This window comes from Saccopteryx bilineata, chromosome 7 (assembly GCF_036850765.1).
Source record: "Saccopteryx bilineata isolate mSacBil1 chromosome 7, mSacBil1_pri_phased_curated, whole genome shotgun sequence".
Taxonomy (NCBI): domain Eukaryota; kingdom Metazoa; phylum Chordata; class Mammalia; order Chiroptera; family Emballonuridae; genus Saccopteryx; species Saccopteryx bilineata.
Window position 1 is genome coordinate 105,210,495 of NC_089496.1, and position 288,358 is coordinate 105,498,852.

Here is a 288,358-nt window from a genome sequence, read left to right on the forward strand (position 1 = left end):
TTGCTAGTTCCAGGGGAAATGTTCACTTTAGATTTGGGGAGTGACTCAACCCAGGGGTTAGGGTGGCTGTCCCTCAAAGTGTTTCTCCCTGTGCCTCCTAGATTACTCTCTCTTCCTGCTACTCCAGTCCTGTTATCTCTCCCCCGTCCCCCAGAGTCCCAGGTGAGTGGTTGTGAAAGAGGTTTTCTGTGCAGTCCCTTTAAGACAAATCCTGGGTCTGAGAAATCTTTCTCTTTCTTACAAACAGTATCCTAGCTTGTTTTGCAGCTAAATACTGTCCATACGCTTCTTCTAGGTTCTGGGGCTGCAGGTTGGGGCTTTGTTCCTCAGGCTCAGGACCCTTCCCTCTCCACTAAACTCACTTCTCGCCATGCGAGTCCCTCTGGGCTGCTGTTCGTGCCCGGGAGCTGGGCAGCCCTCTCTGTGTTTCCGCTTTTCCTACCAGTCTCTGTGGCTTCTTCAGCGTCCCTTGGTTAAAGAGTCCTCTTAGTTTATTCCAAGGTTGGTTTTTCTGGATGTGAGTTCTTAAAATTAAGTTGTAATCCACTTTGGTTCTGGGAGGTGGAAGTTGGTACATCCGCCTACTCCATCGCCATCATGCCACTCCAAATTTTCTAAATTAAATAAACAAACAAAAAATAGTTTACCCTTTGGAGGAGCATTTGCTTTTTTAACTTTAAAAGTTTGACTTCTCTAATAACACTTTAGTTTTTTAATTAAGTGTTATTGGGGGAAGGGGAAAGAAGATTTTCAACAACAGATTTCAAAGCTGTGTTGGGCAAGGGGGCGAAAATACATATTTCTTGCGTAAACAGAACATCTCATTGTACTCGATCAAGGGTGTGTCAAAGCATCATTGTGTCTCTCTGTTTTATGTCATGGAAATCTCCGTGACTTGCTTTGGCTTCCCTGACGATCTATTTCCCCAGGGAGTTAGTTCCAGCAAGATTCTCCTGTCGTCTCCAGAATTCTTAGTTCCACGAGGCGCTTCCGTTTGGACGGTTACTAACAGAGCTGGCCCCTGCTGAAAATCCAGCTTGCCGCTGATGCCTAGAGGTGGGGGCATTTCTCTTAGGAAAGAGATGCTCGTTTGTTTCATCTGAGGAGGCAGAAGCTCCAGGTCATTGTCGCTTCTTCAGTTCCACTGAGAAAGTGTCTAACCATCACTAACCCTTTGGTGTGTGCTCTGTGGCACTGGCCCCAGGACGAGCATGTGCGGAATTAATCGGAATGTCACATGGTATTCTTGTTACCTAGCACTGGTGAATCTCCTCTCTCAAAACTGGAAGGCCCTCTCTCAAAACTGGGCAAATGTGTAACACAGAGGGAGCAGACTTGGATTCTGTAGGTGGGTGGAGTCTGCAAGGGGACACAAACGAAATGTCTGTGGTGCTCTGTGACTCAGAGGAGGCCCCAGGTGCAGCCTCAGAACTACATCAGGCCACCTTCATGCATGAAGTCGGGATGCGATGGGGAGAAGGCACTTAGCAAGTATAAATTAGACCACTATGAGAATGACTGTCTGCCAGTCCTTTTAGGAATTGTACCCAGACAGCCATAGTGTGTCCTTTTCTTAGTGGGATAATCTGGAGGCCAAGTATCTAATCCATCCTTCCCATTTTATGATGGCCAGAGGGGAGGGTGACCTACTTAAGGTCACACGATGAGGGTAACGCAGAAAGGAGAGTGGCACCTGGAGCCCTTGACTCCCAGACCTTACTGTTTCCTCTGTCCTCCTAGTCACCAATGAAGTCTGAAGTCTCCGAGCAGGGTGGGTTGAGGGGTGAAGGCATGAGCTCTGCAGCAGGTGCCAGCTTCGCTGCCCACGCTCGGCTGCAACATTGAGCAATGCCTCAGTTTCCCTATGTCCAAAATGGGGACACAACTAAATGTACCTGTTGGTGCAGTGACTGTTAAATAAAATAATGTATGGAAAGAACCCAGCACTTAGAAAGAGCGTCATACATGGCAGCTGTTCTTGTCCTTTCTCCCAGCCCAATTCCGGAGCCAGCGCTGGCCCAGCACACGTTCCCAACAAACCCTTTCCTCTTCGCAGTCCTTCTTCTGTTAGCTGCTGGCCTGGGTTTTGTTGGTGCATCTCTCCCTGGGCTCATGTAGCTACTGCTGGTAAGATGATAAACCCCAAGCTATCGTTCCCTTATGAAGTTTTAGGAAACAGCACCACAATGCCTGTGATGCATTCCTGCCTGACTCTGTCTGGCAGCATTAGAAGGAGGCTTATTATGATTAGAGAAGTTAATTAGTCATGTGCCAGCAGTGCCAACAGCGTGGAGGGGAAGGGGCCTCTGTGGGGAGAAAAATGGCCCGAACTGTGGTCTTGAAGATGAGATGATCAGTGCGACAAGGGGTTTTACATGCATTAAGATCCATCCTTGTGAAGAGAAAGGAGATGCAACTGGAAAAGGTTTGAAAAGGCTTCAGTTGTCTAAATGAAATGGTGAGCCTCCTGTCTTATATTTATCAGGTGCTAGTAGGGGTTTAAAATGGATGGACAGATGCGTGGGTGGTAGATGGATGGATAGACAAGTGGACAGGCAGAAGGGTGCGCAGCTAATGCATAGGTAGGTAGGTGGACTTGTGGATGAGTAGATGGATGGATGGGTGGGCAGATCCTCAATGATGCAACAACTACAAATAAACGCACTATGTGTTTTTGGTGGGAATCATGTATACTGAAGTTTGTTAAACATTCTCTATTTGTAGCATACAATGAGGCAGCGTTACAGTTATCTGGGTGAAGTTGCATGTTTTATTTGCCCCAACTATCAATAAGAAATAACAAATATCAGTTCACATAATTAGAGGAAAGACTGAATTATCTTTCCGTTCTATGTATGGAAAATAACACAAAATTATTATCACACAAATAGAAAAAAAAAGCAGGAAAGAAAGTAATACAAAGTTGTACTAGACAGCTAATTCATTAAAAATGGGATTTTACTGGGTTTTGGGGATATCTGTTGAGTTTTACATTTTATTTTGATTTATTTTCTCATTCTAAAAATATACTCACTTTTGTGTGTAAGTCTCTATTTGTGACTTTGTAAGCTTTTTCTTAATGAAGGGACCCCAAGGTATTTACAGTTCAGGTTCCACAAAACTAGGGTTTCTTCTCAACTCTCTGGTCCTGCAGTCTCCCGTTCTTCACACAGACCCGACGCTATGCCCGCCCTGGTGAAACCAGAAGACCTGTTTGCTGACCGCCATGCACCCGACCGCGGTGGGGAGCCCCAGAGCTGGGGGGCTGTTTGTGATCTCGGGTGGGCACTCCTGCTGCTCCAGCCGGGCTGCTGTCTGGCCAGTTCACCTTCCCACGCTTCCCACTGGCTGTTTTACACCTCGTATTTCCTCGGATGTCTAACACCTTCCCTGTCTGCTTCCTTAGAGCCACTCCAGCGGGGCACCAGGCCCCTCCCTCCTGGAAGATGCAAAGGTCTGAGAGTAACAGGTGCAATGGCGGTCCGCCCCCTCCCCCTCCGCCCAGCCTGGAGGCCACCGAGGGCAGTTCTCTTCCAATCCAACAGCCTCTGTTTCTCTGCCCAGGCTGTGCTTGGGTTACGCTGTGGGGGTGATCTGATAGGGCTGAGCACCCTTCAGTCACCAGGGTGTGGGAATGGGTGGACAAAACCTCCCGTGTCCTCCCCCTGCATGGAGGAGCAGATCTGGTTCTTGGAGCTCCCAGGGGGCTGTGCAGTGTCCCCAGCAGTTACCACCATACCCTGTGTTGACTCTTCCTTCCCCTGTCCCCCTCCCTGCGCTTGCGGGGATCCACCTCCCAAATGAACAACTTTCACCCAAATCCTTGCTCACTGTCTTCTCAGTCTCAAAGCGTGCCCCACACCCACTGGACTCTACCGCCTTTGCCACCAGGCTCACCTGACACCTGGGGTCCTGTGACCGCCTGTCACTTTCTGTTCCGCTGTTTCCACGTTCGTCTGTGTAGCCTGTTCTACACAGAGCAGCCAGAGTGACCTTGATCTTTGAAATGACTAAATCCAGCCATGTGACTCCTCTGCCTAAAACCCTGGGATTGTTTCCTGTCCAAAGGTAGAGTGACATCTGAGCAGCTCAGCACAGCCCGTCGCCCGGCCGGACCTGGCTCTGCCCTCTCCCCTCACTGAGGACCGTTCACGGAAGGGCCGGTCCTGGGAGGATCTTCCACAAGAGGACTGTTTGCAAGAGGACCGTTCACGAAAGGACCAGTCACGAGTCTTTGCTCTGGAAAGGGCCAGACACACTCCTGCTCCCACCCACTGCTTGAAATGCTTCACCTCTGCCTTCCTGGGCAGACTCCTTTGCATCAGTGAAATCTCTGCTCAAGTGTCACCTCCTCCCTGGGCTTCCTAGGGGACCAGCGGCCATCTGGGCACCAGGTCATCTGGGTCCCCATTCATCGTCCTCTTTTCTGCAGTTCAGGCCTCATGAGAACAATGCTTTGTGCCTATTTTTTGCCATTCCCATGAATTTCTCTCTGTCTGGCCTCTTCCACTTTCTCATAGCCTCTGTGCACACGGTGTTTCCACCGACTGATGGTTTCGGTCACCTGTGATGACCGCGCCTGCCCTTCAGAGGGTACGCACACCAGCTTGTTCCTTGTTCTTGTCAATGGGGAAGGGGATGCAGGTTTTGTGGGTTTGCAGTGTAAACTACTTTCGATCAAATTAACGCATACATTAGCGAGGCTGTGACCTTAACATCGAACAGTTTACAATGGGAGTCAGACATTTATGGGCCGGTTGGTCCTTTCCTCATGAAAGGAGAAATCACCTTGAACAGCCACCACAGCCTTGGTGACATTAACATTTTAAAACAATTGAACACGCTCTTTCATCTTTTATGCTGTTATAGACTTTAATGGAGTAAACAGAGGAGGATGGAAAATGTTAGTAAAATATAAAAGGGAGAAATTAGGCAGACCGCTAATCTGTTAGCTGAATTAAACTCCGATGCCTCGAAGGTATTTCTGGGCTGCTTTACAGAAAACAGGTAAATAATTCATTCACTTTATGTATCCTCATGTGGCCACAAGTGCCAGATCTCTTTAAAATGTTGTTTCTGAGTTTCTCTGGAAAGTTACACGGGGAAGGGGTTTTTAGGGGGCAATGTTCAGATTCTCTAAAATGTCGTACACTGGCGTTTAGTGGACATGCAAGTTATCACAGAGGTCTGCAGCAATCCCTGGCCCCGGGACCATGCCAAATTGAGGATGAGGGAGCCGCTTCCTGTCACTCAGGTTTCTTGGGAGAACTATCTCCTGATGACACATTGGAGAAGAAGTATTGAGCCTGTGACACTGTGAGTTTGGTCCTGGAAATATGGGTCCCTAGGTGGGGGGCTGTAAGGGCCATTAAAGCAATCCTGGGGAGCACGTGGGGCTCCTCCCTTGCCCACATCCTTTACTTCGGGCAGTGAATTCCTTCATCCACAAATGTGTGTGTACACCTGCTACCCCAGTGCTGAGTGCTGGGTGCTGGGTGCTGGGTGCTGGGTGAGGAGAGGTGGCCAGCCTGTAGAGCCAGTCCTTGCCCTTTGGGGCCGGCATTCTTTGGGCCAATAACTGAACACAGAACACATCTTGAGAAGTGCTGAGGAAACAACTTGTGGCCTGCCGAGATCAGCAGAGGTCTACTTATTGCATTTAAGCTGAAACTGGCCTGGAATGGGGTGAAGGTCTATTTCCAGTGGAAGAAAGGACAGGTGCAGGAAGGGCCCAGTGCATTCTGGGGGCTCGGGAAGGCCCGGGCGGCTGGGTCAGAGCAGGCAAGTTGGAGTGTGTGTGTGTGTGTGTGTGCGTGCGCGCGCGTGCGCACAGGGAGTGGGGATTTTCTATTACCTCCGGGTTCAGTGCCTGGGGCCTATGAATTTAACTGACAAAAGACAGACCAAGAGCAAAAAAAAAGAATGCAAACTTTATTGATAATTTATATGCAAAGAAGTTTATAGAAAAGAACTGAAACTCAAGTATTTAGACAAGGGCGGGGCTTATATACCATTTTAACAACAGAGAGGGGGTTTGTGTTTCCAGGACTGGTGAAGCCTGAGACACAGTGACGAGGATGGGGCTGATGAAAGCAAGGGTTATTTTAATCAGTAAAAGTCTATTGAGTTAATAGGGTGCACTTATGGGCAGTAGAAAGGTGGGGTTATTTAAATTCCTTTTTGGAATCTATCACAAAGCACGCTAATCAGTGTTATTTAAAATGTCTTGCCTGCATTGCGGGGCGCTCTGAATCACCCAGCACTCAGACCTGGCTGTGTCGTGTCTGGTGTCTGGCATCGCCGTGGCGGGCTGGGACATCCCCGTGTCTGTGAGAACGCCGCAGGGCTCACATCTGGGCTGTTGGGCAATGTCCTCACAGCAGCTGCAGGCTCTCATGAAGAGAGAGGCGATCACTTCTGCATAAACACTTTGCAAACATGAGCTTCAGCAGAATGGAGAGCACCCTTCAGGACGTGCCCTGAGACTGGCTGCCCCATTGTGGAAGCTGTCCCCACAACAACTGTTATCTGCAACTTTCCAAAAGTGGACCGTTTCATTTTAGGAAAAGAAAGTCCACATGGGTTGAAGTGTGTTTTCACCAACATCTAACAGATAAGACTCATCTCCCTCCCCAGTACATTTGAACACCGTACGAACTCAGTGCAAAGATGCTCAAGTAGCAGTCAGCGCAGTGGAAGGTCGGTACCGGAACGCCAGTGGTGGGTGGGCGTTGTCACTGCCCAGGCCCTGCCTGCCTGTCCTGTCACCTCCCCTCCCCCTCATCGGTCCTCTCTAATGTTTGAGCAGAGCTGGGCTGCTCCTTTCAAATCTCTGCGCATTTTCCTTTGCTTCCTCCTCTTTCTCTGCCTAGAAACTCTCATTCATCTCCAGGAAGCCTTCCTGGAATCTCCTATCCGAGCTAAGGACCTCGTAGTTTTGTACCCAGAGGTCCCTGTGCATGTGACTGTTTTTATCACTCAGCAGAGGATACTGAGGTCACGTGCTCCTGTGTCAAGCTTCTAAATTGGACCAGAAGCCTCCAGATGTCAGGGCCTCTGTCTCCCGGCCTTCCTCCCCCAGGCGGCAGTATAGGGGGTGGCTCTGGTTAGAGGCTCCAAGACCTTGCTGACCTCACGTGGGAACTGCCTCCGACCTCCCTCTCACCTCTGGGCTCTCTTCCTCTGTCCTTGCTGAGCGTGTGCGCGGGGCACAGAGTCCCAGGTGCAGGTCACAGATGCTGCTGGGACAGGTAGGGAGGGCAGGGACTGGGACACGGTGGGAGGGGCAAATCCGAGAAGTAGTCATAGCTTTGCCCAAGCACCTAAGAGTGCTTAAGACATTTTGTTTCATTCATACAACTAAAAATTCAATCAACCAAAAATGATTTCACCTTCCCAGATGTTCTTCCCAGTTAATCTATTTCAGAACCCTGGAAGGAAAAACAAAACCACGCAGACAGTCCTACCCGCACTAGCAGAGAAAGGGGAGATTCCAACAGAGCCTAATCTGAGCCTTCTCACCGGGAGGGCGAGGTCAGGACTGCCCTCACCTCACCTCACCTCACCCGTGGAGGGGCCGCCTTTCTTTTCTCTTCAGCGGTGAGGCTAAGGGGTTGAGGAGGGTGTTAACCTTGATTCCTGGTGAGGGTGAGAGTCCTGTGGGTGAGGAAAATCAGAAACTGCATTGATGGGTCCGAAGCAGCCCGCAGTCAACGGTGGGTGCAGAGGCAGGCCTCCGGAATCTTGGATGAAGTTCCAATGCTGAGTCAGGAATAAGCCAGGAGTCAGAGTCCAAGCACCACCGACCCACGTGAATGGAGCAGTGAATCGGGCCAGCCAGAAACGCTAGGCCCAGGTCAAGCTCGGTGGCTCCCAGGGTCTTACCCTGGGGGGGGGGCCTCTTGCTGAGCCCCTGATATTCCCAGGGGGACTTCTATTTATAGTGACAGCGTAGTCCTCTTTATCCTTTCTATTTCAATATGAAATCTTTGATGTATTTTTTTAAATCACAACACTATTTGATTATATTTTCATTATAAAAATTCAAAGTTTCAAATTTTTAGCAGAAGTCAGAATCTTCTTTCTCCCAGGAGATCATGAAAAAGAATTTGCTGAATGTGCGTTCAAACCATCCCTGACATTTCAAAATGTGTGTGTGTGTGTGTGTGTGTGTGTGTCTGCATGTAAACACACATATACATAACTTCGGTATCTTTTTTTTTAAAGACATCAATAGGGTCATTCTATGCACAGTAAAGAATTATCTTGACATTTCTTTCACTTGGCACTATGCCTTGTAGATCTTCCCAGGTCACTGCAGCTTGATTAAAATCACTTAAAAAAAGTTGTTCCAGAATATTCCACAAAATATGGTACCCACATGCATTTAGTCCATTTTCCTACTTACATATGTTTGTTTTTTATTATTTAATTTTGAGCCATTTCAATTAGTACCTTTCCTCTTTCTCTCTCTAGAGGTATAAGTCTATTGATGGGAAAGATAGTTCAAAGTGAAATTGCAGGGTTGAAAAGAGGATATATTTCAAATTCTGTCAGTTGTTTAGAGAGAGACTGATTTGCAAATTGTCTTCCAAAAAGCTTAGCAATTTTTGCTTCTCCCTCGTTCTAAACTCTGCCTATTTTTCCATGTTCACACAAAGATGTATTATTCTGCCCCTGAGGTCTGACTTTCGTATTCAGCCTGCTTCCGTGTTTCCAGTGTCAACAACAGACTTTCTGAGGAGTGACCCTCTTCCCTCATGAGCTCCATGCTGTCACTCACGTGTCACTACCTTAGGCAGGTATCCCCTGATGCTTTAAACTGGATTTGATCTATCAGACATTCTCATTGTAGCCTACATTTCTTTGTGCTTTTGCAGGTGTTAAATAATTATCTGTTTAATCTTTGTCTTCCACCCTAAACTCATTCACTTATTCATTCATTCATTCATTCAAACACTGGCTGACAAATCTAATGTAGGCATCAGGGGCTCAGACACTGGAACGAAACTTGCTGGGTTCAAACACCAACCTTGTTTCTTACTAACTGTATGACCAACTTACATAGCTTCTCTATGCCTCTCCTGGAACCCACTTCTATATAGGCTTGTAGGGGTGACTGATTGAAACACTCCATAAGCTATAAAACATTCCAAAGGGCAACTGGCTGAGTTAGTTCTGTTACGTCTTATTATATGCCAGGCAGCATTCCAGGGGGTGGGGATCCAATAGAGAAGAAAACAAAGACCTGTCTAAAAATTCAGAATAATTTCACAGAAGCTATAAAGGAAATAAATGCAGGGTTGGGAGGGGAGATTTCTCTTTGATCATGTGGTCAGGGGATTCCTCTCTGTAAAAATGGCTTGTGAACTTAGGGAAGAAGGATGGGGAGGCATAAGCTCTGTGAGAGTTGGGCGAAGAGCATTTTAGGTAGAAGAAACAGCAAGTGAAAATGTCCTGGGGCAGGAACATGGTGTATAGGAACAGAGCCCATATGATGGGAGAATGGAGAGCAAAAGGGAGAGGTCAGGTCTGGGTCCTGTTCACCACGGTATTGCAAAACCTAGGATGGGACACAGCACCGTGTAGATATCCAATGGATTCAGAGTAAGTGAATGAGTGATGAATGGAAGAATGCACTCATGGAAGGGATGATATGAATGGGTTAGAGGCTTTCTTCTGCTCCCTGGTACCCGTTTTCACTCATTCTATTCATTTCATTCATTGTGGAGAAGAGGCAGGTGAGTATGGTCTTTGGCATTCTGACCAGTTCGAGAGCGGAAGAGGCGAGTAGACATTTTAGTGGAGAGGGATTTGAAGGCCTCGTTAATGCCACATGGCTCCTAGGTACGTAATTCCTTCCAAGAAACTGAAATCTACCTGGAAGAAGGAGTTTTTGTGGCTCAGGTGCACACAAAAGGTTACAATGGACATTTTAACAAGACCCATAAATCCCTGCTTCCCCATTACCAATAGTGAGGTCATTTGTCCTAAAGCAAACCCAGTGCTCACAGTTCAATCATCAGGAATTTGCTTATTGTGCCAGGACAGCCTAAGGTTTTCACTCAGTACCTGATGCCCTGATGCTGAGCATCCACAATGCACAGACTTCCACTCCGTGCAGTTGACGCTGGTCTGACCCTCAGCTTGATGTGATTGCCGACGGCAGCAGAGTAGTAATATTTAACACCCATGGATAAGAGAAAATAGACTACAAATGAACAGAAACATAAGAACCCGAATCTGGTGAGATGGGATTAAACAGAAACCATTAACAGTGTTTTTAAGCACATACTGTTGTATTTATTATGACCACTCTCCAAATGAGAAACATGGCTCACTAGGGGCATGTGGTCCTCGACCGAAACCCCCAGCCTGCCCCACTCGCCAGCATGGGGAGTTCTAATCAAAAATCACCACGCACCGGCAAGCCCAGCCTTCAGAGCTGCTTCGTTTTTCTAGGCAGCTTTACGGGACAAACATATCTATATCTGCGTTATGGCTAAATTGATTTATAAGAGAAGTCTGTTTTATTAAAACACATTCCTCCTTCCATTCATATGTTCAAAATCTTTTTTTTTTTTTTTTTTTTTTTTGAGCCAACTGCCTCCCAGGGCAAAGGTTTTCAATATCCATGGGTCCCGAGTTAGCGGGATGAAGATTAAAGGGGTTCTCCTTGTTTTCCTGTTCATATTTGCTAGTTTTCAGTCTTCTTATCCTGTTCCTGTCTTCACGGGAGACGCCCTCCACAAAAAGCACACCTCTGGGGGCGGAGTCGTTCCGTTTTATTCTGAATGACATCTTTAACACCAGGGTGGTCTTGTTTAGGAAACTTTCCAAATTGGCTGGGCAAGGTTGCCGTGGCAACAAGTGTAAACTGACAACTTCTGTACGGGATAAACAGCTGCCTGGAGCTTCCTTCTCTCGAGGGGCTGTCCCTGCATCCCTGCAGCCATGGGCTCGCTGGGCCTTGCTCATTCCAGCCCCGCTAGTCACATTGGAAAGCACCTGTCATGTTGCAACCTGGGGACAGAGTTTGGGGCTGGCTTCCATCTTCTGTCATCTGCAGCACGGCTTTTATTCGCCTCATTGTAGAACTTGCCAACAGGGCGAGAGGCCTGCCTGATGGTAGAATTAGTGTTTTACCTGAAGAGGTAAAAAAATATACTTATATTTTCTAGACTCATAGGAGCCAGAAGAACCAAGGAAGAACACGAGTAAAGCTTGTATCTTCTTATGCTTTGCCTTCTGTAAGAGAACATCCCTAGAAACACGACAGACTACCTGCAAGGTGGCATGGGATAGGGAATGGAACACGGGTGATGGTTTACTGGGCAAATGTTTATTGAGCACCTACTATGTGCTGGGCACTGTTCTAGATTCCAGCGATTGACGGTGCTGGGGTCAGTGGTCTCCAGGTAGCACCTTGCCAACTGTGTGTGAACCAGGGTGCTTTGTGCCTTGCTCGGTGGAGAGAGTGCCCTGGCGTCTGTTTTACATGGTGTCCCATACATAGTAGGTGCTTAACAAACACTGTCAGTGACAGCAATGAGGGCGGGGAGCAGCAGGCTGAGACAGACAGAGCAGTGCATTTCCAACTGGGAGGCCTGACAAGAGTCACTCTTGCCTTTCTGAACCTGCTTCATTTCTTAGAAAGTGGGAATAGCCATCTCTCCCTGTACAGGTGTTGTGGAAATCAATGAGCTAACATCCCTGAGAGGGTCCAGGGTAGCGGCTGGCACTAAGGGCCTCTCTGAAGGGTGTCTGCAAAGCGGCACGGGTGTGGGGAGCGGGCTGGGAGCCGCAGGCTCTAGGAGGGTCGGATTAGCCACTTTGGATTCTCTCCTAAAGCAACAGGGGACCCCTTGAGGGTTCTAAGTGACAGGGGCTGGCTGGGCTCTGAGTTTTGGTTTTTTTTTAATCTTATTTTTGTTAATTTTAATGCAGTGACATTGATAAATCAGGGTACATATGTTCCGAGAAAACATCTCCAGATTATTTTGACATTTGATTATGTTGCATACCCCTCACCCAAAGTCAAATTGTCTTCCTTCACCTTCTATCTGGTTTTCTTTGTGCCCCTCCCCTCCCCCACCCCCTCTCTCTCCTTCCTCGCCCCCCCCCCCATTACCATCACATTCTTGTCCATGTTTCTGAGTCTCATTTTTATGTCCCATCTATTTATGGGTTTATATAGTTCTTAGTTTTTTCTGATTTACTTATTTCACTCTGTATAATGTTACCAAGGTCCATCCATGTTATTGTAAATGATCCGATGTCATCATTTCTTATCGCTGAGTAGTGTTTCATAGTATATATGTACCAAAGCTTTTTAATCCACTCGTTCACTGACGGACACTTGGGCTATTTCCAGATCTTCGCTATTGTGAACAATGCTGCCACAAACATGGGGGTGCATTTCTCCATTTGGAACAGTGCTATGGGCTCTGAGATTTTGGAAGCACCCTCCGGCTGCAGCCTGGAGCTTGGAAGGACAGCTGGCCGGGGTCTGCCTTAATGCAAATGAACCCTGACGACAACCTGTGCAAGGAAGTGTGGTGGAAATAGGGAGCACAGGGGCATTCCCAGGGGCATCGGAGGTGACTCAGCACCGCTTGGCGTTTGCTGGTTGTGGGTGTGCGGCCATTCCCATGCAGAGGAGTTGAGATGGCACCCGATGTTTTGCTTGTACAACGGGGTGGAGAATGGGGCTTCCAAGCAGAGATGTTGAGTAAAGGAGGAGGCATGAGTTTCCAGAACCAAATGCAGAGTTGAACCTTTCACACAGGACTGCAGACGGACCCAAGGGGAGGCCCAGGAGTTAGCACCGAGCCAACAAGCACCGAGAGAGTCTGGAGTCAGCTGGTCTGTCCTTGTGTTTCAGCCACTTACCTTGGTAACCCCACCAAGGTCCAGTGCACAGGGGTGATCAAAGAAGGCTCTGGACCCATTAGAGCAGGGGTCCCCAAACTACAGCCCGCGGGCCACATGCGGCCCCTTGAGGCCATTTATCCGGCCCCCTGCCGCACTTCCGGAAGGGGCACCTCTTTCATTGGTGGTCAGTGAGAGGAGCACATTGACCATCTCATTAGCCAAAAGCAGGCCCATAGTTCCCATTGAAATACTGGTGAGTTTGTTGATTTAAATTTACTTGTTCTTTATTTTAATTATTGTATTTGTTCCCGTTTTGTTTTTTTACTATAAAATAAGATATGTGCAGTGTGCATAGGGATTTGTTCATAGTTTTTTTTATAGTCTGGCCCTGCAATGGTCTGAGGGACAGTGAACTGGCCCCCTGTGTAAAATGTTTGGGGACCCCTGCGTTAGAGTTTCATTCTAGTGTGGGAAACAATAGCAAACATGTGACCAGATGTGACAGGATAATTTGCCCCTCATTTTAGAGATGGAGGGGAAGAGGTTGGAGAGTTTGACATTAGCTGGCATGGGCAGGTGGTGGCGTGACTTTATATGGAGTGGTCAGAAAAGACATTCAAAAATCATTTGACATTTAACACCAGGAGGAGGTGACATTTAAAATGAGGTGGGAAGAGTGAAAGACCTTGGGCCAGTCACGTGATCTCTTGGACCCTCAGTTTCAGCATCTGCACCCAGAAATGATGGTGTCTTTTGTACAAATCAATGACACTGTCCATCAATGCAACTTAAGCTCGGTCAGTGTTACCTGCTGTTACTGGGTAACAACGGAGGCGTGGGAAACTCCGGGCTCTGTCCCAATGTCCTTGATGGTGCCAGAAAGAGAAAAGAGCATTTGCTTACTGCCCAGCAGTTTCCTTAGAATCAGAAGCTCCGGCCTGTGGAAGGAGTCAAGGCCTCGTAATTAAACTCTGGTCTCCCAATCCCTCCGTCCTGGCCGCGTGGTGGAGGTCTTGGCTGCACTGCGCTTTGTGGCCAGAAGAGGGCTCACAAACTTTTCCTCCCAATAAATCTTACCTGTTCTCTTTTGACTTGAGTTGCATCAAAATGGGGCCCCATCCCGTCATGTTTGAAATGGCTGTTTAATGATGCATGATTGTTGGACAATTATAAGCACTTCTATGATACCTAAACATTAATTTTATAAGCGTTTAAAGGTGTTTCTTATGCAGAGAGAGAGAGCCATTCAAATGCCTCCGGTTAAATGAAATGATTGCGTTTATGATTTTCTGGGCGTTCTTCCTCTGACGTTAAATGTCCCCCGTGGAAGCTCCCTTGCGTTGTGCTCTCGATCAGCTGTTGGGCTCACGTTCACAAGGGCAGTGGCCCTCTCCCCACCATGTGCACGTTTGTGTCTTAGCTTCAGTTGCTGGGTTTGTTAGGCACCTTGTGTGAGCATCAAGTCCTGCTTAATGACTCACTGTATGACCCTCCAGTGTCGAGCTGGAAGTAAGGACAAAGGGGGAGTCTGCTGTACGGGAGAGCTGGGAGCACCCTTGCAGCAGAGTTCACGCTGAGACTTCAGGGCGGCACAAGCCCGGGCAGGGAAATTGGGATGCAGGTCCAGCCTCTGCTCAGATGGAGAAAACATCCCACGGTCACACTGACTCTTGTTTGTACGAGGTCAACAGGCAGGCTTGAACTTGCCCAGTGAAACTCACTTTCCCACTACACTTCCTCTGAGCATTGGTCATGCTCAAGGTGGTCACCCGGCAGAGAAGTGTCCAGCCCACTTATGCCAGGGGCCTTCGGTCATGGCTCTGGCCACCGCACACCCATCACATCTAATAAGGACCTGTTATCCAGACGGGATTGGGACCTCAGGTCTGAAAGTCCTCCTGAGAAGAGGGGGCCTTTTCTGAAGACGGGTGCCCCACCTGACCCCGAGGAAAAAAGACTCGGAGAGTGAATATCTTTCATGCTAAACTATCTCTCGAAAGAGGCGTGTTGCTTTCCCTCTGCCTTGAACGCCTTGCCTTGCGGCTGTTCTAATTCCTCGGCCTCCCGGCTGGCTGGTCCTCTGGTGATCTGCCCTAGGAGCACATGTGTGGCCTCAGCAGCTGTCATGGGTGTTGTGAATTTGGGAGCATTGGGGAGAGCCTTCTGCTTTGTGTGAATCTTGGTGGCTGAGAGAATTCTGGAAGAAATTCTAGAAGCCCCATGAGAGCTTGTCCTCCGCCCAGCCAATCTGATGCCCTCACCTGAGGCTGTGAGGCAGCACTGATTGGACACTGGGAGGTAACTCACAGCTGAGGGTGTCTGAGTTGGGGACAGGGCACGACAGAGGGTCCAGGGACAACGTTCTAGCCAGATTTTTCTTTCTGTGTCACCACAGTGTATTTTCTGCTGCTTAGATTTTAAAAAATTTTTTATTTATTGGCCCTGGCTGGTTGGCTCAGCAGTAGATCGTCAGCCTGGTGTGTGGAAGTCCCGGGTTTGATTCCCAGCCAGGGCACACAGGAGAAGCACCCATCTGCTTCTCCACCCCTCCTCCTCTCCTTCCTCTCTGTCTCTCTCTTCCCCTCCTGCAGCCGAGGCTCCATTGGAGCAAAGTTGGCCTGGGCGCTGAGGATGGCTCCATGGCCTTTGCCTCAGGCACTAGAGTGGCTCTGGTTGCAATGGAGCAATGCCCCAGATGGGCAGAATATCACCCCCTAATGGGCATGCCTGGTTGGGCACATATGGGAGTCTGTCTGTCTGCCTCCCTGCTCTCACTTCAGAAAAATAAATAAATAAATAAATAAATAAATAAATAAATAAATAATTTATTGACTTTAGAGAGGAAGAGAGAGAGAAAGACACAAAAACATCAATCTGCTTCTGTGTATGCCATGACCAGGAATTGAACCTGCAACCTTTGCACATCTGATCAACATTCTAACCAACCAAGCTATCTGGCCAAGGCTGCTGCTTGGATCTTACATGTTCTTATTTGTTTTGTTTTTTGAGTTCGGCTCTTTGTCTTTTCTGTTGATGTTATAAGATCCACCTAAAGAATTGTTTGTCAAGTTAGTTAACTCTGGTTTCTGTCCTATACAACCAGGAAGACCCTCCATGTAGCTACTTCCCTTTCTTCTCAAGTCTTTGTTTCTCATCTGAGACTCAGTTTTCTTTTTCCTGCACCTGCTTCTTGCCCAGGGCTGGTTCTACCCCCTTTTTGTCTCATGCAAATCATTTCCTGAAGCTAAAACCACAATACTTTCCCAGCATTTAAGGAAACTTCCAGCCAACACCCGCTGCCTGGCTCTCCCTGGATCGCTGTTCGTCTTCAGGCCCACGCGCCCCCTATTCCTGGAAACACAGTGCTTGAGACAGTGGGTTTTCAAGTCACAGTCCCCAGGTTCGACTCCAGCCTCTGCTATTTGCTTCTGTGTGACTGGGTGCCCAGTTCATAATTTCTCTGTACCTCAAATTCCTCCTCTGAACAATGGACATAATATACAATGTATCCCGTTGTAATAAGAATTCAGTTCGTGAAGACATGTAGAATGCCTAGGACAGTGCTTGTGTATAGCGAGTGCTCTGTAGCAATAGCTGTTACTATTATTGCCTTATTGATGTGTTATGAGAATGAACCGTGGCGATAGATGTATTGTACTCAGCATCGTGTCTGGCACATAGTAGGTATGCGGTTGTGGTTCATTATTATTATCCTTCAGCTGATGGGTTCTCTGATCCTTCAGATGTCGTTCGAGTCACTTCTGTGCCAAGTGTCCTGACCTTACTTGCTGTTGGTTGACTCAGCCCCAAGAAGCAAGGGTGGGGAAGGAAAAGTAAAGAGAAGTAGGTTTGGGTTAGAAATTCAGATGACATAGAAAAAGAGCCTGCCCATCAATGTGGGCTCTCTTGGCTGTTGGAATTTCTCCTTGGATTGCCCTGTGGTTAGAGTTTAATGCAGTGGTGGTCAACCTGGTCCCTACCGCCCACTAGTGGGCAGTCCAGCTTTCACAGTGGGCGGTAATGGAGCAACCAAAGTATAAATAAAAAGATAGATTTAACTATAGTAAGTTGTTTTATAAAGATTGATTCTGCCAAACTTAGCAAAAATCCGACATAAAGTACTTGGTAAGTAATTATTATATGCTTTAACTTGCTGTAACTCTGCTTTATAAATTTTATAAAGTTACTTCCCTACTTTATAAATCACCATTACTGTGGAACCGGTGGGAGGTTAGAAAATTTTACTACTACCAGAGATACAAAAGTGGGCGGTAGGTATAAAAAGGTTGACTACTCCTGGTTTTAATGGAAAAGGTCGATTAGCAGTGCTTACTGGGCTGCTATGTAGAGTTGAACCCTGGTCCTCAGGGAGCCTCGGTGGTGTTCCAGGGCTTGTGTTTGCTTCTCTGATGCCTTCACCCTTCTCTTCCCTTCTCTCTCTTTTGATCTTAAGACAGTTTTGGCTGGAAAATTCCAGCCTGTGTGGGAGGATAGGAGGGAAAGGCTGTGTCCAGGGACAGAAGAGTAGTACATTTTAAAAGGCAGACTGTAGTGGTGCCAGAGGGCCAAGGTGAGGGCCAGGGGAAGGGCTAGGGGGCCAGAGAGCTGGGGTCTGCCTAGGAATGGTCTCTTCCTCCTTCCTCATCCCTGTCCCCATCTCCTCCACTCTCCCTGCTGCCCCGTGGCCCGCCCCCACTCCTTCGCTCCAAGTCTATCCTTGGCTGGAGGAGAATCTGGCAGGACGTGTGTACTGACAGGATCATCTCTGCGTCTGGGCAATCTTCAGAGCCGGGAGGGTTCGTGCTCTCGGCCAGTGGGAGGGAGATTTGGGGCAGGCAGGTATATATTGTGAACTAGGTGGGTTCTGCTACAGCCTTTGCCTGGGTATTCTCTGGGCTGCAGAGTTGGCATGCCTCTTCCTGTCTTACAATTCCCACCCGGGACTTACACACAACCCTTTCTCCTTTTAAAACTATTCCTTACCAAATGCTCTCGCACTCAAAGAGATGGTAACGGTAATAACCCTGACACAGACCTGCCTTGAGCATTTGTCGTATTCTGTGCACTGTTAGCATTCTGGGGGAATTTTTCTCATTTAATCCAGGTAATTTCCTGTATAGTAGGTTTATTATTCCCATTTTTGCAGCTAAAAAAGGTTAAGATTCAGAGAGGTTAAGTAATGTGCCTAAGGCCACACAGGTAGTAAATTGTAAAGCCAGGATTTGATCCTTGATTAGCTCTTAGAATTCCAACTCTGGCAAGGAATTGATGGTATGTACTACATTTGGTTATTTTGTTTTCTAGACCAGTTTTCTCAAATTTGGAGGGCTTGTTAAATCACAGAATACTAGGCCCTACGCCCTAGTTTTTGATTCAGTATAGATCTGGGGTGGACAGAGAACTTGTCCTAACAAGGTCTCAGGGGACATTGTTCTTGCTGGTCCAGAGACCAGATGTTGCAAACCACTGTCCAACACCAACATCAGTTGATGGTTGTGTATTGATTGGAAAGAGTCAACTCTAAAGACTTTGCCAGTTGAGACCCAACTTGTAGAAATTTTCTGATCATGTGACGAGGGCTGAGCTATCCCTAGGCACGAAAAAGATAAGGTATTTCCAGCGAATAACAGCATACCTCGTTGTCAGAGAAGTTTCCATCCTGGGAAAGCACGCTGCCCTCTGGCAGTCACAGGTTTGCTAAGTACAAAGCCGCCATTGATTGCCAGGTAGGTTCACCATAAATTATGCCATTTGTGGCATTAGAGAACATTGACCCACAAAATAGGAAAGTTACTTGTTTTGCTCAAAATCCAAAAGTTCTCTTTCAGTTCCAATGATGTTGATGATAAAGCTTCGGTTTTGTGCTATTTCCTTGAACATAATGCGCTCAGACACACCCCTCAATCTGCTCTTCCAAGGGCGAGAGAGAGTCGGCCTCAGGACCGGCAACTGTATCCAGAATTCAGCAGGGCTGGTTTTGATCAAAGTGCCTTATGTTGCCAGTAACTCTTACACACCTCATTGAACAGCTCAGCATGAATGATGAGGACAGACCGCCTTGGCTCGATTCAGCTCTGCCATGGACCCGCTGTGTGACTCTGGGCCACGTCTGAACCTCTCTGGGCTTCAGTTGTCTCAGTTTTAAAGAGGGTAAAACTAGTCTCTGCTTCGGTGTTGTTATAAGGATGACATGAATTCCTGTCTATAGAGCACTTAGAGGATTGTCTTGAACATAGAAAGTAGGATAGAAGGACTTGTAGATAAATATATCAGTAAATCATTCACAGACGTACAGGAAATACTGTCTTAAAGCACTTACAGGGCAGAGAGGGTGTACCGGGAACCCGAGGCTGCCTTGCCCGCCTCAGTCCACGGCGTTGCAAAGCCAGTGTCCTCTCAGCCACAGTTGATGCTGCGCTCTCTGGGCACGGCGACCCCTGGTGCTGTGACTAGTCAGGAAAGCTGAAAGGGAGCAGGCGCGGCTCCTGCACCAGGTTGGACCGTACCTTTCGTCCTCGTTAACTCAAGGTCTCGAGGGGGCAGGGTCCACAGTCCTCCCCAACGCCAGCCCATGGGAGTGTCTAAGGATGTTGGAAGTGGGGATGTTTGGCCACGAGGCACATGTGAGGGGGCCTTGACGAGGGGGGTAGGGCTGTGTAGTCAGACAGGCCCTGGACCCATGTGTCCTCCTCACTAGCCAGCCTTTGACATGTAACCCTACTGACCAAAGTCACACTTTGTCTTATCTACCCTCTTGCCTCAGTTGGGCCTTCCCTTGTTTATAAATAAGGGGCCTTATTCAATGAAACGCAGGCCCAGGGCCAGCATCCCTGGAGATTCCGATTCGGTAGGACATCTGCCTCTTTAATAAGCACATTCGTGGTTCGGATACAGAGTTCACGGAACACACTTCTGGAAATCCTTCTTATGTCTTGTTTTCAAGGAAGGGGTGGGTTTGTCCTTTTGGTTTTTATCAGTTTAGAATCTTCTGTGTAACTCTTTGGTGGCAAAAATTTTCCCTTTGAAAGAAAGAACATTAAAAACATGCTGCCGGATAGACGGGAGTGATGACATTAAAATGAAGAATGAATGTATAATGTGCAGAGGGCCTCAAAACATTAAGTCACCTTCTCCATTTGAGCTTTTTCATTCTTTGTCTGTTATGAAAAATGATATAAATTGCTCTTAGATTATTAGCCAAAAGTTGTGTCTGCCTAAAATTTTAGCTTAACAAAATCAGACCTTTTATTATTCTGCATTAAAGAGCGCCACCCAATGTGAGTTTCCATGCCATGTTTTTGGAACAGGAACCCCGTTTCTGTTTTAGTTTCTTTCCTCCACCTTCTGACAGCCAGGTGGGAAGTGTACTCCATGCTGCTTCTCACTTAGAAAAAGTCAGTTGTCAGCCAAGAATACCTACGTCCTCAGGCACAGAAAGGAGGAGGTGAAAACACAAATGAGGATTAAACTGGTAAACAGTATGAGCTTTGAGCGGTGGTGCTGTGAGTCATTGCTGTGTTTGGTTCTTTGATGACTTAAAGGCATTGAGATGGGAAATTTTGGCCCTGGCAGGTTGGTTCAGTGGTAGAGCGTCAACCCTGCATGTGGATGTCCTGGGTTTGATACCTGATCAGAGCACGCAGAGAAACAACCATCTGGTCTCCATCGGGAAAACTGATGTCCAGGATGTGGATTATCTGGTGTGTACATGAGAGGCACATACTGCTTGCTGATTGTCTGATGGGTTTCTAAGGTTGTGCGGATGAGTCGCTAGGCAGCGATGCCCTGCACCTCCGAGGCAGGGCTTGTTTCTTAGCCACTTGGAGGCATTTCCCCCTCCCAAATGCCAGATAAGCCACAGGAATAAGAAGTCACATGCTGTCCCTCCTGTTTCCAAGGCTGTGACTGAGGAGATGGTCATCAGCCCACTTCCTCTGAAGAGTGGTTCTTCACGTTGTTGACCTCTCCAGAGTGGTGGTGGGTGGTCAGACCAGAGCACTTTTTACCTTTTTCGTTTTTCCTCCGGGTCCAGTCCCTCCTTCTGGAGTGTGGCTCTGCTAATGCTCCGAAGGCCACAGAGCCTTCCTTCTGAAACGAGCCCCTCGGTCCTCCAGCCGTCGCTCTTCCTCGGTTCCACACTCATCTGGCCGGCTTAAGGCTTCTGGAACAAGGGGCCCAACGCCTCACTTACCTGCCTCTGCCAGGGCGCGGATAATCCACATCCTGGACATTGGCTTTCCCGAACCGCAGAGCTGGATGGACACGGGTCATGATTCTTGTTGGAAATCGATCAGAATCCACATTGCATCCTTACACTCCATTTCAAAGGGAATATGCTGAATGAACAGCATCGAACCTTTACGTGACCACCCGTGCTGGGTGTCTGTCGTTAGGCAGAGTGGTCCTCAGTGAGACTGCTCCTGTTGTCCCTGAATGCTGATGCGTCTCTCTGGCACTGTTTCTAATCTGCCATGGGGTAAAAACCAAAGTGACCAGTGAACATTATCATATAAAGAGGAATGAGCCTGAACTTTGGTGGCATGATAAAGGACAAAGGTCTTGAAGTCAGCTAGCTCCAGGTTTGAGTGCTGAATCTAAAGTTTGTTGGATGCCACCACAGGGGAGTTATTTACTCTCTCCGAGCCTCAGTTTCCTCATCTGTAAAATAGGGATAGGAATGGAGCCTTTCTCCTGGGGTTGGCGGGAGGGTTCCCCGAGTTACTGTAAGCAAGGTGTCTGGCACACTGGTCTGTGAGCTGGTATTGAAATCGGTGGCGAGCGGTGGAGTCACAGACACAGCTGGCCTGTACCCGCAGTGGACACCAGCTCTTGCACACGGTGCCCCTGCGTCCAGCTGCAGAAACATGCCAGGAAGGCAGATGTGCCCAGTATCCCTGGGCTCCCAGGAGAGTCTCTCAACTACTGACTGAAGGTTGTTGGTGGACAAGACCCTGGCTCCTGGATGGGGTGGAGGTGACTCTGAGACCACCCCGCCCTGGGCTGGAGGTCCCCACTGGGACTGCGCACAGTGGTCACCTGCTCCATAGTGACCTTGCATTGGCTTTCTCCTTCCCTGACTCCCTCCCTCCCTTTCCTTCAGGACTTCCTAAATAAGCTACAGGCACACAGACCCTGTCTTAGGGTGGCCTCTAGAGGAGCCCCCGCTGGGCATCGTTGTGATCAACAGACGCTGCCTTGCCTCCCTCTCCGCGTCCCACTTCCTTCTGGAGGTTGCTCGGATCGTGTGGAAAATCCAGGTGCGTAGTGACAAGTACTGACAATGGATTTTTAGGATTGCCCTTTGCAATCACCATGCGTATTCTTCAGTTAACTCCCGCGAGAAGCATGCGAGGTGGGTAGTACTTGTTTTCAGAACTGAATCATTAACAAGATCTAATAACTGCTTGTTGGGAGAGGTCACTGGGAGCACATGACAGCTGACTGGCCCACAGGCTGGACCCAGGCAATCGGAGCTCCTCACCCTTCCCTGGGCTTGGGGTGTACCCTCTGCCCACTGTTCCCGCAGCGGAAGCTGTCTCCCAGGACGCAGCCTTCAGGTAGGAAGGTGTTGAGACCTCCTGGGCATTATATGGGACTCCACCCCCTCAGGCCTCTGTATAAACTTGTAAGATTCTGATGAGGGGTCAGGAGCACAGATCCACCTGTCTTCCAGCCGCCCAGGGCCAGCCTCCTACGTAACTTCCTTTGCTAATCATACCTGTCGCCTACCAAATCTTTTATCTCCACCTGTGGGGGTTTAGTTTCGTATTCCATTCAGGAAGCTCTGAGGTTTCAAAGCAACGCCATGTTCATTCCAGAAATCTTAGTCAAACGGGAAACAGGGGGACCTTTTGAGTAAAGCTGAACCGGCCTCCAGCGTCACCTTGATGAGACCCCACACGGCCTGCATGGTGTGAATACCCGAACATCCGCCTGTCTGTGCAACGACGACTGTTTCGAAGTGACAACGGCACATATGGGTCTGATCGCGGCACCCTCCTTTGTGCGTTTGATGCCAAGAAATGTGCAGAGTCCAGAATTTCCAAAACAACTAGCGCAGAGGGCGGCCTTCCTACTCGCTGCCCCTTCGCGCGAAGGTCGGACCCACCCTCCCAAACGGGCTCCCGGGCTGCTGGGCCGCACCGGTGCACGCGCTGGCCGTCTTCCATGTGCTGAGTTAGAATGCTGCCTCGGCAGCTGCATTTTTTTTTTTACAGTTTTTGAAGTGTTTGACATATACGTTAAAACAACACCCGTTTGACACAGAGCCAGATTCGAAAGCACCACACCCTGGCACGCAGCCTGCGGAAGCGCCAGCCCCCTCAGGCGGCAGGACCCGCTGCTCTGTTTCCCAAGCACTGGCCGTGCGCCACGCGCGGGACTCAGCGCTGCAATGCGCCAGCTCACTGGGCGCCCGCGACCAGAAAGCACTGGCCGAGGTCAGGTCACGCAGTGAGGAAGGGCAGGGCTGGGGTTCAAACCCAGGTCTGACTCCAAAGGCGTCATCAGGGCCACACACTCCCATGGACCCAGACGCAAAGCACCTGCTCTTTCTCCACAAGCTTATCAACAGTTCCTGATGGCACAGACGACGAAAGGTTTGAACTTTCTTTTTTTAAAATAGGGTGTCTTTTGTCCGCAGAAGGCTGATAAAAATCAGTGAAGAATCACGTCTACTCACGTTCCCTATTTTTACAACAAGCCATTTGATGTGGGGAGTAGAAGGATCTGTCTCCGCCCGTGTCCCATTCCCCCAATTTGTCTTTACCAATAATAACTCTGGAACTTTAGGTGTTTGCAGTGAAACAGTCCACCTGGTGCTAGTGCAGGCCGATCCCTTCTGGGGGGTTTCTATTAGTGCCCAGTGGCTGGTCCACTCACCTGCTCACCCCTTCCTAGAAGTCCCTGCTTTGGAGACGGCTCTTAGTGATCACAGGGATGCCTGGCTGCCCTACCTGGTGGCTCGCTGGATCTTGGTCTATTATTAACCTTTTGCTCCAGCGAAAAACCAAAGAAAATCTTCTGGGCTGTTGTCATCTCCATTTTGCTTTTCCCCTATATCAATTAAGGATGTGGTTGGTGTGCAGATCTTACGATTATGAACTTGAAAGGGAGGGAGGGAGGGCTGCTACTTTACTACCTGGACAAAGATTGGGAGGAGGGGTTCTATGGCCCCCATTCTCACTGGCACCCTTCGCACGGACAAGGGAAAAACATCTCGTGGATATATACCACTTATCACTCCAGTGTCAGAACATCTTGCCTCCTAAAAAGTAATAAAAGGGGCCTGCGAATGCAGTAAGGAGATGAGCTTCAGGTAAAATGGGAAGGGGCTGGCTTCATCCTGGTGACATCACTTCCTCTTCTTGTCCTCCAATGTCAACTCCTGGTCACACACCTTTGATCACTGGAGGCCAAGGAAGGGGTGAGTCACTCCGGGATGAAACATCGGCCTCCGGCTGGTGGATGGGCAGAACAGCCGCTAGGACTGTTTGGCCAGAGTCTGCACCGCTTGATGTAGCCCTTAGGCATTGGCTTCCTGCGTTGGGGGTGTTGATCTTGCTTCTGCAACTAAACTCTTGCAGCCCCGATACCTCCTGTGTCTCCCATACGTCCCTCAACAGCGCTTGGCACACGGGGACAGTTGGCAAACACTCCGTGATTGATAGAAGAGATTTTAATGATTCCATCAGGTCTCAGAGACAGAAAAAAGAAATTCTAATCTGTCTTAACCCAAACTAGGACTGCGGTGGTTTACATAACTGGGAAGTTCAAGTGTCAGATGCTGGAGGCACAGCTGGCCTCAGGGACTTGTCCTGTGTCAGTGAGGCTTGATTTCTCCAAATTTTATCTCTGCTTTCATCCATATTAGCTTAGGATTCGCAGAACCTGTGTGACGCCAGCTTTCTGAGTCAGAGAAGCATCAATTCTTCACTGTGATACCTTAGTTGTTCATTGATTGCTTTCTCATATGTGCCTTGACCGTGGGCCTTCAGCAGACTGAGTAACCCCTTGCTGGAGCCAGCGACCCTGGATCCAAGCTGATGAGCTTTGCTCAAACCAGATGAGCCCGTGCTCAAGCTGGTCAGGAGGGAGGCAGTTTTATGATCTCCTCCTGGTTATCACCTTCAGAAACCCAGAGGCCTGTCTGTGGGTCAGCAGCAGTTGTGTTTGGGACCAATGAGCCCAGGTGGATGCATATGCATCTCTCCTTCCTCTGGACACGTTGTATCAGCCGTAAACCCCACTTCATCTCTTTGAGGGAGATAAAGAATGGATAGGTAATTTTAGAAGTTAGGCTCTAAGAGGCAATGCCACCTGTGCCCTGATAGAAGATAACACGTTTGTCTGTTTTAAGCTCAAGTGGCCAGTGGACTTTCAGACAGGTGGTCTGACATGAACAGGCACAGGTGCTGGATGTTGTCATCGGCCCCGTCTTCCCTGAAATCCTTGTTCGGACAAAGGAAGAGACAAGCAGAACAGAGCCCTGTGATACTGTATTTACCAGATTCTCCCACTACTTGAGGCTCACTCGTTTGTTAATACGGCAAATATTTATATTAACATTTACTGAGTACTGGCTCTGTGCCAGGTATTTTTCTGTGGGACACAGCAGTGAATGTAAAAGAAAAGGGGGGGGGGTCCTGTTCTAATGGCCCTTTTCCTTCCTCCCTCCCTCCCTCCCTTCTTGACACACGGGGTTGCAGGCAAAGACCCAGCCAGTGCGCTGCGGGGCAGGGGGAGGCAAAGAGACAGACGCCACATGCATGTGCCCTGACGGAATCCCCTGGCAAGCCCCCTACAGGGGATGCTCTGCCCATCTGGGGCTGCTGCTCTGTTGCTTGTCAGCTGAGCTATTTTAGTGCTTGAGGCGAGGCCATGGAGCCATCCTCAGTGCCTGGGGCCAACTTGCTCAAGTGAGCCATGGCTGCAGGAGCGGGGTAGATAGAGAGAGAAGGGGGAAGAGGGAAGGGTGCAGAAGCAGACAGGCGCTTCTCCTGTGTGCCCTGACCGGGAATTGAACCAGGTTTTTCACGTGCTGGCTGATGCTCTACCGCTGAGCCAACTAGCCAGGCTTGGCCATTACTTTCTAGGGAGAGCTCTGTCATGGGCAGCTTGTGTGGTGGGCACTTGAATTTGCCTTCCCAATCTCTGTTCACCCTCCTCCTGGTAACAGTAACTGACTTTAGCTTAAGGCTTTACTCCTTTTCCACTCTCAGTCCTCTTGGTTTGAAGGCTGCGTCTGTAATCAAGAGTTACCCAGTCAGCATGATTAGACCCCAAACCCCCAGCTACAATGGTCACATCTCCCATCTGCATCTCTCCCTCTCTCTCCCCCTCCATCTTCCTCTCCCTATCTCTCTTTCCAGTTGTAGAACAATTAAAGGGCTGTAATGTAGAAGAATAAGTATTCAATTTATGGTACACAGAGCACAATTTGGACCCACAGAGGTAAGCTACTGGCAAATCTGTTTCTACTCAGACAGCAAGAGTAGAGATTTCCAGAAAGGAATGAATAGTGAGTGAGTTCCATATCCCTGGAGGTGTTCAAGAAGACAGATATGTATTGAGACCATCATGGAAAACAGTCATGTGTTGGGTTGAACTTGATGACCTCTTCTGAAATTTCTCTTGAATTCTTGGTGTTTTAGGCACATCAACAAGTCCTTACCGGCCTGGATGTGTGGGTCTCTGTAGGTAAGGGACACCATGCTGGCTGCCTATTGTCAGGTCATACTCTTAAGCAGCTCGGTAGGTACCACTGAGATACAAAAGTGGAACCTTTGGAAACGAGGTAAGAAATTGTTGCAAAGTTGTGTACTCCAAAGGTGGCTTTGGCTTTTGAAAATTGCAAAAGTCGGCCCTGGCTGGTTGGCTCAGTGGTAGAGCGTTGGCCTGGTGTGCGGAAGTCCCAGGTTCGATTCCTGGCCAGGGCACACAGGAGAAGCACCCATCTGCTTCTCCGCCCCTCCCCCTCTCCTTCCTCTCTGTCTCTCTCTTCCCCTCCCGCAGCCAAGGCTCCATTGGAGCAAAAGATGGCCCGGGCGCTGGGGATGGCTCCTTGGCCTCTGCCCCAGGCGCTAGAGTGGCTCTGGTCGCGACAGAGCGATGCCCCGGATGGGCAGAGCATCACCCCCTGGTGGGCATGCCGGGTGGATCCCGGTCGGGCGCATGCGGGAGTCTGTCTGACTGCCTCCCCGTTTCCAGCTTCAGAGGAATGCAAAAAAAAAAAAAAAAAAAAAAAGAAAGAAAGAAAAATAAGAAAATTGCAAAAGTCTAGTCAACATGAGATCATACTGGATAATACCTTTTGGGGATTTAAAAAAAATTCAAAAGTAGAGATGTGACTATGAAGGGATGAAGGTGATTTTCTTGACATGTCCATAAACCCAATAAGAATATGAGATCGTTTCCCAAAGTGGCACTTTGAAGAGGTGTGCAAAGCGTTGGAGAAAGCTGCCCTTGTCTATGTTCTGAAGTGATTTTTTTAAAATTTATTTTTTGTTTGTTTTTCGTTTTTTTCCCACTGATTTGAGAGAGAGGGAGGGGAAGAGAGAAGAATCAGCTTGTTCCACTTTGCTGTGCACTCATGGTTGCTGCTTGTATGCGCCCTGACTGTGGAACCTGCGGCTTCTTCTCCAAGCCAGGAGGATGCTCTCCACCAGTCCGGGCCTGAAGTGGTTTTCAGAGCTCAGTCTCACACTTCACAGTTGAGGAGCCCATCATGTTCCGGCAAGGGGCAAACCAGTTTATTTTGTTTCTTATCATAGAGTGTTTGGGAGACGGCTGGAACCTCTGACCCATGCTCCTTCTCTAGAGAACAACACATCACGTTCCATGGGCGTCATGAAGACCCAGGCGGGGCTGCCAAGCCGGGCGCCTGGGTGCTGTGGCTGGATTGCTTGGCCGAGCCTGTCCCCGCAGCACTCCTTTGTCGACTCAGTCATCAGCTGGGGTAGCAACATGGCACTTCCGGGGGGACAGCTGCTGGAGCCAGCCACCTCCAAACCCACGGACGTGGTCGAATGCTTTGTGGAATCGTGCCATCTTCAGTCCCTTTCATGGGAAGCAAAGCTTATCTGTCCTTAAGAGGGACTGAAATTATAAATTCTTGAGAGAGAGAGAGAGAGAGAGAGAGAGAGAGCTCCCACAGACTACCCTGTCCCGCCCTAGGGGCAACCTGGCGCTGGTGGCAGAGCGAGGAGCCAGGCTCCGCTTTGCCTTCGGTCTGGGCCTGGGCTCTGGAGGCCGGTTGGCACTTCCTCTGGGCAAAACGAAGCTTGCGAGTGCTAGGGGAAACTTCCTAGAAGAAAAGGAATTTCAGGTTGGAAAGGTGTAGGGAGGACAGAAAACGGAAGGGAGGAGCGCTGCTCCGCACGAATGGAGGGTTCCGGGGCTGCCTGGCGCGCCAAAGAATCCCAGGGCGCCTTGTACTACATGCCCACGTGCGTCCGTGTGCGAGGGAGCGATAGCGGGGAGAGCGAGCAGACGCAGGGAGCCGCAGGCAAAGACCCAGCCAGCGCGCAGCCCGGGGGCGGCCCGCTGGCGGGGCGTGGGGGAGCGCGCAGGGGCGGCGGCGGGGCTTCCCCTCCCTGGCCGCGGGCGCACGGCGCGGTGCCTGGGCGCGGGGGCGGCGCTCCGGAGCGGGGAGTCCCCGAGGCGCCGCCCGCTCGGCGCGAGGACGCGGCACTGGGAGCGTTGAGCGAGCTGCCGTGGCGTCCCCGAACCCCCTGACCCCAGAAGGGAGGTTTGGGTTGAGCCCTCCCCGCCGCCGCCCGCCCCCGCTCGGCGCCCGCCTCCCGCCCCCGCCCGCGGCCTGGAGCGCGCCTCCCTCGCCGCCCCGGGTCTGGCGAGCCGGCGCCGGCCGAGCTGCGGGAGCCGCCGAGAGCACCAGCCGCTGCCTTCGCGGGAGCCGCTCTGGCTGCACCATGCGTGAGCTGGCCATCGAGATCGGGGTCCGAGCCCTGCTCTTCGGGGTCTTCGTGTAAGTATTGGCGCGCCGCGTGCAGGGGCACACGGACGCGGGGACCCACGGGCCAAGCGTCTCTGCGCCCCAACTTTGTTTGCGCCACCGCGTCCCTCTGGGGCCTGGATTTCAGATCCCTTTCCAGCTCGGGGCCGGGATGTGCCCTATGGGACCAAGAGAGTCCTGATCTCCTTCCAGCGACCCTCCGCGCGGAGGGAGCTGCGCGCCGGTCTGAGACCTGCTCCGACCACCACCTCCCGGCGGGGAAGCGGGTGCAGCCGCCGCTTGAGTCCCCCCGCCTGCGCGTCTCGCCGGCTCTGCACCTGCCCTGGGATTCAGGACTCGCCCGTGGAGGCGGACGCGCACCTCGCTGGCACCCTCGGGAAGTTTCTACCCTGTGAGCTCCCGAGCCCGACGTTTGCAGCTTAGCTCCTCGCTCATCTCTCCTTGCCGCCTGCCATCCCCAGGGCCAGGCTCGGTGTCCTTCAGTGTCTTGGCTTTAGCGCCCCTGGTCCTGGTGAGCCTTTTTCCAGGCGGCGTTTGCGGTACTTCGGCTAGAAAACTGTTGCAGGGAGGTTCGGGAAGGGGGGGGGGCAAGGCCCGCAGCCCGGGTGAGGGCTCCACGCGTCAGAGTCCATGTCCACTTACAGTGCGGGCGAATTCCCTTCGAGGGCGACAGTGAAATGCCCCCGGTGGCTTCGAGGGTCTGGTACTTGGAAAAAAGATCCTGGAAAGAGGAGGGTCAGCTTTGGCTCTGGTTCTTTCAGAGTCGTGGGTGCTCCTGGCCCGCCACCCACCGGCCTCCCCAGGCCCCAGCAGCAGAATGCTGTCGCGTCCCTGCCTGTCGGTCCCAAGCCCAAAACATCAGTTCAGACCCACTCCGCAGCCCACGGTGATCTAGCACCGAGGCGCTCACACTTGCGTTTATCCCTCCATTAGCGGGGCAGGTCCTCTCTCCCCTCTGCCTGTGGCTGTTTCCTGACACATTTTAAATGTCACAGTTGCGTTAACTTTCTGGACTTGCCAGGTTGTTTTTGCTTGTTTGTTTTGTTGAAAAGCTCACGGAGCCGTTTCACACTGGAGGCCCCTCTCTGGATTTCTGTCCAATGAATCGGGAGTCACGGGGTAGTAGCAGGTGGGAGGCATGAGATGACTTCTGTTCCGGGCAGCCCAGCGTGTACACATGGAAAGAAGTGCCCTTTCTTGCATGTTTTTCTTCACCAGGGAGGAAGTCCATCCAGAGTATCTATTCACACCAGCAGAAAGGGCCCAAGCTCCCCCAGAGGCCGCCAGCCCCAATCCCTGCTTCACTAAACACTGGTGTTATTCACTGGGAACAAGGGACCAGGAGAGAACTTCAGAGGGTCTGGGCATTTTGGGAAAACAGAAAAACGTTTCCCTCTCCCTTACTCTATTTTTCTACCTTTGGAATAAACATGAAAACTAGTGATTGCCTTGCAGTCGATGGGGAGAGTTTCCGATGGGCAGATAGACTAAGCCCCATTAAATTATCATGCGACGGTAATGAAGTGTTCAGTGCGTGAAGTATTTAACATCTGTTGGGCAGCTGTGGGTGATGCTGAAGGCAAAGTGAGGTGAGCTCTTAGGCTGCCTGGAAATTCTTGGATGAGGAGAGGGTCCAATGATATTTATATTGTTTTCAGATCCCCCTTCAAATTTCCTCAAACATTTATGAGATGTGTGTAGGTATATAACGGTCTGTGCAATGGATTTGAAAAATCTGACAAGGATTGTTTGTGTGTGCTTCTTGCGTCCTCCTCAGGAGTTATATAAAAACCAGGCTGCCAGAATATAGTCTTCTTTCCAAACTTCTTCTTTGTATTAATTACTTAATGGGGGATCTGCTGTCGCCCAAAGGGAAACACTTGGTGTTGATGGCATTTTTGGCCGATTCCCTGGTTTCATATCAAATTGGACATATTAGCACTGGGTCGGCTTGTGGCTCCTTCGCCTGCAAAGACCAGCTTTGGCTTTGGCAGGACACTCCCTGGGTGGGACCCTTGGGTGTTCAGAGCTGTTATCAGGCAGGCAGAGGGCCACTTCCAGAAGGACAGGCTTGGAGCTCGCAGACACAGGTGACCTTTATTTTCTCAGAGATCCTTCCTGCCAGATGACAGTAGCTGGCTTTTGGAGGAAGTTTTATTCTTCCTTTGCCAGGGCTGCTCTGATGGCAGGGTTCGGTGGCTTTGTACTCACCTCTGCTCATGGGTATGGTGGTCTCAGTCACAGGACCCCACCCAGCTAGGCTTGGAAAGTCCCCTCTGGGCAAGCCAAATCCAGTTTCTCTGCTGTGAGGTCCCACTTAGCTGATACAATTCACCTGGTTCTGCTTGGTATTTCTACCTTATTTATTTCCCAGGATAAGAGAATAATTTTATTGGAGGGGGTACCTTACTCTGTAGACTTGTGCTTCTGGGGAAACACCAGCTGTGGATGCACCTGCTCTATGACCACATTTGTTCTGCACGAGGGCAGGGAGCCCACCGCCCGATGCCCACATGCTCCTCGTGGATTCTATGTTAGCGCTAATGAAATGCATTTGGGACCCACAGGTGGTAGGGATGAAAGCTCTCCATGGCTCACTTAGAGAACCAGTTCTCAGTTTGTAGACTGGATTTTGGTGGTTCAGGATTCCAAGAAGATGCTCTCCAGGCAACCCCCATAGATGGCCCAAGAGGTACCCAGCGAGTTTTGGACACTCCTGTTAAGAACTTCAAATGACTGGGAAGAAAATTAGTAATGACTCATGCAAATCAGAGCTGGCACATAAAGTTTAAGTGAGCAGGAAATGCGTTGGTGGAGGAACCCGATGTTTAGGAAAAATCGAAGTACGACGTGTGGTGTCAAGGCTGCGTTTAGCGCAATGAATTCAGCTTGTGGGTCTAGAGGCCGCTTTGCTCTTCCATGTGGTCGGCAGGTGGAGCAGAGAGCGGGCTTCCAGCATTGCAGGAGAGACTCTGAGCATTTCTGCAGATGCTCAAGCCAGCACTGGACCTTGTTGAGCAAGCACAGTGTGGAAACGCGGTGGCCGGTCGACAGCCCTGAAGACCACTGGTGTACTGCTAGAACATTCCTTCCATTTTTACTCCAGTAGCAACCGCATGGGCGGGCCTACCATGTGCCAGGCTCTAAGGAAGACGATCACAGGTACCACTTAGCCCCTATATGCGCCTGGTGAAGGGGGTATGTTGGTATTTCTGTATGGATGAAGGAACTGAAGCACAAGCAGATTAAGTCACAGCTAGTAAGGGTGCTGAACCTTGACGCTCCACTGTGTAGTCCGGGCTCTCAGTCACCTCGCTGCACTGCTTGAGGAGAAGTAGCAAGTGGCATTGGGCAGTTGAGGGCTTACGATGAGCCAGAGACATTCCATGGCATCTCTTGTTTAAGCCTCCTCTCACTTGAAGTGGACACTTCAGATTCTCTCCACTTTACGAATAAAGAAACCGGGGTTTAGAAAGGTTAAGTAACTTGCTCAAACAGGCTAGCAGGAGGCATGGCCCGAATTCAGACAGGCAGTCGACTCCTGTCCCAAGGCCACCAGCCACTGAACTAGAATGCGCCCAGCACCAGGCTTTCAGACTGGAGCAAAATAGACTACCTCCTAGAAGCGATGCCCTGATAGGACCCATAATCTCCAGAAAAGCACACACACAGCCTGGAGTCACGTGTGGGAAGAGATGTCACTCTAGTTCTAAAGTCAGACTCTTAGTGTGACACCTCCCCTATTGAGAGGTGGCGGTTGTGGCTCACGTCCTCCAAGAGATGGGATTCGGACGCGTTACAGATGTCGAGGGATCCTCTTTGGGTCGTTAGGTCCCAGAGGGCCAAGACGTGGTGAGTACGTTGCTGGGGAGAACATACCTGGTGGTGTTGCAGAGTAACTGGCTTCCCCCTTTCTCTCACAACTATTGGCCGTCACCTCCAGGGGGCAGTTAATTCCGAAAGCCCTTTACCGACAGCACTGCGGGAAGGACCCTGGGAAGTCGATGATGACAGTCGGAAATGCCGACTGGGGGAAGGTGGTCTGTCTACCTCACTCGTGAGCCTGGGGTCCACAGTCCCTCCCTCTGTCCCTCAGTCCCCCCTTGTGGCTGCTGGTGGCTCCCTCTCGGGATGTCTTTCCAGGAGCTCTGGGTCTGCTCAGGATGCTGGTTGCTCACGTAGTCTCACCTTCCATCACCCCAGCACCCGTCTCAGAGCACTTCCTGTGCAGGAGGTCTGGGCAGGTGTGGGGAGGACGAGGGAGGAAGGCCTGGGCCTCCAGGATGCTCCCAGCCTGGCAGAGCAAGCTCATGGCGGACTCATGTTTGTTGTTTCCCCCGTGAGGTCACTAGGTTTGAAAGTTTTGCCTCCAAACATTTCTTGTTTATCATTTATTCAGTTGACAGATGCTTATGTGGCACTGTCTGGCTACTTGCATTTGTAACGGGTATTTTCTTTCCCCTTCATTAGTCACATTGGGATGGTATCATTCCAAATGGACACAAGGAAACTTGGCACTATAATTGGTCCAGGTGACTCGCTTGGGGGCATTTGGCTGTCAGGTAGATTTTTGGAATACGGATAGTAATTCACAGATCTTTTGTTATTACCCCTGAGAGTCCTGCCTAGGACCCCAGGCAGGGGACAGTTGCGGTAGTTGGAGCAGAGCGCCCAGTTTACTGAGAAGAGGGATTAATTAGGGATGAGAAGGAGGGGACAGGCACCAGGGAACGCTGCCCAGAGCCGACATTGCCCCTCAGTTTTGAGCGCTGGTTGACAGGTCTGGCCCAAAGACAGTTCTTCAGACGGAGTGTCCTGGAGCAAAGCCCCAGTGGCCTAGATGCGCATTTTGGGTGGGAATTTAGGTCACAAGGTATGGCCTCAGCACAGAGAGTGAGTTGGGAGGGGGGAATAAGAGGGGGAGGAAATGAGCTGAATGTAATGGTCTGTGTTCTGCTGAGAAGTGTGGATGGTCCCTGAGACACTGATGGGGAAGCCCAGGCAGTTTGACACTGAAAAACACCATGATCAGACAGACCCCGGGGTGGACAGTGACAGCTCCCTCGGGCACGTAGGCCCGGCTTACTTTTGTGAATGACAGTGTGCTGTCTTCTGCACCGCTGGGCCCCTGGGTGATCCGGGACCCGTGCTTTACTCCCTCTCGTGTTGCAGTTGGTTGTCTCCCTGTTCAGCTCGGGACTGTCCACTGCTGGGCAGTGGGAGCTGGGTCTGCACCCACGTCCTCTCAGCTTTCCTCATGCCCCCAGCTGGGTCTGGGCATGAGCATGGGCAGGGCCTCACGAGCGCTCAGCACTTGACACTGGACTCCCGGTGACCATTTTCATAGACCTCTGAGTGCTCCGCGTCTGTCCTGAGCAGGGCTTCCTGAAGGGTGGTCTGTTGACCACCTGTGTCAGAATCACCTGGGCCCAGCTCACGCTTACCTGAACCAGCTTGTGGATTGGAGCCCTGGGAATCTGCATTTTCAGCAGGTGACCCTCTGTCCATCGTGTTTGGGAGCCATTCACGTGTGGCCTGTGCATTCTTGGGGTCAGGGATCTCCCTTGGCCCCTCTCTCCTCTCTGGCTGCACGGGAGACCGCCCGTTCCAAACCCGTGCCTTTAGGTGGGGCCACGCGGAACAGCTTGAATAACGGATGTCACCTCTGGGTTGAGGCAACATAAATCCCCTCTGTGGCCTGTCATTTCATTGCCCTCTGTTGGTGGCAAGCATGAGGCTGTGTGTTTACATGACCAGCATCGGGACGGCTCCCTGGACCGCTGTGCCATCGGAAGCGGGCTGGATGGGGCGAGAGGAAGCTTGTGTTAACTGCGTCTGGGACTGGTGAGCTGCTGTAGCGGAAGGCTGGTCTGTCGAGCTGATCCGGCCGTGATGACGTTGCTCACTCTCTAGAAGGGAGGACTTGTTTGGGGCAAAGGGGTAGAATGAACGGCCACGGCTTTGGACCAAGGCTGGTCTGTGTCTGAGTTGTAACTCTGACAGTAGCAAGTTGCCTGAAATCTCTGAACCTCATTTTTTTCCAGGTGGGAAATGGGAATAATTCCTACTTCACTGGGTTTTATCAGAGAAGTTATTTGAAGTGTCGAAGTGTCTGTGGTACACACAACAAAAATAAGGTGTCTTCTCTGTACTTTTGAGAATCCCTGTTACCGACATGTGTTGTCTCAGAATGGCTGTGTGTGTAGTGGTCACAGCCATGGCCTTTGACTGTGAGTTCCTGGGGCTTGAAACCTGGTTTTGCCTTTCATTAGCTGTGTGAGCCATTCCAAAAAGTATTTTTCCAGCTTAAGTTTTGTTTCCCCAATTTTTCAAAGGGAATATGAACAGTACCCATGAATGTAAGGCTGGCGAGTATTCAATGAAAAGAGTCTTCAGCTGGTTGTGTGTGCTCAACAAACCATAATGTTATTATTATTATCCTTTTATGAAGATGAATTCATAATGTTTAGTAAAGAAAAATGCCATAGAAAGCTAATGGCATTCTTATTACAAAAGATTTACTACAGGATTCCTATAAAGTAAATAAACACCTTTAAGTCTATTTCAGTGGATTCCCCCCCTCCACCGCCCCTCCCGGAAATGAGAAACAGAAAGGCAGTCAGACTCCTGCATATGCCCGACCAGGATCCATCGGCATGTCCGCCAGGGGGTGATGTTCTGCCCATCTGGGTCGTTGCTCCATTGCAACCAGAGCCATTCTAGCGCCTGAGGTGGAGGCCATGGAGCCATCCTCAGCACTCGGGTCAACTTTGCTCCAGTGGAGCTTTGGCTGCGGGAGTGGAAGAGAGAGATAGAAAGGAGAAGGGGAAGGGTGGAGAAGCAGATGGGCACTTTTCTTATGGGCCCTGATTGGAAATCGAACCCAGGACTTCCACAGGCCCGGCCGATGCTCAACTGCTGAGTCAACCGGCCTGGGCCTCAACAGATTTCTTTTAATCCGCCCCACCCCAAGTAAACTTTGTCACTTGCTACGAGTCCATTCAGTGAACCGAGCCCCCAGAAAGCAGCATAGGTGGCTTACTGTCTGATTTAGGAGTGGTCTCAGCCCTGCACTGCCTCGATGGTGACTTACATTGCTGGCTGTTTGCAATGGTGATTCCAGGACATTGCATCAGAAGAATTATCAGCACAACTGCGTTAGATAATGTGTAAAACCAGTGCTGCGTTCCTATCCTTCCTTCCGAGTCTGCACTGGCTGTGCCGAGTTCTGTAAAGAGCCTGGGCTGTGAGCTCTTGTCCTTGGCTCCATCTCCACCCCCAGCCGGCTGGACTGAGCGTGTCCCGCGCTCCTCCCTCCTGGGAGGCCTCGGCCTTGTCCATGCAGAATTGGAGCATCCTTCTGTTTGAAATATTATTTGCTACTGTAAAGTGAGACACTGGACCCAGAATTCTGAGACTTGATGACATCCTCCCCACCTCAGGGAGATAAGTGCTTATAAAACCACAGAAGGAGACCATTCGTTTCATAACTTGTGCGTAACATCCTCTCACCTAGTTATAAAGGTTATGCTGTTTATGACTCACTCAAGGCTCGAAAGAGCCTTGTACCTCTATTGTCCTGTGATAGTGGGGCGGGTTGTTTTTAAATTTTTCTTTATCTGAAGATCATCTTAGTAATATTGCTTCTTTTAGAAATATAATCTTGGTGTCCTGTGAGTGAATTGGAAACGCTGGTTCACAGCGAGGAGGTGAATGTAGGCAGGACTGTGACTGGCATTGTGTCCTCATGATTCAATGACAGGCACAGAGGTTTTGGGGGGAAGGTGGGGTTGAGTGGGCGGCGGAGAGGAGCTGGGACTCTGGAAGCCAGGAAGGGCTTCATCAGAGTCTTTCAGGATGTGACGGTGAAGGATCACCCGCGGAGGGGAGGGCCTGGTTGTTCTTCCGTCTCCACCAAGGAGAAAGGGGACACAGGTTCGGAAGCCGCAGGAGCGTTTGGGTTGGTGCAGAAAAGGAGCAATCTGCCAGTCAGTGCCAGACATTTCTTTCTCTTTTACCAGACGGTTTTAAAAAAACAAGCAAACAAATGTGTTTTTATTGAAATATTAGGTTAAACCACATGAAATTGCTGGTATTTGACTGTTTTGACCTAAAAAGTGAGAATTTCATTTAGTTCAGCCTAAAAATAACAGGCACGGAGACAAGTGCACGATTCATGATTGTTGGAGCCCAGGGTACGCCCTCTCCCACCTCCCCATCCACCCCCTGAGGGTCGCACCACCCTGACTTCTAAACCGTTTTTAAACGCTGTGTAAATGGAGTCATACAGAATGGACATTGTGTGACATCGTTTGCCCAGCATGTTTTTGAGATTCATGCACGTGTGTGTACTTGTGGTTTGTTAATTCTCCTCGCTGTAAGCATTTTATTGCATGGCTGTACCTCTGTTTACTTACTTGCTCTTTATGGGTGTCGGGGTAATTTATTGTTTTTGGCTATTAAGCGTAAGGCTGCTACTGTTGTTTTTTGGTGAATGTATTTGGGATTTCTGTCGGGCATACATATACTCAGGTGTGGGAATGCTGAGTTTTTAAAGAAGGATTTGGTTTCCCTCTGCCCAGCTATAATTCTAAAAGAGAGATCTAGGCCGTGTGCTGCTTTGGTCTCGATCTGTTGAACAGTGTGACTTTGTGTAAAGCATGGGATGGCCCCAGAGTGACACAGGAAGCCAGAGCTGGGTCCCTACTTCACAGGAGGGCAGTCTACTCATGGGCTTTGGAGTGACATCTGAGTGCTGATTATAAAGATGTGCCTTATGATCTTATAGTTTCTCTAAGCTTCCTGATGGGTCATGTGTCACATCCAGGGGGGCTGTGACGATGAAGTGATGTGCTGTGTGAAGGGTGCCCGGTACACAGCTGGCACATGGTATGTGTTAAAGCCAATCTTGTTACTCTGTTTCCTTCCCTATCTCCCTTTCCTGCTTAAAAGGTTCCTAATATCACAGTGCAGTAATAGAGTGCAGCTCTCAGTACTGCGGGAGAGCTGAATCTTGAACTAGGATTTAGGAAGTTTGGGGGAGGCATTCTAAATAATGGTCCAAGACGCCGCTGGGAACAGAAATGGCCAGTGTATATATGTGTGTAGGTATCTTTTTAATTACCTATTTCTCCATCTCGGTTATAGGAAGGCAGGGAGGCGGAGGAAGGGAAGGGCACAATTTTGACTTACTATGTGCCGGCTTTGTATTAGGTACTTGGCATACCTTAGGTGACTTAATCTTTGCAACCCCAGGATGTGATCCTGTTGTCCTAATTTACCAAGTTAAGAGTTAATGCTTCTCCTATACAGAGAGCTCTTACCAATTAGTAAGAATAGAGAAGAGTTCTTCTCTATTAGTTCTTCTCTAATAGGTAAATGGCAGTGGATAAGAACAGGGAACTAACAAAAATACAAATAACTAAACCACCTTTGCATCTGTGGTTTCCATAGACATGCAGAGTGTGTATCTGAAAACAACACAATGGCACTGAATGTAGGTCAGCACGCTTTTGTGTGCTACCATGGAAAAAAAATGCAGCCATTAAAATGAATTATGTACAGGAGTTGTGAAGATATCCACAAACTTGTTAAATGCTAAAAAAGTTACAGAAGTGAGCCTGACCAGGTGGTGGCACAGTAGGTAGAGCATTGGCCTGGGACACTGAGGACCCAGGCTTGAAACTGAGGTCGCCAGCTTGAGCATGAGTTCATCCGTCTTGAGCAAGGGGTTGCTGGCTTGAGCATAGGATCATAGATGTGACCCCATGGTCTCTGGCTTGAAGCCCAAGGTTGCTGGTTTGAGTCCAAGGTCGCTGGTTTGAGCAAGGGGTCACTGGCTCAGTTGTAGCCCCCTGCCCCTGTCAAGGCACATATGAGAAAGCAATCAATGAACAACTAAGTTGCTTCTCATCTCCCTCCCTTCCTGTTTCTCTCTCTCCCTCTCTCACTCACTGAAAAAAAAAAAGTTACAGAAGTCCACGTAGTGATGTATTAATGTGGTAATCTAATAAAATGAATTTGGGTCTGTCTTTAAGAAAAATGTCTATGAAGATATACAAAATAATCTTAATGGTGGTTATTTCAAGCTGATGGAATTTTATAGTATTTGCTTTTTCGTTATACTACTTCTGGTCTAAACTATTTTATAGTAACATTTATTACTTTCATTCATAATCAGAAAAGTCACTATGGATGTCTCCTGTTTGGGGGAAGAAAGGAAGCCATGAAATATCCTTAGATTCTTTTGTGGTTGCTTTAGAAATATCTGAAGTGAGAATGTGTCAGAAATCAACCTTTCTCTATTTTATTATCAACTAAAATATTCAAAGAAAATCAAATAGAAGGATGAACACCAGGATGTGCAAGGTTGTGGTGAAACAGATGTGGTCAGATGCTGTAGCTGGAATTGTAAGCGGGTACCACCCCCTCGAAGAGCCATGCTGTGGTGCACAAGGTGATTCCTGCCCCTTGACTTACAGTTTTTAGAAAAAATGTGTTGAGGCCCGACTATGACAGATGGAAAAATATTATTGTATAGAGATGTTCATTGCTATGTTCTGTACAAAGCAAAGTAAGCATATTTGTCAAATAAATGAAAACTCTGATGGAATGCTTTGGTAAATTATGGACACAAGAAAATCTTGTATAGCTATTAAAATAATTATTTTGAAAATCATGAAGAAGAAACGGAGCATTTTATGATGTAGTAGTTAAAGAGCACTGTATAATAATATATCTCAGAATTACAACTATCTAAAATGTTTGATTTGGGCAAATATTAGAAAGGTTTACACAAAAGTGAATGTAATGGGAATGGATGTGTTATCCCTCACTTATTTTTTTTTAAGATTATAAAATAGTTGTAAAAATTAAAACAATACAAAAAGAATAAGGCTCCCTGAACTCCTATACCTCTCTTAGTTCTATTCTTTTCATTTTTTTAAAGTCAACTTTTAAACATACATTTCTATATAGTAATAAAAAAAAGACTGAGAACACATATTATAGGTTAACTTTTTTTTTCTTTCTTAATTTGTCTTGGAGATATTTTCTATTTATATAGATCTACTTGATTCTTTTTACTGGCTGTGTGGTGTTACATTGTGTCTATAACAAACAACATTGCAGTTGAGCATACATTGTAGTGCACCTGTTAAAATATTGTTGCAATTGTCCACCCAAAGGGCTTTATATACATTCCACCAGCAGTGTGCAAGTGTCTCTTTTTCAACATCCCTGCTGATGCTGGATGTTGTTAATGTTTATATTTATACCACAGGCAGGAATATAGCATTTGCATCTCTTCACTCCTGTATTGACAATTTGTACTTTAAAATGAATGTTATTTTCTTTTACTCATGCTTTCTTTCTTTTTTTTTTTAATTTTTTTCCTTTTTTTCTGAAGTTGGAAACGGGGAGGCAGTCAGACAGACTCCCGCATTCGCCCGGCCGGGATCCACCCAGCATTCCCACCAGGAGGCGATGCTCTGCCCATCTGGGGCGTCGCTCTGTCACAGCCAGAGCCATTCTAGCGCCTGAGGCAGAGGCCATGGAGCCATCCTCAGCGCCCGGGCCAACTTTGCTCCAGTGGAGCCTTGGCTGCGGGAGGGGAAGAGAGAGACAGAGAGGAAGGAGAGGGGGAGGGGTGGAGAAGCAGATGGGCACTTCTCCTGTGTGCCCTGGCCGGGAATCGAACCCGGGACTCCCGCACGCGAGGCCGACGCTCTACCACTGAGCCAACCGGCCAGGGCCTACTGATGCTTTCATTAGATCTTTAAGTTTATCTTACTATTAATGTAAGAGTGCTATAGGCTTTAAAGATATTAATCTTTTCTTTTATATGTTGCCAGTCTTTTCTCCATGTCCCTGGTTGACTTTTATATTTCTTTGCAACTTCTATTATTGTGCATGTTTTCATTTTTATGTACTTTATCAATCTTTTTCTTTATGGTTTCAGAGTTTCTGTCCAATTTATAACGTCCTTTCTCATCTAAAACAGAAATATTTTCTGTATTGTCCAGTATTTTGTACTGTTCTTGAATTTTAATTCTTTAATTATAAGAAAATGTATTTATGGCATGAGGTAGAGGATTTACTTTTTTTTTCTTGCATATGGTGTGTCAGTTATTGGAAGAGACATTGTTTTTCTCAGTGATATCTTTATCAGATGCAAACTTGCATATGTCCATGGGATTGCAAGTGAATTCTGCTTTGATTATCTGTTTGCCTTGTGGTAGCTGAGTATATAATAATTTAATTGTTATAGTTTTAGGGTATATTTAGATCTCTGAGGGGAATGGCTCCTTCTCCCTGGGAAGGAGTATAGCACAGTGGTTATGGCTGCAGGCTCCAAAATGAGGATGCCTGGGTTCAAGACACTAATCTGCTGTTTACCAGCTGTGTGAACTTGTGTAGCTTGCTTTATTTTCAAGCTTCAGTTCCCTCATCTTAATATGGGGATAATGATAGTGCAAAAACAATTTTATTGTACTGGGATCAGAGGCTGCGGCTTATGTGACTTCTGTGTTTTGTTATTTGTGATTTTCTGTATGGCCACGCACATAGTCAATTTTTTTGTAAATTTACATAGCTTGAACATAATGAATAGTTTGTTGGGTACAAAGCTCTAAACAGACTAAAGCAAATCAGCTGTGCTATTCAAATCCTCTATATTCTCACTCATTTTTTTTCTTTTTAATTAGTAACTTAAATGTAAGGATATGCTACTTCTATTAAACCAGGGTAATTATAGCATTCACTTTTTTTATTTTGGAAATAACTAATGTTCTGTCTTATTGCTACCAACTTATTCTGTTTTCTTTTATGTGGTGCTTCATTTCGATGTGTTTTCCTGCTGGTTTCACTGGATAGTTCAAAACAAATTTTATTTTGCTACCTTCTTTTATTTTCTCTCATGATGACTTGAAGTCAAAAATTCCTATGGCTATATTTCCAGTTAGTATTCTTAAATTTTATTTCCTTCTGATGAACCTTTTATCATTAATGTTAAGTTTCCATCTTTGTGTTAATATTCCTTATCTTGATGTCTACTTTAATATTAATATGTAACTACATTATCTTTCTTGAGATTAATGTCTGCACAGAATATATTTTTCATCTTTTTACTCTCAACTTACCTGTATTTTTGTGTTTAATGTATGTCTCTTATAAGCAGCGTTTAGTTTTACCTTCCAATCTTATCCAGTCTGGCCAGTCTCTGCCATTTGATTGGAGTGGTTAAGTCATTTACAGTTAATACAGTTATTGGTATGGTTGGGTTTAAGACTGAACATGGTAAAGGAAAACCTCATTCAAGTGCAGTTGGGATGCTCTGAAAGGAGTGTTTTCGTGCAGGTACCACCCATGGAAACTTTAAAAATTTGGGCAGGAAGAAGCTTACTTTACAACCCCAACAGGAGAAGGAAGATTTTCTTCTTGCCTAGCACAAGCCCAGTTGATGAGAAACCACCACACTCAGCCAATGAGAAGCCCTGAACTCTCACTGTTATCCAGTGGACTTTTGTTCATAACTGCCTATCCCAATTTCTTGCCTTTTCTCTAAAATATAACACTGTCCTCCTCTGCTCTCCACACTTGCCTGTGGTTTGCCATAGTTTGCATGTCCCAAATTGCAATTCTTCTGTTCCTGAGTAAACTCGTTGTTGGTAAAATAACTGGCTGTTTTATTTTTAAGGTTGACAAGTCCACCATTTTTTACTTGTTTTCTATTTGTCCCATCTGTTTTGTTCCTCTTTTTCTGTCTTCTTTTAGGTTAATCAAATGCTTGTTAGTATCCCAGTTTTGTCTTGTATTTTTAGCTACCCTTCTTAAAATTTTAAAAATAGTTTCTCTAGAGATTACAGTATGCATTTTTTACTTGTCACCATTAAGTCAGTATTACACTTTCAAATACAATGTAAAACTCTTATGACAGTGTAATTCCATTTATTCTTTGGTACATTGTCATAGATTTCGCTTGTATGTATAAGTTGCATTAATCACTTAAATGATTTCAATGTCTTATACAACCTATATACCTTCACAAAAATTATATTAAAAAGTTTACCCACATATTTACCATTTTTAATGCTGTTTATTGCTTTTCTCTGTTTTGGTTTTTCCTTGAGCATTATATCTCTTTAGCCTGAAGAACTTCCTTAAACATTCTATTGGTTTTTGTTTTATTGGGAAGGGGCTTTATTTTGCCTTTACTTTTGAAATATATTTCTGTTGGACAGAGAATTTGAGGTTGTCTGTTTTCTTTTAGCACTTCAGTGATGGCTTTGAATTGTCTTCTGGGTTCCATTATTTCTGATAAGAAGTCAGCTGCCACCGTTTTTGATGCTTTTCTGAATGTCATGTTTTTCCCCTTGGCTGCTTGTAAGACTTTCTCTTCATCTTTGGTTTTTAGCAGTTTGATGCGTCTAGGTTGGTCTCATTTGTATTTATTCTGCTTGAGTTCAGAAAAATTCTTGGAGCTATGATTTGATGCATATAGTGCATCAAATTAAATATTTTTAAGACATTTTTTTCAAATATTTTTGTCCTATTGTTTCTCTCCTCTCTTTCTGGTTCTTTGATTACACTTATATTAGACAGTTTGATACTGTTCCGCAGGTCTTGGAAGCTCATATTATACTTTTTAAAAATCCTTTTTTCTTGCTGTGGCTCAGTTTAAGATAATTTTTATTGATTTGTCTTCAAATTAACCAGTTCTTTTTTCTGCTGTGTCTGTTCTTATGGTAAGCCTATTGAATAAATGTTTCATTCTAGATAATCTTTTTTTTTTAATGTATTTTCTTTTTAGTTTAGAATTTCCATTTGGTTCTTTTTGTCTTAGCTTCTTTGTTGATGCTTTCTGCCTGTTCACCTATTTATTCTCTTTACTGTTTCCTATATCTTTTAACATATTTATAATAGAAAGTCTTTTTCTGCTAATTCCAACATTGGATGATCAGGTGTTCTGCTTTGTTTTTTCTTTTGATGATGGGTCACATTCCTTGCAGGTGTCCTGATATTTTATTGTATGTTGGGCATTGTGCATCATATAAATACATTGTAGAGGTTCCAGATTGTTACTGGCTTTTCATGAGTGTTGAGTTTCTTTCTTGCACACAGTTCTTACTGTTGGGTCACCTTTGTCCTTGGAACCTTTGTTCCAGGCTATATTTGAATATGTCTATTTTGGTTTTTCCTTTGATCCTAGGGTGTATCCTTTATACCTGGGATGTGTTTTTTATTCCTGTGGCTTGGCCCTTTGTACAGAGATTTCAATAGAAAGTCTAACTTGGGTAAATTTCTACTCTAAACTCTATCTCCTAGCATTCATTTTTTTTTATGACATCTATATGACTAGATCACCTCTGAATATAATACTGATATGTAACATAGTATAAAATACTGATGGACAGAGTTATATAGAAATTCTACATTTACCCTTTTTTAAGATGGAAATATGTAGTTCCTGGATATATTATGCTTTAATTCAGCCTTGTGGACAATGGAAAAATCTTCAGACATGTAATAACATATTAAATTGGACTTTTAAATTGTGAATATTTTATTTATATTTAAAAAGCCACATAAAACAGAGATGCTTTGCTTTAATATTTTTCTTTTTTGCTATAAAAAATTCTTTTACTGTTTGCTAAAAGTAGAAAACTGGGGTTGTTTGGCCCCATGGATGATGATGAAGAGGGAGGAGGAGGATGGTGATGATGATGTTGATGATAATGCTGATAATAATACTAATAAGTAGTATTTGTTGAGCACCACTCTCTGCCAAGCAGTGTCCTGAGGCATTCTACTCCTTAGATCTTCAAGTGACCCTGTGAGGCAGGGATTTTATAATTCTTCATGATTTTGGATGAGAAATCCAAGGCTTAGAGACGGTAAAGAACTCACCAGTGTTAATAAGTGAGATGAAAGTGCTTTCAGTGGGCATTTGAAATGGAGTGTTTTATGTTTTTATGTGTTGGTGCATTTTACATTGGATTTGTGAGGGGAGGGGCAGAGAAGAAGAGACAGGCTGTGAGGCTTTCTGATAATGAAATGACCCCGACACCTCAGTGAAATCTGGATGTGAAGGGGATGACCCACGCTGAGCAAATGGAGTGCTGACCATTCCCAGAGGCCCCATGGAATGAATTACAGTATGCCCAGTGTGTGAGCGGGGCGAGTCTCTTGGTATGGCCTCCTCCTTCTCCTCTTTCTTTTTTTTTGTAATTTTCTGAAGCTGGAAATGGGGAGAGACAGTCAGACAGACTCCCGCATGCGCCCGACCGGGATCCACCCGGCACGCCCACCAGGGGGCGACACTCTGCCCACCAGGGGGCGATGCTCTGCCCCTCCGGGGTGTCACTCTGTTGCGACCAGAGCCACTCTAGCGCCTGGGGCAGAGGCCAAGGAGCCATCCCCAGCGCCCGGGCCATCTTTGCTCCAATGGAGCCTTCGCTGGGGGAGTGGAAGAGAGAGACAGAGAGGAAGGAGAGGGGGAGGGATGGAGAAGCAGATGGGCGCTTCTCCTATGTGCCCTGGCCGGGAATTGAACCCAGGACTTCTGCACGCCAGGCTGACGCTCTACCACTGAGCCAACTGGCCAGAGCCTCCTTCTCCTCTTTCTTCTTTTCCTTCTCTCCCCTCCCCCCTTTCTTTTAAACAGCAGATCTTACTCGGATCCTCCTTGTTCAGTGGTAGAGCAGAGCCTGGAACCTCCGTCCCTCGATCTTGGCCTCACAGGCTGCTGTCACACGTGACTTTCCCCTGCTCCTCGCGAGGCGTGGGCTCTGCACATTGAGCCCGTCCCTTCCCTGCCCCGTTGGCGTCATCTGCATGGAGCTGTGGGTCTAGACAGCCTCTGTGAGGCAGCCAGCCAGGCAGGATGGTTGCTCTTTGTTAAACTCTTTCTCAAAACAAGTTCTTTGGCCAACATCTCCCCATTTCCCCTGCCACTTCCAAGTTTGAGTTGAGTAAGGCCTAGAGATCTAAGGGACAGCATGGTGACTATAATAAACAGTGCTGTGTTATATACTTGAAAGCCACCAAGAGGGTACATCTTGAATGTCCTTAGCGCACACACAAGAAATGGTGGTTCTCTGACATGCTGGTAGTGTTAGTCGATGCGAGGGCAGCAATCATTCTGCGTTATGTTAAGCGTCGCCAACCAGCAGGTTGTGTACCTCAAGCATGCACAGTGTCAATCATATCTCAATAAAGTGGGCAAAAGCGAGTCCTGCCTGACCTGTGGTGGCGCAGTGGGATAAAGCGTCGACCTGGAACACTGAGGTCGCGGGTTCGAAGCCTTGGGCTTGCCTGGTCAAGGCACATATGGGAGTTGATGCTTCCTGCTCCTCCCCCTTCTCTCTCTCTCTCTGTCTCTCTCACTCCTCTCTCTCTAAAAAATCAATAAATAAAATATTAAAAAAAAAAAAAAAAAAAAAAAAGCGAGTCCTGAGTGTTCCCTCCCACGTAGTTATCACGCGTCTGTGGGATGTGCAGGACAGACCTGCCTGCGTTCCCAGAGAACACGAGGAAACAAGTGAGCCGTCCCGCATGGTGCTGTCCTCCCCTCCGTGTGGCCTCTATGACCTGAGGTTTCCTGGGGACTTTGTTTAAGTATCAGGAAGAAGAATGAGACCTAAAGTTCAGGGAGGTGTTTTCTCCACAAAGATCAGCTTTCAAAACTGAGGGGAACCACATCACACCGAGAACACTTGCATTTTGGACAGACTGTCTGAGGATGGTGACATGTCACTTCCTGCAGGTCAGTTCCCTTGTCTGGGGAGCAGAAGTGGATGACATATCGGGGCAGAGTCCACTCCACTCCCCTCACTTAAGTTAGTGTCTGAATCCTGTCCGTTCCTTCACTCCTGCAGCCTCTGGCACGCATTGGTTGCATCCCCTTGTGCCAGGCCCTGTGCCAGGTCATGGGAACACGAGATGCCAACGCCACGTGCCCGCCTCTGTAGCCCAGGTCAGGTTGCTGGTGGACAGCTGGGTCCTTGAAGTTGGAGATGGGGAGTGGCCGTGTGGGAGGACTTGCCAGGAATTGCGGGGGTGCAGCAGAGTTGGGGTTTGTGTAGGAAGAATGGCATGGCCCAGAGCGGAAGACAAAAACGGTGGAGGACGTCAGGGAGCAGCTTCGCCTGGAGTCGGCTGTGCCCTCCTCTTTGGAGACAGGCTTGTGGCTCTCAGGCCCCTGGACCTGCTCTTTCCCAGGAATGAAAACAGCTTCTTTCTCTTTGAGCGCCTGCTCCTTACGCTTTGCGTGCAGTTAGCTCATTGAATCCTCACAGCAGCACCACGATGTTCTTGTCTCACTTCAGGGGTGGGGAAACAAGTGCAGGGACGGGACGGAGTGACCTGTCCCTGGTCAGCTGCCCGTAGGTGGCAGAGGTCGAATCAGATCCTGCTTTGCTCCCATTGCTCTGTTGTTGCAGTTGGCGGGGGGGATATCTTTGTCCCAAGACCCCCCCCACACACACACACACACACACTGGCCTCCTGCCCACCGTTGCCTTGCCTGGATCTTGTTCATAACAAGCTCATAGTCACATGCGGTGTGTCGAGTCTAGTGCTGAGAGTCCCAGAATCTAAACAGACTGCCTGGCTTCAGGTGCTCTTTCCGCCTCTGCCTGGGTTACTGTACTCTCTCCTCCCTCAGTTTATGACTCTGCGAAGTGGGGGTAAAAACTGTATCTCCTGGACCCTGGCAGGGTCAATGCGGGCCCGCAGAGAGCATGCCACAGAGGTCAGCCGTTACCATCGTATTTGCTGCGCACCTAAAAGGCCCCCGTCCTCCTCCTTGCCCTGTCGTCAGAGCGGAATGTCTCCCTATGTGCCCTTGTCCCAGTGGTCCTCCCGTCACCCTGACCTTGTCCGCGGGAGCCGCTCGTTTGTAAGGATGATGAGTTGTAGGTCACTGCCATTTCTTTCTCGCGTGAGTGGAACCTTTCTCTCTGATATCAGCAGGCATTGTTGGAGAACAGTGTCTGCCTTACAGTGGCCAACAGAGAAACCCTCAAGAGCCTCAAAGTGTGATTAATTATCTGTTTACTTTGTGCCTGATGCATGGGTCACTGCTTTCCTTCTCCTCTCCAGAACGGGACTGTCTGCTTTGAATGACTCCGGGAGGGACCATGTTCTTAAACGTCTCCCCGCTGCTGTGTCAGCACTTGGGATAACTGCTAGAGGCTTTTTTTTTTTTTTTTTTTTTCTTCTCAGAGACTCCAAAAGGGATGTCAAATAATTTTGGGACGAAGTTTAATTATTTCAAGTTTGGAAAAGAAGAACTTCGTGAAGGTGGTACTCCAGAAAGAAGTGTTTTTACTGTCAGTTTTTTGTTTGTTGGTTTGTTTGTTGCTGAGGTGTTTTGACAACCGCTCTGTGGTTTTCTGCTGGGTGTGCTGGGAAACAGGAGCCGGCTAGGGACGTCACAAAGCAGGGCTCTCTCTGGGCGGAGCCCGGTTCGATTTCACACTGAACGGAGCCAAGTCCTGAGTACAGATCGATGTCAGATAGAAGTAAGTCCAGGGATAGTCTGTCTGGGTGGCGTGGAGTTCGGAAAGCGATTGCCCCACCTGGCTCTGCGCTTCTAGAGAGCAGGGCCCTTGATGTTTGTGTTCACCACTATCCCTCCCACCCCAGTCTGTGCGTGGCGCAGAGCGGATGCCCAGGAACCCCTGAGTGAATGGGGGAGCTGCAGTGAGGTGACATCAGAGCACATGTTGGAGGGAGGAGCTCTTCCAGCGGCCTCTCTTGGGCCTGCATACAGAAGACAGGTCACAACTTGTCCTTCAGACAAAGCTGCGGAAAAGCATGGGTCAGGCAAGAAAGACAGCTTTTCACCCCCAGGGAGGAATGCGATGAAGAAGGGGCAGGGGCTGCATGGAGATGCCCTGTGGGTCTGCTACTGGTCAGCTGCCTGGTAAAGGAAGGGTGACTCCTGGCCTGCCCATGTTGGCTTCTGTCATTTAGAGGCTGTGCAGGGTGGGACTGAGCAGGGAGGTGGTGACGGGGCCAGTGGGGCACAGTGGCTATGTACGTTGGATTAAATATCCCGACACATACTGTGGTTTGCCAGACCCCCATCCCTCACAGAGCCCATGCCCACAGCTGACGGTCCACAACTTTCTTGTCTGGGGTCCTTAGTGGAGTCGAGTCCGTGTTCCCAGGCGCACACTCCCATGCTCAGTCACTCAACGTTTCTTCCCAGGGTGTGAGCTATTTTGTGTGGCTCGTTACCTCCCAGCTGAAGCTTACCTATTCCGCAGGGACAGCTTTTAAACAAGTTGCACTTGCTCGAGTTCTTTTAAGTCATGAACAAAATGTGGGCTCGCTGTAGGAAACTTATGCAATACAGAGAGAAACATTGAAAGCAAATGAAATTATTTATGATCCTATAAACCAGGGAAAACCACAGTTAACATTTTATTTTGTATTCTTTGAGGCTACCCCACCCTCCACCCCCACCCCCCCGGCTGTAATACATAATATCTTTTTCTGTACATAAGGTATGCTTTATCTGAAATAAAAATTTGTAGGCTGCCCTTTTCCCTTGGCATTGCACCCTCCACGCCTTTCTATGCCACAAAATATTCTTCCTTCCCCAGCTCGCTTTTTTGAAAGCTGTGAAGGGTGGCAGAATACGCTACCCCAAAATACGCCACTTGAACATAAAGATCATTTTGAGCAGAGGGAAACTAGGAAAAAGCAGTTGCATAAAAGGCTCCCTGTCTTCTATTTGCCTAAAAGCAGGTAGTACATTTTCTTTTTCTTTTTTTTTTAATTTATTGTGTTACGTAGATTCTAATGTCACCCGTGTTCCCCAGTACATCCCCCTGTCTCCCTCCCCGTAACGCCCTCCCCCTTCTCTCCAGGATTTGCTTTTCTGCTCTCATCCCTTTCTATCACCCTGTCATCCCCTTTCCCTCTGTCCGCTTTCCTTCTGGAACCTTTGATCCTGCCTCTGTCTCTATTCCGCTTCTCAGTTCATATTGTTCGTCGGATTCCTCATATGAGTGAGGTCATATGATATTTTTCTTTCTCTGCCTGGCTTATTTCATTTAACATAATAGTTTCAGTTCCATCCATGTTGTCACAAAAAGTAATATTTCCTTCTTTTTTTATGGCCCCATAGTATTCCATAGTATATATGTACCACAGCTTTTTAATCCAGTCGTCCACTGATGGACACTTGGGCTGTTTCCAGGTCTTAGCTATTGTGAACAATGCTGCCACAAACATGGGGGTGCATTTCCCTTTTTGAAACAGTGCTATGGTGTTCTTGGGGTATATTCCTAAAGTGGGATGGCTGGGTCAAAAGGCAGTTCCATTTTTAATTTTTTGAGGAATCTCCATACTGTTTTCCACAGAGGCTGCACCAGTCTGCATTCCCACCAGCAGTGCAGGAAGGTTCCCTTTTCTCCACATCCTCGCCAGCATTTACCCTGTGGTGTTTTGTTGATGAGCAACATTCTTACTGGTGTGAGGTGATATCTCATTGTGGTTTTAATTTACATTTCTCTAAACATTTGTGATGTTGAGCATTTTTTCATCTGCCTATTGGCCATCTGTATGTCCTCTTTGGCGAAGTGTCTATTCATCTCTTTTGCCCTTTTTAAAAAAAAATTTATTATTAAATTTAATGCAGTGACATTGATAAATCAGGGTACATATGTTGAGAGAAAACATTTCCAGATTATTTTGATGTTTGATTGTGCTGTATACCTCTCCCCCAAAGTCAAATTGTCTTCTGTCACCTTCTATCTGGTTTTCTTTGTGCCCCTCCCCCCCACCCCCTCTCTCCTTCCTCGCCCCCTCCCCCCTCCCCCAACCCCCCACCCCATTGCCATTCTTGTTCATGACTCTGAGTCTCATTTTTATGTCCCATCTATGTATGGATTCATATAGTTCTTAGTTTTTTCTGATTTACTTATTTCACTCTGTATAATGTTATCAAGGTCCATCCATGTTATTGTAAATGATCTGATGTCGTCATTTCTTATGGCTGAGTAGTATTCCATAGTGTATATGTACCAAAGCTTTTTAATCCACTCGTCCTCTGACGGACACTTGGGCTGTTTCCAGATCTTCGCTATTGTGAACAATGCTGCCATAAACATGGGGGTGCAATTCTTCTTTTGGAACCGCTCTGTGGTGTTCTTGGTGTATATTCCTAAAAGTGGGATAGCTGGGTCAAAAGGCAGTTCGATTTTCAGTTTTTTGAGGAATCTCCATACTGTTTTCCACAGTGGCTACACCAGTCTGCATTTCCACCAGCAGTGCAGGAGGGTTCCCTTTTCTCCACATCCTCGCCAGCACTTATTCTGTGTTGTTTTGTTGATGAGCGCCATTCTGGCTGGTGTGAGGTGATATCTCATTGTGGTTTTAATTTGCATTTCCCTAATGATTAGTGATGTTGAGCATTTTTTCATATGCCTATTGGCCATCTGTATGTCCTCTTTGGAGAAGTGTCTATTCATTTCTTTTTCCCATTTTTTGATTGGATTGTTTGTCTTCATGGTGTTGAGATTTACAAGTTCTTTATAAATTTTGGTTATTAACCCCTTATCAGATGTATTGTCAAATATGTTCTCCCATTGTGTAGTTTGTCTTTTTATTCTGTTCATATTGTCTTTAGCTGTGCAAAAACTTTTTAGTTTGATATAGTCCCATTTGTTTATCCTGTCTTTTATTTCACTTGTGGAGATAAATCAGCAAATATATTGCTCCAAGGGATGTCGGAGAGCTTACTGCCTATGTTTTCTTCTAAGATGCTTATGGTTTCATGGCCTACATTTAAGTCTTTTATCCATTTTGAGTTTATTTTTGTGAGTGGTGTAAGCTGGTGATCTAGTTTCATTTTTTTGCAGGTAGCTGTCCAATTTTCCCAACACCATTTGTTAAAGAGGCTGTCTTTACTCCATTGTATTTCCTTACCTCCTTTGTCAAATATCAGTTGTCCATAGAGCTGTGGGTTTATTACTGGGTTCTCTGTTCTGTTCCATTGATCTATATGCCTGTTCTTATGCCAGTACCAGGCTGTTTTGAGTACAATGGCCTTGTAGTATAACTTGATATCCGGAAGTGTGATACCTCCCACTTTATTCTTCTTTTTTAAGATTGCTGAGGCTGGCCCTGGCCAGTTGGCTCAGCGGTAGAGCGTCAGCCTGGCGTGTGGGGGACCCGGGTTCGATTCCCGGCCAGGGCACATAGGAGAAGCGCCCATTTGCTTCTCCACCGCCCCCCCCTCCGTCCTTCCTGTCTGTCTCTCTCTTCCCCTCCCGCAGCCAAGGCTCCATTGGAGCAAAGATGGCCCGGGCACTGGGGATGGCTCCTTGGCCTCTGCCCCAGGCACTAGAGTGGCTCTGGTCGCAGCAGAGTGATGCCCCGGAGGGGCAGAGCATCGCCCCCTGGTGGGCAGAGCGTCGCCCCTGGTGGGCGTGCCAGGTGGATCCCGGTCAGGCGCATGCGGGAGTCTGTCTGACTGTCTCTCCCCGTTTCCAGCTTCAGAAAAATACAAAAAACAAAAAACAAAACAAAACAAAAAAGATTGCTGAGGCTATTTGTGTTCTTTTTTGGTTCCATATAAATTTTTGGAATATGTGATCTATATCTTTGAAGTATGTCATTGGCATTTTAATTGGTATTGCATTGAATTTATAGATTGCTTTGGGTAATATAGACATTTTAATGATGTTTATTCTTCCTAACCATGAGCACGGTATATGCTTCCACTTGTTAGTATCTTCCTTGATTTCTTTTATCAATGCATTGTAATTTTCTGAATACAAATCTTTAGTCTGCTTGGTTAAGTTTACTCCTAGGTACTTTATTTTTTTGGTTGTAACAGTGAAGGGGATTGTTTCCTTAATTTCTCTTTCTGACTGCTCATTGTTGGTGTATAAAAATGCCTCTGATTTCTGAGTATTGATTTTATATCCTGCCACTGCTGAATTCATTTATCAGGTCCAGTAGTTTTTTGACTGAGACTTTAGGGTTTTCTAGGTACAGTATCATATCATCAGCAAATAATGATAGTTTTACTTCTTCTTTTCCAATTTGGATGCCTTTTATTTCTTCTTCTTGTCTGATTGCTGTGGCTAGGACTTCTAGAACTATATTGAAAAAGAATGGTGAAAGGGGGCACCCCTGCCTAGTTCCTGATCTTAAGGGTATTGCTTTTAATTTTTGCCCATTGAGTATGATGTTGGCTGTGGTTTGTCATAGATGGCTTTTATCATGTTGAGGTATATTCCCTGTATTCCCACTTTGCTGAGAGTTTTGATCATAAATGGATGCTGGATTTTATCGAATGCTTTTTCTGCATTTATTGAAATTATCATATGGTTTTTCTCCTTTCTTTTGTTTATGTGATGAATCACATTGATTGATTTGCAAATATTGTACCAGCCTTGCCTCCCCAAAATAAATCCCACTTGATAATGGTGTATGATTTTTTTCATGTATTGCTGGATCCGGTTTGCTAATATTTTGTTGAGAATTTTAGCATCTAAATTTATCAGAGATACTGGCCTATAGTTTTCTTTGTTTGTGTTGTCTTTGCCTGGTTTTGGAATCAGAATTATGCTCGCCTCATAAAAGGAGCTTGGAAGTCTTCTTTCCTCTTGAATTTTTTGAAATAGCTTGAGAAGGATAGGAGTTAGTTCTTCTTTGAATGGTAGAATTCACCTCTGAAGCCATCTGGCCCAGGGCTTTTCTTTGTTGGAAGTTTATTGATAACTGTTTTGATCTCATTTGTTGTAATCAGTCTATTTAGGTTTTCTGATTCTTCCAGATTGATTTTTGAAAGATTACATTTTTTAAGGAATCTGTTCATTTCACCTAGGTTGTCTAATTTTTTGGCATACAGTTTTTCATAGTATTTTCTTACAATCCTTTGTATGTCTGCTGTGTCTGTTGTTACTTCTCCATCCTCATTTCTAATTTTATTTATTTGAGTCCTTTCTCTTTTTTTCATGGTGAGTCTGGCTAAGGGTTCATCAATCTTGTTTACCTTTTCAAAGAATCAGATCTTGGTTTCATTGATCCTCTGTATTGTTTTTTTAGTCTCTATTTCATTTATTTCTGCTCTGATCTTTATTATTTCCTTCCTTCTATTTTCTCTAGGCTTTACTTGCTATTCTTTTTCTAGTTCTTTTAGTTGCAAGATTAAGTTGTGGTTTTTTTTTGAGCTTTTTCTAGTTTCTTAAGGTATGTCTGTAGTGCTATGAACTTCCCTCTCAGGAGTGCTTTTGCTGTGTCCCACAGATTTTGAGTTGTTGTTTGCCCATTTTCATTTGTTTCAAGGAAATTTTTTATTTCTTTCATGATGTCATTGTTGACCCAGTTGTTGTTTAATAACATGCTGTTTAGTTTCCAAGTGTTTGAGTGTTTTTCAGTTTTCCTATTGTAGTTGATTTCTAGTTTCATGCCATTGTGGTCAGAAAAGATGCTTAATATGGTTTCAATCTTCTTAAATTTGTTGAGACTCATTTTATGCTCTAATATGTGGTCTATCCTAGAGAATGTATTGATACCATGAGCACTTGAAAAGAATGTATATTCTGCTGCTCTGAGGTGGAAGGTTCTGAAGATATCTATTAAATCCAGTTGATTTAGTGTATCCCTTAATTCTGTTGGTTCTTTGTTTATTTTCTTTCATGAGGATCTATCTAGTGATGTTAGTGGGGTATTGAAATCCCCTACTATTATAGTATTGCTAGTGATCTCTCCCTTTATGTCCATCAAAATCTGCTTTATATATTTAGGTGCTCCTATATTAGTTGCATAGACATTTATAATGGTTATCTCTTCCTGTTGGATTGCTCCCTTTATCATTATGTAGTAGCCTTCTTTATCCCTTACTATAGTTTTTGATTTAAAGTCTATTTTGTCAGTTATAAGTATTGCTACCCCAGCTTTTTTTCATTTCCATTTGCATGAAATATTTTTTTCCATCCTTTACTTTCAGTCTATGTGTTTCTTTTGTTTTGAGGTGCGTCTCCTGTAGACAGCATATGTATGGGTTCTGTTTTTCTTTTTTTTTTTTTTTGTATTTTTCTGAAGCTGGAAACGGGGAGAGACAGTCAGACAGACTCCCGCATGCGCCCGACCGGGATCCACCCAGCACGCCCACCAGGGGGCGACGCTCTGCCCCTCCAGGGCATCGCTCTGTTGCGACCGAAGCCACTCCAGCTCCTGGGGCAGAGGCCAAGGAGCCATCCCCAGTGCCCGGGCCATCTTTGCTCCAATGGAGCCTCGGCTGCAGGAGGGGAAGAGAGAGACAGAGAGGAAGGAGAGGGGGAGGGGTGGAGAAGCAGATGGGCGCTTCTCCTGTGTGCCCTGGCCAGGAATCGAACCCGGGACTTCTGCACACCAGGCCGACGCTCTACCGCTGAGCCAACCGGCCAGGGCCTGGGTTCTGTTTTCTTATCCATGCAGCTACCCTATTTCTTTGGATTGGAGCATTTAATCCATTTATGTTTAAGGTTATTATTGATATGTAATTGTTTATTGCCATTTTATTTTTTAAAGTTATATTCCTTTTGGAAAGCTTTTTATTCTTCAATTTTAAATGATAGCCTTGCTGGATAAAGTAGTCTTGGTTGTAGGCTCTTGTTCTGCATTACATTGAATATTTCTTGCCATTCCCTTCTGGCCTCAAGTGTTTCTGTTGAGAAGTCAGATGTCATCCTTATGGGGGCACCTTTGTAGGTGATAGCCTTTTTTTTCTCTAACAGCTTTTAATATTTTCTCATTATCTCTTAGCTTTGGTATTTTAATTATGATGTGTCTTTGTATAGTTTTTTTTTTTTTTTTTTGGTTTCTCTTTAATAGAATTCTCTGTGCTTCTTGAACTTGTATGACTTTTCCGGCATCAATTTAGGGAAGTTTTCAGCTATGATGTCATTAAACAAGGTCTCTAACCCTTGTTCTTTGTCTTCGTCTTTAGGAACCCCTATGATGCTGATGTTATTTCTCTTTAGGTTGTCACAGAGCTCTCTTAGAGTTTCCTCAGATTTTTCGGTGTCTTTTCTTTTTGCTGCTTTGCTTTTGTGCTTTCACTTATCTTGTCTTCTAAGTTGCTGATTTGATCCTCTGCTTTATCCAGCCTGCTTTTAGTTCCTTCCAGTGTAGTCTTCCTTTCTGATATTGTGTTTGTCATTTCTGCCTGGTTCTTCTTTATGATTTCCGTGTCCTTTTTGATGCTTTCAATTTCTTTACTGAAGTGTTCATTAAGACCATCTGTTGTAGCTTTGAGCTCTTTAAGCATCCTAAAGATCATTATTTTATACTCTGCATCTGGTAATTTGATTACTTCTGATTCATCCAAGACTTTATCAGAGGATTTATCTTGTTGAAGCATATGATTTATGCTTCTCTGCCTACCCATTATTCTCTATGACTTGTAGGCTTCTTCCAGCTGTGATCTCCTTACCTAGTAGAGCCTCTTCCAAGTCTTGATTTGTTTTTTTCTCAGTTTTCTTAACTCAGTGGTAGTCTTGTTTACTGATCTCGGCAGGGGGCTTATTTGGAGCTGTATTCAGGAATGCAGTGCATGTAACCTGAGACTCTAAAGTCCAGGATCTGCCAGCTTCTGGGGGGGGTGCTTTCTCTGTTTCAGCAGGGGGAGGTGTATCTCAGATCTCCATTGAGACCTGAGTTACTGCTCCTCCTCCCCACTTCCTGTTTTCAGTTGTGTCTTGTTGCTCTGATTGGAGCTGGAGAACCACTTTAGGCTTGTGCTTTGTTGAAGGTTCAACCCCTCCTCCAGCTATGGCCACCTCCGCACTGAATGAGTCAGCTTCTTAGGTCATCCCATGCATTCCTCTGCCTGTCACTGTCTGTCTCTTTCTCCCCACTTTCCTTTTGGAAGACAAGCCAGCCCTCTCAGCACACCTCGTTCCCAGGTCCCCAGGTAAGTGGCTGTGAGCGATATTCTCTGCTCTTCTCCTTGTAATGAGCCAGAAGGGCTCTCAGTCTCACCCCACCTTCATTCCTGGAAGCAGGGGAGACCCACCGTGCCTCGGCACTCCCTACCAGGCTTGGTGTGGCTGCTTCTTTGCTCCTTAGTTTTTGAGACCTGTTCTTTTAATCCAAAATTTGTTTTTCACACTGATTGTTCCTAAACTAATTTGTAATCCAGTTTGGTGGTGTGAGCTGGGAGTCTGTGCATCTGCCTACTCCACTGCCATCTTGGTTCTCCACAGGTAGTACATTTTCAAGTGTCCTTTCTCCCCTGTCTACCAGGAAACACAGAGGTTGGTCACTGGAGACAAGTGACCAACCTCTATCAGCCTGATTATGGCTCCAGAGGAATCTACATAACAACCTTTACAAGTAGTCCTTATGCATCATTAGTTCCTTCCATATATTGACCTTCCCACAATTTGCTGCCCTTGGAAGTCCCCCAACTCCTTTCATTTGTCTTTTTATTTATCCACAAATTATTGATTTTTGTTGGGGATGGTATATAAGCTGGAGTTCTAATCCACCACTTTGAGTTACTCTTTTTCACTTGAGCCTCTTCTAGGTATACAGGGTGCATACATGTTCATAAATTCTGTTTTTCTCTTGTTCACCTGTCTTTTGTTGAAGTGATCTCAGCTGAGAACTCAGAAGGGTAGAGGGAAAATTGTTTATTTGTCCTCTCCTATAGCTGCAATGCAGTCTACTAATTGAAAGCAAAGAATTTAATCAGCCTACAACCAGCCCATGGCGATTTGACATTAGTAGGCTGTCTCTGGTTTTTGGTTGATGTAGACAACACTGAGCTGAACATCTTGGCTTGTGTGTTGCTACACACATCTCTGATTGTACTCTTAGGCTTAATACTTGGATGAAGAATTTCGAATTAAAACACTTTTCCCCCTGTACTTTCACCACATTGCCCCTAGAAACGTTGTACCAGTTTACATTTCTTCTCTCATGCTGTACATAATCTAGCTGGCTCTCTACAGCATTCAGGCTCCAACGTCCCTTGCTGGAGAAGCTGTCACAGAACATTCTGTTCAGTTTCTCAGGCCTCACCCTCTTGCATTGCCATATCTCCTTGCTTTACTTTTTTTTTGATAGCACTTATTTTCATCTGAAGTGATGCTGTCCATTTATTTGTTGGCAATACTGTTGATTGGCAACCCACTCAGGAGGTTGTCAGCACCGTCAGGGTCCCTGCTGCCCAGCAGGGCCTTCCCTGAGCTGCCATTTCCACCACACCTGCATCTCAGCATGCAGGGCCAGTTTGCTGAGTGAATAAATGTTACCCACACTGTCAGTGGCACTCATTTTATCATGCAAAATACAAAAAAGGTCTTGCTGGTGGCTAGTGGCCCTCAGGTGGTCCCGATTCCTTCTGTTATGTTGACCTGTAAGGCCTCTTTCCCAGGCATTAACAGAGTTTTTACTATTACAGTTTGTTTCTGAGATTTAAAGTTTTTCTGTCTTCTTTAAAGGCTACAGACCGTATGCTTCCTTAAAGCAAGTTATGTTTCCACTTCCGATTTGATTTGTAGCTGCTCACCTGCCAAGGTCTCGAAAGGAAGATGGTCAAAGCATTATTGTATATAAAGGAAGAGTTAATAGGTTTATCCTGAGGGTCTGAATAGCTCTCCTGTTTTAAATCTTGAATATTCTGCATGTCCAGGAGCTTTTTTTGATTGCTGGTGGTTCTGAAAGAGGGCTGGTGTTCATCGTTGAGTTCTGGATGGGTGAGGTGTTGCAGTGCTGGCGACTGAATCTCTGCCTCCCTGGAACACTCCGGGGGAATGTCTTCGGCCAATACGGTAGTTTGAGGTTGAACAAGGGGACCATCCAGAGAGCACTGGTGTTGGTTCTGCATCCGCAGTCCGGCTGGGGAGCGATGCTGTCTGGGGCTTTGCCTCCTGACTCTGAATCTGACCCCCTCTGTCCAAGGTTTTTATCAGCAACCTGGATAAAGACAAAGAAAGCAGGCTTATCAAATTTGTGAATGACACAGAACCAAGATGGAAGGCTAATATGTAGGATAATAAAATCAAGATTCATAAAAATCTTGGCAGGAATGATGGGTCTGGAACTAACAAGGTAACCCTAACAGGATTACATGTGAAGTCCAGCAGCAAGAGCAGCAGAGTAAGGGCAGCTGCGGCTGCTGGGAGGCTGCGCCTGCAGGCCGTTTGCGCATAGCCAGGCCTGTGGGGTTCCTCGATGGGAATTTTAAAAATTCACTATGCCTTATGTATTTTTAACTGCAGTAGGGCCTCCAGATCTAATGGGTGGTGAGCTGTCTCATAACACATTCTTCCTGGAGTCCTTCCTCCAGCTTTCCCTCTCTCTTCCACCCTCACCTCTCTCATTCTGGTTTTTAGGCCCTACTTGGGCTCTTCTTTTTTCCAGGAGCTTTCTCTGATTCTGCAAACTGGAGTCAGTTATGTTCTCCTAAGTGCTCAGACAGTACTCTTCTCCACCATTACAGTGCTCAGCACATGATGTGGCCCTTGTCTGTCTTCTGCTTTGGATTCGGGACTCCTGAAAGTCAGGAGCTGTATCTGCCTTGTTAGATACTTTGTCATGCTCTCCATTAACAGACGTGGGTGACAGTGCCAGGGGACCCCTTGGAGGGCCCTGAGGGTGACTTTGAGAAAGGTGGGCTGGAGGAGTTGGCTCATGTGCACGCGGGGAGCTTAATAACGCTGCCCTCTGGGAGTCTCCTGAGGGCAGAGGGCGCACATGCCTGCGGGGCACTCAGACATGCTGGGCACACTGCAAGTCCTCGGTCAGTGTCCACTGTGGTCACCAGCATGGGCCTGGCACTGCTCCAGGCCCTGGGACGGGGGGGAGAAAGACAGATGAGGGCTGGGTGCTCAGGCAGCTTCCAGCCTGGTGGGCAGATGTCACTACAGCAATAAGCAAATATCTGTGTGGTAATAAGGACCACACAGGCAATAAAAAGTGTGATGTATTATTGGCTGAGCAGATATAACTGTTGCTAACATTCTGGGGATTTTCTTCTTGTCTGTTTCCTTCTTAGGCATGTTTGAGTATAATGTAAATAATGCAGAAATGGGAGAGCACAGGATTTCCCTTGCATGTCACTGTGTACCGTTGCACCCAGCCCATCACCGTAAGTAGCCAGTGGGTGGCAGAATAATGTCCCCCAAGAGATGTCTACCTCCTAATCCCTGGAACCTGTGAATATGTAACTTTATGTGGCCAATGGGATTAAGCTTGCAGGTGTGGTTAAGGCAGCTGACCAGCTGGCCTGGAGATGGGGTGGCAATCCTGGGTCATCTGGAGGATCCGTCACCGTACCATGAGTCCGTAGAGTGGAAGAAGAGGCAGAAGGGAGGGTCAAAGAGATGCATAGTGCGGGACTCCACCTGCTGTGGCTGTGAAGATGGAGGGGCCACAAGCCAAGGAATGAGGGTGGCCTCTGGAAGCCAGAAAAGGCAAAGAAGCAGATTCTCCCCTGGGACTTTCAGAAAGGAACGCAGCCCTGCTCGCACTTTGAGCCTAGCCCAGTGAGATCCGCATCAGACATTTGACCTCCAGAACTTGCATTGCTGCAGCCGCTTCATTTGTGGTCGTTTGGTAAAGCAGCAGGAAACAAGTGCAGCCGGTTTGGAAGCCTGTGCCTTCTCCTAAACCCCTGGTTGGCAGACTGCGGCTCTTTGGCCCCCTGAGTATGGCTCTTCCACAAAATACCACATGTGGGCGCTACCTTGATAAGGAATGTACCTACCTATATAGTTTAAGTTTAAAAAATTTGGCTCTCAAAAGAAATTTCAATTGTTGTACTGTTGATATTTGGCTCTGTTGACTCATGAGTTTGCCGACCACTGCCCTAGACTGTGAGCTCCCCGAGGGCAGGGGCGCGCCCTGTGCGCTCTGAGCGCTGCACCTGCTGCGGAGTTGCTGCCTCCGAGCCAGGGCTGCAGGGGTGCCCTTTGTCTCTCATCTGTAAACCCAGAGACTGGTCTTGATGTCACCCTCTGGGAGTGGCCTCCAAGGCCTAGGGACATGCTGCCATCCCAGGACAGACAGCGCACAGCCCTCTGGCATAGCTCACCGCTAACGGGGTCACCTTCAGAAGGGGTGTCCCCAGTCCCCGTAAATAGAATAATTCATGGGCGGGACTCCAAACATGAACATTGTTTGGTGCCAGCTGCTGGGGGTTCCTTGTCGTCCTTTAAAAATGACTGTGGTTGATTTATTCAGCAGGAAAATAAATGAGGTAAAGACAAAAACCAAAAAGAAAACCCAAGTAAAGGCAAAAACAAGCGAAGGGGGAAGAAAAAGGAGCCATGTCCCATCGACCCCCCCCCCCCCAGTTCCCACCCACCCTGGGGACCCAGAGATTCTGATTTAATGGGTCTGTGCAGATGAGGACAGTGATGTTACATATTAAACGTCCTTCAAGTGCACGGAGTGCGCGGCCAGGGTGGAGACCCAGCACCACAGGGGGGTTCTTGCTCTGCTCTGTTCTCACTCAAAAGCTCTCTGAACTCTAAAATCACTCAATGGTATTGCTTAGAGGCCCCCCCCCAGGAATTTTACAAGTGGGGATATCGAAGTCTAGAGATGCAGGTGCCACCTTCAAGGTCACCAGGCACTTGGTGGCCCAGTGAAGGCCAGGGCCCTCATGTGCGGGCTGGTGCTGCCAGCAGCCTCAAATCAGGATGGCCCAGTTCCATCAGTGACTGACTTTCTTTCCGTTTCTTTAACGTTTCCATGCTTCTTTCCAAAGGCTCTTCAAAAAGATCAACTGATCCCTCCATGTGACCATGGCCCCTCTGCCTTCACCTCCCCTTGATGAGGCAGGGCCACTTAGTTGTGGGTGGGGTGCAGAGCACATTCCTAGGAGGCTTCTGGGAGCTGGAATATTCGCACAGCATTGCATCAGCCACAGCTGCTAGGAATGCACTCTGCACTCCACCCACATCTCCCCTTTCTTTTTTAAGGCCAATTGGACTTAATGAATGACAGCTTGCTGTTGTTGTAGCTTCTGAATGCTACGCATTATGCAACGGAACCCTAGTAGAACTAAAACAACTATAATACCTATTATACTATATGCTAATAGATTAGCTGGATTAAACAATGAGGCAAGCTTCTGTAATGTTTGACTAGTTAGGAAATAGAACGGGGGTCTTAAACAGGGGATTCCTCCTAGGGGTCGTGATGTCATTTCCCTCCCATTGTGCTACAGAGACTTTCTAGGTGCCGTTAAACACAGTTCCATTTTGATTGTAAAAAATGGATGTAGGTTCATGCACTCCCCCTTCCCACAAAGGTCTCAGCGTCCAAACACAGAATGGATGGCTTGCTGTGGGCTGCGTACTGCATATGGTTGCAAGGCACATTACACAAATTATAACAGCACAAATCATATAGTTTCAACAATTACAAAGGTATATTTCACTAGTCTCTGAGCACTTAGCCCAAAGCGCAAAATGTCCTCGGCCTTCTTTCTAGCCATGAGAAAAGCATCCTGGGGCAGGGGAAGGGCCTCTAGTGAAGCCGCCTCCCACCCCCGTCAGGGTGTTTCACACTGTCCAAAATCTGTAAGTCCATCCAACAAAGAAGCTGGTGCTCACTCGGGTCGTAGTCCAGGAAATCAGTCCATGCACATGAGGTGTCAGCCACCCCCCCCTCATTCCTGCTGTCCTGGCAGGTCTTACACTGTCCCAAGGAGGAGCATGTGGCAATAGCAGTCAGCATTTCCATCTCTGCTCTGGAGAGCATGATGGCATCCGCCTCGCCCCTATGTCCCAAAATGTCAGTGAACCCACCAGTGGCTTAGCAGGCACCCCCTGCCATTCCAGCGGCCGCTCAGCGATGCAAGTCTGGCTTCTGGGATGTCTGTTCATCCTCCCGCCACAGCTGCCGCCGTTTACCTTCTGGAGTCTACAAATCGCAACTCTGGCCCAATTCTCCTCATCCTCCAAAGATGAACTGAAAACACCAGCTTGTGCTGCTGGGCTTGAGCCCCGGGCTGCCGCTGCCTGCATCTGGGAGTCAGCGGTTACTATAGCACACACAAGCAAGAACAGAGCACCAGGGCCTGGGGGCCCATCAGGGGCCATTCTCTGGGCCCACCCTGCCAAAGCCTCCACATCACCCCAGGTGATGGGGCACGCACCCGGCCGCGAGGTCTTCTTCTGGAGCGCTGAGGACCTCCTCCCCTCAGGCATAGTGGTGTGGAGGAGGCCAGGGCTGTGGCTTTGGACGGGTGAACACTGAACCATTCAGTGGGTGCCCAAGAAACCCTGTCAAGCAGGTTGGGGGGTTCCTAGGGTCTAAATTGGCTGGAAAACACAAGCATAACCTCTCCCTTGCATTAGAAAAGGGTGTGATCCCCGCCACTGTGCCATGGCTGGGTCCTTCAAGCGTCATTTCAGAGAGAGGTGGGGGGAGAGAGAGCGAGAGATACAGAAAAATAGACAAGACAGACAGACAGAAAGAAAAAAGACACATGGGGGCATATAGGCTGGCCCATGGGTCTGCAGCAGGAACACATGTTGGAGTTAAAGCTGGGGTAGAAAATGGCATCTGAGAGGCTGGGTGGGGCACTGAGCCCCAGCAGGGAATGTGGAAGTAGTGACTTCCGCTTTTTCTGGTGGCAGAGCTGATGGCGCAGTTAGCAGTTCGGTTGGTTTCGTTTCTGCGTGCTCAGCCATGAACTCGGACACTAAACTACTTTTCTCCTCAGTGGAGGAGGGCAAATAGGGAGGTAGGGGCTCCTCTGAAAGAGGAGGAGGGTCCCTAGCAGGAGGACCAGTCAAGCAGGCTTGTATTGCCAATAAGGCAGGAGTGAGGCCGAGAGGGAAAGTTTGTCCCCCATGTACTTCGGCCGAACGGATGTGCCGGAAAGCTCGGGCCCAAGTATCCGGGTCCCAGAGAGGCACGTCCCTAATCCAGACGAGAGATTGAAACCAGAGAGGATCTCCCAGTAAGTACAGAGATCCTTTTCACAAACTTTAACTCACCTACTCTGCAATAGGGCGTGCAGGGCTCGAGCCTGCGGGGCTCGATAGTGGGGGAGAAGGTTTCCCATTGCAGAGGGTCACTCACCCGTCCCTTGGATGCCAGTTAGGTCCCTGCCCCACGTTGGGTGCCAGTTGTGGACAAGTCCTGCTGGGGGTGAGGATGATGGAGACGCAAAGACCTGACTCCGGGGACCAAGTTCAGTGACGCAGATCCACTTTATTCAGGAAGTAAGCTAGTTTATATACACAGGTTCAGCCTGTAGGGTGTTACAGCGTGTTCCTCAAAGCCAATGGCTGAAAAGATCAGGGAACTGCGTGGTTGGCACTAAGTCACTTCCTTATAGTGGGTGAGCTCCCTTCCTGGGTATGCCCAGGAGGGTTCTGGGAGCTGGAGTATTCTCACAGCATTGCATCAGCCACAGCTGCTAGGAATGCGCTCTGCGCTCCTACTTAGTGAGTGTAGGAACAGGCTCTGGAATTTGGCTGTACTAACACTGTGTGTTCCATGAGAGCCTCTGTTTTACCATCTGTAAAATGGGTGTATTACTACTTGTACTACTCCACAGGGACTGAGGTTGAAAGGGCCCAGAACAGTGTGTGTCAAAGGAATGCCAGATGTTATAAATAATATTATTGTCTTAGCCCTGGCCAGTTAGCTCAGTGGTAGAGCATTGGCCCAACATGTGGAAATCCTGGGTTCGATTCCCAGCCAGGGCACACAGGAGAAGCAGCCATCTGCTTCTCCACCCTCCCCCTTCTCCACCCTTCCCCTTCTCCACCCTTCCCCTTCTCCACCCTTCCCCTTCTCCACCCTTCCTCTTCTCCACCCTTCCTCTTCTCCACCCTTCCCCTTCTCCTTTCTATTTCTCTCTTCCCCTCCTGCAGCCAAGGCTCCACTGGAGCAAAGTTGGCCCGGGCGCTGAGGATGGCTCCATGGCCTCCGCCTCAGGCGCTAGAATGGCTGGGATTGTAATGGAGCAACTGCCCAGATGGGCAGAGTATTGCCCCCTGGTGGGCATGCCGGCTGGGTCCCAGTTGGGCACATGCTGGAGTCTGTCTGACTTCCTCCTCACTTCAGGGGGAAAAAAAAAATATATATATATATTATTATCTTACATCACTATTAATACAAGGAGGGGAATGGGAATTCAGGTGTCAGAGTCAGTAACAGGCATTTTTCACTCTTGCTTTTTGCCTTGCTTTGGAGCATGCTCAGTGTGGTCTGTGGTGTGTTCACTCCTTGACCAAACATAGAGAATCCTCCCCTGGAGGCTGGTCATTGCGAGTTTCCAAGTGCATGTGGGGGTGCAGGGAGCTTGCTAGCTTTGCAGCAGGGTCTCACTGGGCCTTTGCCCCTCATGCATCCTGCCCATCTTGAGGTCAGCCTGCCTGGGGCATCTCCTGTAGGTGCCCAGGCTCCCTGGACAGAGCCGAGCCCCTCGCTCACTGTAGCATTTGGAAGGGACCTACTGCCTTGTTCTGCGTGTCTCTATTACATTGAAATTTTCCATGCAAGTAATTGAAGACTGAGGTAACAAGGAGAATAATAGGGAGAGATAATTGTGGATAAATCAGCTTAATTACACTCTTTTCCAAACTTAATTATCCAGATTTGCAGTGCTGTGCGAAATCTCAAAAGCCAACTGAGGTTGGCTTCCAATAACAAGTACAGGTTCTGAGGAAGTCCCTCTCCCAAGTCCCAACAGGTCGGCCAATAGGTCAAGAAACGACAAGAAGACCTCTTCTGCTTCTGGTTTTTTACATTTCAGGTACAGTTGGGAGTTCTGTTGTTATACCTTTAAACAAAGCAGTTATGGGTACCTGTGGGAAGGTATGATTGTTCTCTTGATTGGGTGTGTCATGATCTAGATGCACCTGTGCTATGTTACATGGTCATTCTGATTGGGAATAGTGCCAGTTGCACTGGGTACTGATCATTAGAAGGCACATGGTACCATTTATAAAGGAACAAGTCAGAGGACGTTGGGAAATCATTTAAGGTCGAGAAGCAACAGCTGATGTGGTTAGCAGTGCACTGTTGGCCTTCTTTGACCAGCACCACTTGACCTTTAAACTCAGTTTCTTTCTCTTTTCTTCTTCCTTTTTCAAGCTTTATTGAGACAGAATTGACACAGAACACTGAATAAGTTGACGCCATGCAGCGTGTTGATGAACTTATATTGAGAAAAGATCACCACTGTAGCATCAGCTAACACTGGCATCTCATCACATGATTACTATTTCTGTTTTGTGGCGAGAACGTTTAAGACCTACTCCCTTAGAAAATTTCAAATATCTAACTCAGTATTGTAAACCATAATCACTATGCTGCAGTTTAGGTCCTAGAATTTATTCCTCTTTTTTTTTTTTTTTTTGTATTTTTCTGAAGTTATAAGCAGGGAGGCAGTCAAACAGACTCCTGCATGCACCTGACCAGGATCCACATGGCATGCCCACCAGGAGGCGGTGCTCTGCTCATCTGGGGCGTTGCTCCGTTATGGCTGGAGCCATTCTAGCATCTGAGGTGGAGGCCATGGAGCCATTCTCAGTGCCCGGGCCAAGTCTGCTCCAGTGAAGCCTTGGCTGCAGGAAGGGAAGAGAAAGACAGAGGGAAAGGAGAGGGGGAAGGCTGGAGAAGCAGACAGGCGCTTCTTCTGTATGCCCTGACCGGGAATTGAACCTGGGACTTCCACACCCTGGGCCGATGCTCTACTCCTGAGCATTCTGGCCAGGGCTAGAATTTATTCATCTTACAGCTGCAAGTATGCACCCTTTGGCCATTGTTTCCTCATTTCCCATCACATGTTAAGTGTGTAATTCTGCAACTGGAGTATAGAAGGGATTTCCTATCTGTTAGATTCTCCACTGCTTGCGAGGGTAGATTCATAGCATTTAGACAGAAAGAGAACTCTGAAGTCATGCAGTCCAGTTTCTTAATGAGAAACATGAGGAAAATAGAGAGACTGAATGACTTATTCAAGTTGATTTAGCAGCTAAGCCAACAGTAGGACATAGTGTTCTGGCTCAAAGTGTTGGGGGCCGTTGCCCACTTGGGATTGATTTGTTTCTGAAACCAAAAGGAAATCCATAGCTGTTGGCCCAGAAGCAATGGGGATGCGATCCAGGAGGGGGACTGAGGATGCAGGGAGGCAGATGCTGATTTGGAAAGGCCAGAAGTCAGGGGCCGGAGCGCCCATGAGAGCAGATGTGGTCCCACTGCAGAAGATGTGGTTCCCAAGATGGCCAATAGGGCTCACGTTGCTCACGAAGGTGAGGGGAGAGGAGTCTGAGAAAGAGAAAGTAAGCGGGGAGAGGGACCAGAGAAGAGGAGGGCAGTGACCGGGAGCCCGGAGTCAACACCAGCTCCTCTGAGTAGGGTCCCCATAGGGGGCAATGTCAGTGCTTGCTGAGGGAATGAATGAATGAGGAGGAAAAGCTAGCATTTACTGTGTGCCAGTCATCTCACGTCTAATAATCATTTTGCAGGTGAGGAAACTGAGGCACACAGAAGTCAAGTGATTTGGCCAAAGTCAAACCCAGGGACGCAAATTCCAGAATCTGTGCATTTCATTGAACTGCCTTGCCATACCGCAAACGAATGAACGGCGACGAGGTGGATTGCCTGCGATCACAAAGCAATCAGAGGTGGAATCAGGGCCGGTCAGCTCCTGTGACCCCTAGTGCAGTGTGCTGCTGACTAGCGCCAGCCTGCATCACCGTACGCCTGGGCAGACCCCATGGTGCCTGCCATCCCCTCCACTGAGTTGAGTTGTCTCCAGGCCGCCATGTCCGCATGCCCACCACAGTGGGCTCATACACACATTGCCAAAAAGTAGAGTCAATGGAAATAGCCCAGGATTGTGGTCAGAACACCTGAATTTGGGTTCTAGCTTTGCTGCCTGTTTGGTTGAATGACCCTGGGCTGGTCAGGAACTTCTCTGAGTCTGTTTCTCTCTTTGGAAGGCGGGGCTCACAGTGCACACCTTTTGTTGTGAGGCGTGATTGAGGCAGGGCGTGAGAAGTGCCTCCACTCTGGGTGTGATCAGCTCATCCTCTGTTCTCTCTCTCTTCCTTCTTCCCTCTGGATGTCTCTCCGGATGACATCCGGGCAGTCTGGGACGTATCAAACCCAGTTCTCAGGAGTGCGTCGGGGCTGGGGTTGTTTGGTCACTTGTGAGAGATGAGGCAGAAATCAGGGACGTGGTGGGGACGGTGGTGTTGGAGGGGAGCAGATAAACACACAACTGCTGTGGACTCGTTAGTCCTAATAAAACCACTTGGCAGATGAGTGCCCGGCAAAGCCAGGTGCCCGGAGAAGAGAGAGACACACCCATCCACAGGAGAAGTGGTCCTTATAAAATGTGTCCAAGGGGCCCTGGGGACTGTTAAATGCCCCCCCCCCCACTCCTAGGCCAACCAGCAACCAGCCTGAAGCAGCACAAGAGGGGAGCACCTGTCACTGCTGAAGGTCGAGCCAGGGGGAGCCACACACGCAGACAGGCGGGCTGCTGCATCTCCGCCCCCTGGACTGTCTCTTGCCCTGGAGGGCTGCGGGCCCAAGGCTGCCAGACCAGATTCTTCAATGGAAGCCAGAAATTCAGATTTTGCTGTATGAGCATCTGGTTTTTTTAAATATTGGCAGTGAATTACACATTTTTAAAGAACACCGTGCAGTCCAAACCAGCATTGCAGCAGGCTGCATTCAGTCCAGGGGCGGCCAGCTGCCTGCTCTGACTTAAGATTCCATGTGGCAGAGGATCGGGTCTTTATTGAAACAGCTGTGTGGATCTATTTGTTTTGATGAGGCAAATATTTACTGAGCACCTGCTACATGCTAGGCTCTGTTCTAAGCCCTGTGGATATAGCTGTGGTCAAAGGCAGGTAAGAATCCCTGGTGACCCCTTGGCCCTGATGTTCTGCTGGGGCCCTGAGAGTCTTCCCTGGGCTGTTGGATGTACACACGCGCACGCGCGTGCACACACACACACACACACACACCTGTTTTTTCTAAACTGTTTGAGGGAAAGTTGCTGGGATCATTTCATGATCCTTCTAATTGTTTCAACTGCTTTACCTAAAATAAGACATTCTTTGACACCAAAGGAAATTAGTCATATTTTCTTAATATCACCTGACATCTATGTAGTTCATTCGAGTCCCAAAATATTTCCCAAGTCATCCTCAAAGCTTCTTTTTTTAAAATTTTTTAAAATTTATTTATTAAATTTAATGCAGCGACATTGATAAATCAGGGTACATATGTTGAGAGAAAACATCTCCAGATTATTTTGACATTTGATTGTGCTGTATACCCCTCCCCCAAAGTCAAATTGTCTTCTGTCACCTTCTATCTGGTTTTCTTTGTGCCCCTCCCCTCCCCCACCCCCTCTCTCCTTCCTCGCCCCTTCCCCCCTCCCCCTACCCCCCCACCCCTATTGCCATCACATTCTTGTTCATGTCTCTGAGTCTCATTTTTATGTCCCATCTATGTATGTATTCATATAGTTCTTAGTTTTTTTGTGATTTACTTATTTCACTCCGTATAATGTTATCAAGGTCCATCCATGTTATTGTAAATGATCCTATGTCATCATTTCTTATGGCTGAGTAGTATTCCATAGTATATATGTACCAAAGCTTTTTTATCCACTCGTCCTCTGACGGACACTTGGGCTGTTTCCAGATCTTCACTATTGTGAACAATGCTGCCACAAACACGGGGGTGCATTTCTTCTTTTCAAAGTTTCTTTTTAATAGCTTAAATTTTTTTTTGGAACCAAACCCAGTCAAAGCATGCATGTTGCCCGTGCTGGTTTGGTTTTTCGCGGACTCTTGTAATCTGGAACGTTCCCTCGAGCTTTATTCCTGGACTGCTCATTTCCTTGAGGCTGTTTGACTTGTTCCTTCGCCCCTGTGTTTCCTGCGTGCTGGGTCCAGAGGCTTGGTCAGGTTCAGAGCGAACGATTGGGGGAGATGGCTTCATGCAGCGTGTGTCAGGGGTGCACAGGGTGTGTGGTCCCGGTATGGGTGACCACAGCGGGGCAGGCATGCAGGTTAGTTCTAGTTTCTAGCAGCCGGGAAAGACTTGGTGTGAGTCGGCGGCATCTTCACATCAGTGGCTTTGATTGACCCCATGCAGTCTGTTCCTGGTCCTCTCTCTCCCTTCCTGGAAGCTGGGTGGACTGACATCTCCAGGCTCGGTCCACACGTTCCCACCACTGTCCTTCCACTGACCTCATCCTTCCCCGTCATGTTTAGGGGGGCAGACTTGTGGAGTATGTGCTTTCATTACCTTCTATGCGCCCCCTTGGCGAGGGAGAGATTCCTGCCCTGAGGTTACAGGGGGTGGCCGTGCACGATGCCTAACACTGGGCAGAGGAGCAGCTCATTAGTCACATTTATCCACAGCCTGGGGAGGAGGGCACCATGCCACGCAGAGCCACACAGAGCAGGTGAACAGCCAGGGCTATGGGAAGCAGGGTTTGTAGCAGCAAGGGGGCGGGGCGCCCCTGGTTCCTGCAGGAGGAGGTGGGTGGGTGTCACGGGACTGCAACCGGATACTCGGGGACACACAGGAACTGCACCAACCTGGTCCCCGGATGAGGAGTGTTGTTGGGCTAAGGGACCTTCCCTGAGGGAGCAGAGGGGGAAGGGATGTGGTTCAGATGTTAAGGCAGGATGTAATATTGGGCCTTAATTTTAGGCTTTATGGGATCATAGAGCCATACACAGAACATTGCTCCAGGAGGCACCCCTCTGAGCACTTCACCTCCTCAACTCATTTGATATTCATACCAATCCCCTGAGCTAGGTGCCCTTAATCAGCATCACGTTATAGACGAGAAAACCGAGGCCCGGGAGTTGACCTGCCCTGCCCCAGGGAGGGGACATCCAGCCCAGGCTGCCCCTCTGGGCCTGGGCCCGGAGCTGGAAAGGGCAGGGGGTTTGGAGTGAGGAGAGGAGGATGTGGCTAATGGCTCTTTCTTTGCCTGGCCTGGGCGACCATACACCTGCTGACCCTCTGTCTTCTCATCTATTGTGAGGCTTAATGCAGAGAACAGGGACCAACCGGAGAGCTGGGGTGACCCGGGAGCTGCCCTTCGGCCGAGGCTGGTCTCTGGATGCAGTTCTGCCCAGTCCAGTCTATGTCCCCTGCTGCAGGGACCGGAGAGCTGGGGTGACCCGGGAGCTGCCCGACGTTCGGCCGAGGCTGGTCTCTGGATGCCGCTCTGCCCAGTCCAGGGGACGGCAGGATGCTCTATGTCCCCTGCTGCAGGGACCGGAGAGCTGGGGTGACCCGGGAGCTGCCCGACGTTCGGCCGAGGCTGGTCTCTGGATGCCGCTCTGCCCAGTCCAGGGGACGGCAGGATGCTCTATGTCCCCTGCTGCAGGGACCGGAGAGCTGGGGTGACCCGGGAGCTGCCCGACGTTCGGCCGAGGCTGGTCTCTGGATGCCGCTCTGCCCAGACCAGGGGACGGGCAGGATGCTCTATGTCCCCTGCTGCAGGGACCGGCTCTTGCAAATGACAGGGAGGAGCATGTCAGTTGGAGCCGCTTCCTGGGGCCATTTCTCTTTCCACCTCCTTCTCTATGCACCTCCCTTTAGCCTGTCCTCTGTCACAGCAAACATCGCATGGCTGTCTGCAAGAAGCTGCTCTCAGTCTTCGCACGGAGTTCGAAGTGGATCAACTCGCTGCATGTCCCAAGAGGAAGGCTGTATTTCTAATTGTGGAAAATGCCATTTCCATAAAATGAGTGCAGAGGCCATTCTGCTGGTGCGTGTGTATGCCTGTGTGCACGCGCATGTATTTGCATGTCCCTTGGCCTCCTTAGAATTCCCGTGTATGTACTGAGGAGGGCAGGGAGCAGTGGACCTTCTGTCGCACAGGACGTCAGCAGGACACCTTATGTCTTGTAGCCTCAGTGTCCTCATCTCTAAAGTGGGAATGATGGCCACTTCTGCCTCCTAGGGATCTTACGAAGATGTAAGGGAGAAATGTCGGGAAGCCCGGAAGAAGGGCGTGGCGCCAGTTGGCTCCAAATATGACTGCCTAGTTCTTACTATACTCGTTACCCCGGGTGTCCCTGGGCGGCCTGCCACCCTGACTCAGGGTGAGGCCTGTCAGAAGGCAGGTTGCTGGCTTAGTGGCTCCCAGAGATAATTTGTCAACATGTTCCTTCATCAGCCTCTCTCACCTCCTTCCCAGATCGAATGGAACACTTGATCCGCCCCCTCCCTGCCTGTTTCTGGGGACCACACGCCAGGCCCATTTGTAAGTGCTTCTCCTCTTGCAGGGGAGAGCCCACTAGAGAGGAAAAGTCAATAGTGCAATCAAGAAACATGCTTCACTACTTTGCTCTCTCCCGGAAACCTCCTTTATCACACGTCTCGTTTTTTTCCTTCTTTGGATTGCAAGATTCAGAGGTGACGGTCTGGGCCATTGTTTGCTCATAGAACGAGCAGATGCTGAGTGGTGGTTGTTAACATTCTTCCGTTCGATCCTTTCCTCCCAACGCGAAGCCTTGCTCACCACCCCTCTCCAGGTGGGGCCGTGGAGGGCGGGGAAGCCTTCGCAGACCCAGCCACTGTGTCAGCGTCATTCACACTCACATCTGCGAAGAACAGCTGCCACCTTGTCTTGTGCTATTTACACTTGAGAGAAAAGGAGGTGGAAGTGTGTGTCTAGTATGTGGCTGAAGTGTGAACCCATTTTGAAAAGGGCATGTTATCAAGGCACTCTGGGACTTTGGGATCTTGACTTTGAGTTGGAGCCATGAGGCAGTGGCTTCCCTGTTCCTTGTTTTGGGACTTACTGTTCCTGCTAGTGGGATGTAAAGATGGGCTGTTTTTTTGGGTTCCCGGTTTTGGGCTGGATCTGTCGCCACATTCAGCATGTGGACAGTGATAGATACAGACCCTGGAACATCCCTAATGGGTCAGAGTCCTTACAGGTGGCTCTGGCTTGGAGGCCATCTCATGGGTCCAACTAGTGAGGCACCGCAAACCCAATGTCTCCTCTAATTGGAATGAGTGGTGGTCTGTATGGACAGTATTCTGATACCTGTGACTAATGAGACCTGGACATCTCATTCTCTAATCACGTGGGGCTTAGGGTTCTGTGATTACAGTCTTGACAAGAGTCAGGGCTATGTGTATGTTATTCATCAGGGTTCATAGGACAGCGCCTGGCCTACTGGAGGCACTTAGTAAGTGTTGAGTGGATAAATAATAGGCAAAGACAATAGTCCAGTATCTGTCCCCTCCTGTGCTCCTTCCTATATAAGCCAGTATGTATCCTGGACATCTTCAAACCAGGCTGGCTGGTGAAAACGGGGGCTGCCCCATTTGTTTATGGGTATGTTTGTTTCCCTGGCCATTGAGGTCACGTCCACAAGCATCACTAAGACTGATATCTAGAAACTTGGCACTTATGCTTGCTTTTGTGTATTCAGTGGTTCCGGATAGCATGTTCAGGTCCTTTGACAGTTTTGAGTTGATTTTTGTGTATGGTGTAAGATAAGTTGACCTGGTAGAGCTGCATGCCTCCTGCTCGCAGAGCACCTCCCTTCCTGTTTGGTTTTGGTCATCGAACCCGATCAAGTCTTAGGGGTCTACACCAGTGGTCCCCAACCCCCGGGCCGCGGACCTGTACCGGTACCGGTACCGTGGGCCATTTGGTACCGGTCCGCAGAGAAAGAATAAATAACTTACATTATTTCCGTTTTATTTATATTTAAGTCTGAACAATGTTTTATTTTTTAAAAATGACCAGATTCCCTCTGTTACATCCGTCTAAGACTCACTCTTAATGCTTGTCTTGGTCATGTGATACATTTATCCATCCCACCCTAAAGGTTGGTCTGTGAATATATTTTCTGACATTAAACCGGTCCGTGGCCCAAAAAAGGTTGGGGACCACTGGTCTACACCACTCATCAGCATATCTTGATATAAAATGGATAACTGTGGCAACTCTCTGTGTCATGGAAGTCTCAAGAGCAGGGGTCCCCAAACTACGGCCCGCGGGCCACATGCGGCCCCCTGAGGCCATTTATCCGGCCCCCGCTGCACTTCTAGAAGGGACACCTCTTTCACTGGTCAGCGAGAGGAGCACATTGACCATCTCATTAGCTAAAAGCAGGCCCATAGTCCCCATTGCAATACTGGTCAGTTTGTTGATTTAAATTTATTTGTTCTTTATTTTAAATATTGTATTTGTTCCCGTTTTGTTTTTTTACTTTAAAATAAGATATGTGCAGTGTGCATAGGGATTTGTTCATAGTTTTTTTTTATAGTCCAGCCCTCCAACGGTTTGAGGGACAGTGAACTAGCCCCCTGTGTAAAAAGTTTGGGGACCCCTGCCCAAGAGCCCCGAGTTACAGAGATCGACATGCCAGTTCTCCTTTTTCTCCTGCGTCTTTGCCGAGATGGGGAAAGGCCACTCTGGGGAGGGGGACAGGTTTTACAATCATCCCCAGCGACCTAAAAGCTTGTGTCGACGAATCTGCCTGAACCCTCTTTGGACATCAAGATGTTTTTGCCTGCATTGCATTACTTGGGAATGAAAGTCAGCTCAAGGGTTTCTGCCCACCTCCCAGTGGTCAAAGAGTGGCTGCTTGTCCCCTGACCTTTTCTTGAGAACTCCAGGGCGTCAGTGACACCGGCTCAGAACACGCTGGTGCTTTCTGGAGTTGTTAAGGTGGGTGGGGCAGTTTCCTTCTACACCGAATAACCCGCAGTTGTTGTGCTTCTGAGTTTCCATGTTTGTTTTTCATCTTGTTTTCTGTCTCCTCCCCTAACACATATGGTGGGGGAGATGATTTTAGGGGCTTCAGCAAGGTGAGTTTCGATTACACATGGACATGACCCCCCCAATCTCATTCGCCCCCACCCACTTCTCCCTCCAGCCTCCTGGCCTCTGTTGGCGGGACTCCTCGCAGAGGTGACAGCATCAAGGGAGAATTTAAGAGCACGCTTTAGTGTTCATTGTGTTTATTTTGAAGTTTACCAGCTGTCTATGGAGGGGATGCTGATTTTATGATTAAGCAGTGACGTGAAGTTTTTCTCTAGGATAAAATACGTTCTGTTTTATTCTGCATTCTATTCTGTCCTCCTAGAATAGAATAAGGTGAGTCTGGCTCACAAGGTCTAACAGAGAACTCGTAGCCCAGGTGGAGGAAGGATAAGAAAAAACTGGCAACTTCATCAACGACCGAAATTGGGCAGCAGCTACTTTCCTGAGCACTCTGAGCCTCGGAGTGCTGTGCTCCGACGAATGCCCCGGGGATCTTGTTAAACAGGAAGACTCTGAATCAGAAGGTCTGGGCTGATCTGAGATTTCTGCATTTTTAACAAGCTCCCTCCTGGGTAATGCGGATGCCTTGGCCTCTTGTGACTCAAGGTTTGACCCACAGGTCAGCAGCAACAGCGGCATCACTGGCAAGCTCGCGGGAGATGCCTGCCCTTGGCTCCTCCCTGGACCGCTTTACCTGTGGGCACAAGAGCCACCGGTGGTTCCTGGGCGCAGTAACGCCTGGGAAGTGTCGATCTAACACCGCTGGGGAGTCCTCAGTGCTTAGTGAGCCCCAGTGAATAGGAGGCTCACCCAGATTCCCGATCTGGGAGCAGGGTGTCCACTTCTCAGTTTCCGAACCACATACAAAGAGCTCGTGGAGGGATGTGTGCGGGCCTGGCATGCCCTCTCTTGGGAACACCTTGTAATGTCTCCAGAGCTTTCTTTGCACCACATGCCCACCTCTGCCCCTTGTTTGCACTTCGATACCCACGTGCTCCGAGAGGCTCTCTTGCTGTCTGGATTCTCTGAGTCAGGTGCTGGTTGTGCAGGGTGGCTGGGGAAGGGACGTCACATTGATCTTCCTTGGTCCTGCTGCTCTCAGAGGATGTAGTTTGCTTGGCAGGTGTGTTCTGGCTCCAGCTAACCGAGGTGGGGCAAGGAGCCATGTGTAAGACTGGGTGCATGAGGCTTAAACCAGTGCCAGGAGGATGGTGGCACGTGGGGGACCAACACAGGGAGGACAGGTGGTACTCTATGGTGGGCCGGATCTAGGGTCTCTGCAGTGGGGGTCGGGGAACCCTTACAGGGCTGCCAGCCTGTGGGTGGCAGATTGTATATGGAAGGGGGCTGTGACCATCTCTCTTGTCTTAACCTGCTTTGCTTTGATGGCACGTGGCCACATCCCACTAAGGGGCGGAGTCACTTTCACTCTCTCGAATCTGAACTGATCTTAAGACTCATGTGTAACCAGGTGACACCACGAGGCTTCTGAGGCTTGGTCAGAAAGTCGTTCAGGCCCTGCCTGGCTGGTTGGCTCAGTGGTAGAGCATCAGCCTGGCATGTGGAAGTCCTGGGTTTGATTCCCAATCAGGGCACACAGGAGAAGCGCCCATCTGCTTCTCCACCCCTCACTCTCCCCCTCTTGTTTTTCTCTCTTCTCCTCTCTCACAGCCATGGTTTGATTAGAGCAAGTTGGCCCAGGTGCTGAGGATGGCTCCATGACCTCTGCCGTAAGCGCTAAAATGGCTCTGGTTGCAACATAGCAGGGGCCCCAGATGGGCAGAGCATCACCCCCCAGTGGGCTTGCCGTGTGGATCCTGGTTGGGTGCGTGCAAGAGTCTGTCTGTGCCTCCCCTCCTCTCACTAAAAAAAAAAAAAAAAAAAAAAAAAAGTTGTTCAGTGTGTCACTGGTTATCTAGGGACGCCCATTCTGCCCTGAGTTCGCCTGGTGGAGAATTGGCCTGGAGAGTTGAGAGGTGGCCTGCTGGCTTGAAAGCTGACAAAGGAAACCACATCCTTCTGTCCCTCCCCCCAGCTTCCTCTAGGGCAGGGGTCTCAAACTCACGGCCCACGGGCCGCATGCGGCCCGCCCACCAATTTTGTGCGGCCCGCAGACTAATCAAACTTCGTGGATTAGTCTGCGGGCCAGTCTGCGGGCCGCACAAAATTGGTGGGCGGGCCGCATGTGGCCCGCGGGCCCGAGTTTGAGACCCCTGCTCTAGGGGGACTGCTTTTCCTGTGCCTGGGTGTGGTGGGTTCTGAGGCTGTGAGAGGGGTCGGGACGGTGAAGGGATGACAAGGAGGATGCTTAACGCTGTCTATTTCTTTTTTTTTTTTTTCTAGAGACAGAGAGACAGGGACAGACAGACAGGAATGGAGAGATGAGAAGTGTCAATCATTAGTTTCTCATTGCGACACCTTAGTTGTTCATTGATTGCTTTCTCCTATGTGCCTTGACCACGGGCCTTTAGCAGACCGAGTAACCCCTTGTTCGAGTCAGATGAGCTTTGCTGGTGAGCTTTTGCTCAAACCAGATGAGCCCTGCGCTCAAGCTGGCAACCTTGGGGTCTCGAACCTGGGTCCTCCGCATCCCAGTCCGACGCTGTATCCACTGCACCACCGCCTGGTCAGGCCACTGTTTCTTGATAGCAGTCCCAGAATGCCCCTTTCCTTCTTTTCCTCCCTTCCTCTTTCCTGGTCTGTTGCCAGTCCTCTCCTTCTGACTTTTCTGGAGGCTTTTCTTTCTCACTCTGCCCCCTATTGATGGCCTAGAGGGTGGCAGGGCACCATTACTGTGACATGGAGGGAAGACTCTGCCTGTTCTGTCCCCAGTGGTGCCAGCTGCTCCCTCCCCTGTACCCCAGCTCAAGTCCATGGTGTTCCCAGAGATTTGCTGGTGGCCCTGCCGGGCTCCAGGCTGAGCCACCCTTCTGGCTGCAGCTTCCAGGGCACGTGGGAGCCCTGGGCTCTCAGGGTTTTTGTGTGTCACCCTCCCAGCTGTTCTCACATGCCCAGCACTGGTCCCTGCTGGCGGAGGGCAGCAGGAGATCCTACCGAGTCTCAGTAATTGTTTCGCTCTCTCCCTGGTCAGGCCTGGCTGAGAACCACCAGCAGGGGGCAGCCGGTGTCCCCTCCGCCTCCCCAAGGGCCGCTCCTCCCTGAGAATGAAGGGCGACCGCTGAGGGCTCAGCTCTTATGCCTCTTTCTTTTGCTTTGTTTCAGTTTCACAGAGTTTCTGGATCCATTCCAGAGGGTGATCCAGCCGGAAGAGATCTGGCTGTATAAGAACCCGCTGGTGCAGTCAGACAACATCCCCACCCGCCTCATGTTTGTAAGTACCACGAGTTCGTGGCCGATGTGACCGGTCTCCCATGTGTGAGCCACACGCGTGTCCCTTTCTGCCTTTCTGACCCCTCCTGAGGGCGGCGAGGAGCCTGGAAGGACGAAGGTGAGCAGCCCATCAGGTTCCCGTTCGAGGTCAGATCCTGACGGGCACCGCATGGTCCGGTGAGAAGGAGTAATGCCTGGCACTTTGGAAAGAGAAGGGGCCTGCTTACCTGAGTGAGGCCAAGTTATTTCCAGATGTTTACAGTGAAATAAGACTAGAAATGGTGGACATCTTTTCCGGTTCCATCTTCTTTGATGACAAGCCTCACTTTTGCCCAACTTGGGCACCTTAGGTAGTAGCTCCCTTTGCCCCTTTTCTGGTTTTAGCTGGTCGGTGGTTGACCTCTGACGAGACAACCAGTGTGACTCAGACACCAGATAGCGTCTGGCATCTCTTAGCTTCTAGATAAATGGGCAAGCACCCACATCGCGGGTGGGTATATTGGGGTTACTTTTACTTCTTCACCCTGTCCCATGGCAGTTACATCCTCTAAGACTTCATTTCCTCTGGGCTGGGCGCTCTGCTAATTGCATAAGAAAAATGATCCCATTAGTATCACCCAGCATCCCAGTGAAGAAGGGTCATTATGGTCCACATTTTGCACATGCAGAACTGCATTCCAGAGAGAGAAGGCACTTGGTCCAAAGCCACACGGCTAGTGAGCCTCAGAACCAGGAGTCACATCCCAGCAGCGGCTCCCAGCCCAGCTCTGAGCCACGAGGCTGCGCTGTGGGTTGGGAGCCGTGTTCAGGGTGCTGAGGGCTCCTGAGGAGTTGCCACCAGGCCTTTCTGTAACAGAGGAAACATTTAAGTTCCGCCTTGTTACGCAGCAATAATGGAACCTGGAGGGCAACCTGGGAGATGGAAGGTTATTCCTGTTGACCAACCCTTGCGTCTCATGTCTCTGGAACTGAAATGACTGTTTCAGTGCTTTTGTAGAGCACACTGAGAAAAATGGCTTTGCATTTTGAAAGGAATTTTTCTGATTTTAGGGAGGAGCTCTTGTTACTTAGTGACAACTGGAAGGATCTTTGTGTCTGCAGACTGCCCTAAAGGCCCAGAACACTACCTAAGCATGCAAAGATTATTATAATTGCTTTTCAATAGGTGCTTTTCCTGCTGCAAAATGAACTGGGTTTTTGTAAATCTCAGGGCAATTGAAAAATTAGGGTGTCTACGAGTAGAACACTTGAGTATGAAGACAAGACTTTTTCTATTTTATCTCTAACTCAGAGCTCCTACAAATCCTAGAAATAAAGGGACCAGTGTATGGCTAACCATTAGACACCATGGCATTAATGGGGGAGGGGAGAGAGCTGCTCTTCTATCAACCCCCCTCCATTCTTCAAAGACTTCGCATTTCATGTGCTATAAAACAAAATTTGGAGATGAATGTGCCTATGGGATAACATGAGGAATTCGTGGCTATGTCCTGGGTTTATGTGAACAGTGGATTGGTTTTTGTGTGTGGGGGAGGGTTCTTTTTTTTTTGTATTTTTCTGAAGTTGGAAACGGGGAGGCAGTCAGACTCCTGCATGCGCCCGACCAGGATCCACCCGGCATGCCCACCAGGGGGCAATGCTCTGCCCATCTGGGGCGTCGCTCTGTTGCAACCAGAGCCATTCTAGCGCCTGAAGCAGAGGCCACAGAGCCATCCTCAGCGCCCAGGCCAACTTTGCTCCAGTGGAGCCTTGGCTACGGGAGGGGAAGAGAGAGACAGAGAGGAAGGAGAGGGGGAGGGGTGGAGAAGCAGATGGGTGCTTCTCCTGTGTGCCCTGGCTGGGAATAGAACTAGGGACTCCTACACGCCAGGCCAACGCTCTACCACTGAGCCAACTGGCCAGGGCCAACAGTGGATTGTTTTGAAATCCAGATACAACTGCTACAGACATTCCAGGTGAAGATGCGAGTAGGATGGAACATATTTGCATGTTGGCTGGGGTGGGGAGGGGGCAGCAAAGGAGTTATTCAGAGCCATGGCTCTTGGAGAATAGAAGGGTATTCAGCCACAAATACTGACCCAAACCTACTAATCTCCTAATGAAAAGAGTTCAACTCTTCCTTCCTACAGTAGTAGTTGATGAATTTCATTCATTTGGTCACAGGAGTTAGTGGGATTCCATAATCACGTAGGGAAAGCCATAGATCCACCTGTAATACCTCAACCCAAAGAGGAAAAATACTTTGTTACCACATTAATTAGATTTTGTTTTCCTGGAATTTTATTAAGGGTTTAATATAAGACATCATTTGTCTACTTTGGATCCTTAAAAGCCATAGGTATTTATAGCAAAATGTAATAGAATATATGTTTTCACTGTTTCTTTCTTTTTTTCAATAGGTTGGTTTCCTTAGAGAGCTCAGATTTCATTACTTGACTCAATAGTGAATGATAAAACAAGCCTGTGGTCTCTTGCCCTTTGAGTTGGAAATGTTTTAATCTAAAGACAGACTTTCTAACCAAAGTGTTTGTTCTAGGCAGCTGGTGTTAACCCTGAGGTTTTGTTAGGGGAGATTAGTGTTTCTGGTGTATGTGCATGCGTGTGTGTTACAGGAGACACTTGGTCAAATGTCACAAAAAATATTACCAGATAATGGTTAGGGGATTGAGTTAAGTGCAGAATAAATGGTAATGCCATCATCAGGAAGCCCCTAGGTCACATTTTTTGTCTTTGGCACCATCAGCTAGGGTGGCTGTGTCTGCCAATAGGAAAGTTGATTGTTTTTGGACCCTTTTATTCCTTGAGCTTGTTTCCCTCGATGAATCTGGATTTCTGTTGACCAGAAAGACAGGCCGAGAATTGTTTTTATGTGCTCTGAGTCTGACTTAACACTTCTTGGATATTGCCAAGCCATTAGCTGCTCCCTTATTCAAAAGAGGTCATGGTTCCTTCCTGAGCACGTAGGGTTTATCAGAGCATCTTTGAAAAGCCAATCTTCGGTGAAGGAGGACTCAGTCAGAATTGAGTGTTGGTTTTTAGTGTCCTCTCTGTTGTCTGTAGTTGTTACGTCTTTGTAGATTAAGGGAACATTTCTGGAGCCTGCTCTGAGTAGGGAGGCCAGAGGAGCTATGGTGATGGGAAGTCAAGTTGGACTTGGGGTACACCCTCAGGACCCTACAGGCTCCCTTAAAGCAAAATAGCACCTGGAAAGGGCCAGGGAAGGGCTCAGGTGAACTTGTAGGGAGCTTCTTTGTCATTGTCATCATTGTCATCATCATCATCATCATCATTGTTGTTGTAACAATGTGCTCATCACTTTAAAGAGCATCTCAGATAATCCTTCCCAGAATCCCTGAGGTCGCGCTTTTGCTATCGGGTAATTTCAGTGGAGACAAAGGAACTGTGGTGAGGTTTAACAACTTGTCCAAGGTTATAAACCTGTCAGTGGCTGGACTAGGATCTGAGTGCTGGCTGCCAGAGTGCAGACCCACCCAGAGCTAGTTAGCTGTGATTTCTCCTTGGCGGCCCCAGTGACGTGGAAAGGTAGGGAGCAGTGGGTCACACACGGAAGAGCAGGTGTGTAATGGTGCAGACATGGGAGAGAAGTGTCCATGGGGTCCTTGTGAAGGTGATGGAAGGAAGCAGGGATAAAAGCAGACTGTGGGCAGCTTCAGGTTAGTTAATTACCACTTAATTCAGCTCACAGTTATGAAGTACATCTCTGAGCCAAGCACAGCTGGGTAGGGGCGTGTGTAGCTGAGTAAGATTGATTCTAGTCTAGTGGGGCACACAGACTCACGTCTGTGTGACATCAGGCACCTCAGCATCACAGGGGAGCCCTAGAAGGACAGGTAAGACTCAAGTCTTGAAGAATGATAGGTATCCCCAATTTCTTTCCTTGGCTTAAAAAATCTACCCAAGAACTAGCTTTTGTCCTTCCTTGTCTCTTTTGGTTTGGGTACATCCGGAAGATTTTTTTCCCCTAGAATATTACTGATACTGTGTTGATTTGATAACAGGGCTTCCTATTCTGAAATAGGATGCTTCTAAAGAAGACAGAAATAAATTCAATTTTGTGAGAGGAGGGAAGAAAAAGAGACAAAGCTGCCTCATGACAGTTTAATTTCTAGACTCTTCTGACAAGCCTTAGACAGCTCTTTTGTCTGTGAAGGGCTGTAACTGTTTGCCCACTGGGGGCCCTTTCCAGGTGCCTGCGAGTCCTGACTTGTCTTTCTAAGCATGACAGCACACCTTCTGTCAAACGCCAGAAATGAAGGCACATGGGCCCCTTATTTTGTCTGATGTGAGTGAACCCCAATGATAATCTCTTCTGTGCCTAACGTCCTAATATCAGGGTGGTCTGCTATGACCCCTTTGGTTGTTAAAAGTGTTTGGCATACTCAGGCCCTCCCCTCCTGCAGTCATGCTACTCCACGCTTCGATGATTCCCAGAAGCCTCTTGGGACTACTGTGCTTTCCATCAGCACACATGGTGAGGGGACCCACTTTCTGGGAGTGGTGATGGCACTTCCTGTGTTGGTTTTATTGGTGGCTGCACAAGGCAGGGTATTGGTCATGGCGGACACAGACAAGGTGCCCGGATTGGACTCTTCACGTCCCTGACCTCCTACGTGCACTCAAGGTGCGCCCTCTACTCAGACCTAACGGCACAGGTGGGCTGGAGCTTAACGTGCTTTCTTCCCACAGGCCTGGTCACAGGGTCCTGGGACTCCTTTACTGGTTTGGGACGTGTGTTAGCATTTTCCCTGGGAGGTAATGACATGGTCATGACCTGGTCGCCAACAACCAGCGATTCCTGGGCGCTAACTCTCTGCTGGACTCTGCAGCTGGGCAGTTGGCGTGGGCTCCAGCGTGGATTGCCTCAAATCGACTCCCAGTGTGGCCACTTACCAGTTCCGCAAATTGGGAAAATCACATACCCTCTCAGCACCTCGGTTTCCTTATTTGTAAAAAGTACACACATCCCCCGCCCTATGTTGAGAGCATCCAATCACAGGAAAGCCCTTGAAGAACAACAAGACTCAAATATATAACAGGAATGACAGGTATTCTGCAGTTTCTTTCTGTGGTTTTAGGAAAAAGCCTACCCAGGACTTACAATGCTTCTGTTCGTGTATGGCACATAAGAAGCATTCAGTAACTGGTGAATTTAAATGCTAGCAACAGAACTTTTCTGTAAATAGTATTATTAGACCCATTGTATAGATGGGGGAACTGAGACTCAGAGATGAAGAGGTTAAGTGACTTGCTCAAGGTCACAGAGCTGACGAGTGTCAGAGCTGGGGCTTGAACCCAGCTTGCCTCAGTCGAAGTCTGTTGCACATGTTTTCCTCTGTAGAGCTCTCCTCCCAGCCTTTGGAACAGCCTCATGCAAAACCAGCCACGTGCCAGATCCTGCTTAATGATTTACACATATTTTCTTGATGTGTGAGTGCTTTGTAGTTCAGTGAATTAGTAATTTACAAAATGGTTTTTTTAAATGTAAGATGTATATCAGCCTCGGTTTCCCGATCCTAGGATGGTGCTGCTGGGTCAGGGTGGTCACCGCAATTCAGGACCCCAGCCCGGGCAGCATGGCAGCCCTGATAGGGGGCATCCTGGTCCCTCTAGCTGCGTCCCCTTGTGCATTCACTTATCTCTCTGAGCTCTCTAGCCTTGTTATCTGTATGGGGAGGAAATGCTTCCATTTCATAATGTTTGCAGAGTAGTGAGAGGATGAGACAGGTGTGAGGAAAGCCCCTAACACATAGTACGTGCTTAACCCTTTGAGCAGTACGAATGTTCATGCACATCCTCGTGCCTCCTGACCATCCAGAGTACGGTCATACATGTGTAAGGCAACGTTAAAAAAAGGCAAATATATGTTCTTCTTGTTCCCATAAATTGGTTATCAAACAAACATGATTTTAAGTTAATAAAACTGTAACAGGAACTAATTTCATTTTTTGAAAAAACAAACAAACAAAAAAACTCATTCCCAGGGGTCAGCGAGCATGAAAAAAACTCACTCCTCAAAGGGTTAATCCATGCGTGCTGCCACTCAGCTTTCGTGACCCACCCTTGTGTCTATAAAGGAGCCCCCTTGCTCCTTCCTCCACTCCCAAGAAAAGGCACTGCCTGCGTTTTATTGATGCTTCTGCCTTTCTACAGTGAGAACTTCCGTAACACCGATTAAAGGCGCAGAGCTCGATTTCATCTGGCTGCAAATCCCGAGGTTGGCGCTTGCCCGTTGTGTGACTTCCGGCAGGTCACTTCAACTCTCTGGGGCTTCTAAAGGCTTTGGTCACAACTGCTGGAACGGCGTGCGGTGGGTTCAGTTCAGTCTGACTGGCAGAGTGCAGGTGGGGTGCTTATCCTCTCCTCGTGCCTCTTTTACTTGGTGCCAAGGTGCCTTTGTTCCAGGAAGAACTTGTTTCCTAATGTGTTGACTTCTGGGGTTCACCTCTTCATCCCAACTTTTAAGTTGTAAGAAGGGGGCAGATTATAAAATGTGAATACATCTCTATCTGTCCTGATTTGAGGACAGCACTGCCCAAGGAGGTGGTAGATGTTTCCTGGAAGAAGAAATGAGACCAGAGTCCAAATGCCATTAGGATGAGAGGAGGAAAGACCGCCATGTCGTCACACATTTCTGTCACACACGTTGGGTGCGGTGGCCCTGTGTCTAATGGCTGTATTCCCTCACCTGTGAAGTTCATGAGATCGGGAGCCTGGGTCCTCCTGGGTGCTTGGCATTGGCTCAGCAGCAGTTAAATTAAATTCGGTCTGATTGGGTGAGTAGGGGGTGAGGATCCAGTTAGGAGCGGGAGAGCTGAGACAGGCAGCGGCGCTGGGACCCTCTTGGGCACTAAGCCACAAGCCTGGAGCCACTGGGCAGCCCACGTGCCATTTCCAGCTCCTACTCTGAGGCCTTGAGTAGTGTTCTCCTGGGTGGTGCCCTCATCTGTTCGTCTGGAACACTCCCGCTCAGATCCGGGAGCCTCTTTAAGAAAGTGGGTTCCCACGGCGTATTTTTTCTGGGGTTTTATATCTGTCTCACCATAGTGTGTATCATCTGGAATTGTCCAGTAGGATTCCCTTTAGTTCCGTGCTGTTCTCGTCTTTAAGGTTTGACTGTTGGTGGCGTCATTGCCGGGCTGTTCACCTTCACTGAGTTGTGTCTCTGGTGGGGTGGGGTGGCTTGTCCTGATGCACCTGAAGTGAGAGGAAACCAGGGGCCTGGATTTCCTTGACCTTGACCGTAACTCTGGACTAAAGGACGCGTGGGCATCTGTCACCACTCTTTACACACAGAATGTGTGAGTCAAAACTCGGATGCAGAGTTTTGCAACCACCAGCATCAGTGTTATTTGTGGTGTAGGTTTTCAGACCTGTACCATGAGCATATCTGAGGGACGCAGTGTTGTCACAGGCCCTGCAGTTACTCAGGTGTGAGAGCCACCCAGGCACTTGTGGAAATGTTCCCAGATTCACAGGAACTCTTAAGGAGTGTGCGTTGCCTTTTGAGTTGTCCCTGGGTAAATTCTCTGAATGTCAGCTTCAGTTCTGAGACTTTTTTCTTGAAGCTGCCCTCAGACCTGTGCCACATTCCTTTGAACATTCTCCATGGGACAAGACTTGCTTATTTGATGTTTAAACAGCCAAGTCATTCAGGGCCACGGCTGATAAGGAGGCTCATCCAGCTCATTACTACCACTTGTGGTCAGAAAGAAACCAATGAGCAAGGGCAGGGGTTCTCACGTCTCATGAGCTTTCTCTGAGACACTCCCCAGAGTGGGGTCCCCAAGATGTTATGAGCTCTGGCAGTCTGGTTGTAGTTAATATGCAGAACAAGTTCATATGGGTGAATTCTGTTTTTACAAAAGTTTCTTCTAGCCACATGTTAGTCCTGGTAGGGAGCCTCTCTCCAAAAAGTGACATTGCATTAGGGCACAAGTTGGGATTTCCAAAAGTTCAATTAGTATTGATTAATAGTTAATCACAACTCCTCCCCTCCCACCATTGACTGTGAGGCCAACTGTGGACTTATGTGATGATACTCAGTCCCTTCTGATATTGTTCCCCTGAGGTGTTATAATCCTAAGGAAGTAACATAAGTACCTTTTTCTTGGTGGTTGGAATGTTGCACTCAACTTCCTAATTATAGAAGGCTGAATAAAGACCAGGTAGAGGAGGCAGAAAACCTGGTCTCCAAAGCACCACGGCTTTGCTCCTGACCAGCTGGGTCTCTCCATCCTGTCACTGAGTTCCAAGGCTAGCAAAAAGAGTCACAGAGCCACGGTGAGGATATGAGACTTCAGTGCCTGGTGTTACCTAGGCAGAGTGCCTGCCTCATAGCGGGTTCTGTAATGCATTGCTTGCATCTGAATTCCACCAGCGTGGTTCATTAAGCACTTGGGGCACTTCTGCATGCTTTGGGTCCAGGAAGGAAAGGGGATGGAGAAAAGGACGAAGAAAAACTGCATGCAAAACAGCCAAGCTCTGCTTTGCCAAGGAAACAAATATTCCACAAAAGAACACCAGGAATTGATTGACTCTAAGCAAGTCCCACATGTTTCCATGTTGCCAGAAAGTGGGGGATGGGTGACTGAGGGTTCTTCCATCCTCTGCAGGGAAGGACAGGAGGGGCTTACTGGCAGAAATGAGTCACCATAATTATAGACTATTCTTTTCTGTTTAAGAAGCCACCACTTTAAACATGGCTCCCAGCAATTACAAATCAATTATAACCTGCAATCAGACATCCAATTCTTCAAGTTTGTGGCTTCTCTAAGTATAGACATAAATCCTCGTCCTTTGTTTGAGGTCAGGAGTTCAGTACGCTCATTCAGCGAGTGAGTCTAAATGAAGCTAACTGGAACGAATTATCAATCAGCCCTCTGATAGCAAGCCGCTGTCCTCACAAGGGGTTATTTGTTATTTCTTTCAGGCAATTTCTTTCCTCACCCCCCTGGCTGTTATTTGTGTGGTGAAAATTATCCGGCGAACAGACAAGACTGAAATTAAGGAAGCCTTCTTAGGTAGAGTATCCACAGTTCCTGTTTTAGGGGATGGGGCTGAATTGAATTCAACCACTAGATTTTTTTTTCTTTAATTATCAGTTGCACGCAACTGATCTTTCTCTTGGTCAAAGTAAGCTTGGGAGAAAACAATACAAGATGAACTTGAAGCCCCCAGAAGCTTCAATGCAGAGATGAGAAGAAACAAGCGCTCCAATGGCAGCTCGTTGTCGCTGTCCGTGGTGCTGAATGTTAACTTGCATATCCGCGTCAGAGATCTGCGCTGCTCAGGCACAGAGGGCAGGGTAGCCCTTGGCGGCAAGGGAAAGTGAATCTGAAACTTTGTCACCACTGATTGTCCAATCGCATGTTTGTGGCTAACAGGGCCACATTACAGGCAGTTCAGAAATCGACCACCGCAGACCCCTTGACAAATCACCATTGGCTAGAGGCACCCATGGGCAAACGCAGCTGTACAATAAAATAGAAATTCAAAACAAGCTGCATAACTCATCTTCAGTTTAGGGACATTTTGACAGTTAAGCAATTGCTGTTGTGTGAAGCATGCTACAGTCTCCACCATTTCAACGCTAATAGTCATAGATTCTCCCCAAATTGAGCCATATCAGCGTGGGACACATGTTTGACACTTTGGGGATTAAATTCATATTCTGGTCTGTGTATTAATCAAATGCTGAGTAAAGGACAGTTTTAAGAGAAAGCGAGGACTTTTATTTGGCTTGTTTAGCAATGAAACTAAATTTCCCAGTGGCCAGGTGTTCAGCTTTCTGATTATTAGGAAAACAGAATTCATGTTCATTTTTGGACACCACACATAAAAGTGACCTAAACCCTTACACAGACTTTGTTGTCATTGTATTATGTCGATTTAACAGTTAGGTAATGAATCTGAAAATAGGCGAGTCCCCACTAAAGGATATGTCTATGAATTATTGGGCTTTGAGGAAATGGAAGTGTGGCAGAATGTAGTCCTTTTTCCTTGTAAGGGAGTGAGTGTGAGTGAGGGTGAAATCCAGGGTATACAGAAGATTAAGGGGCTTTCTGCTCTGAAGTGGGACAGGAAGCATTTCTTATGTAACCAGGGCTTTGGTTAGGCTGTCGAGTTGCAGAGAACAGAATCCCTCTCGCGTTAGCTCAGATAAATTAGAGGTTTAGTTACAGAGCTATACACACAATCTCACAGACATCCAAAATAGGGGGAAAGGGACAGAGGAGCCTCGTGGGCTGAGTCAGAGAGCCGGGCCCTCCGGGGTGGAGACATCCGCCCGGCTCAAGACTGCTCCTCTGCAGCGTGTCTTTCCTCTCTTCACACTCCTCGCCTCGTTCTCCTGTGTGGATGTCATTTCTGCTGCCCATACCTTTGGTTTGTATGGGGCTTTGGCAGAGGTGGGTGTCCCTGCCCCTGCCTGCATGACCGTTCAGCTCCAGGGCCCACCTATAAGTCACACTGCATCCCATGGTCCAGACTTTCCAGACAGTGGCCCTGGCACCATTCATTTCTGAAGCCTGGACACAGAAGTCCTGAGTCTCTGACCTGCCTGTCAGTGCCTTCCCTCGGGCCAGGTGAGGACCGCAGGTTGCTCCTCTGTGGTCCCAGGGCTCGGTGGTCACATGGTCCTAGTCCTCCAGGCTGGTGGTGGGAAGGTCGGTTTTTCCAACAAGGGCCTTGGTGCCCCTCCCACCCATGGCTCCAGCATCAGGGCTGTGTTCGGATAGATATCACTGTGGTCCCCAAAGTGTTCTGTTGGGAGCCCTCTCCATTGACCTGGGAATTCCTTCACTTCACTTTTCATTCTAGTCTCTCTGCTGGCATGATATCCTGAGACAGGTGACTGTGAGGAAGAATGTTCATGGTCATTTACTGCCGGCTCTTGACGTCTGGCTGCTGTCACAACAGTCAGAAGCTCTCCATCCTTCCTGTAGACTTTCTCATTCTGAGCTAAATCTTCCTTAGGTGGCATGTCGCAGTTGCACCCCGTTCCCCCTCTCCTGTACATTAACGGAGAAGGTGGAATTATTGGATGCTCTGTTTGCCTAAATAAATGAGAGCCTGCCCTGTAGAAGTGATGAAAGAGCCTCATGTTGTACTTTTTTTTTAAAGTGCTTCTTTTAGGAAGCCTTAGAAATAGGGCGGTGGAGGAATGATTTCTAAAAAGCAAAGACAGAACACGAAGTATGGCTTTTCCAGTGTTCTCTGCCATTGAGGACTTTCTCAGTGAGGGGGTTTAGTGCTCGGGTCCCTTCTTTACTCAGGCATCTTCCGCAGACCTGGGCACCATGCGCGCCCCTTATGTGCACGTCCATGGCCACAGTGGCTACCTCTGTGCACCTGCTGTTGGACAAGAGGAGTGGGCTTGGCCCACGCGGCATCCAGCTGGCAGGAAGCAGGCAGAGAACAGTCAGGTCCATATAACAGAGAAGCCCATTGTGGAAGGAAGGTGATAAATCCCCAACAACAGCAAAAGTAACCACAGAAACCCTCTAAGCTTCTGGGAAGCTTATTAAGCAACAATGTCCTCCGCATAGGCCATTTGCAGGCCAACTCCCACTGCACATGGCTTTGAATTTTGTTATCTGACACAGCCTGGTTTGTTTTTCTTTCTCTCAAGCCCACAGTGCTATAAACAGGCCCCATAAACCAGACCCACTGGGTCATTATTAATCAGCGGGCACTCCTGATCAGGGTCATTCACTTCCTGCCAGGCCAGCCTAGCCTTTTCTGCAGCCAGCTCCGCCCTGCCTTCTCTCTGGTGTCAGTGAGGGGCCTCACACTGATGCCCTGGGGTTGTGCTATTCAGATGAAAATAACAACTGGTTCAGTTTACTTCCAGAATGCTGAGAGGACTTCCACCCTCAGCCCTGTCACTCCAGATCCCCACTCCCTCTGTCTCCTTCTGGCTTTTGGATCTGAGAGCGGAGCTGCCAGCTGTTGGTGGTTACATCACGTGCACACATTCTCTAGCTCAGCTGCTTGAACATTTTCAGAGAGCTGCTCTGTGCTACGTAAGCGCAGCCGGGGCAGGGAATGGGATGTGTATGGTGTTCTGGATAGATGTAGCGGTCTTGAAGGTTAGTGGTCTTTAAGGTTAGCAGTCTCTAGAAGTTCCCCCAAGGGCATTGGAGGATCAGCTGGTGATACTTGTTCCCGGAGCCCTTTTCTGGGCTAAAGGCCATGTTAAACCAAGATAAGAAGAAGTCTGACCCCTGTGGAAAACACACCAATGAGCCTGCCGGACCAGCCCTAACAGGGAAGACCCTGGTCATTTCTGGGCGCTCTGACAGCCTGTTCATTGTCATGGCTCTGGAGGACACAGCAGTGAAGGTAGCCCGGAGAATGTTCGCTCTTCTCTCTAAAGGTGACCTTCTCCTTTCAGCAGGGCTCCGAGCTTGCGAGGGCGAAGGGAGGCCAGCATTTTAGGATGGAAGGGTCTGTGTGCCCTGAATGTAATCAGGACGTCTCTGAGTTATGCATTCTTGGTTTCAATTTGTAGACCCCAGTGGCGTGCTCGGTGTCTAAATGGTGATACCATGCCGCTGACTCAGGCTCTGCTGTCCGCCCCAGTGGCCTGTCCCTCCTCTGTCACACTAAGATATGGCAGTGTTCCCCACCTCACACTGGGGTGATAAATTTCCCTTTGACAAACATGTTCATCTGAACTGGTCCTTCCCATTCTCTCCGCTTCCCACGACTGTGAGAAGCAGGTAGGTTTTCCACTGTGTACATGTACCACAGCCTTTTTATCCGCTCACTTACCGATGGGTACCTGGCTGCTTCCAGATCTCAGCCTCTTTAAAACACTGCTGCAGTGAACACGGGGGTGCATATTTTCTTTCACATTAGTGTTTTGGGTTTCTTTGGATATTTTCCCAGAAGTGGAATTACTGGGCCATAAGGTAGTTCCATTTTTAATTTCTTTTTTTGTTTTGAGAAAACTCCATACTGTTTTTCTCAGTGACTGCATTCCCATGAGCGGGGCATGAGGGTTCCCTTTTCCCCACATCCTCTCCAACACTTACTGTTTGTTGATTGATTGATCATGGCCATTCCGACAGGCGTGAGGTGATATACTACTCGGCCGTAAAAAAGGAAGAAAGCTTAGCTTTTGCAGCAGCATGGATGGACCTAGAGGTTATTATGCTAAGTGAAGTAAGCCAGTCAGAGAAAGACACGCACCCTATTGCTTCACTTATATGTGGCATCTAATGAACAAAATAAGGAAACAAAATAGAAACAGACTCATGGATACAGAGAACAGACTGACAGCTGTCAGAGGGGCTGGGTGAAATAGGCGAAGGAATTAGGCAAAAACAAACAAACAAAAAGCCCCAAAACTCATAGATAGACAACGGTGTGGTGACTACCAGAGGGAAAGAGGGTGGAGGGAGGTGGAAGAGGGTAAAAGGGATAAATGGTGACGGAAGGAGGCTGGACTTTGGGCGGCGAACACACAGTATGTGCTTCAGATAATGTATTACAGAATTGTACACTGGAAAGTCATATAATTTACTAACCAATGCCACCCCCAATAAATTCAATAAAATATTTCTTAAGGCAGGTAGGTTTTCTCCATCTCTGTGGCCGACACCCTCGGTGACCGTGCTGACCATTCCACGGTACTTTCCGCTGGTAGAACAACACATTTGTCTCCTTTGATGACCGGGAATGGCTCTGGGCAGCTCCTTCTCAAAAAGGTCCCTGCACGGCTATTTTCCTACATACACCTCAGCTAGTAGTGACTCCGCAGTATTTGCCGAAGGGAAGTGGTAGCCCGAATGCTTTATCGTTCCACAAAGCGATGGAAGAGGCATCAAGGGCTGTGTTTTCTGGAGTGGGCGCGCTGACGTGCCTCAGCGCAGTTTTGCCAACCACAGGCGCGGGGTCCTTGCAGAGCCGCTCCGTGACTCACGTCACGTCACGTGCTCCCTTTGGATGATCCTTACGTCATCCATCAAAATTCTCCTGAGCTGCCTGGAGAAAGCCCCATGCTGTCGCTGTTAATTTTAAAATCAGGCATTCCGGAACTTCCTGCTGTTTTCAGTGGCAAAAAGCACCACCCGGGACCAACCTTCTCAAAACCCAGCAAGGTCTGGGGACTCCTCACTTTCTCAGAGGCAGTGACCCACTCGATAACAACTGGACCACTGTCGTGAGTCAACAAGAGATAATTGCCAAACGGGAATGTCCTAGTTTGCAGAAGGATCCCGTCAGCTGGTGTGATGAGAATTATATCTGAGAAGGTTGCCAGAAGGAAATAAAAAAAGAAAGTTAATGTTTCTTGCTACCAGTTGAAGAAATTCTACATGCTGCAGTATGAAATCTGTTCCCTATCAGGCCAGGGCAAGATAGATGGGCTCCTCTACACTACTGAAAATTTCAGTCAAGGAGGAGAGAGAAACTTCATGTCACAGGGACTTGGGATTTTGGGAGTCACTCTCCAAAGTCCTGTCCTAATTATATTTTACTCTAACCACCCAAACTCCCCTCTGTTTTAAAAAGTATTGGCTCCTGTCTCTGCGGTCGTAAATTAAATAGTCTTAGGATGGCGATGTTGATTTGGGAGCCGGCTGGTTATTTTTCTGTCTGTTGGTTTTTGCTTTGCAGCCGTGTCCCTGGCTCTCGCTCTGAACGGAGTCTGCACAAACACTATTAAGTTAATCGTGGGAAGGTAAGTTCCAAGAAGAAACAATTGGCGATTTAGACGCTCGGGGGCTCCTGGGTAGGAACCTCGGCCACAGGACACCGTGTGCGACAGAGTGAAGCTCTTCCGGCTTTTCCTTAGATTGGCGTCCTTTGGGGTTTTGTCCTCAGTGCAGAGCTTCCTCTCATGAATTCTAACTCGCTGTTTCAGAAAGCAGATCAGTACAAGAGAAGGGCCCACTGACGGCACTTGCTGGGGGGCCAGGGTCCCTCCACGGCGCTCCCGGGGCCTCCCCAGATGTCCACTCAGCTGTCAGTTTTGGAACACCCCCCGCCCCCCAAAAATAAATAAGATCACTTGTTTATTGCTGTCTTCAGGATAAGAAGTAGGGATTGGCATTTGAGTTTCAGCTTACTGTGCGTTTCTCTTGCCCTCCTGGGGAACGGTTTATCTTGCCTTCTCCCCCGACTGTTCTGGCAGTGAGTTAGTCTCTGTAGAGTGGAACAGTCAAAACACCTGAATTCGAGGCCTGACTTGGGCCGTGACCAGGTGCTGGCCTTGGACTGGTTATCTCCCCTCTCAGAACCTCAGCACATACTGATTATCCCCCTGGTGCAGGGTGCTGGCCGGGCACCGCGGGGGCAGAAGAAGGATGCCAGTCGGGCAGCCCGCCACCTGGTGCTGCCGTGTCCTCCCCCAGTCCATGCTCAGAGTTGCCAGGGGCCCCGTTAGAATGCTGAGTCTCAGGCCCTGTCAGCTCTGAGGTTTGGGCTTAGTAGGTGAATAACCACACTTGCATCTCTGACTGATTACTGAAATTGATTATTGATATGTTATAGCTATTGAGAGATCCTGGAGCTGGGGGGGGGTGGTGAGTCAGTGTGCGTGAACTGTGACCGGACAGAGCAGGAAAGGGGCCCCGAGTTCACAGCAGTAGCAAAGCCTTGCCCATGGTAAGTGTTCGGCAGATGATAGTTGAATAGCTGTGGAGTAATTGGCCATCAGCCACCGCACACCTGTGTGACAATGCTCACTTGAGTGAGGCGGGGAAGCAGGTGTGAGGGGTGAGGGTTGTAGGTGCAAGAATACAGTTGCAGGGGGTGGGGGCTCTGAGCTGGTCTTAGCCACTTACAGGTTGTGTGTGACCTGGGTCAGGGGTGTTATCTTTTCAAGCCTTTGTTTTTTGCACCTGTAAAATGAACAAGTCCCCGGCTCTGCCTCAGGGTTGTCATAGGAATCATGTGATGGCACATGTGCAGTGCTTAGCATTGTGTCTGGTTCCCGGTGAGTCCTCGGAGGTGAGTCGTGGGCGTGGCAGGAGGCTGGACCCCACTCTGCTGTGGAGGTCTCTCTCCACCACACTGGGTGACCGTGTGCTCGGCAGCAGGGAAGGGGCTTTCAGTCCTTTCCGGGAGGTGAACTGAGACCTGCCACCCGAGAGAGGACTTTTGGCCGTCCAAATTCGGAGTAAGGGGGTATGTGCAGCCCCGAGTCTTGGATCCTGGAAGCAGCAGTCTCTGTGTGGCGGGGCCCTGGGCGGGGACAGAGGCTGCCTTTGACTTGCCCAGCACAGAGCTTAGGGTCCTCCTGTAAGTCGTTAACCCTCAGGACCTCACCTTTGGGTCGGTATTGATCGCCCCCTTTTACAGACAGATGTGGAAACAGACTCGGGGAGGCAACATGACCTTCCTGGTTAGAGAACTAGTAAGAGGCAGAGCGGGAGCCTCAATTCAGGTCTCTGTGACCCGAAAGTCTAATCTTTCCCCAGGACTGTCGTATCTGGGACTCTCGGGTGTCGGTGGCAGAGGGAGCTGGGGACGACCAGGAATGGGGTGGTGGTCAGCTCAGGACTTGTTTGTGATGGCAGCATTTTATATTGAAAATGTCTGTGATGTGTTTTGTAGACCTCGGCCCGATTTCTTTCACCGCTGCTTTCCAGATGGAGTGATGAACTCGGAAATGCACTGCACAGGTGACCCCGACCTGGTGTCCGAGGGCCGCAAGAGCTTCCCCAGCATCCACTCATCCTGTAAGTTCCCTGGGCGGGGACACGCTGTATTCCCCTGTCATGTCTCCTGGTCACTTTCTTTGGGAGGTCAGGTGGCGGGGAGAGCATGGGTGCGTGACTGTGGGGCAACTCGTCCTTCTTCGCTGAGGGTGGCCAGCTTACAAACAGCATCTCCAGCTGGAAGTGATTAGCAAGTGAGCCAGGCTCTGGAGTGTGCAGGACATTGTTTGCATGGCTTTTGCAAGCTTGGCAGGGTGTAACACAGGACCTCTGACCCTGTGTCAGTATGATTCAGGAACTTGACCATGCCAGGGAATTAACCGTGCTCATTGGGACCTTCTGCTTTTCGGCTCAATGTTTACTCTAGTTTATTCCTTCAGTGATGTGTGTGTGTGTGTGTGTGTGTGTACTAATATATAGCATATATATACATATATGGATATACACAAGATATATGATCTGACTATAGATATCCGAGCTGGGCCCAGCCTTAACACCAAGGCGAAATCATATGAATAAGGTACAGTGTGGTGTAGCGGAGAGAACAGGTCTTTGAAGTATGACAGTCCCTGGCTCTGCCAGGTGTCAGCTCTGTGACTTAACCTCTCTGTGCCTCCGTTCCTGCCGGGTGAAATGGGGTTGCTAATGCCTCTGTGACTGGTGGGGGTGAAGGTTAGAATAAGTGATGAAGATCACAGATGTCTCTGGAGCGTCTGCTCTACCTAAATGTTTAGGTGCATTATTGTATTGTCCATTCAGTATATGTAAGGTGCTTTGCATTGTGCTTTAAACAAACAGTAGTTACTCATGTTATTGTTTATTACCAGACCTGAGGTTTCCAGTGTACCCTGGCTCATTCAGTCCACCAATGTGCCCGGCACTGCTAGGCACATTGGGGACACAGAGGTAAATAAGATATAGTGCATGGGCCCTGGCTGGGTAGCTTAGTTGGTTAGAGCGTTGTCTCATTATGCCAAGGTTGTGGGTTCAATCCCTGGTCAGGGGACATACAAGACTCAGCCAATGAGTGCATAAATAAGTGGAACAAGAAACTGATATTCCACCTCTCATCCCTAAAATCAGTCAATAAAAAAAATAAAAAACAGATATAGTGCATGTCCTGGGGAGTCCACAGGCTGTGGCAGACTGTGTGTTTATGTTGGTGATTCTGGGGTAATTGGAGAACCACAGCCACTGGTGACCAGAGGACAGGCTGCTGTCATGACCTGAAGCTCTAGATTCCCCAGAGACCAATTATTTGTTATCTTTGCAAGCCTGGTACCTTAATCTTTTTTTTTTTTTCTTAATTGCCTAAGACACACCCTGATAGTGGCTGAGTCAATTGGATACCCTCTCCTGCCAAGTGGTTGTTGGAAATATTGCTCAGAGCCCTTGGAGACTAGGGCCTGTCACCAATATTCAGGTGTCAGTTACCCTAAGTGAATGGCTGTCAACCTGCACTACAACCCTGTCAGGCCAGGTTGTCCCCATTTTATACACAGGCACAGTGAGGCTCAGACAGACTCAGTAACTCGTCCAAGGGCACTTAGCTGACCCTCACACCAGCCTCTAACATGATAGTGTCTTGGGGCTTTCAGTGATTAAATACAATGAAGTGTTTACAGTCCATGTTCATTTCAGTAAATAGCTCATTTTGTCCTGTAGTTTGTTGTGGACTATAGAGGGTTGAATGGTGACTCCCAAAAGATGCCAGCTGGAGGAATGCCTGCCCAGTTGAGACATAGTCTCGTTACCGTCAGGGCTGCCGATGCTGGCATTGTTTAGAGGTACCTGGAAATAGAGGTCACCTGGGCTCACTCCCGTTCATCCTCCTCCGCTGTCCTGCAGGCTAACTTGAGATCTTTGGTTTTAGGGCACGTTCTGTTCTCCCAAAGACTTGGTGTGGACTTGTAAGAGCCTTCAACAATTAAAAGTACCATGTGGCCCTGGCCGGTTGGCTCAGCGGTAGAGCATCGGCCTGGCGTGCAGAAGTCCCAGGTTCGATTCCCGGCTAGGGCACACAGGAGAGGCGCCCATTTGTTTCTCCACCCCTCCCCCTCTCCTTCCTCTCTGTCTCTCTCTTCCCCTCCCGCAGCCGAGGCTCCATTGGAGCAAAGATGGCCCGGGCGCTGGGAATGGCTCTGTGGCCTCTGCCTCAGGCGCTAGAATGGCTCTGGACTCAGCAGAGCGACGCCCCAGAGGGGCAGAGCATTGCCCCCTGGTGGGCATGCCGGGTGGATCCTGGTCGGGCGCATGCAGGAGTCTGTCTGACTGCCTCCCCGTTTCCAGCTTCGGAAAAATGAAAAAAAAAAAAGTACCATGTGAAACCCTATGGAAAAACCTTCACCCCGGCTTTTGAATGGTTGACTGAGGACTGCAGCACAATGTATCAATAGTATCTACTGTTGCATTTGAACTTGGGAAGGAAATACATAGCTCTCATGTGTCAAACTCAAACTGGAAGATGACTGGACTTCAGAGATTAGAGGGCAGCCCCCATGAAAATATTTATTTTAGATGCACACCCTCGTATCGAATGTTTTTTTCCCATGGGGCTGCCAGCCAGCTGCCTTGTCAATGCATGGCTAATGTCCTATCCAGGCGAGACAAGCTTTTTGACAGAGGCTGTTACTATCTTTTGCTTAAGATGCTACTCAAAATGTTACAAATTGTTACTACTTGGCAAACACAGTATCCTCCTCAGCCTCTAGGCTTTGATGGTGCTATTTTCATCTCCTCTCTTTCTTTTTTAAATGACAGGTCAGTGATTGCCTTGCAGGGAATGTTTTCTGGATTCTTGAGCTAACAGGAAGTCTGGTGGTTGGCATGACTCTTGGTTCCTAAAAGAGGCGGCGGACTGCAGCGGGCTATTTTGTTACCCACTCTCCTCCCCTTCAGTAAATCCCTTTTGTAAATTGTACTGGAGTGAGAGGACACAGGTCTTCTGGACCAAGGGGTCTCCTAAGGCGAATTCCCCATCCCGAGTAAACACAGGCTTGCTTTTGCTCTGTTTACAGATAATTGGAGACTGGAAGGTAGTTGATGTCCCCATCCTGGAGAGCAGTTGGTTTCCTTTGAACTGAAGAACAAGCATTGATTTGTTTTTGAAACGTGAGATCTTGTTCTTAATTTACCATAAGCAGCGAAACCGCACACCCCCAAAGTGGTCACATGGCAAACCACTCACAAAGAGCGTGTCCCTGTGGCGGCCATCTCATGGCTGCTCCGTAAAGCGGCCTTAACCTCCCTGGATTGGAAAGGCAGAGACCGCAGTTTCAAAGAGGGAGGGATTTCCTTCAGACATTTTCCGGGAAGTTTGGGATTGAAAGTGGAGAAAGATGATGTAGCTTTGAAGCAGGGATATTCTGAAAAGGAAACTATCTCTCATCGTATCATTTCATCTTTTGATTGCTTATTGATTTGCCTTCCAGAAAGAAGATAGATTTCAGAGATAAAAATAGAAAAAAAAAATGCCAGTCGAGCTATTAAGAAATTTCTTTCTTGTAAAAATGGTGGGGAAGATACTGCTGTCCATGGGTCAGCAAGCAACAGCAAGTGGGCCAAATCGGGTGGCTGCTTGTTTCTGTGGAGAAAGTTTAATTGGACCTGAAAGACATCCATTCGTTTACATGTTGTCTGTGGAGGTTTTTACTTTATGATGGCAGTTGAGCAGTTGCAGAAGAGAACTGGAAACAGACTGCCCATGCTTCAAACAAATGGTATTAAAAGTCATTATTTTGGGAGGTGGGGCGAGGAGAGGGATGAATAGATGGAACGCAGAGGTATTTTTAGGGCAGTGAAAATACTGCATGATTGTATAATGATGGACATATGTCATTGTACAGTTGTCGAAACCCATAGAATGTACAACAAACACCAAGAGTGAATCCTAAGATACACTACAGACTTTGGGTGACTGTGACTTGTCAGTTGTAGGTTCATCAATCATAACAACGTGGGGGGGGTGGTTGTTGACAAGGAAGGAGGCTGTGTATGTGGGGGTCAGGTGGGATCTGTGGGCAATCTCTGTGCCTTCTTAATTTTGCTGTGAACCTAAAACTGTTCTAATAAACTAAACAAAAAGCACTTCTAAAGCAAGACCAATGCATTTGAACTGTGCACAGAGCTGTTTTGTTTTTAGACAATGCTGTTACCACTTTATAAAAGGGGCATTCATAGGATATTCATTGTGCGTGGGGATGTATTTTTATTTTTTTTTTCAACTTTTATTGTTTATTGAATTATTAGACAAATTACTAAACTTTATAGTCAGGTGTTACACAGGACCTTCTTCCATAACACAGTTACTCATATATAATTTCTCTGCACTTGAAGTAGACATTTTTTGGGATGTATTTTTAAATGACAAGCTTGAGGACTTACTGTTTCTGTAGGTCCTGGGCCAGCACTTGAGGCGAGTTCAGGTTGGTGAGACATGGCCCGTGTCCTCTTTAGGGAAAGGACAAATACTAGGTGCTTTAACACGCTGCTTGGGGGGACAGGGGACAGCCTCCCAGAGGAGAAACCCTTTCTCTTCCCAGGAGAGTACAGATGAGCTGTACGTTTTCAGATACTTTTGTTTGAAGCATCTTCATTCTTCAGCTGGGTTTAGAATTCCAGGCTGAAAGTTGTTCCCGTGCAGGGCTCAGGTGGACAGTGCACTCGAGAGAAGGCTGCTGGTATTTCTTTCCTTGGTTTTGTTTTCCTCTGTCTCTCTCTGGAACGTCCTCATCCGAAGGTCCTTTGTCTACCTCTGGTCTTCTGAAGTTCCATGACGATGTGCCCTCTGCCGGGGCTCTTTTCCTGCATCGTCTTGGCCGCTCAGTGGGTCCTTGATACCTGGGATTAGTGTTCTGTCTCTTTTCTCTGGATCCCGTATTGGGCAGATGTCGAATTTCCCAGACTGATCTTAACTTTTTCTTTTCTTCCCTATTGTCTACTTCTTTGTGCTTTTTATTCATCTCTCTGGGGCATTTAAAATTTTTTATTTACCAACACTTTGATTGCATTTTATTAGGTTTTTTATATATTTAATTTCCAACAGTTTTTTTCCTGAGCTCGGATTCAAAAGAAAAAGCATCATCTCTTTCCTCTCTCTCTGTTTGCAGGTTTCATCAGCTCCCGGGCATGTCTTTTTGTTGTTGTTGTTTTTGTATCCAGATTTTGTTAACTATCCAGTGACATTGGGCTGTACATTCTTGTTTAAGGTGGAAGGAGCGGAGCTAGCTGGGTGGAGCTCGCTGACTGGCTTCCTTGAGGCTGCCTGAGGGTGCCTTGGGCTCTCACAGTGGCCCCGAGCATTGGCATCTGGCCTTTGCTTTGAGACAGTTAGGTTCCATAGGAGAAGCCTCCCCAGGCTCTTGTGGGGGTACATGAGTCTGGTGCTCTGGGAGCCATGCAGTAGGGTCCTGGGTGTGCACAGGTCACTTTGCAGACTGTCCCTTCATTCTCCCCCTTCCAGTTTGGTTGTTCAGCCCTGTTCTCTACCTGCCTGCTTCTTCCAAGCCCAGAGCCTCTGCTGGTTAAACTGCTGTCTTCTCCCAAGAGGCAGGGAGGGAGGTGGCAGTGTCCTGGTTGGCAGAGGACTTTAACTGCTCTTTCTAGGGACTTTCTACGCTCTTCATAGGGCCTGTTTCCCGTCTCCAGCGATACCTCGTGCCTCCAGTTGAAAGCTTTGTGGGGTCCCGCCCGGAGGATGAGAGCTTCTCCTACCCACCCTGCTCTGCAGGCACCAGTTTCTCCTTCCCTTGTTTCTGTGGGTCTGTTTATCGTCTGCAGGTATTGTGATAGGGAGTTGCAGCACTTCCACTTAAGATAGAATGTGTCTCCCAAAGTCCGAGTTCTGCAGAGAAACAGAGCCAGGAGGGTGTGTGGGGAGGGCGGGAGGGGAGAGTTGTCTTCAGGAATTGCCTCATGGGATTGTGGGGTCTTGAAAATCTGAAAGGTGCAGGTCAGGCCTGTAAGGCTGGACACTGAGGTTAAGGGTTGATGCTGCAGTCAAAACCCAGAGTCTTCAGGGCAGGCCGGCAGGCTGGGAACTCAAGCAGGCCTTCTATTTTGCAGTCTTGAGGTAGAATTTCTTACTTGGGAAACCCCAGTCTTTGCTCAAGGCCTTTAACTTGATTGGACGAGGCCCACACGCAGTATGGAGGGTGAGCTCATTTACTTAAAGTCAGCTGATTGTAAATGCTCATTGCATCAGAAACAAACCTTTGCAGCAACATCTAGATGGGTTTTGACCAAAGACGTGGGCACCATGGCCTAGCCAAGCTGACACAGAAGAGTAGCTGTCACACCGTTCCTGCCTTTCCTATCATTTTACACTCAGAAATACCTAGTACAGAGGCACCACATGTTAGAAGGTTCTCGTTCATCCTTGATACTGCTTTGATGACAGAGCCCTTAAGAGTCGAGTACTTACACTGAAAGGTCTCTGCAGGAGGGGTGTCTGGGAGTTTGCTTTTGCTGGATGTATCTAAAAGGGTTCTAGCTGTGGTTTAAGAAGTTATCACAGGGTATTATCTATGCCAGTGGGAGTCAACCTGGTCCCTACCGCTCACTAGTGGGCATTCCAGCTTTCATGGTGGACGGAAGTGGAGCAACCAAAGTATAAATAAAAAGATAGATTTAACTATAGTAAGTTGTTTTATAAAGATTGATTCTGCCAAACTTAGCGAAAATCTGACATAAAATACTTGGTAAGTAATTATTATTATATCCTTTAACTTGCTGTAACTCTGCTTTATAAATTTTATAGAGTAAAGATACTTCCCTACTTTATAAATCACCATTACTGTGGAACCGGTGGGCGGTTAGAAAATTTTACTACCAGAGATACAAAAGTGGGCGGTAGGTATAAAAAGGTTGACTACCCCTGATCTATGCTAACTGGCCAGGTTTAACTCCACCCAGTATGAATATTCAGTATTATCAAGCAGCTGGTTCTGAGAGCCCTTAGGCAGACTTTTGCATAAAGAAACAATAATCAGGAGGCAGAAATTGCAAGGTTCCTTTGTTTTGCAATGAAATGAAAGTGTTCTTTGGGGATGTGGCTGGGCTGGGAGACGGGAAGCTTGAAAAAGGCCACCTTCTTCTTCTTCTTTCACAAATGGTAGGTCTTTGGTTCAGCCAGGACAATTGGTGAGCTTTTGTCTGAGGTCAGCTCAACGTGTGTGGTTTCTCCTGTAACTTAAAAATGAAAGCGCCCGGATTCGCTGTCCTGTCAAGGGACGTTATCAGATTTGGCAAGATCCCCCTCAGAGCTTGTTTCTTAGATTTGCATAACCGATGTCTCAAGCTTTCGAGACAGCTGCCCCAGTTCTGGGAAGCAACTGTATTTACTTTGCCATATCTCCCTCATCCAAATGATGACAGCCCTCAACACTGGAAAGACTTGTTTTGGGGGTGCCAACCCCCTGGAAGGAGTGATGCTTTTCACCAGAATCAGACCTCTTTGTAGGATGGTGTTTTTTCCCCTTCTCTTTCATTATCAACCCCTCCTCCTTTTTTTAGACTCTTTTCCCTAATTGCTCATCTCTGCCATGAAATCTTAATTCCACAGAGAGACTGTATGTATATCTGTCTGTGTACAGTGGCCCAAACGATTGCAAAGTCTAAGATTTTCTCCTCTCCCTGAGAACCTGTTTTCATCCCTGTGGGGGTGCTATTGTCCTGGTTGAGAAAGCACATTCTAGGGTGGGGGTGGTTCTCAACTGGGCAATCTTGCCACCCAGGGGACACTTAGCATGTCTGGAGACATCTTCGGTTATCACAATTTGCGGTGGGGTGTGCTGCTGGTATCTAGTGCATAGAGGACAGGATGCTAAACATCCTATAGTATGTAGGACAGTCCCCACAGCCCAGAATTACCTGGTCCAAAATGTCAACAGTGTCCAGGCTGAGAAACCCTGTTCTAGGGCAATTAGGCAAATGTACGGAAGAAATCAGGAGTCAGTTCATCCAACTCTCCCAAGTTCCTGATCTAAATACATACCATATATTTAGACATGAATACTATTCAATTAATCAAAATACTCTCCTTCAAAGACTTGGCTCACTGTTTGATTTCTGTAGGACAAAATTCAGGGTAGGATTAAAGGTTAGAATTAAAGCCTAATACCTTTTTATTCCTGTCTTTCAAAACTTTTTATTATAACACATTTCAGAGGTATGTTAAAAGAAAGTGGAAATTAATGAATATGCATGACCCAGGCCCAACAGCGGCCATTCAAGCTTCCTGGTTTTCTCTGCCCATTTCCTGCCAACGTTCAGGAACAAGGTTGAATTTTTGTTTTTTTATTATTTTAGCATTTTAAGGTAAGATTCACATTGAAATGCACATTGAATCACTGCCGTTTGCTTCTGACACAAGAACACACACCCTGTAATCCACGTTCCTGACCCAACGTCAAATGTGTCTGTCACCCCTAGCATCCCTTAATGTCTATTTCCAGTCAGTTTCGTCCCTCATGACAGCCTGTGCAGGCTTCTGTTTTTGTTTCTCTGCTTTATATTAGCTTTGTCTGTTTTGCAATGTTCACCTACAGTGTGCTTTTTGGGTCTAACAGCTTCTATTCAGAATAATGTCTTGAAATTCTTCCTGTTGTTAGGAGTTCTTATCAGTGATTTGTTCTCCTTTATTGCTGAAATGTATTCCATGGGCATACATAGTCCACGAACAGTTTATTATTCTCCTTTGTATAAACATTTGGATTGTTTCCAGTTTTCTCAATTGTCAGTGAAGCGGCTGAGAACATTTGTGTGCGGTTCTTAGTGGGCTCTGTTGCCACGGAATCTCGGTTAAACAGCCACGAGTGGTGTTGCTCGGGTAAAACGTTGTATGCATCTAACATTAGAAGAAACTGCCGAACATGTTTACAAAGTGCTCGTGTCAGTTTCCATTCCCACTGGCAATGCAGGAGAATTCCAGATACTACATATCAGTGCCGACATCTGGGGTGAGCAGGCTTTCTTTGGTTGGTCGTTTTGGTGGGTGTGCAGCAGCTTCCTCAGGGTAGTTTTATCTTGTGTTTCCCCCCAGTGACTAATGGTGTTGTGTAGGCTTTCATTTGCATATTGGCTCTTCCATTAGCTTCCTTGGTGCAGCGCCTTTCAAGTTCTTTGCCCATTAATTTTTTTTTGTCTATTTATGATTAATTGGTGGAGCTTCCTCATATTTTGTTTGTAAGCCTTTTGTCAAATACATGTTTTGTGAATATTTTCTCCCATCACTGGCTTGCCTATTCTTCTTCTTCTTTTTTTTTTTTTTTAATGTTTCTTTTACTGGTTTTAAAGAGAAAGGAAGGGAGAGAGAGAAAGAGGGACAGGAACATCGATTCATTCTGTTATGTGCCCTGACCGGGGATCGTACCAACAACCTCTCCACTTCAGGATGATGCTCCAACTAACCGAGCTATTCAACCAGGGTGCCTATTCATTTCCTTTTTTTTTTTTAAACCTTTTTTTTTTTAATCTTTTCTTTTCTTTTTTTTTCTTTATTCATTTTTAGAGAGGAGAGAGAGAGGGAGAGAGGGAGAGAGAGAGAGACAGAGAGAGAGAAGGGGGGAGGAGCTGGAAGCATCAACTCCCATATGTGCCTTGACCAGGCAAGCCCAGGGTTTCGAACCGGCGACCTCAGCATTTCCAGGTCAACGCATTATCCACTGCGCCACCACAGGTCAGGCTATTTCCTTAACAGTGTCTTCCGATGAGTGGTAGTTTTAAATTTTGATGAAATTGGATTTATCACTGTTTTTCTGTTGACGTTGTAGCGCTCTGTGTCCTATTTAAGAAACCTCTCCCCCTCCCCTCGCTCCAGTTGCAAATATCTCTTTATAGGTTTTTGTTAAAACCTTTATGATTATTGTTGTATATTTAGGCTTTTCTCAAGTTGACTTTTGTTTGTTGTTTGAGGTAGAGTTTGAAGTTCATATTTTTCTGTATTGATAATCATTTTTTTTTCAGTACCACTTATTGAAGGGAGTTTCCTTTCACCATCAAATGACTTTGACATCTTTGTAAAAATGAGTAGGCGGCGTGAGTGTGGGTCTGTTTCTGCACGCTGTCTACTGTCCATTAATCTGCGTGCGCTCCGTGTGCCAGCCCGCGCGCCATATTGATGACTGGAGCTCTGGGGCAGGTTTGGAAGTCAGGCAGTTTGAGTTCATCTTCGTTCCATTTTTCTCAAGGCTGTCTTGGCAACCACAGGTCTCTGGAGCTGGGGTCCGGAACAGCAGCAGGTTCTCTCTGATCAGCACCCATGCTTTAGGACATGGGCATTGGCAGGGAGCTCAGTGATAGCCTCTTGTCCTCTTGGGGGATGAGAGATGCCAACAGTCTGCCCCTCCCAGGATGATGCCATTTTGCCTTAGATGAGGAGCTGGGGGGAGAGGGAGCGGGGGATCTTGTGCTTTGGGTTGTACCTGCCTGGAGTCAGGTTTCCATCACAGGCTGGGGTGGGGAGGGTCAGGGTTCAGATGCTGTAAATTCCCACTCTCCTTTCTCAGTTCTAGTATATTTTCTTGAATAAATGCTTTTTCATTTGCTATATATACTCTTAAGACCATTTCCAGAGACTTAAAAAGTACTTCTTTTTTCAATAATTTCCCCCAGTTTTACTTGGGAGTGGGTCCATGTTGCTGCCCATGTGGCCATTCTGAAAGCAGAATTCCCAAATGAAAGTTTTGGTAAATTGTATTTTTAAATTAATATGTACATTTCATCTAGGTTGTTGAATTTTTTAGTATAAAGTTTATAATATTTCCATATTGAAATTTTTTTTTCTTAAGTGAGAAGTGGGGAGGTAGAATGACAGACTCCTGCCTGTGCCCCAACAAGGAACCACCTGGCAAGCCCCCTACTGGGTTATGCTCTGCCCATCTGGGGCTGTTGCTACATTGCTCAGCAACTGAGCTATTTTAGCACCTGAGGCAAGGTGCTCCAAATATGACTATGGAGTCATCCTCAGCACCCGGGGCTAACTTGCTCCATCTGAGCCATGGCTGTGGGAGGGGAAGAGAGAGAGAAAGAGAGAGAGAGAGAGAGAGAAAGAAAGAAAGAGAGAGATGGGAGAGGGGGAGGGATGAAGAAGCAGATAATCACTTCCTGTGTGTGCCCTGATCGGAATAGAACCCAGGATGTTCATATGCCAGGCGAATGCTCTACCACTGAGCCAACTGGCCAGGGCCCCACATTAACTTTTTGATGTCTGTAACATCAGTAGTGATAGCACCTCTTCCTGTTTTAGTACTGTGTATTTTTAAAAATTAATTTTGATTGGGATTTATCAATTTTACTAATCGTTTCAACAAAACCAGCTTTTGTTTTTATTTTCTCTATATTTTTGTCTTTTCTGCTTTATTGACTTTGGCTTCTATCTTTGTTATTTCCTTGTTTTTAATTTGTGTTTAATTTGCTCATAGTTTTCTAGCTTGTATTGGAAATTTAAATCATCGTTTTTTTAAAGTCCTTTTTCCTTTCTAGTATAAGAATTTAAAGCTATAAATTTTCCTTAAGCCCCACTTTAACTGTACCTCACATTTGATATATTGTCTTTTTTATTGTTACTGTGTTCAGATATTTTTTTTAACTTTCCTGTGGTTCTTCTTTAATCTGTAAATTATTTAGAAGTATACTTTTTTACTTTCCAAATATTTAAGGCTTTTCTAGCTATCCTAATGGTATCAATTTTTAATTTAGCTTTATTGTGAACAGAAAACATACTAAACAAAATACCAGTCTTCTGAAATTTATAGAGACTTGTTTTATTGCCTAGTGTGTATTTATCTCAGTGATTTCTATGCAGATCTGAAAACATTTTCTGCATTTGTTGGATGTGGCCTTCTGTGTCAGTTAAGATGGTATAATTTGTATAATTCAGGCCCTGGCTGGTTGGCTCAGTGGTAGAGCCCAGCATGTGGATGTCCTGGGTTTGATTCCCTGTCAAGGCACAGAGAAGTACCTGTCTGCTTCTCCACCCCTCCCCCTCTCATCTATCTATCTATCAATCATCTATCTATCTACTATCTGTCTATCTTCTCCTCCTCTCCTGCAGCCAAGGCTTGATTAGAGTGAGTTGACCCCTGAGTGCTAAGGATGACTCCATGGCCTCCACTTCAGGTGCTGAAAAATGACTCCAGTGCAATAGAGCGAGGGCCCTAGATGGGCAGAGCATCGCCCCCTAGTGGGCTTGCTGAGTGGATCCCAGTCGGGGCGCATGCGGGAATTTGTCTCTGCCTCCCTCCTCTCACTAAAATATATATTAAAAAATAAAGATGGTGTAATTCAGAGATTTTTTTACTCTTGCTTTTTCTCTTTTTGTCTCATTGTTCTATCAGTCAATGAGAGTAGGATTTGATCATCTTCAAGTATGGTTATAGATTTGTCTGTTTCTCCTTTTAGTTTTCCCTCACATATTTTGGAGCTCTGTTGATAGGCACATGCACATTTATAATTGCTATGTAGTCTTGATATTTTGGCCATTTTGTCATTTTGAAATGCTTTCAGCTCTTCATTTTTTTCTCTTTCTATTTCATGTAATGACTTCTTGTGGATGTAAGGCCCTTGAGCCTAACAATTGTGAAACATTTTCATAGCAGAGATCTTGTTCTTGGCCCTTGGGGATGAAATGCACTTGGAGTATAAAGGAATTATTGTGGATAGACAGCTATTATGGGTGAGTTCCTTTTATCACTCTTTCAAACCATTGGCTTTAAACTCAACCTTCTAATTTGGGCCCAGAGATCATTCAAGCAAGGTTCCACATGTTTTCTAAAAATAAAAATGATATTACCACATGTCCTCTATAATAGACATCTTTTGGAATCTGGGTAGATTAATGGGTTAATAATATGGGTGGAAGGAAAGAGAAAAATCAGTCAGTCAATCATCAGCCAACAATGTTTTCACAAAACTATTCTCTGGGGAGCTTGTCCAGGTCCTGAGGTGGGTGCCCCCGCTCCACTGGGGCTTTGCGTAGAAACATTATCTTTTGTGTTCAGAACCACCAGACCCTTTCTTTGTATTTCTCCTGATTCATATCTAGGATGCATGTCCTTAGAACCAGTGTGTTTTTTCTTTTACCTTCCGGCTAGAACTCATAAACAAGCCTAAGTATTTCCCATCAGAGTTTCCGCAGCAAACATGTCCCAGGCTTGCTTCCTTACGCCTCCCAGTGGGTTGGGGGCTGCCTCTCCCGCCTCTGTTGGCATCTACTTGGAAAATGCAAAGTCATTTTAATGTTAGCTGGAGCCAGCTTAATTAGGAAGTGAAGTCTGCTGAAGGAAAATGAGACGGATCATTCCACAGCAAGTCTGTGCAGTCTGAGGTGATTCAAACCAACGCTTCTTTTCTCCCATCAGCCTCTGGAGTCTGCTAATTAGTGCTAAATAGCACCTTCCTCTTATGCCAGCAGTGGATTTGGCACTGGGGATGTAGAAGCAGAAAAAGCATTTCAAGCCTTTTGAGTGTTTGACATTCTAGAATGATGCCTCAGCTCACTCAACAGCTGAAACATCATGGTTTCCAGTGCACAGTCCCGTCTCTTCAGCACAGTGTTCAAGCCTTCATGCTTTGACCCCTGCTGCCTAGTCAGCCTCAGGCCCTGCACACCCCTCCCCCTTGCTTCCAATAACCGATCACCCTGCCTTTTGGATGGTCGTGAAAATGACTGTCATCTATTGAATACGGAAAATGGGTCAAGGTCTGTGTTAGTAGCTTTAAAGGATATACCCTACTTAATCAACATATAAAGTAACGATTATTCGTCCTATGGTCCCAATGAGGAAACTGAGGCCAGGGAGAAGAATAATTTGACCCAATGTCACACAGCCAGTATGTTGTCGCAGAACTGGCATTTGTACCCAGATCCTCTGACTTCAGAACCCAAACTCTTGATTTGGGAGTCCCACTCTTGACAGCTCCCTCAACTTGAGATAGTCTTACTCTTCCCTTCCATGGCCTTTGAACTTGCCCTTTTCCTGTGCTTCTCAAATCCTGTCAGAACGCCGTCCAGCCTGACCAGGCAATGGCGCAGTGGATAGAGCGTCAGACTGGGACACGGAGGACCCAGGTTCAACACACTGAGGTTGCCAGCTTGAGCGCAGGTTCATTTGGTTTGAGCAAGGCTCACCAGCTTGAGCCCAAGGTCTCTGGCTCGAGCAAGGGGTCACTCGGTCTGCTGTAGCCCCCCAGTCAAGGCACATATGAGAAAGCAATCAATGAACAACTAACGTGCTGCAACGAGGAATTGATGTTTCTCATCTCTCTCCCTTCCTGTCTGTCTCTGTCTGTCCCTCTCTCTGTCTCTCTCTCTCTCTGTCACACACACAAAAAAAAACAACAACTCCATCCATATTCCCTCCATAGTTACGGTGTCATGCACATCGGTCCATTTTCCAACAATCAGCACCTGCTTTTCTGTCAGGACTTCCGCTGGCTGCCAGACCCTTCCCTCTTTTGGAGTAGGAATGTATGCTTACCCCGCCCCCCAGAGCCGCCATCAGCCAATAGTCAGTGGGTTTGGTGCATAAAAGTACCCAGCTCCCTTGCCCCTTGGATGCGGCAGGTCTGAGGCGTGTATTTTACACTGTCTCCCAGAATTCCCTGGCGAGATTGAGCTCCTCCTGCCCACAGTGGTACCCTGCTTAATGCCACGTACTTCCCACCCCTGTTCCCACTGGTGTTTCCTGGGATCATTGTCCTCATAAACGACTTGCACTTGGATCTGTCTCAGGGTCTCACCCTGAGGGAACCCAAACTGACACATGACTGTGGCTAATCCTGCTTATTCTTTTAGTTTCAGCCTAAATCTGGCCTCATTAAAGAAGAGGTCTTGAATGCTCCGGATTCTCCTCATGTGATTTTGTCAGGACACTTAGTTGCCTCTGTAACCATCTTTACTTGTTTTTCTGCCATTAGCCGTCAGCTCCATGAGGACAAGAACCTTGATTACCCCAGGACCAATGTGTTCTGAGTGCCCAGTCCAGTGAATGACTCATCCTTGGTGCCCTTCCCCAAATATTGATTGTACTAATTGATTCATTACATAATCGAATAAAGGCTGACCTGAAGCTACATTTATGCTATAAATGTGTGATCAGGACCCCACATTCACCATTGATGCGGAGTTCTCAGAGCAGCTTCCGTGTTTAGAGTGAGACAGGGACCTGAGCTGTTAGGATAGTGTGGTTGGCTCTCCTGCTGATGGGCAGTGTCATCTAACAGCAAGCCCTTGACCACTCAGTGAAGGGATCTGTTTGGGATACAGTTTCAGAACTCACTTTGAGTTATAGAATTCTGTGGTCTCTTTCAGCCTCAGTTTCATCAACTGTCTAAGAGGTTTTAACAGTACCTACCAAAGCAGAGACGTTGTTTGATGGAAGTTGAGAATTGAAAGGGATACAAGATGCAGAGTCCCTTGCACTGTGGTGGGCACATAGTAGATGCTTTGTGCACACTGGGTCCCCTCTCCGCCTCCTCCAGCAGAGCTGGGGAGTCTGCTGATGACTCACATGACCAAGATCCTGTGGGTTCTGGGTTCTTTCTGCCTGGAAGCCTGGGCGGGACCTGAGGACTTCAGACTTGCTGGAGGAGACAAGCTGGCTTCTTTACTCTGGAGCTCTGACATTCCTTGAGTCTTTTTCTTTTTTAAGCATTTCTAGACGTTAAAAGTTCTTTGGGAGAACTTTTTATGCTTATTTCCGCCTGTAAACGGATTCAGTTTCAGGCACCAGGTTATTCTCTGTCATAAGATTATCTCCCTCCGTTTTCTGAGTCATAGGGAACGGTACAATTTTTTGTCAAAAAGGAAGGAAGGAAAGAAGGAAGGGAGGGAGGGAGGGAAGGAAGAAGGAAGGGAGGGAAGGAACCTTTGCTTTTGTTCTAGCTCATGCACAGTACTAACGAGATGCCAGGCAGAGCTTGACTCGAGACAGCTTTCCAGATCCCACGGTGATTAGTAACCTTATAAAAAATATGGCTATTTTTGTCCTTTACTAATATGCCTTTTTGGTCAAATGTTCAAATATTTTGGCTTGAGGATTATTCACCATACTTTACAAATATAACAAGATTGCATTTGTTATCTTTCAAAATTGTTCCCTCCGGAGAAGAAGAAAAGTGACTGACATTTGCCGTCTTTGGCTGGAGCCAGAGAGCCGGTCCTCCCGCGGCTTTGTCCTGGGAACCGCGTGGCCGCCGCCTCCTCTTACCAGCTTCGGCTGCTGAGACAAGAGAGATGCTGCCTCATTTCACAATTCGGCCTTTGTCCTGTTATCTTAGGTAAAACTCCCAGTACTCATAGGGGCTTTAAAAAATATTATTTACTCATTTCTTCAGCGAGTCAGTCATTGACTCAAAACAAGTTTTTCTGCCCACAGTGCAGGAGGAGACGGTGGCGAGTAAGACAGACGTGCTCTCTGTCCAGTGGGGCCCGTACAGTGTGTGCTCCGTGCCCATGAGGAAGCGACTCTTCCTCCGGCAGATGCAGCCCCGGGTACGGGGATGGTGAGCCGTGAGCAGGCCTGCCTCGTTAGCCAGGCGCCCCTGGGCAGTATGCGTTCTGAATGGCCATCTTCACAGCTCTGATGGACGGCAGTGGATATTAAACAAATAATTATACCAATAGCCATTTAATTACAGTAAAGTCTGACCTAGTCTAGTAGGAAAAATGCATACTGTATAAGAATTAAGTGGTGTCCCTTGTGTCATCAGAGGCACCGGGGACAATGCGAAAGGAGATGTGGTCCAAGACCAGGGTGAGAGCATTTCTGGAGGGAAGAACTTCCAGCACGTCTGCTCTCATTGCTGTGTGTGTGTATGTGTGTGTGTGTGTGTGTGTGTGTGTGTATGTGTGTGTGTGTGTGTGTGTGTGTGTGTGTGTGTGTGTGTGTGTGTGTAGGAGGGGACCAGGACCTAGAGATCATTTTATGACTTGCAGATTTGTGGTCTGACTACCATGAGCATTCATTTATTTCTCCTTTCTTCATTGTGTTCATAATGACACATAGTAGTGTAGCCAAAGAATGCTATATGCTGCTTACAAGAATTAGGGGACATTTCAAAATGAATAGGAAGCTGTAAAAATATCCCCTTTAAGACCTGGCCTGGGGTGAAATAGGATATATTTGCCTTTATAAAATCATTTGATTGCTCTACATAATTAAATTATGTATCCAAGAACATTTCTATACTGATATGATAGCAAGAGAAGAATTCTTCTCAGACTCGGGTAGACCTGAGTTTGGCGGGGGCTCAGTTACTTAGTGATCTTGGGCAAGTCGCTTCATGACTTTGTACCTCAGTTTACTCATCTGTAAACAGGAATCCTAACTAACTCCCACCTCCCAAGGTGTGGGAGGAAATTAGTGAGATAATTTCGTGTTATTCCATCCTTGAACTCGGACTCCTGGGAAGATCTGAAAGGTCTGGTCTCAGTTTCCTTTGGCAGATGGAGAACAAGAGTGAAAATGCCTGTGCAAGAGACAGGTACCTTGTTTGAATAGACAGGCGTCTGAATAGACAGGTCTCTATTTGAGTGTGTTTGTTTCTAACTCAGCCAGACAGCAGGTTACAAATGTATCTCTCAAGTTTATTTCCCAAAGGAAAGGTATGTGTTAGATTGTTACATTCTTAATCATTTCCTTCCTGGTGTATGTTTCACTGTGAGAGTTCTGTGCTATAGTCAATCGACATATTCCTTTTGCGTTGGCTCTCACAGTATTAATTTGATTCTAAGTACAGATCTAGACATTTTAGAAATTCAGTGTCTTCTAATTTTTCAAAACACAAGTAAAAAATTGACAAAAATAGTTTTCTAATTATGGCTTGCTGTGTGTTAAGAATCATGGAGTGCCATTGAGACCACACATAGAGACCAGTGTGTGAGTCACAGAGCCCTGTCTTGAGCTAGACCTCCGGACGTGGCCACATTAATGAGCTCAGCATGGTGCTCTAGCCTGCCAGCCTGAGGCTTAGGAGTGAGGAGGCCAACAACGTTGGTTAACAGTCACACCCGCACCTAGGAAGGTCATAGAGCCAGAGATAACCAGAGTGAGGTCAGCCACGGTGTCGGCCAGCCTGGGCCCAGACATAAGCAGCCAGAGTCCCAGCCTGACCTTAGGCGGTGGGGCCGAAAGTCATGACCTGCTGTTTCCTTCATGGCATTGTCCACTGGATGGTGGCGAAAGCCGAAGAACAGAGTTAACAGTCAGCTCTCTGAGCAAATGACAGAATTTATGGAGGCAATTGCTAGAGATGCAAAGGAGACCTCTGGGTGCAGCTAGGACGGTGGTCGTCAAAGCTGAGGGGCAGCTGGGTTGCGCTCTTCACGGGGCCCCCTTCAGTCTGTCTAGGAGAGATGGGATTCGGAGGGCACAGGCATGGCGGTGGGAGTCGGCAGCAGAGGAGGGGCCGCCTGCCCAGGAAAGGAAGGTGCTGTGGGAGCGTTTGGACCCAACACGTGGAACCGTGACAACCTCGGGAACAGTGACTCTGGGAAGTACGCTCAGTTCCTTTTCTGCATCCCACCCATGCTCTCATTTGTCAACTGCTGCTGAGAAATTAACTGCTAAAAGCTTTTCTTTAGTGTGTTAACAATGACCACAACACCCACCCGCAGAATGACTGTTAGTGAGGCTTCAGTCTTGTCCCAGGCATTTAAAACAGTTGTTGGTAAATGATGACCTCATTGTCCAAGGTCTGCAAATATTCCTCTGTGCTTTTGCAACACTCGCCCAGATGGAGATTTTCTTCTCCTGTGCACAGTCTGTATGCTTCTCCTATAGGAGAGGCTGCTATAAGGACTGTCTCTCCATATGAGTCTGGGTTCTCTTGAGAAACAGGTGTATATATACTGAGATTTATTGTAAGGAATTATAGTGAATAATTCATGTGATCATAGTGGCTGAGAAGTCCCATGATCTGCTGTCTGCAAGTTGGAGACCCAGGAGGGCTGGTGGTGGAAATTCCAGTTTAAGTTCAAAGGCCTGAGAGCCAGAGGTGCTGATGGTGTGCGTCCTGGTCCAGGGGCAGAAGACTGGCATTCCTGCTCAAGCTCGCCGGCAGAGGGAGGGCCATCTTCTCCTTTCTCCACTTTTGTGTTCTATTCAGGCCTTCAGTAGATGGGATGATGCCCACGCTATTGTGGAGGGCAGTCTGCTTTACTCAGTTTGCCAATTCAAATGCCAGCCCAGAAACAACGTCACAGACACACCCGGAAATGAATTTGAGCCAAATAGCTGGACAACCTGTACGCCAGTCAAGTGGAAACGTCAAATTAACTATCACCATCTCCCCAGTTTGAGGAGAGCACATTCCTCTCCTGCCCAGCATGTACCCTTCAAGACCCTACACACTCTGCACTCGTCTAGGGCTTGTTGTCTTTCCCTCCAGCTGTCCTCCGGGTCCTCCCATCCAGCCCACCCTGCCTGGCACAGAATAGTGTGAGAAAAGGAACACGTATCTTACCCACCCATCTCTCAAGGCTGGACTCATGCGTCCAGCTTCTCCCGAAAGCCAGTGGTTCTAAAGATGGACACTCACCTCTCCATCCTCCTCCCGGTTTCTCTTGCGGAGTGGTATGAGTGATGGTGGAGAAGACTCAAGGCAGCTGGTGCTCATTGTAAGTCCAAATGTCAGGGATAATAAAAAGACCAGCTCTAACCTGACTGGTGGTGCCCCAGTGGATAGAGCGACAACCTGGAACACCGAGGTCCTATTGTAACTTTTGAAGGAAAGTTAAAATTGTTATTTTTTTTTCAAAGAAAGATAGTTGATAATTAAGAAACCGGTAGGAGGATGATTTTCACCACTAAGTAAGAGAAAGAGCTGCATTCCTTTAGACTTGGATCGAGTGTTGCTTTCCACAGCTTCCATCCACAACAGCGTGTTATTCAGCCATGGCTCTTCTTGGCTATGTTGGAAAACCGAAGGACATCTTTTCTCATGTGCCTTTTCCCAGCTGTATTTTGCCCACTTTCATGAGGTACGATATCGATACCTTTCCTAAGCGGGCTGCTTGAGCCCTGGTAATATGAACCCGAATCATTTGTTCATGGAAACTGTATGGCTGAGTGAAAAGTTACTAGGTGGTCCTGGCTGGTTGGCTCATTGGTAGAGTGTTAGCCTAGCATGTGGATGTCCCAGGTTCGATTCCTAGTCAGGGTACACAAGAGAAGTGTCCATCTGCTTCTCCACTTCTCCCTTCTCCCTTATCCCCTCTTACCTCTCTCACTCTCTTTATCTTCCCTTCCTGCAGCCATGGCTCGATTGGAGTGAGCTGGCCCAGGACACTGAGGATGGCTCCATAGCCTCGGCTTCAGGTGCTGAGAAGAGCTCAGTTGCTGAGCAATGGAGCAGTGCCTCAGAAGGGCAGCGCATTGCCCCCTAGTGGGCTTGCTGGGTGAATCCCAGTTGGGGCACATGTGGGAGTCTGCCTCTCTGCCTCCCCTCCTCTCACTGAATTAGAAAAAAAATAAGTTTCTAGGTGTCAGAGCCAGAAGGACATGAGTATAAATACCAGAGACGCTTTGTAACTTTGGTAATTCTAATTTCTTTAAGCTTTGGTTTCCTCATCTTCAAAGTGAATATAATAATATTTCATAATATTTTGAGGGTTATATCATTGAACTTTCAAAGTATGCTAAATTCTTTTACTTGTTTTAGCCACATGCTCTTGAATTATTAAGGATAATGAGTACATATAGACCCGGGTGATTGGTGTTAGCTTTGAGGGATGGATTTAGTTATTGAGAATTTTTTTCTTCTTCTTTTTTTTTTTTTTTTTTGTATTTTTCTGAAGTTGGAAACTGGGAGGCAATCAGACAGACTCCTGCATGCACCCGACCAGGATCCACCCGGCACACCCACCAGGGGGCGATGCTCCACCCATCCGGGGCATTGCTCTGTCGCAACCAGAGCCATTCTAGCGCCTGAGGCAGAGGCCATGGAGCCATCCTCAGCGCCCGGGCCAACTTTGCTCCAATGGAGCCTTGGCTGCGGGAGGGGAAGAGAAAGACAGAGAGGAAGGAGAGGAGGAGGGGTGGAGAAGCAGATGGGCACTTCTCCTGTGTGCCCTGGCGGGGAATCGAACCTGGGACTCCTGCACACCAGGCCGCCGCTCTACCACTGAGCCAACCAGCCAGGGCCGAGAATTTTTTAAATACCAAAAATTTTAGATAAAGGACTTCTCATTCTAGCCATGAAGGAGAACCTGGTACTAGACTTGTCCTTATTGTTACTTTTCAAGATTAATAAAATTGATAAACTACTAGCGAGGCTGATTAAGGGAAAATAGAACACACAAATGACCAATATCAGGAAAGAAAGGAGAACTGCTTCTAAAGACCCTAAATGCATTGAAAGGACAATGAGGGAATATTTTGAATAATTTTATGCCAGTAAATTCAACAGTGCATGTAGAATAGTGAAATTCCTTGTAAACCACTGCTCACCAAAACTGATGAAAATGAAATAGTGATCTGATTTGTAATTAAAAATCTTTGGAGAAAGAAATGTCCAGGCTTGGATGCTTTCATTGACATCTTCAAATATTTAAGAAAAAAGTAATAGCAGTCTTACACAAAACTAACCCCCTACACACACACCAAAAAAAAAAAAAAAAAGAGGATGAGGGATCACTTTCCCAGTTGGATCTGTAAGACTGTACAAATAAGATCATAGAATAATCCCGGTAGCAACATTTGACAAAGACGTTGCAGAGAAGAAAAATGACAGGCCATTAACTTCCATAAATATAGACACAAAATTCTTTAATATCTAAATTAAAAGTTAAGTCCAAAAATACATAAAGAGGAATTAAAATTTATCCCAGACATGCCAAGTTAATTTAAAAATTGAAAATCTAATGACTGCAATTCACCAAATTAACAAAATACTGGAGAAAATAATATGGCAAGAGATATAGAAAGAATTACACCCATTCATGATGAAATTTCTCATTAAACTAGGAATAAAATGGAACTTTCTCATTTTGATAAAAGACATCTGTGAAAAACCGACTGTTACTTTCATACTTAAAGGTGAAAAGACTGAACACTTGGCCCCTTCTGATTGGGAACATCATAAAAGGATGTCTGTTCTGGCTGCATCTACTTAAAATTGTGATAGTAGTCAGTGCAGTTAGACAAGAAAAAGAAAATTGTTGTTCACTGATACAGTGATTGAGGTGAATGGGCTCTTATTTGGTCTTCATTTTTCCACTTCTGCTCATCTCCTGGCTATTCACACAGCAACCAATTGATTTTCTGCTATTCTTCTCTTTAAAAGTCTCAGGATAAAAATCGGCCACATAGCAGGAACTCTTAGACTAAAATTCAAATGACTTCCCATGTTCCACAATGTCCTGCAAAAAATCTAGCCCCTGACTAATCCTCTAGCCTCATCTCAAGCCACATTCTGCTCCAACCACACTGGCCTTCCGACAGTTCCTAATTACACCCAGCTCTCCTCCTCCAAGGCCTCCATCCACTGCTGTTTCTTACCTTGGACACTCTTTTGAATGCTCTTTGCCTGTCCAGCTCCTTCTCATCTTTCAGCTTTATATAAGTGACACCTGCCAGGTCCCATCAAGCATTCTATCTTCCAAAAACCTATTTGTTCCTTTCCTAACACTCTTCACTGTTTGTAATTATTTCAATCTCTATGTTCCGTAAGACCAAGAACCAAGCCTATCTCATTGTCCGAGCTGAGCACTATACCTGACCAGCCACATAGCAGGAACTGAATAAATATTTGTGAAAGTAATAACTTCACATCATGGAGTTCTCAACCTTATAGTCCCAGGTGGAGATGTTGATGGTCATTGTTTTTTGGGGGAAAAAAAGTATGTGTGTCTTATGAAGTTCACTCATTTTTTCTAAATCCTGGCAGGCCAGATTCTTATTCATTGACAAAGACTTGTATCACCGTGAGGAATAAAGTCATCTTGCTCTAAACTCAGGTGTTTGGCTGCCTCTAGTCCATGGCCTTTCACTGAATTGCAGTTTCTTTATCTAATGGATTAAATACTGACGCTGGAATCAGGGCAATCCATTATCCCCTCTCCTCTGAGGGGAAAGTTGGAATGTGATTTGATTGCAGGGTTTTCACATTTTCCATTTCCTTCTATCGTCGTTGGCCATCTAAGAGTGTTTTAGGAAGTCTCCAGAACTTTATCATTACTTTTGTGCTCGTTCCCAGGAAAGCAGTCTGGCCGCTGGGCCAGATGGACCGTTTTTATTGAATTGACAAGTGGCTGCTGCTGCTGCTCTTTGTTAAAAAAAAAAACAAAACCAAAAAACAAACAAAGAAAACTGAATTGACTAAATCCCTGACCTACTTTGGCTTTGCAGAACACAAACTCGCTTTCACCTCAAAGCCTTGTTTCTCCGGAATTATAGGTTTGCTCAGCGATTGGAAAGGCATATCAGCTCTGCTGATTTCCAAATCTCGCCAAGCCAGCGAGGTGACAAGGACTGGAGCTGTTGGAATTGAAGACAGTCATGCAGAGAGCTGGGACTCGGCCACAAAAATTCTCCTGCTGATTGATGTGGGACAAGGCAGATTTCCAGTGAACTTAAGATGGGCACGGACATCTGGGGTCTCAGCACCTGAGCTATTGTTATCTGGTTCTTTGTTATCTGGTATCTCTCTAACCAGTGAGATTGTACGGGGAAGCTAGAGATCGATCAATATAGATAGCCTGGTCAGGAATTGAGCACGTCTGAAATGAACCTGCTCTCCGTTATCTATCCCGGCTCCGGTGGGACTCTCCTGTCCTTGCTCAGCTCGCGCGGACTGCTGGGTGCTGTAATCTGACAGCACAGCACAAACACAGTGCAGGTTGATGACAAACTGCACCTCTCGGGAAAGATGCAGGATTTCACGAAGTCAGTGGAATCGGTGCGGCGGAACAGCTAGGCCACACAGACCAGTCGAGGGCAGGAGCCAACCACAGGACGAGGCCCCCTGAGTTGCTGCAGGACAGACCGAGTTGAATATTCAAGGCACTGTGGGATGTAATCTAGAGAAATCGAAGCATGCTACTGAGAGTTCTGTAAAACGGAAAGATCCTCTGGGTCACTTTGAGGGAAAGTGTGGTACTGTGCACCTTTCAAAATAATCTCAAAGACATTGATTCCTGGAAGTAAGTTTTGATCCCACGGGGATGGGCTCTTAGTGTCCTGGGAGTCATTTTTCTCTTTCTCATGTTGGAAGTCAGTGGGAGTGGAACAAATAAACTGTTTCTGGTAAGCATCTGTTTGATGGATGCAGGGTGTATTCAGATTTCATGGGCAGGAAGTCAGATAGGGTGGGCGTAAGTGTAAAATTTAAGCTTGCCATTCATAATAGAAGGGACACAGAAAATTCAGTCTCCCATTGAGTGTATTGAATCAAGCAAAGAGGCTTTGTACTGACTTTGTATAACTAACACTGACTGAGCATTTACTGTGTTCTGCGCATGCACCAAATATTCTACGTTCTTATTTAATCTCCCCCCTCCAAGCCCCCCCCCACTCTGAGTTGGTATTCCTATTAATCCCATTTTGCAGATGAGATCCACAGGGTTAAGTATCTTGCCTAAGGTTGCACAGCTTGTAAGCAGGTTTCAAACATAGGCACTTACATGCTACTTTGCATAAATATTTATCTTACATTTAGACCAAGATGTTGTTAGTGAAGAAATGTCTACTTGATGATTGGTGCACGAAGTAGCTGTTTTCTTCCTTGAAAACTTTGTAACAAGGGTGTATTATTTTATGTTCATGTTTTTGGGGCCTGTTTCATTGCTGATATATATATGTAATTCAGTGAGAAGAGGGGAGGCAGAAAGGCTCCTGCATGCGCCTGACCAGGATCCACCCAGCAAGCCCCTTAGGGAGCAATGCTCTACCCATTGGGTTGTTGCTCCCTTACTCATCAACTGAGCTCTTCCTGGTGCCTGAGGTGGAAGCCATGGAGCCATCATTAGCGCTCAGGAGCCAACTTGCTCCAGTTGAGCCATGGCTGCAGGAAGAGAGAGGTGAGAGGGGGAGGGGTAGAGAAGCAGATGGGCACTTCTTCTGTGTACCCTGACCAGGAATCAAACCTAGGACTTCCACAAGCCAGGCTGATGCTCTACCACTGAGCCAACTGGCCAGGGCCACTAATAATTTTCAAATAAAGTAAATCAAGTCCTGACTTGACATATTTCTGAGCCTGTGCAAATTATGCAGAATATCCTGACATGTGGCACAGAGTCACAGGCCCATGTTACAGTGAATAGGAGTAAAAGGAATGAGGTCTTTTTTCACCCTTAAGAAATAGCCATATTAGAAAAATAAGATAGCAATGAAGCTTGAAATCCATCCTGGTGGAAGATCGGTAGCAGGCAACCTGGCCAGTTTCATTTATTCTGTATTTATTCCCGTTACAAACCTTGAGAGCTCCCTCGTTTCTCTCTTGCTAAATCAGTGTTCTCAAGAATGCTCAGCAGCTTGGATTTTGTAATCTGAAGAATCAATCAAGTGCCTTGGGGGAATGCCAGGTCTTATTCTACTCAGAGCCTCCAAACGCCTCTTGTAATTAAGTGTTAGTTGGAGTTCATCGCACTTGAATAATGAGATGATGTTCAGGTAGGCCTCCTTTGTTGCTTCTCTTGAGGAGCATTGCTTCTGTTTTCTGGTGAAACAGATCACCGTTGTCATAACAAACGCAATTTAAAGGCTCCGTAATTATGATACTGAGCATATCCTAAAGCCAATCCAGCCCTGATGGTCATCAGTGAGTAGCTTGAGCTGGTGCACTTAGCCTTGGAATGCGCCGTGCCTGCCCTGTGGTCACAGAGCTTCTAGGGTTAAGCTTTGGCAAGCAAAGGAGGACAGAGTTGGGGAATTTGAACTTGTTTCTTTTTTTGAAGTGATGGCGTGCTGACCAAGAACGACTGAATAGTCCTGCTCTGGGGCAGAGAGTTCGGTGACTGGCTGTAATTCTGCATTTGCTCCTAGACTGTATAATTTTCCTCGTACCCTGCAATGGTTTTACAGGGATAACTAGTTAAGAGTGAAATATATGAGCAAAGTCATGTATAAAACCTACCAGTATGGTTTGTGTAATGTCACTGTTAAATAATAATGATATATATTAAATAATAATGGTAGGAAACACTCTCATGTACCCCATCACTCGGATTAAGAAATAGACTTTAACTATACCCTTAGAATTTCAGTGTAACCCTCCCTAGTGTCTTACTGCGCTGTCTCCCGTGGTAGCCATTATCTCAAAAAATTTAAAGTAATGTCTTTATATTTCTAGGCAGTCTTATAAACACACACACATTCCTAAATAATATATTGCTTAGTTTTGCCTGTTTTTGAACTTGACATAAATGGAGTCATGCAGGATAGATTTTTTTTATAATTTTCTACTTTTATTCCCCATTGTTTCTGAGATTCTTCGATTTATTGATGTATGTTGCTGGATGGTATTCTAAGGTATGACTTATACCTTATACCGCACATTTTTCAAATCATTCTAGTGTTCACAGATACCTGGGCCACGCCCAGTTTGGACCGATGCTGAACAGTGTTGCTCTGAACTCCTGGTGCACTCACTGCAGAATCAGTTCTCAGATGGGTTCCTGGCAGTAAGATGTCTGGACTGTTTTGCTTGTTTTTGTGTCTCAGAAATAATACCAAACAGTTTTGACCCTGTCGCCAGCAAGTCGTGAGGGTTCCCACTGCCCACAGCCTTGCTAGCTCTTGGCATTGCTAGGGTTTAGTTTTTGTCAGACTGGTGGTGGTGGGGGCGGGGGGGTGTTGGTGGCTTCCGGTGGTTGTGATATGTATCTTCCTGCTGACTAATGGGCTGGACTATCTTTTCATAAGTTTAATAGAATTTAGATTTCCTCTCTTTTATAACATGACTGTTCATATCTTTGCCTATTTTTCAGTTAGGTTGTCTGCTCTTATCGTATTGACTTACAGAGTTTAAAAAAAATTCTTGGTATTCTTTGTTGGTTACATGTGCAAGAAATAATTCCTCCATCTCTGTGCTTGTCTTTTTTTCCTTTTTGTCTTTATTTGTTTTTGCCTCCCATTGTTTGTATATTCATTCTTTCATTTATTTAATAATTGTTTTATTATGACTGAAGAAGTAGATATATTTTTTGCATAGTGTAGAATTTTAGGATATACAGAGAAGTAAACTTTTAAAAAAGATATTCCTATTGCCCAGAGGTCAGCAGCATTAACCCCTGGTGCTGGTGAGTGTGTGTGTGTGTGAGTGAGTGTGTGAACACAATGAAAGTTCAGTCAACGATTTCCACCTTCCCGTGGGCATATGCAAACCATCTTCAGGTTTTGCCAGTTTAGCACTGACCTCCCTTAAACAGAGGTCAAATCAGTTTCCAATCCAGAAGTGTGTTGTTGGATGAACCAGATTCTTAGTAATAAATGCAGTCAGTTTTATCAGTTCTTTTCTTTATGACTAGTACTTTTTATATATTTTTACAGACACGTCTCCCATCCTCCAGACTGAGTTATCTTCTAAGTCTCTTCAGTTTGCTTTCTGCTTTAGATCTGTGCTCCACTTGGAATTGGTACGCTGTGTGCATGGTGTACAGTCGCAGTCCGATTTTATCTTTCCCATATGGAGACCCGTCTTGCCCAGCGCTGCTCCTTGATCTACACTGATCTATAACCCAACTGCTGCCATCGCTCACACCTGTGCAAGGATGGGTCTTTTTTCGAGTTCTCTCTCTTCTGATCCATGAGTCTCTTTGCTTATCCCTGTACCGACACTGCAGTGTTCTAACTATCCCAGCTGGGTAATAAGTTTTGAGATTTAGTAGGGCAAATCCCCATGTTCATAAGGGTTGGTTGGTTTGTTTTTGAGTGTAAATCTCAGTGGCTTAAAACCAACCGATTGTTTCCTCTGATGCTACCTGTGGAATTGTCATCACTCAGGGGTGCAGACAGACGGGGGCTTTGCTGTCATCCCAGCACGTGCTTCCCCAGGGCAGAAGAGAGCCTGGAGAGCCACGCACCAGCTCCTACTGCTGCTTCCTTGCAGGAGGGATCCCTGTCCGATCTACTTGTATCTCCTTGGCAGTGCTGCTCACATGACCACACCTAATTTCAAGGGTGTAGGAATATAATCCTTGTACAGCTGGCAGTAGAGGCTTGTCTACCACCTCTCCAACCGTTCTTCTTCAGTGTTGTTTTGGCAAGTCTCAGACCTTTGCTCTTCCTGTAGATTTGAGAAGCAGCTGGTCAAGTTCAGTGAAAATCCTTCTTGAGCTTTTGATTGGCCTTTTGTTGAATCCATGGTTCCATTTGGGGAGCAATGATATCTTGCTATCCAAGTGCTTGGCATATTTGTCTGTTTAGGTCTTAAAGTCTTAGTCGGTTTATACTTCTCTCTTGAAAGGGCTTGCACATTATTTATTAGAGTCATTCATAGGTACTTTGTATTCTTACTGCTATTGTAAATTTTATATTTTAAGTTAAATTTCCTACCTGATTGTTTCCTAGTGTCCAGAAAGGCAGCTAACTTCAGTGTATTGATTTTTTTTAATGCAGAAATTTTACTAACTCTCCTATTAATTCTAATCCCTTACCTGTAGATTATTTGGGTTTTCTACAAACACAATTATATCACCCATACATAATGACAGTTTTATTTTTTCTTCCCAATTGTTGTCTTTTATTTAGTTCTTTTGTCTCGTCTCATCAGCTAGGCTTGACCATGCAACGTTCTTGAAGTGAGGGTAGCAAACATCCATGTGTTATTACTGATAAAAAAAAAAAAGGAATGCTTTAGGCATTGTACCATTAAGTATTACATACTTTTTTGGTAGATTTTTTTCTTTCAGTTTATTTTTTATTTCTAGTTTGCTAAGAATTTATTTTAAATTTTGTACTTCTAACAAGTTGGCACTTTTCCCATTAATGTGTTAACGTGATGATTTATAGTAATCCATTTTTAAAACATTAAACCAGTGTTTATTCCCAGAACTAACCCGTTAATTAGTTAACATATATTCCTCTTTTTACTCAGCGATATATTTGGTTGATAATATTCTGTTTTATAATTTTGTAACTATGTTTTGAGTAATATTGGTAATTTTCATTTCTTACACCACACTGGTTCAATTTTGGGATCACTTCTATCAAAACAGAAAGAAGTACAAAAAAGAAATATAAGACCTACAAAATATAGTAAAGTAGCTGTTAGGTTTTTATATGATTTATAGTTTAATTGCATTGCAGTCACATAATGTGACTTACACAAATGACCAGTCCTTGATCTTGAGATCTTGAGGCTAGCTTTGAAGTTTAGCATATGATCAGTTTTCCTAGTGTTCCACATGGCTTTAAAAGGATGTGAATTTTAAAATTCTTGTACATAAAGTTATATATATATATCTATATAGATATAGACATAGATATAGATATATAGATTATGCAGGTTAGACCAATCTGTTAATTGTGCTTTTCAAATCTTATATATCCTTTCTAATTGTTTGTTTATGCTTAATTTATCAACTATAAAAATGTGTATTAAAATTTTCTATTGTTATAGATGTCATAGTTCTGTAGTTTTAAAATTTTTATACATTTTTGATCCATATACACTGCTCACAAAAATTAGGGGATATTTTATCACTTCATATTCATTTTTAAATATCCCCTAATTTTTGTGAGCAGTCTATTTTGAAGTGGTGTGTAGATGTAGTTTAGAACTGTCATACTTCCTGTTATATCTTCTACTATCTTTATAATTAAGTCATGACCATCTCTCTTTCTCTTTCTTTCTTCTTTCTTTCTTTCTTTCTTTCTTTCTTTCTTTCTTTCTTTCTTTCTTTCTTTCTTTCAGTAAGAAGAGGGGAGGCAGAGACAGAGTCTTACATGCGCCCTGACTGGGATCCACCCGGCAAGCCCACTAGGGGGTGATGCTCTGCCCATCTGGGGCATTTCTCTGTTGCTCAGCAATTGAGCTCTTCTTAGCACCTAGGTGGAGGCCATGAAGCCATCCTCAGCACCTGGGTCCAGCTTGCTCTAACTGAGCCATGGCTGCAGGAAGGGAAAAGAGAGAGAGAGAGAAAAGTAAGAGGGGAGGGGAGGGGTGGAGAAGCAGATGGGCGCTTCTCTGTGCCCTGACCAGGAATCGAATCCAGGACATCCACACGCCAGGCTGATGCTGTACCACTGAGCCAACCAGCCAGGGCCAACCATCTCTGTTTTAATGCTGCTTTTTACAGTAAAGAACATCTGACTTAAATATTGAAACCAGCTTTCTATTGGTTAATATTTGTTTCCTGTGTCTTTTTCTGTTCTATGATTGTGCTCTATGTTGTGTGTGTGTGTGTGTGTGTGTGTGTGTGTGTGTGTTTGGACTTCCAGCTAGAGAGCTCATTTCAATTATATTTGTTGTCATTACTCACATAGTCTTTGTCTCCTTCCTTATGTACTGTTTTCTCCTTGCTTCTTGTACTATTTACTATTTTCATGTTCTGATTCCATTGTTTTCCTCTTTTGGTTTGCAAGTTCTGTCAGACCTCTAGTTTAAGGCACATAATTAACAAATATATGATATTTTTCTTGTTAAAATTTTAAATAAATTATAGTTTAAGTGCATGGTGGTCAGATAATGTGATCTGTTGAAGTAACCAATCCTTGATCTTGAGTTCTTTGAGGCTTAGCATATGGTCAGTTTTCATAAATGTTCCATGTGGCTTAAAAAGATTGTGAATTTTAAAGTTGTTGGATCTAAGATTAATGTCTTTTTGATTTGCTTTGCTTTGAGCAGTGTAAAGCCATTCAATACATTGGCTCTCGGAAAACTTATCCCAAGTTTACTTTTGTTTAGTATTTGAATTTTAGCCTGATTCTTCCTCTTCCTCCCCACCCCCAGCAAAACCATCAGCCTGTGTGCAGAAAGCTGTGCTATATGCCGGCACCTCGCTCTGTATTCCCTTTTCCACCCAGCTTCTCCACCTTCTGCCTAAACTATGTCCATTAAATCCCACTCTTTGATATGCTTCTGTGGAAGTGCTCTACGTTTCTGATTTTTCTGTTCTTTAGTTGACCTCAGTCTTGGCAGATAGCTTTATTAAATTTGGAATTCTAATTTGACAGTGGCTGTCTCTGAACTTGGGAGATATCATTCTGCTGTATTGCAGTGTCAGTTTTGGTGTTTTTGGAGTCAGTCATAAGTCTTACTGCCGTTCCTTTGTCGATATTCTGCTCTTCCGTTCTGGATGCTTTTAGTACCTTGTTTTTTCTTTTATGTTGTAAATTTTTACTGTCATGTGTCTAAGCGTGGATTTCCTTTTACATATCTTGTCTGAGATTCCTGGGGCTTTCTAAAGCTCTGGTTAGGGTCCTTCTGAGACATCCTCAGTCATTATCTATTTGAATGTTGCTGCTTTCCCATTTTTTTCCTGTTTGTTTCTCTTCTAATTTGGAACTTCAGTTAGACATTGTTAGGCTTTCTACCATATTATCCATGTCACTTCACCTATCCTTCAAAACTTCCAAATTGGTCTGACCTGTGGTGGCGCAGTGGATAAAGCGTCAACCTGGAGACGCTGAGGTTGCCGGTTCAAAACCCTGGGCTTGCCTGGTCAAGGCACATATGGGAGTTGATGCTTCTTGCTCCTCCCCCTTCTCTCTCTCTCTCTCTCTCTCTCTCTCTCTCTCTCTCTCCCCGCTCTATAATGAATAAATAAAATCTTTTAAAAAAAAGCTTCCTGGCCTGATCTGTGGTGGCACAGTGGATAAAGCGTCGACCTGGAAATGCTGAGGTCGCTGATTCGAAACCCTGGGCTTGCCTGGTCAAGGCACATATGGGAGTTGATGCTTCCAGCTCCTCCCCTACTTCTCTCTCTCTTTCTCTCCTCTCTCTCTCTCTCTCTCTCTCTGTGTGTCTCTCCCTCTCCTCTCTAAAATGAATAAATAAAAAAAAAAAAAAAAAACCTTCCAAATCTATCTGTCTGTCTATCTATCTATCTATCTATCTATCTATCTATCTATCTATCTATCTATCATGTTCTGATTCTAATTCTTTATTTTCTGTCTCACATACTATTTCATCTATCTATTGAGCTTTTAAGTTACTCTATTTTTTATTTATAAGAATTCCACTTTCGCCCTGGCCAGTTGGCTCAGTGGTAGAGCATCGGCCTGGCATGTGGAAGTCCTGGGTTCGATTCCCGGCCAGGGCACACAGGAGAAGCGCCCATCTGCTTCTCCATCCCTACCCCTCTCCTTCCTCTCTATCTCTCTTTTCCCCTCCTGCAGCCAAGGCTCCATTGGAGCAAAGATTGCCTGGGCGCTGGGGATGGCTCCATGGCCTCTGCCCTAGGCGCTAGAGTGGCTCTGGTTGCAACAGAGCGACGCCCCAAGATGGGCAGAGCATCGCCCCCTGGTGGGCTTGCCGAGTGGATCCCAGTCGGGCACATGCAGGAGTCTGTCTGACTGCCTCCCTGTTTCCAGCTTCAGAAAAATACACACAAAAAAAATTCCACTTTCGTCTTTTTAAAAATCTCCATTATTTTTTTATAATACTTATTCTGTTTTTCTTTTTATGCTTCCCTATAGTTTCCTTAAACCTATTGAAAATAATGATTTTACATTCTTTGCCTTATATTGTCTAAAGTGGTTGTGAGTCAGATTTTCCTATGTATTCCCTGAAAGCTTTGTGTTAGACTTTTCTTACTCTGGGCATATTACTTTTCTCAGAACTTTATTTCAGGGAATATTTTGATGTCTGGGTTGAAGTTGAATTTTCCAAGAGGATTCTGCCGGTTGTCTGGGAGCACTGCCTACTCCAGAGTCACCCCAAAACTAACTCTCCTTTTAAGGTCTTTGGGGACCACAGGAAAAGCATGAATTGGACAGCAAATTGAGAGCTGTCTTACAATGATGAAATCTCTCCACACAGCTCAAAGATGGACACAGGCGAGTTCCTCTGCTGTTACCCTCTAAAGATCAAGCTTCCTCTCCTGCCCACCCTTAAGCCTTTAGGATCTAAGGGTTCTTTCAGGAGGTCCTATCATATTCTCCACTTTAGATTCACCTAAGACTTAGTCTGTTCACCTGTGTGCCCCGTGGAGACATCAAAGTGAAAGCTCAGTATGCAGGTGTCGGTCCTGGCCAGGTGGCTCAGTTGGTTAGAACATCACCCCAGTATACCAAGGTTCAGTCCCCAGTCAGCGCACATACAAGAGTCAACCAGTGGATGCATAAAGAAGTGGAACAAAAAAATCGATGTTTCTTCCTCCCTCCCACCTTCCCTCTCTCCCTCCTTCCCTCCTTTCCTCTCTCTCTCTCTCTCTCTCTCTCTATCCCTCTCTACCTATTTCCATCCATCCCTCCTTCCTCCTCTCTCTCCCTCTCTCCATCTGCCCCCATCCCTCTACCCCTCCTTCCCTTTTCTCTCTCAAAAATCTATTTTGAAAAATTATTTAAACAATATACAGGTTTCCACAGACACAGTCAGGGCCCAGCCTTGCTTTCCCTTCATTTTGGGAGACTTTGCTTCCATTAATTCTTCTCTTTGAGTCAACTCGATGATGTGTTTACATGACTGTTGGCTTGTTTTTCTGTTTCACCCAACAATTAATTATTTCCGTCAGGATACATAGTCTGCCCCACTGCTGGATATAAAGTCCCATGTTTGGTAATTAGTAGGTATCTCTGGAAAAGGGAACTATAAACCTGGGCTTCAAGCGGATGGATCTGGGCTTGAAACCAGCTTCAACATTCAGTATTTCTGACAACTTGGCTTTACTAACACCTTTCATTTACATGTTGAATTTCTGTTTACAGGATACTTTTACAAATACCATGTTTTGTTAGAGTTGGATGAGGCAGTTGAGGGGGACACCACTCTGACCTGGAACCCCGATCTTCCAACACCTGGGACAGTTCTATTTTGTGCTGTCTTGGAGGGAATGAATTAAAAGAAGCCAGCAGGTGCATGGGACAAGTCCTACTTGGACACTGTCTTGAAGAAGATTCTGCGCCCAAGACTGGCTTTCTTGATAAAAAGGCCCTTGATCGATTAGCAGTTTCAGCCAAGGTCACAGAAGAGGAAAAGGCCACATTTGCTTTTCCAAATTTAAATGACCCTCCTAACTAAAAGAAAATGCACAATTCTTATATGTATAAAAAAAATCTTTTTTTACTTCTTTTTCAAGTGAGAGGAGGGGAGATAGACTCCTGCATGTGCCCTGACCAGAACCCACCCAGCAACCCCCCATCTGGGGTTAATGCTCTGCCCATCTGGGCCCATGCTTACAATTGAGCTATCTTTAGTGCCTGAGGCGGAGGCCCATGGAGCCATCCTCAGCACCTGGGGTTGATGCACTCAAACCAATCGAGCCAAGGCTGTAGGAGGGGAAAACAGACCGAAGGGGGAGGGGGAGAGGTGGAGAAGCAGGTGGGCGTTTCTCCTGTGTGCCCTGGCCAGGAATCAAACCCAGGACATCCACGTGCTGAGCCGATGCTCTACCACTGATCCGAATGGCCAGGGCCAATCTTCTTGCTTTTTTAAATTTGGAATGTGTACATATGGGAAGACTTGGAATATGTCAAATAAATGAGACTCTTGTCCTGGCCGTGGTCAGTTTCCTTAGGCGTGTGAGTGAGAGATAAGCATGGATGGTCTTTGGTGATGGTAGTTGGTTGCCAGAGAAACCAGGACCAGGGGAAGCTTGGTTAGGAAACCATCTCAGCCGCCCATCTCTTGGGGCATCAGTCCTAAGACGAGGGGTGCTACAGCTTTTTGCATTAACCAAAATAATGACTGGCCTTGTCTGGCTCAGGACCGTAATGTGAAGTTCATGTGCCTTCCCCTTTCCCCATGTACAGAACTGTGAAGATTTGACTGGGCTGTGTGGTCAGAGAGCCGTCCGTCATGACTGCATCTGCTGGTCAGCACTCGAGCCGAACAGCTCAGGGGTGGCGGATCTCATCGATTGCTTTACATGCTGTGTAGAAAAACCCAGTCTCTCCTCCAGTGTTTCTCCTTTACTCACACTGCACCATACTCCCACTTCTGATACCAGATGTATGGGGTTTTCCCACACCCACCAGTTCTCTGCCACACCAGCAATTTTAAATTGCCACACTACAATTTAACTCACTTCTGACATTTACTAGCTGGAGATAGTGTCAGATTTCACAGGCTAAGGTCTCAGTCCCACAAAGCTGGCCCCCACACTTCAGATGCCAATCCCAAGTCCAAGTTGTCACCAGTGTTTCTGACTGATCAACTATAAATCTGAGGTTCCCATGAGCCTCTCCTTGAATTTGATTCCTTTAGTAGAGCAGCGGACAGAACTCAGGGAAACCCGTTTACCACTTCATCAAAGGACACGATAAAAAGGACACAAACAGTCAGATAGAGAGATACGTAGGGCAAAGTCTGGGCGGGTCCTGAGTGCCAGAACTTCTGTCCCTGTGGAGTTCAGGTGTGTCACCCTTCCAGTACACAGGTGCATTTACCAACCTAGGAGCCTCTAAGCCCTGTGCACTTGGGTTTTTAGGGAGGCCTCATCACAGAAGCATAGCTAATTCTTCATTTCAGTTCTGGCCTCTCTCCTCTCCCTAAACAATGGAGGGTAGGGCTGAAAATTCCAACCTTCTAATCATGAGTTGGCCTTTCCATGGCCAGCGTCCATTCAGGACCCGTCCAGGGGCCCAGCCATCATCTCCTTGTTAGAGCAAACGCTGCTCCTAGTGCTTCTACCGCTTAGGAAATGGTGAGGGTGTCAGGGCCCCTGTACCAGGGACCAAGGGCAGAGATCCATGGGAAGTACTTCTCATGATCCCACACTTCCCTTCCCGTGTGGGTTGAAGTCCCCGATCCAGACTGCTAAGGGCAGGTCGGAAGCGTCATTTTTCCCTAACAAATCAAACTGCAGGTGGCAAGTGGCAGGCGCAGTGGAGGCCACTTCTAGTGGTCATCAAGGCGTTAAGGACTTCCGAGGTGCCCGCACCCCAAGGAGGGGCTAATCCAATGAACACACTGGGTGAAAAACGGCTGCTGTCTTTTTAGTTGTTTCTCAAATGTGAGCATCACCCTTTGAATCTTGCCATCCAAGTTACGTTCTGCTAAGGCCTTTGGAAGCAAAATGCAATTATTTTTTCATAAAAATGTTATCTTTGTCTAATCCTGCTCAGGCTTGTCTCAGCTCCCCTAACGGTAACACGGAACAAGGTAATTCCTCCCTTTTGAAGGCTTGTTCTTGTACAGTATTTCTGTATTGGATCGTTGCGGCACATAATCAGGACCGAGAAAAGCAGAGGTCATCCTGGGGATTCAAACCACTTCCCCATTGTGCTGGTAGTTCCTTACTCTCTCCAGGGCAAGGAGTAACATTTGTGACTCCTAATGAGTTTTCCTCCAGTGGTGTGGGGTGGGTGGGGGGCACCAGACTGTGGCTTCTGTCATTTAAAAATCCTTAATCCTCCTCTGGGGCGTCACCTGCTCCAGGGCTCAGCCCACAGGGGTTGACAAAAGGCGGCCAACTTCTTCCCCAGAGCCAGCCTCTCCCTGTTCCTCACAGCCTCCTCAGCACTTTCCCTGCGTTGTACCTGAGTGGGGTTTTGTTTATTTTATGTTTTTGGCCAAACGAAATCCTCTTGGAAGATGCAGACTGGGGTTTGCGCAAGGAGTTGATAGTCTGCCTTTTTTTTTTTTTTTACTGTGGGTATTTTCTGTCTCTGCCATTTGCTTTCAGTCTAATGATGAGCTCTTGAGTTCCTTTTCCTTCTCCCCTCCACTTACTCTCAAACAAGACCCTGTGATCATTGCCATGATGAGATGGAAACCTCACCTGGCCCCTGTAATGGAAGTGTCACCCTTAAGGTCATGCTGAAGGGCGTGACCTTTCATGGCCGTGTTATGTCTTTCTGTGGCAGGAGGACTCAATAGAGTCCAGTTATGTTTGTGTCCTTTCAGTCACCATGCATGGGTGACTTGCCTTGGTAGGTGGTGTGCTAGGTCCCAGGGGATCAGTGGTGATTCTGGTGGGCATGTGCCAACAGGGCATAAATGCAAATGGGCAGTGAGCAGTGCTGTCACTGCAGTTGAGCCAATTAAATCGGTGGGTTTTTTGCACTACTTAGAAAGAACTCACAGTTTCTTAAGGGCTGCATTGACCTTCAGTAAATAATTGGACCCATCCAAGCCTTTAGTTCTCATCCATGAAATGGGCCTAATACCTGCGTGCCCATGTAGTTTGGGGGATGAAGTGAGGCCAGGTTGTGAAGGCTGCTGCCCCTAGTCTTCCTGTGGTCCTCCTCCTGATGGGACCCCTGCTCAGGTGGGCGCAGTGCCCCCTTTCTTTTCTCATTCATTGAATGCTACTCCACCGGCCCATCCCTCAGTCCTTTGGAATCTTGTGTTGCTTCTTCTATAGTGTCACCTTACCTGAGAATGTCACGTTGTTCCCTGGAGTCTAGCCCAGGTACCTGGACGTGACTGTCTCTGGAGAGGAAAGGGACTCCTGTTCTGAAGTCTCTAGGATGATTCCAGGGTCATCCTTGTAGGAAGAGCCCAGGGAGAGGGGTGTGTGTGTGTGTGTGTGTGAGAGAGAGAGAGATAGAGAGAGAGAGAGAGAGAGAGAGAGAGAGAGAGAGAGAGATATGGGGCAAGAGAGACACACTAGGGTAGAATGTGTTCAGGAATATGGGGTAGACCCAGCTTACCTTCCTCCCATATGCTAATATGAGCCAGTGTAGTTTCATAAATATGAATGAATATAGCTTGTCATATTAAAAAAAAACCAGAACAAGCATCTTAGGCTAAACTATGAATTGAGAAACTATGAAATTAAAAGTATAAATGAGGAACAGGTTGTATTAAGGGTTTAGGGGCCACGGGGACATTAAAATTGTTCCAGCACAATGATGTTTGTAGCAGAGCTGGATGACGGGTCACTCGGCTCCGAAATGACCTCCCGGCTGGCTGGCCTCTCAGCGGAGAGCGTCAGGCATTCCGCAGAGTGGGATCAGGAAGAAGGCTCTCGTGCTCTGTCCAGTGAGTCTTCACTGTTTATCTTACCAGCTCGGATCATGGGGCATCTGCCGCGAGCCCGGGGGCTGCACAATGCTAAGAGCTTGAGCACCTGGCTCCAGAGCACTCTCTAAGCATGCATGCAGTTACCTAACTGAAGAGCTGCAGAGTGCAAGCATAGCCATTGTGAAGCCTTCTTGTTCAGGACGGAACTTTCCAGAGCTGAGGCTGTGCACGACATGGCTAACCGCAGCCAGCACTGTTTGAAGAGGGGTCACTGGGTCCCAAGTACCCATGCTAGCGGTTTCCAATTCCTTAGAGAACTAATCCTCAAGATAACCCTGAGAGTCGAGGGCTGCTAACCCTATTGTACAGATAAGAAAACTGAGGCCCCCGAGGGTGAGCTCACCCCAGTGTTAGTGACAGAGCTGAGTGAGTGTCACAACTGCTCCATTTGTCTCAAAACCCCACCCTCTTCCATAGGACAGACACTCCCCACTGCTGAATGGACTTTGTAGTCTTCCAATAATGATAGATAAACTTTAGACAAACTCACCCCAAACTCATCAAGCGCTTCCTTGCTCTGGTGTGGAGAGTAGGGGCAGATTGACATGGTGCATTTTCAGCTCAGGCTTAGAGGGTCCTTTAAACAGCAGACCCTTCATTAACACCAGATGGCAGGACTTGAGTGGGCTCTCACATTGGCAGCCCACAGACGCAGCCCTGTTGGCCAGCAGAGGGCTTTCGTCTGGTCCACACAGTGTTCGTTTTTGATCAGTTGTTAATATTTAAAAATGAAAATATTTCCCGTATGTTGTGTGATTTCCCTCTTCTGTCAGAAGATCAAAGGTCCTGGGAGCACAGAGCCCATGTCTCCACCTTGACAGACACCAGCCGGTGTGCAGGAGGGCTGCATCGGTAAGCAGGCCGGGATTCCCCAGGGTACCCCAGTCCCCACCACTCCCAGTTGTCTCCCAACAGCAAGACTGGCCATGAGTTGCCATTTATAATCACAAATGAACCATTGATATTTCAGAAGGGCAATATTTTTTGGGTCTGAGTGTCTAGCAATGGTAGAACAATAGAAAATAGACTGAGAGAGTTTCTGTCGCAAAAGGTTGACTCTAACACCCAACGACTTGACTCATGTTCACCCTCTGCCCAGTCCACAGGCAAGACGTGGTGGCCCCTTGTGGTCCAGCCTCTCATGTTACAAAGCAAACTGAGGTCCCGAGAGGGAAAGTGACTTTCCAGAAATCATGTGTTCAGTTACCGACACACTGAGATGGGAGCCCAGGTCCCCGGTTCCGAACAGCGTGCTCCTGCTTGCAAGGGGCCTGCAGGCACTGACCAGATGGGCCTGTTGCCATGGCCTCGGCTTGAATGGTCTTGTGGACATGCCCTGACATCCTTCTCAACACACCCTGCAACCTTAAGATGTATTCAACTGCCTGGTATGCCCTTCTCCCTCTTGGAGAAGAAAATATTAACTCTTGGAGCATCATAAAATTAAAAAAAAATGGTAAGAGGTCGCCTTCTCAGGGCATAATTTTATTTTCAATGCCAGGAACAATCCGCTTATCTGGAGAAATTTATTATAATTAGCAAAAGGGAAACATGCAACATGCAAAGCAGGGTCTGTCCCCTGATTATTAGCCTGTTTGTTTTTAGAGGTGTTTTTGTTTGTTTGTTTGTTTGTTTTTCCTGTGAGCCAATTTTCTTATGCGGTCCTTGAGGTCCAAAGGTTTTCCACTTTGTTTCAAGGTCGAATGGGGAGAAAATGCAAACCACATCGTGGCACCTGAGCTAGCTCGGGAAATAGACCTGTTGCACCAAGGCAGCGTGGTAAAGTGAGCGGAGGGAAGACTCAGTGATTCCCTCTCCGGATGACCAGGTGACAGAGGGCCCTGTCCACAGGGCATCCCCATCACTTCCCGGGCCAGCAGCTTCTGGTGCTTTGTTGCTCTACCCTCCTCGACAGCGGTCACGTGAGCACCGGAAGTGCCAGGAACAGGGTTGGGGACGCTATCCTCTTTCGTCTGCTTCCAGTTCAGAGGCTCTAAGAGCGTCTTCACTTTCCACGGCCAGATCAACATGTGAATATTTACAGCCAGCTGTTTCCAGCCGAGGAAACCTCTAGGCTGAAAGCAAGGGGCATATGCCATGGGCGCGTGGGTGAGTTTCTGTGGCCCGGAGAGCAAACAGACACGCCCTGAGCCCCTGGAACAGGGGTCCCCCTGGAACAGTTCACTGTCCCTCAGACCATTGGAGGGCCGGACTATAAAAAAAAACTATGAACAAATCCCTATGCACACTTCACATATCTTATTTTAAAGTAAAAAAACAAAATGGGAACAAATACAATATTTAAAATAAAGAACAAGTAAATTTAAATCAACAAACTGACCAGTATTTCAATGGGAACTATGCTCCTCTCACTGACCACCAATGAAAGAAGTGCCCCTTCCAGAAGTGTGGCGGGGGCCAGATAAATGGCCTCAGGGGGCCGCAGTTTGGGGACCCCTGCTCTGGGACAGGGAGGCGGTTGGCATCCTCTCACCCCTGCCTTGAGAATGTCCTAATTATATATTCATGCTGTTAATAACGTTAGCAAAATGGGAATGCATTTATCCTAGCTTATGATCCCCATCTTCCAAGACTGTTCAGTGCCCTGCCCTGTCTGCCTGCTGAGATCTGTTCTCCCAGCCGTGCAGGAAAGCTGGTCACGTGGCTGAGCGTCTCTTTTCTCTTTCCCCACGGGCACACCAGGTTTTACAGCCCCTCGGTGTCTCAAATGCCCTTTCTTTGAGATGAGAACACAGTGTTTGGCGGGAGTGGGAGAGCATTTCTTTAAAAACCCCACCTGGTTCTTTTCCTCCCAGTTGAGTCTGAATCTGAATGAGCCTTGGTGGGTCCCAGGGCACAGAGCTGGAAGGCTCACCAGAGAGCACATCCTGGTCCCAGACCCACAGACTCTGGGAGGAGGGAGCAGAAAAACTGGGGTCCTGTGAGTTCCGTGTGCTTTGGTCCAGCCTGTTTGTTTTTGAGTAGAATTTGGAAAAACAGGGATGCCAAGATCCTCTGTCTACCCAGCATGCCTACCAGGCCAGAGAGAAGTGCCTTGGAAGCCCTTTGCCAAAGGGCTTTACGCTGGTTCGGTAATTGTATAAATGTCAGGGAGGCCATGGTGAGCATAAGGTTCATCGTGAAATCGGAGCCCAGCATGTCGCCTGGAAAAGTAAGGGCACATCGTACTGCTTTAAAAGGGCTGCCCAACAGCCGAACAGAGGCGCTGGAGAAGACCAGCTGCCGCCAGAAGCCCACAGTCTGGGCTGAACTTGGCCTTTACAAATGCCTTTGGATTCCACCTCCTTTTCGCAGAAGCAGATGCTTCGACATTTTGGAGGGCCACAGCCTGGGCCCCGCTGTGCGGGAGGGAGTACGTTTCGCCCGCTCTGCACAGGAAGAGCCGCAGCCCTCAGCTGCCAGAGCTGGCCAGAGTCAAGTTCCTGGTGGGCAGGGAGGTGATCGAGGCTCTGGCCTCAGGCCGCCTGCTCCAGGTCTTGACCTTTGAGGTTTTCAGAAGCCCCTTCCTTGTCCGTCTCCTGAATGGATCCGCAAGCTCAGGTGGTTATTGGCTGCTGGGGCTCATTGTCTGAAAGTCCCCAAAGTGTCGTTCTTATGGGGACACACAGATTTCTGCTCCGCCTCCACCCTTCACACGTTGATTTTTTTTTCCCTGTCCTTTCCAAAGAGATACCAGTTTGGCAACAGCCAGGGCTTCCTCCCCTCTGAAATCGTGGGGAATATCATCCATAACCCTGCAAAATCCCAGGGTAGTTGTTTCCTGCACCCCACGTCCCGTGTAATTGTATCATTTGGTGGGTAGCCTCGCTAAGCTGCTCGGTTGAATGAAGTCCATTACTCCTCCCATAAGAGCTCCGGGTGAGGCCAGGGCCCACCAAGCCCAAGTGTTCAGCCTCCCCTCCCATTCTGACACTTCAAAGGAGAGTGTCAGTGAGTGGGAGGGACAGAGGAAAATGGGTGAGGGTAGGAAATTAAGAACCCATTGTGCTGGCTAGGATGGTGGCCAGACGGGCCCACTTTGGGAACATCACTTAATACCCTTCATCCTATCAAATGATCTAGAACAGGCCTGGGCCATGCAACTTCTCACACATTCTTACTTTACACAGAATATTCAATATATGTTGGCACTGCTTTGCTGTTTATTTTAGTGCTAATCATTATTTAAAAACATTTAAGTGCTTTATTTTTATTTTGGGGATAAACCTGGATTAACATTCTGTTTTTAAAAAGTAAATAAACCCTTCTCTGTTGCCTTGTTTAATTTGGTTGCTGCAAAAGTTCTCTGATATAAGGTGGTGTTTGTCCCCGGGGTCTCCCCTGTCAGAAGGCACGTTATTATCAGAGGTCATTTGGAAGAGTTGCAGGTTATTCATTTTTACATGCTCTGCTTGTGTGAATCTGGAACCTGCAATTTGGGGATCCTGCTCTTTTCTCCGCTTCATACTGTGTCCTAAGTGTTGTTCCTATTGCTGCATGATTCACAGTCATTTTCAGGGTGGCACCATAGTCTGTTGAGTTGCTTTTCCGTATCTGTAAATAACTGCGCAGACGAGCTTCTGGGTTGCCCCGCATGTTTGTGCTCTGTCCTTGAGACGGACTCTTGGGTCTTGTGAAGAGGATGCATGTGTTCCAAGCGCAGCCTGCTCCCCCATCAGTGTGAACACAGGTTGCATGTACATTTTGTGAAATGCAGATTCTAATGCAGTAGGTCTGGGGTGGGCCTGAGAGTCTGCATTTGTGACCAGCTCCATGATGCTGAGGCTGAGGCTGAGGCTGCTGCTCAGGCACAGAGGACTTATCAGACCTATTTACCATGTCACTGTGGGGCTGGTTACCTAGGAGCTCCATCCCTGAGCAGTATTAACCAAGAGGAAAGTTTTGATTAGGTTGGAATCCAGAGACAGAAGAAACTGTAGCACGTGCCTTCATCAGAGTATCTAAGCTCAATCCTGGGTGCTGTTAGAGCACGTGCGCGCACTCTCTCTCTCTCTCTCTCTCACACACACACTCACGCACACACACACACACACACACATACACCCAGGCACGCATGCATAGACACACATATTTAACGCACACACACGTGCATGCACAGGCATTCACATGCCAGGGCCCACTCAAGAACAAACAGAATGTCTAGCCATGAGACCTCACTAGAGGTATTATTTAAACCTTCTCAGGTTTTAAAGGTGACTCCATGTGTAGCCAGAGCTGAAGGCCATTGTTCTAAGCCCACTGAAAACTCACCAACTGTGTTTTAAACCTGAACGGATGAAACGCTTGGGGGTTATATATGCGACACCCAACTCCATACTTTTGACAATGGATTTAGCACGGCTGTACGTCATCTTTGCAATTGTAAAAATTAGTAACCATCATTTTTAAGAGTGGAAACAGAAAATTTGACATCACTGGCTCTTCCGTCCAACTCAGTCCTCTGTAGCATTTGCTGGTCCTATCTTAGCGAATGCCACCAAGCCCAGAATCCCTTCCTTTCTCTCACTCTTCCAATATAAGCCACCATCACAGTCTTGTTCTTTAGGCTCCTCTTTAAAATACAAAATTCAACACATTATGTTAAAATGATTTATTAGCATGGCCACATCCTTCAACTACCGTGAGCCTTTGAGACTAGACACAGCATCTGATGTAGCTTCTTATTCCCCACACCTAGAATAGAATAGAGCCTGTCTGACACACAGCAAACACACATTATATCATTGTTGAATGAATGAATAAACTAGAATAGATTTTGATCACATGCAACCCTGGAAGGTCATTCTCGTGGTTCGAAGTTTCATATTGGAGTGGTTCTAACAAGAGCACAGATTGCCTGGATGGTGCCTGGTGCCAGCGAGGATGGGGGTGCCTGGAGGTGCGCACGGTGGTAGACAGGACACCTAGGATGCTCCGTGTCCCCGCCGCTCACCACCTGCCAGAGTAACACCTGCTGTTTCTCTTTGGCAGTTGCCTTTTCGGGCCTCGGCTTCACGACGTTCTACTTGGCTGGCAAGCTGCACTGCTTCACTGAGAGCGGGCGGGGGAAGAGCTGGAGGCTCTGTGCCGCCATCTTGCCCCTGTACTGCGCCATGATGATCGCCCTGTCCCGCATGTGCGACTACAAGCATCACTGGCAAGGTGAGTGCCTGCCAGTCTCCTGCGGGGCTGGGTGTGGAAGCGCGCCTCTCGGGGGAGACGTAGGTGCCCACGGTCAGAAACCGGAGAGTAGGCTGACATGGCCGAGCACACGTCATTTTAAAGAAAGTGTTCCTGTTCAGGTGCGTTCTGGCCTTAAAACTGCCCTTGTTGGGGACAGATTGGGAGTTCTTCAGTGATGCTCATGGGATTGCTCGAGTCCTGCTAGGATGGCGGCCCTTGGGCTTGGACCCAACTGTGACCTCCCTGCTGGGCCACTTGCCTCCGTCCTCAAACTTGGAGTCAAGTGGTTTTTTGGCTCCTTTCACATCTCAGACGCATCCCATAGGATGTGTCCCTCACCGTGGATGTGCTTCTGAGGGAGACGGTCAGCCCAGGGAACAATGCCAGCAATGCTCCCAGCAGCACCAGCAAGGCTGGGGCAGGCTTACTTATGTGCAATCAGTCGAAAATCACAAAATAAGTGAGGGGTTTGTGTTGGAATAAACCTAAGCCATGCCATGTCCCTCTGCAGATCAGCGGTAGCCCCTGCCACAGCAAACAGGATGCAGGGACAGAGGTGGTGTCCACAGGACATGTGACCTCCAGGAGCATGGCGAGGTTTAGGGCTGTCTTCCCTGAAGGGCAATCCTCAGATCACCTTGGTCAGTTGACCCTCAGCCAGGAATTGAACTCTTGGGGGTGAGTCTGGAACGGTGACCAGGAGTCTACATCGTTAACCAGCAGGTCTGTTATTTTGATGGAGTTGGAGAAGCGCTGGTGAGGGGCTCCACTGTGTCGACTCAGAGCACACAAGCTGACTTAAGTGTGCCCCGATCCAGCTCCCTGGATGAACGGCCTTCCACAGTCAGTCCGTGGCCCGCACCTGCGCTTCCTCTGCCGCTGGCCCTCTTCCCTTCCTCCCTTCCTCCCTCCTTTTCTGCAGCCCAGTGCCTGTGGGACCGCCTTCTCCTCACCTCTTCCCCGCTGTGTGTGCTAGTGATACCGAGGCAGCAGCAGAGGCCAAGGGGAGGGGACTCCCAGCTGGGGTGCCTTCTCTCCATCCTCTCCAGGGACCTCCTACTCCTCCCGGCCCCTCCCCAGTGTCTCCTGCTCTCTCCTTGGCCTTAGCGCCGCCCCCACCCCCTGGAACTCATGCTCTGGGTGTCAGGAGCCTCCAGCAGTAGGCTTCCACCTTGCGGGGGGTGGGTGCAGGGGAAGAGAGGCTGTTGCATGGTCTGGCGAGGTGGATGCTTGTTGAGGGCAGCCAGTAGAGGGCCAGACGCTGGCCCCTGAGCCCTCTCTTATTCTCAGCCTTTGCCACTGACTCGGGTTAAGTTCTGGGTAATATGAAGCTGCATTCTGAGAAAGAAGCAGGGAGCGAGCCAACAGCACAAGGGCAGACCCATCACACCCTGGGAACTGGGAATATTTTCCGACAGGATCATGACTGTTTATATGATGAGGGCATTTCCCCGTGAAGAACACCGTGGGCTGGACGGGGTTTTATGGACTGCTGCTCATTTCTCCCTTGTGAACTGTCGTTCTTTCTTGTGAACAGAGCTGTCTCCTAGACTGAGTGAAATAACGGATCTGAATGTGCTTTGTAAATGAGAGCGTACGGCACAAGCGCTATTCTTTAGTGCCGTGCTGCTAAAGCGGACAGGATTGTGTTGTATGTCCCAAAGAACTGATTTGGAGGCAGCCATTTCCAGAAGACGGTCCATTTGTAAGCTGTGAGTCCTGGTTTCACTTTTATTCGGCCACTGTGGATTTGAGAAGTGATTAAGGGTTTCAGAATTGAATAGATTTCTGCTCTAGAAGAATAGATTTCTGCCCTGGAAGGCAGTGAGAGCCTTTGTGTAGAGGTTTTGTTCTGAAAGCCTAAGCCGTGACGTGGGCCTCCCTTGAGCAGTCCTGAGCCCACCTGGCTCTGTTACTCAGCACCTCGCTGCGGGTGGCCTAGGACTGAAGAACAAGGCTCGGTTCTTGGCTTTAGGCAGATGGTGGACTCATCACACAGCTGGTGCCCGCAGGCCTGCCGGCCGTGATGGTCCAGGCCTACCCCATCCACCTGGCAGAGGAGCGAACTGAGCACAGGAGAGGGCGGATATCAATGCCTGGTTGGGCCGATTGGGAGACAGAGCGAGAGAACTCACATCCAGTGATATTTAGGGCCATACTTGATGAACGGAGCCAGACTGTGTCATGGTTAATTTCTGCAGCCAAAACTGATGTGCTTGGGTGTGGCTCAAGGACCAGGTCAGCTGGGACATCCTCTGTTCAGCTTGTACCCCGGATTCAGCCCCAAGAGGAATGTGCCCTTTCAGGGATGCCCGCATGGGCTCTGAGTCAGGGCTAATTTTACCTGAACTCCCCTTTCTGAGGCCATCCGTCACTGCCTACACCAGTGGTCTCAATCTAGAGAGGCGGGGACTGTACCTCCCAGGGGACATTTAGCTATGTCTGGAGACGCGTTTTTGGTTTTCACAGCTGGGAGTGGAGGTCAGTCCATCTCTAGTGGGTAGAGGCCAGGGACGGTGCTAAAGGCCCCCTCCCCGTGTACGAGGTAGCCCCTCCCACAGCACAAACTCACCCAGACCCGAATGTCTGCCCCTGAGGTTGAAGCAGCCTGACCTACACAGTACCTGACTCTGTCTTCCTTTCACTTATTACACAGTAAGAAGCGGCCATGTTCAAGGCATGGGAAGTGGTATTCATTCAACACTCATTTATTAAGAGAGTAATCGAGGAGGCCTGAGGGTTTTCAGCTTAGAAAAGGGACGGACCGTGAGGCCTTTGGCCGCTGCATCGGTGGGTAGTGGAGGCAGGCTGCCTGATGGTGGTAAATACGTTAAGTTGTTGCTTTCCTTTGGTAGGCTGAGCTGCCCAGCGACTGTGCGTGGGGGCCGTCATCATGATGAGAAATTTAGTGAAGCCCCGTAGGGTGTCAACAGTACCTGAGGCCCTCTCACTGTACACTTCAGTTAACATGATGAGATTTTTATGACTCCATTTCAGTTTCGATGTAAGCAACCGTGTCTGATTGGAAGTGCCTCTTACGTAGTGATTGTGCGAAGTATGTCTGGTTTCTTGACTACATACTCGTATCTGATAAAGAGCTATAACCTCACATGCCTGGCTCTGTTCGCTCCCCTGGCCGCCTCCGAGTCCCCCTGATGGCCTTGCTTTCACTTCACTCCAGGAAATCCTCCCCTCTGCTTCCCAGCATTTCCTCTGTTTCTCTTATTGGCTCTGTGTTCAGAATATTTCCAGAATCCAGACTTCCTCTTCCCGCTCTCATCCAAGCCGCCATTGTTTGTTGCCTGGGTGTTGCTGATACATACCTCCTTTGCCCCTCACCTGGCGGCCAGAGTGAGCCTTGACATGAGCCCGTGGGTGACACTCCTCCGTTCAGCTCCCCGGTGATTCCCTGGTCCATGGGCTGCTGTAACCAAGTTCTGCAAACGGAGTGGCTGGGAACAGTAAAATTGTCTCATAGTCTCATGGTTCTGGAGACCAGGAGTCTGAAATCAAGGGGTTGTTAGAAGGGCCACACTCCCTCTGACACCTCCTTCCTTGCCCCTTCCAGCTTCTAATAGCCCCAGATTTGTCCCTTGGCTTCTGGCAGCATAATTCCAACCTCTGCCTCCATCTTCACAAGGTCTTTTCCTTGTGTTTTTTGCATTATCTTCCCTGTGTGTGTCTGTCTCTGGGTCCAGATTTCCTTTTCTTATAAGGACACCAGTCATAGTAGATTGGAGCCTGTCCTGATGATCTCATTTTAACGTGATTACCTCTGTCCAGACTCCATATCTAGGTTAAGGTCACATTCTGAGGTACTAGGGCCGTGATGGTGAACCTTTTTATAAAAACCGCCCACTTTTGCAGTGCTGGTCAACCTGGTCCCTCCCGCCCACTAATGGGTATTCCATGTTGGACTAGTGGAACAACCAAACGGCGCCGGGATTGGCCCACCATGAAAGCTGGAACACCCACTAGTGAGCGGGAGGGACCAGGTTGACCAGCACTGCAAAAGTGGGCGGTTTTTATAAAAAGGTTCGCCATCACAGCACTAGGGAATGAGCACTTTAACATATCTTTTTGGGGGACACACTTCAACTCACAACTGTGCTTAGTAAATATGTGTTGAATGAATGAGTGATTCATGTTCCTCTCTTGCTGCTACTAATTTTTCTTCATACTGGTTTTATGAAAACTAACCTTATTCTCTGCAAGTCTGTTCCCTTTAAAAATGAACTGGAAAATCTGACCAGCGGTGGCACAGTGGATAGAGTATTGACCAGGGATGTTGAGGACCCAGGTTTGAAACCCCAAGGTCACTGGCTTGAACTCTGGCTCGTTAGCTTGGGCGTAGGATCATTGTCGTGATCCCAAGGTTACTACTGGCTTGAGCCCAAAGGTCATTGACTTAAAGCCCAAGGTTGTTGCTGGCTTGAGCCCAAGGTCGCTGGCTTGAGCATGGGGTCACTGGCTTGGCTTGAGCCCCCTGGTCAAGGCACATACGAGAAGCAATCAGTGAACAACTGAAGGGACACACGGATGAGTTAATGTTTCTCATCTCTTTTCCTTCTCTCCCTTTCTGTCCCTCTCACTCTCTGTAATAAATAAATAAATAAGAAAGAAAGAAAGAAAGAAAGAAAGAAAGAAAGAAAGAAGAAAGAAAGAAAGAAAGAAAGAAAGAAAGAAAGAAAGAAAGAAAGAAAGAAAGAAAGAAAGAAAATCAATCATTCACTCATTCGCTCACTCGTTCATTCATTATGTCTCCGGTCCCCGCATGCTCTCTGCTGGAGGCATGGTATTGAGGAAGTCGGACATGGTGGCTGCTTCCCAGCTTCCCGTATACCAGGTAGATTGTGTATGCCTCGTGCTATGTAATTCTTTTAAAGAAACTCAGTCACAGAAACAGGAAGCTTCACCAGTAATAGTGTAAAAAGAATGTAAACAGTCACATGAGGTTGTTAAGTTTACTAAGAGCTGATTTTTACCCTAGCATCATGGGTCACGGAACCCAGGGCATCCAAGGGCCTGAGTCAAGCCAACGCAGTGATGTTGGCTGTTGCCCTGGTGACGGGGCAGGCTGTGTTCCTCCTGGACTTGACAGCACATCTTCAGAAGCATGTCTAGTTGCTTGTGCCAGAGCAGGTGAGCATGGCTGGCACCCCAGGATGCCAGACCCCAGGAGATCCTTCCCTCTCCTTTAACCTCAATAGGAGGGTGTGGGATTTGCCCATTTTAAAAGTGAGATTCAAATCCAGATTGCCTGATTCAAAATCGAGTCCTCTTTGCACTACCATTGGGTCCCATCTGGTATGGATTCCTCCCACCCCTTTTAATAGCTTTATTGAGGTATAGTGCATAACACAGAATTCATAAATCTTCCCTTTTAATGTGAACAGTTCAGTGATTTTTAGTATATTCAGAGATGTACAACCATCATCACTATCTGATTCCAGAACATTTTCATCAACCCCAAAAGAGGCTCATACTCCCTCTCCCCAGCCCCCTGGCAACCGCTAATCTACTGCCTTTCTCTCTGGGTCCACCCATTCTGAGCGTTGCACACACACAGACCCACACAAGATGTGGCCTCTTGTAGCTGGTGGTGTCGGTTCCTGGGCGCATCTTGTAAATGCTATTCAGTACATCTCAGTTCACCGGGCACTTACTGAATAATAACTGCTGGGCTCTGGAGAAACAAAGATGAATGAGGCGGTTGGTTGGTGGGGGTGTAGGGGGTCAGCATGGAGCAGTGGGCGTGGATTTAAAAAAGATGCACAGACAGTAGCTCAGAGAGCCAGTTCATGCTGAGCATTCACCAGAGCCCTGAAGGGATATGGGATCCCTTCTCCCCTGGCCCACACCGGAAGCCTGGTCAGTTTATGTCCACAGAATTACAGACATCGCCCCTTTTGGTAAGAAAGGGTTCAGCTTCTTAAATTTTCCCACCCTCGCCCTGGCCGGTTGGCTCAGCGGTAGAGCGTCGGCCTAGCGTGCGGAGGACCCGGGTTCGATTCTCGGCCAGGGCACACAGGAGAAGCGCCCATTTGCTTCTCCACCCCTCCGCCGCGCTTTCCTCTCTGTCTCTCTCTTCCCCTCCCGCAGCCAAGGCTCCATTGGAGCAAAGATGGCCCGGGCACTAGGGATGGCTCTGTGGCCTTTGCCCCAGGCGCTAGAGTGGCTCTGGTCGCAACATGGTGACGCCCAGGATGGGCAGATTATCGCCCCCTGGTGGGCAGAGCGTCGCCCCTGGTGGGCGTGCCGGGTGGATCCCGGTCGGGTGCATGCGGGAGTCTGTCTGACTGTCTCTCCCCATTTTCCAGCTTCAGAAAAAATGAAAAAAAAAAAAAAATTTTTCCCACCCTCTTCCTTCTTCTGCCTGGAAGACTGCAGGTGCCCGCTCTGCCTCACTTCCCCAGGTCATGCCTGCTCACCCTGCGGGGCTGGCCTGTGGGTCCTGTCCTCAGTGGAACTCCCCTGGTCCAGTCTAGCCAGGCCACTCCAGTGGCTGACCTCACAGACTGCACTTCTCTTTCACAGCACGAATCGCAGGCGCAGCTCACTGATAAGCCTGTCACTGTTTAGGGCTGTGAACTTGTCTGTTTTGTTCAGGCTCATCCCCCAGGACGGGGCAGCACACCTGACATATGATACATGCAGCGTACGTGTGTTGAATAAATGACATCAGTGCTCGGTAAGGAGTCTGCTGTCTTTTGTACTCCAGGGTCACTGAGATCGTGCATTCCCCTTTCGGCACCCTCCATATTTGGGGTGAAGCCAATCCCCGGTGGGGTTTTTCCCTTGATAAAATCCTGCCTGTCTTCTGCCTGCTTTTCTGTCAGCACACGCCCTGCAGGATGTGAGTGGGAGTTCATCCACAGCAGTAGCCCTCTTAAGGCACGAGATGACAGTCTCCTCCATTACGTAATTTGTTATTTGGATCTTGTTCACCACCTTTCTAGTAAACAAAGGCTCGAATGACTTTGCTGAGAAGGCAGCTTGGCTAGACCTTGCATTGCCCTGGTTACTTCTGCAGGCTTGGACTGTAGCTGAATCACCACTTTTCCCTCCTTCCATTAAAAGGGAAAACAGCGTCCACAGCAACCGCCCTCCCCTTGCTGGCTGCCTCATCAGACGTTCTGGGGAGCATACACTGATGTCTTGGTCAGCGGCGCACCTAATAAAATGCCATGTCACAGAAAATGGGAAGTCGAATGGCATCCTCTGTAATCTTTGCTGTGTGGCCTGTTCAGTAGTCATTGGCTCAAACACCGATGTTGTGGGTCATTTCAGATGCTAATAAAAATAACACCACATGGGGCTCTTCCCTGGGGTGGGAGGAAGAACAGAACAATAGTGCAGCTCTAAGACCTTAAACTAGACAAACCCCTGGCCCATTTCTGGCTTCTGGCCACAGGCTACTTGAAGAGCTTCTCAGTTTGAGGAACTTGATCAATAACGTTAGTTATGCCTTCTGACCTCACTCAGAAATTCACGGTACATGTTACTTTTCAATTTCTTGGATGACAGATGTTTTTTAAGTTCATTACAAGTTTGTTGGAAACGTTATGAAGTTTGGCCACGCTGAAGAGATGAAAGACTCTAGTCTGATGGGCTGGGACATGAGGGGCAGGATGTGGGAGGATTGGACACCCTCCCCCCACTTCCGATAGTTTGGGAGAGAAACAGAATAGGAATAACAGTGATGGAACACAGTATTTTTTAGACACTGTGTTTTCAGGTTCTGTTGTATGGCAGGCTCTGTGCCATAATTTTTAGAAGCACAATCTCATTCAGTTGTCATCTCAATTTATATTGAGAGGCAGGGAAACTGAGGCTTGGAGGTGCAGGGACTGGCTCTGGTGGGGGCTGCTGTGTGTTTGTTTGAGGATTTCTCAGCCTGGAGGATTCTCTGGTGGAGGGTGAGAGTAAGTCTTGGAGATCATACAGTGGCCCGAGGGGATGTAGAACAAGCTTCCCAGTGTGACACTTCTGCATGTGGATCGTTTTGAGCTGAAGGCTGTCAAGACCTTGTGGGTTCAGAAGAAACTTCTGCACTTCCCTTGACTACCTAGAAGAATCTGAATGAGGGCCTTGCCCATAATAAGAAGTTATGACCAGAAATAAGTTTTTGTGACTTATTTACGTGGCAGAGCAAACATCTACTTACTGAACGTCTGCTCTTCTCATCACCCTGCAGATCTCCCTCCTCCCCTCGAAGTCCCAGGTGCCGTCCCTCATCCTTAGCTCAGGATGTCACACAGCTCATTTTCCCTTTCAGTCTCCTAACCTCTCATGTCTGTGCGTTCTCTTAACTCCTGTATGTGGGTTTCCCATACTTATGTATGTAATTAAATTTCGTCGTTTTCTCTTAATAATCTATCCATGTTGATTTGATTATTAAACCAGTTGAAAGAACCCGGAAGGGTAGAGGAAAATCTTTTCTTCCCCCAGAGCCCCAGGTGCCTGTGCTGGGACCAGGCAGGGGTTTCCGGGTGTCACTGTTATCTCTCAAACGGCCTTCCCCTCCTGTCCTACTTGGTGGCGACTAACCAGGGCTGAGCAGGTACTGAGATGTTTTCCTTGCCCGTCTGCCAGATGGCAGCCCACCTGGTCTCGCTGTGTTTGAGCAGTTATGGGGAGGAAAGTAACCACAACTATTCAGTCTCTTCCTTTTGTGTAATGACTTTTGTTTCTGAGTGATGTTTTATCCCAACCAAGGATCTGACCTACTTTCTAAATATGCCTTGGCAGAGTTTCCAAATAATTTGAATGCATGGTCTCAGTAGTTTGACCCTGGGGACCAAATTCCTGGAACACTTACACGGGAAGTCCTCTTAGCCTGCGGGCAGTTGTTTGATGCTCTTACATTACAGATGAGGAGACTGACACCCAGAGAGGCAGAAGGTGCCCATGCAAGGACACAAAGATCAGGAACCAGTTACTCTGCACATACTCATTTATCCACTTCCCTCAGCCAACTTAGTTCTGCGTGAACAGAGTGGGGTTCCCAGTGTTTAGGTATCAACAGCGTATAAAGACAGATGCAGCCCCTGTCCTCATGGGGTTTAGAGTACATCGCTGAACATTAAACAATCGTGGTGTCATATTTTCCATTCTGGCTGCGTGTAGGGAGTGGAATGGGGCAATTAAAGTATCCTCCTGGGAGACTTGGTCTAGTCTGGAGCCCAGGTGAGACCTCGTGGCACAGCCATGTTGAGTTGACCCCGAAGGAGGAATCAAAATTGAATGGGGGTGGTGGTGAAGGGAAGGGATTCCCGGGATTGGAATGGCATTTGTAGGAAGAGCCAGGAGAAGGAGGAAGCGGGCATATTTGAGAAATTGAAGGGAAGACAATGGCTGCAGTAGATGGCGAGAGGGCAGATGGCTGGGAGGGTTGGCGGGACCAGGTGTGCGGCCTTGAAGGCCTCAGGGACTTGGTTAGTTCCCTAAGAGCAGCGGGAAGGATTTTAACCTCAGTTATTTGCACTTGAAAAAAAAACACCATCATTAGTTGCAGTGCCCACACTCCACATGCCAGAGCAACAACTGGGCACCCGGGGGATCTCGTGCTGCCATCACAGAAGTGCCCAAGTTCTTTACCTGTTTGCCACTGTATGTAAGTAAAATACACGCACTACATTGCTGAATTTATTTAAAAGACCTTGAAGCTCTTTATTATAGAACCTAAAAAAAATTTTTTTTTACTGTTAGCCTAGTAAAAATGCTGATGGTAGAAGCAACTCTTCAAAAAATAATAAAATACCAAACTATGTTCCCTTTCCTCAAAAAATTATTTCAATCTATTCAGATGGAGCCAGGATACCCATAACACGCTCAGAAAAAAAAGAGTGAGAAGTGAGGTGCAAATATCTAGGAATTAAACAGTCTTCTTGAAAGACACATTTCCTGAATAGCCACCCAGAAATTCCCTGCAGGAGGCCCAGGAGGCGTGTGCCTTAAACTGAGGCCAGTATGCGCTGTGCTGCTGATGCGAGGTGTTTGGAGACGGAGCACCCCGAGCGCTGACGGGTTAAGGGAGCCGGGCGGCAGCCCTTCAGTCGTGGCCTGCTGCCTTCTGAAAGCTGGATGCAGAAAGCCTGGGACGAACCCACTAGGGATCAAGCACAGCCTCGCACGAGCAGCACAGGTGCAGAATCAGGACACCGGAGTTCAAGTCCATTATGTCATTAACGAAGGGTGTGGCTTTGGAGAGCTCCATCAGCCTCTCTGAGCCCCAGTTTCTTCTGTAAAATGGGGCTGCCTGCCTGTGGAGGTGTGTGGGAACCAACATAATGAATGTGGACCTGGAAACCCCCTCAATGGGTAATGGCAGTTCAATATGGCAGTCACCTTCACAGAAGAGTTCACAGTTTCTTGTGTTAGGGGAGGAGTTCCATTGCGTTAGGCTCTTTGGGGCAAGAATAACCCAGAGACACAGTTAAAAGCGTGCACACATGTGCATGCACACGCACACACAATTGGAGTTGTGGGGCGTGCTGTTTTGGTGGGCTGCCCCCCTCCCGCGCTCCCATCTGATGAGATCTGCAGCTTGTTGGAAGGGCTGGGCCTCTCCCACCAGAGGTCTGGGGGGTTTGCCAGTCCCGCTGTCTCATAAAATGTTTTATTCCCTTTGTGACTCAGAAGGTTCATTTCTTCCCTGGGAAATCACTGTCTGCCAGGCAGAGCCCGGCAGACCCGCTGGGTTTCTGTTGCGCACCAGCAACGTTGCGGGAGTCCAGCGGGAACTTGCTAAAGAAAGAGAAATGGCAGCCCTCGGAGGCAGCTAGATCCTACAGAGGTGGCTGGAACCCTTCTTTCAGAATTTAGTATTGATCTTAAAAATCAAGAATGTGAATCCGAGGCCCATGCGATGCTGAGATGCATCGTCAAGAGACTGAGAGAAGAAGGAATCAAGGACCCATTTCAAAGGGAGGTTGAAGGTCTAGGAAAGTTTGCAGAGGCCACCAGGGTGGTTTCTCTTTCCTGGGGGCTGTCAGCAAGCCAGCGACTGGAGCTGGTGGGAGGATAGTACTCTCTGGAATACACAGCTGGCCACATCTGAATGAATCGTAACACGTTTCTCCCATGTTTGCTCTTTCCTGCCTAGATTCTTTCGTGGGTGGAGTCATTGGCCTCATTTTTGCATACATTTGCTACAGACAGCACTACCCACCTCTGGCCAACACCGCTTGTCACAAACCCTATGTCAGCCTCCGAATCCCGCCCTCGCTGAAGAAGGACGAGATGCCCACCGCTGACAGCGCGCCCAGCCTGCCGCTGGAGGGCATCACCGAGGGCCCGGTATGACCAGGATCTCGGGAGGATGGACGCTGAGCCCCGGGGAACGCTCTCCCAACCGACATCATCACACAATAGAGGAGGTTTTCTGTAGTGTGTTTCCCATCAGTTGTTTCTCACAGTTATCCTTCTGCTTCTGTGCTGCTGATGGTTTCTGCTGTTTTACATGTCGACTTCCCACTTTCTTGAATTCGCGAGGAAGGACACGGGAACCATCTCAGAGATGTGTGGAGGGAGGCCGCAGGGGTGGGTGGGTGCCGCTCAGTCGATTCTTCTGTCTGGATGCTCGCTGTGACACCCACTTCCCTGTGTTTTCATGGTTGTAAAACAATAAAACCTCCCACCTGTAAGACGTGGTGTCGGCCGCCCAGTAAAGTGAGTGTCATTGGGATGTGTGTGGGTTGGGACCAGGCTGTGCTGCCGTTCACACTCAGGCCCCTGCTCTGACGGCCCCCGGGGACAGGAGCCCATCCCCGGACAAACCGCTGACCCCCCCACCCCCCGCCAGGTAGCCTGTGAGTCCTCAGTAGGCCACCTGCGCGCTCGGCATGGGGAAGTGACTCAGCGCGTTGGGCCCCGCGCAGAGAGGCCCCCAGCTCAAAGCTCCCCCAGCCCCATGGCTTCAGGCGAAGGCAGAGACTGCATCTGATCCCAGGTTCCCCTGGGCACTGTGGTGGGACAGGGGCTGCTGCTCCCTTCCTCCCGGCCCTCGGGTTACCGCTCTCACGGGCGTGGGTGGTCTTCCTGCTCATCTGAGTATGACCCCTGCGTGCCCCCTGCAGCTCCTGTGTCCCATTCTGGGGAAGGAGAGCTGGGAATCTGTGGACACCCCCTCACAGCGGTTCTCGGAGCCCTGTGGCCGGGAGCCCCTGCTTCTGCCTCCTCAGTTCCTGAGGGACAAATCAAGGGGGAACTGTTCTTTGGGCATCTTCTACTCAGGGAAGGAGGGGTCTCCCAAATAACGATGTTTCATTTTTGGTTGCAGTTTCTCAGTCAACACACTGGGCTGCGGGACCACCATCATCTGCTTAAGCCAGAACCCTAGGCGGCTGTCCCGAGGGTCTCTTTACCCCAGTTCCCTCGGTAGAGCCAGCAGTGACTGTTCACAGTCCTGCCTTCCAAGTACACTTCCCACCCCGCCCACCCTCGCTGCTGCCACCCTAGCCCGAGCAGGCACCCTGTCTCACCCAAAATGGGGTGCCTCCTGTCGCCGCATCCATCGCCGCTTCCTAGTCGGGCTGAAGCACATGCGTGCCTTCCTTTCTTAAGCCACTCTTTACAGAGAACAAACGTTACCCTATTTTAAGAGCTCGGCTTTTGGAGTTTTGATCATTGTACACAATAGTGCAACCACCACCACAGTCAACAGAGAGAACTGCTTCCTCATTCTAGAAGTTTCCTCCTGCTCCTCTGCACCCCTCCCCTCCTTGTGTTGTTCGTTTTGCCTTTTTTAAAATGTTGTATCGATTTGACCACACACACGTGGCCTTCTGTTTTCTACGTCCATCTGTTTTTGAGATCCACCTCCCCGATAGCCACCTCATTGCAGGTGTCCCCTAAGGCCTCCCCCTTTGCTCCTGGTCTGCGGTACTTTGTTACTACAGCCCTGGTGAAAGAAAGCGTTTTCTCCCCTTTCCCTTCACAGGAGGGCTCCCTCTGTACCTTTCACAGTTCCTCCCACCGCCTGGCACAGAGCCTGCTCCAGTGAGCCGCTGGCATGCTGCTGATTACCGTATTTTTCACTCCATAAGATGTACTTTTTTCCCCCAAAAGTGGAGGGGGAAGTGCCCGTGCGTCTTATGGAGCGAAAAATATGGTATTTTATTAAATATTTTAACACACCATTTGGTTCAGGATATTTTTTTTTCTTCTTTTCCTCCTTAAAACCCTAGGTGTGTCTTATGGTCAGGTGCGTCTTATAGGGTGAAAAATACCGTAATAGACGGGTTCATCATTGCCCCTTTCTCTCTCCATTATCCCTATAAGGTCGCTCATCAAGTTCAGGTTACCTGCTCAAGGTGAGACATCGAACAGCTAGAGAATTCCTGATTCCTGGCCCTGTGTCATTCGATGACCCATTGTGTCCTGAGTAATATAAACTCGACGGTCCTTCCCTTCTAAGAGGAGATGGGCTGCTTGTTCTGAAGGGACATCAGAAGGTTCAACGTTATTTCGTTTCAGCTATGGGAAAGGAAGCAAAAATACCAACACACCCACCACACCCAGGCACCTTGAAGGTGTTACTTACATGAAGCGAAGCAAACCCACCAACTCAATAAAAGTCTTGTTTTCTTAACTTCGGTATTGACTATCAAACTAATTTATAAAGCAAATGCCCCAACCCTTTCTCCTGTGATGCGGTTTGTTACCATTTGATTTACAGAGGTCTTTCAAGAGGCTGTCTATTGCACACAGACAGCTGCAGGCGCACTGGTTAAATCATGCCTGCGAGCCAGGGGACATTGCCAGAAAGGCCAGGGAAGGAGAGGTCAGGGTAGCTCTTAAACTGGCACCTGAGGGGCTACGAGGGTGCAAATGCAAAATGCCAGGTGCATGTGGAGAAATGGCTGGAGAAGGAGGGCTGGCAGTGGGTCACATCACAAATACGTTCCTTCTTTAAGTGGCTGAGCCTTGAAACAGGTTTGCAATAACTTAGCCCATTAAATGAAATCATCCCTCACTTTCCCAGAAGCCTAAGTGGGATAGCTACTGCTTTAATACGAAATTAGTTAAGTTTGGGGAATGACAGAACATTTAATTGTCAGCTCAGCACTGCTGTGTCCTGACTCTTGCAGGTCCTTTTGTGTGGCTCCTCCTCTCCTTCAGTTTCTGTGTATCGCTGGATGTCTTACGCCCTCTTCTCTGCCCCCGGCCAGCGTGTCTCTGCTTCTTGGTGTGTCTGCCTCTCCCTGTGTCTCTCCCTGTCTCTCTTGTGGTCATATTATCTGGCCTCCTGTGCTGTGCTGATGACTTCTAGCAGCCGAACTTTATCAGCCTCCTCTGCCCTGGAAGCCAAGCTCTTGTGTGGAACAAAGGAGCATGTAGAGAGGGAATGATCTCTTTAAGTGTGTGAATGCTATCCCATTATCCTGGGACCAGAGAGAGAGAGGACCCTTTCAAACTTTGTCATTTCAGTAAGAAAGACTTGTGAAATCTTTACAGGTATCTTCACACTCTTGTCTCTTTACCACCCCCCGCCACTGCTAAAAGATGGGGTGATTTATTGAGATGTTAGTTTAGGTTCTGTCTTTGCTGCAGAAAGAATGAGAGCCTTTGATGTCCTGTCCTGGGGTTTCTCTCAGCCAGGCCTGCTTTTCTTGATGGCCTGAGGTTACTGTGGGGATGGTGGGGGCGAGGAGGGGGTGAGGGTGGGGACAGGGAGAGCCTTCTAGGGGCAGGAGGGGCAGAAGGAGCACAAGTCTGCGTGTCATGTTGTGGCCTAGGCACTGAGAAGACATCAGTGTACAAAACCAAGTCCCTGTGCTCCTGGAGGCCACACGGGGGGGGGGGGGCAGAGAATTGTGACAGTCTCAGCGGAAGGGAGGTACAGAGGTCTTCCTGAGTTATGCTAGAGGGGATGGAGGTTGGCTGTGTGGTCTGCCTAGAGAGGAGGAGCCCCCAGCCTCAGCACACATTGTCAGGCAGGAGTGGTAAGACAGCAGCAGAATCTCTGTGGCTGAGGAAGAGTGTGGGTTTGGGCTATGAGTGGATTGGCAGACTGGGGCCACCATGCCCCCCCAAATGTCCCCCTTGTACCACCCTGGAGCCTTTCTATGATGCTGGGTAAGGACAGTCCCCCAAGTCACTAAGTAACTCCTTGCAAGGCCAGGGGGTTGGAGTGGGGATTCAGAGTCAAAGTGAATTTGATTTAAAGAAGATAAAATAACAGGACATGTCTTGCCCACTCGAGTCTATACTTTTCAGGTTTCACCCAGGCCCCGAGGGAAGGTGTGTGTATTGTGCAAATAGGGGACCTTTCTGCTCTGCAGAGTATTGTCTCTTACTCCTTATTTTTTAGCTTAGCCCCTTGTTTTGGTTGAAAAACTGTAGCAGAGTGGGTACGAGTAACAGCTCCAGAACTCTCAGATCTTTGCCCAGACACAGATTAGTCCCCATGGATTTATATTCCAGCTCTATCGTGTGGCCTTGGGTGAGTGACCTCGATTCTTCTACCCTCAGTTCCCTGAAACACAGTGATGATGACAGTAGTCACCTGAAAGATCACCATGAGAAGTAAATCACTGGCTGACTAGGACTTGAGAAGCACGAGCTGTTATTTTTACAATTTCTTGCTGACTGATGTTATAGAAAGGACCTCCCTGTGATCATTCGCCCGGAAGCTCTGACCTAGAGGACCTGTGAAGTTTTGTCTTTCTCTCAGTCCCACAGACATGGGTCTCTCGTATGGCTTAGTCTCTCCTCTTCCTTTAACTACCAGTGGCCAAAAGCCATGATAACAAATTGGGCTGACAGTGCCATGTCTTAACATTTTTAAGAGAACGAGCTGGGGTTCACAGAAGACCAGCCAGCCATCAGAGTCATGTCAGGGAGGAGTTAGGTTTGAGTTGTCCACACTGCAGTCGTCCTTGGCACAGTTCACAAACACAGCTCCCCTACTTTGGAGCTCCAGTAAATAATAAAACTCGCCGCAAAGAGCAAGTGACCAACTTGACAAGTAAATGAAAAAGAAGAATAAAAGTGGAGAAGATACTGAAACAGAGAAGCTGGCTCATGGGCACTTACTGAAAGGCATCTGCTGGAGCTTGCTGGTGCTCTAACAAAGCCCTTCACTTGAATAAACTGAGTCTCTGTTGGGATGTAAAGTAGCCTTTGCTTGTCTTGTTCCCTGGGAGGGTGAGGGGCATTGGCTTCCAGAAGGCCTAGAGGTTGAATTTGAGCTGCACAAACAGGCCTTCCAACCCCTTAATCCCTATGCGATAGAGCCTTCAAACACTACCAGCTATTGTCTAGTGTATCCCAGACAGCCTCCTGCAAACCTCAGTTTCTCATCTGTAAAGTGGCAATGATACTTGCCCTACATAACTCATAGAGTAGTTACCAGCTGTGTAGTAGGGGGACCAAAACCTTCATTTCCACCCTTTTAGGTTTTTGGCTGGGGCTCTATAACAACACACAGATTAACAAGAGAAAAACCAGCTTATTACCACACGTCCTACACATGTAACACATGGGAAGACCTAGCAATGAGTAACTCAGAAAGGGTGGGTTAGAATTTAGACCTGTGTAGTATCTCCAACCAAGAACAAGAAATATGCAGAGAAATGACAAGAAAAATAAAAGAAATTTTAGGCTTCCAAGGGCGTCAGGCTATGGGAAGGTAAAAATCTGGGACAGTCATGGCAGATAATCTTACCAGAAAAGATTATGTTCTCTTTCTCACTCACATATGCCCTTATGTCTGTAATGAAGCATTTTTGGAGTGAATGGCTAGATTATACCATACGTGGAGTGGGTCATCATGAAGCAGTCTATGGAGGTTAAAATAACACCGTCAGCAGTGCCAGCCAGGGCTGTGCCCAATAGCCAAGCCTGGACTCTTCCACTTGACATTGACCGGCTGCCTGAAAGTCACAGGACCTCTTTGCTTTGAAAACATCATTACAGATTCTTTCATTAGTTAATAATCACCATATGGTGGGGACTTGTCTCAAAGAGCTTCTGCTCAAAGAGGGAATGACTGTGAGTCAGTAGGACTGACTACTAGAGAGAAGAAAACATTGCCATTTTGTGGCCTCTTAAATGACTTTCAGAACAATCTTGCGCAGTTGTTATAGCACACTTGGGAGAGGCATCAACATAATTAATGAACTTAGAAATGATGATCTCTGGCTTCTCTCTAATAAAACAGAAAACAACAAAGAAATGTCTATGACTTTACAAGTTCACATTGGAAATTTCCCTCATAAGTCATGAGTCATAACAGTGATTTCACTATTAAGAGTCCGTAAAGAAAACATGGAAACTTGTAAGTTATCAATAATAATTAAAGGCAATCACTATATATTTTGAACATGACCAATTCTCAAAACATTGACTGAATGCCGATGAGTACAAATTTATTTCTAACTGACCTAGATAATCGCACGCTTCTATCCTCCGACCAGAACAAGTTAGGAGCCCTAGTTCTTTAGCAAAGGCTCTGATCAAAATGCTGGTGGGAAAGAGCAGAACCCTAATGAGTTCTGGAATCCCCAAAATGTGTGAGTCCATTTGGGATGATGGCAGAAGCCACCACTTAGTATATTTAGGAGTCTCTTGCCATAAACTCTACCCCAGTCTCTTTGATAAATTTCATGGTCTTGAGGTGGTCTCCTAGTTCTGGGTTTTTTTTGTTGTTGTTGTTGTTGTTTTTTTGTCCTGCACCCTTTTCCCTTGATAGCATTCAACTTTGGGGGAAAACTCATTTTTTTCTCATCTAAGTGGTAAATGGGGGCTGGCCTCACCTCAGCATCAGAGGTGAAGCGTGTGACCTAGCCTGGCCAATCAGAATATCAATCCCTCTGACCTTAGTGATTGGTCCAGAGCAGACCAATCAGAACTGCTGACACACAATTCCAGGACTTCTGGGGAAACCAATGAGAAAGAGAAGCTCTCATTTGCCCTAGGGTTGCTATGAGGATGGACTTGAACCTAGAGTAGCTGCCACCAACTTACCATAAGGAGATGGACATGGGCTTGTATGTGGAGCCTACACAGAGAAAAGCAAGTACCACAAGGTGGAGGGAATGAAACAGATGACGTCATCTGGGCCTCTCGACCATTTCCACCAAAAATCAGCCCTGTCTCTGGTGTTCCAGTTATTGGAGCTAATGAGTCCCTTCTTTCCTTAGCCAGGTTTTGTTTCGTTTGCATCCCAGGCAGCCGAATAAAATGCAGCTGCTTCTAGTAAGGGCCAATAAATGAGTCCAAGCCCTAAAACACGAGCATGCCCACTCCCTCCCTTCCCACTGGTCTCTTTTCTTTTGGAGGGTGTCAGTCTGAGCCTTGCATTTCTTTTATGCGTGTCATTTGCTCCTGGAAACTTCTCTTGGTCACCTTCAGCCCTTCAGCCACAGCACTCCATCTGCCCAGCTGACACCTGGAAGCTGTGGAGTGGAACTTTGTGTTACGGAACCGTCTCTCTCATTGGAACAGTGTTTTCTCTGTTGAGCAATGCGGGCTGAATGCAAAGCCCCACCCACGTTGTTTGAGTGCCACAGCCGCCCTTCATTGGCCGAGCGGGTACATGCAGCTGGGCTGCAACTGGCAGTTCTAGCCGCTGGCTCAGAGCCATGGTTTCACCCTGTTGTTGATCCCCAGTATGTCATTGTGGAATATGTAGGGACATGGCCGTCCATTTCCTTCATATATGTATATAAAATAAATCAATACACATTTAAATCCACTCTTTTGATGTGATCTGAGGGGGAATGGAGTCTTTGCAGTTTTCCATAGAAACATGGAGAAAAGGGGTTCATCCACCATCAATATCACAGGTAATAATAAAATACATCAGCCCTGGCCGGTTGGCTCAGCGGTAGAGCGTCGGCCTGGCGTGCGTGGGACCCGGGTTTGATTCCCGGCCAGGGCACATAGGAGAAGCGCCCATTTGCTTCTCCACCCCCCCCCTCCTTCCTCTCTGTCTCTCTCTTCCCCTCCCGCAGCCAAGGCTCCATTGGAGCAAAGATGGCCCGGGCACTGGGGATGGCTCCTTGGCCTCTGCCCCAGGCGCTAGAGTGGCTCTGGTTGCGGCAGAGCGACGCCCCGGAGGGGCAGAGCATCACCCCCTGGTGGGCGTGCCGGGTGGATCCCAGTCGGGCGCATGCGGGAGTCTATCTGTCGCTCCCTGTTTCCAGCTTCAGAAAAAATACAAAAAAAACACCAAAAAAACACACACATCAAGTACCATTAGTAAATTATTTTTACCACTATGATGTTAGTGTTTTGCAAAAGATTGTAACAGTTGCCTCGTTTTATGAATAACATATCCCCCTGTAGGCAAGTGAGGGGTTCCTATGATCTCTGTTTATGTTGTTTGTGAAAAGTAAAGCCACAGTTTAGTGGAGGAGGGAACACTGAGCTCAGTGCACACACAGAGGTCTTGTCTTCATGCTGCGTGATCACGTCGAAGATTAGAACAGAAGGCCTCATGTTTACAAAATACTTGTTCTGTAGCTGCTACATTAGAACAATTTGTCATCTTGAGTTAATAATTGTCTTGAGTCTCAGCTTCATTTGTGTTCAGAAGATGTATAGTGAAATGACCAACAGAGGCCTGAGTCTAGTGGATATTGACATTCTGGAAAAAGGAAGAGCCTAAAGCAGGGATCGGGAACCCATGGCTCGCGAGCCAGATGTGGCTCTTTTGATGGCTGCATCTGGCTCGCATACAAATCTTTAATAAAAAATATAATAATGTTAAAAATATAAAACATTCTCATGTATTACTGCCGGGGTCCAGCCCCGGCGTTGATCCAGGGGTCCCACAGGAGGAGACGGCGTCGGCGAAAACGGAGTGAGAGAGCCGAATTCTTTTCTTTCTCTTTATTCTCTGGTTAGCATTTACTGCCAGGCATCTCTACCAAATGCTAGTATAGCTCCCTTTTTATACACGCACACTGAGTTACAATCACATGGTGTTAATTATTACTTTTGTTTCACTATGTTTTCATGTTTCCAGATAACAGTTAATTTACATCTATGAGTCACAAACCAGGTAGCAAATCATTCAAAATACAAAATAACTTGAATAGTGGTAACAACATCAGTAAAAGCTTTTAGAGTATTAGTTCTAAAAGGCTTGCCTCTAAAGAAATTAACATAACATCAAGAATAGCTTTCACCCAAAGATATGCAGAGTGCACTTGCAAGATAGCCCAGCAGCAACACAAGACATTCCATGGATTTCCCTACAGTTTTGAATCTCAAGAGAACATCTCATTGAGAAGGCCTAGCAATTGCCTTTAGTCAAAAGACAATTCTCTTAGTAAAACATTCTTTTCTTGCTGACTACGCTCTCATCCTAGGCCACACAATGGGCCATTCTACTATACCTTACCTAAGATACTAATGTCTAGTCAAATATTAATTATTTATTATATTTAAACACTAGTCAAGTTCTGACTCTATTCTTCTCAGAATATACCACTATTTGCAGATCAAAGAAGAAAGGAATGTTTCTCTACTTATCAACATGAAAAGGCTAGGGAGGAAAATGTTAAGTGAAGGCCTAAGGGTGCTCTGTGCACAGCCACTGCTTCCTACCCATTCACAAGTCACAATCTCTTCTTTTTAACATGATTAAGAAGGAATTCTTCTACAAACTTAACCCTTTACGAGGGATATCATAGCCAGCCTCTTATGTCTATGAGCCCAGTTCAAGGGGCTTACAGGCTTTTCTGTGGAACTTACACCCTCTGTCTCATTTCCAAAGAAATCACTACGAATCTACAGGGAAAGCACGGTACTATTATCCCTGTGCTACAAATAATAGCACACACCCAGAAAAGGGGGGATATAAGGCCAGATTAATTCAAAAAGTCAAAGGGGGGAGTATCGTTGTGCCTATCCTTTGTGGTGACTTTGTCACCCCACAGCCATTGGTCTTCACTGCAGTGACTTTGTCACTCCGCAGCCATTGGTCTTCTCTGCTGTGACTTTGTCAATCAGCAGTTTTTGGTCTTCTTCTGCTGTGACCTTGTCAGCCAGCAGTTGTGGGTCTTCTCCTGCTGTGACCTTGTCAGCCAGCAGTTGTGGGTCTTCTCCTGCTGTGACCTTGTCAGCCAGCAGTTGTGGATCGGCTCCCGACATATTACAATCCATTTCTTACCGCTCATGTTCATGGTTGCAGGTGGCTGGAGCCAATCACAGCTGTCCTCTGGGACAACACCAAATTTTTATTGGATAATGTGTAAGGTACATGGGTCGTTGTATGACTCTCATGGAATTACATTTTAAAATATGTGGCATTCGTGGCTCTCTCAGCCAAAAAGGTTCCCGACCCCTGGCCTAAAGCAAACTTTTTATCATGACTTCTTAGGTAAATAGGATCCAAGATTCTATTTTAATGGGGCAAAGGTTTTTCCTTAGAAGAAGCTTTGAGTCTAGTACAAAGAGATTGTGAGGAATTGTGGAGGCATGTGATGGTGTTTCTGAAAAATGTTTGAAATTTTACACGTGCTTTAGCAAAAAGAATGAAAGGAAGGAAGAAGGGAGGGTGGGAGGAAAGAAAGGGAAGGAGAGGAGGAAGAGGAAGGAGGAATGAATGGAGGGAAAAACCAGGAAAAGAGGGAGAAGAAAAAGAAACCGAGGGTCAGAATTCTATTGCAGTATCATTGGCTGGAGTGGAGGACCCTTGGGGGTTGACAGGGCTTGGGGAGTGGGTCAAGGAGTTGGAGTGTGACACAAGAGCCATCATTCAGAATTTTCTTTTTTGTGTGTGAGACTTGCTTCTCACATGGCAGAAGGAAGAATTAGAACCAATACGTAGGAGACTTCAGTTCAATTTTAAGAACTTTCTTAATAGAGATATGGGCTTCCAAGTGAGGTGGCACGTTCCCGAGATGCAGAGATCCAGCCCATTCAGGGTGTGGCGACAAGGGAAGTCACATATTGGGGGAAGTGTCAGGTTGACTACGGAGAGTCTGTGGCCCACCGTGGACTGTTGGAAATGAGGAGGTGACCTGGATGGAAGACCTGAAAGAAGCTGGAGCCATTTGGGAACAATAACTCTTAGGCTCACGGAGAGTTCAGAGGAAGAAACCACTATGGCGGCAACAGCAAAACACACACCACATAACAGTTTGCAGTAACGAGGATGTGATTACTTCCCTTCAAAACCCCAGCAGGGAACAGTAGTAGGTAACATTTAAATTATAGGCATTTCCCCTCGTTATCTAGTACATAACTTGAATTGCCTTTCTAATTAGCCCTTTGCTGTCAGCGCTGGAGAGCTTTCAGAACCTAGTGAGATGGTTATAAAAGTTTCCCAGTCGCAAATTGTGCACGGTCATTGTTGACCAGAATGCTGTCACCAACACCATGGCAAAGTAAGAGGCGTGGCAGAAGGTACTTAGACTTCAAGACATAGAGCAGAATGGCATTTGGGGCTATAGCACAGCCCTACAATTCAGTGACCCTCCACATAGTCTAAGAGCGGACAAGCATCCTTCCAGGGTTAGGGACTTGCTTTCACACACAGATCTTTTCACACACAGGAGCCTTGCGTATGTGTGTGGAGGGGGGGGCACGGCAGGGGGTGACATTTAAAATAAAGGCTTAAAGCTGAATTGATCACAAAATCTAAGTTCCTAAACTAACACTTAGAATCCCAGATGGACATTTTTCTTCCACCAGCTCTTGGCACCGTATACTACGAACATGGTGACTGCCACTTTTGCAGGCTGTGAGAGATAGCTATTTGTAAAATCATAGTTATTGAATGTCAGGTCACTCATGAAAGGAAAATATAATTTGGCATAATTTCCCCAAAATAGTAGAGAAAACCGAGGTGCCATCCAAACAAGAGTCTCACTTCTGCATTTCCCTACGCTCGTCTTCTGGGAGCTTGCCAATATTTGCCCTGTGGAGTCTTACTCATTGGCATGCACTTTGTGTAGGTGTGGGGATGGGAGGCAAGGTTACAAATGGCAGAGAAGCTGAAAAGGAAATGGGCACATCCCCTCCCTGGAAGGAATTAATCTAGTGTTTATTTTTCTCATGTGCCATGGGTGAGCAGTTTTTCTTTAACTCATCCAAGCAAGCTCAGCCTTTGGCTCCTCTATGCAGAGGCTGTCAGCTGGTCTCTGAGGATTTTTTTTTTAGATGTTTAGTTAATTAGATGTCAAGCACATCAGATGGTAGATAAACAGAAGTAGCTTCATATTCAATGAGTCTAACGGGTAAAATCAGTTGCTAATTATGAGAAGGAAAATTTGGATAAGAGACAAAAATGCAACTAAGAATTTCATTTCATACCCTTTGTTTCTATGGACTAATTTTGCTTCTTGTTATAGGCCCTCATTTCTTGCTCGTTGGCTTGTTTAGTAATTTTTAATTATATGCTGGACAGTGTAAATTTTGCCTCGCATCTGGATTTTGTTACCTTCCTTTAAAGAGAGCTGGGTTTTGCTCTGGCAAGCAGTTAAATTATTCCAAGATCAAACTGAGCCCACGGAGGCTCGTTGTTCAGCTTTGTTAGAGTGGTCCTAAAGTGGTCTTTATTTCAGGGCTCATCTAGTCCTACTACCAAGGCATAAAGTCTTTACTAGACACCCTGGGTAGTCAGCATGATCTCTCCACTCTGATTGGTTGGAACTAAGATTTCTCCCCACCCTGTGTGATCTCTGGGAATTGCTCAGCGCATAGCTCACAGGTGGCTGTTCTTTACCCAGTCCTAGGATGTTTCACTCAAAAACCGCGCAGCTCAGTATTCAGCAGAGGCTCAAGGGGCCACCTATGCCGGCTTCTGCAGCTCTTGCTTTAGGGTAGCACCTTCCTTTCCCCCATACTTTACTCGTGAAGCTGCCTCTGTGTATCTGAACCCTGATATCTGTCCCTTCAATCCAGGAAGACTTGGTTCTACTTGGGATCCCTCTCCCTGCACTGAGATCTGGAAAATGCCTCTGGGAGGAGAGTCAGGGTGATTGGTTGCACTCACCTTCTTCATTTCCCTTCCCTCGGGATCAGTCTTATGCTGCCTGCTGTCCAATGCCTGAAAAAAAAACAGCTGTTTCACATATTCTGTTCAGTTTTCTAGTAGGCAATGGTGGAAAGACAAGGCGGGTACTAGTTACTCGGTCATGGCCAGAGTGCAAGTTCTCAGCTTCCTTGTCTGTTGGTGCATTGGTTGTGCTGTGTCGGCTGCCAACAGTTCATCGTCAGTAAGCAGTTGAATGGAAATAGGACACAGACATTGGAGGGGGGGGGGATTATAACTCAATGGGAAGACGGTCATATAAATAAGTCCATCCAGGGGGAGCACAGTAGAGAGGCACGGGCTGACCATGCCTTGACCTTCCCTGTCCAGGACCCTGATACCCATCTAAGCCTGGCTTTAAAAATCCTTTCTTCTTCCTATTGTCAACATTGGCCCACCCTTTGTCCCAGGCACACTTTCTGAGGAGTGACAACAGGTGCTCATCTTGACCTAATAAACCAATTTGCGCTATGTACTGTCTTTGTTCTCAAGGTCTTGGGAACAAAGCCCAGACAGGATGCACATGAAAGGGAAGTGGATGTGCAGTGGAGAAGGCCAATGGGAGACCACACCAGAACACGGACCGGGAGTGGCCAGACCTTCCAATTTCTCAGGAGATGCCAGTAATTTGTCTTTTAAGTGAAATCTCTTGGTTCTTAAATATTAGCACTAATCTTAAATTTTTAAATAAAACACTATGAGGGCTTCTCCCCCTTCCATTCAGTCTGCGCAGAGCTGCCTGGGCACTGCTCATAGCACCCTTGCTCAGGAGGGACAGGTGCCCTGCCTCTTTCTCTCCCCCTTCTTTCCTGCTGCCCTGGGTCCACTCGCATGCCTCTCCCCTCCTCCTTTATCCCCTTCATTGAGGGTGCACCCACTATCTTTGTCCCACCTGTTCTTTCCTCCTGGAACACCCCCACCCTCCTTCTGTTAAGACCATACCTCCAGGACTAGCTCAGTCTTGATGAGACCCCATGGACAGGTTCTGAACCTTTTCGGGGATATTTCATATTTCTTCCTGATACAACCCCCAGTCAGTGTTCTTCTCCAGAGTCGCCTGGACATATCTCCCTGTGGACTGTCATCACCCGCAGCCCAGGAGCTGGGCAGGTACCCGTTCTATTACCTGGAGACGTTTTGATTAGAAAATTCACTCTTCCCTGGGCTTTTCCTTTCCACTTCCTCCCTAGGGCATGCTCATCTAATCACCCAGCATGTGGGATATGTACACCCCTTCCTAGTTATAGCCTCTCTTCCTCTGTCCTCTAAAATCATAGTTTTCCCATTTCCATCCTCTTCAAACACAGAGCCACCCCCCCCCATTTATCTTGCAAAATAACAGAACTTGTTTAATTTTAAGTTCAGTCCTCCTCTGTGTCTTTTTCAGCCTGTTCCCCTTCCTACCCCTCCTCTCTACTCTTTTCAGATAGGACCAGCGAACTCTGTTTAGCTTTTCTCCCAAAGGTCTTGTATCCCAACATCTTCTCAGAGGAGGAGCCGATGTCTGAAGGAGGCATTTCTGGGATGCCACCTTCAAAGTAATTCTTGTCCTTTCCTGTCTTGCCCTTAATGAGTCATTGACTTAGCTGTTCAACCAACTCCCAATAATAGGACGGGATAATAACCTAATCCTTACCCAGTCCTTACTGTGTGCCAGATGCACTGTAGTCCCATCCAGTTTGATTTTTACAACCTTGTGAAATAAACACTGTTTACTATCTCTGTTGCACAGAGGGGACCAGTGAGAAATCATCTGTCTAAACTTGTACAAGTAGGCATGGCAGGGGTGCATTTCCAATCCAAATCCAGGTTCCTCCGGCTCCAAAGCCAGCACTACCTGCCACTTCTCATGTCATCACATCATTAGTTACCAAGTATATTATTTTTTTTTTGTGGTTGCCGTAATAAATTTCCATAAAGTTAAAACAACAGGAATTTATGCTCTCAATGTCTGGAGGCCCAAGTCTGAAGTCAGGGTTTCAGCAGGCTGGCTTCGGAAGGAGGGTTTGTTCCGTGCCCTCCCCTCGTCTCCGTGACTGCCGGCAATCCGTGGTGGTCCCTGGTTTGTACACTCATCACTCCAATCTCTGCTGCTCCATCTTCTAATCATCTTCTCTGTATTTTTTTCCTCCTTTCTCTCCTCTTAAAACAGCGGTTCTCAACCTGTGGGTCGCGACCCCAGCGGGGTCGCCTAAAGCCATCGGAAAATACATAATGCATATTAGGTATTTACATTCCGAATCATAACTGTAGCAAAATTACAGTTATGAAGTAGCCACCAAAATTATTTTTTGGTTTGGGGTCACCGCAACATGAGGAACTGTATTGCGGGGTCACGGCATTAGAAAGGTTGAGAACCACTGTCTTAAAAGGATACTTGTCACTGGATTTAGGAGCTACCCTAATCTCCTCTTGAGATCTTTCAATTACTTCTGAAAGACTCTTTTCCCAAATAAGGAGGCATCATAGTTTCTGGGTGGACCTATCCCAGGAGTAGGGGGGTGAAGGGGGGATAAGACACCAACCATGTAAGAGAAGAATCGGCGTAAGGCACGCGGTCATCAGCTGTTCCAAACCGGGCTGCAGAGCGCTTGTGGCCAACGCAGACTTTAAATTTATTACTTCACCTTAACATCCCAGAAGATTCTTCTTAATTCCATAATTTAATGAAAACAGCAGAAGGAATTATTGGAAATGAAATTTGCATTGTAGAATAAACCCACACGTGCATACATGCGCGCACACGCACACACACACGTATGTTAACTTAAGCAGATATGCAGATTTAATTTAGCCTGGTTGGCTATCTTTACCCATGAAAACCTCAGTCGGAAGTGTTGGCCTGGATCCCATTGGTTTTTCATGCTCCTGGTTCCGGCCTCCCGCCCTCTGTGTCCGACTGAAATCCCAGCCCTGGCCGGTCCCTTCCCGGTACCAGTTCCTACACCCTCCCTGCGGGGTTCTCAGAGTTGCAGCCTGAGAGTCTCTCATCCTGACACCTCTTACCCTATGGACTATTCTTCCACGTCATTGTCACTGCAGCTCCAGTGACTAATTCTCAAACCCTTACTGTGGAAATAACAGCCAGAGGTGCACTCTGGGCCCCCTTGCTGCTGACATAGTGCCCCGTGCCACATGCCACAGCGCCAGAGGAGGGTTATGGGCCATGAGGGACGTTGCAGGCGATGAATCCTTCCCCAGCTGCGTGCTGCTGCTGGATTGATTTTTTTTTTCAGTTTAATTATAGCTGTAGCCAGTGCCTTATGGATTGTTACAGTCAGACCCTGCAGTAACATCTGCGAAATCTGGCAGCAAGACAGGGTGTCAGCAGGGTAGGACTCTCCCCAGAAAGGTGCCACAGCTGGTGCTCTGTGGGAAAGAGAACTACAAGGGAATATTGTGGTGGAGTTATCTCTGGAACCATCCTCTCCTGGGGAGGGTGGGCCTCTAGAGTTTGCAGTGTTCTTAGGGGACCTGCTGAAAGCTACAGAACCCCTCTGTGAGTTCACAGGAGCCAGCAGAGCCCAGCTGCACTCCCCCAAAGGAGGGAGAGGTTTGAGACAGATGTCCACCAGTAAGGAAGACTAAAACACAGAGATACTCCTTTAGGGATAGGGGGTGGCCCAGGGAATCTAGCCATTGACACCTGACCCAGCAGGGGGCCTCCAGGCACCAGTTCTGATTCGTTGTTGCTTCCTAAATATTTGCATACCACCCGTGAGGGAGCAGGAGCAGGGATGGCAGGAACCAATGAGAGTGTGAGTTCCCTGGGCAGAAGGGAAGAGGAGGCATCACAGATTACAGCAGGAACCCCCGGAAGGGGCAGCCTGTCCATAGCCCTTTGTGAGCTGGCGTGCCATGTGCTACAGGATTCCTGCTGGGGACTGTGAGAGGGGCTGAGCCCTTGGCAGGGCAAAGTCAACGGGCAAGGGCAAGAACAGCGTGTGCTTGGGACAGATACCCAGGTGTTGAGGTTCCTGGCAGTCAGTGGGCTCAGAGTGCTGAGTCCTGCTCGTCCCAAGCAGGTGGGGAGGGATGCCACTCAGCTGCTGAGTCCAGGGCCAGGTGCATGCAGCCAATGGCAACTTACCTTCCCCTTCTTGATGTGTGGATCATGGAGGAGGGTGGGCATCATATTAGCCATGCTTTCTTGTAGAGAGAGGAGAACTCTCTGAGGGTCAGGCAGACTGAGCCAGTGGCTTTTTGGAATACCCTTTCTCCTTCCCCTCATGTTTGCATAAGCAGAAATGTGGATTAAGTAGAACTTTTGACTGTGAAATGGAAATCAGATTGATTTTTCCTTTATTTGTCCCAGTTGGTCTCAACTTGAAAGAGAATCAAAGATTCCAGGCCCTGGTCGAGTAGCTCAGTTGGTTAGAGTGTCATCTGGATACGCCAAGGTTGCAGGTTCCATCCCTGGTCAGGGCACATACAAGAATCCTCCAATGAGTGCATAAATAACTGGAACAATAAATTGATGTTTCTCTCCCCCCCCTTCTCTGAATACAATTATAAATAAATAAAAATTTTAAAAATTATTTGAAAAATATTTTAAATTGCTTTTAATCTCTAGAGCAGGGGTCCCCAAACTACGGCCTGTGGCCACATGCGGCCCCCTGAGTCCATTTATCCAGCCCCCGCCACACTTCCGGAAGGGGCACCTCTTTCATTGGTGGTCAGTGAGAGGAGCATAGTTCCCATTGAAATACTGGTCAGTTTGTTGATTTAAATTTACTTGTTCTTTATTTTAAATATTGTATTTGCTCCCATTTTGTTTTTTTACTTTAAAATAAGATTTGTGCAGTGTGCATAGGGATTTGTTCATAGTTTTTTTTATAGTCTGGCCCTCCAACAGTCTGAGGAACAGTGAACTGGCCCCCTGTGTAAAAAGTTTGGGGACCCCTGCTCTAGAGTTATCTCCACCTCTTTCTTTTTCCCTTTATATTTACGTTTTGAAAACCCTGAGTCCTTTAACCCATGAAGTTGCTAGCTGTTTGGATTTTGTTGATTATATACTCATTGTACAATTCAGTATGTCCTTCTTTCCTATGTGTTTTTTGCTAATTGCAGCTGGATCCAAAGGCTCGATCAGACTCCGGTTTGATGACATTGGCAAGGCTACAGGCATTCTGTGTGCCTTCATTAGGAGGCCATGTCTAGTTGCATCTCTTTCTGTGATGTAAGCAGCTATTCATCCATAATGCCTTGGGGATTTCAAAATGGTGATATTCTAACTTAGTTTTTGCTTTTAATTGGGATGCTTTTATACAAAGATGCTTTCTTTCATCTTACGTTTGGTTATCTAGTGGTACTGTTCGCATAAAAACAGAACAATAAATGCATTATTCTTTCCTTTATTTACCAGTGTTTAAGGTAATGAAACCCTGTGAAGTTGACAGGTTGGTGGTTTCTTGTTTTGTTATTTTTTAACTATGATTGTGAACTCATGGATTTAAAATATATTTGTTGGGTTTTGATTCATTGCAGTTGTTATCCTTATTGGAGCAAAAATTTTGTCAATTATGGCTAATGAAAGCCTAAATTGGTTGGCTGGCGAATCCTTTGGATATGACCCTAGTGGTCTTTGATAACTTTCTTGCCATTGGGTGTGGCAATACATTTCAGGCTTATTAGTGTTTCTTATGCCCCAGACCTGGGATCAGCCAAGATTTCTTTTAATAGGAAATAGAATCTTAAGATCACTAGGGTAGGTCATTATTTCTAGGCTTTTATGTATAAAAAGCTGGGATATATATGCCTGTATTCCTATTCTCTTATTATATGTACATATTTAAAAGTTAAAATCCTTCATAGTTGATATAGGTGTCCATTGCTTCCTTCTACTTATCTTCATATTGACAGTTTTTTATGGCTGTTGGAGGTGTGTCCCCACTGGTATTATGGGGTTCATGGGGGATGCCTTATTACCTAGTGACTTTGTAAATACCATCTGTAAGTTTCTGGTTTCATATCTTTTGTCTATTTTGATGTATGGATTCAAGGAGATTCTACCACCTTTCCACAATGCTACTGCCATCTTATAGTGCAGCCAACTTCTTAATCATATTTTATATTCACTGAAAGAGGGACAGATGCCACAATTCACACTTTCATGAGGAGTTTGCTTGAATGCAACAGGAGAAGGAAGAAAAGTGCTCCCATGTTTTAGGAAGTTTTGTCTAAGAGAACTTTCTATGATGATAGAAATCTACACCTACACTGTCCAGTCTGTTGAACACTTGAGCGTGGCTAGTGGCGTTTAACACAGGGTACTTGTGAGAAAGTCTGAGTGCTTTTACTCGCTGACTTGTTTTCAGGGGGCTGAGCAGTGCTTATGAGAAGGACCCAGACACGGAATAATGCCCTGCTTTCAAGCAACTTACACTTTTTAGTATAAATCTGTTGAAATATATTAAATCTCTGTATTTCACAGACCAAGAAATGGTTTGTTTTTCTATAATACAGCAATAACAGCAGCCTTGAGTCAAAAAGCTCAGTTTTCTGTGGTACTCAGAGTAACTTTAAAAAAACACTTATGGTCAAATCTGAAAGAATCGCTTGGAACATGATTAAATGTACGATACCATTTTCTCCAAATCTGTAATGTCCTTGTTTTCAATTTTTCTTAATAGTTTTCTCTTCCATAAACAATGCAAGGGCAGGTATTATATCTGTTTTGTTCCATGTACTTATCATACTCAACAATATTTATTAACTCAACGTATTAGTATATGAGTCAGCAAACCGCTTGGGCACGGGCCCATTCTGGCCTGCTGCCTGTGTTTCATATAATGTAACAGAAAGAATGATTGTGATATCTTTGAATGGTCGGAGAAAAAGCAAACTAGTAATAGTATATTACGGCATGTAAAAATGATCTGAAATTCAAATTTCAATGACTGTAAAAATGTATTTACTGAAACACAGCCATTCTCACTTGGTTAGTATTGTCTGTGGCCACTCCTTCATACTTCATGGGAAAAGCTGATACCATGGAGCAGGGGTCGGGAACATTTTGGGCTGAGAGAGTCATGAATGCCACATATTTTAAAATGTAATTCCATGAGAGCCATACAACGACCTGTGTACGTTATGCATTATCCAATAAAAATTTGGTGTTGTCCCAGAGGACAGCTGTGGTTGGCCCCAGCCACCTGCAACCATGAACATGAGCAGTAGAAAATGAATGGATTGTAATACATGGGAATGTCTTATATTTTTAACGTTATTATTTTTTTTTATTAAAGATTTGTCTGCGAGCCAGATGCACCATCAAAAGAGCCACATCTGGCTCGCGAGCCATAGGTTCCCGACCCCTGCCATGGAGGCTGTAGGATCTGCAAAGTCTTAAGTATTTGCTATCTACTCCTTCACAGAAAAGGTCTGCATGGCTCTGGATTAGCCAATATACGCCCATCATTTTCCCAGAAGTTTGTGTTTCACATGTTAGAAGAAATTAAGCCTTTTTAGAAGCTTCCTCTGAGCTGTGGCCAGAGAAGATGACATTCCGTGCCCAAAATACACAGCTGGGTACCAGTGGGGGAAAGCAAAAGCTTTAATAGAGTTATTAAAAAAATAAATAAATAAAATTCTCCATAGAAATAATCTAAGCTCATGAAATTTGAGGGAAACAGAGACTTTAAAACCTTGTTTATCATTTGATTTCATAAAAATGCCTGGTGTGAAGGCAATTACCCATTCTAAATGCTTCGGCAGAAAAATATTCCCTTACTCCTCCCAGATTTGGGGGAGGGGAAGCAGACATTAGCTAGTGCTATCTTAAATCTTTGGGATATCTGAACAAGCCTCTTCTGATCGCTCAGAGACTTGGCAAGAGCTAAACTTCAGCCTTGGAGAAGTGAACAGGGAACAGTTTCATCTTTTGTAAACGTTGGTTTCCATCTGGAGTCTTTCTTGCAGGAGGGTGAGGAGTAAATGTCATGCTTTTAAGGGAAGACAAGATCTCAATTGACTACTTGACCCCGTGCAGCCTCCCCTAGGATCAAAATTTAATGTCTCCTGTTTGGATACTGATAGCCTGCTCATGAATAATCTTTGGGTTATAAAATAAGAGAAGACATACATCTGAATAATTGCAATCTCTGGAGAGAGAGAGCAAGTCATATAATATCAAATATAAACTGTGTCCCCAAAATGACAGTGAAACTTCTAAAGGTCTATCAGTAAAGATGATGGCAAATAATCAAATGAAGCCATTTCCAGTACAAATCAAGATAGAAACGGAACCTTTGGCATTTGATATTTAAGAAGAAGAGATTACAGCATCATGAGGACTGTATAATCTAATGTTCCAAGTTGGCCTCACCAGAGACTTGCTGGAGATGGCTTCACTTCAAAATCCATGTTTCCCATCGAAGATTATTGTCAGGGTGTTAGCAGTTTCGAGCATGTTCTTTTATTTTTGTTTCCTTTGGACCTTCGGCAGGCTAACACATGATTTGCAAATCTTTCTAGGAGTAGAATGATGATCCAGAGGAACAAGAACTGGTGGAGGTAGTGGAAGCCATGCGATAAATTTGCTGTCAACCGTGGTCACAACTAGGTGGAGGAAGACGTTTGGCTTGTTAGGATTTGACAGGTGTACATAAAGGAACCATCAGAAAATGATGAGAAGTACCACGGCATGGTGCTTCAAAGTTTATGCTTTGGAACTAGATGGATTTGGGGTAGAATTTTCATCCTGCCTCTTACCAGGTGGGTTTTGGGCAAGCAACTGAACCTTATCCACAACACTGGGATAACAAGAGCATCTACTTCTGAGAGTATGTGAGAACTGGAAGAGACGATGCTCACAGATGCTGAGTCACTCAGTAAACATTTACGGCAATGTCTACGGCACAAGTAGCCATCCTAGGCTAACGGATACAATTCAATAGGTGAGCTATTCTTAATTAGAATGTGGAAACAATCTTAAATTCCTAAAACATCGCTAGTAAGCATTGACTTCTTCCTAGAAGGCTCTGTCCTCATGACCTAATTAATCCCCAAAGGCCTCCACCTCCCGATACCATCAGATTGGGATTAGGGCTTCAATATATGAATATTGAGAAGATAGAAACATTTAGTCCATAGCATCATATCAGTTGGGTCTCAGAATTTTAAGTGTCATGTTGTCTTGTGACCTAGGTTTTAGGACAGTGCAAATCTCTCTAAGGGAGATCCCTGGGTTCTCAGGGCTGAGGAATACATTTCCAGGGAAAGCACGGTACCCAGATTCAGAAGTGGTTTATCTCAGGAACTTAAAGAGAAGCAAAGAGAAGGAACTCTGGCAAACTCAGACAAGAGGCTCAAGTAATTACAAAGACAGCTTTTTCTTAAGGAATGAATGTGAAAAAGTTGAATACAAATATTTTCTAAAATAATAGCTTTCATCTCTAAGTTATATTACTGAAACTTGGATGAAGTAAGTGAAAGCATACTTAGTTTTTGTTTTTATTTAGGTCAAGTCAGAAGGTACTGTTTCACTCTTGATTTTGATAGTTATACAAATTGTAGTTTATTTCTTCTTTTTTTGTGTGTATTTTTCTGAAGTTGGAAATGGGGAGGCAGTCAGACAGACTCCCGCATGCGCCCGACCAGGATCCACCCGGCATACCCACCAGGGGGCGATGCTCTGCCCATCTGGGGCGTTGCTCTGTTGCAACCAGAGCCATTCTAGCGCTTAAGGCAGAGGCCATAGAGCCATCCCCAGTGCCCGGGCCAACTTTGCTCCAATGGAGCTTTGGCTGCAGGAGGGGAAGACAGAGACAGAGAGGAAGGAGAGGGGGAGGGGTGGAGAAGCAGATGGGCGCTTCTCCTGTGTGCCCTGGCCGGGAATCGAACCCGGGACTCCTGCACGCCAGGCCGACGCTCTACCACTGAGCCAACCGGCCAGGGCCTGTAGTTTATTTCTTAAAAGACTTAAAAACAGCATGTGGGGCCCTGGCTGGGTAGCTCAGATGGTTAGAGCGTCTTCCAGATATGTCAAGGTTGCGGGTTCAATCCCCAGTCAGGGCACATACAAGAACTAACCAATGAATGCATAAATAAGTGGAACAACAAATTGATGTTTCTCTCAAATCAATAAACAAAAAAGTAAAAAAAAGATAACAGCATGTAAGACTTTCATTCTTACTTAAAAGTAAAAGCAAGCAAACTACAATGAACATTATGAAGAAAAAGAGAAAACCAATGTAATAGCAAGGAAGTAGAACCAAACCGAATGTCTCCGCATCCAAGAAATAGCCCCAAAAGCATAGAACAAGAGGTGACAGAATTAAGACCAGACATCTAACAATTACTTCAGTAATCATAAGTGGTTTAACGTTCTCTATTAAAAAGTAAAAGCAAGAACGATGAGAAAGCTAGCTTGAGTCCGACACCTTCCTCCCCTGCTCCCTCCATCCCAGATGCAGGGCCCCGGGAGACACAGAAAGGTAGAAGGCTGAACTTCCCTGAGACCTCCACGCTGCTGGTGACCCTGCCTGGGGGGTCCGTGACACTGCAAAGAGCAGTTCCACACAGCGCCAGGCAATCTCATCTATGAAGACCAAATGCCATCTAGCATCTCATAAATCCTTGAGATAGTAAATTAAGTTTTGTTAAAAAAAACCAAAACAACAAATCAATAATCTGATGATGTCTTATTGGAGAAAGCAGAAACAGAGTGTGCTGGTACCTCAGCCAGAGCTTCCAAATTAGGGTCGAATAGAGAGGCCTGTCTGTAAGATTAAAATCCAATGGAAAATTTTAGATGTGTTTTTTTTCCCAGGGACAGACTTGCCCACTGTGGTCCCTGGTGCCGCTCAGCCCTGGCACCCAGAGCGTGGGTTCTGTTCACGTGGTCTACATTCCGGACCAGTGCACATTCTGCGGGGCCTGAAACTCATACAATTCTTGAGCTCTGTTTAGGAAAAAGAGAACAAAAAATATGATTATAAAGTTTATTTGGAATGAGAAAAGGAATCACAGCCAATTTCAAATTTGACAAATACCATGGCCTAAATAGCTAGAAAACTAGCTGCTAGCTAATCCTCCATTGGCCTCTTCACATGACAGGGATTTTGTAACAGTTTCTATACACTGAATAGAAAGAAAATCGGCCTTTGCTCCAGCATGATTTAGAGCAGGGGTCTCAAACTCAACTCAGCATGTGGGCCGCAGAGCAAGATCACAGCCGTTCGGCGGGCCGCATTAGGTCTACAAAAGGCAACTGTTACGCAACACTTTTCTCACTGCAGTTGAAAACAAAAAAAAAATCAGTACAACAAGCACAATCGTACATGCAGTTTACTCAGTGTCACAAAACGACCAGAAACTGTAGTTCGCATCACAACTGCTGTTAACTAAGCTAATATCTAGCTAGGATGCTAGAGAAATGAAAAATACAAGTAGGCCCCTAGGCTTACTTAATTTTATCCAAAATATTTTGAACTTCGTGGATTAGTCTGCGGGCCGCACAAAATTGTTCGGCGGGCCGCGAGTTTGAGACCCCTGATTTAGAGACATGGTTTTTTTGTGTGTGTTATTGTTGTTGATAACTTAGAAATGTTTCTTTCAGCTTCACAACTTATCGGTAATAACATGCTTTTTTTTTTTTTTAGAGGATTGTTGTTAAATTTGGGCAAACTCTATCACGTTCTTTTTATATATTTGAGAGATATAACATTTGGAAGAATTCCTCATAGGTCAGCCTCGGAGTTTCACGCAATCCTAGCCTTGTTCCTTCATTCCATACATTATCCTGGTATAAAATACCCGAAACAACCTGTTGTGGTTTCAGGTGAATTGGCACAGCTGGTGACAGGACCACTCCTAGAAGCCATTCTTAAACCCAGAAGGTAAATAAGGATTTAACCTTATGCAGAAGTGACCAAAACCATGAACAAAACATCCTGCTCACTAAACAAAATGCTACCCAATGCATCCTCCCCTTAGCCGGATCTCAACCAGGCCCACACCCACGCCAACATCAACCCAGCAAGAGTGAATTGAGATGGTTGGGAACTTAAGAGTCAGGTGGTCTTACATGACTGCAGACAGTCTTACTTTTTGCAAATATTATCACAAATCTGTGATGACATGAACACACCCCAGAGCTGGGGAACCAGTGTATACAAGAGCTGAAGTTTCAGTAGCTTCATGGTGACTCTAGGACAGGGGTCGGGAACGTTTTTTGGCTGAGAGAGCCATGAACACCACATATTTTAAAATGTAATTCCGTGAGAGCCATACAACATGTTTAACACTAAATATAAGTAAATGTGTGCATTTTATGTAAGACCAACACTTTTAAAGTACAATAAGTCTCTGAATTCTTTTTAATAATGTTGTTATGCTGTTGCTAACCAATGATGAATAAAGTACTTCTTACCATTAATGCGACTTCTCGTGCTGCATGGTTTTGCTGATGGCTTTGTAGACTGGTTGATACTTGGTGAAGTTAAGCTTCATGCAGGCGTTGAGACTTCCATCCGTTAAACGTAATCGTAGGTTGGTCTTAACGTTCTTTAGATGTGAGAAAAACTCACATGCATACATAGAGCCAAACATTGTCAGTACAGCAATACTCACATGCTGCAGTGTGTGGTATGTGATGGGAAGCGCATTCCAAGTTTTGACAATCAGCTGGTCCACGGGTTGAAGTTTTTTCATTTCTCCCCACTGTGTTTGCTTGCCAACTCTGCTTGCTGTCGTGCAAGTCTTTCTAAATCTTCATTCAGTGACTTGAACTTATTCATACACATGTCTGAGGCCTTCAGGTCAGCAGCTTGTAGCTCAAAATCTCTGATGGAGACACTGGGGATGTAACTCAGGTTGGCGCTGTCCACTGCACACTCGTATGGATGGGTGATGAACTTAAAAAGATGAGTGCGCTCATGAAACTCTCCAGAGTGTGCTTTGAATGACTGCAGGAGATTAGATGTGAAGCCCGCTAGCTGCTGGAGATCAAGACGTTGAGAGGGTCACTTGCTGTGCATGCATCTTTAAACTCTCCCAGTTTTTCAAAGTGTAGTAAATGACCTGTTTCAATGTCAGCAATGAAGAGTTCCAGCTTGTTTTCAAATGCAAACACTGCTTGTTGAAGGAATAAGACTGTATTTACAACGCCTTGCATTTTCACATTGAGCTGGTTCAGATGTTCAGTCATGTCCACGAGATAGTAGAACTTCAGAAGCCACTCAGTGTTAGCTAACTCAGGATGCTCAACATTTTTCATTTCAAGAAAAGTCCAGATTTCACTCAGACAATCCGTGAAATGGCTGAGCACCTTTCCCCTTGACAACCAACGCACATTGCTGTGCAGAAGCAGACCAGGATAATTATTCCTAACTTCATCCAGCAGTGTTTTAAACTGGCAATCATTTAAAGCTTGGTCAACAATAAAGTTGACCACCCAAATGACCAGTGACATCACCTCACCAAGCTGCTCGCCACACATCTGAGCACAAAGCACCTTCTGATGGATGCAGTGAAAACTTAGGATGGGTCTCTTTCCATGTTCATGAGGAAGCACTACGAATCTTCTGTTTTTCCCCACCATGCACGGAGCACCATCTGTACACACCGAAATAAGTTTATCCATTGGTAGACTTTTTTCTTTAGCGAACTCAGTGGAAGACTTGAATAAATCCTCCCTCTTGTTGTCTCTTTCATAGCCAAAACTGTAAGACTTTCCTCACATAGTGTGTCACCGACAGCCTACCTTACTATCACGCTGAACTGGGATAAATGGCTTGTCTGTTGACTCATCCAAAGCGAGAGAAAAGAATGGTGCTGCATTCATGTTCTTCACTTGTGTTGCCTCAATTTGATTTGCCATCATGATGGTATGATCATGATCTGTTCTTGCCAACAGAGGAATGTCTTTTATTTGTTTGATTATCTTGTCTTTATCCGAAAAGTCATCAAAAAGTTCATTGGCAACATCAAGCATGAATGTTTTGGCATACTCCCCATCTGTGAATGGCTTTCCGTTTCTCACAATTGCTAAAGCACCAGCAAAGCTCGCCAAATTCCAGTCACCTTGTTGGGTCCAAACACGGAGTTGCTGCTGACTAGCTTGCACTCTGCACAGTAGCTCCTAACATGCTTTCTTCCTGCTGTCCCCTGCTGGATATTTCGATGCAAATGTAGTATGGCGTGTGTCGAAGTGCCGTTTTATATTTGACCATTTCATCGATGCAATTTTATTATTGCATATTAGACACACTGCAGAACCTGCTCTCTCCACAAAGGCGAATTCCTCTGTCCATTCCTGCTGAAAAGTATGGTACTCCTCATCTTTTTTTCTTTTAGCCATCTTCTTCGTCAAAAGGGTTTCTGCAATTAGCTAGATGACTAGTTGATTAAAGGGAGGGAAGTTTACTTCCTGACCTCACAACGACCCGTGTTCGTTATGCATTATCAAATAAAAATTTAGTGTTGTCCTGGAGGACAGCTGTGATTGGCTCCAGCCACCCAACCATGAACATGAGCGGTAGGAAATGAATGGATTATAATACATGAGAATGTTTTATATTTTTAACGTTATTATTTTTTTTATTAAAGATTTGTCTGTGAGCCAGATGCAGCCATCAAAAGAGCCACATCTGGCTCGTGAGCCATAGGTTCCCGACCCCTGCTCTAGGGACTTGCTTACCCACCTGATCACCTCACCAGTAAAATGAGGAAACACCTACATAAAACAGGACTGATCATGAGGATTAAGGGCAATAGTGCTTATGACAGAGCCAAAAGTATCTGCCAACCCTGCTTATTACATTACAGTAAGAGGTGCTAGCCATTGAGTTTGGACTGACAGCACGTCCTTCAACCCATTTAATCCTCACATTACGGCCAAGTACGTATCTGGCTCCCCTGTGGTTCAGGATGTTGGTCTCCTGCCCCAGGTTACAGAGGCAGTGAGTCGATTTAACTCAAGTCCACGGGACTCCAGACCCTGATGCCTCTCTGTCAGGCCACCCTGCCCCTGGAGCGGCTGTGTCGTGCCTAGGGCCCATGGTCTTGAACGGTGGGACAGAGGAAACAGCCTCCCGTGCCAGTGACCCCCTCCGTGGAGGTGTTGTGTGTCCATGGCAGGCAGTAATGGAAAGCTGCTTGCTGGGCATGCTGCCCCCCCCATTGCCCACCTCCCCATTAAGGGGCTTGATCACTGTAAACTAACCGTTTTACTTAAGGTGAGGTTTCAGATTGCGATTGCATCCTGGTAGAAAACCCCTATTCAAGTATCAGGAGTTTGATTACAAGTGCTTCTCAAATGATTTAAGTGTCTAAGCATTTGAATTGGTTGTAAAAACAGTTTATATTTTGCAAAAAGTAAAAGTTAGTGGCTCCTTCTGTAAGCCTGGGCACCTCTGCAGCCCCAAAGAGGACCAAAAGCCCCCCCAAAAAAAGGCGTTTATATTGCGGGGACCAATCACCATGAGCAGCTCTTGAAAGACGCATCCAGCACCTGTCCCCAGAGAGACACTCTCTGCTGTCCCCAAGCCAGCAGAGGGCAATCCAAGTTCCTGTATCTCTACCACCTTCACTGGAGAAGGAATCCCCCCAAGGGGCACCCTCATTTTCCTTCTCCCTCTGCCTCACCTTCCATGGACGGTTCAGAGAGCCAGGACGACCGAAGTGGATGTGGACAGTGCACTCCACTCTTCACCAGGCTCGCCTTGCTGTATCGTGTCTATTTTTATGGGGAGCAACTGGGGGGAAGTCGACCATTGGCTGAGGGCAGGGTTTGAGGACGGACTTTAAATCCTCTTGCTACCCTGTGCCTCAGGGGCTGCAGGAGAGCAGCCCAGAGGGTCTTCTCTGGGGCATGGTGGGAACAGTTTCCTTTTTGTAGAGTTGGGTCCACGTTTGGGTCACTGTCTGAGGGGTGTGGGCATTGACTACAGACAGGTGACATCTTCGTGGTGAGAATGAACCCATCTGGGATGGTTTTCAGTGGTGCGTTCTTTATGGACTTGCAGTCTTTGAAGTTTCACATTGTGCTGATTTTCTGTACTATGTAGCAAAGTGGAGGTGGCCACTGTTAACGAATGCATAGTCATCAGTGGCCCCAGGCTTGATTTCAGGTGCCCAGGACCCCTAAACTATCCTCAGGAGGTTTGGTGGGTAGAAGAAAGAATGGGAACCAGATATTGCCTGGGTGGTAAGATTCCTCCTCTAGGGAAAGTTCTGGAGCTCCATTAGGGCCCTTGCATTGTGCAAAACCCTGCAGTCCTAGGGCACAGGAGGGGGGCTTGGCTTTGTTTTCTTTTGTTCTTCATCTCATAGGGAGTCCCCACTGAGCTGGGGCTCTTGGGGAAGACTGGGTGGGGACAGGCCAGAACAGAGCTAGGAAGGGGCCACCCCTCCAGGCCAGGTGACGAACCCGCACACCAGCCCGGAAAGAAATAATATCTCCATTGCATAGTCAAAAACACAGCACTCCCAGAGTACCTCTCAGGCTAGGGCCTTGCTAACTTAACTGGTTTGAAACACAAGTGCCTAAAAAAAGTCTTGCTGGCATTGAAATGCAGAGAGAAAAGGCACTGAAGACATTGAAGGAAACTGTGGCTGAATCATCGTCCCCGACAGCTGTTTTGGTGGAGGGTTCTTTACAGGGCGAGCCTTCATAATACAATGTTGCTGACTTCCCTGCTGTAGGGAAGTTATTATAACCCGTGTCTAATTTCCTAACTCTGCCCTCCCTCCCCTGCCATCCCTTGGGGCTCTTCCACTCCTTTTGGGCTCTGGCTCTTTGTCACCATTTGTTGATGAAATGACACCGGAGGCAAATAAAAGAGCATCAGGACAATCTTTCTTCCGGGCAGACCGCTGAAGTGTAAAGGGCACTGATGGGTCTCATGAAACCTGACCCCCGAGCCCTGCGACCTTGAGCCATGAACTTAACCTCTCGGGAGTTCGATGACCTTGAGTTAATAAAGAAGTGGATTCGCTCTAGGATTTCTTGCAGCTCCCCAATCTGTGACCCGAAGTGTGGGATCAGGAAATGTCTGCAAACAAGAATGGCAGGAAAATGGGAAATCCATTCATGTGTAAGAATGGAATGAAGAAGCACTTCATTCAATTGGGTATCAAGGATGACGAAGGAAGAAATCATCTGCCCATGGAGGCTTTCCCCACACTGTGTGAATGGCACGTGGACGGTCTCCCAGGGCAAAGTCACGCTCCCATCCACCCCCTGTACAACGAGCTCCGTTCAGGAACGCGCCAGGCTACCAGGGCGAACTGAATTTTGGCAGAGAACAGGAAGCTGGGATGCTACAGGCCCTCCACCCTGAAGAATGAAAGAGATCCCGTTGTGAATGAAACTGTTACTGCTTTTGATTACGGGGAGGCAAAGAGTCCTGCTCCTAAGATACTGCCACAGTGCCTCCTCTTCTCGTGAGGGTGCGCATGGAAAGGTAATTAGTTCAGACGGATTTCTCCTGGCGGTCCTGCTCGGCTCCGCCCTGCCTCGTTTACTGTTCTGTTCGCCTGAGCTGAGACTGTCGTGTCTGCAGGTGTCTGGAGAAGAATGGCACTCGCCTGTATGCCCGCAACCGTTGGAACAGCAAGACTCCAGCTGTTCACATTGGTGAGCGGCGGGCTGCAGAGGTTTATATAAATTTATGCAACGAATGAGTGTTACAGTGTTACGCTCAAAGAGTAAAATATCGGGATACATGGCAAAGAACTTTTTATCCTAAAAACTAGCACAGATGACTACAGTTCATCATTATTTGGGGGTGTCCAGGTCCAACCCCTCTCAGTTCACACCCCTCCTTATAGCCTAAGAAACTGAAGCCCAGAGAAGGGAATGACATGCCCGAAGTCACCAGCAAGAGGATGAAAGAGCCACGCCCAGAAGCTGGGAGGGTGGCCCCTATCAGATGAAAGCAAGGATATCTAGTGAAATGTTCTGTGGGAAGGCACTGAGCTCTGACTCTATGTTTCCGTGCCATGCTTCGTAAGTTAAGACGGGAGTTCCCTTGCAAGAGGAAACTCTACACAACAAATGCCTCTTCCTCTAGGCAGCCTTCCCAGGAAACCTAGCCCATAGCAGGTACCTCTGAGTTCCCCTATCTGGACAGCCATCAGCTCTGCCCTGCAGCTGTTCGTTTCTGCCTGGCCAGCCTCCCCTCCTTCTCTGACTTCAGTAACCCTCATCGACCCCCTTCTCTGAACTTCTTCTGGAGTTTATAACTATATCAGGTTTGTTTTAGTTTTTAAGGAAAATCTCCTGATTCCTGAAGTATCCTATTTCGGGGTAGGGGACTTGCCAGATTTCTTGGGGGACTCAGCAGGGAGGTTAATATCAGATGTTTTGTGAACTTAATATTTTATTTTTTAAAATGTGTGTGAGTGTATTATTTCACAGTCCACACCCCTTGCCACAGTTTCCCTTGCTCATCGCCCTCAGGTGGTGTGATTATTCCAAAGAGCAATCGGGGAATGAAGAGCCAAGTTCCACGGCTGCCTCTGCATGGGAGGTGGGCTCCGGTTGTCCCCGCCTACACTGGTTAAGGGAAAATGGCGAACGGAAGCCCAGATTGATTCACAGCGCCAGGACCTCCAACCCAACCCAAGCTTCTTCCCTGCAGGTTTACCTAGGAAATTATTATTTTGAGTGGCCTGTCACCTGAATCATGTCTTCAAATGGTATAAATTATTCTTTATTAACACTTGTTGTTTATGTTATTAAGACTCCTTGATCCAGTTCTTGTGTGTTCTTTTAACACAGGTTTCACGATTTCATCAAACAGGTCTGTCGCCCTTCCTCTGTCACTTACTGGACTTCGGACACATGCTGCATCTCTACTCGCTGACTTCTGATGACAGTAACAGGTCTCCTCATCTAGACTGTGTGTCCCTTAGAAAAGGGACTGCATACGTTTTTGTGACTCTCAACACTTACTAGTATAGTGCCTGGCATATGGCAGGTGTGTTGATGGTCTTTTGTCAGAGTGAAACAATATCTCTCTCCCAGACACTGCAGCCTGCAGTTTGCAGTGAGTCACAAACCTTGTGCTCCTGGAGGTCAACGGTTTAGACCGAAAAGAAAGGCCAGTAATCCAACCGTTTTGTTACGTGTGGGATGCTAGGGCTAAGAGGGCTTCCTGGAATGGGCCACCCTTGAACTAGACACCAGTAAGAAGTAGGAGAAGGAAGCCCGGTTTCTGTAGCTTCCACTAGGCCTTTTGACACCATTTTGCACTACACCAATAATTCCTCTTTCTCCTCCCCTCTCCCTCATTAATCCATTTAATATGCTTAGAGAAAATGGTCTAAATGCACCAGCTCTTGGGAGAAAAGTGTGTAGGAAGTAATTCATGGTAACATAATTAAAAACTCTTGGGTCAACCTAATGTTCTTTTAACAGACAACTGTTAAAAAAAAAAAAAAGATAGATTCACGAATTAATCCATGTAATCATTTCAGGCTCGGTCTAAGTGTTAAAGGCACAACATTGAACAAAATAGAAGTTGAAGTGCCTGCCAGCAAGTAACCTACCTGCCTCTTTTCTCATCTCGTCGTTAGATGTCTCTTTCTACATCCTAAGTAGAATCTGATTCTTTTTTTTAAAAAAATTTACATTTATTTATTGATGTTAGAGAGAGAGAAAGGGAGAGAGAGAAACGTCAGCCTGCTGTTTCACTTAGTTGGCGTATTGGGAGGAGGCTCCAACCAACTGAGCTAACCGGTCAGGGCTTGAATACTTTTTAAGTGGCAAGATGAAACTAGTGTCTGGGGGTGCACATCTGAGTAGAGAAACCTAGAAAGAAAGCCAAGGAAGTGCAGAATGTCAGGATGGAGGGGCTGTGATTGGGAAGGGGCCCACGGAGGAGGCCTAGCTGACAGACCAAGTTCAGGTTCTTGACCTGACGGTTACAAGGATACAAACCATATACATTGAGCTATACATTTGTTTTGTGTGTTTCTGTGTATGTTTTTATTTTTTTAAAACCAAGTGGTGCTCTGTCTATTGCAGAGAGGCTGGTTTAGCCAAGGTGTCGGGACACGTTACTCTGGCTCCTTCAGCCCCAGTTAAACTCCGCAGGGAGGGTCGGGGCGGAAACTGACTGGATCTAAAAGATCCCCAGCTGATTCTAATGCACAGTCAGCGTTGAGAAGCCCCACCCACCCCCACAGTTCTCCAGATATTGGACCAGCAGCCTCAAGATCACCTGGGAAAATTAAAAAAAAAAAAAAAAAAAAAAAAAGTATTGTCCTCTGCTGAGAACTAGCTAGAACTTGCACATTCCGTGGCCCCTCTCTGTCTACTAAACCAACAAGTCTGGTGGTGGGCATAACAATTTTGTTTGACCAAGTCCCTCCTTGTGACTCTGAAGCAAGCTCTCATTTGAACATGAGCAGACTGTACCAACCAGACAGCCTTCTCCGATTTGTCCAAGACTCACGCCTGCAGCGATGAAAAGGCCAGACGTCCTGGAAACTGCTCGGAGTGGCCGTGACGTTCGACTGCTTTCATTCGTCCTGCGAGGCCCGCTGACCCGCCTTCTCAGGGCAATAAGTACCGGAGGAAATGCAAATGCATGTTTGGGCTATTTTTCAAATGACCTCAATCCGGTAGGTCCTCTCTGCCCTGGTAATGTAATATATAAGGAGATGATGATTATTGCTTTAGCGCAAGCAGATTTTCAACCCTCATCCAGTTCCATTACTGAACCTTGATGAATCTTAATGATAACACGGCTGAAATCAGTATGGAGATTTAACATGCAGAAACTATTATTTTAGAACAACTACACAGTACAACAACAACAAAACCATGAACCTGTGCTCATTTGAGTTTTTGAGTAATGCCATGGCTAAGCCCATTAAGAGGTAAGCACAGCGGAAGCTGAGACCCCCTCAGGCTTAGGTCTCGGCCAGAAAAGCCATTTCTTTCTTGTTTGTAAATGAGGGGACAGGTTTTATGCAACCTTCATCTGAGCCATGTGTAAGTGAAAAAGTCTGAAAATTGCTGTTCTTGTCTCAAAGTACCTTTTAGGAGCTCTGGCTCTAAAACAGAGATGCTTTTCCCCATTTGATTATTTGCAGAGGGTGATGGTTTGAAAGTGATGTAGGGAAGAAATATAATTATTCCCCCGGGTGTGCCTTGGCTCTCTGTCGTGATTGGCTAGCGAGGATCGAATATGCTCTGTTGACCTTATGCTAGGAATGCACGGGCTCTGTGCTACCTTTCTAGGACTTGGAGAGGACTGAGTCTCTGCTCTCCTAGCTCAACCTTGGCCTGAGCACCCCTGTGCCTGTGACTGCTTCCTAGCACCCCCAGACACTGGGACGCCCATTCCAGAAAGGATCATAAAAGAAATCAGGAGAAAAATGACTTTCTCCTGAACCGTCTGCACCTGCCATCAGGGGCATTCATTACATCAATACATTTCTCAAGTGACCAAAGGCTGCATAAGAGTCTATGGATACAAACATGGACGGAGATGATCCCTGCCCTTAGGGATCTTACAGTCCCGTGGGTAGACAGACAGACAGACACTAAATCAAGAACAACACAGTGAGGTCACCGCTTAGTGGTGGCATGTATCTTAGTTCAGAAGGAATGTAGCAGGGTCCCTCCCGGGGAGCCAGGGTGGGCTTCACAAAGGAACTAGACATTGAGCTGAAGAATGAAGGATGCTTGGGGGGGCAGTAGGGGCAGACAGGTGGGGGGGGGATGCTCCCGATGAAAGGATCAGCATTGGTGCGGAGTACCATCTAATCCCCTGGTTCAATTTGTTGGACTATGTATACTGCTCACAAAAATTAGGGGATAGTTCAAAATGAATATGAAGTGATTTAAAAAAAAAGAAGCATTTGGTTTTTTTTTTATTAAGTAAGAACATCAGAAAAGCAAACGACAGGTCAAAGAAAATTGTTCGATTATGCAAATGAGATGCAAAACCAACTTCTATTTCATTGGTGGAAACGCACTGTACACAAGGCTGAAAGGACTGGAATATCTGCCGTTCCCTGATCCCCTCATTTCTGTGAGCAGTGTATATAGTGCAAGGTGTGGACAACAAAGACAATGGGTGAGAAGGTTCTGTCACTGGCTGAGAGTTAAGTTTTAATCCAGTATTCAAGGGAAGAGCCTTTGAAAAATTGTGAGCAAGGGAAAAACATGCAAATAATAGTTATTCTCGGCATTATTACTGCTATTTACTGTACGCCTAACGTGTGCTAAGTGCTGTACTAAGCAATTCCATTCAACCTCACAATGACTCTATGAAATGAAGATTAATCTCCTTCTACACCAGCTACACTACATATGTATGAGGAGATAAATTCCGAGAAGATAAGCAGCTGGCCTGTAATCACTGTTTACTAAAAAGGAGCTAAGTCTCAACTAAGACCCAGGTCAGCCTGCTTGGAAGGCTGAACTCGCAGCCCTTTGTTGGTTTGGAGTCTAGATGGGGGTGTTGAGACTAGCGAGGGGGACAGCCACATAGGGAAGCCGTGGCAGAACTGAGTGAGAACTCAAGGTGTCTGAATGTAGAATGTTTCGATAGAAATTATGTCGAGTTCAAGTATGCAGAAATTACATCCGCAACACTCATGTATTCATCCATCCATCCATCCATCCATCCAATCATCCATCCAGTCCACCATAAGCCAGCATGGTACAAGGACCTGGACACTCAGGGTAAATAGAACAGGCATGGCTACCCACCCCTCCTGGGAGCTTACAAACGATTGGGGGATTCAATCATTGATTAAGTACTTTCACAAATATGCTTTGTATTAAGAACCAAGACTTGTGCTCTGAGGTCAAGTCTTTCTGAGCTTTGAGACCATGTAAGGCGGAGGTAGGCCAGTGTACACGGGGAGACTGGGAAGGCCTCACTAAGATCAGGCCTGAAGCATGGGCAGTCGCTGAAACATGGCTTGGCCATGTGGGGAGCAGGAAGCCCCCACAGGGGGAACCACGTGTGGCAGAATCCTGGGATGAGAGGCAATACGGCCACTGAGAGACAGAAAGCAGCGAGTGTGGCTTGAAAGCAGGTAGAGAGAGAAGATCGGGAGGGGGCTGGGAGGTGGGTGGGGGGCTCCTGTGAGGGTCGTGCCGCCGTGGAAGGGTCTGGGCCTCTGGACTGAAGCACTGGGTCTCAACATGGATACCCATTAGTGTCATCTGGCAAGTTTTAAACATGCTGGGTCCTGGGCCCTGATTTTGATTGGTCTGGTTTTCAGCCTGGGAATCAGGATTTTAAAAGGTAGTCAGGTAATTCTGCTGGGCAGATAAGCTTGTGAACCACTGGATTAGAATGTGTTAGGTGCATGTGTATCACCTGACTTCCATTTTAAAAGATCAGCCTGGTGGTGGTGCAGAGAATTGATGGACAGGGTGGGGGAGGAGGGACCCCGGGGAGGTGGAGAGAGCAGCAACCCCAGCAGCTGGGCTACCAAGCACTTTAGGGCGTTTCTGTGTCCCTCGTGACAGCAAGCGATTGGTAATCATTAGGATGTCGGGCGGGGTACTTCCTCTCTGTTTTTCTTCTTTTTCTCCTTGTATTTTTAAAATACTAAATCCAGTCTGTCTCCTTAAAGCTTAAAAAAATCGGTCCATTTTCTGCTTCTTGGGAAAAGGCAGAGAACAAGGTTTATTTCTCTTCTATGTGACAGCTCGTCGATAATGGTCCACAGTGAGCAGGGTGCCCTAAACCCGCTCCTTCTCACGCCGTGGGTTCTAGATCCCACCAAGTCAGCTCTAATTTATCACCAACATGTCCTCTTAAAACTTGCTACATTTTGTCACATAATGCTTTCTTTATTTTCATCAGCCATTTCAGTTGTGAAGGAAAAATGCTAAGAGAAATCATTGTGCCAAGAACAAACCTTTGATGTTAAAAAAAAAAGAAGCCCCATTTGTCTCCGCTAAGAAATGATACTTAAAATGAAATATGTAAAAAGGCACTTACGGCTGTCTCTTGGCCTCTGAAAGCATTGAAGTCAGCATTTGAAATTCTCATTTTCCTATTTGTTCTCTCTGCTTAATTAACATAATTTTTTTTTTTTTTTTAGCAAGAAAGTGGAAGCTACAGAAGGTCTTCCCTTTAATTTTTCTCAAACATTAAAAATTTTCCCATTGGAAAATTTGACTCAGCACAAAAATACTCTTTCTCTTTTTTAAGTATGGAAAGGTAATATCTACCAGCAGAACTAGCGTGTAGCGAGGCGTTGTTGGAGCTGGAACGAGCTCATTGGTTGGCATGTGTTTGCTATCTCATTTATTCTCATCACAGCTCAAGAGGAAGGTGTCATTCTAAAGATGAACAGGGCAGAGGCTTAAAAAGTCCAAGATTGCACCCACTGCCATCACCTTAGAAATGTCTTTCCAACACAGCACAGCGTCCCTTTCCTTTCCTCTGGGTGTCTTTGACTCCCACCTTCAAAAAGCAAGTTTATACCTTGGTTAAAGAGCAAGGACCAGCACGGGTCCATCCAGGTGACCCAGGGTGCACGGCCAGTCTACCCTGAACGTCACAACACCTGCCTGTACTGAGAAGGCAGTTGTGATGGGGCCTGTGATATCTATCATCATGTACGGTTATTAACCACTGAGTTATGATTTACCCCTTGTCTCTGTCTGGGTTTTTTTTCTCCACACAGACCGTAAGTTTCTTGGGGGAGAGACTGTGCATCGGAAGCCTGCAGTAGTGCCTAGCACATTGCTCTCTCTCTCTCTCTCTGTGAGATGATCAGGGTTACTTAAATAAATGAATAAGTGAATGAATGAAAATCAGCCAGTTCTTCTGGGACACATGATGTATAAACCTTGGGGAAATTCCCTGAAAAGGTTTTGGGGGAGAAATGACAAGATGCACATTCTACAACATAGTACAGTGGTCCCCAAACTTTTTTGGGCCACAGACCGTTTAATGTCAGAAAATATTTTCACAGACTGGCCTTTAGGGTGGGATGGATAAATACACAAAATAAAATTATGCGACCGGCGTAAAAACTGTGGTATTTTAAAATATAATTGTCAAACTTACGAGACAAGCATCAAAAGTGAGTCTTAGACGGATGTAACAGAGGGAATCTGGGCATTTTTAAAAAATAAAACATTGTTCAAACTTAAATATAAATAAAACGGAAATAATGTAAGTTATTTATTCTTTCTCTGCGGACCGGTATCAAATGGCCCACGGACCGGTACCGGTCTGCTGCCCGGGGGTTGGGGACCACTGACATAGTAGATTGAGTTTGGTGATGTCAGACGGTATGGGCTATGTAACCAGCACACAAAGTCTCCCAAACGGGAGAACAAGAGGCACATAATAGGTGAAATAAGGAGTGGAATAGAGTAATACTCGAATAGTGAGAAATATAAATTTGGTTTCTACCTTAGCTACCAACTCACTTCCCCTTTCTGGCTGCTTTCTTATCTATACAATCGTGGGGTTGTGTCAGATGGGCTGTAAGGCTCAAGTTAGGGCTAAAATCGTACGTTGTATGGGCTTTTGTGCCAGGCAGGCTATTGACAGTGCCGCTCAGGATGACACTTGGGGAGTGGGCAATGGGTGCATCACAACGGTGGATGTTAACAGTGGCCAATAGGGAGTCCAAGCCCACTTGTGCGTGGACCATGGACAGTTCCCCTCTGGGCATTGTTCCTAGACAAAACAGTATTCCAGAGGGGGTTAATGAGCCTCTCTCTCTGTCTTTCTAAATCACTCACTCCTATAATAAGTGTGAAAAGCACTATATTAAAGTTAAAACATTTCTTTATTAATGGACTTTTAAAGCCTTTAACATCCTCATTTTTTTCTTTGGGAGGTTAATGTGCCGGATCTATTTTCTTGAAGAAAAAAATGAAATGGTAATCAGGCCGATCTCAGCACGCAGGATGGGGTCGCTGACTTCCTGCCAGCTCGCTGAGAGCCCTCAACAGTGCCCTTCAGCGTGATGGCTCTTGGTGGGGCCACTGAGGATGATCAGTGTGGGGAGCCAGTCTCTTGTCTCCTGGACCCAAGTGCCTCTCCCAGGGTTAGAGGAAGCTTCTGTCCATCGGCATGCATGTCTCTCCCCTGCATCCTGGGGAGAGGTCTTGACATATGAGTGTTCGGCTTCTGAATGGACCGTCTCCTCTTGGTGAGATGATGTTAACCACTGAGCTGCATTCAGCTCCAGACCCATGTCTTCCTTGCTCCCAGCCTGCGCCTTCCCTCCGCCTCCCGCTCATTTCTTGCTCTGTGGGCACTTGCATTTCTGTAGCACAGAGTAATGAGGACCCTGAGGGCTTTGGCTCTAAAAGCTGAGATGGATGGAGAACATTTTTTTCCACCAGGCTTCTATGTAAATTCCCAAATGGTGTGGTTGCCGACCACTTCTGTACTGTCCAAGGCATGCTCGGGGAGTGTCCTGTGTGCCTTTAGCACAGGGAGGAGCAGCTGGGCACCTACTTGCTCTTTGCTGACTATTCCCTGGTTCCTGCTTATTTTTTGGCATGGGATGAATGCCATTAGGAGCAAAACCTCCTCTCCGAGAGCTATTTGTTAAAGGCGATCAGTGAGCATTGGGCATGCACTTTGTGAAGGGAACCCTGCCACTTTGTGTCCCTCTCACCCCGCCCTCTGTGAAGCTGTTTCTTTCTCACTTGATGCAGTCCCGAAACTCATCATGCCCTTTGGACTTTGCGAAGGGGAGGAAGGCTTTGGATAGGAGATTTTCTGAACCTGCAAGGGCAAATAGTGTTTGTAGAGAGGGACACATAGCTGTGTGACACCCTGAGACACACAGCGTGGGTGGAAGTCTGAAGGAGGAAGTCCCCTGCATGCCCTGAGATGGCATCTGAAGTCTCAGTCCCCAATAGTGAGAGGGCGTGTATTAGACGCGACCCCTCATGTATGGTCTCCCGGAGGAGATGACTGTGTCAGATTCATCCATGTGTCCCCTGGCATCACCACTTAGTAGGAGATCAGCAAGTTTTAAAAGTGTCAACAGCTGAACAGTTAGTAATGAGCACTCCTCACATACTAGAGGCCAGGTCCAGTGCTAAGCACATCTCCTAATTCTTCATATTCACCCCAGGCAGTAGGCATTGGCATCATGTTCCCTGTTGTACAGAAGAGGAGAGAGGGGACAAGAGAGCTGAAGTCACCTGCCAGGGGCACAACAGCCACGGATGGCAGAGCCAGGGTGGAGCCAGAGGTCCCCAAATACAAAGCCAGTGCACTGAGCACAGGCTGTGGAGAGAGTGGGAGGGAGAAAATGTCTGGGCCATAGAGCTAGGGGGGCAGGTCGTCTCCTAACCCAGGTCAGAGTTCACTCGCAGGAACACAGTGGACAGGAGAGGAGTTCCCATCATCAGGCATAAGCTGACGTCCCATGCTCAGCCCGCCTCCTGGCCCCTCTTTGGAAATGATCTTCTTATGTGAGCGCCCTGGGCGTCTGGAGCCTGCTGCATGCCTTCGCCCATCTGAAGCCGGGGCAGGTGACCATGTGGTATTTTGTGCTCAGGCACCTGGTTTGGGGGGCACTGAGAGGCAGCGTGGTCAGCCCTCCCTGTTGACCACCGGAGGCTGTGTTTCTCCTGAAGTGCGGGGTGAAATCTTTCCAGAAAGAAATCTACCCATCAATCACCTGCTTGTGTGAAATAGCGATGGATGTTTTTATTCAGCTTTGATGTAGTATATTTTAACGTCAATATTTTCAGCCGTGAATATCAAAACAAAATTTAGCCAAACTGAGATTTCTACCTACAGGCTTAATACCTGTCTTCTGGAAAAACGTGTCTCGAATTACACAAACAGATATCCAGCAATTTCTTTTTTTTAACTGAAAATACAATAATGACTATCTCAAAGAACAGAGTCCTTTCCACTGGGTTCACGTGAGGGCATTCAGACTTTGCCCAAAGCGGTGTTTTCTCTGCTCTCGGGACTCACTTGGCTTTGAGAAATATTCCCCTCAAATGTTTTTTGGTTGTTATTTTCATTAAAATGTTTAGTTTTATTTCAGTTCTCATCAGATAAAATCGTCTTAAATAATAATAGTTTTATTTTAGCTTCATTAAAGCTTTCTTCTGCAGTTTAATTCATGGAACATTTAGTTAATGAAGTCCTTTACTCCGTGGGAGAAAAAAGAAAACGGTTAAAAATGATAAGTAAAGCCCAAAGGCTGTAATAATGAAATCATAACTTGGAGCAGTCCCTCCTCCAGGCAAATCCTGGGATATAATGTAGATTTTTTCTCCTCTCATAGAAGGAGTTTGCAGCAGAATACCGATGCGAAAGGCTGAATTTTTCTGTTTGCATCAGCTTCTGCAGGTAAGGGCTCTGTGGTCTGAGCTGCGTGACAGCTTCCTATTTTTGAAGAATGGAGAGAAATGATTTTGATACAGATATCTCTCTGCATTTTAATTCCAGAGCTTCCTCTCCCACTCTGTCCCAGCTTCAAAATTGTATTTGATTCAAGAAGATGCTGCCAACATGAGTTACATTAATTTATCTCTCCGGACAATGAAGGTGTTTCTAACAGGGCAATTATAGATTTGCCTAGACTAAGCATTCACCTCATTTCCACCCAGAACCTCATCCACTTTGCTTGCAAAATGGAAGGTCTGACATTGTTTATCTCAACCCTGAGAACAGAGGATATGTTTAAATTGCATAAGAGATCCTTCGGGCCAGGCGGCTCAGCTGATGACTGACAAGCGACAGGAGCCAGAGGAAGGAGTTGGTATCGGTGCGTTCACCATCTCAGAGTCAATTTTCCTCTTACAGCCTTTCTCATGAAGATGGGTCTACTGGGTCCTAATGTTCAGTCTGTCCTCATTCTTTTTTTTTATTAGAAAATTAAATTAAATAGAGTGACATTGATCAACAAGAGTACATAGGTTTCAGGTAACTTTCTATAGCATTTGAACAGTTGATTATGTTGTATACCCATCACCCAAAGTCCAATCATTTCCCATCACCTTGATCTACCCTCATTCTGACTGTATGGTGTTCTCATGACCAAAAAAAAAAAATTAAATAGGGGTCAAGTATACTCTCTTGTTTCTTAACATTATAGAGACTGCAATTGTATGGGCGATTCAGTTTTTAAGACCTTTAATTTTACACCCAGAAGTGTGAATAGGGCAGAACAAAATGGGTGTCGAGGACAATAAGACATCATCATTTCATAGTTCTGAGGCGCTTGGTAAGTTATTCTATAATACTAGCAAAATTAGATTTCACCGCTTTAACCCAGGAAAAACGGTATTAGTTCATATTCTCTGGCTCTGCCATGTGGGGTCATCTTAAAGTACAGTTTGATAGTTTGCAGTTATGGCTAAAAGATACTGAATACAAACTTTTTATCAGCTGTCTTCATCAGGTGATAGCACTTGTAGCTAGTTAAGCCTACAAGGCCTTCGGATGGGATGACATTCAGGAATTTTATTTCAGTCAGATGTGAAAAATTTTCCACATTGCTTTTATTTTGAAAAATTAATGTTGCTCCTCAGTGGATGGAGCATCGGGCCAGCATGCAGATGTCCCAGGTTCTATCTGCAGTCAGGGCACACATGAGAAGCGACCATCTGCTTCTCTCCTCCCCTCTCTCCCTTCTCTCTCTTCCTCTTCTCTCTCTTTCTTTCCAGAGCTTCCTCTCCCACTCTATTCTCTTTCCCCTTCTCCCCCCTCTCCCTCTCCTCCTTCTCTCTCTCCCTATCTACCTTCTTTCTCTCCCTCTCCCCTTCTCTCTCTCCCTTTCTCTCTCTCCCCCTTCTCTCTCTCCCTCTCCCCCTCCCACAGGCAGTGGCTTGGTTGGTTTGAGTGTAGTCTCAGAGGATACCTTAGTTGATTTGAGCATCAGCCCCAAACGAGGGTTGCCAGGTGGATCCCAGTTGGGGCATATGTGGGAGTCTGTCTCTCTATCTCCCCTCTTCTCACTTAAAATGTGTGTGTGTATAGAAAAGTTAATGTTTATTTTTAAAATACACAGACTATGTTTGTATATGTATATAATATATATACACATATGCATGTATCTGTACACACACGTGCATGTATATATGCACACACACACCTGTATAATCTTCTTTATTGCCTCCCCCACTACTGTTCACCTATCAGACTGTCTGCAGAGGCAGCTACTTTGAATCCATCTAGCTCTATTCTTTTATAGTTACGCTACTATTTCTTGAATGATCAGTTTTAGGAAATATTTAATGAATGTTTTTTGCTCTAGTACTGTACAGTTTTAGTTTAGTTTTTTTTTTTTTTAATTCTCATGTTCAGAAATGTCAACATGATAAGCCTCGGTGTGGGGCCGGGCCATGCCCTGGGCTGCACTTAGTAGGCCTTTGCCATCTGGAGACCCAAGTTTAGTTCTGGGAAACTTCTTATGTTGCTTGTTTCTTCACTCCTTCCTCTCTGTTCTCTCCGACCTCTCAGTTTACAGCTCCTGTTGCTCAGACCCTCACAGACATAGTCTCTAATTTTACCCACAATCCCCTCCTGTTATTCAGTTTTTCTTTTCCTACATGACTTCTGGGTGACTTCTCCCTTCTTAGATTAAAAAAAAATTTAGATAAATATATTTGTTATTTTTAAGAGTGTTATCTTATTTCCTACCTATTCTTTTTTAAAGCATTTTGTTCTTATTTTATGAATGGAAGAGCTTCTTTTTGTTTTGTTTTGTTGGGGTTTTTTTGTGTGTGACAGTGAGAAATGCAGAGAGAGGGACAGAGAGGGACAGACAGAAAGGGAGGGAGAGAGATGAGAAGCATCAACTTTTTGTTGTGGCTCCTTAGTTATTCATTGATTGCTTTCTCACATGTGCCTTGACCGGGGGCTACAGCAGACCGAGTGACCCCTTGCTTGAGCCAGCGACCTTGGGCTCAAGCTGGTGAGCCATACTCAAACCAGATGAGCCCGCACTCAAGCTGGCAACCTCGGGTTTCGAACTTGGGTCCTCTGTATCCCAGTCCAATGCTGTATCCACTGTGCCACCGCCTGGTCAGGCTGGAAGAGCTTCTTCATCTCTCTGAGGATAGGAAAGCAGTAACTGTATTAAAATAAAATAGCAACAAAAACTTTCCTTTTGTTCCTGCTTCCCCTGTTTCCTTCTATCGCCCATTTTTTATGCTTTTTTGGGAGGGAGGCTTTACTCAATGTTCTTTACTTAATGTTTGGGGACTTTGCATCTCAGTTGGTGGAGAAAGAGACCCTCCAAATCTCTGGTGGGCACATCATCAGATCTGGCTGGCCATCCAGAGTTAAAATGTCCTCCTGTGCTTCCGCCTGCTTTAGGAAAGTTCTGACCCACCACAGAGCACAGGCCAGGAGGGTGCGGGCAGAGGGTGGGCTCTGTCTCCCAGTGCTCAGCACGCCCACCGGGTCTGCTGGATTGTGAAAACCACGCGTGGCAGCCTCACCTGGCCCTGCAGGTTTCAGAGCCGCCTGTGGGTGTCCTTGACTTTAGGGCAGCGAGGTCACTAGAGGCAGCCACTGTGCAGCTGCCCCTCCATGTCACCTGAGAACCTCAGAAAGCCAGGCAGGGAGGCCCCAGCTCCCACCCTGTGAACACCTGTTTTACAGCTAAAAACAAAGTAGCCTCTAGAAAAGAGTGATGGGAAAAACAGGCAAATCATTTTTATGCTGCACCTCGGAGCGGAAGCAGCTAATGAGTCCAATCCATCCACCTTCCCGACGCCTCAGCTGTCTGCAAAGACCAGCCCACGCAGTCCTCTCGCAGGGTGTCCATTCATTTACCTGCGGCCCCATCAAGCCCAGCTCCCCAGATTGCATTTCAAATGATGGAGCGGTCCAGAATGCTCGCTGCAAACTCAGCCAGGCTCTGCCAGTGTGAGAGATGTTTGTGGTTGGCGCCTGTGGCTCAGAGGACACCCTTCCCGGGTGGTCAGGTACGCTATGTTTCAGGCAGGCACTGTCCTTCGTGCTGCAGCCAGGCCTCTGACTATAGGCAGCACCGTTAACGGGAAACTCCCTCCCTCCTGGGAGGATTCCCCAGGACCCCTCCTCCCTCCGTCTTGGACTGGATGTAAAGAAAGCAGCTGCTCAGTCACTGTTCACCTTACAGCATCTTTGTGACCTCTGGCATTGATTTCCCCTCATCCTAAACCTGTTGCCTCCCCGATGAGTCAGTTTCAAACAGACACCTGTCCGTACAGCGTGTGCTGTGGTCGTCGACTGTGCGTCAGTGCTGGCTTGGAGCCTGGGTCACTGTAGCTTTAGATTAACACGAGGAGCTGCCTGGATTGTTGGTGAGTCCAAGTCTTTTTTGAGACTGCAGGAAAAAGAAAACAAAAAACAAAAAACGACAACCTGGTGTCAGCAAATTCAGTGTGTTAACAGGAAAGAAGTGGATTTATAACTGATTCCTCAGTCAGCCAAGAAATTTAAAGATGGTCTGAGGGTGCCTCATGCCAAAAGGACAGTTATGTCACACCCCACATTACGTGCCACCACTATAGATGAGCACGGCGTCATAGTCCCGTCGGATGGTTGGGATGTGTCCTCCTCCTCACCGGTGGGCAGGACTGTGTGGGACTGGACTGAGAGTCAGCAGACTGCATCTCCACTCGAGTCCCACTGCCCCTGCCTCTGGCTATCGGTAATGTATCAGGTGGTCACAGCATCAAGAATGCAGGCAGATCCCAGGTTCTCACGCCCTCCTCACGGCCCCCACCGTACACTCAGCATCTTCTCTTGAGTGTCCTTGTATCTGTGCTAGCTGGGCCAGCTTCTTTCACCAAGTTCCAAATTACAGGTGCTCAACCCATGCCTATCAAAATTGCATAGCGATAACCAATTAAAGCCGTTTTCTTCCGGCATAGTTTTGAGTCCAGTAGAGCCCCATTAGGATACTGCCTGTGGCTGGACCAACTCATGGCACAGATCAAGCCCTTTCATCCAAAAGGCGCAGCACCTACAAGCCGAGGGAACTTGATGACACATGGCTGTCTGGGAAGGGATGGTCCATCACCTCACTAATGCTCTAGTAGGCTATTGGTAGCAGATGGACCCACTGAGCCAAAGATAAGGCACCATCAGAACACAGATGGTTGTGATATACTACCCCTCCTGGATGAGAAGCAGCAGACAAGCCCGTCACTTACTGTGAATGAGGTGGGAGAGAGCAGTGGGGAAGAGGACACATTAAGACACTGCTGGACCATCAGCGATGAGACCATATGATCAAGAAACCTAGGCAAATGCTAAGCATGCTGGGAACCAGGGGCTGTCGGGCACACCTGCTGTTTTCTGGTTACCGAGAGGTGACAAGGATGCGGAATGCTTATTAAGCAACTGCTGGAATAGCAAAACCCACTTCTTGCTCCTTCTCTGCTAAGGGGATTTTTTTTTCCACCCAGAAATAAGTAATTTAATCATTTTTATTCCATTTGAGGTAGGAAAAAGAATGAGCCACCACTAGGATATACCCTACTAGAGTTTGCAAGTATTTCATGAAATTATCTCTATTTTGCATAGTTTATAAGAAAAAAAAGAGGTGTGTATCTGCCCTTAGTTTGTCTAGCAAGAAAATAAAGCTAGTGGAGAAGCTTTAAAAACAGGCTAAATTCCGTTTCCCAGGGATGATATTAAAGCGGTAATACTCATAATCACCCTTTTCCTTTCAGTGCCTCGAAGACCCAAGCCACAATGAGCTGACACGCGTGGGAAGTGTTATTAAACTCTAAAACACTACATAAATGCAGGAGCTTATTATTATGCCCCGGTCCTGCCCTCTTCTTCAGTGCGCCCCTGTGTGCACTGAGGAGCTCACAGAGGCCTTCTTTGTGAGACGAGAAGAGCCGCTGGCATTCCCACAAGGCCCCTCACATTTGAGTGTGGGTTTCCAGAGCACAGAGCCTTATTCTTCCAACACGGTGCGAGAGCTTAGTTCCCAGTCACCCCCACATGGGTAGGAAGTCACAGAGCACTGCGGTCCGTGTTTGGGCTTCGTGAATGACTGACATGTCCCCTTAAAGCGATGGTTCTCAACCAGGAGCCATTTTACCCCATGGGGAGTATTTGGCAAACTCTGGAGACATTTCCGGTGCTCACAGCTTGAGCGGGCCAGTGCTCCTGGAATCGAGTGTGTACACACCATGGGTGTAGCTCCAACGCACAGGACAGCCCCCACAACAGAGAATGACCTGGCCCGACATGGGAGTCGTGCTGAGCTGGGGAATTCCTGCACTAAGATGTGAGGCTGCCTCCCCGACGGCCCCTGGCTCCAGGGAGATGCAGAGCAGGGGAGAACTGCGCCTGACCAGGAGCAGCAGGTGGACTGTGCCGTGACCGTGAGAACAATGACCGCGTTGTGGGAAAACAGACGTGCAGATCGGTCAGAGCCCCGAGCTGTTGGCTGTCACCAGCCAGCCGAGCATGGAGCGAGGAGACACAGCTCGGCAAATTCTGCATTGTGGGGCTGAAAACATCCTTTCTGGGAGAAGCTGCCAGGCACACCTCAAGGGGAAATCTGTGGACTTAGAACGCCTGTGGAGACTTCCCGGAGGCGGCAGGCGTATAGCCGAGTCTTGAACCAAAACTTGCACTTGGACAGGAGGACGCGGAAGGCGTGCTCCCATCAGCCATCCGCTGAATAAAGGTTGTTGGTTCTCGAGCCCCGATACCCTCATTTGTCAAGTGGAGGTTGTTGGACTAAATTTGATTCGGAAAACTTGTTGGGAGCATTCACCTTATACAATGGGGTTGCACAAGATACGTAAATAAATGGACAAGATCCTAATCCTGCATGTCAGGAGCTCAAGTATACATGATCTGGAAGTTTCCAGCTCTTAAAAGTCCTCAGAGTTAGAAGTGAAACTCCACTTATAATTCCAGGTCAAAACACCCTAGGCCCGTGGTCGGCAAACTCGTTAGGCAACAGAGCCAAATATCAACAGTACGTCAATTGAAATTTCTTTTGAGAGCTAAATTTTTTTAACAAACTATATAGGTAGGTACATTCCTTATCGAGGTAGCACCCGCATGTGGCATTTTGTGGAAGAGACGCACTCAAGGGGTCAAAGAGCCATATGTGGCTCTTGAGCCGCAGTTTGCCAACCACTGCCCTAGGCAGTTTAGCATTTCTTAGGTCAGATCTTTAATCCTTAAGAAACTGGAAAACTATAATTTGCAAAAGGGAGGAAGAAATGGTGACGCCAATCCAACCGTAGCAGAGAGCGAGGTGAAAAATGTCACCTGCAGAAAGCACAGGGACAGACTGATCTTGTTGCCTGAGTGGCTTGCAAGGGCTCTGCAGACTGGTCCCAGGGCCAGGAGCTCAGACATTCAAGGGCCGGGGCCGGAGTAGACACTCAGTGAAATGTCTTCGTAAGTTATCAGATCTGTGTAATTGCCACATGACATCTGGTGGTTAGTCCACAACCGCACTCAGCTGTCAAGGGGAAAGAACTTGCTCTTAAAACTCTGGCTTTTTCCCTCTGAGCTGTAAAGCCTATGCATTCTTCCAGTTGCACCCAAATCCCAAAAGCCAAAGCCTGTGAAAAGGGAGATGACCATCTGGTTTCAGAGAGCAATGAACACGGCTGGGAGTTCCCATTTTTATTAAAATGAGAGTGAATCACAGGTGGTCCAGAAGCCCCATGGTGATAAATCTACTTTATAGGTCTCTTAACACTCTTTCTGAAATGGATGAGTTTTGCTTTCTAATGAGAGACAGATTGAAAGAGTCAGTTGTGGCTGTCATAGAGTTCTTAAGCAAGTCCCACCGGGACCTGTGTGCACCTTCCTCGGAGATATATAGTTCTCATTATTGCACCAAATGGAACACATGATGCCTACAGAGCTCTTAGGAGAAAACTTCGCCCCAGAGCTGAGCCACCTGTTTCCCAGGGAGGATGGAGCAGGACCTGTCCTTTTGCCTTTTCAGATGGCTTCCTGCGATTCTCATTTGTGTCACGCTGTCTATGTAGCCCTATGACCCTCTCTCTGTTCATCACCTTAAAAAGTACTATAACCTGTATGAATATATCTATAAATTGGATTAATATTATTTTTATTGAGCAAAAAGGGACAGCAGAATAATCCTTTGGTGGCTCTCTAGGTCTCCTGCTGCCATGAAGTTGATTTCTCTTTGCTTATTTCAAAAGGAAAATAAAAGTTAAGTTCAACCAGAGAGAGATGTTGGTCCCAATATTGTCAATTATCTGATGCAAAAATAAATGTTCAGAGTTCCTTTAGGCTGGGGTTTCCAAAGGCCTAGGTCGGGGTCTCTACCTTGAATCTTCTCCCCTTTGTGCCATCATTGTGTCTGCACGTGGAAGATGCAGGATACATTGAAGCTTACTTATTTTTTGAATAATTGGAAATGACGGGGAAAGGGTTGGGAGCCTGCAGTAATCTCCCCTTGTCCCAAATTAGAACTGTCGTGAAAGTCTGTGGGAAGTGTCTCTGGAGGACCCCAAGTCTCCAGGAAGGACCTGAAACAAAAGGATTGAGGGGACTGTCATGATTTCTGAGAACTATTGGTCAGGTGGGGATTTAGTTCACCTGTGGATTTTCATATACAATATCTCTGAAGAACTCTTCCACCAATTGTAGTCACACTAAGTGGCCTTAAAGATCCCTTATAACTTGCGGATTTTATGGTTCTTCAAGGGTGGGTGATTCATGTGACGTTTACAGTGATGCTTAATAAAAGTGAATACTGGCCCTGGCCGGTTGGCTCAGCGGTAGAGCGTCGGCCTAGCGTGCGGAGGACCCGGGTTCGATTCCCGGCCAGGGCACATAGGAGAAGCGCCCATTTGCTTCTCCACCCCTCCGCCGTGCTTTCCTCTCTGTCTCTCTCTTCCCCTCCCGCAGCCAAGGCTCCATTGGAGCAAAGATGGCCCGGGCGCTGGGGATGGCTCTGTGGCCTCTGCCCCAGGCGCTAGAGTGGCTCTGGTCGCAACATGGCGACGCCCAGGATGAGCAGAGCATCGCCCCCTGGTGGGCAGAGCGTCGCCCCTGGTGGGTGTGCCGGGTGGATCCCGGTCGGGCGCATGCGGGAGTCTGTCTGACTGTCTCTCCCTGTTTCCAGCTTCAGAAAAAGGAAAAAAAAAAAAAGTGAATACTTAAAAACAATTCCACTACAAATAAAGTATACACATATTAAAACAAGTACCGAGATGGGAGACTGAAATCTAACCTTGTGAAGAATTACGTTAAATGAAAATCGACTAAACACTCCAGTTAAAAAAGCAGAGTTGGTCAAATGGATTTTAAAAAGACTCCATTTCAGCCCTGGCCGGTTGGCTCAGCGGTAGAGCGTCGGCCTAGAGTGCGGAGGACCCGGGTTCGATTCTCGGCCAGGGCACACAGGAGAAGCGCCCATTTGCTTCTCTACCCCTCCGCCACGCCTTCCTCTCTGTCTCTCTCTTCCCCTCCCACAGCTGGGGCTCCATTGGAGCAAGGATGGCCTGGGCGCTGGGGATGGCTCTGTGGCCTCTGCCTCAGGCGCTAGAGTGGCTCTGGTCGCAACATGGCGACGCCCAGGATGGGCAGAGCATCGCCCCCTGGTGGGCAGAGCGTCGCCCCATGGTGGGCGTGCCGGGTGGATCCCGGTCGGGCGCATGCGGGAGTCTGTCTGACTGTCTCTCCCTGTTTCCAGCTTCAGAAAAATGCAAAAAAAAAAGACTCCATTTCAGGTTGTTTGCGAGAGACACATTTCAATTACTTTTAAAAAGTGGGAGAAATATATTACATGAACACTAAGGCCAAGAAAGCTGGCGTGGTTATATTAATATCAGATTAAGCAGACTTTATAAAGAGAGACGCTTCTTATTGATAAGAGCATCAATTTGTCAGGCTCAGATGGAACTTCTCAGTGAACCACAGTGACTGAGTGTGACCCCTCCAGCAAACTCTAAAGTGGGGAGCATGTTAAAGCACAAGACACCAGAATAAATCCACATCCAACAGCTTAATCTTGAAGGTGAATTAGTACTGTCTGCAATTCTTACATGGCCAGATGACATATGGTCCTGGTAACAAGAAACTGTCTTCCAACAAAAGAATACAAATGAGCTAAAAACCGCTGTCAGCTCATTCTGCTCTGAATGTGACCCGTTTGACAGAGAAGGAAAGAATGAAAATGAATGAGCTACTGCTCCCCTCAGAAGGAAGACCTCGGAATAACTGGTGTGTACACACGCATGTGTACATGCGTCCTGTGCTCTAGAGGTCTTTAAAGAAGCAGAGAGCACCGGAGAGAAAGGATTCCTTCCCTCTGACCCAAATGTGGGAGGAGATAAGGGGAATGAATGTGTTCCTGAGAGTTTCCCCAATCCTGTATTTTCCAGCATAATCAACAGGACTTTCTGGAGGGCTGATGGGCATTATAATCCATAAAGGAAGAGAATGAAGTTCTATAGAAGAACAGTGACTGAGAGTAGAGAGAATGCAGGCTAGGGCAGATTCTAAAGGACCCACAGGACGCAGGAAGAGCGAGGGCTCGGGGAGGAAGCAGGCAGAAGCAGAAGGGAGAGATGTAACCCAGGAGCTAAAGGGAGAGGGGAGGAAGAAGCTGTGTGTGTGAGAGAAGGCTAGTAGTGGTCAAGTTGGACAGGGTCATGACCACAGCCTGACCATACTTACAGGAGACTGCAGAGCTGGCACCAGCTCAGGGTTGAGGAGAAAAGAGGATGGATATGACCCAGTGGAAAGAAAACCCAGACTGAGGCATACAACCGAATGCCGGGTTTCACCGGGTGTATTGACTTCCTGTGGCTACCGTAACAGAAGACCACAACTCAAGTGGCTTCAACAACAGAAATTGATTCTCTCGCAGCTCTGAAGGTGAGAAGAATGAAGGTGTCGGTTGGGTTGGTTCCTTTGGGGAGGAGAATGCACTCCACACCTTTCTCCTAACTCCCAGTGGCTGTCAGCAGTCCTTGGCTTGTAGCTGCGTCACTCCTAACTTCACCTGGCTTTCTCCCCTGTGACTGACTCTCTCAAATGTCCCTCTCCTATCTGCCATAAGGATATCAGCCATTGAATTTATGGCCCCTCCTCAATCTAGGAAGATCTCATCTCAAGATCTTTAACTTAGTTACATTTGCAAAACACCCTTATCCTAAATAACAGCATTTGAAGTTCTAGGGGCACATGAATTTGGGGGGTTGTGGGAAGGGGAGACACAATTCAGTCCGCCACACCAGGTGACTCCCGAGTTAAAGGAACTGATCCCACTGACCTCACTCTCCAGACCAGCACTTCTCAAACTTGAATGTACCTGTGATCACCTGGAGATGTTGTGAACAGGGTGGTCTGGGTGGAGCTGAGACTCTGCACTTGTGCAGGTCACAGGTGATGCTGCCGTTGTGGTCTGGACCGCACCGAAGGGCAGAGCTGTAGTGTGTGTCTGGAAATGGGTGTAGGTAGCGGGCCACGCTTAACCTAACTCTCAGGAAATCTCCAGTGGCCATAAACTGTTTCGGGGGGGGGGGGAGGCTGTCAAGAGCTTGTGGGTGAAAAATAAAAGCTATACAGAAATCTGGGGGTGGGGCGAACTATTCCCTCGCCCAAGTTGAGCGAGTGAGAAACAGCAAGTTGGCGGGAGACAATGTGAAATGTGTTGTCCCCCTCGATCTTCATTAAAATATATTGTATTAGATTGACCAAGGCACGACAGAAGTGAGGCTTCTGTGGGAACGTTGGAAGCACAGGGCTTTCCGTCCGGGTTGGCTCAGGGAGGGACAGATGTCCACGAGGCAGAAGTCCCCAATAATACGATAATACGCGAGGAAGGGAGAGGGGAGGGTTCATATGAGTTGTGGAACTGAAGGTCTAAACCAGGTAAATGAAACAATCTGAGAAGTAGGGAGGTCTCAGCTGCTACCTGAATCGGGCTTCCATGGGACAGGATTTAGGAAACTCTGTCCTTTATCCACAGCCCGGAAGAAGGGCAGCCTGAAAAACAAACGGATTTTGAAATAGTTAGTTGTAAGAAGTGGGGGATTTGGATCTCCATTATTTTAAAATCAGTATTGTCTCAGTTATCAGAAGGGATGTCCCCACCACTGGTCCTACTTTTAGACTTGGTTCAATAGAGGAGACTTGCAAAATAAGTTCCTCTTCCCAAACAAAGCCCTTTTCCGAGGGCGGGCTGTGCTGTGGGAAAACCAGGGTTGGTGATTAGAAATGACACCTGCACCTGAAACTAATACAAAATAATATTGAATGTAAACTAATTGGGGAAAAAATGTTTTATTTTTTTTAAAAAAAAGAGAAAGCCATGACACCAATGAGTGCTGCAGTTCGCTCTGACCACACTGACTCACCAGGACCCTGTGGCCCTGGAAAACTACCCCTGTTCAGAGGTCCCCCCACCCCCTTTGCCTGGAACAGATTTGCTGCGGGGAGCCTTCCCTTCCCGGAGGGCTTGGTGGAGACTCTGGATGACCCCCTTCTCTACCTAGGGCGGGGCCAGACGAGACCCTCCAAGTTCCCATGGTTTGCCTCATAAATGATTAGCTGAACTGTCTGGGATCGATCTGAACAAAATGCTGTTAACCAGACTTTGGTGAGATTCTCCGGTAGCCCAGCCCCTACTTGTGCCCCGCCCTCAGCCTGCAGCAGCAAACCACCCCTTCTCAGCAGTTCCCCCACCCAAACGGGCTGACCTCAGGGTAAAACAGCCTCTGGTCCACTGGCCAGTCCACTGCTCATCCATCTCACTGCCTGGTTCTTCCCAAATGAGCTTACTCGCCTGACCTGTGGTGGTGCAGTGGATAAAGCATTGACCTGGAACGCTGAGGTCACAGGTTCAAAACTCTGGACTTGCCTGGACAAGGCACATGTGGAAGTTGATGCTTCCTGCTCCTCCCCCCACCCCTTCTCTCTCGGCCCCATAAAAAGAAAGTCCTTTCTGGCTGACCTTAGACAGGCTTGTAGATCTCAGGGTCAAGGGTCAGAGGTCAGGGGCCTCCTATTGCCATAGTCACTTCTTCCTTCTGCAGGGCCCCTCCCTCTGCTGTAAGCCTTTCCACTAGTCTGCCCCTGACTGAAGTCTACATTTGTTGTTTTATTTGGCAGCTAGAGAAATAAAGAGAAACGTGGCAGGAGTCACTGTTGGCCTGTGACTTTGTTAGTTAAGGCAGCACGCTCTTTGTCCCCTGGATTCCTGAGATGGTCCTTCGGTACCACGCCACGGGCCTTCTCGGGGCGGAGAGGGGCAGAGTCCAGAGCACCAAGCTGGGAAACGGGACCCCTGGTCTCTATTTCCACACCTGACAACATAACAGAACTGTGTGCCTGTGAATATGTATGTGGTCCCTGGACCGCGGCAGAAATAAATACCTTAGGAAATCTCGGGTCTTAACTGCGGTTCTAACTACTGCAACTTTGTGACGGAATCGACTTTCCAACCACCACTGTTTTGAATTCTAATAGCATTTTTGGTCCAAATCTTTTGCCTGGGGTCCCACCAATCAGATCGGCTGCTGTGCAACTGTTCTGTGTGTGCTGGTGTGTGCGTGAGCATACATACATGTGGCAGGGATATGCGTGCATAGAAGTGCATGCACGTAGTGATGTGAGCATGTGTCTGTGCAGGTGTGTGTATGTGTGCACGTGTATATGCAGGTATATGCATATGTGTGTGCATGTGTGTTCCTTTGTGTGTGTAATATTCTTAGAGGTTGAGAGTGTCCATGATGTTCCGAACAACACTTTAGATCATCTTTCTTCTTGTCAGTGGCTTTAGCTAAGTTGATTTGCTCTCTTGGGTGCCCTCCTGGCAGGAGCAGTGTTTGCTGACGTGGGTGTGGACGTGCACACTGTGGGTATGCTGCAGGAACTCACGCGATTTCCTGGTGTAAACGCAGAGAGAAGCCCTCTTGTGTTTGAGGCGCTTCTGCTCACGGGGGTCTCAGCGATGCTCCCTAAGAGTGTGCACACAATCTCGTAAAACATTAAAGCACAAGCCCCAGAGATAAAATGGCCGTGCTGACTAGTTTTTAAAATGTAGGGTTTTCAAATTATTTGTTTTACCAAAGGAAACTGGGGTCAAACAAAAATGAATCACGGAACAGAAGACCATGGAGCGTCTTTGCAGGAACAGGGTTGTAGGAGGCTGGAACTCTGTCCTGGTCTTTCCTCTGCTGTCCTCTGTGGCTCCCAGGTGCCACCAGAGTATAAAAGTCACTGATCGAGGCCAGTCACTCATTCTGTTGAAGCCGAGACTCAGAGTTTCTTGTCCGTGACTGAGAGGCTGGTTAGGACAGAGCTGGGGTTCCTGGCCGTTGGTCGTTCTCCCGTGAGCCATATCCCTCCCTCCAGGTGGCCAGCCCTTCACCTTCTGCGCCTGGTCCCCAGGCCCTCTCGGGTCGACCACAGCACTCCGGCTGCACCGGCCCTGCGTGGCGCCTGACCCCGCTGGCCTTCGGGCTGAATTATTCTGGAAGAAAGTAATGAAAAAAGGGAGGAGGGAAGAATGGCTTTTTTTTCAAAAGGTACTAGAAGTACTAAAAGTTCAGCTCTCTATGGCTCTCAAACATTTAAAAAAATGCAACGTACAGAAATAAGACAGACACGTTTGCTATTTGTTGCTTGATAATACCCATTCTTTATTTTAGAAGCAGACTTTTAGTCAGTTTCAAAACTGGATTTTTTGTTTCAAAGAAAATAAATCCTATTCCACAATTATTACGATCTCTCTGAAAAATACCAAAGCGGAGATATGTAAGAATTTTAATAAAAATTTAAGCTCCAAATTACATCAGTAGTAATATTCCCCTACGGGCTACCGTTATTTGCTGGCAAGAAATATATCAGTGCCAGGAGCTTTTGAAGTAAAAAAGAGGCAAAACTTTTGCAGCCCGGTGGATTAAGGGGATCTATCAGGCTGATGTAGTGCTGTGCCCGAGAGAGAGCTGAAGCCCTGCGTATTTAAGCTTATTATATTTGGCTTGAATGTGCCAGCTTTATAACACGGTCACACACGAATCCACTTCTGCTTCCAGAAGCCCGGATGCGGGAGGCATACTCATCACCAGACTCTCCAGGAGCTGCCTGGCGTTTCCCACTTCCCGTGTGGTTAGGATGGGACCATGTGACTAGTTTGGGCCAATGGGCCCTGAGAGGACATGGCAGGTGTCACTTCCAATCTGAGGCATAGAAGAGCAGGGATGGGTCCCGACGCCTTCTCCTCCGTGGGCGCCCTGGAGGTGGAAGCATCATCAGATGGCGACCACAGAGGTAAAGTGCCTTTTTATTATGTCACATCAAGAGTATAGACTATCAACATGACTCACCACTGTTGATTGACATGGACCTAGCTGATCGCCTGGCTAAGGAAATGGTTTACAGGTTCCTCCACCAGAAAGTGATTCTTCCCCAGCTACCCTTCCATATGATATATTATGTTAACCCCACCCTTAAAAAGTGAGGCCTAGCCTGACCAGGCAGTGGCACAGTGGATAGAGCGTCGGATTGGGATGCTGAGGACCCAGGTTCGAGACCTCGAGGTTGCCAGCTTGAGCGCAGGCTCATCTGGTTTGAGCAAGGCTCACCAGCTTGGACCCAAGGTCGCTGGCTCGAGCAAGGGGTTACTCGGTCTGCTGAAGGCCCACGGTCAAGGCACATATGAGAAAGCAATCAATGAACAACTAAGGTGTCGCAACAAAAAACTAATGATTGATGCTTCTCATCTCTCTTTGTTCCTGTCTGTCTGTCCCTATCTATCCCTCTCTCTGACTCTCTCTCTGTCTCTGTAAAAAAAAAAAAAAAGAAAAAAAAGTGGGGCCTTAGGTTCCTGAAGGTAGAATAGCTTCATAAATTATTTGGAACTCTTCTGTATGGGAGATTTGTTTATTTTCTCTCTACTTCCACTGAGTTATTTATTCAATCAATTATTTCTATCAGTATAGATTCATGGATATTTATTTAATGCTTTGGGCTATAATCAAATACTACTTTCTTTTGTTTTGTTTTTTGCTCGAATCGTACTAGTTGTGGCCTTTGAGAACTCATTCAGTTCGCTCCTGTGTCCCTTTGACATACCTGACCATTGCAGGATTTGCATGTGTTTTTTTTTTAACTCTTCCTTAAAAAATATTTGATGCTCATCTTGTATATTCACTGCCTCAGTTCTAGAATCAGAATTTCTTCAGGGAGCCCTGAACCATTCATTGAAGAATGGTCTTAAAGACTGAGATCTGGGAGGGGGTGTGTTTGTTTCTCCTGAAATGGTATTATTCTCGGCTCTCTCAGCTAGCAAAGCACGGAAATAGTTATGTGCATGTAACCCACATGCATTTTACACATATCTATAAATATTTCTTGTTTGGAATGCTTCTTTAGTTTGAGATGACTATTTAACTTGATTCTTCAAACTGTCTTATTTTTAAGTAATGGCTGTGTGTTGTAGGGCTATGAAATTCCTTCAGCATGGCATTCGCTGGAACATACAAATTTCACTTTTAATTATTATACAATTCAAAATATTTTATAATTTTTACTGTGATTTCTTCTTTTTTAACCTATGGGTTATTTAGAAGTATATATTTTAAATTTCAAACATGTAGGTTTTATAGCTATTTATTTTAGAATTGATTTGTAGATTTGTAGCTTAATTGTATTGTGATCAGAGAACATAATCAATGATTGTAATTGTTAGAAATTGATGAACACTAGCTCCACATGGCAACAGGGAATGTGGGTGGTCTCTGGGACCTAAAAGTGGCTCCTGAATGACAATCAGGACACAAGCAAACAAAACAAACAAACAAAAACCAGGAATATCTGGACCTCAGTCCAGCAAACACAAGGAATTGAATTCTGCCAAAAATCAGGCTAAGCTTGAAAAGTGAATTCTAAGAACCTATGGTCTAGCATACACCTTAATTTTAGGTTGTGATGAGCAAAGGGTCCAGCTAACAATGCTTGGACGTCTGGCCTATGGAAATTGTGAGATAATAAATGGGTGTTGGTTTAGCCATTAAGTTTGTCGCAAATTGTGATAGATAACTAATACATTTGGCTTCTGTTCTTTTGACCTCCTAAATCTAATTGTATCCCTTTAAAGATCACCTTTCCCCCCTCCTTCAGCTGCTTGTATCCTTTTCTCTTTATCTTTGGTTTTCAGAAACTTTACGGTGATGTGTCTGGGTGTTGATTGCTCTGTGTTTATGCTACTCAGGATTCACAGAGCGTCTTCAGTCTTCAGATTGGTTTTCAATTTGGCTTTGAAACATTCTCTGCCATTGCTTCTTTAAACATTGCTTCTGCTCCATCTTCTCTCTGCTCTGCTCCTGGGAGTCAAAATGATGGTTCTCAATATTTTCGCTAAAGGCATTTTTGCTGTAAACATCTTCACACAAACATTTTTGCTACACAAACATTTCTATACCTGAGCAGGCCTGTTTTTGTTGTTGATGGTCAGTTGTCATTCAGCATGTCTTATATCTTCAGTGTCTGATTAGTTTGAATTATATTTGCAGAATTACATGTAGAAATAATTTGAAGACCAAGACAAGGATATTTATGTCAGAGAGTATGTATGTCTGTTTATCATTGTTATTATTGATATTATAGTAATGAGGGTAACTCCACTCTGACATAATTTTAATTCAGTTTTGGGGTTTGAGTTGATTTAAAGGTGAGGCGTACTATGAGAGCCCACTTCCAGTGCCGCTCTGCTCCTAAAGCATAGCCCTTGGGGTCCCCATTCAAACCCCGCGGGGGTCTCAGCATCTCAGTGATCCCCTTGAGGACTGACATGTGACCCCACGAGGAAAAGCTGAGCCTCTTTTTACGTTCAGGGTCTTGGCTTCATCTTCTTGTCATTTCTCAATGCCTTCAAGTAGCCTTTAAAAATATTCTGTCCAACTTCTCGAATTTTTCTTAGCAAAAGAGTCAGTCTTATTAACTTTGGCTGTTAAAACTAGAAATAGAAATTCTGTTCTTCTCTTGATTTCTGCATATTAAATATTCTGTGAGCAGTAAAAATCTCCTATTATTCTTCCTTTAAGCTTTTTAGTCAACAAAAATCCAGAGATTTGAAGGGAAGCATTTGAGCTTTTGCTATCTTTTGCAACTATTTAATTTGTGTAAACCAAGGATCTTTTTTTTTGAAACCACAAGCAAAACAAAGCAAAGAAAATAATTGGATGGTGAAGCTTCTATAGATGTGCACAAATGTTAATTTCATATTTTTATTAATCAAAGGCTCTTAATATTCTCATTTGTCACTTTTATATAAATGATGTTATGTTTGAACACATGAAATTATAGATGTAAGATTGGTGGATAATGGGGGATGGTCACGTGGGGAACCCAGGCCTGTGAACTTTGGCTAGAACCTCCCACAACCAAGCGCGCCAAAAGAAACTTCCTAGGAGTCCTTGGGAAAAAAGCGACTGACTGTCAGCCAGTGAGATTTCTCTACGTCATATTAGCCCAACTTCCCTAGAGGGACCCCTTTTTAAATTTACCCGTGTGGTCTCTCCATGTGCGATTTTCCTGACCTCCATCTTCCAGGCCAGTGAATCTCGTCCGAGGAACCCTCTGTACTGAATAAAGCCTTTACTATTCCACACTTGGTGGCTCCACCCCTTCCTTCCTTCTCGGTGGGGAAAAATACCTTACAATAGATACTAATAGGCCTCCACTATTGTTTTGGAGTTTCATGAGATTAATTTTATAATGGAATTTCCATGCTTAGAAGGTTAAAAGTCAATAAATGAATCTAATCAAGCAACTTGGGCTAATAACATTTTAAAAAGCAATGATTTTGGTTCTGTGTTAGCACACCAAATACCCCATGAGCGTTGATTGTATTGGGAGACTTCCTGGGCCTTAATCTAAAGTAAAGATGGGTGAGAACATCAAGGAAATTCTTCAGATTATCTAGAAGAAGATCACTTGTGGTAGATTTAACAACCGTTATAGTGGAGGTTTCTAGCTTGTAACTGGTGGATCAGTTATACTTTGCCTTTATATTGTATTTTTAAGTCTTTGTTATTTATTGCCAGCATTTTTAAATTGGGAGATTTTATATGGAACAAAATCTATACTTCTGACTTCTGTTAACAAGTTAGAAGAAGTTCACCTGCATTTCTCACATGACAAGTAAGAGATGCTGTTATCTGTCATAGTTTCCTAGGGCAGCGATAACAAAGTACCACAAACTAGGTGACTTCAACAACAGAAATTTATTATCTCTGATCTGGAGGCAAGAAGTCTGAGATCAAGGTATTGACAGGGTTGGTCCCTTCTTTTGCCTGAGAGGGAGGATCTGTCCCCGGCCTCTCTCCTCACTTCAGTGGTTTGCTAGTAATCTTTGATGCTCCTTGGCTTGTAGACCCCTCACTCTGACCTCTGCTCTTGCGTTCACATGGTGTTCACCATGCATACACAGTCCCACTGCACGAGGGGCCGACCCTAGTATCATCTTAACTAGTTATATCTGCAGCAGCCCTATTTTCAGATGAGATTATTGGGCACTGAGGGTAAGGACTTCAGCATATGAATTTGGGAAGGGGACGCAGTTTAACCCGTAACACCCCCTTCCAAAGCGACATGCATTCCTCTGTTCTCTCATATTGACTAGTTCCCATCTAATCAGGTGTTCATGACTGTTGCTCCTCTGACTCATTAAGGATTTTAAGTTTGTAAAACTTGTCCTAAACACCTACCTGTACACCTAACAGGTAGACCGAAATCTAATGGACTCAGAGGATCCTGAGATGTCAGAGCCGGAAGGAACCTCAGAGATTAGCTGTTGTCACTCACCTGTCACCCTCTTTCAGGAGGGCAAATCTAAGAAATGCTTTCAACTGTTCTATTCTAAAATACTTAACCGCGATGCTCCCTCATAATTCCTACTATTAGTTCAAGATGTTTTTAAAAAACATTCTATTGCGTTGAAGTTTATCTGAGGAGAAAGACAAGTTTGACAGAGCTTTTATTTCAGTCCCTTCACCGAGGAAATAAATCCCTTCCCTCTGAACTTTCCCGAAGCACTGGCACCTTGGGATCTGGTTTATCCTGCAGGGCCTAAGTGGGTATTTTTTGTTTGTTTATGTATTAGAATATTTGCAGTGGATTTATTCCTTAGAAAAGAGAGAGGCTGTTCAAGTGAGTTGAGCCGCTGTGTACAGGTCAGAGTGGGGAAGGGCTGCTTCTCAACGGTGCAGCTGCCTCCCGGGCCACTTAACATCCAGTGTGCGTCAACGCGAGTCTGCACCCGCAAAGGGTTTTTCTAAATATGTAGCTTTTAAACAGCCATTAATTTTGCTACCAGATGGGGCACAAAGAGGCAAGCTGATAAATCTTTCATCCACAGTGGGTCGGGTTTTTCCATAGGCACACTGATGGTCATTTTCCACGTGTACTTCAGCCAAGGCACCCTGCGTCCCCCACAGAAGGCGGCACAGGAGAAGGAACCGACCATAGATACCCAGGGCCCACCTGCTCTTGGGAAATTCTGTTTCCTCGCGTTCATTTCCAGAGGAGATCCTAATTCTTAGAACACATTATTATAAGAGTTGATGCATGATATCGCTTGACCTTTAAGCAACCGACGGTTTGCATCAGAGTCGGTCAACAGTGGCCAGGCCTTTATCAAAAGCTATGACAAAACTCCTTTTATCCTCTTAAGAAGTTCATCTTTTTCTTCCAGAACTATAATGGGAATCAGTCATTTTTTATTACGATCGCTTAATAGCCTAAATCAGCCCCTTCAGGTATGGCTGCCAATTTAGCTCTGATGCACAGTAAATATTAAATCACACAGTTTTCTGCTCAACACATTTGTCCCTGACTCTAATTTGCATGGCATGGCCTGAATGTAATATTAAGTATGTGGCCCAATCAGTCTGGCAAGAACGAGCTGATACCCGCACCCAGACAGCAGGGTCACATCGTCATTAGTTCTCCGATCTCTCGGTGGTCCCAACAGTCCATACTTAGGCGCCTCTCCTTTCCAATGAAGAGTGCATGAAAAATGTCTGGCCGTCGAATAGTATTTTATAGTTTGCCAAGTGCTTTCACGACCGCTAGCTCATTTTTTTTCAAAATGTACAGTAGTACCTCTAACGGTTACAGTGATTTCTGTTTTCTAAAGGAAACTAAGGCTCAAGAAAGCTCCCGACTTGTCCGGGGACGTAGTCTGTAAGTGCAGAGCTGGGCTCCGGCTCCGGCTTTCGGCCCCTCCCCCCAAGTACAATGTTCCTTCTCGTATATTGTGCCATTTCTCAAAATGTTGTGCTTGGGTATTGCTTTGCGGTAAGTTTTATGGTGCACTCCAGGGCGCTATAAAAACACGAACATGCACTGAACATTGTCAGTCACAGTCACCGTTCTAATGTTTAAAGGCAATGAGACGTGGGCTGGGATTGATGTTATGGTAACTCAGCATCATGGAGACAAATGCCTGGATGGTCTTGCTGAGTGTTACCGGCCACAACGGACCTGTGCGCGCTGACCTTGGCCAAGGTGAGAAAAGGGGTTGGCGTGAAATTCAAAGGGAGACCAGCTGCCTCTTCCTTCTCAGTGGCTCAGGACACTGTCCTTTGTCTTGCTCGTCTCCATACCTTTCCTCCGCAGCTTCTGCAAAAGGACACATTCAGTTCCTCCAAGAGCATCTTTAAATAAACTATACTTCTGTTTGGCTTCCTCGCATTTGCATAGAAATGAAAGGAAGGCGGTGTTTTGGGTACAAAAATAACTTAATAGCAGCTTTGATATGAACTAAGGGCTTGCACGGCTTTGTAAGCGGTGGCAGGAACTTTACACTGATTGGGCACTTTGGCTGCAGGCTTGGGCATGCGTGGATGGGAGTTCAGCCCCCAGAAGAGACCCTCCCCCCCAGTCTTCATCTTTCCAGGTAAATGAGCTCTATGCCCCCTAGGCATTGACTAGGAGACTGGTCTAGGCTCTCCCCCAGTAAGTTGTTCAGATTTGCATAATAATAATAATAATAATAATAATAATAATGGATTTATTGAGCATTGTTGTGTCAGGCGTCATGCTAAGTGCTTCCCATGCGATAGAACACCAACTTTGAAGCCAAATGACCTGAGTTCCAAACCCACTCCACTGACTAGAAAAACGTTTATTTTTTAGCCCAGGACCAGGACATTAACTGGTCAAAACAGCCAACTCACTGGCCAAACTAGTCCAGCAGCCAGCAGTCCCTGCCCTGACGAGGCGACAGTCCATGAGCTTGTGGTGTCGTAATGTGGACACTGCATTTGGAATCAGAAGGTCTCATCCGGACTTGGCCTTGAACTCAAGTCAAGTCATTTCTCTAAGTGTTAATTCCTTCTCTTATAAAATAATCCCATTCAATAGTATTGTTCTAAGAAGCAAAGAATAACGTACATATTTCAGGGTGCTTTGTCAATCAAAATGTTTTTCATTAATTTTTGAAAACTTACATAATGATTTTTACTCTTTTTGCTCAGTTGTTGGTGAACTTGACTGTATCATCTGGTTATTTCTTGTCGTATAGATGAAATCTGATAGTTTTTTTTTTTTTTTTCCTAGCAAATCTTTTTTTTTTTTTTTTAAATAATTTTATTTTTTTAATGGGGTGACATCAATAAATCAGGATACATATATTCAAAGATAACAAGACCAGGGTATCTTGTCGTTCAATTATGATGCATACCCGTCACCCAAAGTCAGATTGTCCTCTGTCACCTTCTATCTTGTTTTCTTTGTGCCCCTCCCCCTCCCCCTTTCCCTCTCCCATTCCCCCCTCCCCCCCGTAACCACCACACTCTTATCAATGTCTCTTAGTTTCACTTTTATGTCCCACCTACGTATGGAATAATGCAGTTCCTGGTTTTTTCTGATTTACTTATTTCGCTTCGTATCATGTTATCTAGATCCCACCATTTTGCTGTAAATGTTCCGATGTCATCATTTCTTATGGCTGAGTAGTATTCCATAGTGTATATGTGCCACATCTTCTTTATCCAGTCATCTATTGACGGGCTTTTTGGTTGTTTCCATGTCCTGGCCACTGTGAACAATGCTTCAATAAACATGGGGCTGCATGTGTCTTTACGTATCAATGTTTCTGAGTTTTTGGGATATATACCCAGTAGAGGGATTGCTGGGTCATAAGGTAGTTCTATTTTCAGTTTTTTGAGGAACCACCATACTTTCTTCCATAGTGGTTGTACTACTTTACATTCCCACCAACAGTGTATGAGGGTTCCTTTTTCTCCACAGCCTCTCCAACATTTGCTATTACCTGTCTTGCTAATAATAGCTAATCGAACAGGTGTGAGGTGGTATCTCATTGCTGTTTTGATTTGCATTTCTCTAATAGCTAAAGAAGATGAGCATCTTTTCATATATCTGTTGGCCATTTGTATTTCTTCCTGGGAGAAGTGTCTGTTCATATCCTCTTCCCATTTTTTTATGGGATTGTTTGTTTGTTTGTTGTTGAGTTTTATGAGTTCTTTGTATATTTTGGATATTAGGCCCTTATCTGAGCTGTTGTTTGAAAATATCATTTCCCATTTAGTTGGCTTTCTGTTTATTTTGTTATCAGTTTCTCTTGCTGAGCAAAAACTTCTTAGTCTGATGTAGTCCCATTCATTAATTTTTGCCTTCACTTCTCTTGCCATTGGAGTCAAATTCATAAAATGCTCTTTAAAACCCAGGTCCATGAGTTGAGTACCTATGTCTTCTTCTATGTACTTAATTGTTTCAGGTCTTATGTTTAGATCTTTGATCCATTTTGAGTTAATTTTAGTACAGGGGGACAAACTGTAGTCCAGTTTCATTCTTTTGCATGTGGCTTTCCAGTTTTCCCAGCACCATTTATTGAAGAGGCTTTCTTTTCTCCATTGTGTGTTGTTGGCCCCTTTATCAAAAATTATTTGACTATATATATGTGGTTTTATTTCTGGACTTTCTATTCTGTTCCATTGGTCTGAGTGTCTATTTTTCTGCCAATACCATGCTGTTTTGATTGTCGTGGCCCTATAATAGAGTTTGAAGTCAGGTATTGTAATGCCCCCAGCTTCATTCTTTTTCTTTAGGATTGCTTTGGCTATTCGGGGTTTTTTATAGTTCCATATAAATCTGATGATTTTTTGCTCTATTTCTTTAAAAAACGTCATTGGAAGTTTGATGGGAATTGCATTGAATTTGTATATTGCTTTGGGTAATATAGCCATCTTGATTATATTTATTCTTCCTAGCCAAGAACAAGGTATATTCTTCCATCTCATTATATCTTTTTCAATTTCCCTTAACAATGGTTTATAGTTTTCATTATATAAGTCCTTTACATTCTTTGTTATGTTTATTCCTAAGTATTTTATTTTTTTTGTTGCAATCGTGAAGGGGATTATTCTTTTGAGTTCCTTCTCAGTTGTTTCATTGTTGGCATATAGAAAGGCTATTGACTTCTGAATGTTAATTTTGTATCCTGCGACCTTACTGTATTGGCTTATTGTTTCTAGTAGTCTTTTTGTGGATTCTTTGGGGTTTTTGATGTATAGGATCATATCATCTGCAAAAAGTGATACCTTTACTTCTTCTTTTCCGATATGGATGCCTTTTATTTCTTTGTCTTGTCTGATTGCTGTGGCGAGAACCTCTAGTACCACATTAAATAAGAGTGGAGAGAGTGGACAACCCTGTCTTGTTCCTGATTTAAGGGGGAAAGCCTTCAGTTTAGTGCCATTTAATATGATGTTAGCTGATGGTTTATCATATATGGCCTTTATCATGTTGAGATATTTTCCTTCTATACCCATTTTGTTGAGAGTCTTAAACATAAAATTGTGTTGTATTTTATCGAAAGCCTTTTCTGCATCTATTGATAAGATCATGTGGTTTTTGTTCTTTGTTTTGTTGATATGGTGTATTACGTTAACCGTTTTACGTATGTTGAACCATCCTTGAGATTCTGGGATGAATCCCACTTGATCATGATGTATTATTTTTTTAATATGTTGTTGTATTCGATTTGCTAGTATTTTGTTTAGTATTTTAGCATCTGTATTCATTAGAGATATTGGTCTGTAGTTTTCTTTTTTTGTGCCATCCTTGCCTGGTTTTGGTATGAGGGTTATGTTGGCCTCATAAAATGTGTTTGGAAGTATTGCTTCTTCTTCAATTTTTTGGAAGACTTTGAGTAGAATAGGAACCAAGTCTTCTTTGAATGTTTGATAAAATTCGCTGGTATAGCCGTCAGGGCCTGGACTTTTATTTTTGGGGAGGTTTTTAATGGTTTTTTCTATTTCTTCTCTACTGATAGGTCTGTTTAGGCTTTCTGCTTCTTCTTGACTCAGTCTAGGAAGGTTGTATTGTTCTAGGAATTTATCCATTTCTTCTAGGTTGTTGAATTTAGTGGCATAAAGTTTTTCATAGTATTCTACAATAATTCTTTGTATATCTACGGTGTCCGTGGTGAAATCTGATAGTTTTTTTAACCTGCAAGCAAATAAAACAGCCACGAAACAAAGGTTGGGAAATGTGCCACCTCATAAAAATGGGGACCCTGTTCCTCTCCCCAGGAAGTGTAGCATTTATGTATATTTTTACCTATTAATTGTATAATCCATCCATTCATTTACTGTACTTTTTCCCCACTTACCAGGCATTTTGCTGGGAAATAGGACGAATAATGCACAATCCTTGCCCTCGAGAGGTTAGTCAACCCCATAAACAATCACAATCCACTGTGTTAAGTGTAGGACTAGATCACTGAATGTTGCTGAGGAAATATTTATATGGGAAGGGAATTCACAGAAGACTTCCTGGAAGAAGTGACATCTAAGCTGAGTTATTAGTAGCTAATATATGGGGATGCTTTGTGACCCTCCAGGGGCAGATGGCAAAATGTGGTTGATGGCCTGACCTCATTGTGAACTCCAATCCTGAAATTGCTAGAGAAAATTACTGAATTGGCTGAGAATGTTCTTCAGTAATCTGCCGACACCGTGGGGCTTCTGTGTTGCCCATGTCTTAGGGCAGATGTTTGCAAACCTGGCTTATTTAATGTGTGAAGTTTCTTCAGTGAACCATGCTTACCTTTAAAAAGTGAACTTCTCTTTCCTCAAATGACCATAACAACAGCACTCATATTTATGTAGGGCCATTCTGTGCTGAGGCTGAAGACAAGTGTGAATTCAGATGAAACTCTTGTGGACACTAAAACAAAATGAAGGGAATAAAATACAATCAGACCAGAATTTATGGAAGTGAGTTAGATATGCATCTCCACCTACACAGAAATAAACTCATTATTACTCTAAAAGATTTTTAGGTTGCAACACCATAGAGTATTGTTCCATAAATACCATTTAGCATGCAGTAAAAATTACTGTGCTTACACCAGCTTGACAGTGTATTGACTTCCCTGAAGGCAAAGGCTTTGGGCTATTAATAAGGATGAAGGCAGGGAAGGAGAGGATCAGAGGAGAGATCTAAGGAATGTCAAAATCGCACCCATTTACTCCATAATTGGGTCTAGCAGGGCCATTTCTGGTTCCAATTTGCATGCTTAGAACTGGGTTGAACATTTGGTATTGCAGGCTGAGGGCTGTTAGTTTACCTGACTAAGAAATGTATCTCCCGTAACCAACAGTGAGGGGGTGGCGTGGGGTGGAGTTGGGGGAGCCTACTTCAGACTCAGATCTTAATAATGATCCTTGATACCAACTGCATATAGGAATTTATCCTCTAAATATTTATTCCCATGATGAGTGTTTACGTTGTAACGAGTGGTGTGTGGACAAATACTGTAATCATTTTAAAGAGATTGTCTTAATAATATAAACTTGAGTTAAGAGAAATGTGCTCTGATGTCTGCCTTGTAAATTTGGTGCGCCACCTAGTGGACAGAAGAGATTTTTTTTTTGTTTTTTTTTTAAATCAGAATACTTCTGGTAGTGGAATTATTTCACCATAACATGCTGAATGCTTCCTCCCCCAGAGAATCAATTGACCATTTCTGGTCATGTGTGTTTGAAGTTGTTTTGAAACCCAAGGGTCTGTGTGATGCTTGTCTTCTCTTCATCCTCTTTTGTACATCAGTTTAGTCCTAACACTTACTCACCTTCTGCTGAAACCAATTTAAACTGGTCTTAAGGGAGGGGGGTGTCAGAATTTACCAAATATGTAGAGAACACAGCGGACGAGGGCAGAAGGACAACTGTGGGCAAGCGCTGGAGAGTGTGAAGGAGCCCACCACGCTCCCAGAAACAGCGTGCCCCCCGGGGCTGCAGACAGAGGTCCCTGGACGGCACCATGGCCTGAGTGTGAAAGGCCTGCTGTCACTGCGAACAGGTTTGAGGTTTAGGATCAGAGCCCCTGGGGGTGTAAGCAGTGACTGGTGGGACCTGAGCTGAGTTGCAGAAAGACAGGCTGGGGTGCTGCAGGGAGAGGCCGGGGCAGGACGCCTGCGCTAAATAGGACAGCCTAAGGCAGAGGAGGGCCTGAATCCCCGTGAGATGGGGTGGGGCAGGGACCAGTGCAGTGAGGGGTTTTGATCTGAGATGATTATTAGGGTGTAGAACGTGGCTCCCACAGGCAGAGCAAAGGACAGTCTTGCCTTCTTTGTGTCCTGGCACCTTGCAGCAACCTGATGTGTGGGCAGCTGGGGGCCAGCACGGAGAGGGGTTCCCTGCCTGATTACTTCCATTGTCTTCATGAGGAGGAGGGGGTAGTGTGCAGCCAGGAGCTTGGGGGAAGGTGGGATCTGAGAAGTAGAAGCCTGGCCAAGTTGTATCAAAGGTCCTGCTTGGGCCAGACACCGTGTGGTGACATGGGCATCTGTTCAGTGGGGGTCGCCCCTGTCCATGTTTATAACAAGCTGCCACAGCAAAGGGAAAGGGTGAAGTGTGAGGGGGGCCAGAGAGGGGGCGGACACCTCCCCGTCGTCACCATCAGCCCGTCCTGTGATCACAAACTGTCAACTACAGTCTGCTCTTTCAGACGTGAGCTTTGTGGTTAAGTATGGGTTCCCTGGGCCCCCTGCAGGCATCCTCCGCCTCGTTTAGCCCTGGCCTCCTTGTCTCCCGTGGAGACAAGAACAGAACTTGGGCCGTCCTCGGTGTGATGTTGTGCCGTGGGCTCATCCACACAAGGTGCTGAGTGCAGAGCCTTGCACTCCACGAGCTCTCAGCTGAGAAGAGCTATTCATTTTAGAAGGAGTGAGCATCCTTCAGAACACCCCATCTGGCCTACAAAGAACCAAGAACCTACTGCATCGGCCAGAATTGAGCATGTCCTCTGCCACCTGGCTCCCTGGGACGAGGACAGAGCTGATGGGTGACGCTTCTCCCACCCTCACCCCTCACCCCTCACCCTGTCCTTTCATTTCTGTTTAGTTTTAGTTTTTGGCTCCCAACAATTACAAGAGAGTCTCACTGCGCATGCGTAGACATGCTCCGTGACTCCCATCCGTTCCCTTCGCTCAGCACAGGATATTTTTGCCCTACGGCGATCTGCAGAGCTGCAACATTAAATTTAATCTTGGCTAGTTTTGGGATTCATTGACACACTTCTTCGGGCTCTTCATGGAGGGGAAAGAAAACAAACTTTTCACTTCTTTCTGCATGTGCCCATCGGGATGGGAAAAAGGAACTGCTGTAATCAACGCTACATCTTCCCAGCAAGATGTGAGTCGGAGCCTGGGACAGCAGGTGCGCAGATAAATGTGATTTGTTGAGTACACAGAAGAAATAAATTAGGAAAGGCAAGAAGTAGAGAAATGAAGCCACACTCCCGAGCCCTCTGTTGGACAGAGCGGGTCTTGGGTCTTGAGCTCTGTACAAAATCTATGTGTTTCTACCAAAGGACAGGGTTTTGTCCTATGAGGTTCAACTCTTCGTGACTTCTGGGCACCGTTTTTCTGACATGGTTTTCCCAGGTGCCTTGCTTTGGGAAAAGCTTGTTGTTGTTTTTTAAACCACTAGCCTCCCCTTACCAGTTCCTGTAACTTCCTGCAGAGGCAAGGGACAAAACATCTCCTAACTTCCCAGAGTGCTGGGGACTCCTCTGCAAAGAGAGGAATAAATCCTCCTGGATTTTTTAAAGGTGATTATAAGAACAATAAAAAAGGTTCAGGAGGGAAAAAAAAGAACCATTAAAGGGGTAGAAGCTAAAGAACTTAATCTAGGACCCAGTGAAGGATGTGGGTGAAGGACTGGCCATGAATCCTGAAAATGCTACAGTTCATCAGGTTCAAAGCCAGGGGCTTTTTCTGCTGGCCCGTGGGTCGTTGGTTTGTGAGACAAGAAACGGAGAGGGATGGGACACCCGGGGCCCGACAGGGCAAGCTCATTACCCCAGCGTGCTGTCTGCCCCAATCCCTCCGCTCCCCCCTGATCTCATGAACGTGACAGCAGGGTGTGGGCTCCGAGTCCTCTCTGAGTCAAAGGTGAGGACAGGAGTCTACATGCCAACCACCAGGCTCTGATCCAATGTTGCTCTGCCCACCAGGGAACAGCACTTAGCAGAGTTTGGGGACATCTTTTGATTGTCATGACTACAGGAGTGACACTAGCATCTAGTGGGTAGAGGCCAGGGGTGCTGTCAAACACCCTATAGGGAGAGAGCATAGACATCCCGCACAACAGAGAACTTTCTGGTCCAAAACGGCAGTAGTGCTGAGGCTGAGAAAACCCTGTTCTAGACCATTCCAGAAACTTCCTGCTCAATCTCCCCCTCTCTAGAGTCCTGCCTTACAAAAGATCCAGCATCACACCACTCTTCCAAAGCAGTGCTCTAACCCACACGACTTCTGTGCACTTCCATGGTGAGGAGCCCAAGGCAGACCTTTTAATTTTAATGTGCACCAAACAAAAGATCTTACGTTTGCATTGGATCAAGTTTATCTGTTATCTAATCCTGAGAGTAAGCTTTAAAAAATATGTCCATCCTGCCTGTGTCTTGCCCTATAAATTTCCCTTGCTGATAGAGTAACTTGGAGTCTCTCTGCTGTCATGGGCATTAAGGACTATTGTGAATTTCCAAGTCAGTCCAGTGGTTGGTCAACAGTTCCCTGTGCCTCGTGTGCAAATGCTTATTTAAGACTTCCAGCTGGGCGGCTAGAGTAGGGCTGCCCATTGAGAGAGGCGGCCGCCCTCCCCAGGTATCCGCTTCCAGCGAATTTGTAGCTGTCTCTCCCTAAAGGAGGGCCTATGCATAAAGGTATTTCTCTCCAACGAACACATGTACATCATTTGGTTCCAACTGTCATTATGCGCTAGAATCTCCCTGCCAATTTGCTGTTACCATCATCAAGTAAGTTCTGTGTCTCCGAACTCTTTCCCTGGGGGACATGGAATCCAAACGAAGGTCACATGCATCACCATTTCTGGCTCCCATTAAATGGTCCTTCCCTCCCCCTGCTGAAATGTAGGAAGGAATTGGTTCAGACCAGTAATGCACAGGGGAGAGAGCTGAAGGTCCCAAGAATGCTGTTCCCAAGACGGATGGGGAAACTTCAAAATATCCCCTACTTTCCCCTTAAGATGTAAACTGTTTCTTCACTATTGGGGAAAATAGATGTGAATTCTCGGCCATGCTCATTAGAAGTTCCCCAGAAGTGACTAGTGCTGTACCTGCAACGCATACATGGCTTTTCCCTGCTGGAACATAGAAATGACCAGAATTGAAATGGCGTCCAGACTTTCTCATGTGAATGAGTAGATGGCCCAGGACAAGCCTTGGACTCATCTTTATCTTTAACCGTAATGACTGTTTCTTGTCATCACATATTCTGCTGTATGCATCCTGCTTTCTTCTGGGTAATGTGGTGAAATGTGTCTGGACTTGAAGTCAGAGGCCTGGAATACAACCCTTCTGAGATCATCACCTGTTATTACCTCTCCAACTTCACGTCCCTGTTCACTCTGCTCAGCCCCCTGTCGCCCCCATCCCTAGAGCGTGGCAGCCATAGACCCTGTGCTGCTGTCTCTTCTGTGTGGATCACACTTCCTTTAGATATTCAAGAGTTTGCTCCACTATCACCTTCTCCACGAAGCCCACCCTGACCACCCTAGGTAAAATTAAAATCTGCCGCCACCCCAATTCTTCTGACCCCCTTTACCTACTCTACTCTTCTGAATCTCTCTACACTATGTTTTTTGTGTGTCTCTTCATCTAGAATAGAATTTAGATCTCTTATTAAACATATTATATATATATGGATATATATATACTTAATTCTTGACCTATAAATCCAGTATTTTAATACAATGAATTTCTCTTCTCACCAATACTGTACATGATCTGTTTCGTTTACTGATGTGTTCCAGATGCCTAGAACAATGCTTGGCCCCTTAGAGGCATTCAGGAAATAACTGTTGCTTTGCTTGTTACTGTTTCCATTTCATTTTGACCTCATATCAGCATGGAAATGTGAATGAAAGTCATTATTCTCTCAGAGCCTGTGATTATAAAAATTTTTAAATGGGGATTATAATAAGACCCACAAGGTTGACTGTTATGCGGATTAAATGAGGTATGTATATTCAAGCATTATGTGTAATATTGAGGAGAAGAAAATGGCCACATTGTCCCTAACTCATGCGGACCCAGAAGTGCAGCCCAGTGCCTTGCTCTGGCCCTTGTTAGGAGACCCCTGGGACCTGTCAGTGGACTGCAGTCTGTGCTGGCAGAGTGACACTCTAAGAGACAAGGGTCACTTAGGTGCCGCTGACAGGTGCTGACCGGCGCTGACCTGGGAAAAGAATGTGCCCTCTGCTGGTGACAGGGAGGGGCCCTCCAGTGCATGGTGTCTACCTTTTGGGGTGTGAATAGATGCAGCAGGGGACCCCTAATGACACTGTGAAGATACCCACACATCTAGGGTAGAGAAGTGCATGACCAGAAGGGTACTGGCAAGCTTGGATCGAAAGCACTGGAAAAGGAGATTATTTTACCTTGACTTGAAATATAGCAGACATACAGAGAAGTGCCTAAAAAACACAGGCAAGTTTAATGGTCATAAAGGGAATACCTTCGCAAGTACTGCCCAGGTAAGGAAATACAATATTACCTGCCCATCCCCAAAATATGTGTGCCCTTTCCTCATCACGCTGATACGCTGATCTTTGTGAAATCATTCCCTTGGCCTTCTTCATGATGTTAGCTCCTTCCTGTGCATCTCTAAGCATGATGGCTTAGTTTTCTTGGTTTAGAATTTTACATGAATGGAGTCCTCCTATCACATGTGTTTGCTTGTGACAGGTGTCTTTCACTCAACGTTGTGTCTGTGGAATTCATTCACGGAGATGTGCATAACTAGAGTCCAATCCTCAGACTGCTGCAGTAATCCACTACTGAACAATGACCTGATTCATCCATTTGACCCCAGGGGTTGGTGGACATGCAGGTTGTTTATATTTTGCTGTGAGACACATTCTTGCTCCTGTATGCTGGCATTCTTGTGCAGAAGTTTCTCCAGGGTATTTTTCTGGTGATAACGTTTCTGGATCATTAACTAGGGGTATCCTTACGTTGAATAGGCATGCCAAACTCTTTTCCGAAGTGGATGTACCTATTCACAGTCCCATTATTGGTGGCTTTGAAGCATTTAAAGACACCCAACAATTCCAGCAGCAGGACCCCAAGATAACCACCATTGCCTTCAGGCAGGGAACTTTGACTAGTCCTTAGAGCTTGCCTCCCTCCTAGACACGTGGCCTTTGTTCTCTTCCTACTGAAATTGAGCTTCCCTTCCCCCAGAGGATGGAGGAACACCACACATTATTCGTTAGTCAAAGTATCGCTCTCATTTGGAAAGGCAGGAGGGCAATTTAATACCCATTGTACAGATACTTTTGCCTCCTAGGTTGTAAATACTGAAGTAGTTTCCTTCGAGACAAGAAGGTAAATAGAAAACTGAGTTCTATAGTTTCTTTCTCGAGCTTGGATGAACTGCTCCCTGTATCTTTGCTGAGAAAAAAGAGGGTTCAAATAGTATATTCCATTTCAAGTCTGAACGAAACACCTCTCGGTACTCTGGGGTTGTAATTGGGTAAGACAGGCTGTAAGCATGCCTGAGAACTTGAGCGCTGTCCATTCAGGGAGTTTTCCTGAGGAAGGCGCAGCTTTGTTTTGACCCTTTCTACCGAGATTGGTCAGAATCAAAGATCTTCTATGTTGGAAGAGAATTCCATTATGGTCCTTTACTCAGAGAAACAAACCAAGCTGTATTTACCTACTAATTGTCTCAGTGTTACTAGGTTCCCCCAACACCTAGCAATGCCTTGCATACAGTAGGTGCTCAATAAAAGCCGAATGATGAGCTAAAGAAGTTCTTATAACCCTAAGTTGAGGGCAGTTTTGCTTAGCTACAATTTGTTTAAAATGCTGTCCTTTCCAATGAACGTCCCCACAAAAAAAATGTTGTGGATCTCAAGAAATTTGACCAAGTCTCTGTTGTAAAGAGACATTAATTCAAGGCCTAATTATGACCTTGTCAAACGTCAATCATTAAATTCAGTTAACTGCCTGACCTGTGGTGGCGCAGTGGATAAAGCGTCGACCTGGAATTCTGAGGTCACTGGTTCAAAACCCTGGTTTCCCTGGTCAAGGCACATATGGGAGTTGATGCTTCCTGCTCCTCCCCCCTTTCTCTCTCTCTCTCTCTCCTCTCTAAAATGAATAAATAACATCTAAAAAAAATTCAGTTAACTAAGAGCATATAAGAAATGCTAAGCCACCCACCGTTCTTGCCCCGTCTGGCATGGGAAATATTCTATGCGATTCCTCACATTCATTGTTCGGAGCCTGGTGACATCATCATCAAGTCCTCCCGGAAAACACAACACCTTTCCATGCAGTAGTCAGACTTCTGGAGTGATCACAATGGAGGTTGAACCAACTGTAATGAGAAGCTGACAGCAATGAAGGAAATCTCCACCAAGGGCAACAAATCCTGCTCCCTTAATAAATCTCTGACAGAAAAGGACTGTCTGACATCTCAGGGCTGTGTGCCTACAAATTAAATCAGAGGAGATGTCTTGGTGATTGATATTGCAGGGAATCAGATAACTGAGTGGGCATGAGCTGATAATGAGATACTGTGGGCTAATTAGGAGGAGGACCAATGAATTGAATTCAGATGGAAAGCTGTGTACAAAAGCCATTGCAAGGAAAGGGGTAGGCAGCTGAGGAGACAAGAGGAAGTGGCCGTGCAGGGCGACAGTTCTATTGTTCTGGTTGATGAATCACCTGCTTATCCAATGAGCTAGGCTCAGAAACACGGAAGGCATGACAGGTTCCCCAGGATGGTTTGTGATCCAAATCGAATGGTCCAGGAGAGAGTTTGGGGTGGGAGTGGGGGATAGTGGAAACAGTATCCCAAGAATGTTATTGGATTTTGTATTCAGCTACTCCCAAAGTGTGGCTCAAGTATGAAACAGTTAGATTTGTGGGGGATGGGGAGCCACTGGAAATAAAGACCTTACATTGAATACAAATTTCATAAATTAGGTCCCAGGGGGCTATGTGATTGAAAGGAGCACAATAGGAATGATGACATGTGCTCCGTGTGCTTGAGAATATATTTTTTACATCAAAGATTAGTAAGACAATAGCCCGTTCTCCTTCCCTCTCCATCCCACCTCCTCTGCCCTGACCAAGATGCATTGTTGTTATTTTAAAGTTTATTAATTAGATTTTATTTGTCTATTATTATTGGAATTATTCCCCTTAGAAGAACATGCACACACCCTCATTGGTCTCTCATTACTCCACCCCTGCCATGTTGGTCTCATCTCTAGTTTTGTTTTGTACATCATGGCTGCGCTTTGGTGTTTGTAAGGGACTTGTAACAAGAGGTCATTGCCTATCTAACCAAAAATAAAATATGTCAATTTCTTCACTAGCCCGTACCTCATTTCTCTCTCCTCCACTCATCTCTCTTCTTTGGAAGGACCCATTGAGCTCTTCAACTCACCTGTTGAGTTGTTCCTTTCTATACTCGCAGTGTTCATGCCCGGGATCTCCCATTGTTTCTTACTCATTGTTCTTATTTCACCTTTCAAATCTCTCCCCTTTCCTTTTTGAAGATATTTATTGAGCTTATTTTCAGTTGCTCCAGTGCGTTGACTTTGAGCGCATGCGTGCTCTGCAGGGGTCTTGTTGCTACTCCCTCCTGCCCGTGCGTGTTCTCTCGGCAATTCCATGGCTGCAGGGAGTAACGTGGACCTGTGGCGAGTGTACTTCAAGCTGGACAGCCTCTGGTATTGCAGTCAGGAATCGACCACCCCCAGTTTGCTGTCTCCCCGGTACCCTCATCCCTCACCCCAGCACCCCCTAGCGTCTCTCTTCCTCAGAGAACCTTGAGAACTGCTATTTTCTAATCTCCCTCTCTGCTCTGGGATGGGGGGGATGTGAAGGGAACTATTCAGGGGCTGACTAGCCTCCCTACATGGGTTTGGGCTCCAACTCTGTCCAGTGTCACCTAAATGCCTCTCATGAGCACTGGGCTGGGTTGGTGCTTTGGCACTGAAGCAACAAGGATCAATAGTCCTCTGAAGTCAAGGAGGTAGGAAGGGTGCCCTCAGCCAACCCTCCCAAGCACCCTGCCCCCATGGCCCTGGGCTTCTCGTGGGCTGGCATCTTCCTTCTACACAGGGGCTCAACCACCTCTGTCTTTCTGGGAGTTTTTTATGGTTTTGATGTTAAGTCCTGGACCCATAACATGGCCTTTCTTAGCTTTTTGTCCCTAAAATCTTCAAAACTGGGTTTGAAGAAGAGAAGCAACAGCTTATTCTTCTAAAGAATATGAGTGCCCATGATTATAAGAACCAAGAAGCTTATAATCTATTAAATTCACAATACCTAGCACATAGTAGGTCCTGAATGAAACATTTCTACAGTGAAATGATAAACTCTTAAGATATTTTAGATGACATATAAAGTCATTTTTTAAATTTTAGACTTTTTATGCTTTGCCTGAGAAAAATGGCATTGTGTTAGGTAGCCTATGAAGACAGAGTGGTTGGGCTTCGATACCTCGCCACCAGGAGGGCCCCTGCGGAATGAATAGGGTGTGCAGGTACGAGGCAGGGGTCGGTTCCCAATTAAACTTCCGTGTTTCTTTCTGATACCTAAGCTTCTCTGGCTCTGGGATCCGGTGCCAACCTGCGTGTCGTTACATTAACAGCGTGAGGCTCTCCGCGTAGATCAGTGCTGCGACTTTCCTTCTTCCTTGGAGCTCAGCACGTCCGCAGGACTGCAGACTGGACGTCGGTTCTCTAGGTCTCCCCAGAGGGTAGACAACCCTGAAGGGGAAACAGTGAAGAACTCTTTTTACTGCTTATTACTCCTTAAAGGAGAAGAAAAGACAGAATGAAAAGAGAGAGAAAGAAGGAGGGGGAGGGAAGGACAAAGAAAAAGAAAAGATGGGGAGGGAAGGAAGGGCAGACGACAGACAGACTGCCCGCACCTGCTCTCCATTATCCTCTCTCCCTTGGACTTCTGCAGTGGCCTGCCCTGCGCCTCCAGCCATGGGTTTCCTCTGGGCTTCAGACGGGCTGTCGTGGCTACTCTGTAAGGTTTATGCTTGCCTCTTGTGGGAGGGTGGTTCTGGGCAGATGGGCTCGCCACTAATGGATGTGCCCCAAGTCCACAGCCAGTCTTAACACCTGTTCCACAGTGGCAACCCCGGACCCCTTCCTCTGTCTCCTGATTGCCCCCTGTCTGCTATTGTTTTGAAAAACAAACAAACAAACAAAAACAGGCGTCGTTTGTCCAGGAAACTGGAAATGTCCCCTGGCAGCCCCCTGCCTCCCCTCTGCCAGAGAGCAACTTTCCACACATCCGTCCGTCTGTCTGTTTCCCGTCAGGGTTCAGAGGGTCCTTTGCCAGTTTCTTCTATTTCCTCACCTTCTCCTCCTCCTCCTCTTCCCTCCCCTGCCCCTGCTCAGCTGCCTCTCCTTCCTCCTCCTCTTTGTTAATCAGCATCTTGTTTATTGTTCACTTCATGGTACCAAGCAAGATGGAAAGGCTGTGTCTCATGAGTGATCTCGTTTCCAATGGAATGGATGGTATCAGCACATCGTACCTTTCCCTCTATTTCACAGACAATGCTTTTGTGGCTCAGAGACATCAGCTGTGTTGAAGGTTGCACAGCTTGTGGATCCCATTAGCTACTTCTCGCTGGCCTTGAAACATGGGTATGTTTTGGTTACTAAGAAAATAAACGTATCTCGTGGCCAGGACATGGAAACAACCAAAAAGCCCATCAATAGATGACTGGATAAAGAAGATGTGGCACATATACACTATGGAATACTACTCAGCCATAAGAAATGATGACATCGGAACATTTACAGCAAAATGGTGGGATCTTGATAACATGATACGAAGCGAAATAAGTAAATCAGAAAAAAACAGGAACTGTATTATTCCATACGTAGGTGGGACATAATACTGAAACTAAGAGACATTGACAAGAGTGTGGTGGTTACGGGGGGGAGGGGGGAATGGGAGAGGGATAGGGGGTGGGGAGGGGCACAAAGAAAACAAGATAGAAGGTGACAGAGGACAATCTGACTTTGGGTGGTGGGTATGCAACATAATTGAACGACAAGATAACCTGGACTTGTTATCTTTGAATATATGTATCCTGATTTATTGATGTCACCCCATTAAAAAAATAAAATTATATAAAAAAAAAAAAAAAAAAAAGAAAATAAACGTATCTCATTTGAGACACTGTTCTGTTTCTGTCCTTGCTAATGTATCTTGTCAAGCAGGTGGGCACCTGGGCTTCGATTTCCTCAGCATCCCAACCTGCCTGAGTCTTGCCTGCCTTGCCTTCTGACTTCTGCACTTGGCCATTCTGCTGACATAGAGTGGTTTCTCCAAAGTCACCAATGGCCAACTTCTCTGTAAACCAGTGGCCTTTCTAATCCTCTTGACCCCTCTGTAGCTGTTGATGCTGCTGCTGCTGGTCTTGACTTTGAAATTTCAGCTGCCAGCCACTGTGGCTTAGGAAGCAGATTTGCACGGTCATTCAGATATGCTGTGGGCAGGGGGCGGTTCTGGGCAGATGGGCTCGCCACTAATGGACGCGCCCCAAGCCCACAGCCAAAAAGTGTAATTTCCTTTGAGGGTCCAGGGATATGAATTATCTTCAGAGTAGGAAGGATCTATTCTAGGTTTATAGCTATTTTTGCAGAAAAACAAATTATTTACATTTTCTGAACGTTTGTGATGACCCTAGATGTGTAGATATTAAATTTTAAGAGCCTAACTAACTAATATTTACATTTGCAATTAAATGTAAGTAACCCCGATAATACTACAGGAGTTCTGTGTCTTTAGGGACTGTGGCAGGGGGTGGGCGGGTAGGAATGAGAGGCGTAGTTCTCGTTTTTATTGAATGGTTTGGGGGAAAATGAATCTTCCGGGGATATTCTCCATATAACTATTTGCCTGCGAGAGTCTCCTAATGACTCTCATAGGGGTTCAGCTGTGAACATCACAGAATATTTATCTTCTCTGAGGATTTTGCGGTTTCTAGAGTGAGAGAGCAGTTCAAATAAAATAATTACCGATCTTGTTCCTCTGCCACATGGCCCAGAGAAGGTGAGGCATCTGGCTGATGGAAGGCATGGATGCTGGTGGTTTGGCACGCCCAAGAGACGTGGGTTGGCAGGTTATAAAACGAGAGTGTGGTTATGGTTTGCATAGAGCTCCACACCATCCAGAGGAAGTTCACGCACACCATCCCACCTGCATCCTCCCCGCTCCTTGGGTTGGAGGCGGATTCTGACCCCAGTTTGCAGATTGGGAAGCAGAGAAGTCCCGACAGTCTATACTATTTGATTAAGTCTCCCTTTGCAGTAAAGGGAGACCCAGAGTCAGCACATGGGTCCTTAACCCCAGCCCAAGGCTCACCCTCCTCTTTCTTTAAGCCCACTGTATGCAGTGATTAGTTCACTGTGGGGCACGGACTTTGGCAAAGAGGGCATGGAACAGGAGTGCAGGCCTTCAAAGGCATTCGGCTCACAAACATGAATGACGTTGCATAAAAGGAGAAATTTACTGTCCACAGAGGTAAAACACCTATCAAGTTGGTGTCGGAGGGCAGCATCCTTCTTTGAAAAGGACATATTTGCTACATGATTGAAGCTTGGCAGCCCCATGACAAAGGGCAGTAGGTGCTTCTAAGTGGAACCTGTCATCCACCAAGTCTAGAGGACATGTGGCTGGGTACACTGGAAGGCTCCCAGATGCTTCGGTATCATCCAAGCAAATTCTGGTTAGCACACCAACATCCAGAAAGGGGAGGCGATCTAGGAGTGATATAATTAAAATGCAAGAAAAAATGGAAGTTTCCCTCCCTCTCAAGCAAAAATGTGCGTGGAAAAGACATTTGGGGATGTCAGTCCAGCCACAGATCCCTGAGAACCAACCCCTCCCCCGCTGCACCCCTTTTTACACACACAAACACGCCCACACAGAACACCTGTATGTTATGTACACATGCGCAGCCATGGACTCCCGGAAGCTGTGATTCTGTAATGATCCCCTGCTCTCCTGGACATAGGCGATGAGAGCAGGTGTGCAGAACGGACCCAAGCTGGACCACTCAGCACCTCGTTGTCCATATTGAAATTGAGACGATGCTAGTGGGCAAAGAGCACTAAGTGAGGTCACTGACCAGACTCTAGAAGGTTCCTACTTTGTTCCTCTCCATCAACTCTGTCCCTCAGCCTTTTCTTTGACTTCAGAAGCTCCTCCCTCAGTACCCTTCCCATAAACTCCACTCTGGGCTTAAGCTAATTCAAAGTGGGTTTCTGATATCTGTAGCCAAGAGAATCTCAACAGAATGGTGAGAGCGTCTCCCACAAATAATAAACACGCTCTCTCTGTAGACTTCTTCATGTCTAAGGTAGATCAAGTTAAGTCAATGAAATTTCCTGGACCCCAGGAAATCCATTTTTAAAAAATATGATCAGGCCTGACCTGTGGTGGTGCAGTAGATAAAGCATCAACCTGGAAATGCTGAGGTCACTTGTTCGAAACCCTGGTCAAGGCACATATGGGAGTTGATGCTTCCAGCTCCTCCCCCCTTCTCTCTCTCTCTGTCTCTCCTCTCTATCCCTCTCTGTCTTTCTCTCTCTCCTCTCTAAAAAATGAATAAATAAAATAAAAATAATAAATAAATAAAAAGCTTTAAAAATATATGATCAATTTAGACAATTAACTATCGTAAGTTGAATCCTTATAACAAGGTGATCTCTTTACTTGGTAAGTTGGATAGCTTTTAAATAGCATCTATTAGAAAAGGTTCCCTTTAATGCTTTTGAGAAATATGTGTGTGAGTGTTGGGTTTTGTGGTTTGGGTACCCACAGGCACACAATCTACTAACGTCTGCAAAATTAGTTCAATTCTCAATGTGGAATATGAAGAAATTTTAAATTTAAAGTCTGTTTTCATTTTCTGTCAATTATAAAAGACAATTTATGTGTTGCAGAAAGTTTGGAATTGTGTGACAATTGCATGCCAGGCAGTAAGCCCGAGAGATTTACCTATATTTTCTCCCATCCCAGCTACAATTGTGAGACAATCATTGTTCCTGTTGAAAGATGAGAATCTGTGTGTGTGTGTGTGCAAACCATTAAACCAAGCAAAAGTGTGAAGTGTGGACTAAGCATAAAAAAAATGCAGAAAGGCATAACGGTTACTCCAGACCATTCATAACACTTAAAACCACGCAGAGCGAATGTAGGCAGAAAAAGAAAGCTTATTTGGAGGACTCTATTCACATTTATGGTCTGCAGTCAATATAAACATGAAAAAGATTCTAAATATCCCTGCCATATTTGGCAAAAATGAGTACAGGAGAGACAGGCCCTGAAGACACTTGCATTCTGCTCCTTGCTGCTCAGGCAGGTAGGAAGCAGCGTGGAGTCAGGGAAAATACAAATGCGCCGGCAGCGTTGATGCGAATGTGAGTTGCATTGTTTCAGGAGGGTTGCTCTTGTGAACAACACCACAGCCATGTCAACAGGCAGATCTTTTGTAAAAGTGTTGGAAGTGTATTTCTCTCTTCTAAGAAGGGGATTGGTCAGACACTGCATTTTACCTGCCCATGTGAAGTCAGTGAAACAATTTTAGGGGCATGCTTGAGTTTTCGAATTGACATCTGAGAGCTACTTTTAACGTTCTTAAAATTTTAATTCAACAAGTCATCTATGTTCACCAGAAAAGTTTCAACATATAACTAATAAAAATAGAAACTCTCCTATTGACACACACATTTTCTTTTATTGATTGCTTTTAGAGAAAGAGAGAGGAAGGGGGAGAGAGAGAGAAGCATTCCTTTGTTGTTCCACTTAATTATTCATTCTTTGGTTGCTTCCTACATGTGCCCTGATCAGCGATCGAACTCACAACCTTGGTGTCTCTGGACGATTCTTTAACTGACTTAGCTCACCCGCCAGGGCCAATACACAATTTAAATATTTTACAAAAATGAAGTTAAAACTGTTCTGTCACTTGCTTTATTTCACCAGGCAATGTTTTGTCAGTATTTTGTCATTGTTGGGAAACAAGTCTTCGCATGTCCTTCACGTTTCTGCACGTTTCCCCTTAGTCCCAGATTATCAGCTCAAGGAGACTGAGACAGTAAACAGCCTTGGAGGCAGAGATAGTGTCACCCTTTGTGGCAAAGAGCGGGAATGCTGATTGTTCCTTATAAAACATTTGGGTTCCTTAAGCTCAGATTTCCTGCCTAAAATGCAGCCCACTTTTGATGACAATGCAGGTGTCACCTGGACCTCTTCGTGTTATTCTTTGGAAAATGGAGCATGGTTACTGCTACTGCTGTGAGTAAGAAAGTCCTGTGTCTCAGACTCTGGAGTCTTGTATATTTTGCCAGCATCCAGGGAAACATGCCCAACTTGTTAACCAAGGGGGGCAAAACCACAAACTCTTTGTGGTTCTTAGCAGTCATTTTACTAACCCCATTTTTCAAGATTACTCTTTTGACAGTTGCATTTTAATGCATGTGCTATGAGGTCTTTATTCATTTCCCTATTGTTGGATTCTTATGTTGTTTCCCCTGTCTAGCCCTTGAATATAATGTCTGTATATAATGCATTTATGTATCCATCTTTATAAATAATCATATTTTGGATGCAAATTCCACAAACTTTTACTCTTGATGAAATAAGACACGATAACATTTGAGATTTTTCTGAGCGTTAAATAGTTAACTTCTATTGGCTGCTCCTCTCCCCTGGTCCTAGAAGTCAAGCTCACCCGGGGAAGGAGGTGGTGGACGCCAGAGTGACTGACAGTTGGAGAAAACCAGGAAAGGAGCGCAGCCCGGGGTCAGTGATTGCTTGGCCCGTTTGGGTCAAGAATGGCGAGCGCAGGCGCCAATGCTGGGAACTGAACCGTGAATTCCAAGCTCACGTCTGAGGAGAGAGGATTTGGGCATCCAAGGAGCATCAGCAGGTTTGGAGCATCATCCTGATGCCCCCAGCCCCTTCCTTCTGTCTGGAGGACCCCTCCCAGGCACATCTTTAGTGCTATTAGTCTTCCTCACGCCATCTCGTCAGCCTGGCTGGGACCTACCCCTGGGTTCATTTTTCTCTAATCATACCCTGGGTCTGTTCACTGTTCTGAATCAACTGCAAGAAGACCAGGGTTGACTGAGTGGGGCCATTGTTTATTTAAAGTCACAAAGGTATCTCTGAAAACAAACAATCCTTTGCAAGAATAAAATGGCATGTGTGATAGAATTGGAAACAATAGCTGTCACTTTGTTCAAAGTTCTTCTGCAGATGGCAGCAGGATTTTTTCTCTGAATATCAGGGGTGACAATCTGTCTGTAGTTTCTCCCCAGTACCATAGTATTGGGGTGGTGCGGGCTAGGGGTGGGGACAATAAATTGGATGTAAACTCCCTAGGTTTGCTGCTATAATACCCCTCCTCACTTACTGCCACCGGCCATGCTGCGGTGTACACATCTGGGTGTCTTCCACATCAGCAGTTGCACCGTATATAGATAACACAGCAGAGAGATTTAACCCACGGGGGCTTTGGAATTGGGCAGACATTGTTATGAGCCTTGCCTCTCCTCCACAGTAGCTTTTATAACCTTGGCCTCTCAGAACCTCCATGTCCTCATGAACAAATGGGGATAATAATGGGGATCTGCCTCCCAGGGCGATGGGACAGATTTAATGAAACAATGTGCCTAAAGAGCTTATTAGCATGTGGCTCATGGCAGGAAATCATTACGGCTGCTCTTATTACTGTTATTAAATCTGTGGTCCACGCAGAGACCCAGCTAATTCCAGACAGGCTATGATGACTGCTCCAATGAGGTATGATTACCATTATTATTTTGGGGGCAGGCTTCTCCCTTGGGCAGCCCGGACTGTCTCCGCATCTCTCCAGCGTTAACAAAGGCAGCTCCTGTGATAGAGAGCGGTCACACCGAGCACGTCCCCTCTTCATGCCCCAGCATCGTGTTTAAGAATATGCAAGAGTTCTTTATCTCTGGCAATAAACTTTAAAAATAAATGAGCTAAAGCTATGGGCCAAGGAATGAGAGCTCTCTGTCTTTAACTGTAACCTGCACAAGGAAGATACCCAGATGCCTAGATCTAAGCTTTAAAAACCTCCATAAGGATGAGACAATAGTTAATGACCCTGGAGAAGCCCCCAAGGGTAGCAACCTTGTAAGTCACAACGCCCGCACATCCTCCAGTCGTTTTCCTCTGATCTTCAGGAAGCCTGTGCTACTGCAGATCCAGAAACTGTGCCCTAGGCATCCTTGATCTTGATCCCCTCAACCTCTGTTCTAACACCCTGAAACTGTAAGATTAATTGACCGTGATGATGAGTTTTCCAATACTCAGAATTTGAAAGTACATGTTTTCCAATACCTCACACTAGAATACATCTCAGGAAGCCAAGACTTCCACTGATTCCCTCTTATGCTGGCAAACTGAGAGGTAGGGCATGTTCGCTGGACCCAAAGTCAGACAAACCACAGCTGATTGTGAAGTCTGCGGATGCCGAAACGGACTTCTATACCCAGCAAATAGTCATGGCTCCATAATTCCATTTAACTGGTTGCTCAGCTCTTTTTGAAAGGCATTATTAAGCTTGTTAGAGAGTCTCAAAGGGAATTGGTTTCATTAAGCAGCTAAACAATTAGACCTTGGAGTACTTAAGAAGATTACAGGCAGATGAATAGTACTGCAAAGGGGCCCTGATATGCATCCCAGAACTCAACGGGCAGACATAAAGATTCATAAACGTCCTTTCTCAGAATGCATTCTTTTTCCAGTTACCACTAATTGGTTATTTTTCCAATGCAGACATCCATTGTAAAAAAAAAAAAAAATGTATTCTGTACATATATAATTTTTACAATGTGTACTACAGATAAGCTAAAAGAAGGAAATAACTTATTTCACAAAATAACTCATGTTAATCATACTTTCAGCTTCCCATAGCTTTATATAGGACAGCCTGGGGACCAAGAGTATGGGGTCCACAGTCATGTCACTGAATGTATCGCCTACTTCTATCACTTACTGACTGGGTGATGCGGGGAATTCACCTTCAACTTTGTTTGATTCCATTTTTCTTATCTGTATAATTGGGATAAAAAGAGTACCATCCTTGGCCTGACCAGGCGGAGGCGCAGTGGGTAAAGCGTCGGACTGGGATGCGGAGGACCCAGGTTCGAGACCCCAAGGTCGCCAGCTTGAGCGCCAGCTTTGCTCATCTGGTTTGAGCAAAAGCTCACCAGCTTGAGCCCAGGGTCGCTGGCTCAAGCAGGGGGTTACTCGGTCTGCTGAAGGCCCGCGGTCAGGGCACATGTGAGAGAGTGGTCAATGAACAGCTAAGGTGTTGCAACGCGCAATGAAAAACTAATAATTGATGCTTCTCATCTCTCCGTTCCTGTCTGTCTGTCCCTGTCTATCCCTTTCTCTGTCTCTGTAAAAGAAAAAAAAAAGAGTACCATCCTTCCAGTGTTTTAGGAGGAATAAATGAGATAATAAATACATCTAAAGTCTTTAAAATGAGTGGCTGGCACTTGGTAAGCATTCAAGAAATGCTTTTTAGCTATTTTATATGTCATATATAGACAGTATACAATTAAAATGGGATTTTATTGTAAGCACTTTTATAACCAGCTTTTAATTTAATAGCATATTGTAAAGACTTTTCTGCATAAATACCTGCATATTACTTTATCATTTTTAATGGCTATATAATATTCCAGCATATGAGTATTTGATAAATTACCAGCTAGAAGCTAAGCATGGTGGCACTGCCTGCCAACCTCAGTTGGGTTTGGATACTGTCTTTCTACATCAGTGTGTACCTGTACAGTTTATTGTATTTTAAGATTGCTAAGCCCTGGCTGGGTAGCTTGGCTGGTTAGAGCATTGACCAGAAGTGCAGAGGCTTCCTGTTTGACCCCTGCTCAGGGCCCCTGCAGGAACAGAACCCTGTTTCTGTCTCTCTGTCTTCCTCTCCCTACCTCCCTCTCCCTCTCTCTAAAGTCAACAAAAAGAAGCATTTTAAAAAAGAATGCTATATAAAAATTGGTAGAAATAAATAAAGGTTTGCTATTAATAAAAGCAAACCATAAAAGGTTGCTATTAATGGTAAGAATTATTGGTCTTATAAGTGCATTACAGTGAACAAAGGTAGAATGCAATATATATTTTATATTGAAAAGCATGTACAAAATGGAGGAAAAATATTGTCAATATTTCCCTATGCCTAAAACGCAAGTGTAGGTAGATGTTCCATAGTCTATTTGTATCTCTTGAAGAACAGAAACCATCTTCCAAAGTGTATTATATGTATGTCTTCAACTTTCATGCATTTGACTGACGTCCAAAAGAAAGGTCCTGCCTGGGAGCATTTGTCAGCTTTGGGAGGAAGCCTGAGCCAAGTGCAGAGGGCGGGGCTCCCAGGGACGGGTGGGAGGAGGAAGCCATGGTGGATTCTGCAGGTGGTCCTGAAGCTGAGAGTCCATCGCCCTGAAGACCTCACTGACCCAAGTCTCTCTTCTCCCTATACTCCAAAGGACTGTTCCCTGAGGACCCCCAGAGCAGGTGCGCAGTGGGAGGGCGTGGAGTGAGGTCTGGGGAAGAGGCACAAAGAGTTTGAGGAGAGACCCACCCTGAAGCCAGTAACATGCTCATGGATGTAAGTAGCTTTTTGTGCTAATTCTGGAATGAGGACACAGGGCAAAGGGGGTGTAAAAACAAATCAGCTCCAGAGAAATGAGACAGAAATACCTGCTGTGGGTCTAGCACGCCAAGCACATTGTACGTGTTCATTGAATTCTGAGGAGATGAAGGAATGGACCCCTTTCCGTCACGTAAAGGAAACAGAAGAGCATCACTTATCGTCTTCAGGCCTCTGTGCTGGTTGTCACAAGTCTCCCTGGCTGTTCTCGGTTGTCTGCTCACTGTGTCTTTTATCTGCTCTCGTTTAGAGGAAAGGGGGCAAAGGGACTGGCTTTGGGGGTGAAGCTGCTGCAGATGGTTCTGCAGAGACTCTGGGGATGGCACACCCTGGGCATCACCCAGTGGCAGTCGGCAGTGCCAACTCTGCAGAAAGGTGGGGACGCAAGCTGAGGATGGCTGTGACTCCCAGAGAGTGCTCAGGGGACAGAGAGACATCCCAGGCAGAGGGAGAGGGGGTTGAGAAGGGAGTGGGTCACGAGAAAAGCCGAGGCAGCGAGTGTGCCCTGTCCCTGTCCACCTGCCCGACGCCTCAGAATCCTGAGATTCCTGTTCCTTCCCCGATAACTATCATTAGTTTCAGTGGATACTTTCAATTAGTTCCACACTCAGCTGTCCGCAGCCTCGTCCTCCCCACTGTTCAAAGCTATTACCAGGGAATAGAAAAGAGGCAGCTCAGTTGGGATCTTGGTTTTAAATTTTCATCAAGGAGAGAAAAATCAGCAAAACCGCTGAGTTTATTCCAAGTGCTATATAGCACAGCGTCTGACCACGAAGATGCCCGCTGTCTGAGTTCCTGGCGGGCAGGCGGGCGGGCAGGCAGGCGGGCGAGGGAGCGATGGGACTCCAGTCCTCCAGCGTGCAGCTCTTCCCAGGTTTGCACAGGGTGGCAGACGGCAGGTCCCCCCACCCCCACTACTGCATTCTTTCCTGAGAACTGCAAAGAAAGGCCAACCCTCTTTCCCTTGTGCTGTTCCCGTTCTCCAGTGCCTCCCTGGGTAAAGACCACAATACTTTATACACTGTCACGTATATGACCCCAGCTGCTGGCCCCGAGTTTGTGGAAGCCACACCTCACTTCTCTGGGGCTGCTCCCAGCCAGTGAGCACATCAGGGACACTGAGGTAGGCCCATCCATACGCGACGCGGGACTCCTCTTACCCGTGACTTCAGCTTGAGAACGCCCTGTGGGTCTTCCCGAAACTTTCTTGGAACTGCCATGTAGTCTAAGACAGTGGTCCCCAACCTTTTTTGGGCCACAGACTGGTTTAATGTCAGAAAATATTTTCACGGACCGGCATTTAGGGTGGGACGGATAAATGTATCACGTGACCGAGACAAGCGTCAAGAATGAGTCTTAGATGGATGTAACAGAGGGAATCTGGTCATTTTTTTAAAATAAAACATTGTTCAGACTTAAATATAAATAAAACGGAAATAATGTAAGTTATTTATTCTTTCTCTGTGGACCGGTACCCACGGCCCGGGGGTTGGGGACCACGGGTCTAAGACTCCACCACTGTCCCTTTCTCCCCTCCCCCACTCACAGGTGTCAGACTAGCATGGCGGCCGTCCAGCCCTCCCAGAGATCTCTCCTTCGCAGGTGTATCTCGCACAGCTAATCCCATCTTGGTGTCAGCTTTTTCCTTTTTTTGTTACTTTTATTATTTATTTTCTTTTTCATTGAATTTATTGGAGTGACACTGTTTAACAAAATCATACAGGTTTCAGGTACACAATTCTACAACACATTTTCCGTACACTGTATTGTGTGATCACACCCCCCCCGAGTCAAGTCTCCGTCCATCACCATTTGTCCCCCATACACCCGACGCCACCTCCCCCCACTGCCCTCCCCACAGCGGTCACCACGCTGTCATCTGTGTCCATGAGTTTTTTCTCTTTTTTTCCTTTTTTGCTCAATCCCTCCACCCCCACACCCAACCACCCTCACCCCTGACAGCTGTCAGCCTGCTCTTTATCTATCCGTCTGTCTCTATTTTGCTTGTTAGTTCATTTTGTTCGTGAGAGTCCACATATAAGTGAAATCATGTGGTACTTGTCTTCCTCTGATTGGCTTACTTCTTTTGGAGGGATTGAACCAATGTCGACATTTAGTAGAAGTAAAGAATTAGCCATTAGATGTTAGAGTAATGTTTCAAGAGACCAACACTAGAAGGAGAATAACAGATTTAATGTCACCAGCCCTGGACTAAATCACTTACTAGCTTTACAACCCTGAGCCTATAAAATAGAGAGGAAAACAGTAATACTAACAGGTATTAATAATACAAACACAGAGTCTTATAAGCATCAAATGAAATTATTTGTTTAGATAAACTTTGTACCCTGTAAAAACCTTACTAATGCTGTTTATTAATCATGACACATAATAATGATGATAACACTTTGCTGTCAGAAACTCTGAACTGTCTTTACTCGCAAGCCTCTGACTCCGAATATATAGGGCTTATCTATCCTGCAGTTGCATTCACTTCTGACTCTACGTAGCCATTAGCACAGACCCCAAGTTTAAGGTTCCGACCGGTCAGACTGTCTGCTCTTTAGACACCGACGCAGATTTCAGGCCTTTTGGACTTCTGACCAAACGGCTGTCAGTCAGGTCCCTCTGACCCCCTCCTCTGGTTTGATCGTTTGCTTGAACAGCTCATAGAACCCAGGGAATGCTTTATTTACTGTGCCTGGTTGGTCATAAAGGCAGTAACTTGGGAACTGCCAAATGCAAGAGAGGTGTAGGCCAAAGGACGGGGGACTTGCTGCTCCCAGGCCTCTCCGGGGCCATCGCATTCCAGCCCCTCCATGTCTTCCCAGCCCGGAAGCTCTCCAAACCCTGGCAGTTAGGAGTTTTTTTGAAGAGGTTTCACAATAGAGGCATGATCAATTAAGTCATTGGTGATTAAACTCCATCAATCTCTAGCCCCTTTTCCCCACCCAGAATTTGGGGTGTGAGGCTACAAGTTTCAACCCTCCAATCACGTGGTTGGTTCCTCTGGCCACCAGCCTCATCCTGAACCTGTCTGGCCTCGTTATAAATCACAGAAGTTGCTCTTGTCACTCCTGACACTCAGGGTTTTAGAAGCTCTGTGCCAGGAACCAGGGACAAAGACCCAATATGTATAATATATTCTTATTATCAATCACAGAAACCAAAACACACTTTGTTGTCAGAAACCAGGTGCACTAAAATGCTAGCCATGAGAATGGGTTCTGGGCAGGAATTCTCTCCCTGCGGTGGGGAAACACCGTTCTCCCAGAGCAGGAGCAGAAGGAGAAGGGCTGAGGACGTGGGTGTGCAGTCAGTTGACTTTCAGTAGCTGTGTTCTTCTTGCGGCCTCATCCTAAATTAGCCAGCCTCTCTTTCTCTCATCCTCTTGCCTAGACAGTTACCAGAGAGCATCACCTATTCAAGGTGAACCACTTTCTGGTGTCTCCGGTTTCCTTTACACAACCCAGGAGTCTTGACCAGACCCCTCTAATGCAGCCCACAGATTTCTATTTCATTTGAAGCATAGCTTTTCATTAATCTATGTTTAGTAAGAATAATATACTGCTCACAAAAATTAGGGGATATTTCAAAATATATATGAAGCCATAAGAAAAGAAGCATTTAATTTTTTTAAATTAAACAAGAACATCAGAAAAGCAAACAACAAGTCAAAGAAAGTTGTTTGATTATCCAGATGAGATGCAAAACTAACTTTTATTTTATTGGTGAGAATGCACTATACCAAAGGCTGAAAGTATTGGAGTATCTGCATGTTCCCTGACCCCCTCATTTCTGTGAGCGTGGTAGAGTTGGGGAAGATCTACTCTTAGAGTGAAGGTTCTCTAACAACAGTGTCACAGGGCACTTTCCTGTGATCCAAGAGTGGGAGGAGGAGCTAGCGGCCTGGGAAGGTGAAGAGTTTCATGAGGACTCCTGAGGAGCATGTGGTGTTATTGAGCTAAGACAGGTCAAGCCGGGTAATGCTCAGCAGAAACTTTGCGATACCAGTGGACCTTGCGTATCAGCCTATAGTCTTCACCATGAACCTTCAACCTCTGTACCTGGTCCATCAAGTCAGTGCTGCCTGCCCTCTGTTTCCTCTCATTTCAGCCTTCACCCGGGGTTAACTGATAAATAGCCCAATATCCCAATTTAGCCTTATTTATAAAACTGGCATGTTTTGCCACTATTGTTACCAAATGCTTTTATTTGTTATTATTCACATTAATTTACGCCCTCCTCCCGGATATATCCCGTCCCATCTGATATGTTCCTGGCACTGAAATAGCCACAGGGCCAGAGGAGTGAATGATGTCCCTACATTAGCTCAGCTTTCCCTGAACCGAGCCTGGAAAGGAAGCTGGACCCATGAGAACAGAAAGGCTGCTGCGTGTGCCTTCAAGAGGAGTTCACACAGGGAGCTCTGAGAATGTGGAGCAGAGAGAACCACCCTCACACAGGCCCAGGGAGGTGAGACCCAGACAAGTCAACTAGTTTGCTCAAGGTCGTGTGTTAGTTTCCTAAGGCAGCCATAACAATGAACACACACTGCTTATAACAGTAGAAATTCACTCCCGGTTGAGGAGACCAGAAGTCCGAAATCGAGGGGTCAGCAGGGCCGGGCTCCCTCTGAAGGCTGTAAAGGAGAATCTTCCTTGACTTCCCATAGTTTTCCGTGGCTGCTGACAATTGTTGCCTTGTATCACTCCTGTCTCTGCCTCTGCCATCACATGGCCTTCTTCCCTGTGTGTGTCCCAAGTCTCCTCTCTTTAGGACATCAGTCAATGGATTTACTTTTTTTTTTTTTTTTACTTTTCTGAAGTGAGAAGCAAGGAGGCAGAAAGACAGACTCCCGCATGCACCCAACCAGGATCCACCCAGCATGCCCACCAGGGGGCGATGCTCTGCCCATCTGGGGCATTGCTCTGTTGCAACCAGAGCCATTCTAGCTCCTGAAGTAGAGGCCATGGAGCCATCCTTAGCCCCCAGAGCCAACTTTGCTCCAATGGAGCCTTGGCTGCAGGAGGAGTAGAGAGAGACAGAGAGAAAGGAGAGGGAGAAGGGTGGAGAAGCAAATGGGTGCTTCTCCTGTGTGCCCTGGCCGGGAATTGAACCCAGAACTTCCATATGCTGGGTCACTGAGCCAACCGGCCAGGGAACCAGTCAATGGATTTAGAGCCCACCCTAAAGTAGTATGACTTCACCTTAGCTTGATTATATCTATAAAGAACTTATTTCCAAATAGGACCATAGTCATAGTTACTAGCAGGTAAGACATAAACTTATCTTGGGAGGTGATTTAACAATTCAACCCAGAACAGGGCATATAGTCAACTAATGTCACATATTTGTGTATCGGTTGTAATGCCACTCAGGGCCGACTCTCCACTAAGACTCCAGAGGATCTTGCACACCCTTTCCCCATCCTTCTGCAGAGACTCCCAGCCCACCACACCCCGGGGCATTGCCTTTCCTTCAGCCCCCTCCCCCTGTCCCACTGCTGTGACCACCTGAGGTCTTCGCTCAGCCTGGGGCTCCGGGCTGCCTCCCAGAAACACCTGTCGGGTCCTCATGTGCTGAGCCTCCCTCTTGACTCCCTTTCAGAGAGGAAGTGGCAGGATCTTAGCTGAAGGAAGCCATGGTTCCTTCTGATTTTCAGACTGGAGCTGTTAGAAGACAAATAATTTTACCTGCTTAACCCTAATGTGCTTTTATGCTGCCTGACCCACCCCATCCCCCCAAAACTTTTCCCTCTTTGTATTATCTTGCCAACGTCTCCAGGGGCTCCACTGGGCCAGCCATGATGGAGGCTGGCAGGAAGAGGGCAGAGAGGGGGCCAGCCCATCTTGCCACAGGTGGAAAGTTCTGAGCATTGGTAGATAATGAACTAAAGTTACAGAATGTATTTAAACATTCCCTCATCTGAGCGAGCTTAAGACCCCTAAGCGTCTTCTCTGAACTACACAGAGAGGGATAGGATAAAAGATGCTCTGATTGAATTCCTACATTAGAATGAAAGCCCCTGTCCTGTGCGTGTCATTATTTTTCCATTATCTTAATGCCTCGCTTAATGAGGATTTTCACAGCCCACTCGCCCAGTTCCGGGAGCTGAGCAGCGAGATTGCATCGTCCGCCCTGTGGATGCAGATGCCGCTTCCCTGCGGACGTGACTGTCCTCCTCACGTCGCGGTCTCGTCGGTGATAGCCACGGATGGGGCTGCATGTGCCCGACGAAGGGGGAAAAGCAACTGCCACTTCATCCACGTGGGATCCTCCCCCTCACCACCTTCCAGGCGTCATATCGCCGCAGAAGCTGCCCCTTCAGAAGGGACCCACGGTGCTGAGGATGGCAGATTGGCAGCTCCGGGCACCAGGGCCACTCTGGATGCTACACAGTCCATGTGTGACATCGGACAATACATTTTTTTTTAATACGTGCGTTTCAGACTTCATTCTTCCCCAACACGTGACAGTTTCAGAATTGCCTGCTTGTCTTTGTCTCTTCTCAACCCCCTCCCCCTTCCTGAATGCAGAGAACAGAAAGGGCAACGTCTCTGTGAATCCTGTTGAGAAAGGAGATCAGCCCGAACATACCCCCCCCCCAGGCAGTTTCATGGGGAAGGAAAAGGGATAACCAGTCCAATGGTCATGACAGTGACAAGCAAGTATGGCAGCAGACAGGACGGTACGGATGAAGGAGAGGGTGCTTCCGGCACGGGAGAGGGAGGAAGCCCCACCCTGGGGCGAGAGGGAAGAGAGGAAGATGCGAGACCTTAGGAGGAGTTGTGACAGACTTTTCCCTGGGAGCCCCACGGATGGTTGAAAGAGACCTACGTAAAATGAAATCCTCCATGGGTTTCTCCGATTGGGGTTGTACAAATGTGGCTCTCCCCTGAAACGGGGCCACGCGGCACCCAGTTTTATCAGCAAATGATCTTGTTTGCTGGCCACTCCGCGCCCATCTATCATCCCGGCCTCGGGACTCGTTGGAAGGGGTGATACCTCAGTAATATAGGCTCTTAGAGGAGGAAGGCACTTCAGAGAGATAACCGAGTCTAACCTCCAGTTTAATTCGAGAAACCTCTTCCTGCCCCCTGGCCTGGCCTCTGCTGGAAGGGTCACAGTAACAGAACCTCAGGTCCCGTTTAGAGCCAATCTAATTATCGTAAAACTCATGCCTCGGAGTCGGATACTTAACAATGGTTGAATTCTTGCCCCCTGAGTGAAAGGTTCCTGGTCAGGGTGTCTGTGAGGGGACTAAGTGGCACCGTGGATGTGCTTATTATGAGGACAGCCTCGTGTCCTAGTGCCCTTGGATTGAGTTTACTTGTTGACCAAACACCCCGTCAGTTCAGTGGGGGGAGAGAGACCCAGTGGGAAACATAAATAAAATAATTGACCTGAAGGAGTTTGGCTTTTAAAATAAGCTCTGGCGACATGCTAATACCCAGCTCTGTTCTATTGACTTGGGGAAAGCATTTTTGAAAGACCATCTGCACCAGGTAGGGAGAGAACCTTGGGAATCTAGTACTGTCCCCAAGGACTGATCAGAGTCCATCTATGTAGGGGACTTCTTAGCATTCCTTTAGACAGCCTTACATTTAGTGAGCTTGATATCTAAGAACATATCGTAGGAATCGGGGGTCTTAGGACATCTGACAGTAAAAATAGAAAAGAAACGACTGTAAGAAAAAATCCAAAATAATTACTTAAGAAGGGAGCAATTGAAGTCCATTTATTTTTCTTCTTTCTGCATATCAACACTTTGTACAATCAAGTTACAATATCTTGATATAAAGTTTATCGTTGACCTTTGCGTGTGCTCTTATGTCAACGATTTCACCTTGTCCTGCCTCAGTTTCTACATCTTCAGAGCACACCCATTCACAGAGGTGCTAGGTAAGGGCCTTTCTTTGAACACCCTATCGTTCTAGCGGCTGAAAATTTCACTTACGGGCAAAAAGGCTGCCACCCATTCCGTAAAAGCTTTCTCCTTCGCAGCCAGGTAATTTTCCTTAGAAATCATCACACATTTTGTTAACAACTCTATGCATGTTGCCTCAGAAATAAGACAAGAATGAGAGACATTTTGAGTCTTGGAAATCGTGGGCTAATAGAAGAGCTGTCCCATTGACAGCTTGACCCCTAGAGGATGGGTGTCTTATGGAGCATATTGACACCTGGTGTACCGAGTGAAAATCGGCACCTTTCAGACGAGTGAGCATCCTTTGAGTCTGTCCCGCTTCGGGGACATGACTGCCATTCATCGGGCACACAACCTGAGTGTTTTCTTTTCCAAGATGGAGTCACTTGAGCCTGACCGACCGGTCCAGGAAACTGTGATGCAGGCTGAGGTGCAGTTTCCAAGCACTACAGGGGTTTTTGTAAATGGCATAAGTTCATAAATATCAAACAACATCTCACACACAACACACACACAAAATATGTTCATGTTGAAATATACCACACACAAAATATAATATTCCCTATTCACCTGAAGAATTGAAAGAAAATCTGGATTCATCCTTAGCATGTTGGATTTGTGTTGGGCGATGTGATAAAAATGCAGTATTTGGAGATGGACAGACCAGCTCGCTAGCTCTGTGGCTGAGTATTTACCCCTCTGAATTTCAGTTAGTTCATCTGTAAAACAGGCATGCAGTAGGTTTCTTTCTCCTTCTATGGGGAATCTTAGGTATCTGTAATCCGATGGTACGGTTTATAAAATCTTAGGAATATTGTCTATATTTTACTTACTTTTATATTTCCTTTCGAGCTTTTTCTGGTACACAGGATAGCAATAGATTTCCAGTTGGAGCCGCGCCCCTTGCCTCGTGATACAAGGAATCAGGAAGAAACACTACACTTTCTCATCACTGTGATTACTAACTTGCTAAAGCATTTAAATTAATAGCAGACCCCAGGTCCCAATCCTTGATTCAATACAGGGATAAAGGGGCGCATATCCTAGTTATTTATGCTGTTATCTTGTTGCTTCTTTGGAGACGAAGCTAACTCTTGTTCATCTGCCTACATAACCCGCATTTGACACAGAATTTTCAGATATGCACACGCAAACTGTGCTGCCTGATGTAATGCATATTATCCCTTGTGGGGGGATAGGGAGAAGAAAATACATGCATTTGCAAAAAAAATTAGAGTGTATCGGGGGGCAGTGGAAATATGGTCGTAGCACTCTGATTCTCATAAACGACAGTGTCTGCACCAACAATGTTGTTGCCTATTCAATAGCCACCCCGCCAGCACCTCCCTGCTGGAGGAGCCTGGGTCAGTGATGAACGGAGACCAAAAATGCCAGAAACCCCCTTCTATCTGCCCTTCTAACAGCCACAGGGCCAATTTGGGTCCAGAGACGTTAGGGGAAGTATCTTGAGGGTCTTCTCGGGAAGACCTTGCTCCCTGAGTCAGATGGGAGGAAGCTCACACTTCCTTCTGGACTTTTTGACTCGGATGATAGCAGAGGCACTAATTCGGTGTCCAGACACCACTGAGTTGCTTAGCAACCCCAATAATCAACTCTTTCCAGAATTTCTATGTGGGGAAAAAAAACATAGTCCTTACAGTTTAAATTCCCTTTTGTCTGCTTTCCAGATGAAAAAAAGTCTCCTCCAACCTAGGGGATACAGTCCATAATAGCATAACAACTTTGTATCATGACAGATGGAAACGAGACACATTGTGGTGATCGTTTCGTAATGTGTGTGTGTGTGTGTGTGTGTGTGTGTGTGTGTGTGTATTTATATATATTATCTATGGGGAATCCTCCTGGGGGCCCCAGGGGGATGTGATTTCCTGCTAGCTGTACCCTGGAGGGTCATGCGGGAGCAGTGCATTTGGGAGGACTGAGAGAAGGTCAACTTTTTATCTTTTCTTCCTGATTCCTTATATCACGAGGCAAGGGGCGTGGCTCCAACTGGAAATCTATTGCTATCCTGTGTACCAGAAAAAGCTCGAAAGGAAATATAAAAGTAAGTAAAATATAGACAATATTCCTAAGATTTTATAAACCGTACCATCGGATTACAGATACCTAAGATTCCCCATAGAAGGAGAAAGAAACCTACTGCATGCCTGTTTTACAGATGAACTAACTGAAATTCAGAGGGGTAAACATATATATATATATATATATATATATATATATATATATATATATATATATTGAATCACTACAATGTATACCTGAAGCTAATAGGATGCTCTACCTATGCCAATCATACTTCAATTAAAACGAAAAGCATCCTTTTAGGCGCCCCTCCCACCCTTCCACTCTTGCTTGGAGCCTTTGTGCTTCTCACTTTCTGTCCTGGTGTAACCCTGGCACACACAGTATACTGTCAAGAGAAAAGATAAAAAGTTGACCTTCTCTCAGTCCTCCCAAATGCACTGCTCCCGCATGACCCTGCAGGGTACAGCTAGCAGGAAATCACATCCCCCTGGGACCCCCAGGAGGAGAGGTGGAGGAGGGCTGTCCTGAACAAGTCAGCGAGACTTCAGAGCGGAGCAAGAAGGGATGGCAGGCACAGGTGGGTTGTTGGCACCGTCAAGCTGCCTAGGAATCTTTTCAGGTTCTTGAAGGAGCAGTAGGTCCCCATAACTGCCCCGTGACCCTGACTAGGAATCGTGCTGAGAGCTGTGAGCTGAAGCCCCCCCCAACGGCAGTGATGACAGAAGGCTGAGCTGTCCCCTTGTCTGAGCCCTGAGGGACAGGAGCAGAGAGAAATGCCATTGGCAACCGTGATCCACGGTGGCTGTCGTGAGGAGGAAGCAAGAGTCTGCAGCCTTTGCTTTGATGAGTGATGCTTTGCGGCGTCCCCCTCCCCCCGAGACACTGGACCGGCTGGGGAGGACCAAACGGTGGGATCTGCTGAGTTGCTAGATGGGGGACCCTGCAGCTCACACGTCCCTGGCTCTCTGACATTCCCCTCTTATGATTCACCCTGACATCAGTGCAGCAGAGAAGGAATTTGTTTCTCTGTGTTCTTCACCCCTCCCTGTGGAAGGAGAATAGCGTCCTCGCACCGGGAGATTAGGAGGGAGTGAGGTCCCACATCGGGAGCTGGTCCAACCGTGAAGGGCCAGGACTCCCCGCAGCCTTTGGATGGCGGGTTTCGCAGGCTGCCTGGCAAAGACGCTCACCCTGTGTTGACCAGGCGGCCACTGGTCAAGTTAATCAATCACTGATTGGCTCCTTTTGCCGAGAAGTAAAACTCTTCGAAGTATGGCCTAGGAGCTGGGTGCTTCATTCATGAACATTGGCAATCACGAGGTTTCTGCATGGCTTGGAACGGCTCACATACATTTAAATACATTACAGCCTCTCCGATTCTTTGTACGTGATTTTGCCTACCCAGCAGAAAACAAAGTGGAAATTTGGCAAGAGAGGGGGGGTCAAGTTAATCACAGACCAGCTGAATTTGTTAGCTTGTCTGTGGGTGTTGCTAATACCCAGCCATGCCAACAGAGCTGTGCACACATAAGCATCACAGCATTAACAATCATAACAACCAATGCTGTTAAATGTGCCAGACACGAATAATTGGTACCCTTTAGTTCTCACTACCCTATGCAGTAGGTACTTCCTATCTGTGTGGCTTTGGACGAGTTAATCCCTCCAAGGCGGTTCATGCCTGAGCCAGGCCTCAACGCGATCTGTCAGACTCGACGTAGGGCCTGAGTTTGAGACAACTGTCCCATACATAAAACAGAATCCCCGAAAGGCATGGCTCTGTTGGCCCAGCCACAGAGCATGAAAGGGTCTCCAGAATAACCCTGAAATCCAGCCTAACTTTCCAGGCTTTCCAGGCTCTTATGTGGTTTTAATAGGAGGTGTGTGTATGTGTGTGTGTGTGTGTGTGTGTGTGTGTGTGTGTGTGTGTGTGTGTAAGGCTCACAGGGACACTCCAGGCTATTAGGACAGAAAAACTTTTAAATGAATTTAATTTTGTTCCGTGTGTAGCCTCGCAGACCAGAGACAGTAAAGGAAATCTTTGGAAGAGCCAAGCACTTACTTAAACCCTAGGAGAGCCCTCATGGCCAAACCTAGGTAACGCAATAATTCGAGTAGGATTTTCTATTCCTTCTGCATTTGAGCACCACGAGCCAGTAATTAGCTATAAAGTTCCCTGGGCTATTAGCAGTATAAAAGTTGAGGAAGCATGTTAAAACACACATGACACCCAAAACTTGAAAACAAGCAACCAAGAAAAAAACAAAAACCCATCTTATTTTGCCTTTCGATTTGGCTGACTCTCATCAAACACAATTTCGTTTTATTTAATCGAAGATAAAAGATGTAACAACTCCATTTACAAAGTGAGGGAATGATCTGCTCTGAATCATTGGCAATTAGAAAGCGTGCACATATTTCATTATGTGAGACTGGCTGTACGTTCATTTTTCAGCCCATCCGTTAGTGGGAAATATTGGCTGTGCCTATTAGTGGCTGTGTTCAACAAATGGTTCATATTTAAAAACTCATTTTCACTTTTCAGAAGCACTTTGGAAGTGATGGCTTTGTTGACACCGAACACTGCTGATGGCTGGTGCCCGCTATGAATGCTGCAGATAGACCCACCCGGCCGAGCTGGCTCGTGGGACAACGTGTTATGTGCACTTGGAAGCCGAGCTTTCTCGCTGTGCCCACGGCACACGCCACCGGAACCTCTTTCTGCTCTGCCATAACAGATGTAATTTGGAAAACAGAACTCAGCTAATGTGGGTTGATTATGCCCCCCTCCAAATTCATATGTTGAAGTCCAGACGCCCAGTACCTCAGTATCTGACTGTCTTTGGAGATGGGATCCTTAAAGAAGTGATTAAGTTAAAAGGAGGCCCTTTGGGTGGGCCCTCATCCAATCTGATTGGTATCTTTATAAGAAAAGATTAGGACACGGACTTGTACACACTTGGAGGAAGGACAGCGTGTGGGCACAGAGGGGAGAGGTCTCTGGAAGCCAAGGAGAGAGGCCTCAGGAGGAAACAAACATACCTTGACCTTGGGCGTCTAGCTCTGGAACTGTTCGGAAGTTCATTTCTGTTGTTTAAGTCTGTGGTATTTTTATTTGGCAGCCCTGGCACACTAGACATCAGCCTGGTATCATTGGGTACAGCGTTAAGCTGGGGCTAGATTGGAGATAAGGTGATGATTCTTTTTTATTTTTTAAGTGAGAGGAAGGGAGATAGAAAGACAGACTCCCACATGCGCCCTGGTGCCCAGCAACCCCTGTCTGTAGCCGATGCTCAGAATCAATAGAGCTATCCTCAGTGCCTGACGCTGACGCTTGGACCAACCAAGCTATCCTCAGCACCCAGGGCCAACGTTTGGACCAACCAAGCCACTGGCTGCAGGAGGGGAAGAGAGAGAGAAGGGGGAGGGGGAGGAGAAGTGAAGCAGATGGTCGCTTCTCCTCTGTGCCCTGAGCAGGGATCGAACCCTGAATGTGCTCACGCTGTGCCTACGCTCTATCCACTGAGTCAAGCGGCCAAGGCCAAATGTGTTGATTTTTCATTTTCCCAATCTTTCATCCAGAAAGCAGTTTAATTGTTTAAAGTTTTTACAATTTTTCAAGACCCAGAGGCATACAAAGCTTGACCTATGCACAGGACATTTTAGGGAGCACACGCTTGGGAGCTGGCCGGGTGCTGGGACCCCAGCGTCATCTTTCAGGAGCCGTGTGACCTTGAGCAGATCACAGAACTTCGTGGGGATGCAGGCTTCCCCTCCGCGAAGTGGAGGTAACGCCTCCCTTGCAAAGCGGTGATAGGGAAATGCTATGAGTGGCGAGCTTGCCTGGACACATCAGATAACCAGTGAATGGAATAGAATAGCCTCTCATGGGGAAGGAGGAAGGAAATTTGATTTTGTTCAATGTACAAAAAAATCCAAACAAAGGGCACCCCAGAGACACCTGACGAGCAAGGTTAGCGCTGACCTTCCATGCCCATGCCCTTGGGCTGGGTGCCTCAACACAGGGAACTAATAGTTATGGAAACCCAGAGCTGTCCTGGGGACTCTGTGTCATGGGAAATAACCCTGTGACATTTCTCTTATATATTTTTAAAAACAGCTTTAAAGGAAAATCAATATAAGCAGATTTCCATTTTTTTTTAGTTAGTCCAACCTGTCTTTCTATACAAAGGAAATTAGACTTAATATAAGTTGAGATTCAGGTTTCTTCAATTTCTAATCTTTAACCTAATAAGAAGGACTCCATTTATCAAACAGATACTGTAGGCCAGTTAGCACTAGATGTAATTAGTTTTCCTCTCCTACAGGCTGAGGAAGTAGCTATTGTTGTTGAATTAGCCCCAATTTAACAAAAGTAATAGCTGTCAGGGGTGAAGGCTTGGGCCTGGAGGTTGTAGTTGAAAAGGCAACACTGCCTTTGATGAGAAGCTCTACAAGGGTGCCATGACCTGACCTGTTAGCCCCGCCCCCTGACGTCACAGGCCGAAGAGCCATGAAACAGGGCCATAGACCTGAGTCTTCTTGGGGACAGGAGAGTGATGGCAGAAACAAGCCCTTTGGATCCTGAGGATAAAATGAGCTGATGTGTCAGTATGTGCAAATCATTTAGGACAGCTTCTGGCACATGGCCAGCATTTTGTGACATAGGCTGGCATGGCTGACTAGTCGAACCTGGCTGACTGACCCTGTACGCTGCCTCACTGGTGAATCAACTCAGCTGGTGGCACCTCTCACTGCTCACCACGTGTCGTTATCAAGAGAGGGCTGTGGAGCCCCTGCATGCCTCCTGGTTGACCGTCTCAGGCTCCTCTCTGCGCCTCGGGGTGGTCAGGACCTGCTGTGCGGCACTGGTGGCACCTTAGCAATGCCGTCTAGGCACCAGCCACCAGGTTCTCCAATCCACGAAGCTCGTAAGGGCAGGAATTCAAAACACTTACTTTGGGGATGAAGAGTGTTTTGTGATTCAGAGAGCAGACGTCATCACAGGCGAAGAGGGAATTTCTGTGGCTGAGACTACCTGAGGCACAGAGTGGAGCCAGAAACTCCTGAGGGTAAACCAGGTTGAAATATTAGGTTGTAGGCGCACAAACAAACATCAGTCCCTCCCACATGGTTCCAGACATACCACTCTGGTTGGTGAGGGTTGGTGTGTTTTTTAGAAATGATTTTGTATTTGTGCTCAGCACAAGGATTTCAGGCCAGGCTGGAATATAGGGTGTGAGGGCGGTCGTGCATTGCAATGTCACAAAACACCATCGGAGAAACGATTAAAGAAGCAAAAAGGGAAAATGATTTCTAAACTATTGATAAAAAGGGGAGTTTCTTCTAACAAACATAAGAACACAGCTCACTCATTCATTCGTTCATTCACTTGCTTATCTGTTTATTCAGTAAATGTGCATGGGCTTCTACGTGTGCAATGCGTGAGCACAGAGGGATGAGCAAGGCTGGGTCCCGGTACTTGGGAAGAGGGAATAGTGGATCAGTGATCATGCTTGACCTCGTGTGGGTACGACGTCCATGTCCTGGACCTACTTTCAGCCTTGATGGAATTGGGGCATAACATCATCTCACCCCCAGGGCTGGTAGTTTTATCCCCCTTGGCGAGGGTGAGGCAGTTGAGACCTTCCTGAGAATAGAGACTGTCACCCTGCTGAGACCCCACTCCTGAAATTCTGCACGCTTCCATCTAGCTCTTCCTCGCTGGAAAGTGCTCTGGGGCATTGCCAGACTATCCATCCATCCTAGCAGTTTGCTTTCTCGTTTGTATTGTCCCTCTCTCTTTTCCTCCCCTCCCGCTAAAGTATGAATGATATATCCCATAGGCACATATAATTAAGGAAAGAAAATTAAGCCTAATATATCCTCACCCCATTCTGCTTGTGCTCACTTACTCTCTGTGCTCATTAATACCCCTATAGCTTACATCAGGAAGAAGAGGGTAGAAATACGAGTTGCTGGTGATAGGGGAGACACTGCCCTCTTACTTAGCTTGAAATGCCATCAAGTGATGAGCCCTCATTGGGCACCTGCTGCATGTTCTTACTCAGTACAGTGAAGGACACAGGTCAAAGATGGGCGTGTGCCCAGCCAGCAGCCCCAGGCTGAGGGACAAGCTAGCATTCAGTCAGAACAAGCTTCCCAGCGTTCTCCGCACACACCCTTTCTGTCCTGCTCCCTGTCCCTGTCCCACCTCACTCACCTGCACCTTCTGATCAGTCCCCGATCCAAAGTGGGACATTGCAGCACAGCTGTGTGCAGGCGGCCATTCTGCCGTGGGGTGTGTTTTACGACACAGGTGCACTGGCGAGCCTGTCCAAATGCAAAGCTCTTGCTGTGGGTTACTGAGCCTTTTGCATGGCACCTTTCCAGTCTTTATTTCCAGTCCATTTCTCCATCTTCATCCCCTCCTGCCCCACCCCGTGTCAGAAAGACAGTTTTTTCTTCTTTTTCTGTATTATCTAAACTGTTTTTTGAAGTATGCTCTTTTACTTAGGGGTGTTTTCTAAAAATCTATTAGATTGAAATTTTTCTCTATGGATATATTCCTTGCTTTGGAAAAGTCATTATAAGGTAGGTGAATGCTATTAAGTACCATGGGGGCCTGAAATTTGAAAAAAAAAAAAGTATTACATAAAGTTATTGAACTCAAGTTTTATTTATCATGAGATTCATACAACTCCTCATCACTGTCAAAACTGCCATCCATTAGCTTGTCCTCATCTGTGTCTGATGATGAATAAAATCTTCATATATTGCCTTGCCCTCAGTTCCATCTATGGCTTTTGAAATGCCACAACCCCTGTATCAGACGCACCCAGTTTTTAGACCCCAAATTTTTTGGAAAAAAAGTGAGTCTTATACATGGTGAAATACGGTATCATTTGTGTATGCTACCAGCTACCGAGAGAGGAGAGAGAGGACCATTGGAGATTTACCCCAGGCTTCCCTCTGCAGTTGAAGAGGAGAGCAAGTGCCCATTTGGACGAGACTGCTGTCCGAGTGGGGCTGTTGAGACAGCGTGAGCAGCCCCTGTCCAGCTGGGAAGGTAGGTCGGGATGGTTTATATTTTAGGCAGTCTGAACGTGTAGAAAGGACAGAAATTCCCAGCACTTCCTGAGGTGTGGCCTTCGCGCCTCAGAGCATCAGTTTTCTTATCCATAGAATGGGCGTGGCAGTTCTTACTGTCCACAGGAGATGTTAGGGGAGAATGAACACCACGATCTTTTAAACCTGAATGAGAAAAGCCTGAAAAGAAATTGGCCTGAACTTGGCTCAGTTTTACACCTCCAGGGTTAACCAAGTCCCACCTATGGTGGCATTTGAGGCTGGGTAACAAAGTAGACAGGCATAGTATGGGCACATTGTGTGAGTGTGTGGGATGCTATAGGATGATCTATACCCCTGCAGGTGCGGTTGAGTTCCCACTGTCAGCCATTTTAAGTAGAGATCAGTCCAGGAAATGAAAACTCAGGAGAGGAGGCTTAGACACAGATAAAAGAAGGAAGAAAATGCCAACTTTTCATCTAAGCAATCCAGGGCCCACTCTGGGACATCAGGGATCTTCCAGGTTGGCGGAATCTGGGGATGACTTGAGAGGCAGGCTGGTCATGAGTTATTCTCAAGCTATAGTTACCATTCATTTCTCCCAGGCATCCAGTGACCTCTCTCTCTCCCTCTCTCTCTCTCTCTTTCTCTCTCTCTCTCTCTCTTTGTATTTCTCCAAAGTTAGAAGCAGGGAGGCAGTCAGACAAACTCCCGCATGCACCCTACTGAGATCCACCTGGCAAGCCCACTAGGGGGCAATGCTCTGCTCATCTAGGGCCATTGCTCCACTGCAATTGGAGCCATTCTAGTGCTTGAGGCAGAGGCCATAGAGCCGTCCTCAGAGCCTGGGCCACCTTTGCTCCAATGGAGCCTTGGCCGCAGAAGGGGAAGAGAGAGATAGAAAGGAAAGAGAGGGGAAAGGGTAGAAAAGCAGATGGGCACTTCTCCTGTGTGCCCTGGCCGGGAATCAAACCTGGGACTTCCACACGCCAGGCTGACGCTCTACCACTGAGCCAACCGGCCAGGGCCTCAGTGACGTCTCTTGCCCGCTGCAACTGAGGAGTGCAACTGTAAGGGATCACGGGGAGTGTTTTCTCCAGTCCTCTTCCCTGGTGCCTCATTGAGTCCCTTTCCTTGCTTTATTACCACCTCATGATTGCCAGCCACTTCCTTTCCTTTTTTTTTTAATTCATGGTTACAATTTAATCTACTTTTAAAAGGTTGTTTTCATCACTTTTATTTAAACTGCCTTTTCCCGCCCATTTCTGAAGGTCAGTCTCATACTTCTGTGAAAACTCTCTAAGCTGCTGGGACCACGTGTCCAGGCGGCTCTGGGAGGAGAGAGGAACGATGTCTTTCTTGTGCACAACACTGTCCGTTGCTTGCCCTAGCGTTGGGGTGGGCGTGGGAGTGATGGAGGGTTAGGGAGAGTGGAGAAAAGACAACCCCTAGACTCTCTCCCTTAGTCATTTCTGCTGATTTTGTTTATGTGCATTTACCCCTAAACATTTTCATGTGCATTGCTGAAGAACTAAGATATCCCCGTCCTTCATCACGGTGCAGTGTCAAACTCTGACCCTTTCACAGCGATGCGATGATAGCCCATACTCAGATCTCATCCACTGTCTCCACAGAGTCTCTCTTCGAAGGTTTTCCCTCTGGTTCGGAACCCAGTGCAAGGACCCGCGTTTTATCTCGTCGTTTTGTCTACCGCTGGTTTTCAGCTTTACGTGTTGCTGGAAATGGCCATTCCTGAAGAGCACAGGCTGGTTATTTTGCAGAATGTTCCTCAGGATAGTTTGGCATTCCCTGGTGATGAGGTTCAGGTGAAGCGTTTTCAGCAGGAATGCCACAGAAGTGCCCTGGGTCCCTGCTCAGACCTGCGAGCGGCTTGTAAGTACCATCTCGAGGAATTTGGCAAAATATTCTAAGAATATATAAGAAACAAGGCTCTCAAAAACATTTCTGGACTTCAAATCAGCCACTCTGGAAAATGAGAGCAAACCTTCGCTGTAACGGGAAAGTACAGTTCATAAATACAGAGTCTCATAATTAATCATCATGAGAATAACTGTTTTGATTTTCATATTTTTCTGACTCTGTGTAGAAAAGAATTTCGATTCGGTCTAGCAGTTTGAAGAGTGGAATGTGCACATCGGTGACAGACAGGAAAAGAGTGTGGGAACGTAAGGTCATTTTATTAGTGCCAATGATTGTTTCATTTCAAGGCACCTAATGTTTGGAGAGGCAGAGTTGCTTTGTTTCCACTCTTGGTCTCTTCATCTCGGTTCTAAGGATCGGTGTTTCCGTGAGTGTCCTCAGGCGGCTGCTGCCTGAGCCTCGGAGATGCCGCCGTGCTGGCTCACAGCGGCAAATAGTTATCATCTCATTTCATTCAAACGATGTTATTATCGCAAGATGTAACACCGCCAACACAAACTGTCTCTGACAGTCTCATATTTCTCTTGTTTAAGAAACAGCTGTCAACGGGATCTGGGTGAGCTGAGCAACTGACAAATTAGGGGAAATTATATCTTTAATCAATCACACTGGCCTCAAGTCATGAAAGCTAATTTTGGTTCATAGATACCTACACATAATAATACCATTTAGAAACTCCTTCCATCACAGGCATCTAGTAATTTTTATGGTTTTTTTTCTCATTTGTGGTAAAAAAAAAAAAGTCTAAAAATTATGCACTTTAAATATAAAGACCTACACAGATATATAAAAAAAAGAACAGAAAAACACATATTAGGTAACACATAAGAAAGCTGGTATGGCTATATTAATACCAGTCAAAATAAATTACAAGAGAAGGACTCTGAGCGGGGATTTAAAGGAGCAATTTATAGTGAGAAAAGTGTCAATTCATCAGGATACATAATGACACAAAATGTATGTGGTCTTCAGAATCAATACAAATGATGTATTCCTTTCAAAATTCAAAATCTCATACATAGCCCATGAGGGAAAAAAATAAAAAGAGACATAGATGTAGTTGAAGATGTTAACATCTTTCTCCCAGTAATTGACTGAAAACATAGGTAAAAAATAGGAGGCTATGGAAGGTTTGACTAACATTCTTCGTGAACGTGGCCTCACTGGCACTTACTGGACAGCCGTAGAACACCCCTTCACTTCTCCAGAAGGCAGGGAGCATTCACTAGGAGAGACCGTATGGTAGGCCATAACATATCTCTCAGTAAATTTCAAAATATTGAAATCTCTGAAAGTGCATCTTTGAATCACAGCCCAATTAATCTGGAGCAATAAGATATCTAAAAAGTCTCCAGCTGCTTGGAAATTGAACAGCACACTTCTAACTGACGCATAAGTCAAGGAAGAAATCTTAAGTGATAAGACAACATTTGCACTGAAAAATGTTTTCATTTTTCAGAACCACAGTGTATCAAAAACTCAAGGTTTCTACTAAAGCGTTGACTTCAGAGAAATTTATAGTTTTTTTGTTTGTTTGTTTATTTTTATTCAGTGAGAGGAGGGGAGGCAGAGAGACTCCTACATGTGCCCTGATTGGGATACACCCAGCAAGCCAACTAGGGGGCAATGCTCTGCCCATCTGGGGTGTTGCTCTGTTGCTCAGCAACTGAGCTTCTCTTAGCGCCTAAGGTGGAGGCCATGGAGCTATCCCCAGTGCCTAGGGCCAACTCGTTCCAATAGAGCCATGGCTGCAGGAGAGGAAGAGAGAGAGAGAGAGAGAAGAGAGAAGGGAGGGGCAGAGAAGCAGATGGGCACTTCTCTTTTGTGCCCTGACTGGGAATCAAACCCGGGACATTCACACACCAGGCTGATGCTGTACCTCTGAGTCAACCAGCCAGGGCTGAGACATTTATAGCTTTAAATCTCAAACTGTGGATTTGAAATCTTTCTTCTTATTTAACACAACTTTCCACCTTGTGAGACTAGAAAAATGTGGGTGAATTAAACCCAATATATATTGAAAGGAAGGAAAGAAAGATAAGAATCAAAATCAAAGAAACAGAAAGTAGATGGAGAATAGAGAAGATTAACAAGGACAATAGCCAGTTGTTTGAAGAAATTGGTAATGTTGATAATCCCTTAGCAAGACTGACGTTACCCATTGAAGGTTGATCAGAGAGCCTGAGCCAATATGAGTTATACAGAATATGGGATATAAAAATCTGACCGTATGCAACTGGGGCTCCATGTGAAGCAACTGCTTCAGGGGTTGATAAGGAGGCAGGAAGTGGGAAAAACCAGGAAGGACCAACTGGAACCTCCATCTTTCACCGGCCACTAAGCATTCTGCTTCAAAGTCTCAGGTTACATGCTGGTGCACTTGCCATGGAGCTGCGTGAACATGTGGGTCCAGAAGGAGGAGATCCAACAGGAGCTGGAGGACCCATAAGGTGACCCCGCAGAACAAGGCAGTGCAGGAGCCGAGCACTGCCTGCCAGCCCCTAAGCTGGTCTCCACTTCCCGTCTGCCTTTTACATCTCATGTTCATTTCTCCTGGACCCAATTCTGGCAAATACAGTTTTTGGGGGGCAGGTGGATACAATACCTAGCTTCCCTGATTGAGGAAACAGAGAAGGAAGACATAGATTTCCAACATCAGGATTGAAAGTGGGGACATCACTGCAGATTTTATAGACATCAAGAAAAGAAGGCCCAGCCTTGGCTGGTTAACTCAGTCCATCAGAGCGTCATCTGGAAACAACAGGGTTGTGGGTTTAATCTCCAGTCAGGGCACACACGGGAAGCAACCAATGAATGAACAACAAATGAATGCTTCCCTTCCCCCTCTCCTCTCTCTCCCTTCCTCTCTCTGCCTCTCTAAAAATAAATAGATAAGAAATGAAGCTCTGGCTGGATGCTCAGTTGGTTGGAGCATTGTCCCGAAGCACAGAGGTTGCTGGTTTGATCCCCAGTCAGGGCACACACAGGAAGAGCTCAATGTTCCTGTCTCTCTGTCTCTCTCTCCCCGACTCTCTCTAAAATTAAGAAAGAAAAGAAAGAAAGAAAGAAAGAAAGAAAGAAAGAAAGAAAGAAAGAAAGAAAGAAGGGAGGGAGGAAGAGAAAAAGAAGGAAGGGAAGGGAGGGGAGGGGAGGGGGGAGGGGAGGGGGGAGGGGAGGGGAGGGGAGGGAAGGGAAGGGAAGGGAAGGGAAGGGAAGGGAAGGGACGGGAAGGGAGGGGAGGGAAGGGAGGGGAGGGGAGGGGAGGGGAGGGGAGGGGAGGGAAGGGAAGGGAAGGGAAGGGAAGGGAAGGGAAGGGAAAGGAAAGAAGGCCCTAGCCAGGTATCTCAATTGGTAAGAGCATTTTCCCAGTACTCCAGGGTTGCAGGTTCGAATCCTGGTCCGGGCATATACAAGAAGCAAGCAATGAATGCACAACTAAGTGGCCCAACAGATGTTTCTATCTCTCTCTCTCTTTCCCTCTGCCTCTCTCCCCCTCCCTCCCTTCCTCTCTCTCTCTCAAACCAGTAAATAAACTAAAAAAATTTAACAAACAAGCTCAGGCTTCTTTGTTGCTTATCCTCTACTTTTCCTGGTCAGGTGTGCTCCCAGGAAAAAAGGTTACATTCACAAAGAAAAAAGAAGAAAAAAAAGAAAAGAGACATCAAATTACCCAGCTTTCTCATTTCCTTGCTGAGTGAAATATTTCAATGTATTAAAGCAAAAAAAAAAATGTATGTACTAGATCACTTAGAGCATCAGGATTTATTTTGCAAAAAAATTCTTCAGGCAGCACAACATGGACTTGTTTCATGGAAGATCATTATTCCATCGACAAGCTCAAGGGCAAGAACAAAGAAAGTGAAAATCGTTCGCTGCTGTGCATTAAAGATCGGTGAAAGATGGAGAGAAATTTTCTGAAAGGAAAATTGATGTGCCCATAATACCTTCAAGCAGAACTGCACAGGCCCTATGACTCATGTATGCCCAGGGAGGGCATCTTTGTACATGTTGCAGCTCCTGTGTTCTCCTATAACACTGGTTCTTTGCTTTTCGTGGTCAGGAACGCATGACGTGACATTATTCACTAAGCAGAGGGTTTTTTGGGGTTTTTTTTTTCCGAATAGTGGCCATGCCAAGGGGCCCACAAATCGGGTTTCTGCTTCCTCTGCCCATACAGAGAGGACAGAGCATGGCATTCCCAGAAGTGTAGTAGAGCCCCATTGTGACAGTATCTCCCATACTTAGTGTATGCTGGAAGGCCATGTAATGAGAGGGGCACACGAGGTCCTGCTGCCATTTGCCTCTGCCTCTACTCCCAGTGGAGAAATGTATCTGATGAGTTAATTCACACTGAGGTACGCAGGTGCCTTCTCGACTTCTTACCTGATTAAAAAGACACCTGGAGAAATCAACCACAGTACGAATTTGTAATGGGGAGTTTTCAAGCACCTGGGAGGCTGGGGTTGCGAGAGATGTGAGCACTGTGGTGTTATGTGGGGGGGGGGGGGGACTTTCAGACTCTGAATCCTTGTTTTCTCCCTCCAGACAGGCTTAGTGACTCTATCGAGCGCCAGCTCCCTCGTGGCCAGGTGGGGTAGTACCAGCCCGGCCTGGGAGCTGGAGATCATTAGCTCCCTGGCTGACAGTTGTTTCCATCATTTCCAATAAAGCTGTGGTTTCTGGCCCCCGAGAGACCTGGGGTGCTCGTTACCAGCCTGATCCTGTCTCTTGTTATAGTTCATGCCTTCTGGCAGAATTTAGGAAGTGGCATCATCGTTCAGAGTTCTGAAAATGCCTCTAGAGGAAAGAGCTGCTCAGTACTCCCTGGGTCCCGAAATCACCTTCCGGAAAAGAGTTATTATCCATCACAGGTCAGAAGACACCGGCGTGAGCACCTGGAACGAGGGTTAATTGAGACGGGCAATTGTGCCAACACCACCAAGAATGCAGCGAGCGTGATTCGATACGCCGTCTCGTCCTTGTAGAATTAGTTGCGGTTTTAAAGCCCGGCGGCTTGATTATCTGTTGAAACTTCATCCAATTACATCTTCATAGTTTTGGTCTTACTTCATGTCATTCTGCTAATTGGTTTCCGTATCTACTTGTGCCAATTGCTACCACTATACTCTTTAAAAACAAGAACACAACAGAAACTATTTTACTAAAAGGATTTTAAAATGTAAATTATCTTATCTCATATTGTCTCTTCATTTTTAAATTTTTTCTGGAGGGGATGGGTGCCAGAGAACAGGAGGAAGGAATTGGCCAAATCCAGCGATGCGTGGGCTGAAATTCAGCTTGAGCAGCGTGCTGGAGAGCATCACCGCGCGAGGGGCTCCTGGGGCTCTGGGATTATTCCCAGGCAGCCACTGCGCACTGCGCATGCTCCGTGTGCCGCCCTGTTCCGGGTCCTTCTCAGCCTAAGTGGGATCCCCCGAGTGCCCGTGAGAGCCACCCCCAGCTTCCCAAAGGTGGGGAGCCATCATTCACACTCAAGACGCTGTGCTTCTGGGGCTTTTCCCCAGACAGTTCAAATCAGGACAATGTCAAGCCAACAATTCCTTCCTGAAGTTCTTTCAATAAATGCTGGTAGCTACTGGATTACCATCTCTTCCACAGCCTTCTATTTGGAAAATAATACTGAGTTGAAGAAAAGCATCCAGTGCAACATAAAACAAAACCGTTCTTATCTACAGGCCATTAAAAGACTTGGGTTAAGAACTGGGGCTGTGTTATATTCAGGTGGCTCTGAAGACCAGGTCGGCAAGGACGCACCTCCGATTCCTTGTCATCCACTGGTGCTAACAGGGCTTGCCAACCCAGGGTGTGCAAATGAGGGCTCCTAAAACAAGAGAGGGATTTGAGATTGCTGTGTCCACTGGTCTCCAATCTGTATTTCAAAAGCCAGAGACATTAGGGGCTGCCTCCAAGGCTTTAGCTGTGCAGAGTGGTCCAGAGGGTGGACAGACCTCAGAGCTGCAGTTCCCCACCATGGCCTCCAACAGATGGGGCTTCCCTGTCATCTGCCTTATGGTTCCATACCCCTGGGAAATTCTATGCATGGAAAGGGTTCTACGACTTTGAAAGTAATTGCCTACTCCAGCATGCTAGAGAGGGTTGCTGATGGAGTACTCTCTTTGGGGCAAAATAGTGTGAAATAGCACCCATTTTGATGAATAACCAAGTGAGACCTGGGGTGCAGACAGCACTATGATGTTGGTTTCTTTTGTTCTGGCATCCGGTGCCCCTTGTCAGCCCTGGGGCTGTGCCTAGGGAACCTGCCCCAGCAATAGGAGGAGGGAGTGTTCTCCTGCCTGTGATTGGTCACCCTCGCCCACCCAACATCACGTGTGCGGAAGCCAAGCCTGCGTAACAGAGCCTAGAGATACTTTCAGACACTCAATCCCACGTTTCCTTGCAGGTCTGCATAACATAGCTTACTTAGAAATAGACATTCCTACGGTTGGGTACAGCGCTGCTTTTATTGCCATAGGCTAGGGTTCAGTGGGTAGAGCTATTAACATTTTTTTTTCTCCTTTTTCTCAGTTCATGACAAGAGTAAAGGATGGTTTCAGGGAAGAGTTAATAAGAATATGCATCTAATGGATATTGCAAAATGTTTGCTTTATGGTAATAGATAAGGCCCTGTTGGAGCAAATCCTGTATAGCCCCAATTCCTGGGTGTCTGTCAGGATAGAGTGATGCACAGACTCTAGAGGTGAGGCTGCCCGACCCTCCAGAAGCTCGGGTCTGTGAGAAATTAGAAACAGGTTGTCATTTATTGAGTATTTAGAGTAAGCCAAGGCTTCTGTAAATGGCATCTCTAATTCTCAAAAGAACCTTTTGTGTTAAGTATTCTCATTTTGCAGATAGGGAAATGAGGCCCAGTAAAGTTAATTTCTAAGCCCCCAAGCTTTCAAATTCAGATCTGCCTGACCTGTTCCTTTCCTGCTTCCAATACTACTCTGTTTGCACACCTCCGGTGACAGGGAGCTCACTGCCTTCTGGCAGCACAGCTGCGTGCTGGACAGAACCGACAAATAAGAAGCACTCAGTGTTGAAATGACCTGTTTGTCCTCCTTTTCCTATTTATGCATCTTTACTCAGAGCCTTCCCTCCCTTCTTTCCTACCATAAATGGTTATTTTTATTTCAAATTACGTAAAAGAAAATTGAAGGATCAAAATTTCAGAGTAATTGGGTTGATGTGTGTGACACACATTTATTAGGCAACCGAAGATGCCCACCCTGGCTTGTTTTCTCCCTTCCCAATTAGTTCGCAGACCACTAAAAGGAACATCGCTAGAAGAAGACATGTTTGAAGGCGAAGATGGAAGCAATAGCAGTTTGTACTGATCTAGGGAAGGCAGTGGCTTAAGAACTTTAATAACCTGGTCCCGGGAGTTCCGTTGGACTTCACTAGATTTTGGTTGCTCTTCTAGGACGTGTTCTCAACCGAGTTCTACTGCTGGTACGAGAATCAACAGGTAAATGTGCTTCCAGGTAATTGATAAACACCTTTAGTGTAGAGGATTCAATCGTAAGAGAATAAATCTTTTCATTGCCTATATGTTTGACAGCAGTGGTTCTCAGTAAGGATGGCTTTGCCCCAGGGGATCCTTGATGATACCCAGAGACATTGTTGGCTGTCACAACTGGGAAGGTGGGTTGCTATTGACATCTAGTGGGTAGAGGCCTGCAGTGTTGTGAAATGTCCTAGTTGGACCAGCCCCTCTGCAGAGAAAAATCTGCTTCAATATGTTAGTAGTGCTGAGATTTAGAAACCCCCAAACTTTAATACCAAATACACACACACACACACACACACACACACACACACCTATAGTAAGAGGGAACAACATAGCTATTGATTTCACAATACAGATATAATTATAGTAATTTAACGTTGGTGCCCACTGTAATATCAAGAATCAATTGAAACGAATGGGACATAATTCAGTTAAAAATCACAACTTCAACAGTTATCAGTGTCCAATGGAAACATTGCCAGCCGTCCTTTTCCTGTAGAAATTGTTGAATAACAATCCATCATACCATGTTTCTGGGAAGCAGATAGCTTAATTCTCAGGTTTCTTGAAGACAATTGAACAAACAAATTCAGGGATAATATCGTGCATGTAGTCTTGGCATTCCCACGACAACAATGGAAGGAGACTTTGACCTTTAAACCCGAAGACAAGGGAGGGGAGCACCTACTACTAGCAAGCTCTGGGCAGTCATTTAAGCCTCGGGCTTCAGTTTCCCAGACCTAAAAAGGAAAATAGTGCAAAAGCATCTGACACATTAAGGTGATCACCTTATCAAACAAAACACGGCAGCCCCCTGTTAAGTATAAAACGCTATCCTGTTGGAGAGCTTTACATGGAGATTCATTATTATAAGTGCAAGAAGACGCTGCAGACATAAGAAATGGCCCAATAGTATGTAAATTCTTAATAACAAGCCCTAAAATAGTTATGCCCCAGTCAGTTCAATCCCAGATTTTGTCATTCTTTTCTAATCAAACACAATTATGTGAATTAAATGCTTTTTAATATTTTCCCGAAAGTAGATTATGGCAGTGCACCTGGAGCTTTCTCTATCATCAACAGAATAGATACTCTGAGAAGCAGAATGGTTGAATGAGTTCTGAAATGAGACTAGAGAGAATGAAAATAGATATGGGGGGGAAGAAAAAGATATGAAACCATCTTCAATTAAGTAAAACCAAATAGAAGAAAAGAGACATGTAGGTCAAAATCTAGGGTAGAGAGTACTCTTCCCTTATGGTTTTCTGACATATAACAGCTTTTTCATGTTTCAAAAGGACAGCAAGGAGACCTTACTAAAAATAAGCTTGTATTGAATAACTGGAGGTAGAGGGCAAGTACTTTTTAAAAAGAAAAAAAAAAAAAAGGAAGCACAATGTCTCCAAGAATTTATTTGATAATTTGATTTATTTTTCTGAGTAACATGGAAGTAAGATCAGCTAGACCTGCATCCCTCTGTAAAACTAAATTTAAAAAATTATATATGTGTGTGTGTGTGTGTGTGTGTGTGTTTCAGGAACAAAGGACCTCTCTGAATTTATAGTGTAAGGAGATGCACTTTACGAATTAAATACAATGCCGGTCCAAGAGCGATTTTCCATAATGAAGAAAATGAAATTCAAGGGGAAATTATACCAAATGAACCTTCTTAAAGCCCACATTTGATTCACTCACTTCCTGCATCACAGCAAATTCAAAGGCCAACACCAGCTCCCCATAAATCCAAGGTCTACGCTCCCCTGCCCTTCTGCCCACACTGCCCACCTATTTCCTGCTGGTCCATAGCAGCTCTTCTACGAAACTCCTTCCCTGAACGGTGGCTGTGCTCCCTGTGCTCCTGTGCTTTCCTCTCTTGATAGATGCTCTTGCAGTTTCATTCGTCTAGATGGCCAGGAAGGCCAGTTGCTTCCAAAATCCCTGGAACATTACCTGAGGCCACTAGATAAACCCAGGCTCTCACACCACCTGAGTCCATTTGCAGAAACAGACTCATACTGAGCCCAGGTCCTGGGCTAACCACACCCTGCCCATTCGGTATCTTCCACCAAAACTAAACAGATAACATTTTGCTGTGTATGTCTGGCCATGAAACTCTCTTGGAAATAAAACATTGCAAATGCAGTTAAGTCCCAAATGCACTTCTCATTTCTTTCCTTCATACCCTTCCTTTAAAGAGGTCAGTCTACTGTTCTGAGGCTGATGTGAGTTATTACCATAAATGTATTTTTGTCATTCCTACAATAATTTCTATAGTATATAGCTATATATAGACAGTGTTTTGTGTGTTTTTAAATTTTAGGTAAATAGTAGAACATTTTATTTCTTTGGCCATTGTGTTTTTTCATTCAATATCATGTCTTAAAAATGGTTCCATTTAGATCTAGTTCAGTCTCCCATTTAATTAATAGACTTCATATTTTTTAAAATCTATTTCACCAGTGTTAGGTGGCTTCTGTTACTTGCTATGTAATGACAGCTGCAGGGACCACTCATGCACATATGAGCTGGGTGCAGATGTGAGTTTCTCTGGAGAAGAATGGACTGAGAGATGGCAGATTGGTTGGTGGAGTGGTCCCGTCTACTGACGGGCACTCCCACCAGCAATGGGACAGGATGCCCATTTCTGTACATTGTCACCAACACTTGGTATAAACAGGCCCATTAAAAATCCTAAACCAATGTGTGTCCTAGTATCTCATTGCTGTTTCCTTTTTGTTTGATTTGAGAGGGGTTGAGAATATCTGCATATAGTTATTGACTGTGCGTCTTTCCTCCTCCAGGAATCACCTGTTGTATTATTTTCCCCATCTTTCTATTAGGTTGATCTTTTTAAATTGGAATTCTTTATATATTCCAGTTACTGGTACTTTGTCAGTTACATGGATCACAAAATCTGTCCTTATCTTTTCTTTTTTCTTTTTTTTTTTTTGTATTTTTCTAAAGTTAGAAACGGGGAGAGACAGTCAGACAGACTCCCGCATGCGCCCGACCGGGATCCACCCAGCACGCCCACCAGGGGCGACGCTCTGCCCACCAGGGGGTGATGCTCTGCCCCTCCGGGGCTTCGTTCTGCCGCGACCAGAGCCACTTTAGCGCCTGGGGCAGAGGCCAAGGAACCATCCCCAGCGCCCGGGCCATCTTTGCTCCAATGGAGCTTCGACTGCGGGAGGGGAAGAGAGAGACAGAGAGGAAGGAGAGGGGGAAGGGTGGAGAAGCAGATGGGCGCTTCTCCTGTGTGCCCTGGCCGGGAATTGAACCCGGGACTTCTGCACACTAGGCCGACGCTCTACCACTGAGCCAACCGGCCAGGGCTGTCCTTATCTTTTCATGCTTATTTTCTGCCTCTTGGCAAGAGAGTTGATAATTTAGACAATCTTATCTGATATTTTTGTTTGTTTGTTTGTCACTTGCGCTTTTCCTATCATTAAAAAATAATCCAAGCCCTGGCCAGTTGGCTCAGTGGTAGAGCATCGGCCTGGCGTGCAGGAGTCCTAGGTTTGATTCCTGGCCAGGGCACACAGGAGAAGTGTCCATCTGCTTCTCCACCCCTCCCCCTCTCCTTCCTCTCTGTCTCTCTCTTCCCCTCCCGCAGCCAAGGCTCCAGTGGAGCAAAGTTGGCCCGGGCGCTGAGGATGGTTCTATGGCCTCTGCCTCAGGCGCTAGAATGGCTCTGGTTGCAACAGAGCAACACCCCAGGTGGGCAGAGCATTGCCCCTGGTGGGCATGCCGGGTGGATCCTGGTCAGGCACATGAGGGAGTCTCTCTGCCTTCCTGCTTCTCACTTCAGGGAAAAAAAAAAATTCATCCCTACTCTGCTGTCATAATGATATTTGCCTGTGCTCTCTTCAAAAAGTTTTATGGTTTTGTTTTTGACATGTGTGTCTTTTACACAATGGAAATTAATCTTTAATATGGTGGGTGATAATGACCTAATGTCATCTTCTTCCAAAATGAAGACAGCTCATTATCCCGGAGTCACTAGCTGTTTGGTCTGTTTTTTTCCTACGGGTTTTTTTGTTTTTTAAGGTATGAATTCTTTCTTTTTTTATTTTTTTTAAATTACTTATTCATTTTTAGAGAGGAGAGAGAGAGGAAGAGAGAGAGACAGATAGGGAGAGAGAGGAGAGAGAGAGACAGAGAGAGAGAAGGGGGGAGGAGCTGGAAGCATCAACTCCCATATGTGCCTTGACCAGGCAAGCCCAGGGTTTTGAACCGGCGACCTCAGCATTTCCAGGACGACGCTTTATCCACTGCGCCACCACAGGTCAGGCTTTCCTACGGGTGTTAAAGCCAGCTCTATTGTGTACTAATTTTGCATACATATGTGGTTCAGTTCCAGGCTGCCCAGCGTGTTCCACTGGCCGTTGTATGCGTCCCCAGGCCAGCGCTGCATGTTTGGTGCCCTGTGCCAGTGTGGTCAGCTTTGCTCTCTAGGAAGACAAGTCTTGTTCCTCACACACATGGCAACGTTCTTCAAATGCCTTAGCATCTCTTCACCTCTGTCAAATTCTGGGAAAAACTTGTTAGGTTTTTCATTAAATTATCAATGACGGGAAGCAGCACGGCAGATTGGGAAATCCTGTCCAAGGGGTCCTATACTGCCCCTTCATTTGGAGTTAACCCTCAAGGACCCCTACCAGGACAACTTTGGCAGATGGGTGTTACTCATATACCTTCATTTGGCAAACAGTCGTATGTCCACATTACAGTGGATACATATTCCGGATCTATAGAAACCTCTGTCAGAACAGGAGAGGCTGCTAAGCATGTTATAGCTCATTGTCTGTATGCATTGTTCTATTATTGGATTTCCTAAACTGGCTAAACTGAAAATGCTCCTGCATATGGAGCAAAAGCATTTACTGTATTTTGTCATGCTTACAATCTTTAAAGTTAAGGTATTATTAAAGTGTACTCAGCAAACATTTTAAGGTCAATTTAAAAAAAAAATTTAAAGGGGGTAGTCATATCCTGGAACTCCTACGGGTCTACCATATCATGCTTCTTACTTTAAAAAAAAAAAATTTACATTTCTTTTGAATGCTGATGAACAGGAGACACCAAATCTTTTTTGCCTGCAAACTACTACCTTCTTTATTAGATCCAGCTAATAACACTGTTTTGTCTTTTTCCAAATAGCTCCAGATATATGGAAAAGATTTATATAGGTGGATGGGGATCCTCAAACCCCTCAGCGAGATCTTCTGAGCATGGCTTTTAAGATACCAAGAGGCAGAAAAAGCCCAATAGAGATCAGGGGAACTACCAGCTTTTAGGATACGCCCTTAAAGGCTCCAACGCTCCAAAGGGGTCTCATAGGATGCCATCTGGGTCCTGCTTCAATAGTGGAAAGGAAGGTCATTGAGCTAAAGCCTGCCAGGCTTACATGCCTCTGCTGTGAGGAAACAGGGACACTAGAAGGGAGGCTTCCCCCTTGCTCCTCTAAGGGAGGGTTCAGTCTCTTCCAGCCCTGCTCCAGCCACCTATGACCTAACCTTGCCCAGAATGCTGGAGTTTGCCACTGAAGGCTGAAGGTGCCCAAGGCCGTCGGCCCCATCTACGACACTGTGGATGAGCCTAGGGTATTTCTTCCAAGAAGCAGATAAACTGATCTCATTTGCACAAGGGCCACTTAACTATGTTTTGCCTGAATAGTCAGGTTTTTTATTCTTCCCTCAAAGATTTCTGTTGTGGGTATTGATAGTCCTATTTTCTGCTGCTTTGCTTACTATATAGTGTTTCCTTTATCCCTCCTACCTCAATGCCCCACTCAAATTTCAGGCTGGGACCTACTCCTAATTTAGAGCTCTCTTTCCCCCTTTTGCCAACTTCTATTATGAATCTACTTTTGCCACCCAGCTTAGTATATCCCAAGGTTCTCTTTACCATGCCACAGTCGCAGAGCTCCAGGGAAAAGCAACCTGGTCTCATCTCTCCAGGCAGAGGAGAACAGAAGCTCCATATCCACGCATGCTGCAAATGGCTTTTCCAGTCTACCTGAATCATTACCAGCTAGAAGCAGCGGTCATTGGGACTTGGACATGAGCTGCAAAGTATAGAATGGTGACAACAATTCCAGTGCCATGAGGACTTTTCCTGCGTGTGGACTTTTCCTGGACTCCTGCTCCCTGTGACAGCTCCTAACAGACTGAACTGTGGTTGGGTTGCATTTTTCAGGAATTTGGCATGGTGATGGGGCCAACTTGGACTTGATGAACATGTTAAGGACACTACTCTTTTATGGATTCTTGCTGTATTGCCCAAGAGTTTGCTTAAAGGCTTTTAATCACTGTAAAGAAAATAGAAGACTGGATAAAGAAGATGGGGCACATATACACTATGGTATACTATTCAGCTAGAAGAAATGATGACATCGGATCACTTACAGCAGAATGGTGGAATCTTGATAACATTATGCGGAGTGAAATAAGTGAATCAGAAAAAAACAAGAACTGCAGGATTCCATACATTGGTGGGACATAGAAGCGAGACTAAGAGACATGGACAGGCATGGGGTGGTTACGGGGAGTGGGGGGAGGGGAGGAGGGAGAGGGGGAGGGGAGGGGGAGGGGTACAGAGAAAACTGGATAGAGGGTGACGGAGGACGATCTCTCTTTGGGTGATGGGTATGCAACAGAACTAAATGACAAGATAACCTGGAAATGTCCTCTTTGAATATATGTATCCTGATTTATTGATGTCACCCCATTAAAATAAAATTTTATTTATAAAAAAAAAACAAAAAAAATTATCAATGAAGTGATAAGAAGGTGATGTCTCCTTTATAATCAATCTTCCCACGTACAAAATGGTATTTAGGCCTCCTTCGACATCTTCAATAAGGTCTTTTTGTTCAAGTTTGTTTTATCTGCAAAAGTCTGTTGCAAATATGAAGTTTGGTGTCTTTTTTTTATAAAGATTTATTTATTCATTATAGAGAGGGGAGAGAGAGAGAGAGAGAGAGAGAGAGAAGTAGAGAGGAACATAAAGCATCAACTCCCATATGTGCCTTGACCAGGCAAGCCCAGGGTTTTGAACCGGCAACCTCAGCATTTCCAGGTTGACACTTTATCCACTGCGCCACCACAGGTCAGGCTGGTGTCTTTTTTAATTACGTCTTCTAGTTAAAGTTTCTGGGGTGTAAGAACGGTATTGATGTTTTAAATACCCATCTTCTGTCGAGCAGCCTTAGAATCACCCTACGTGTTCTAGTAGGTTTTCTGTAGGTTCTCTTAGAATTTTTGCGTCAACAGAAATTTTGTCTGCAAACAACGTGATTTTGTTTCTGCCTCTGTAATTCTTACATATTTTTTATCTGACTACACTAATTTAAAACCTCTTGTGCAATCTTGAGAAGATGCAGTGATTGAAGCAATTCGGGGTTTTTTCTAACTTCAAGGGGAATATGTGTCAAGTCCCAATCCTTAGGTATCAGACTTCTGTATGGTGTAGGAAGACCCTTTATCAAACAAGAATGTTTTCTCCTAGTCCTAGTTTTCTATCTTTCTTTAGAATAAATGGATGTTCAATTTTGAGAAATAACTTTTTGACATTTGGGAAGCAGGGCAGTAACACACTTAGAGAGCGGGCTCTGGTGTCCATCCCTGGAACAGAACGAACGTTAGATGACGCCTTCTGGCTAAGGGCACATGGTTCTCAAACTTGTTGGTATAAGAACCTCTTTCCACTCTGATAAAAGATTGAAGACTGCAAACAGTCTTTTGTGAATTATGTAGCTATCCATATTTATCATGCTAGAAATTAAAACTGATAAAAAAGCTTTGGTACATATATACTATGGAATACTACTCAGCCATAAGAAATGATGACATTGGATCATTTACAACAACATGGATGGGCCTTGATAACATTATACTGAGTGAAATAAGTAAATCAGAAAAGACTAAGAACTATATGATTCCATACATAGGTGGGACATAAAAATGAGACTCAGAGAATGGACAAGAGTGTGGGGGTTACGGGGTGGGTGGAGGAGGAGAGGGTTGAGGGAGGGGAGGGGCACAAAGAAAACCAGTTAGAAGGTGACAGAAGACAATTGGACTTTGGGTGATGGGAATGCAGCATAATCAAATGTCAAAATAACCTAGAGATGTTTTCTCTGAACATATGTACCCTGATTTATCAATGTCACCCCATTAAAATTAATTAAAAAAGAGTTAAAACTGATAAATTTTTAAAGTATGTGTTGATTTATATTAAAACAATAACAATCCATGGTAAGATAAATAGTATAATTTTGTAAATGAAAAGCAACATAGTCTCCAAAACAAAACCAAGTGGGGCGTGAATACATAGTATCCTTGTTAAATTTATCCCAGTCTATTTCAGGTGTTAGTATACCACCGCCCGGCTTCCGTAGGACCTCGCCTACAGCACCTCCCAGCCTTCCTGTTATCAGGGTCATACATTTCATTTCTGCCCTGTTATGAACCACACAATATAGGCTCTTCTCTTATTTTTGCTGTAAACAGTGAATTTTCTTTAAAGAAATTTTTTAAAATAACAACAAAGAGCTTTTAAAATTTACACACACACACACACACACTCTCACACCACACACACACACACACACACACACACACGCCCTGGGATCTGACGGCAAGCTTTGATTTCTGGAACAACCTTTTAGCTTGTTTAGCCACATGCATTAGTTGTGATTGCTGCATCATAGGACAACTTCCCTAAAAATAATATGCTAACTTGTAGAAGGCTTGGTTGGGGCGGCCCCTCCTGCTGGACCACACACGACCTTCACGTTTTAGATATTTTTACTCTGGTGGCTGTAGAGGAAGCAGCAGAGGAAGCCTTACTATGTCGCGTTTTCTTCTTTCTCTCCCACTTACTTCCTTGTTCTGCTCTTACAAATGTAGATACATGGGGCCAAGGACAGAGTGGCCTGAGGACTGTGGGTCCCAGCCACAAGCTGCGCAGTTTCTGTTGGCCCAAAGGTCTGCGTGACTTATCACTGTCATCCAGTGCTGTCTCCCTGCTCCATGTCTGGGAGCCCCACCCTGGCCCAAGCTGCTGAGAGGAGAGCTGGGACAGTCATAAAGACACAGAGATGTCCTGCCGCCCCCTCCCAGGACTGGAGGCTCTTTCAGGCCTTCCTGGAGTCCTGTCTCTTCCACTGACAGAAAAATCAGTGCATTGGAGGTCCTGGGAAGAAAACATCGTGCTTTTCCTTTATCTTCTTTCCCTCTCCTCTCTTGCTCTCCTTCCTCCTATTTCCCCTCCACTCCCTCTGAACCTCTCCCTCCCTTCCTTCCTCCCTTCCTTCTTTCCTCCCTCCTTCCCTCCCTCCCTTCTTCCCTTCATTCCTTCATCCCATGCTCTCCTTCCTCCTATTTCCCCTCCACCCCTCTGAACCTCTCCCTTCCTCCCTCCCTCCCTCCCTCCCTCCTCTCTCAATGAACATACATTGAGCACTGTGGTGAATAATGAAGCCGAATAATATCCCCCCAAGAGATGGCCATGTCTTAATACCTGGAACCTGTGACTGTGTTACTGTCGGTATCAAAGGGGACTTTGCAGACGGGATTAAGGGAGAACAGGAAGAGTCAGAGTCGGAGAAGAAGTAATGTGACAAAAAGCGGGAGAAATTTGAAGATGCTCCGCTGCGGGCTCTGAAGACAGAGAAAGAGGCTGAGTGTGAGGGAGGCAGCTCAGAATCTAACTGGAAAAGGCAGGGAAATGGCTCCTCCCCCCACCCCCCAGCCTGGGCGGAGAGGGGGGGGGGCACAGAGCACAGCCCTGGGATACCTTCCTTTCAGGCCAGTGACACCATTTTGAACTTTTGACTTCTGAAACCTTACCAGAATACATCTGTGTGGTTTTAGACCACTAAGTCTGTGCTCATTTGTTACAGCATCGATGGTTGTAAAGCCAGTATCCACGGCCACCATCACAGCCTCCTGGCCCATGCAGGTTCGCATTAGATTTGGATAGATGGTAATGAAACAATGGAGCCAAGAACTGGTGGGCCATTACCTTTAATCCTAGCTTGCACCGGGCGGGCAAGTAAAAACACACTGGTCTCCAAAACCCACTCATTCAGCACTCACAAAGCTACTGACTTATCCGAGTTTCCTAGCATCAAAGGGTTCTAGCTCACTAGCCTCATTCTCCTTTGTCCCCCATCTCCTTCTTTCTGCACAAACTCTGCACTAACTGGTTTCTCTTTCAGCATTCCGCAATCTTGGCTGCTTCTCCTGGCCTCCTCCATGTGCCCTTTCTCTGCTCTCCTTTCTGCTCTCTCCTCTAATGCTAATCTCAGGAACCAAGAGAGAGCAAGCTCTCAGTCTGCCCCACTTTATAGTGTAGAAATCCAAACCCTTAATCCAATATACAAACAAGAAAGTCTCTGATACAAAGTCACTTATCTGAGGCATGCTGGGATTCCTCATGAGAGTGCACCACCCCACATCATGCAATCAGTCAAGGGTGTGGGGAAAAGCTTAGTCTTAAAACTAAGCCTTAGGCTATAACCACCCTGCCTGCTTACAGCCTGTCCCCCACACCCAATACAAACTATAAGTGAGCAAACATATATATCAATTTACAAACTTATTTGACCAACATTCCACCCCTTTTGCTCGCTTCACAATCTGAAGCACAGGTATTTCTGCACAAGGAAATTAGGCACATTACACAAATTACAACAGCACAAATCATACAGTTTCAACAATTACAAAGGTACATTTCACCAGTCTCTGAGCACTTAGCCCAAAGTGCAAAATGTCCACGGCCTTCTTTCTAGCCATGGGAAAAGCTTCCCGGGGCAGGGGAGTGCTTCCAGGAAAGCCTCCCCCCACCCCCATCAGGGTATTTCACATTGGCCAAAATCTGTAAGTCCATCCAACAAAGGAGCCAGTGCTCACTCTGGTCGTAATCCAGGAATCAGTCCAAGCACATGGGGCCTCAGTCACCCCCATCATCCCTGCCATCCTGGCAGGTTTTACACTGTTCCAAAGAGGAGCACGTGGCAATGCAGTCAGCATTTCCATCTCTGCTCTGGAGAGCATGATGGCACTCACCCTTATGTCCCAAAATTGCAGACCTACCAGGGGCATAGCAGGTACTCCTTGCTGTTGGGCTCTCACCTTCTGGAGACTGCGGATTGCAACTCCAGCCCGATTCTCCTCATCCTCCAAAGAGGAACTGAAAACACCAGCTCCCGCTGCCAGGCTCGAGCCCTGGGCTGCTGCAGCCTTCTGCTCCACTGGCCTTGCAGCCCTAGCTCTGGCCTCAGCCCCAGCCTCCCACCACTGCTGGCTCTCCACAGTGTCCAGGGAAATCTGCAACTCATGAACCTGTGAATCCTCCTCCAGCAACTGCTGTATTTCCAAGCAAATCTTGTGAACCAGGTCGGCCTCCTCCTCTGGTGCTTGCTCCAGCTCCTGGGTCGGCATCTCTTTCTCCCACATTTGCCCCAGTTCCTTCCACTTCTTGGTTTGCAGGTCCTGGGAAGCCTCTTCCACAGAGCTCTTGGTTTCCTCATGCATGGCTGTAAACATCAGCCAGCCTATAGCCCCCAAAAGGACAGCCATGGGGAACCATAACAGCAGCCAGTCCTCTACTCCACCACTCAAAGGTGGTGGTGGCTCCATACTCATCTGTATCAAATCTTGCCACAGACTACGCCAAATGTAAAGCCAGTAGCCACGGCCACCATCACAGCCGCCTGGCCCATGCAGGTTCGCATTGGATTCAGACAGACGGTAATGAAACAATGGAGCCAAGAACTGGTAGGTCATTACCTTTAATCCTAGCTTGCACCCGGTGGGCAAGTAAAAACACACACTGGGCTCCAAAACTCACTCATTCAGTGCTCACAAAGCTACTGACTTATCTGAGTTTCCTAGCATCAAAGGTTTCTAGCTTACCAGCCTTATTCACCTGTGTTTCCCATCTCCTTCTCTCTGCACAAACTCTGCACTAACTGGTTTCTCTTGCAGCATTCTGCCATCTTGACTGCTTCTCCTGGCCTCCTCCACGTGCTCTTTCTCTGCTCTCCCCTCTAATGCTGATCTCAGGAATCAAGAGAGAGCAAACTCCCAGTCTGCCCCACTTTATAGTGTAGAAATCCAAACTTTTAATTCCAATATACAAACAAGGAAGTCTCTGATACAAAGTCACTTATCTGAGGCACAATGGGATTCCTCATGAGAGTGCACCTCCCCACATCATGCAATCAGTCAAGGATGTGGGGAAAAGCTTAGTCTTAAAACTAAGCCTTAGGCTATAACCACCCTGCCTGCTTACAGCCTGTTCCCTACACCCAGTGCAAACTATAAGCAAGCAAACATATATCATATTTACAAACTTATTTGACCAACAGATAGGAAACTAATTTAAGGACCAATCATTGTATCAGGTAAAACCAAAGCTCAGGAGGAGGACTGGGGGCTTAGCCAGACAAGGAGGCAGTCAGTGCCAGGAGGAACAGTGAAAGCCACAGGAGTGGGCGGGGACAGGAAAGGAGGGACACCAGGAGCCACACAGGGCTGGAGAACACCACAGTGTGTGAGCCGTAGATGCAAAAGAAAGATGTGAGTGCAGCTACAGGAGAGAAATTGGGATGTTGTTCTTTCTCAGAAGTCAAGAAGAAATATCAAGAAATTGGTTTTCCTTGCTTATGCTGGACTTTACTTTCTTCCTCTTTCTTGGCTCATAATGAACAGCAGCAATGGATCCTGTCAGGAGAGCCTTAAAGTAGGTGAATGGTCGCCAGGGTTCGGGGGAAGGTTACAGTGCAGAGTGAGGGAGAACAGTTGTGGATTTTCTCTGGGGATGCTAAACATGTTCTGGAATTCATGGTGATGGTTGCACAACTCTGCACAACATATACTAAGACCCACTGATTTGTACACTTTAAAGAGGTGAATTTGATGGCATGAAAATTATTTTTAAATAAAAGTAGAAGATGGATATAGATGATTGATAGAGATGGTTAGATAGATAGATAGATATAGATAGATAGATGAAAAGCCCAGTGCCCAAGTGACTTTATTTGATGCAGTGGAACCAATAAGTAACACGAGGCCTCCAAGTCAAATGTATCTCTTCTCACACAGTGGCTCTTAGCCATCTCTGTTCCTGGCCTGTCTCAGAGTTCCATCTGTGACTCTCTCCTACATAGAGGAGAGAAAAGTAAAAATGGTAGGCAGACGAGGTATGTCACCTGGAGAACTCTTAGCATGGTGAGAGTGTTTCTGTGAGGCGTGGTGGCAAATTTCCACTGAACGCGAGCCAGGTCCTTGGGTTGACTTCCAGGAGCAGGTGGTGGTTGCTAATGAGAAAGAAAAACATACTGTAGTGATTTCAAAACTGAAGCATGCAAAGCCAAATATTTTTAAATAATCACTAGTCACAAAGGAACCGTTGGCACATGGTGAAGACCTCTGAAGACTCACGTCATGGGGTGAACATGCAGGACCCACAGAAAATGTCCCTTGTGACCCTCCCCCTTAAATGTCAACAGAGAGATGTAGCTGGGGTCCCTAGAACTTGGAGGCTGAGTTCAGAGAAGATTTTTGCTTCTGTCTCGTTCTCTAATCACACTTCTCGAAGGCACTGCATAGCTCAGTTTTTCCATCTGTAAAATAGGTTTCTTGGTTGCCACAGACCGATTCTGATGGTGTTTTAATTAAAACCAGAGAGACTGTCATTTAGGACTGGGCTTGAATTTCCTACAAGTCGGTTTGGTGGGAGCTCAGAGCTGACTACAGTCGATTTAGCAAAATAAAAGCAGTGTGGCACTTCTTATGGGCACACATGTAGGGTACCGTTCATATACACTACACATTCATTAATTCAAATCAGATATGCTTTTAGCTCCTGCAAGCTGAGGTCCAACAGGCTGATGTCCCGGCCCATTCCTCTCTCAGCTGACCAGCAAGTCCTTTGGAAAGGTCCATAAACCCCAAAAGAAGTCAACCTGGAGGATTCCCGAGATGTTATAGCTGTACCCTGAATCAGGATAGGGTCTCCTAGGGCAGAGGAGAAAGATGAAGAGGAGACAGAGTTGTCCCAAGAATGGGAGAGAAGAGGAAGAAAGCTGATCTGCAAACCGGCGCTCCTGAGTTGTCCAGGGCCTCTCTAGCACTCCAGGAGGCCAGCTCAACTCTATGGTTTGCATTTCTGCCCCGCCCCCACCCCCGTCCTTCCTGGCCTCCACTACAGACCAGAGTGTCTATCAGATCTGATTATAGACCACAGCTCTATGGGCTGTCACAAGCGGAGGGGAGTGCATTTCAGCTGGGGAGAGAGAATTCGGGATCTGTGGCAAGGAAAAATGGAATGCGGTGGAGGAGAAAACTGCATTACAAACTCTCCGCGTAGCTGGGCTCATTCATCTTCCCGTTCCGGTCATCCGCAAGCGCTCTGGCCGCCAGCTGCTACCCTCACTAAAGGGAAAACAAACACAGGGCACTCGGTTCCCTCTTTTGATCGCAGAATGGAAGGGATGGGGGGTAAGACGCTACATCAAGCTCATGACCTAATTTGTCACATTATCAGTAGCATGCTCTCCAATCCTTCTTTCCCAAGAGCTCGCCCCTAGTCGTAGCCTCTTTACCCCTCGTAAGCATGTGCTGTCCACCCGGCCACCTCTCCAACCTTGGTCTGAACATGGCCAGACGCTTTAGACCAGGGGTCCCCAAACTTTTTACACCGGGGGCCAGTTCACTGTCCCTCAGACCGTTGGAGGGCCACCACATACAGTGCTCCTCTCACTGAGCACCAATGAAAGAGGTGCCCCTTCCGGAAGTGCGGCGGGGCCGGATAAACGGCCTCAGGGGGCCGCATAAATGGCCTCAGGGGGCCGCATGCGGTCCCCGGCCCGTAGTTTGGAGATGCCTGCTTTAGACCCTTCTACCACCCATGTTGTCGGCTCTTATCTTCCCTGGCACCCATGAGCTTTTAAACAGGGGATTTGATTTTGAGTTCAAAAGAGAAATCAAGAGAAGCAACCCTAAGACAAGAACAACGCCAATGACAGTTTCTTATTTTCTGGCCCGCCGTTTGTGTTTATTTCTCTAGAGAGGGAACAGTGCTGGGGACACCCACCCCCTCGGAGGCACGCTGCCCAGTTCACTGGTGAGTCACAGTCCATTTTGAGATGGGTCGCAGGCAATTACTACGACTAATTAAAGTCTGTGAGTAAATCCCTCTTCTATTAAAATAGAATGTAGCCAAGGTACACTTATAATGAAATTACTTTCGCTCACTCACATTCTGATACTCTTTCTTCAGTGGAAGGAAAAGATAGCACAACCAGAACCAACCCTTCAACTACATGGATTCCATCTCTACTCAGAACATACCGCACCTGCACTGAGACCCTGTTAATAATTATGGCAGTTCAATATGGTCGTAGTAAAGACTTTTTTAGGTTTTTATGGAAATGTGGTTACACCCAAGGGGCTGTATTCAGAGTGTGACACCGTCTGTCTCCTGTATTAGGTACAGAACGAGTCGATGGGTTCTGACTCACCTGGAGATGCAGATTCCAGATCTGGCTTTGCTCCCTGGAGGCATCAGCCTCTCTGTGTCTCGGTCCACACTCCCCCAAATGACATGACACATGACCTTCCTCACAGAGTGCTTGTCAAAATAAAATAAACTACCGAAGATTTTCAACTTGCTGGAATTTGACTGATGGACTTTTCCAAACTAGCATGAGAGCTGGCTGCAGGTTTTCAGCTCCACTTTATACCGGCAGATGGCGTTAGGGGTCACTCCCCTTGGGGACCAGGGACGCAGTGGAACAGCCTTTGGGAACATAAATGTTCTGGAGCTCTTGAAGGGGAATGTACCTCTAAGTGAGGAAGATTCAAAGCCATTGCCAAGATATAGGCAGCAGCATACTGTACTATCTTTACTGCTGCCCTGGCTGTAGGCACAGGCACAGGCACGTGTTTGCCAGTGAACTCAACAGTAGGGGGCGCTGTTCATCCAGGTTTATGCTTGTTGTCATGGATGAATCGTCTCCTTTCCCAGTCGGTGTCTTGGTTTGTAGGATAAAATATCTGGTTACTCTACCCAGGGGGACCCTTACAAAGCCATTCGTTTCAGAGTCAGCATCCGATGGCCTGGTGCCAAAACTGTACTTTGCATTCTTGGCTAATGCCATCCTGTGTCAAGAGGGGGCAAACAGTATGATGACTGTATTTTGACTTGGAACCAGAGGGGTAGTTTATGTAGTGCAGGGCATCTCAGACTCAGCACGGTTGGCACTAGGGTTGGATCATTCTTTGCCGGGTAAGATGCTTAGTAGCATCCCTGGCCTCTACCCACTAGATGCCAGTAGCAACCCCACCCCCATTTCTGACAGCCCAAAATATCTCTAGACAGTGTCGAATGTCTTTTGAGAGGTATAATCACCTCTGTTTGAGAACCACGGATGTGATATTTCTTACAGTAGGAGTCAGTGTACAAATATAGATACAGTGTGTGGAATGGCACCTGAAGTCAGGGTTTGGAAGAACATGCTGGTGGTCATGAGCTCCAGATTTAGAGCCAAACGGGCTGAGACATGGACAGAGAGGAGTGGAGGTGCAGGTAGGGAGAGAGGTCAGCAAGGTGACATGGGGCTGGGGACTAAGCAGTGCAGGAAGAGCCCGAGGACAGTCCCTGGTGGTGGGTGACCACTTTGTGAACAGGGAAGCTTATTGTTAACTTTGGAGTTACCTTCCTTATGGCCCCTCACTTTATCAGTCAGGTTGATTCTAGTAAATTCTGTGTGAGTGGAGTTTAAGCAGAAAAAAATTAAACAGGAGCCACATTCTAAATTGACAACAGGTGATAAGAATCAGTACACCCTATGCAGGAACCAAGTGACATCAGTGATTTACAGTAATTGTGGGGAAGGCTTTGAACTTGGGGATTCAGGGACCATCTTATCTAGACCACAAGTTATAGCAAGGTTCCACCTCCATCAGAGTCAAATGTCACAGCCACCCTGTCACCCCACAACCCTTTACTGTCACTTGACTCTAATTCCTTTGTTTACATGTAACAGAGAAGTCCCCACCCCCAGTGTGAATGAACTTCTGTGGCTCTCCTCAGTGATGCTCATGAGGACCAGCCCTTTCCCAGAGCGGGGACAGAAGCCAAGGAGATGGCGCCCTGGAAGCCTGAGTGAGCAACACTTCCATCTCAGATCTGTGGGAACTGGAGCACGGATGTGTGCTTGCCAAGGGCTGGTGGGAGGGGGTAATGGGGAGAGACTATAAATGAATTTTTTGGGGGGGAGAGTGCAATGAAATTTTTCCAAGTTAGACAGTGGTAATGATTGTGCGACCCTGCAAATATTAAAAACAAAACAAAACACTGAAAGTTAAAATAAATAAAGAGGTGCAAGTCCAGTGCAGACCATGGGGACAGCTGAATGCAGGGCCTCCACAGTGTTAGGGACCCACCTCTGCCCGCTGAAGCTCAGCCTTCCTGCTTCCTCCCCTGGGGGCTCCTACAGCTCCAGGCTTGCACCCTCCCAGGTCTGAGTCCAGTCCAAAGAGAAGATTTTTTTTTTTAACATTGCACAGAAGTTTTCAGCTTGACTGTGTCCGTGGCCGGTCATGAGCTAGATAGACATTGTGATGGGGGGGGGGGGGGCGGGGAGGGGAGAACTATGCTGATTGGCCTAGGCCTGAGTCACATACCCATGCACCCCAGTCACTCTGGGGGATAAGGGCAAAGGGAGCTGACAACCTTCAGTGAACCACAGCAGTGAGGCTGGGGGGGGGGGGCTCCCCGAGGATAAAAGAGCAGCTGGAATGGATATCAGCCAGGCAGAAACAACAGAGGTTGAGTAACTAGTAGTGTGACCTTGGGTAAATCTCTGTGCCTTAGTTTGCTCACCTGTAAGATGGGAATAATACTCATACTGTAGTCTTCTCTTATCCACAGTTCCATTTTCTGTGGTTTTGGTTACCTGCAGTCAACTGTGGTCAGAAAATATTAAATGGAAATTGCAGAAACTTTAAATTGCATGCCATTCTGAGTAGCATGATGGAATCTCATGCCATCCAGCTCCGTCCTGCCTGGGATGTGAATCATCCCTGTGTCCAGCATATCCAGGCTGTGCACACTCCCTGCCCATTAGTCACTTAGTAGCCATCTTGGTTATCAGATCAACTGTCACAGTATGACAGTGCTTGTGTTCAAATAACCCTTATGTTACTTATTAATGCCCCAAAGTGTAAGTGACAATGGCAATTCCGATATGCTAAAGAGAAGCCAAAAAGAAAAGAAAAAAAAAAAAGACAGAAGCCAAAAAGTACTTTCTTTAGGCTCTGTCCACTTGGCTCAGTGGTAGAGCGTCAGCCCAGTGTGCAGAAGTCCCAGGTTCAATTTCTGGTCAGGGCACACAGAAGAAGCGCCCATCTGCTTCTCCACCCTTCCCCCTCTCCTTTCTCTCTATCTCTCTTCCCCTCCCACAGCCAAGGCTCCATTGGAGCAAAGTTGGCCCCTGCACTGAGGACGGCTCCATAGCCTCTGCCTCAGGCACTAGAATGGCTCTGGGTGCAATGGAGCAACGCCCCAGATAGGTAGAGCATCGCCCCCTAGTGGGCATGCCAGGTGGATCCCGGTCGGGCGCATGCGGGAGTCTGTCTCTCTGCCTCCCTGCTTCTCACTTCAGGGGGGGGGAAAAGGTATGTATGTATAGGAAAGAACAGTGTATATTGGGTTCGGTTCCACAGTTTCAGGCATCCACTGGGGGTTTGGGGACATATCCTAGGTGGATAAAGGGCACTCCCCTGCCCTCTCAGATGGCTGCTAGGATTAAATGAGTTAAATGACATAAACCACTTAGAAGCACAATAGAATGTTGACTACTGCTATTATTTTTTGCAGCAGCATCTGTTCTTGGGTTTCTAGAATTAGCTTCCTTGGTTATGTACTTCCCCACTAGTCTTTCTTTAACTGTCAGCAGTTCTTGGGCTCTCTAGCAACAGACAGCTCCCATTTCTCTGCCTGAAATGACTATGAAGCAGTCTGTAGAGGTCTACCTATGCCTGAAATAACAACAATAACAGCCCTAGTCACTGCCATTCAGATTACTAGGATAGAGCTATAATCCTGGCCAGCCTTCCTCCTGAGTCTAAATTCCAGACATTTGTAGGGTCAAAGGGCTCTAAGCACCAGAATCCAGAACCACACACAGAAGGCAATGTTTTCAATCAGGAATCTGAGGGCCCGAACGGTGAGAATGCGCAGTCTGCCAGTGTCTGCCATCTCCCAGAGACTGATACTCTTTCTGAGAAGCGTGGTCATTTGTGATTCTCTTTGATGCCAGAGCCCCGTTTCCCCAGTGGGTGCTTATGCCAGAGGAGAAAAAAGGCAGAACTCCAGGTCTATATGTGTCACATTGCATTAGTGCTCATTCCTAGAGACAAACGGCTCCATTAAACACCGGGAAAGCCGTCTAATACCCAGACAACCAGCTGAAAACATATAAATTGAATTTCACACTCATAGCACAAATCCATCTTTATAATACAGTTCCCAAAGGGATTCGAATGCTTTTGTGTGAATAGTCTCTGAGCTATGGTTATAAGCAATGATTGCTTTGGCGGCGGGGGCGATGGGAAACATTATTTTATTAGCTGTGTCAGCTTTGGCACAGGTGAGGTTAGGACAGGAATTAGCAACCCAGTGGACTGTTAAGAGAGGAAATAAATAACTGTAATATAATTCAGAAGACACAGAGATAAGACCCGGCATGAATAATCCACCGCTTTCCTTATGACATGCTTATGGTTGAAAGTCAAATATCTGAAAATCAAAAGAAAAAATAGCCCTACTTATGATTAAGAGAGAAAAATCTATCCAACAACTTCCCAAACTCTGGTGTGTACAGATGCTGCTGATCTCAGGGCCCAGCCCGTGTGGTGGGCTTGGTTAGAGCCCTCTCAGATAGACTCCCGCGGCTTGGGGCAGAAGGTGGCTTCTAGTCCCTGGAGGGAGCCTGAGTATCTATCCTCTGCCCAGAACTGCTGTCTCTCCTGATGGGGCCGGGAGGACAGGGAGCACATTACTCCCGATTTGTAAATATCCCCATAGATTCATTAGGAATCTATTGCAGGGTCAGCAGAAAGGATGTTTGCACTACATCGGGGCTGAACAGATTCTCAGCCAGCTCCCTCCATCATGGTCGCACACAGGGAGAGGGTTTCTAGCCTGTTGTTGGCCAAAAAAGCACATCCCTCCCTTACTAGGAGCTCTTAGGCGAGTAATGTTATTTCACTGAGCCTCTGTTGCCCCCTCTGTAAAACAGGGGTGCCCACTCGTAATGTGCTGTGAGGATAAAACGAAATGGCAAACTTGAAGCACAGAGAACAGCACTGGGCTCATGAGAATGGTCCCACCTACAGAATCGGGAGAAAGTAGCTGGAAAACATATATCTAATAAAGGGTTAAATTCCAAAATAAGAAAGGATCTCTTATAACTCAATAACAAAACAAAACAAAAAATCTAATCACCAGATTTCAAAAATAGGCTAAAGACTTGAATAAACATTTCTCTCCCAAGAAGGCAAATGGCCAACACATATATGAAAAGATGTTCAGCATTGCTGATCATTGCAAATCCAAACCACAATGAGATATTGTCTCCCATGTGTTAGGATGGCTATGATATAAAAAAAGAAGACAGCCAATGTTGCTGAGAATGTAGAGAGAAGTTGGAACCCTTGGAAACCCTTACACACTGTTGGTGAGATGGCATGGTTTTTAATATTTTACTAAACCTACTGTTTTGCTACCCTTGAAACTCAGCTTCTGTTGCAACATGCTGTTACCCCAGAGGAAAACTTCCTTGGAAGCATATAATCTGAAGATTTCAGGTCCAACAGGCATTCTTTCCACGAGGGTCTGAAAAAAAGAGCATATCAGAGAGCAAGTGGCCACCAGCCCAGCAGGTGGAAAGACAGACTGCCTGGAACCCTTCAGAATGTGCTGCTCTCAGTTACTGTGTATAAGTGTGGAGTTCATGACAGTAGACAGAGCTTTCTGAGAAGAGAGGGCACAGCAGTAAGTCAGCAATGACTCTGGGCTCTGGAGTTCTGCACGCTGGCGTGGCTGGGCAGGGTTGCCCCGGTGGCTCAGCCCTTAGATGAAGTTGAGTGCTTTGTGAAGCATCAAAGACTCAACATTTCTCAAAAAATACCAAGAGAAGTCTTGTTTCCCGGGCAACCGCTTTTCTGTTGCTGTCTTCCAGCTGGGTCCCCGCCAATGAACCACAAGTGTAAATGAAAGTGCCTCTCAAGGTAAGCGATGGCTGTCTCACTCCACCTATTGGGACAGCAGTGGAGAAATGAAGAACAGAATGAGGTCTTAAGAAAATCAGTGGCACGACTCAATGCTCAGTGTCCAGACTGTAGCTGAGTAGTGGCAATTCTGGTCACAACAGAGTCCACCACATGGACTGCACAGAAACACGCACCGCCTACACAGGAGCCTGATGCGTTCTGACAGGAGGCAGTGTGTGTCTTCTGCATTTGATGTTATCCTGACAGGGAGTGTGGACCGCTTACCAACTCCTATCAGAGGACCCCTTCAGACACTGCTTGCAACAGTATTCCATGCTTTTGAAGTGTATATTCTTTTCAGTGTCAAACAAGTCAGTCTGCGTGCTAGGCTGTAGTAACAGACAACCAACTCAAATTGGATTGACTGGAAAGCCAGTGCTCACATAAGAGGAAGTGTGGTCTTGGGGTGGGCTTTGATTTGGTTGATGTCATCAGGCTTGTGATATAATTGAAACCCAGGCTTTTTCTGTGACCCTGCTCTGCTGTCCAGGGTCAACAGCATTCTAAAAGTGTTTTTCCTCCAGGTCATGGGGTGGCTTCGAGCAGCAGTCAGGATACATTCCCCCTTGTTCCCACACAACAGAAGAAAGGGAGGGTGACTTCTGGGAGCCCGCAGAGCAAGGAAAAATGTTTCCAGAAATGTCCAGTAAAGTATTCTTCATATTTAATCAGCCAGGAACATTTCTCATGAACCAACCCCTGGCAAAGAGGAAGGGACCTCACCTGGACCAGTTAAGCTCATGCCTAGAGCCAACGGTGGTCAAGTCAGCTGCTCCTGAGGTATAATGAGTATTTGGGAAAAGGTAGATAGCTGAGTCAAGTCTGAGCTCTATTAGACGAGGCACAGGGAAATACATGACTAGGCAGACAAATATTTAGCTAATGTCAACCAGCTAAGAGTTTGAATAATCCCCTTTCCTTTCTAGGTTGCAGATGCAACACTAATACTCTTTCTAGTTCAATTCTTCAACTGCCACCTCTGTATCTGCTATAGATGGAATGTTTGTGTTTCCCCAAAATTTACATGTGAAATTCTAACCCCCAATGTGATAGTAGTAGGAGGCAGGGCTTTTGGGAAGTAACAGGGCATGAGGGTGGAGCCCTCATGAATGGGATTAGTGCCCTTCTAAGAAGAGACACAGGAGAGCTTGCCTTCTCTCCTCTCAGCCATGTGAGCACACCATGAGATGGCTATACTTCAGGACTTGCTCTCTCTAGAGATGACCTGGCTACTGCCATTGCTCACCCCACAATTTGATAGTGGCGGCAACTAAACCAAAAACCCTAATAAGGGTATAATGACCTGGCAGTAGGCTGACTATACCAGCCTCTTTCCACTGTGGATGGGCAGAGACTTTTCCTCCCTGAGATAGTCCTCTTTCTGGGCTTGGATTTGCTCTTCCTGCCCATCCTGCTGTGTCAGCACTATGATGCAGTGTGGTAGCCCACAGAGTAGTACTTCTGTAATGGAACTTTCTTCTTGGTGAGATAAGTGTCCCTTGGGGACATGGGTATTAGGAGCCCATCATCCCAGTCCAGTCCAGGGTTCTGCCAGTTTAGAGAAATCAAAGCTGGGTATAGTCTCAGGCTGAAACATAAAACTATGATATTCAACCATTTGTTTCACCTACAAAATGGCAATTTCCTATGGTTCACTCCACTATCCAGTGGGATTTGGGTGAGCCTTCCCTGCAGGAGTGCACTACTGCATTTTGAGTTCTGAGAGGGAATAAAATTGTTAGCAGGAGTTAGTCTTTATACAATATGTGTAAGCAGAGGAAGGAGCCTGCATGGACCTCCAAAGAACAACAGACCATGGTAGATGGTCATCATTTTTTACTGTCTAGCATCCAAACACGCTTTATGTTGGGGATACCAAGCTCATGACCAAGCACAGCCAAGCAGATGATTCGCTCTAGGACTTTGAACCTTGAAAGAGTTAGACATTAGAATCTTTTTTTTTTTTGTGGTGGTTGTGGTGGGGTCCACTGGTGGGTCTTAGAGCAGAGAGAGAGGTCCAGCAGTGGTGGGGCCAGCAGCAATGACTGTCCAGCTGGGGAGCACTGTAGTCCTGAGCAGATTCCTGGATAATTTGGGGTAGGCTTCACCCCCCTTTCATTCCTGTTCAAACCTAAGCTCTCCATTCTTCCCATTGAGTATAAGTTTCCAAACACTCTTAGAACAAATCCCTTTTCTGGTAAAGTCAACCAGAGTAGGTTTCGATGTTTGAGAGTCACGCGTTAATAAGTATATCCTCTTTGGCCAAAGATTTTACAATGGCTTCTAGATAATAGTATTGATCAATTTTTTTGACAGTAAAAGAATTCACCTGTAAAATAATCCAGGCCAGTAGTGGGCAGTATGGTAGAGAAGGGCAGGTGTATTTCTTTGGTTTATTCTTCCTTAATTTGTCTTTTTATATTATTTTTTTAAAATGTATTATACGGTCAATTAATATTTTCCAGAAAAAATATCCATTTCATTTAGCCTTTCAAATTTATAATAAAAAAATATGTATGATACTTTAAAATATATTTCTATTGCTATAACTCCATGTTTCTAATATTTAGAGTTTCTTTCCTTACTTTAAAAAAGAGATTGGCCGGGGTAATCCGTGTTGTTGCGTGCAGAGCACTCTGACGTGTTAACTGCACTCTTGCTTTCGAGTGTGTTTCTCTTCTGCCTTTATTCTACCCCTTTAGTTGGTGGGAGGAATGTATGTTTCTTTTCTAACATCCCAAACGAAATGCTTGATTGGGTCATTTTTTTCTCTCTTTGCCTTTTTTTGTATCAATAAGAACATTTAAGTGAATTAATCCGATTCAGTTCAACAAACACGTGTTGAGGGCAGGCTATGTGACAGCAAAGCTCTAGGTAGAAGGAGGAGTAAGACATGAATGTGTGTGGCCCCACGAGCCTTGGAGAGGAAAACAGGCATAGTTAAAGATACTCTTAAAACAATGTGGAAGCCTTGGCCGGGTAGCTCAGTTGGTTAGAGCATCATCCCAATATGCCAAGATTACAGGTGCAATCCCTGGTCTGGGCACATGCAGGAATCAACCAGTGGTTGCATAAAGAAAGGGAACAACAAACTGATGTCTCTCTCTCTCTCTCTCTCTCTCTCTCTCTGCCTTCCTCTCACTGTCTCCAAAATCAATAAATTTAAAAAAATTAAATATGAATATAATAGTTCTCTTTAAATGAAACTAATACTGATTTTTTTCTTATGTACATTTTTGTATTTACAATCTCCCAATGATATATTTAAATTTACTCGTATTTCATTTATGAGCATACACTATTTATATCATCAGAACACAGAAAATAAACAGGTTTTTTTTTTGTTTTTTTTTTCATTTTTCTGAAGCTGGAAACAGGGAGAGACAGTCAGACAGACTCCCGCATGCGCCCGACCGGGATCCACCCGGCACGCCCACCAGGGGCGACGCTCCGCCCACCA

The 288,358-nt window shown here is 46.6% G+C and overlaps 1 protein-coding gene and 4 non-coding genes across 5 annotated transcripts; 3 read left to right on the forward strand and 2 right to left on the reverse strand.

Annotated features, from left to right (window-relative positions):
• Positions 1-28,657: 28,657 nt before the first annotated feature.
• Positions 28,658-150,483, forward strand: PLPP4 (phospholipid phosphatase 4). The gene is made up of 7 exons (XM_066239066.1): positions 28,658-28,858; positions 77,835-77,943; positions 86,893-86,983; positions 92,586-92,649; positions 94,527-94,651; positions 138,692-138,862; positions 149,991-150,483. Exons 1-7 carry the CDS (start codon positions 28,803-28,805, stop codon positions 150,188-150,190), a joined length of 816 nt encoding a protein of 271 aa, XP_066095163.1. The 5' UTR covers positions 28,658-28,802; the 3' UTR covers positions 150,191-150,483.
• TRNAA-CGC (transfer RNA alanine (anticodon CGC)) lies at positions 40,524-40,599 on the reverse strand. The gene has a single exon. It is a non-coding gene; the product is annotated as a tRNA-Ala (tRNA).
• On the forward strand, positions 64,458-64,533 carry TRNAV-AAC (transfer RNA valine (anticodon AAC)). The gene has a single exon. It is a non-coding gene; the product is annotated as a tRNA-Val (tRNA).
• Positions 150,484-200,089: 49,606 nt separating the features above from the next.
• On the forward strand, positions 200,090-200,165 carry TRNAS-AGA (transfer RNA serine (anticodon AGA)). Its single transcript has one exon. It is a non-coding gene; the product is annotated as a tRNA-Ser (tRNA).
• A 66,637-nt stretch (positions 200,166-266,802) lies between these two features.
• TRNAT-AGU (transfer RNA threonine (anticodon AGU)) lies at positions 266,803-266,878 on the reverse strand. The gene has a single exon. It is a non-coding gene; the product is annotated as a tRNA-Thr (tRNA).
• Positions 266,879-288,358: the final 21,480 nt, after the last annotated feature.

Bases quoted from the DNA above. Each gene is read 5' to 3' on its own strand.
- PLPP4 (XM_066239066.1), top strand. From the start codon at position 28,803: ATGCGTGAGCTGGCCATCGAGATCGGGGTCCGAGCCCTGCTCTTCGGG. The intron at 28,859-77,834 runs GTAAGTATTGGC...GCTTTGTTTCAG, and splicing joins CTGCTCTTCGGGGTCTTCGT to TTTCACAGAGTTTCTGGATC. The intron at 77,944-86,892 runs GTAAGTACCACG...TATTTCTTTCAG, and splicing joins TCCCCACCCGCCTCATGTTT to GCAATTTCTTTCCTCACCCC.